The sequence below is a fragment of the Salmo trutta genome, chromosome 20 (genome assembly GCF_901001165.1).
Source record: "Salmo trutta chromosome 20, fSalTru1.1, whole genome shotgun sequence".
Classification (NCBI taxonomy): domain Eukaryota; kingdom Metazoa; phylum Chordata; class Actinopteri; order Salmoniformes; family Salmonidae; genus Salmo; species Salmo trutta.
This window is the reverse complement of record NC_042976.1, coordinates 9,743,433-10,031,790: the sequence shown is the minus strand read 5'-3', so window position 1 is coordinate 10,031,790 and position 288,358 is coordinate 9,743,433. Positions and strand designations below refer to the sequence as shown.

Here is a 288,358-nt window from a genome sequence, read left to right as displayed (position 1 = left end):
TACAACAGGTGTAGACCTTACAGTGAAATGCTTACTTACAGGCCCTAACCAACAGTGCAATTTTTAAGTAAAAAAAAATAGGTATTAGGTGAACAATAGATAAGGAAATAAAAAACAGCAGTAAAAAGACAGTGAATAATAACAGAAGCGAGGCTAAATACAGTAGCGAGGCTATATACTGGCACTGGTTAGTCGGGCTAATTGAGGTAATATGTACATGTAGGTATGGTTAAAGTGACAATGCATATATGATAAACAGAGAGTAGCAGTAGTAGCCAATGGGCGGGGCACCGGTTAGTCGGGCTAATTGAAGTAGTATGTACATGATAAAAAGACAGTAGCAGCATCGTAAAAGAGGGGTTGGGGTTGGACGAAGACGCACAATGCAAATAGTCCTGGTATTTGATAAGCTGTTCAGGAATCTTATGGCTTGGGGGTAAAAGCTGTTAACTTCTCTAGGATAGGTGGGACGGTAGCGTCCGGTGAAATTGCAGAGCGCTAAAATTCTAAATACACCCTTCGTAATATTAAACATTCTTGTAAATACATGTATCTTACATCCTTTAAAAGCTAAACTTCTTGTTAATCCAGCCGCTGTGTCAGATTTCAAAAACGCTTTACGGCGAAAGCATACCTTGCAATTATCTGAGGACAGCGCCCTGCACACAAGTATTACTAGCATTTTCCAACCAAGCATTAGCGTCACGAAAGTCAGAAATATCAATAAAATAATCAATTACCTTTGAATATCTTCTTCTTTTGGCAATAGAAAAGGTCCAATCTACACAATAAATTGTTGTTTTGTTCGATTAAATCCATTTATATAGCCTGACACAAAAGACTTTGTAAACGGCTTGTGTCATGAATTCCGTCTCCTTCAACTTTCGACAAAACAGTCGATGTAATTACTCACACTAAACTTACGTTTATCTAGTCATGGTTGGTTTCATTTCAATCCTTTGTTTGTTAGTAACACATCCAGACTTCATGGTTCTTTTCGTGGGACGTATTGACCGAAAGGAACTGATTTGAACACACCAAACAATGACATCATTGCGCACCAGTGCTTCGTTGATTGACTGTATTTCGGCCCAATGACCACTGATCGTCTTGAAATCTAGCTTGGTAGATAGCCAATGAGTTGAGGTAAACGGCAATGTGTAATGGTTAAATCCAGGAAGACTAGCCCTTGCTTGAAACTCAAGCGTAAAGACACTCATTCGCCATTGAAAATTTTACCTGAAGTAGCCACGCTGGTTACGCCTAGCAGTATTGTTTCGAGAGCATTTTCCGCAGTTTTATCAGAAGAATTATGGCGACCAAATCTAGGAAATCAAAGGCAATGTCTAGGTATACAGATCTACACAATATTATCGACAAAATTGATAGAGAAAGTGAGACGGAATTACTACAAGATGAGTCAGATAGTGACAATAGTTTTGACTCGCAAACCGAGGAGATGTTCTTGTATGGAGAAGATGCAGTGTTGGACTGGTGAGTACTTCTCATGCCATTGTTTGAAATTAATAATATCAAATATTATTCATTTGAGTTGTTTTGGAGATATTTTTATTTTATTTGCCATGTATAAAAATATAATCAGTAATGAAATATGTAATGAAATGTGTAAAGTGGCTCTACATTGTGGGTAGAGTGTATGTATGTATGTATGTATGTATGTATGTATGTATGTATGTATGTATGTATGTATGTATGTATGTATGTATGTATGTATGTATGCATGTATGTATGTATGTATTAGAGGTCGACCGATTATGATTTTTCAACACCGATACCGATTATTGGAGGCCCAAAAAAGCCGGTACCGATTAAATCGGCCGATATAAAAAAACAAATTATTTGTAATAATGACAATTGCAACAATACTGAATGAACACTTATTTTAACACATCAATAAAATCAATTTAGCCTCAAATAAATAATGAAACATGTTCAATTTGGTTTAAATAATGCAAAAACAAAGTGTTGAATTAAGTAAAAGTGCAATATGTGCCATGTAAGAAAGCTAACGTTTAAGTTCCTTGCTCAGAACATGAGAACATATGAAAGCTGTTGGTTCCTTTTAACATGAGTCTTCAATATTCCCAGGTAAGAAGTTTTAGGTTGTAGTTATTATCGGAATTATAGGACTATTTCTTGCTATACGATTTGTATTTCATAATCCTTTGACTATTGGATGTTCTTATAGGCACTTTAGTATTGCCAGTGTGACAGTATAGCTTCCGTCCCTCTCCTCGCTCCTACCTGGGCTCGAACCAGGAACACATCGACAACAGCCAGCCTCAAAGCAGCGTTACCCATGCAGAGCAAGGGGAACAACTACTCCAAGTCTCAGAGTGAGTGACATTTGAAACACTATTAGCGCGCACCCCGCTAAATAGCTAGCCATTTCCCATCGGTTACATCAGCCTAATCTCGGGAGTTGATATGCTTAAAGTCATAACATTGCGATGAGCTGCTGGCAAAACGCACAAAAGTGCTGTTTGAATGAATGCTTACGAGCCTGCTGGTTCCTACCATTGCTCAGTCAGACTGCTCTATCAAATCATAGACTTTATTATAACATAACACACAGAAATACGAGCCTTAGGTCATTAATGTGGTCCAATCCGGAAACTATCATCTCAAAAACAAAACGTTTATTCTTTCAGTGAAATACGGAACCGTTCTGTATTTTATCTAACGGGTGGCATCCATAAATCAAAATATTCCTGTTACATTGCACAACCTTCAATGTTATGTCATAATTACGTAAAACTCTGGCAAATTAGTTCGCAACAAGCCAGGCGGCCCAAACTGTTGCATATACCCTGATTCTGCGTGCAATGAACGCAAGAGAAGTGACAATTTCAGCTGGTTAATATTGCCTGCTAACCTGGGTTTCTTTTAGCTAAATATGCAGGTTTAAAAATATATACTTCTGTGTACTGATTTTAAGAAAGGCATTGACGTTTATGGTTAGGTACAGTCATGCAACGATTGTGCCATTTTCGCAAATTCGCTTTTGTTAACCTGTTGGGGTGTAGGGGGCAGTATTTTCACGGCCGGATGAAAAACGTACCCAATTTAAACAGGTTACTACTCTGGCCCAGAAACGAGAATATGCATATTATTAGTAGATTTGGATGGAAAACACTCTGAAGTTTCTAAAACTGTTTGAATGGTGTCTGTGAGTATAACAGAACTCATTTGGCAGGCAAAAACCTGAGAAAAAGTCAACCAGGAAGTGGAGGATCTGAGAATTGTAGTTCTTCTTTCTAGTCCCTTTAGAAACTACAGTATTTGTGGGGTTACGTTGCACTTCCTAAGGCTTCCATTGGCTGTCAAAAGCCTTCAGAAAGTTGTTTCAGCATTCTCCTGTCACTGGGCAGATAATAGGAGCTCAGTTACTGAGTGGACTGCCTGGCAACAAAGGGATTGGATATGCGCAGTCCCGCGAGCACGCTGTTCCTTCTTTTTCTCCTTGAATGAATACGCTATTGTCCGGTTGGAATATTATCGCAATTTTACGTTAAAAATACCATAAAGATTGATTTTAAACAGTGTTTGACATGCTTCTAAGTACGGTAATGGAACATTTTGACTTTTCGTCTCTGGTACCACACTCGCGCGTTATGCCTTTGGATAGTGCTCTGAGAGCACGAACAAAACGGAGGTATTTGGACATAAATATGGATTATTTCGAACAAAACAACATTTCTTGTGGAAGTAGCAGTCCTGGGAGTGCATTCTGACGAAGATCAGCAAAGGTAAGAGAATATTTCTAATACTAATTCTGAGTTTAGGTTGCCCCGAACTTGGCGGGTGTCTGCATAGTTTGCCGTGATGGCTGAGCTATGTACTCAGAATATTGAAAAATGTGCTTTCTCCGCTATTTTAAAAATCTGACACAGTGGTTGCATCCAGGAGTAGTCTATCTATAATTCTTTAAATAATTTTTATATATTTTGTCAACGTTTATGATGAGTATTTTTGTAAATTGATGTGCACATTCACCGCGAGTTTTGGTGGGAATACATTTTCTGAACATCACGCGCCAATGTAAAATGCTGTTTTTGGATATAAATATGAACTTTATCGAACAAAACATACATGTATTGTGTAACAATGTCCTAGGAGTGTCATCTGATGAAGATCGTCAAAGGTTAGTCCTTCATTTAGCTGTGTTTTGGGTTTTATTGACAAATGTCCTTGCTTGGAAAATGGCTGTGTGATTATTTTTGTCTATGTACTCTCCTAACATAATCTAATGTTTTGCTTTCGCTGTAAAGCCTTTTTGAAATCAGACAATGTGGTTACATCAAGGAGAAGTGTATCTTTAAAATGGTGTTAAATAGTTGTATGTTTGAGAAAGTTGAATTATGACATTTTGTTGTTTTTGAATTTCCCGCCCTGATATTTCACTGAATTTTCTAAAACTGTTTGAATGGTGTCTGTGAGTATAACAGAACTCCTATGGCAGGCAAAAACCTGACAAGGTTTCATGCAGGAAGTACCCTGTCTGACAAGGAGTTGTGCGTCTTGCATCTGTTTATTGAAAAGTAAGGATCTTAGCTGTAACGTGACAATTCCCAGGGCTCCGATAGGCTCTCAGAACCCGGGAAATACCTGAAGGTTGACGAGGCAGCCTCAGGCTGAAACACATTATCGCCTTTGGTAAGTGGCGGCTCAGAGGACCTTTGAATGAGGCGCGTGCACGATTCGCTCCTGAGGAGAAATTTTATTCGGCTGTTTAGGCTCAATGCATATTCCCGGTCGGAATATTATCACTTTTCTACGAGATAAATGGCATAAAAATTGGTTTTAAACAGCGGTTGACATGCTTCGAAGTACGGTAATGGAATATTTAGACATTTTTTGTCACGCCAATGCGCCATGCGCGAGACCGTGATGTAGCATTCTGATAGTGTCTAGAACTCACGAACAAAACGTCGCTGTTTGGATATAACGATGGATTATTTGGGACCAAACCAACATTTGTTATTGAAGTAGAAGTCCTGGCAGTGTATTCTGACGAAGAACAAGCAAGGTAAGAACATTTTTCTTATAGGAAATGTGATTTTGGTGGAGGCTGACCTGGGTGGGTGTCTAAATAGCTAGCCCTGTGATGCCGGGCTATGTACTTAGATTATTGCAAAATGTGCTTCATCCGAAAAGCTATTTTAAAATCGGACATATCGAGTGCATAGAGGAGTAATGTATCTATAATTCTTAAAATAATTGTTATGCTTTTTGTGAACGTTTATCGTGAGTAATTTAGCAAACTGTTAGTAAATTCCCCGGAAGTTTGCGGGGGTAACAGCCAGTTGAATCCTGTGGCGTGATTTTCAAAACGTTTGAAATGCTATTACTTCAATTTCTCAAACATATGACTATTTTACAGCTATTTAAAGACAAGACTCTCGTTAATCTAACCACACTGTCCGATTTCAAAAAGGCTTTACAACGAAAGCAAAACATTAAATTATGTCAGCAGAGTACCCAGCCAGAAATAATCAGACACCCATTTTTCAAGCTAGCATATAATGTCACAAAAACCCAAATCACAGCTAAATGCAGCACTAACCTTTGATGATCTTCATCAGATGACACACCTAGGACATTATGTTATACAATACATGCATGTCTGTTCAATCAAGTTCATATTTATATCAAAAAACAGCTTTTTACATTAGCATGTGACGTTCAGAAAAAGCATACCCCCCGCAAACTTCCGGGGAATTTACTAACAATTTACTAAATTACTCACGATAAACGTTCACAAAAAGCATAACAATTATTTTAAGAATGATAGATACAGAACTCCTCTATGCACTCGATATGTCCGATTTTAAAATAGCTTTTCGGATGAAGCACATTTTGCAATATTCTAAGTACATAGCCCAGCCATCACGGCTAGCTATTTAGACACCCACCCAGTTTAGCCTTCACCAAAATCATATTTCCTATAAGAAAAATGGTCTTACCTTTCCTGTTCTTCGTCAGAATGCACTCCCAGGACTTCTACTTCAATAACAAATGTAGGTTTGGTCCCAAATAATCCATCGTTATGTTCCATCAGCGACGTTTTGTTCGTGCGTTCTAGACACTATCAGAATGGTAAATCATGGTGGTGCGCATGGCGCATAACGTGACATAAAAATACTAAATATTCCATTACCGCACTTCGAAGCATGTCAACCGCTGTTTAAAATCAATTTTTATGCAATTTATCTCGTAGAAAAGCGATAATATTCCGACCGGGAATCTGCGTGTCTGTAAACTGAGGGAAAAACCGAAAGGCGGGGGCGGAGCAGGTCACGCGCCTAAGTCTTTTGTCTGCTGATAGACCACTTAGCAAAAGCTCTCGTGTGTTTCAGCCAGGGCTTTGAATTACGTCATTCAGGTTTTTCCCGGGCTCTGAGAGCCCATTGGAGACGTGGGAAGTGTCACGTAACAGCAGAGATCCTGAGTTTTTGGAAGAGATGTCAAAGAAAGCAAATAAATGGTCAAACAGGCCACTTCCTGTAAAGGAATCTCTCAGGTTTTTGCCTGCCAAATGAGTTCTGTTATACTCACAGACACCATTCAAACAGTTTTAGAAACTTTAGGGTGTTTTCTATCCATATATAATAAGTATATGCATATTCTAGTTACTGGGTAGGATTAGTAACCAGATTAAATCGGGTACGTTTTTTATCCGGCCGTGTAAATACTGCCCCGTAGCCCCAACAGGTTAACTGACTTGCCTAGTTAAATAAAGGTGTAAAAAAATAATAATAATAAAAACAAATAGGCCAAATCGGTGTCCAAAAATATAGATGTCCGATCGGCCTTCCCTGTGGCTCAGTTGGTAGAGCATGGTGTTTGCAACGCCAGCATGTTGTGTGCAATGCCAGGGTTGTGGGTTCGATTCCCACGGGGGGCCAGTACAAAAAAAAATATTTTTTAAATGCATGAAATGAAAATGAAATGTATGTATTCACTACTGTAAGTCGCTCTGGATAAGAGCATCTGCTAAATGACTAAAATGTAAAATGTTATGAAAACTTGAAATCGGCCCTAATTAAAATCGGTCGACGTCTATTATGTATGTATGTATGTATGTATGTATGTATGTATGTATGTATGTATGTATGTATGTATGTATGTATGTATGTATGTATGTATGTATGTATGTATGTATGTATTAGATCTTTTTTACATTTATTTTATCTAAACATGGAATGGGGTAGAATGGAACAACACCTCACCATAGTGATTTGGTTCCCTCTATATAAAATCTGTGTCTGTCTTTATTTCACAGTCCCAGCAACTCTGACTGGGAGCCCCCACTGCCAAGGTGCCCATCCCCCACAGAAGCTGGTTCATCCAGCCGGACCCCTGCTGTCTCTGTCTCCACACCTACCCCCGCCCGGTCAGGTGTGAAGTCAGTGACAAAGAAGCAGAGGTGGGGAAGAGATAAACCTGCAAACAAAGAGGAAGAGGGTCGTTGGCACTCTGTGCTGGAGGAGGATGTCAAGCCACTTCCTCCAACATTCAGAGCGAAAAGGCCACCAGGACCTCCACTGGACATGACTTCAAAGTACAGCCCCATTCAACTTTTTCAGCTGTTTTTCACCTCGTCAGTTGTTGATTCCCTGGTGTTGAACAATAATAAGTATGGTGCTAAGAAGCAGGCAGGCAAGAAACAGGGATTGAAGCCCATTTCCATGTCAGATCTTTTTTGTTACCTGTCAATGGTCATTTATATGGGTCTTGTGAAGCTGAAAACCCTGAAAGACTACTGGAAAACTGATTCCTCTATATCCACTGCCTTTCCCCTCCACTGTCATGTCATGGAAAAGGTTTCTGACAATCTCACGGGCGATTCATATCAGTGACCCAGAAGTTGATGAGGACAACAAGAAGAAGCGTGGCACAGCAAGGTTTGATAAGCTCTCCAAAATAAAACCTCTACCACAGTGTGGTTGAGGCCTGCAAGACCTGTTTTCAGCCCGCCCAGAACCTTTCCATCGATGAGAGGATGGTAGCCTCAAAGGTCAGAATTGGCCTAAAACAATACATGAATGACAAACTAACTAAATGGGGTTACAAACTGTTTGTTTTGGCTGATTCTGCGTGTGCATATACGTGCAATTTTTTTGTTTATGAGGGGAAGAGCAGTTTTGTGACCGGTAAGGGACTCCGTTATGGAGTTATTCGATTTTCAACTGCTGGGGAAGGGCCACAGACTTTTTGCGGACAACTTCTACACAAGCCCTACCCTGTTCACAGCCCTGAGGAAGCTGGATGTGTGGGCTTGTGGCACCATTCGGACCAACAGAATGGGCTTTCCAAAAACCAAGGTGAATGACATGCCTAAGCGGGCTACCATGAGATGGATTCGCCAAGATGGCCTGCTCTTTGTGAAGTGGATGGATACCAGAGAGGTGGTCATGTGCTCCAGTATCCACAAGTCCTTCAGTGGAGATCACTTCATCAGGCGTGTGAAGGGCGCTACTGGGGCATGGAACACCAAAAATGTCCCCATTCCTGCAGCTATAAAGGACTACAACAAGGGCATGGGAGGTGTGGACCTGTCAGAAGCACTGTTAGGTTACTACAATGTTCTCCACAAGACAATGAAATGGAACAAGACATTTTTCTATCATTTCATCGACATTGCGGTGGTGAATTCCTTCATCCTCCAGAAGGAAATGGCTAAGAGCTGTGGACAGCCCCTCATCTCACAGCTAGCCTTCAGAGAGCTGCTCATCCAGGAGCTTGTTTGCTACAGCAAGTCCACTCCTGTCCCCTCTACTTCTGTCCTTTCTGCTCCTTCAACCAGTGGTGTTCACCTGCCCAAATTCATCTCTGCAGGCATGAATGTACCTCAGGGCAAAAAGGACAAGGTGGGGAGGCGTAGTTGTGCGCTTTGTCACAGGAAATGCCCCATCACCTGCACCACTTGTTCAGTAACCCTCTGCTTTACAGCAGAAAGAGACTGCTATGGGGCATGGCATCAGAAGTACAATCTTGAGTAGAGGACTGAGGGTCTTCACAATATTGTACATTATACATTGAATGTGTGTAAATAGTTACCCTTGTTATTTTTTATTAATTTGTAATTTTTGTAAAAAACAATTGGGGGTGTGTTAGAATATATACAAAATACTAAAATGATAGTTATTTACATCAAAATGTATCATGGTACATATTCGGCCACTTGAGTATATTTGGGCAACTTGTGTGGGACACTTGGGTGACTACATGCTCAATGTCATGTAGCTCACTCATTCCTGAAGATATCTGTCTGAAACTTTTCTCAAATACTGTTGCCCTCTTCTGGTCTGCATCGAAATTATCCCCAGCATCATATCTGAATGTTTGGCTATTCTTGTTAAGTTGAAGGATGATACAACAACAATAAAAAACAGAAAACATATGTTTATGTCCTTGTATTTTCTTCTACCAGATCTATTGTGTTATATTCTCCTACATTCAATTCACATTTCCAAACTACAGAGTGTTTCCTTGCAAATGATACCAAGAATATGCATATCCTTGCTTCTGGGCCTGAGCTACAGACAGTTAGATTAGGGTATGTCTTCAGGCGGAAATTGAGTGACGGGGGGGGGGGTATCCCAAAGAAGTTAATTTTGGTCCTAGACTTGGCACTCCGGTACCGCTTGCCATGCGGTAGTAGAGAGAACAGTCTATGACTGGGGTGGGTGGGGTCTTTGACCATTTTTAGGGCCTTCCTCTGACACCGGCTGGTGTAGAGGTCCTGGATGGCAGACAGCTTTGCCCCAGTGATGTACTGGGCCGTACGCACTACCCTCTGGAGTGCCTTGCGGTTGGAGGCAGAGCAGATGCCGTACCAGGCAGTGATGCAACCAGTCAGGATGCTCTCGATGTTGCAGCTGTAGAACATTTTGAGAATCTGGGGACCCATGACGAATCTCTTTAGTTTCCTGAGGGGGAATAGGCTTTGTCATGCCCTCTTCACAACTGTCTTGGTGTGTTTGGACCATTCTAGTTTGTTGGTGATGTGGACACCAAGGAACTTGAAGCTCTCAACCTGCTCCACTACAGCCTGTCGATGAGAATGGGGGCATGCTCGGTCCTCCTCTTTCTGTAGTCCACAATCATCTCCTTAGTCTTGGTCACATTGAGGGATAGGTTGTTATTCTGGCACGACCCGGCCAGGTCTCTGACCTTCTCCCTATAGGCTGTCTCATTGTTGTCTGTGATCAGGCCTACCACGTTGTGTCATCAGCAAACTTAATTATGGTGTTGGAGTCGTACCTGGCCACGCAGTCGTAGGTGAACAGGGAGTACAGGAGGGGACTTAGCACGCACCCCTAAGGGGCTCCAGTGTTGAGAATCAGCATGACAGATGTGTTGCTACCTACCCTCACCACATGAGGGCGGCCCGTCAGGAAGTCCAGGATCCAGTTACAGAGGGAGGTGTTTAGTCCCAGGACCCTTAGCTTAGAGATGAGCTTTGAGGGTACTATAGTGTTGAACGCTGAGGTGTAGTCAATGAATAGCATTCTCACGTAGGTGTTGCTTTTGACCAGGTGGGAAAGGTTAGTGTGGAGTGCAATAGAGATTGCATCATCTGTGGATCTGTTTGGGCGGTGTGCAAATTGGAGTGGGTCTAGGGTTTTTGTGATAACGGTGTTGATGTGAGCCATGACCAGCCTTTCAAAGCACTTCATGGCTACGGACGTGAGTGCTACGGGTCTGTTGTCATTTAGGCAGGTTGCCTTAGTGTTTTTGGGCACAGGGACTATGGTGGTCTGCTGGAAACATGCTGGGATTACAGACTCAAATCAGGGACATGTTGAAAATGTCAGTTTAGACACCTGCCAGTTGGTTAGCACATTCCCGGTGCACACGTCCTGGTAATCCGTCAGGCCCTGCGGCCTTGTGAATGTTGACCTGTTTAAAGGTCTTACTCACGTCGGCTATGGAGAGCGTGTTCACACAGTCGTCCGGAACAGCTGATGCTCTCATGCATGCCTCAGTGTTGCTTGCCTCGAAGCGAGCATCGAAGTGATTTAGCTCATCTGATAGGCTTGTGTCACTGGGCAGCTTGCGGCTGTGCTTTCCTTTGTAGTCTAATAGTTTGCAAGCCCTGCCACATAAGACGAGCGTCGGAGCCGGTGTAGTACGATTCAATCTTAGCCCTGTATTGGCGCTTTGCCTGTTTGATGGTTCGTCGGAGGGCATAGCAGGTTTTCTTATAAGCACCCGGGTTAGAGTCCCGCACCTTGAAAGCGGCAGCTCTACCCTTTAGGTCAGTGCGAATGTTGCCTGTAATCCATGGCTTCTGGTTGGGGTATGTACGCACAGTCACTGTGGGGACAACGTTCTCAATGTACTTATTGGTAAAGCCAGTGACTGATGTGGTGTACTCCTCAATGCAATCGGAAGAATCCAGGAACATGTTCCAGTGTGTGATAGCAAAACTGTCCTGTAGTTTAGCATCTGTTTTATCTGACCACTTTTTTATAGACCGAGTCACTGGTGCTTCCTGCTTTAATTTTCGCACATAAGCAGGAATCAGGATGATAGAATTGTAGACAGATTTACCAAAAGGAGGGTGAGGGAGAGCTTTGTACGTGTCTCTGTGTGTGGAGTACAGGTGATCCAGAATGTTTTTCCCTCTGGTTGCGCATTTTACATGTTGATAGAAATTAGGTAAAACTGATTTAAGTTTCTCTGCATTAAAGTCTCCAGCCACTAGGAACGCCGCCTCTGGGTGAGTGGGTTCCTGTTTGCTTATTTCCTTATACAGCTGACTGAGTGCGGTCTTAGTGCCAGCGTCCGTATGTGGTGGTAAATCAACAGCCACGAAAAGCATAGATGAAAACACTCTTGGTAAATAGTGTGGCCTACAGCTTATCATAAAATACTCTACTTCAGGCAAGCAAAATCTAGAGACTTCCTTGGATTTCGTGCACCAGCTGTTGTTTACAAATATGCACAGATCAACCCCCCCCCCCTCATCTTACCAGAGTGTGCTGTTCTATCTAGCCGGTGCAGCGTATACCCTGCTAGCTGGACATCCTAGTCATCATTCAGCCACGATTCCGTGAAACATAAGATGTTACAGGTTTTTGATGTCCCGTTGGTAGGATATTCATGATCTTACCTCATCTAATTTATTGTCCAATGATTGTACGTTGGCGAGTAATATTGACGGTAACGGAAGCTTTCCCACTCACCTTCTCGGGATCCTTATGGGACACCCCGCTCTGTGTTTTCTCTGTACCTGCATCTCTTTCTTTTGTCAATAACGGGGATGTCGGGCTTGTTGCGTGTTCGCAGTATATCCTGTGCTTCCTGCTTGTTAAAGAAAACGTCTTACTCTAATCTGAGGGAAGTGATCGCTGTCCTGATATCCAGAAGCTCTTTTTTGCCGTAAGATACGGTGGCAGAAACATTATGTACAAAATAGGTTAAAAATAATGCGAAAAAAACCCACATAATAGCAGTTAGGCGCTATTAGGCGCTGGTAAAACTGCTGCCATTTCTTCCGGCGCCATTTTGAACCAATATGTACATGAAGGTAGAGTTATAAAGTTATTCAAGTGACTATGCATAGATGATAACAAGAGAGTAGCAGCGGCGTAAAATAGGGGGAGAGGGGGGGCAATGCAAATAGTCTGGGTAGCCATTTGATTAGGTGTTATAAATCCTGTTGGGGATAGGGGGCAGTATTTGCACGGCTGGATAAAAAAACGTACCGATTTAATCTGGTTACTACTCCTGCCCAGTAACTAGAATATGCATATAATTAGTAGATTTGGATAGAAAACACTCTAAAAAGTTTCTAAAACTGTTTGAATGGTGTCTGTGAGTATAACAGAACTCATATGGCAGTCAAAACCCTGAGACAAATCCTAACAGGAAGTGGAAATCTGATGTGTGGAATCACTTTCAAGCCTTTGCCATTGAATCACACAGGGACTTATTAATCATTTAGCACTTCCTAAGGCTTCCACTAGATGTCAACAGTCTTTATAAAGTGGTTTGAGTCTTCTATGGTAGAAACTGACCCAAAGAGAGGCTTGGGAAGTTGGTCACAGGGGGAGGGCCATTACTACTATGACGCGGGCGCCCATGTGAACCCTTTTGTTCCGAAACGTTTAGTAAGACAATGCAATCGTCCGCCTTGAATATTATTGAAGCTCTGGTTAAAAAAGGCCCTAAAGATTTATGTTATACAACGTTTCACGTTTGAATAAACGTAAATATATATTTTTTGCACATTCGTGACGACAAGTCCTGCGCGCTTCAGTACATTATGAGTAGCCTTCGGAACGCACTAACAAGAAGGAACTATTGGGACATAAATTATTAACGTTTTCGAACAAAGCTACATTTGTTGTGGACCTGGGATTCCTGGAAGTGCCTTCTGATGAAGATAATCAAAGGTAAGGGAATATTTACAATAGTATATTTGATTTTAGATGGTTCCAAGATGGCGCTAACATGTATTGCCTAGCCTATTTTTCTGAGCATACCATGTCGTTTATTGCAAAGTGTGATTTCCCAGTAAAGTTCTTTTTAAATCTGGCAATGCGGTTGCATTCACGAGATGTTAATCTATAATTCTTTGAATGACAATATTACATTTTAACAATGTTTTCGAATAGTAATTTTGTAAATTGTAGCGCTGATTCACCGGAAGCATTTGAGGGAAAATATTTTCTGAACGTCATGCGCCGATGTAAAATGCTGTTTTTATATATAAATATGAACTTTATCGAACAAAAAATGCATGTATTGTGTAACATGATGTCCTAGGAGTGTCATCTGATGAAGATTGTCAAAGGTTAGTGCTGCATTTAGCTGTGTTTTGGGAATTTGTGATGCATGCTAGTTGCTTTGAAAATGGCAGTGTGATTTTTTTTGGCAGGGTACTCTCCTAACATAATGTAATGTTTTGATTTTGCTGTAAAACCTTTTTGAAATCGGACAACGTGGTTCAATTCAGGAGAGGTGTATCTATAAAATGGTGTAAAATAGTCATATGTTTGAGAAATTGAAGTTATAACATTTATGAGGTTTTGTATTTCGCGCGACGCGATTCCACTGGCAAGCGTCCCACATTCCCAGACAGGTTAAGGAGTCTTATGGCGTGGGGTAGAAGCTGTTTAGAAGCCTCTTCGGCCTAAACTTGGTGCTCCAGTACCGCATGACGTGCATTAGCAGAGAGAAAAGTCTATGACTAGGTGGCTGGAGTCTTTGACAATTTTTAGGGCCTTCCTCTGACACTGCCTGGTATAGAGGTCCTGGATTGCAGGAAGCTTGGCCCCAGTGATGTACTGGGCCGTTCGCCAGTCGTGAATTCCAACATCACCCATAACAGAACGGTTGATTGTCAACAAGGGCAATGAATACCATTATCTTGGCGTTAATGGATTTCACCTTTGAGTTGTCTCTCTGAAATGTTCTTACTCTTTCAAATGACTGCTTGACTTGTTGACTGCTCAATCCACACTGCAGACATTGTGGGCTAGATTAGGAATTCTGTGTTGCACGTGTAGCGCAACCTTTTGTGTGGCGTCATATTTCATGTATCTACGTTATATAGGTATGCACGTCAGATTTGACATCGGTTTTTCACATTGGCGTTAAAATAGACATCAGGCCGATACGGATGATGGCATTTTTAGATAATATCGTCCGATTCCGATATGTTCACTGATATATGGGGCATCCCTACTTTGTATCCCTCATTTAGCCTAGTGTTTTTCCATTATTTTGGCAGTTACCTGCATCTCTCAACTCTTGGCCTATCCTTGAAACCAGATGTGGGTCAATGGAACCCAGCTCTGTCTCGACACATACCAACAAACTACTCTGAGCTTTTTTACATCCCATCTATAATTCAATAACTTCTTTAAGTTTTCATGGGAGAAATGTCTTATGATATCACTGACATGTTTTTACTAAAGCATGAGTGATTCTAAGGGTGCTCCTCCAGGCTGTGAAAGAAGAGCATAATGAGGAATGCAGCGTTACTTCACAAAGTGTTGAGCCCATTCTGTCCTACAACTGCCAACATAAGCCTTTGATAAAGAGTTTGGGGGAATGTGATGGTCTGTATCAAATGCATGTGTCCATCTGCTTTCACACTACCCCTGGGTGGTCTACAGTGCTTTGTAAAGGTATTCACTCCCTTGGACTTTTTCCTATTTTGTTTCCTTGCAACCTGTAATTTAAATGTATTTTTATTTGGATTTCATGTAATGGACATAGACAAAATAGTCCAAATTGGTGAAGTGAAATGCAAAAAATAACCTGTTTCACAAAATTAAAAAAAAGTAAAACGTGCAAATCTATTCACCCCCTTTGCTATGAAGCCCCTAAATAAGATCTGGTGCAACCAATTACCTTCAGCAGTCACATAATTAGTTAAATAAAGTCCACCTGTGTGCAATCTAAGTGTCACATGATCTGTCACATGATCTCAGTATACATACACCTGTTCTGAAAGGCCCCAGAGTCTGCCACACCACTAAGCAAGTGGCACCATGAAGACCAAGGAGCTCTCCAAACAGGTCAGGAACAAAGTTGTGGAGAAGTACAGATCAGGGTTGGGTTATAAAAAAATATCAAACTTTGAACATCCCACGGAGCACCATAAAATCCATTATTAAAAGAATATGGCACCACAACAAGCCTGCCAAGAGAGGGCCGCCCACCAGAACTCACGGACCAGGCAAGGAGGGCAGAGAGGCAACAAAGAGACCAAAGATAACCCTGAAGGAGCTGCAAAGCTCCATAGCGGAGATTGGAGTATCTGTCCATAGGACCACTTTAAGCCGTACACTCCACAGAGCTGGGCTTTATGGAAGAGTGGCCAGAAAAAAAAAACATTGCTTAAAGAAAAAAAATAAGCAAACACGTTTGGTGTTCGCCAAAAGGCATGTGGGAGACTCCCCAAACATATGGAAGAAGGTACTCTGGTCAGATGAGACTAAAATGGAGCTTTTTGGCCATCAAGGAAAACGCTATGTCTGGCACAAACCCAACACCTCTAATCATCCCGAGAACCCCATCCCCACAGTGAAGCATGGTGGTGGCAGCATCATGCTGTGGGGGTGTTTTTCCATCGGCAGAGACTGTGAAACTGGTCAGAATTGAAGGATGGCGCTAAATACAGGGAAATTCTTGAGGGAAACCCGTTTCAGTCTTCCAGAGATTTGAGACTGGGACGGATCTTCACCTTCCAGCAGGAAAATGAGCATACTGCTGAAGCAACACTTGCGTGGTTTAAGGGGAAACATTTAAATGTCTTGGAATGGCCTTGTCAAAGCCCAGACATCAATCCAATTGAGAATCTGTAGTATGACTTAGAGATTGCTGTACACCAGCGGAACCCATCCAACTTGAAGGAGCTGGAGCAGTTTTGCCTTGAAGAATGGGCAAAAATCCCAGTGGCTAGATGTGCCAAGTTTATAGAGACATACCCCAAGAGACTTGCAGCTGTAACTGCTGCAAAAGGTGGCTCTACAAAGTATTGATTTTCAGCGGGTGAATAGTTATGCACGCTCAAGTTCAGTTTTTTTTGTCTTATTTCTTGTTTGTTTCACAATAAAATACATTTTATCTTCAAAGTGGTAGTCAGATTGTGTAAATCAAAAGATACAAACCCACAAAAAATACATTTTAATTCCAGGTTGTAAGGCAACAAAATAGGAAAAATGCCAAAGGGGGGGAATACTTTCGCAAGCCAATGTACATCTCTAGACCTATCCCCTGGCCTTGACCAGTGACCACCCTACCATACTTAACCTCACAGCAGCAGTTCAAGAAGGACAATAGTGGGAAGTGGCATCTGGAATTCAACAAACAGAAACAACTGGTAAGGATGTTATCTGAGACGTAAATCTAAGTAGTTGCAAAAGTAGCACACTCAGTAACAAAGCGTTTGGAGTGAGAGCTAAATGAGATTTCATGTCGTCTGGAGTCCCACTGGATGTGCCAGACGCCATTTTTGCTGTGCTTAGCTGCTCTCTCTGCCTCCATGGTTCACCTCATAGGGAAATAAAGTTAATATGGCTACTTCATGCAACTAATCAGGGATTTATCTTGTGACTATTTCATGCTCAAACGCAGGTGCTTTAGCAGGATATTACAGCAATGTAACTCACAGGTTGAACTGCTTGCTACATGTTTTCTCTCATCTCTTGCTCTCCAAAGCACCAGCATCTATTCTAGCCCACAACTTCAGAAAAATGCATGTTTAAAAATGTGCTTTAAATATGACATGTTGTCAGTCAAAAAAACTCCATTAGAGACAGTGGTAATACTGCCTGACTACCCTTCCACATGGCGCTGGTCAAACGCCACGCCCACTAACGTTTCTTCTCCACGATGACATCTGGAATGCCAACACATTCAAACCGATGGCTAGAGCAGCGGAATTAAATGCAGGATGAAACGTCAGGCAAGTGGTAGTAGCCAATGTTTACAAAACAAAATGAATTGGACTAACAAATGACAGTGAGGGGGGAATGCGGTTTGCATGAGGTTTCTTAATTTGTCTTTTAAAACTGGTTAAAACAAATCAAATCAACCTAAAGGTGGTGCCTTTAATTAAATCATTACTGCAGGCCATCTCATTGTAAACCTGATATCTGCCATTACTGCAGGCCATCATCTCAATGTAAACCTGATATAGTGAGGGAAAAAAGTATTTGATCCCCTGCTGATTTTGTACATTTGCCCACTAACAAAGAAATGATCAGTCTATAATTTTAATGGTAGGTTTATTTGAACAGTGAAAGACAGAATAACAACAAAAAAATCCAGAATAACAACCAAAAAATCCAGCAAAACGCATGTAAAAAATGTTATAAATTGATTTGCATTTTAAATTAGGGAAATAAGTATTTGACCCCTCTCAAATCAGAAAGATTTCTGGCTCCCAGGTGTCTTTTATACAGGTAACGAGCTGAGATTAGGAGCACACTCTTGAAGGGAGTGCTCCTAATCTCAGTTTGTTACCTGTATAATCAATCAATCAGATTCCAAACTCTCCACCATGGCCAAGACCAAAGAGCTCTCCAAGGATGTCAGGGACAAGATTGTAGACCTACACAAGGCTGGAATGGGCTACAAGACCATCGCCAAGCAGCTTGGTGAGAAGGTGACAACAGTTGGTGCGATTATTCGCAAATGGAAGAAACACAAAAGAACTGTCAATCTCCCTCGGCCTGGGGCACTATGCAAGATCTCACCTCGTGGAGTTGCAATGATCATGAGAACGGTGAGGAATCAGCCCAACTACACGGGAGGATCTTGTCAATGATCTCAAGGCAGCTGGGACCACAGTCACCAAGAAAACAATTGATAACACACTACGCCCTGAAGGACTGAAATCCTGCAGCGCCCGCAAGGTCCCCCTGCTCAAGAAGCACATATACATGCCCATCTGAAGTTTGCCAATGAACATCTGAATGATTCAGAGGACAACTGGGTGAAAGTGTTGTGGTCAGATGAGACCAAAATGGAGCTCTTTGGCATCAACTCAACTCGCCGTGTTTGGAGGAGGAATGCTGCCTATGACCCCAAGAACACCATCCCCACCGTCAAACATGGAGGTGGAAACATTATGCTTTGGGGGTGTTTTTCTGCTAAGGGGACAGGACAACTTCACCGCATTAAAGGGACGATGGACGGGGCCATGTACCGTCAAATATTGGGTGAGAACCTCCTTCCCTCAGCCAGGGCATTGAAAATGGGTCGTGGATGGGTATTCCAGCATGACAATGACCCAAAACACACGGCCAAGGCAACAAAGGAGTGGCTCAAGAAGAAGCACATTAAGGTCCTGGAGTGGCCTTGCCAGTCTCCAGACCTTAATCCCATAGAAAATCTGTGGAGGGAGCTGAAGGTTCGAGTTGCCAAACGTCAGCCTCGAAACCTTAATGACTTGGAGAAGATCTGCAAAGTGGAGTGGGACAAAATCCCTCCTGAGATGTGTGCAAACCTGGTGGCCAACTACAAGAAAATGTCTGACCTCTGTGATTGCCAACAAGGGTTTTGCCACCAAGTACTAAGTCATGTTTTGCAGAGGGGTCAAATACTTATTTCCCTCATTAAAATGCAAATCATTTTATAACATTTTTGACATGCGTTTTTATGGATTGTTTTGTTGTTATTCTGTCTCTCACTGTTCAAATAAACCTACAATTAAAATTATAGACTGATCATTTCTTTGTCAGTGGGCAAACGTACAAAATCAGCAGGAGATCAAATACAGTGAGGGGAAAAAGTATCTGCCATTACTGCAGGCCATCATCTCATTGTAAACCTGATATCTACCATTACTGCAAGCCATCATCTCATTGTAAACCTTGCTTGCCAAATTAATTACACCATTAAAGTCACATGAAGAAAATGAAAAACATAATTATTTATGGCTGAAATTAAACTACCCTACTGCTCCCCATACTTTTACTTTACCAGTACTGCCAGTCAGCATTCTTAACTTCAAATGGCTGCCTTATAACACTGCCTGTCAAGATCTGTCTACAGCGTGTGTAGCCTGTTGTCTGTGTATGTGTTAGTGAGTTTAAGCCTACGTTCAAAGGGAAGAGTGAGTGAGAGAGAAGAGTGTCAGGCAGCTAGATGGTAGCGGGTAACTCAACCGCAGCACCAGGAAGGCAGCGTAAGCGGATTAGCCTATCAAACTCTGATACAGCTCTGAGGCCATGACAGAAGAGCCAAAATGCTCTTTCCCTTTTCACTAAAATCCCCACAGAGGAAACGCACTACGAATCTCATCCACACCACTCATTTTATCCAGTGATTTGGTTCCTGCTGTGTTCTGGCCCCCAGGGGAGCGCAGGTGCAAATGGGTTTTATTACAGAGGAGCGGATGACGATGCTACGCCTGTCTTTTACTTCCAGTTCAGATACAGGTGCTCATATATTCCTCATCTAAGGTGTGACATGAGGAAATATGTCATAAAATACATCCTGCAAAAAAAAACTAAAGTCATCAATATGTCCACTGAAATGTAAATGAAATGGGCCCTGGGGCTGACATTATTCATACTGTAGGAATATATCTATGCTCACAAAAACCATAGGTGCATAAGAAAGTGAAAAGATAATTAAAGAATCCCTGAAACACTGTTCTTGAATTGGCCCCATATCTATCCAGCTCTCCTGCATAGCTAGGCTACTTTGTTATCATACTGAATCTGCTGAATGTGAAAATTGAAAAATATACCAGCCCTACAGTTTATTGTTTCGGTGTGAAGTTGAGGATTAGTGTGAAGAGGTCTTGAGAGGTCCAACTGAAATAGGGAAGAGAAGTGTGACCCTGCTTTCACGTTTCAAAGGGATGGTGTGTCCAAAGGAAACAAAGTAAAACAATGCCTACAAAGGATATTGTGTACTGTGTAATGTTTCCAACAGTCAAAACAACAATGACATCATTTCCAGCCATTTCCATCAAAACAAGTATGTCTTCAGGTATAAAGCTATTCTCAATTCCCCATAATCCTCCCCACAGGATTTGGACTCAGACACCATGATTAACCCATTACAGTTAAATTAAAGCCGGAGGGGGGGGTCCTACTCAGCTACATGGAAATGTTTTAAGGTCATACTAAGGATCATTTTGCTATTTGATTTAGAAATTAAAGGCCCTTGACATAGTCCCCCATCACCCTCCAACACAGAATATAGACTCATATACCAAGGTGATGTGGTTAACGTTCCATGTAGAGCTATTCTTCTGTTGGAGGGTACATTGTTTTGGCTCATTGTTGGCTCCCTATTGACAGTGGCACTGCATCCCTGACAGATTGTGCTCCAAAAATGTTTACTGACACCAGATGGACAGAGCGGTCCAGTGATGAGATTTCACTTGTGCATACCGCATTAGTAATACAAACAGTTGAAGTCAGAAGTTTACATACATCTTAGCCAAATACATTTTAGCTCAGTTTTTCACAATTCCTGACATTTAATCCTAGAAACAATTCCCTGTCTTAGGTCAGTTAGGATCACCACTTTATTTTAAGAATGTGAAATGGCAGAATAACAGTAGAGAATGATTTATTTCAGCATTTTTTTCTAAAATCACATTTCCAGTGGGTCAGAAGATTACATACACTCAATTAGTATTTGGTAGTATTGCCTTTAAATTGTTTAACTTGGGTCAAACATTTTGGGCAGCCTTTCACAAGCTTCCCACAATAAGTTGGGTAAATTTTGGCCCATTCCTCCTGACAGAGCTGGTGTAACTGAGTCAGGATTGCTGCTGGTGACTCTGATCCACCTCTACGCAGACGACACCATTCTGTATACTTCTGGCCCTTCTTTGGGCACTGTGTTAACTAACCTCCAGACGAGCTTCAATGCCATACAACTCCCCTTTCCGTGGCCTCCCACTGCTCTTAAAAGTACCGTAAATTCCGGACTATAAGCCGCAACTTTTTTCCCAGGCTTTGAACCTCGTGGCTTAAACAATGACGTGGCTAATATATGGATTTTTCCCGCTTTAATTTTTTTTTTCTCCAAAAAAACACATTCTGTGACGTGCTCAGTTTTTTGGCGGCATGAAGCTTTCATTAGACCAATGAATTTGCCGAACGGGTTAAGGTCAAAAAACTTTTTTGTTTACTGTTTAGATTAAATCGAGCGCTCTCAAACTTCCCATCATTCTGATTACGGTAGTCATTTTGTCACCCTCATCATGGCAAAGACACGGAGAAATGCATATTATGCAGCTTTCAAGTTGAAGGCGATTGATCTGGCTGTTGGAAAAGGAAATAAAGCTGCTGCACGGGAGCTTGGTCTTAATGAGTCGATGATAAGATGTTGGAAACAGCAGCGTGAGGAATTGACTCAGTGCAAAAAGACAACTAAAGCTTACTGCTAATTTTTTATTTTTTGTTACAAGCTGAGTTTCATTAAAGCCTATTTATTTTTGCTACAAGCCGTGTTTCGTTAAAGCCTATTTATTTTTGTAACAAGCCGTGTTTCGTTAAAGCCTGTGTAAAGTTCATTTGTTTCAATGTACCGGTAGGCACCTGCGGCTTATAGACATGTGCGGCTTATTTATGTTCAAAATCATTAAGTGAAAGTCAGCCAGTAAAATACTAGAGTAAAAGTCTAAAAGTATTTGGTTTTAAATATACTTAAGTATCAAAAGTAAATGTATTTGCTAAAATATACTTAAGTATTAAAAAATACAAGTAAAAGTATAAACAATTAAAAATGTCCTATATTAAGCAAAGCAGCACCATTTTCTTGTTTTTAAAGTGCACGGATAGCCCTGGGCACACTCCAACACTCAGACATTATTTACAAAAGATACAATTGTGTTTAGTGAGTCCGCCAGGCCAGAGGCAGTAGGGATGACCACGTGTTCTCTTGATAAGTGCTTGAATTTGACAATTTTCCGGTCCTGCTAAGCATTCCAACTGTAAAAAGAGTACTTTTGGTTGTCAGGGAAAATGTATGGAGTAAGTACAATATTTTCAGGAATGAGGTGAAGTAAAAGTAAAAGTTGTCAAAAAAAGTACAGATACCCCAAAAACCTACTTAAGTAGTACTTTAAAGTACCTTACACCAGTGCCGGTAGCCTAAACACTTTTCACACCTATCTTGTTATTGTTGTAGCTTGTTTACATCGATTTGATGCAGTCAAGACAGACACTACCAGATGAGATGATAGACTAACTTGTCCCTGCAAAAGGTTAACTTGCCCGAGTCTAACAACAAGCTGAGTGCATCGCCTCTGAGTCGCACAAGCAAGCCCCCATTGAAGTAAAAAATAAATAAATAAACATGTCTTTAAAACATGCATTTTAACTATCCGGATATCCGAAAAAAAAATACTATGATATTGTTTGAATAGTGAAATAATTTCAAATGCCCATCCCTAGTACATAGGAGGTTCTTGCCTCTATGTCTAAGGAGGGCTGTTCAAGAACAGGACATCCCTGAGGAGCAGCAACAAGAAGGAAATGCCTTTGTGATGAGGGGCAGCCAGATCCCCCATGCGCCTCACTGTCTCCTCCCCAACATCCCCTGACTTCAACTGTGACTCAGCTTGACTGTGCATTGTTCTCAGCTCTTGCAAATTAAAAATAAACCGCAAGCCAATACTGAGAAGTTTAAAAAAATCTATGGAATATGGCAATAAAGTTGATAATAATAATAAGCTCACTTGTAATCCATTGTAACCAGTCTTCCTGAAACCTGATTATCTTTGGCTAACACAAATCTACTGAAAGCATGCAGTAAAGCAGGATTCCCCAACTGGTGGCCTGCGGGCCGAATTTGGCCTGCGCATGGATTTATTTGGCCCCCCCAAGTTCTCTGAGCAGAAAAAAACAAAAACTGTCGAATTTTCATAGTTGAACATAAAAGAGAGTGTAAAACACCAGGAAATCAAGTTCAAAGAAAATCTGTTCCCAAGTATTGCCACGCATATGTGATTGTAAACAAATAATAATAATACTACAGTGGCTTGCGAAAGTATTCACCCCCTTGGCACTTTTCCTACTTTGTTGCCTTTTACAACCTGGAATTAAAATGTATTTTTGGGGGGGTTTGTATCACTTGATTTACACAACATGCCTCCTACTTTGAAGATGAAAAATATATATTTTTTTAACTTGTGAAACAGACAAGAAATAAGACACACACAAAAAAAATGGAGCATGGTTAACTATTCACCCACCCAAAGTCAATACTTTGTAGAGCCACCTTTTGCAGCAATTACAGCTGCAAGTCTCTTGGGGTATGTCTCTATAAGCTTGGCACATATAGCCACAGTGATTTTTGCCCATTCTTCAAGGCAAAACTGCTCCAGCTCCTTCAAGTTGGATGGGTTCCGCTGGTGTACAGCAATCTTTGTCATACCACAGATTCTCAATTGGATTGAGGTCTGGGCTTTGACTAGGCCATTCCAAGACATTTAAATGTTTACCTTAAACCACTCGAGTGGGGTTACATCTCTGGAAGACAAACAGGTTTCCCTCAAGAATTTCCCTGTATTTACCGCCATCCTTCATTCCTTAAATTCTGACCAGTTTCCCAGTCCCTGCCGATGGAAAAACCTCCCCACAGCATGATGCTGCCACCACCATGCTTCACTGTGGGGATGGGGTTCTCAGGGTGATGAGAGGTGTTGGGTTTGTGCCAGACATTGCATTTTCCTTGATGGCATAAAAGCTCGATTTTAGTCTCATCTGACCAGAGTACCTTCTTCCATATGTTTGGGGAGTCTCCCACATGCCTTTCGGCGAACAACAAACATGTTTGCTTATTTTGTTTTACTACTCTTCCGTAAAGCCCAGCTCTGTGGAGTGAACGGCTTAAAATGGTACTATGGACAGATACTCCAATCTCCGCTGTGGAGCTTTGCATCTCCTTCAGGGTTGTCTTTGGTCTCTTTGTTGCCTTTCTGATCAGTGCCCTCTTTGCCTGGTCCGTGAGTTTTGGTGGGCGGCCCTCTATTTGCAAGTTTGTTGTGGTGCCATATTCTTTCCATTTCTTAATAATGAAATTAATGGTGCTCCGTGGGATGTTCAAAGTTTTGGATACTTTTTTATAACCCAACCCTGATCTGTACTTCTCCACAACTTTGTCCCTAACCTGTTTGGAGAGCTCCTTGGTCTTCATGGTGCCCCTTGCTTAGTGGTGTTGCAGACTCTGGGGCCTTTCAGAACAGGTATGTATGTATGTATGTATGTATGTATGTATGTATGTATGTATGTATGTATGTATGTATGTATGTATGTATGTATGTATGTATGTATGTATGTATGTATGTATACACACACACACACACACACACACACACACACACACACACACACACCCACACACACACACAGACAGACAGATCATGTGACAGATCATGTGACACAAATTGCACACAGGTGGACTTCATTTAACTAATTATGTGACTTATTTTGGTTACACCAAATCTTATTTAGGGGCTTCATAGCAAAGGGGGTGAATACATATGCACGCACCACTTTTCCCTTTTTTATAATTTTTTTCATTTTGCTTCACCAAATTATGTCTGAGTATAACAGAACTTAACAGTTTTAGAAACTTTAGAGTGTTCTATCCAAATCTACCAATTATATGCATATCCTAGCTTCTGGGCCTGAGTAGCAGGCAGTTTACTTTGGGCATGCTTTTCATCTGGACGTGAAAATACTGCCCGCTATCCCAAACAGGTTAAAGCACTTTATATTGTAGGGGGAAAATCACCTCATCCACCATCAATGTGTAGCACCCACCTCAATGATTCACAGCGACCATTTTTGTGCCAGAACTTTCTCCACACATCAGCTATCAGGTGGAGAGGTGAGGAGTGATACAGTATATGCCAAATAGGAACGAGGGGGATGATTAGGTGGCCATGATGGAATGTGCAAGGTTGTGAATATAGCCGTGACACCAGGGTGAACACCCCTACTCTTACAATTAGCACCATGGGATTTTGAATAACCACAGAGTGAGGACACCCGTTTTAACGTCCCATCCGAAAGACACCACCCTACGCAGAACAATGTCCCCAAATATAATCAAAGTTGGTTTGAAAGTATTGTGTTTTACTCAAATAGTACATCTGTTTACACTTCTTGCAGTCAATTTGCAGCCTAAAAATATATTATGTTCCGGCACCCCGACCATCCACTCAAGAAAAAGATGATTGAAAAAAAAGACGCTGGAGGAGATGACTGCCGATTTACGTGCACTTAACCAATTGTGCTATTGTGTGTATATTTTCACGTTTTTGTAACTTATTTTGTACATAATGTTTCTGCCACCATCTCATGACCAAAAAGAGCTTCTGGATTTCAGGACAGCGATTACTCACCTCCTACTGGACAAAGATTTTTTTCTTTAACGAGTCGGACGCGAAGGATCTACTTCAGACAAGGCCCAAATCCCAGGGGTTCGCATGAGAAAGAGAAAGAGACAGAGATATCGGGGACGTAGGTTCGGGGTGATGATTGATGATGATGATGATTGAAAGAAAGGCGCTGGAGTCGATGGCTGCCAGCCAGACACGACTTCAACACCATCATTAAGTTGGCTGACAACACAACAGTGGTAGGCCTGATCACCGACAATGCTGACACAGCCTATAGGGAGGAGGCTAGAGACCTGGCTGTGTGTTGCCAGGATAACAACCTCTCCCTCAACGTGATCAAGACAAAGGAGATGATTGTGGACTACAGGAAAAGGAGGACGAGCACGCCCCATTCTCATCGACAGGGCTGTAGTGGAGAAGGTTGAGAGCTTCAAGTTCCTTGGTCCACATCACCAACAAATGATCATGGACCAAACACACCAAGTCGGTCGTGAAGAGGGCACGACAAAGCCTATTCCTCAGGAGACTGAAAAGACTTGGCATGGGTCCTCAGATCCTCAAAAGGTTCTACAGCTGCACCATCGAGTGCACCCTGACTGGTTGCATCACTGCCTGGTATGGAAACTGCTCGGCCACCGAGGGTAGTACGTACGGAGGGCAGTGCGTATGGCCCAGTACATCACTGGGGCCAAGCTTCCTGCCATCCAGGACCTCTACACCAGGCGGTATCAGAGGAAGGCCCTAAAAATTGTCAAAGACTCCAGACACCCTAGTCATAGACTGTTCTCTCTGCTACCACACGGCAAGCAGTACCGGATCGCCAAGTCTAGGTCCAAAAGGCTTCTTAACAGTTTCTACCCCCAAGCCAGAAGACTCCTGAACAGCTAATCAAATGGCTACCCAGACTATTTGCATTGTGTGCCCCCCCCCCACACGTTTACGCTGCTGCTACTCTCTGGTTATTATCTATGTATAGTCACTTTCTCTACCTACATGTACATATTACCTTGACTAACTGGTGCCCCCACACATCGACTCTGTACTGGTATCCCCTGTATATAGCCTCGCTACTGTTATTTTACTGCTGCACTTTAACCATTTGTTATTTTTATTTTTTACTTAACACTTATTTTTCTTAAAACTGCATTGTTGGTTCAGGGCTTGTAAGTAAGCATTTCACTGTAAGGTCACACCTGTTGTATTTGGCGCATGTGACAAATTTGATTTGATCCCTGCACTGAAGAATAGGTGTTATCCCAGAGGTGAATGTTTCAGCAGCGGTCTAGAACCCTCGGTGTTGTGAGTTTTAGAACCACCCTGTGGTCCTTATAGCCTGCAGATAAAACGGTGGTCTACAAATTTAGCTCCAACATAAAACAGAGACACTCTTCATGACACTATGTGTGGCTCTATTGACTATTGGCCAGTCAAAGATAATGTAATCAAAGACCAATGTTGACGGAGAACCATAACAGAAGCCTCACTGTGTACATTGACTGATTCTGATGACAGCATCAGATTCTAGATTCTTCAGTGACATCATGTCTCACATGGTACTAAGATTGGTTTACAGCCAGTGAGGAGATTTGAATGGGTTGGTAAACATTTGTCTAACAGCCCAACATTTCTATGCATGCAAACTTCTGTCTTGCAAATCATACATGGTAATACAATTTCCTTTCAACACTTTAACTGAAAATGCATTAAAACTATGTTGTGGTTGTGTATCACATTGCAAAGAGACTAAAACTGGCATTATGCCTTATTAAATGGCTGTGGAAAACCCCTTTTTGCTAACAGAGGGGAAATATGGCTACTAGCTTTGGCTATCCCTCTCCACTTCATTCACTTGAACGCTTTAAACAAATATTTAATTGTAAATTGGCACAAGAGATGAAGTGAAAAGGAATGATTCTTTCGATAAAAAAAATAGGGTGTCTTCCAACTGTCAATGCAGGCTTTCTAAAATCAGCCATTTCAGTGGAATTCTCTTCTCATCACATTGCTAGACTCACCATGAAGTATGAGGAATGCTATGGTAACAAAGGGAAATGTAGCCTCTGGTTTCACTTCCTAATCTCTCTTTCTAAAAGCCACTGCATGTTCCAGGTTATCAACAACACTGGTTGTACATTCAAGACTCAGAATTGGAACACCCAGTAGCTGATGGGCTAATGTTACACAAATAAATCTGAGAGGAAAGTTGCCTAGGTAATCCAGTTAATACATCCCTGTGGAGATGCGCACTAGAAACATGGACACAATCAAACAGAAGCTACAGGAAGGATCGGCCTCCTCCATCTTAAGAAATCACTGTTGATTAAAACTGTTCAACACTTAGAGAACACAATCACTTACAACCCACGCTGAATGGAACGATACAGAATGACCCAACCAAACCTCTAGTATGAGTGACACCTGGCAATAAGTGGCTATTATCCATGAGTCAGACAGGGTCCCAGGGTGCCCCGGGGCCAACAAAGCTGCCCTGTCTGATGCCAATTGTTCCAGCGTGCCCTCTGTTGTAAAGGACGGTGTAACTAACCAGCTGGACCCAGCACTAATGTCCACAGGGAGAGTGCGGAGGGAGAGAGCGCGGAGAGGCACGTTCTCACTGTGGGAGCAGCTTATCTAGAATCACATGCACATTCACTCACACAATGAACTCCATTTAAATCATTTGTCACTCAAGAGGGAGCTCTGAAAGACGGAAAAATGAGTTATGCTTTGGCAGAGGCTTCGTATTATACAAGTGACCTGAGAAATAGCAGAAAGTAGGCAGAGGTTAATAAAGTGATCATTGGTGCGGCTGGCTTCCGGGTTAAGAGGGCGGGTATTAGGAAGCGCAGTTTGGCAGGTCATGTTTTCGGAAGAAAACCTTCGCCTCCCGAACCCGTTGAAAAATTGGGGAGAAAAAAAAGGGGTAAAAAAATGTCAATTAAAAAAAGACTGATCTCCATGTCACCCGTTAGTGCACTAAGAAGCTCTGCCCCAGCTGACTAAATAAAACATACAGGGACTAACCAAGTCCATGCATTATTCAATATGAACTTCAGTCCAAGTAAAAGAGCAAGACTCTTCTCAGGCCCACAAACTGTGAAAAACATTTTAATCTATCAAAATAGATCACTGTGTTGTGCAAAAACATGGGTTAATGTTGCTCCAAGATATGTTATTTATTTTGTACTGAACAAAAATCTAAAACGCAACAATTTCAATGATTGTCACGCCCTGACCAGGTGAACTCTGCTATTTTGGTCAGGGTGTGGCATTTCTATGCTTTATTTTCTATGTTTTGGTTATAGCCTTTCTTTGTGTTTTATTTCTATGTTGGGCTCGGGGGTGATTTCCCAATCAGACAGCTGTCGCTTGTGAAGTCTGATTGGGAATCACATTTAAGTTCCTTTTCCCCCACGATGTTTGTGGGTTGTTGTCTCGTTATTTGAGCACGTAACGTATTGGCAGTTTTTCCTTGATTTTGTGTACATGTTTAAATCTAGTGTGTTAAATAAACATGTATTCGCTCCCAGCTGCGTTTTGGTCCGCTTCCTCGTCTCCCGACGACAAACGTTACAATGATTTTACTGAGTTATAGTTCATATGAGGAAATCAGTCATTTGAAATGAATTAGGCCCTAATCTATGGATTTCACATGAGTGGGTATAAAGATATGCATCTTTTGGTCAAAGATACCTTAAATTGGCCTCAGGATCTTGGCACAGTATTTCTGTGCATTAAAATTGCCATCGATAAAATGCAATTGTTTGTTTTCCGTAGCTTATGCCTGCCCATTCCATAACCCCACATGCCAACATTACACGTGGTTTGCGGTTGTGAGGTCGGTTGGACGTACAGTCAGATTCTCTAAAATGATGTTGAAGGCGGCTTATAGTAAAGAAATTATCATTCAATTCTGTGGCAATAGCTCTGGTGGACATTCCTGCCGGCAGCATGCCAATTGCACGCTCCCTCAAAAGTTGAGACATCTGTGGCCTTGTGTGTTGTGGGAAAAACTGCACATTTTAGAGTGGCCTTTTATTGTCCCCTGCGCAAGGTGCACCTGTGTAATGATCATGCTGTACAACCAACTTTTTGATATGTCATGCCTGTCAGGTGGATGGACAATCTTGGCAGAGGAGAAATGCTCACTAACAGGGATGTAAACAAAAGGGTGCACAAAATGCGAGAAATAAGCTTTTTGTGCATATTGAACATTTCTGGGATCTTACATTTCAGCTCATGAAACATGGGATCAACACTTTACATGTTGAGTTTATATTTTTGTTCACTGTATAAAGATGAATGAACAGCTGTGCAAAATACATTTGTAGAGATTTTGTACTAATTATGAAGCTTGAAGGTGACTGACCGTATGATGGGAAAAGACAAGCATTTGAGATTATATGCTGTTCCGCATGCAGATTTTAAGTACGCACTTTAAAAACGAATTATTATACTCCCAGGTGTCTGAATAATTACGTAAATAAGGTATCTGTTTTTTAAGTTCGAATAAATTAGCAAAAATTCTAGAAAATATGTTTTTGCTTTGTCATTGTGTGTAGATTGATTTTTTTTTACTTAATCATTTTTTGAAAAAGGCTGTAACGTAACATGTGAATAAAGGTCAGAACACTTTCCGGATGCACTGTAAATGCTGCTGCTACTCAGATTTTAATTATCCACACTTTAAAAGGCTGATCATTGTTATTATTCTCCCAAGAGTCCCTTTAATGCAGATAGGATAAAGTAAAGAGAACAGAATGAGGGAATCAGATTCATCTGAGCGGGCATATTTTTTCACTAAGTGAAAGTTGACTGAATTGATTCTGGAACTAGGGTGCCATTAAAATAACATGAAATTGATTACAAATACAGTGCAGACATTGTTAATGTTGTAAATGACTATTGTAGCTGGAAACGGCTGATTTTGTATGGAGTTCCTCTGTCCAGTGTCTGTGTTCTTTTGCCCATCTTAATCTTTTATTGGCCAGTCTGAGATGTGGCTTTTTCTTCACAACTCTGCCTAGAAGGCCATCATCCCGGAGTCACCTATTCACTGTTGATGTTGAGACTGGTGATTTGCGGGTACTATTTAATGAAGCTGCCAGTTGAGGACTTGTGAAGCGTGTGTTTCTCAAACTAGACACACTAATGTAGTTGTCCACTTGCTCAGTTGTGCACCGTAGCCTCCCCCTCCTATTCTGGTAAGAGACAGTTTGTGCTGTTCTTTGAAGGGAGTAGTACACAGCGTGGTACAAGATCTTCAGTTTCTTGGCAATTTCTCGCATGGAATAACTTTCATTTCTCAGAACAAGAATAGACTGACAAATTTCAGAAGAAAGTTATTTGTTTCTGGCCATTTTGAGCCTGTACTCAAACCCACTAATGCTGATGCTCCAGATACTAGTCTAAATAAGGCCAGTTTTATTGTTTCTTTAATCAGCACAACAGTTTTCAGCTGTGCTAACATAATTGCAAAAGGGTTTTCTAATGATCAATTAGCCTTTTAAAATGATAAACTTGGATTAGCTAACACAACGTGCCATTGGAACACAGGAGTGATGGTTGCTGATAATGGTCCTCTGTATGCCTATGTAGATATTCCATTAAAAAACAGCCGTTTCCAGCTACAATAGTCATTTACAACATTAACAATGTCTACACTGTATTTCTGATCAATTTGATGTCATTTTAAATGGACAAAAACAATTGCTATTCTTTCAAAAACAAGGACATTTCTATGTGACTCCAAATTTTTGAACGGTAGTGTATATTTTATGTAGAAGAGAAGTTGCATGTTTCTGGACGATGCACCATGCTGCCTTGTTGACAACATGACCGAACACCACAGATTACTGAGAAGGGCGCTCATCCCTCGCCCCTTTTGCCCGTTCACATCATGGGCCATAGACCGGTGACCCGCAGCTCAGCATAATCCAATCCGCCCAATGACAGCAGTCACCCATGGCTACTGTTTTTTATTTACTATTAGGACTGTCTGCCTATTAGCAGCCATCCCAAGCCATTGACTGTTCTCTCTACTACCGCACAGCAAGTGTGGAACTAACTAGAGAACGGCCAATAATCACCTTTTGAAGTCTATTGGCCCTTCTCTATCGGTTTTGCAGATAGACCCTCTAAATAGCAAAACTGCTGCTATGCCAGCCGCCACTCACCGCCTGAGCCACGAGCACTGCACAATGCCGAGGAACGTCTAGCTGGGATAATCAGCAGCAAGATAGCTCATTCTCCAAAAGAAAGGTGCAGTATTGAGAAATTGATGAATTGACACAGTGATCAAAATTGTGAGTAAAAACATTTTTTAAACTACATCATTTTCTTCAGGAATGTAGTGAAGTAAAAGTCACTATATAAATAGTAAAGTACAGTACAAATACCCACAAAAACTTAAGTAGTACTTTAAAGTATTTTTACTTGAGTACTTTACACCACTGGTAAATTGACAGTTGATAGTTAGATGATTGCCATAATAGGGAAAGAAGGAAGTGTTTAACAATAGCTAAATAAAGTTTGGCAATAAGTTTAGATACAGTGGACTCCAAATTTACCTGAACCCCTGACTGGCAATGCATAAACAATACTTAAAAAAATATAAACAATATAAATTATGGAGAAACTCAAAATAGCAACATGTGAGAAATTCTGTCCTTTATTGATGTTTCAATGACAGATGGTCGTAGACCTTCATAAATCTGGTAATGGCTACAAGAATATTCACAAACGATTGAATATACGATTGACAACTTTACCAGCATCATAACATGCGTATCGATGAATCGTTGTGACATACGAAATACGAGTGATAGTGTAATCAATGTGTAATAACTACATAAAAAATTTATGAACGCGTGAAATTATTATGTGACGTGCAGTCATATTCAGGTCCTGATTGGTCAAATAGCATTAATTGACACGTCAAATAGCGTTACTTTGACACGCAAAGACCCAAACGGCATTCCATAGAAATCCTGGTTGAGAATGAAACGACTGAACAACGAAACAACACAGCAAGTGAAAGAAATAGATTTTGATTATGTTTTACTGGTAATGGGGACATACGTAAATGCAAACAAAATAACTTTTTTAGTCAGTGTGGTGTGTGTGTAACCTTTATTTAACTAGGCAAGTCAGTTAAGAACAAATTCATGTCTACAATGACGGCCCGGACAACGCTGGGCCAATTGTGCACCGCCAAATGGGACTCCCAATCACGGCCGGATGTGATACAGCCTGGATTCAAACCAGGGACTGAGATGCAGTGCCTTAGACCGCTACGTCCTTGTGTTGCCTATTTAACTGTACTAGAATGCTTAAAAAGGCTGCTAAAACTGTAGTTATCTGTATTGTTTTTTGGGGCAAGGAAAATATGGGAATCGGCCAAAAATGTCATATTGGTGCATCACTACTTGACATACAGCATCACTACTTGACATACAGCTGAACTAGCCAACTGAGTTGTTTCAAATTTCATTCTGGCAGCTGAGTAGTTTAGAGATGTGTCCTGACACCTGAAAAAAAAAATCCTGATCACAGAAAAGGACTACAAATACAAATTGGAACTGGACCTGTAAGCATTTCATTGTTTAGTCTAAACCTGTTATTTATAAAGCATGTGTCAATGTGATTAGATTTTTGAAGCACATTGACTGAACCCTTCCTCAAGGCCTTGGTCAATGAGGAGAGTGATGAGTAAAGAGATTACAAGGCTTGTGAGATTTCACTCTGCGCTAAATGAATAAATTAACATTCTGACCAATGAAGCTATTCTCCCTGAGCAAGACTTCAAAATAGAACGCAGAGACCCGCAAGGAAATATTGAATGAGGTTCGGGGAAAACTTAAAATGAACAGGAGAAAGTGCACCATATCCACATGACACAATTTCACTCCTATTCAAACTCCTAATTTACATGTTGTGTGAGTTGGATTGATTGATACCATGGCAACGAATGTCATGCATGCGAGCCAGTGCCGTTTGACCAGCTTTTCAACGGCGGGGGAGACTTGATTGTGTCAGTGGAGGCTCCTCAGAGGAGGAAAAGGAAGGACCATCCTCCTCAGTGAATTTTATGAAAATAAAAATAGTGAAACATTTAACAAAAGTTATCCTTTCTGGATAAAACTATACAAAACAAATATTCACCAAATAACTGATAAAAATACTTTCTTGCAATGAAGTTCTACAGTAGCCTCAACAGCACCCTCTAGGGTAGCACCATGGTGTAGCCGGAGGACAGCGATTTTCCATCCACTTGGTAAATTGACTTCAATAAAAAACCTAGGAGGCTCATAGTTCTCACCCCGTCATAGGTTTTTTATGACAACTTCCGGGGGACATCTTCCAACCTATCAGAGCTCTTGCAGTATGAACTGACATGTTTTCCATCCAATTAATAGACCAGAGAAGGAACCTAGAACTGAAAAAAATAAACTACAGCAAGCTAGCACTGCAGTGCATAAAGTGTGACGAGCAGTTGACTCAGAGAGAAAGACAATAGTTGAACAGATTTGAAAAAATTAATTTCTTAAATTAAAGAGAAGCAGCAGAGAGAGCGAGCTATATTTTGTGGTATTTTTTAATTCTTCTTAGTTTACCTTCCCTTACTTACAGTGGGGGAAAAAAGTATTTGATCCCCTGCTGATTCTGTACGTTTGCCCACTGACAAAGAAAGGATCAGTCTATAATTTTAATGGTAGGTTTATTTGAACAGTGAGAGACAGAATAACAACCAAAATATCCAGAAAAACGCATGTCAAAAATGTTATAAATTGATTTGCATTTTAATGAGGGAAATAAGTATTCGACCCCTCTGCAAAACATAACTTAGTACTTGGTGGCAAAACCCTTGTTGGCAATCACAGAGGTCAGACGTTTCTTGTAGTGGCCACCAGGTTAATTTCTTTGTAAGTGGGCAAACGTACAAAATCAGCAGGGGATCAAATACTTTTTTCCCCTCACTGTAGGTAATGCAGCTACTTTAGCCTACTCAACAACCCGACTCAAACATAGAGGAATGCTATTGGATCGTGGGTTTACTAACGCATTAGTTCTAGTTTGTTGACTATAACGTTAATATGGTTACAACTTGAGCCAAAAAGATACCAGTATTGCAATATTTGTTCCATGGCAAAATGGAAAACATGAAGCAGATCAAACTATGGTCCATCAAAAAACCTGCTGTATGAAAAGTACTGTGTTCTATAGCTTGGAAAATAAATGTAACTCTGGAAGACAACAATTATGTTTGTTGTTTCTTTTTTTTCTCATTAGTTCTGTTGTCATAAAAAAGTTAAATCCGCTTTGTATTTTGTTTCCTTGCCACGATACAAAGAAGTATCGTGGTACAAGTATGGTCCAGGACCTAGTGACAGTGATGTAGGCTGTGTAGTGGTTAGCGATTAAGGTATGAAGGCTTGGCTTGAAGAGGTTTTTGCACCTGGTCAAAGACAGCTGTTGTGTTGTGCACTGAAGTCCACAAGCGAAAGGAAAATGTGAGAGGAGGAGAGTAGATGCAAGAAGGAATTATAAACTGGTTGGTTCGAGCCCTGAATGGTAACTGGATGACAGCCGTGGTATATCAAACTGTATACCACGATTATGACAAAACATTTATTTTTACTACTCTAATTACCTTGGTAACAAGTTTATAATAGAAATAAGGCACCTCAAAGTTTGTGATACATGGCCAATATACCACAGCTAAGGGCGTGCCTAAGAACAGCCCTAAGCTGTGGTATAGTGGCCAGATACCACACCTCAGGCCATATTGCTTAACTATAAAATCAACATAAAAAGAAACATCCTTTTTTCAGGACCCTGTCCTTCAAAAGATTATTCGTAAAAATCCAAATAACTTCACAGATCTTCATTGTAAAGGGTTTAAACACTGTTTCCCATGCTTGTTCAATGTACCATAAACAATGAATGAACATGCACCTGTGGAACAGTCGATAAGACACTAACAGCTTACAGACAGTAGGCAATTAAGGTCACAGTTATGTCAACTTAGGACACTAAATGAGGCCTTTCTACTGACTCTGAAAAACACCAAAAGAAAGATGACCAGGGTCCCTGCTCATCTGTGTGAACGTGCCTTAGGCATGCTGCAAGGAGACATGAGGACTGCAGATGTGGCCAGGGCAATAAATTGTAATGTCCTTACTGTGAGACGCCTAAGACAGCGCTACAGGGAGACAGGACGGACAGCTGATCGTCCTCGCAGTGGCAGACCACATGTAACAACACCTGCACAGGATCAGTACATCCGAACATCACACCTGCGGGACAGGTACAGGATGGCAACAACACCTGCCCGAGTTACACCAGGAACGCACAAACCCTCCATCAGTGCTCAGACTGTCTGCAATAGGCTGAGAGAGGCTGGACTGAGGGCTTGTAGGCCTGTTGTAAGGCAGGTCCTCACTAGACATCACCGGCAACAACGTCGCCTATGGGCACAAACCCACCGTCGCTGGACCAGACAGGACAGGCAAAAAGTGCTCTTAACTGACGAGTCACGGTTTTGTCTCACCAGGGGTGATGGTCGGATTTGCGTTTATCGCCGAAGAAATGAGTCTGTACTCTGGAGCGGGATCGATTTGGAGGTGGAGGGTCTGTCATGGTCTGGGGCGGTGTGTAACAGCATCATCGGACTGAGCTTGTTGTCATTGCAGGCAATCTCAATGCTGTGCATTACAGGGAAGACATCCTCCTCCCTCATGTGGTACCCTTCCTGCAGGCTCATCCTGACATGACCCTCCAGCATGACAATGCCACCAGCCATACTGCTCGTTCTGTACGTGATTTCCTGCAAGACAGGAATGTCAGTGTTCTGCCATGGCCAGCGAAGAGCCTGGATCTCAATCGCATTGAGCACGTCTGGGACCTGTTGGATCGGAGGGTGAGGGCTAGGGCCTTTCCGCCCCAGAAATGTCCGGGAACTTGTAGGTGCCTTGGTGGAAGAGTGGGGTAACATCTCACAGCAAGAACTGGTAAATCTGGTATAGTCCATGAGGAGGAGATGCACTGCAGTATTTAATGCAGCTGGTGGCCACACCAGATACTGACTGTTACTTTTGATTTTGACCCCCCCTTTGTTCTGGGACATATTATTCCATTTCTGTTAGTCACATGTCTGTGGAAGTTCAGTTTATGTCTCAGTTGTTGAATCTTGTTATGCTCATACAAATATTTACACATTACGTTTGCTGAAAATAAACACAGTTGACAGAGAGTATATTTCTTTTTTTGCCGAGTTTACGTTGAGCAAAGTGATGATGCTGAATGTAGCTGCTACGAAAGAACTGTGTGCGCACGCAGGTGATCAGGGGTGTATTCATTCCCGCCGATTCTGTTGCAAAATGTTTCTTAAACGGAAGTAAACGGAATGAAACGGGGAGGGGCCTATATTAATTTGTCCAATAGAAACTCTCGTTTTAACTGTTTAGACTAATGTTTACACACCAGATCAGCTCGATACAGGCAAGAGTATACAGGGCATTATTGAATGTGTCACCTTGATTACGCCAATTTATCTCTAGACCTGTTCACCTAAATTATGAACTTTCAGTTGTAGGCTAGGTTGTAGCAAGCTCATGATGGGTATATTCGAGTTGCCTTGAGCTGGGTGAATGGAATATGAATGACAGTCATCCAATATATTGTGATACAAATAAGGCCATGATCATTAAAAAAAATCATCCTCCCTAATCTTGATCGGCACCGACTGTCACTGCATTACATCAATGTTGCGAATGCACCACTCTAAAAACATTTTAAATTGTTGTGTTCAATAGGTGATGGAGAGTGGAGACAATTTCGACAATTTATGACTGCTATTACTCAAGGCAAAACTGTTTTTATAATTGGCAGCAAAACTTGTGTGGCGGCAGAGAGATATAGTGATTTATAGGGTGCATGACGTGGTAAAAAGAAACAATGTAGGTAGAGCTACAAATTAGCACGGCAAAGACAGAAAAACCCACCCACCTTTGGTCAGCTAAGTGGCTGCACTGCCCCTTCGGCTCGTAAAAATGTCCAACCATTAAAATGATAATAGTTTCCATTAAAATAACATCACAACTACGGTCTCCATTCTGAATTAAAAACAAAAAGTTATTCGTAAATGAGGTTCCTAAACTATGAGAACGCAACTACATCATGTAAACTGTTTTGTCGACGCGAGCACTTCTGTTTGGATGACAGCATAAGTTTAACATTTGAAAACATGGGAATAAGAACTTTAAAATCTTAGCTCACCTAGTAAAAGTCCCTTAAATAAATCCTTTGGAATAAATGCATCAAACGGGCGTAGTTTTGCGAGTTCCGACTATCCAGTTGTACTCCTTTGTGAGTGTTTGGCGATGGGAAGAGAAAGCGAGAGCAGGACCCTGCTGATGTCACCGCGAGGGAGGGGCATGGATCAGAGGAGTTTCATATGGATCTGATGACATTTCACATTACTTTTCACTGTACTACTGTCATGTCATAAAATACATCTAATAGACTGGCCTACTACTCCCATTCTCATCATACCTCACTGTTTGAAAATACCACGTAAGAGATTTGTAAGGTCAATAGGCATAGTGTTCTCCGACGGTTGGATGTCTAAATCAGATGTACAAAGTACAGTAGGACTTTATCAGGAGCTAGAGCCTATCTGTGACTGGTCTTGGTAATGGCTGGTTGCATTGTATTCTCAGTGAATCACACCATCCAACCAATTTTCATGTATTTCATGCAGGAGAGGAGAAGAAACAGGTTCTTGGAAGTTTTAAGTAATGCCATTAGATAACATACTTGGTTTGTTTGACTTGATTTGTTTGCAGTGTAGGCTAGGATATTGTTTATTGCTAACCATGAGTAGCCTATTCTGGGTTTATGGGAAGGTGGGAGTGAGGATAGTAGGAAGGAAGGGTAGCCTACCCATGGCCGGATTACCGATCAGGCATTTATTATATTTATTTTATTTCACCTTTATTTAACCAGGTAGGCTAGTTGAGAACAAGTTCTCATTTACAACTGCGACCTGGCCAAGATAAAGCAAAGCAGTTCGACACATACAACAACACAGAGTTGCACATGGAATAAACAAATACACAGTCAATAATACAGAAGAAAAAGTCTATATACAGTGTGTGCAAATGAGGTAAGATAAGGGCATGCAGGGCCAAACCTGTGTCTGATAGACAAAGGAGGTTATAAAGCCTGTTGCATGCTTCCCAGTCGAAACAGTTTGCGCATTTACAGTATTATGACCACATTTTGTGACTTTTTTGTTCATTTATGTGTTCGGCAGGGGTTTTTTCCAGCTGTTTGCGCACACATCATTTTTTTCTTAATTAAGGCAAGTCAAAGTTCAGTGGCCGAAGTCTACTCACCTTCATCGGTGATTGGTCAACAGTACTACTCCTTGTAAGAGCGGGAACTATGGACAGGATTCCTCAATTAAGTGTTTGTTGTCATTCAACGAGAGACGACTAGTTTTCATGCAACTTTTTTCACTTGAGAAATACTGCAACAAACATCTTAGCTGGATGTAAAATTTTGCGACTAAGACCTTCTTGACAAAACGTCAAAATTAATTGCAGATTTCTTGATTTCTCTTAGAGAGGAAGTGTACTGGCGGTGTTGTTGCTATGGTGTCTCAAGAGGGACAAACAACAGTAATACTACCTTTTTTTCTCGTTTTGCAAGCGAAGGCCATTTAGGGAGTATGCAAGCACAGACATTCGCTTATGCCTAGGACCAAACAGAACCTATTTGCAGACGACTCAGGCTGCGGTTTGGCAAAATAGGCTTATCTGACCATATGCAAATGGTGTTTGCAAAACCAATGTTGCATGTAGGTTAATCAACTAGACATTAGCAGCATATAATAACATATCATAAGAATTGCAAAAAATTGCAGGACATAACATATCATACAAAATGGACGACGTAGTACACAATTGGATGACACATAGTAGACAATTGGATGACACATGTTACACATTTGGATGACGTAGTACACAAAAATATTTTTTGGGGGGGCTCGTGAGCACCACTTTCAAAACTACTGGCTGAAATTATACAAACGTTTTAAATCAGCTGGGTCTGTTGGTAGATGACGAGTTAGGAATGTGTTGAGTAATTGGCTTTGGGAGCCCGTGTCTGATCAACCAGAGAGTGGGACCTGGCTGCTTATCTGACTCCACATCCTGAGTGACAGAACTGCTACTTAAACATACAACAGCAGCAGGCATGTGCCAGCAATGAAATTGAGCTCACAGAACAAAGACAGGAATACGCCTGATGCAGCCTGTGTAAAGTCTGAGGCATAGCTATATACTTATTCTATTTCTACGGACTGAAAACCCAATTCAATCAAAATTCAATTCAATGGAAGCGTTTCTGGGTGGGACAACTGTCTTCCTTGGCAGAGAGAGTGTGGTATTCAAGTTGATATCCAGTTGATCTTAGTCTTGTTTCACATAGTAATTGTTGCATTTCAGATTAAATTATTGCCAGTTGTGTGATTGATCTAATAGAAGTTGTGTGATTGATTAGCTAATGAATCCGTTATACAGATACAACTGACACTATTATGGGCATTTCACTGTACTTGTGGATGTGACATTAAAACTTGCAAACATCACATGCATCAGACCATAAGCAACTGGAATAAAGGCCTCATAACTAGCAAAGCCATAAGAAATGCCTATTTAAACAATAAGGCCTGAGGAGGTGTGGTATGTGGCCAATATACCATGGCTAAAGGCTGTTCTTATGCACGACACAACGTGGAGTGCCTGGACACAGCCCTTAGCCGGGGTATATTGGTCATATACCACAAACCCCTGAGGTGCCTGATTGCTATTATAAACTGGTTACCAATATAATTAGAGCAGTAAAAATAAATGTTTTGTCATACCAGTGGTTTACGGTCTGATATACCACGACTGTCAGCCAATCAGTATTCAGAGCTCGAACCATCCAGTTTATATTTATAAATATAATACATATCTACTTCTGTTTTGTGACCCTTGTAAGGAGGTGGAACTGCTCAGAGGCAATATGTGCATGGGCAGAATTACACAACGCAGTTGGGAGCACATGTTCTATCATGTCCTCAAAACTGGTTTGTGGTTTTGCTTATGTTGGAGCATAAACTGTGAGTGTCATCACTCATGTCTAAGTGTTTGATTCAGTTTTCGGTATCGGTTCTTGTCCTGCGAATAAACGTCTACAGGTTAAAGGATTGTTTGTGTGAAATTGGTAAATTGTCGTTTGACAGTCCAGCCATACTGTAGTATATTCAATACCATATTTCATAGCTGAATTTGAGGATATAAAACAACAACAAAAAGACAAAGTGGTGAATAGTAACTATCAAAACAACCGTAAACATGGCCATTAAAAAAAACCTCATTACATCTGGCATAACCTAAGAGAGGGAAACTACTGTACCACGTCTGGAAGAAAAGGTGGAAGCAGTCAAACAGAGAACAGGAACACCAACCTCTCCACAGCCATTGATAAGCAACACACATTGTGCTTTTCTCCACTTCCTGCTTTACTCTAATTGAATTAGGACATTAACAAGGTACTGTAGAATAAAATATAGACACACACACACACACACACACACACACACACACACACACACACACACACACACACACACACACACACACACACACACACACACACACACACACACACACACACACACACACACACCCACACACCCACACACACACAATACCTACCTTTAGAACTGAGTGCTGCAGTGTAAATAATTCTACAACGTCCAAAAGTTTCTGTATGGCTGCGTTTAGACTGGCAGCCCAAATCTGATCTTTTTTTTTTCATGATAAATGGTCTTTTGACTAATCAGATAAGCGCTGAAAAAGAGCTGATGTGAAAAGATCTGATGTGATTGGTCATAGACCAATTAGTGGAAAAATGATCAAGAATCTGGATGCCTTTTTAAACACAGCCTTAGTCTCCTATCGCTTAAGTAGTCTGCGAGACAGCGGACACGCTTTAACGCAGATAATATTGGGACAGTTTTCAAAATGGTAATAAAAGCGGTTATCGCTTCGCAATAAAAAAAAGGCCTGCCTTGAGTGAAATGCTGAAAAACAACATTAAATATTGATTGAGGAATCCCCAAGGCTTTCTCTCTATTTCTCTCTATATATATCTATACATACATACAGTGCCTTCGGAAAGTATTCAGACACCTTTACTTTTTCCACATTTTGTTACGTTACAGCCTTATTCTAAAATTGATTACATAGATTTTTCCCCCTCCCAATCTGAACACAATACCCCATAATGACAAAGCAAAAACAGGTTTTTATAATGTTTTGCGAATTTATACAAAAATAAATAATAATAATATACATTTAAAGAAGTATTCAGACCCTTTACTCAGTACCCTGTTGAAGCACCATTGACACAACAAGCTTGGCACACCTGTATTTGGGGAGTTTCTCCCATTCTTCTCTGCAGATCCTTTTAATCTCTGTCAGGTTGGATGGAGAGCGTCGCTGCACAGCTATTTTCAGGTGTCTCCAGAGATGTTTGATCGGGTTCAAGTCCGGGCTCTGGCTGGGCCACTCGAGCACATTCAGAGACTTGTCCTGAAGCCACTCCTGCGTAGTCTTGGCTGTGTGCTTAGGGTCATTGTCCGGTTGGAAGTTGAACCTTCGCCCCAGTCTGAGGACCTGAGAGCTCTGGAGCAGGTTTTCATCAAGGATCTCCCTGTACTTTGCACCATTCAGCTTTGCCTCGATCCTGGCTAGTCTCCCGGTCCCTGCCGCTGAAAAACATCCCCACAGCATGATGCTGTCACCACCATGCTTCACCATAGGGATGGTGCCAGGTTCCCTCCAGACGTGACGCTTGGCATTCAGACCAAAGAGTTAAATCTTGGTTTCATCAGACCAGAGAATGTTGTTTCTCATGGTCTGAGAGTCTTTAGGTTCCTTTTTGGCAAACTCCAATTGCTGGAGTGCTGCAGAGATGGTTGTATTTCTGGAAGGTTCTCCCATCTCCAAAGCCGAACTCTAGAGCTCTGTCAGAGTGACCATCGGGTTCTTGGTCACCTCCCTGACCAAAGCCCTTCTCCCCTGATTTCTCATTTAGGTCTGGCGGCCAGCTCTAGGAAGAGTCTTGGTTGTTCCAAATTTCTTCCATTTAGGAATGATGGAGGCCACTGTGTTATTGGGGACCTTCAATGCTGCAGAATTTTTTTGGTACCCTTCCTCAGAGCTGTGCCTCGACACAATGCTGTCTTGGAGCTATACGGACAATTCCTTCAACTTCATGGCTTGGTTTTTGCTCCGACATGCATTGCCAACTGTGGGAACTTATATTGACAGGTGTGTGCCTTTACAAATCATGTCCAATCAAGTTGTAGAAACATCTCAAGGATGATCAATGGAAACAGGATGCACCTGAGCTCAATTTCTAATCTCATAGCGAAGGGTCTGAATACTTATGTAAATTAGGTATTTCTGTTTCTATTTTTACAAGTCTGGTTCATCCTTGGGAGCAATTTCCAAATACCTGAAGGTACCACGTTCATCTGTACAAACAATAGTATGCAAGTATATACAACATGAGACCACGCAGCTGTCATACAGCTCAGGAAGGAGACGCGTTCTGTCTCCTAGAGATGAACGTACTTTGGTGCGAAAAGTGCAAATCAATCCCAGAACAACAGCAAAGGACCTTGTGAAGATGCTGGAGGAAACGGGTAAAAAAGTATCTATAGCCACAGTAAACGAGTCCTATATTGACATAACCTGAAAGGTCGCTCAGCAAGGAAGAAGCCACTGCCTCAAAACCGCCATAAAAAAGCCGGACTACGGTTTGCAACTGCACATCGGGACAAAGATCGTAATTTTTGGAGAAATGTCCTCTGGTCTGATGAAACAAAAATAGAACTGTTTGGCCATAATGACCATCGTTATGTTTGGAGGAAAAAGGGGGAGGCTTGCAAGTAAAAGAACACCATCCCAACCGTGAAGCACAGGGGGGGCAGTATCATGTTGTGGGGGTGCTTTGCTGTAGTAGGGACTGGTGCACTTCACAAAATAGATGGCATCATGAGGCAGGAAAATTATGTGGATATACTGAAGCAACATCTCAAGACATCAGTCAGGAAGTTGTTAATGCTTGTTCGCAAATGGGTCTTCCAAATGGACAATGACCCCAAGCATACTTCAAATGTTGTGGCAAAATGGCTTAAGGGAAACAAAGTCAAGGTACTGGAATGGCCATAACAAAGCCCTGACCTCAATCCTATAGAAAATGTGTGGGCAGAACAGAAAAAGCAAAGTATGTGCGAGCAAGGAGGCCTACAAACCTGACTCAGTTACACCATCTCTGTCAGGAAGAATGGGCCAAAATTCACCCACCTTATTGTGGGAAGCTTGTGGAAGGCTACCCAACATGTTTGACCCAAGTTAAACAATTTAAAGGTAATGATACCAAATACTAATTGAATGTATGTAAACTTTTGACCCCCTGGGAATGTGATGAAAGAAATTAAAAGCTGAAATAAATAATTCTCTCTACTATTATTCTGACATTTCACATTCTTAAAATAAAGTGGTGATCCTAACTGACCTAAGACAGGGACATTTTATTAGGATTAAGTGTCAGGAATTGTGAAAAACTGAGTTTAGATGTATATGGCTGAGGTGTTTGTAAACTTCCAACTTCACCTGTATTTATACGTGTATATCAATCTCTCTTTCTTCAACTCCCTCGCTCCATCCCCTAGTTTGTGTTCTTGTAATCCCTCAAATTTGCTGTGTTTCCATGGCTGTGTTTTCATGGGGAGGTGTGGGCAGGAGGGGGACAGGGGGAGCAAGTTCCTGACTTGTGGTGGCTATTCAGCAACCTGGGGGTAGAAGCTATTGGCCAGTCTGTTAGTTTTAGCCATGATGCTCCAGTACTGTCTGCGTCTGAGTGATGGAAGTGGGGAGAAGAGACTGTGATGCAGCCCGACAGTATGCTCTCGATGGTGCTCGAATAGAACACTGAGGGCCCTCGGGGACAGGCTGAATTTCTTCAGCTTTCTGATGTTAAAGAGTTGCTGTCGTGCCTTCTTCACCACGGTGTTCATGTAGTTTGACCATTTCAGCTCCTCTGAGATGTGTATGCCAAAGAACTTGATGTTTTTGACTGTCTCCACGGCGGCCCAGTTGATGAGGATGGGGGCATGCCCAGCCCGGTTCCTCCTGAAGACCACAATCAGCTCCTTTGTCTTGCTGACATTGAGGGAGAGGTTGTTTACCTGGCATTACACCGTCAGAAGTGCCTACCTCCTCCTTGTAGGCTGTCTCGTCATTTTTAGTGATCAGGGCACTACTGTCGTGTTGTCAATGAATTTGATAATGGAGTTCGAGAGGTGGAACTGCATTGGAGCCGTCAAATCCTTAAGCAGCTGCTCTTGCGATCATTGTCACAGTCGCAAAGTGTAGGCTATATAGAAATTATTACACTCAAATTGAAAATCACTAAACAAAATAATGAGGATATATATAATCCTAATGGAGGTGTAGATTACATCTCACATTTCATTGTTCGGACTTGTAAACAAGGCTTCATGGGATTTATCTTTATGCAACAATGGCAAGGCCCGCTTTAAGTTGAATGCCAGGAGACACTTGTGGATTTGACAGCTCAAACAAAGTTCAAACTCCGACACTACGAAAACAATCGCTATGCGGATGTTGGCTAAAGCGGACCTGATTGAATCGAGCCCTTTGTCTCAGCATGACTACAAAAACATCTATTCAAAAAGTTGAGGAAGTCCTCAGCAGCATGATCCAAACATCCACAGTCCAGCAGCAGTGCAGGCTGGTGGGAGGAGCTATAGGATGATGGGCTAGTTGTAATGGCTGGAATGGAGTTCTTCACCTGTGGGATCATCTGAGACCAGCCACCCGGACAGCTGATGAAACTGAGGAGTATTTCTGTCTGTAATAAATCTCTTTTTGTGGCGAAAAACTCATTCTGATTGGTTGGCCTTGGCTCCCCAGTGGGTGGTCTTATGCCCTCCCAGGCCCACCCATGGCTGCGCCTCTGTCCAGTCATTTGAAATCCATAGATTAGGGCCTAATTAATTTATTTCAAATGACTGATTTCCTTATATGAACCGTAACTCAGTAAAATCTTTGAAATTGTTGCATGGTGCGTTTATATTTGTGTTCAGTATGTGAAGTAGGACTTTTCTTTTTTCTACTAAATATCCACACACTTTGCTCCATTGCAATTTTCATGAAATTGATCGAAGAGTATAAAGTGGGATATCATGAATATAAAAGGCAAAAACACATTTAGATGACTTTCAGTGTTGGACAAGTGGGAATAAAGAGGATGAAGAGACATCAAACCTAACCTTGGGGAGTTAGTGAAAAATAATGGTCCAATTCTATAAACAGCTCATAAGCAAGATAGATGAAAAATAGTAAACAAAAACAAAAAATGACTGTAATAACAGCAAAAACCACAGAGGATAAAATTCATTTGTTTTCATATTACGTTTGGAAAATGAAAAGATAATGGCCTTTTTAATTGACGTTTTAAGTAACTGGAAAATAGAGGAAGTGTAATAAGAATTTCAGTCAGCTGCTTTTGCATTTACGTTGACCCTCTTCTGTCAATCCTCTGGGATCTATGCGTTGTACTTCAATGACAAATGTGGAAGTGCCACAGATACAGTAAGTAATGGAGGTATTACTGTCAAATACCACAGAGGACAGTGAGGACGAAAGTGTGTAACCACGTGTTTTTATTGCAGATAAACTACACTTTCATATATTAATGGTATACAATGCGTTCTGAAAGTATTCTGACCCCTTGATATTTTCACGTTGTTACGTTACAGCCTTCTTCTAAAATGGATGAACTGTTGTTGTTTTTCTCATCAATCTACACACAATACCCCATAATGACAAAGCAAAAACTGTGTTTTAGAAATGTTTCCTGTCTCGGATCTCTATGGACAATTCCTTCGACCTCATGGCTTGGTTTTTGCTCTGACATGCACTGTCAACTGTGGGACCTTATATAGACAGGTGTGTACCTTTCCAAATCATGTCCAATCAATTGCATTTACCACAGGTGGACTCCATTCAAGCTGTAGAAACATCTCAAGAATGATCAATGGAAACAGGATGCACCTGAGCTCAATTTCAAGTCTCATAGCAAAGGGTCTGAATACTTAAGTAAATAAGGTGTTTTTATTTTTTATCCATTTGCAAAAATGTCTTAAAACCTGTTTCGCTTTGTCATTATGGGGTATTGTGTTTAGATTGATGAGAAAAAATAATATTTTATACATTTTAGAATAAGGCTGTAACAACAAAATGTGGAAAAAGTCAAGGGGTCTGAATACTTTGCAAATGCACTGTACTTAATCACACTATTTTACAAAAAGCATCACAATACATTACATGATACATCACAAAAAGCATAACAATACATTACATGATACATCACAATACATATCAATAGCCTTCCCTGTAGCTCAGTTGGTAGAGCATGGTGTTTGCAACACCAGGGTTGTGGGTTCAATTCCCACGGGGGGCCAGCACAGAATTTTTTTTTTAATGAAATGTATGCATTCACTACTGTAAGTCGCTCTGGATAAGAGCGTCTGCTAAATGACGTAAATGTAATACATTACATAATACAGCACAATACACTACATAATACACCACAAGACATTACATATTGCATCACAATACATTACATGATACATCACAAGACATTACATAATGCATATCAACACATTACTTAATACATCACAATACATTATATAATATATCACAATACATTACATAATACATCACAATACATTACATACTGTAATACATCACAATACATTACATAATGCATCACAATACATCACAATACATTACATACTGTAATACATCACAATACATTACATAATGCATCATAATACATTACATAATACATCACAATGCATTACATAATACATGACATAATGCATATCAATACATTACATAATACAGCACAATACATTACATAATACATCACAATACATTACGTAGTACATCACAATACAACACTTATCTCCCTCACTAGCTTTAAGCACCAGCTGTCAGAGCAGCTCACAGATCACTGCACCTGTACATAGCCCATCTATAATTTAGCCCAAACTACTACCTCTTCCCCTACTGTATTTATTTATTTTATTTATTTTGCTCATTTGCACCATATTATTTATATTTGAACTTTGAACTTTCTTCAAACTACAAATCTACCATTCCAATGTTTTTCTTGCTATACTTTATTTACTTTGCCACCATGGCATTTTTTTGCTTTTACCTCCCTTATCTCACATCATTTGCTCACATTGTATATAGTCTTATTTTTTTTTCTACTGTATTATTGACTGTATGTTGTTTACTCCATGTGTAACTCTGTGTTGTTGTATGTTGTCGAACTGCTTTGCTTTATCTTGGCCAGGTCGCAATTGTAAATGAGAACTTGTTCTCAACTTGCCTACCTGGTTAAATAAAGGTGAAATAAAAAATAAATAAAAAAACATAATACATCACAATACATTACGTAGTACATCCCAATACATTACATAATACATTACAATACATTACATAATACATACAATACATTACATAGTACATCACAATACATTTCAAGGAAATACTGACAGCTAGATGTTAACTCTGCAAGGAGAATAATCATCAGATCAGCGTTTGCCCATGATAGTTCAATCTCATCCTGCAGTAAAAGCAAACATAAACTTGCCCTCCTCTTTATCCATCACTGTCCCTTACTCGACACCAGTCCCATAGCAGTCTGTTCATGTTGTGGATATAGCCTAAGACACTCACTGAGTGGTGATATGAGAAATCTCCGCACTCGCAGCAAGGCCAAAATCATTGAAATTCTGATCACAGGACTAGCAGAAGTATAGCATGTCTCTCAGGAAATTGGAGTTCAAGCGCTCTCACAGGAGATGGGAAGAGCGCAAACTCCTCACGTCACCAGGAGCCTCGTAGGCTGGGGATCTGTTCAGGGACCTCTTCGACAAGGAGACACCCGTACACTCACACACACACACACACACACACACACACACACACACACACACACACACACACACACACAACACACACACAACACACACACACACACACACACACACGTGCAATACTCCTTGTAGAAGAAAAATATATTGATGTGTTAGTACATTAAAAAGAACAGTCATGTATTATTTTCTCTGTCCTCCATTCACTAAAAACACTTAGTTTACACTGCAGAGTTTTAGACAGTTTGATAAAAACGGAAGAGCTAATGGCGTTTACAATCATCTGCAAACAAGTGAGTGGCATTAGGACTATTTGCTGAACACTTTTGAAAGAAAAGGTTAGAGATGTGTGGGAAGGCCAAAGAGGTATTTTTTTTGTTTATCCTCATGATAGATCGTGATAATAGATAATGCGTGCTTCATTTGGTTCCTGTTGCTAAATGGGTTCACTTCCTGAATAACAAATCAATGCACTATTAAATAAAAGTCGTCCTGAAACATAGGAAAGGGGTAACAAGGGCAACAATCTGGATAAGCTACCTATTTACAGACCTCGTCTTCAAGGTCATTAATAACAGTAAATCAAACAAACATCCATACAATCTGTAGCTTATGTCTGGTTATGTAAAATACACACATACTATTACAATAACAAAACAAGAATGGAATCTCAGCCTTCGGACACAATGGCATTCCAACTTAACTCCACTCCTCGGTGCTCTCTCTGACCCGATTTGGAAACAAGGGTCTTTTTAGAGGAAACATGCTAGCCAACTGAGGCCAAACAAGCTGTGACAACTACCTCCACAGCTAATGCTATGGACACGGGAGCCAAGGGGCTAACTGAGTCAATATTCAGCCTATGGTTTGATGTCGGTTACACTCAGGCTGGATGTGACTTCGGCGCTGTGACATTTCCTTTTGACAGTTTCTGACAATAGAAGTTCCCAGGCCCAGGCCAGACCCCACCTTGGTGAGAAGTCAAATCATTTGAATGCTTTGAACTGCTTGTCTTCATCCTCCCTTCTCTTCTGTTTGCCTGACAAGTTCAGAGGGAATAGATCACAGCGTATAAGTCAACAACATGGTAAAGGTTACATTCCTTAATGCACCTCTAGACATTTAGGAAGATTCAGAGCAAGAAAACAGAATGGTAGTTGTAACACTGAAGCCTCTGATTCAAGTCTTTGAGCATTTGGACCTTCTGGATCTGGGCTCTAAAATGAATTTTAAAGTAGTGTATACCAACAACATGTCATACTGAATCCTAGCTTTCCCAGCCAGGCAGAGCACAGCAGGCCAATATGCTCCCAGCCAGGCAAAGAAACAACCCAACCAACACAATAACAACAACAGAGCTATCCTACCGTGCATGGAGACAGTGACAGCTTAGTGTAACTGGAGAGTCAGATTGGTGGCCAGGATAGAGGATTATGAAAGGTGGATCCCACGACCAGGCACAGACCATGAGGAAGAGAAAAGGAATGAAGTGACAGAGTAGAACTGGGATGATGAACCGAAAATGATCAACACCGAACAAACCGACCACTTATCGTAGACAGTTTGCTGATATCGTTCATTACCATAAACAATCTATAGGGCCCTATGAAATAAATGAAATAAGTTTGCTATGGTTGATCGTTAATGTGACAATTGATAGCTACAACATTCAAAGTAGTAGTAGTTGTTTTAAGGGTATTATACAAAAATGTTATAAACGTATCATTCAGTTTATTGTTATCGTGATAATTCAGTCAAGTTATCGTTGCATAAATGTTTGGCCATATCGCCCAGCTCGATGATGGAGTGACATATTGCTGGCTCAGGAGTGGAAAAGGCAGGAAGTAGATTACATTATATCATACTTCACAGCCTAAGAATGTCATGGAATGTCATGGAATGTTGTTAATATCAATGTAAACAATAGGCTGTATAGGATGAAGTACCAGAATACAGGACAATTCAACATACACTTTTTTCTTCAAGTGTCCTTACAGTCTAAGGAAGGGTGTTTGTAACCATCTTTCACTCTGGTTCATCAATACTCAATAGAGGCCATTCCACTACTTTCTGTTGGGTTGGCATTGTCCTACTCGTATCCATCCTTTTAGTTAGTGACATGTTTGCTGGCTAGGGTTGAGTTAAATGCCCTGAGAGAATTATAGGTCCTAATTGTAAGGAGCTTGACCAGGCTGCAGAGGGTGTTTCTCCCCACTGTTTGATTCTGACCCCTGGGACCCAGAAAGGGAGAGACTAAATGATTCCCTTAATATGGTAGATTCTGCTGAGTGGTCGCTTGTCCATTAAACTAACACAAGAGTGAAGGGCCTCTTATAGCCAGATAAATAACAAGGAATGGCCTAAGTGAGCTCATTGTAGACTAGCATAAAACCAAGGCAAAAAGCAACAGGCTCATTAGTCTGCTCTTGTGATTGTCTGTGTAGACATGTCTCCATCATTCTTTCAGTCCAACTTCTCTCTGTGATCTGAGTAATGCTAATTGTTGTTCCTCAAAAGTAAGAAGATATACCAAGTGACATTATTTTATTACAATTGTTTTTCAGGGGGTAGATCAGTTTTAATATTGCAGATAGATTGTGGCTTCAATCAATGTAATTGTCTGCATCATTTCCAATCCCCCATATATATTTTTGTAAATATATATATACATATGTATATATATACAGTATATTAATATATATATTTTCCTTTATTATTTTCCCCAAACCCTACCAGCCCTCCCCTTATTTGAGTAAACTAATGGACAACAACTATTAGGCTTCTACTTCTAGCTTATACATACTATATACATTTTACAGACAAAGTATATTTTACAATAGTTATCTTTTCTTTGTTTTTAGTCCCATCCTTCAGCTCCACTTAACCCCTCCCATCTATCACTGAAGACGATCAAGTTTTAATTTATATTTGCCATGTCACGTTCTGACCTGTAAAGGTGTTATTTGTTAGTGTTTAGTTTGGTCAGGACGTGGCAGGGGGTATTTGTTTTATGTGGTTCAGGGTGGTTGTGTGTATGTGTCCAGGTAGAGGGGTATTTGATTTATAAGTCCAGGGTTTTGGTTATTGTTCTATGTTAGTTTATTTCCATGTCCAGTCTAGTCGTTTGTATTTCTATGTTTAGCTAATTGGTGTTGGGGCCTTCAGTTGGAGGCAGCTGTCTATCGTTGCCTCTGATTGAAGGTCCTATAATTAAGGGTGTGTTTGTATTGTGGATTGTGGGTAGTTGTATTCTGTTTTGTGTTCTTCACCTGACAGAACTGTTAGTGTCGTTTTTGTAATTGTATACGTGTTTCACCTTCTTCAATATTAAGAAGATGAGTATACACTTCCCTGTTGCGTCTTGGTCCTCCACACACGACACCTGTTACATGCCATGTATTTTTAAACTGTGCTGTGATGTTTCACAAAAGTTATGAACCTTTCTATTCTAATAGACTCTACAGTGCCTTGCAAAAGTATTCACCCCCTTGGCGTTTTTCCTATTTTGCTGCATTACAACCTGTAATTTAAATAGATTTTTATTTGGATTTCTTGTAATAGACATACACAAAATAGTACAAATTGGTTAAGTGAAATGAAAAAAATGTGTTGTTTCACAAAATTCAAAAAAAAAAACCCGGAAAAGTGGTGTGTGCATATGTATTCACCCCCTTTGCTAAGCCCCTAAATAAGATCTGGTGCAACCAATTACCTTCAGAAGTCACATAATTACTTCAATAAAGTCCACCTATGTGCAATCTAAGTGTCACATGATCTGTCACATGATCTCAGTATATATACACCTCTTCTGAAAGGCCCCAGAGTCTGCAACGCCACTAAGCAAGGGGCACCACCAAGCAAGCGGCACTATGAAGACCAAGGAGCTCTCCAAATAGGTCAGGGACACATTTTTGGAGAAGTACAGATCAGGGTTGGGTTATAAAAAAATATCAGAATCTTTGAACATCCCACTGAGCACCATTACATCCATTATTAAAGAATATGGCACCACAACAAACCTGCCAAGAGAGGGCCGCCCACCAAAACTCACGGACCAGGCAAGGAGGGCATTAATCAGAGAGGCAACAAAGAGACCAAAGATAACCCTGAAGGAGCTGCAAAGCTCCACAGCGGAGATTGGAGAATCTGTCCATAGGACCATTTTAAGCAGTACACGCCACAGAGCTGGGCTTTACGGAAGAGTGGCCAGAAAAAAAGCCATCGCTAAAAGAAAAAAATTTGCATATAGAAGAAGGTCCTCTGGTCAGATGAGACTAAAATGTAGCTTTTTGGCCATCAAGGAAATCACTATGTCTGGGGCAAACCCAACACCTCTCATCACCCCGAGAACTCTATCCCCACAGTGAAACATGGTAGTGGCAGGAAGTGCTGTGGAGGTGTTTTTCATCGGCAGGGACTGGGAAACTGGTCAGAATTTAAGGAATGGTGGATGGCGCTAAATACAGGGAAATTCTTGAGGGAAACCTGTTTCAGTCTTACAGAGATTTGAAACTGAGACGGAGGTTCACCTTCCAGCAGGACAATGACCCTAAGCATACTGCTAAAGCAACACTCGAGTGGTTTAAGGGAAAACATTTAAATGTATTGGAAAGGCCTAATCAAAGCATAGACAACAATCCAATTGAGAATCTGTGGTATGAATTAAAGATTGCTGTACACCAGCGCAACCCATCCATCTTGAAGGAGCTGGAGCAGTTTTGCCTTGAAGAATGGGCAAAAATCCCAGTGGCTAGATGAGCCAAGCTTATAGAGACATACTCCAAGAGACTTGCAGCAAAAATTGCTGCAAAAGGTACCTCCACAAAGCATTGACTTTGGGGGGGAGTATAGTTATGCACGCTCAACTTTTCAATTTTTTTGTCTTATTTCTTGTCTGTTTCACAATGAAAAATATTTTGCATCTTCAAAGTAGTAGGCATGTTGTGTAAATCAAATGATACAAACAAAATAGGAAAAATGCCAAGTGGGTGAATACTTTCACAATCCACTGTACATATTGTAAATTGAAGATAAATATTTTTGCTAAGAGTATTATTATAATATTAATCGATTGACTGTGACTTTTTAAGTCACCCAGGAGTGCTATTTGCAGAGGTACATTTTGCAATTCTTCAGCCATTCCTCTGTGAGAAAAAACAAGCTACACATGGACAGTACCAAAACAAATTATCTAATGATTCTATCTCTTCACAGCAAAATCTGCAGAGCTGGGATGATTGTATCCCACATATATATAACATTCTATTGTTTGCATGAATTTTTATCATCATTTCAATATAAAAACTCTATGTTTTGAATCCAGCGTTGTTTTCTGTATCAGTTCATAAACCATGTGCCAAAGGAATCGGTACATGGAAACTCTCTTCCCAACTATTTTGAGATATATATGGCACAGCTGTCAATGTTTTGGTCCTTAAAATAAACTGGTATACTTTTTTTATTTATCACAATTTTCTTTAGCCAATTTTGGTCTTTAATGCAGTGCCGAAAGACAAGTTCCATGTGACTTTATTACATTTAAGTGGATTTTCTCATCCTATCTACAGCTGGTGTCACCGTAGATTGCATACTGTATTCTCTCTCAATATCTCAGACAGAAAATTGCATTTTGCAATATAAAATGGAAAGCAATAACCGTTTGTTATTTCACATCCATGCACAAACACAAAATATTTATATATCTATCTGAGTAATCTCAAATATCAAACAGTCTCACAAGTATATATTCTTTGGATAAATTGTCTTCATTTGAAATAACAACCCATGAACAGATTTGAGTTACTTTGCATGATTAGTAGTAATTTAGCAGATGAATAGATTGAAACGCAAAGAAAGCCTTCAGTGATGGATTTTGAGATATTATGCACAAGTCATTTGTCTCACAAAATTCCGATACATTGAAGGGGTTTCTCAGTGATTTCCCTTGTTTGCTTCAGTCTTAATCTTAGAGACAACATTAATTACACTGTCTGTCTGCCAGAGTGTTGTGAGGATTCCAGTCATTCCAATCAACATCCTTCCTCAGACAACACCATACTTACCTGATCAGTTATCTTCTCTCCTGTCAGCTGGGAGACAAGGACACAGGCTACGCTGAATGTCTTGACGTCTAATCTGAGTGTTTCTATTGTTGTTGTTGTTGGCATTTCTAGAGTGTGAATCCAAATAGTATGGTGGCCAATAAAAGGTTTAAATGATCATGATGCAAAAATCTGTGGCCTGCCCTCACATCGGATGTTGTTGTTATGAAAGGATATCCTGTTAGTATTGTGCCCTCTGAAGTGGATTAACCGCTGATTGTGTGTTTTGCAGGTGGACGTGCCAAGTTGTGCCGAGTTGTATCAGTGTCAAACTCTCCTTAAAGTCACTTGATCTGAATCATCCTGTAATTCAAAGGCAGTTAGCAACAATAGAATCAAGGAAGTGAAGGACCACCAGCTCCTGGAATACAGGTAGGACATGTATGCCTCTCACACTTTAAGACCTACTACCCTCTAGTGGTAATCTTGGATGGTACACTATTTAGTCAAAGAAGCCCTTGAATAAAGATCTATGGTATTACCATCTTTAGTGACCTCTGGTGTTGAGAAAAGATATTACACCAACCTCTGCGAAAGTTAGTTCATCTGTTAATTAACCAAAAGGTAGACTATTTATATAAAACCTATATACATTTGAATTTGGTTGGATTGGATTTGGTTGGACATACAAATCTATGAAAAACTTTCCTAGATAAGTCAGGGTGCTTTCTTCAATTGTTCAGTTATTGATATTTTTAAGATTTCATGCAGGCCTAGTTCAAATGCAAATTGTAAAAATACCCCCATACTTAATTATATATCTGACTCGAAACCAGCAGAGCTAATTATGTAATGTTGTGCGAATTAATGGAAACACCTTGACCACTCTCTGAGATGCAAAGTAGAGCTGTGAAACATGCTGGATGCGAGCCAACCAGGATGCGGTAACAGCGATATGGGGCATGATGATAAAACATGCAGGCTGAAGTAGAGTAAGATAAATAATTCAGATACAAGTACCAGACTAACACAATTCTAATCAGGATGCCATTAAAACAACTGCTAAGGTGAGGGGGGAAAAAAGGTCATTTGATATCTTAAAACCCTTGATTACCAATTCAATGAATCTTGTCTGTGTGTAATGCATGTTTAGCCTATATGAACCAGTAAATGAACCAGATGTCATGTAATGAATGGTTATAGCATTATGTGTGATATTAAGCAATTAGGCCCGAGGGGGTGTGCTATATGGCCAATATACTACAGCTAAGGGCTGTTCTTAGGCACGACGCAACACGGTGTGCCAGGACACAGCCCTCAGCCGTGGTATTTTGACCATAGACAACAAACCCTAGGTGCCTTATTGCTATTATAAACTGATTACCAACGTAAATAGAACAGTAAACAAGTCGTTTTGCGTCATACACGTAGTATACTGTCTGATATACCACGTCTTTCAGCCAATCAGTATCCAGGGCTCGAATGACCCGGTTTTTTGAGAAAAAAAAAAGTCATTATACATTTATTAATAATGCATTATACAGTACATGGTTGGTTCATAGAAAGGATTCCAAAGACTCTTTTTTCCCATGCATCTCATTCTTCCTCTTTTTAATTATAATGGAGTTCACTGCCAAAGCAACTGCGAAGACAGACGGACAACTGCAGCACTTACTTTGTCTTCAGAAAGTATTCACACCCCTTGACTTTTTCCACATTTTGTTGTGTTACAGGCTGAATTTTAAATGGATTAAATATTCATTTTTTTTCACTCGCCTACACACAATACCCCATAATGTCAAAGTGAATGAAACATTTGTTTTTTCTTCAATTGATCAATTAATTAAAAACTGACATGTCTTGAGTTGATAAGTATTCAACTCCTTTGTTATGGCAAGCCTAAATAAGTTTAGGAGTTAAAATGTGTTTAACAAGTCACATAATAAGTTGCATGAACTCACTCTTTGTGCAATAATTGTGTTTAACATGATGGGTAAAATTAATAAAAGCAAACATTGAATATGCCTTTGAGCATTGTGAAGTTCTTAGTTACTGTACACTTAGGATCGTGTATCAATACACCCAGTCACTACAAAGATACAGGTGTTCTTCCTAACTCAGTGGCCGGAGAGGAAGGAAACCGGTCGGGGATTTCACCATGAGAAAACTGAGGATGGATCAACAGCATTGTAGTTACTCCACAATACAAACCTAAATGACAGAGAGAAAAGAAGGAACCCTGTACAGAATAAAAAATATTCCAAAACATCCATCCTGTTTGCAACAAGGCTTTAAAGTAAAATTGCTAAAAATGTGGCAAAGCATTTTACTTTTTGTCCTCAATAATAAGTGTTAGAGTTGAAGTCGGAGGTTTACATACACCTTAGCCAGATACATTTAAACTTAGTTTTTCACAATTCCTGACATTTAATTCTAGTAAAAATTCCCTGTCTTAGGTAAGTTAGGATCATCACTTTATTTTAAGAATGTGAAATGTCAGAATAATAGTGGAGAGAATGATTTATTTTAGCTTTTATTTCTTTCATCACATTCCCAGTGGGTCAGATGTTTACATACACTCAATTAATATTGGTAGATTTGTCTTTAAATTGTTTAACTTGGGTCAAACATTTTGGGTAGCCTTGCACAATCGTCCCACAATAACTTGGGTGAATTTTGGCCCATTCCTCCTGACAGAGCTGGTGTAACGGAGTCAGGTTTGTAGGCCATCTTGCTCGCACACACTTTTTCAGTTCTGCCCACAAATTTTCTATAGGATTGAGGTCAGGGCTTTGGGATGGCCACTCCAGTACCTTGACTTTGTTGTTTTTAAGCCATTTTGCCACAGCGTTGGAAGTATGCTTGGGGTCATTGTCCATTTGGAAGACCCATTTGCGACCAAGCTTTAACTTCCTGACTGATGTCTTGAGATGTTGCTTCAATATATCCACATCATTTTCCTGCCTCATGATGCAATCTATTTTCTAAAGTCTCCCCCTTTTTCCTCCAAACATAACAATGGTCATTATGGCCAAACAGTTCTATTTTTGTTTCATCAGACCAGAGGACATTTCTCCAAAAAGTACAATCTTTGTCCCCATGTGCAGTTGCAAACGGTAGTCTGGCTTTTTTATGATGGTTTTGGAGCAGTGGCTTCTTCCTTGCTGAGCGGCCTTTCAGGTTATGTCAATATGGGACTCGTTTTACTGTGGATATAGATACTTTTGCACCGGTTTCCTCCAGCATCATCACAAGGTCCTTTGCTGTTGTTCTGGGATTGATTTGCACTTTTCGCACCAAAGTATGTTCATCTCTAGGAGATGAACAATTAGCCTATCAGAAGCTTCTAAAGCCATGACATAATTTTCTGGAATTTTCCAAGCTGTTTAAAGGCACAGTCAACTTAGTGTATGTAAACTTCTGACCCACTGGAATTGTGATACATTGAATTATAAGTGAAATAATCTGTCTGTAAACAATTGTTGGAAAAATGACTTGTGTCATGCACAAAGTATATGTCCTAACCGACTTGCCAAAACTATAGTTTGTTAACAAGACATTTGTGGAGTGGTTGAAAAATGAGTTTTAATGACTCCAACCTAAGTTCATGTAAATTTCTGACTTCAACTGAATGTTTTGGGAAAATCCAATCCAATACATTACTGAGTACCACTCTCCATATTTTCAAGCATAGTGGTGGCGTCATCATGTTATTCGTATGATTGCAATCGTTAAGGACTGGGTCGTTTTTCAGGATAAAAAAATCTATGGAATCGAGCTAAGCACAGTCTAAATCCTAGAGGAAAACCTTGTTCAGTCTGCTTTCCACCAGACGCTGGGAGATTAATTCACCTTTCAGCAGGTCAATAACCTAAAGCAAGGTAAAACCTACACTGGTGTTGCTTACCAAGTTGACAGTGAATGTTCCTGAGTGGCCGAGTTACAGTTTTGACTTAAATCTACTTGAAAATCAATGGCAAGACCTGAAAATAGTTGTCTAGCAATGATCAACAACCAATTTGACAGAGCTTGAATACTTTTTTTAATGCGCAAATGGGGCACAATCCAGGTGTGGAAAGCTCTTAGAGACTTACTCAGAAAGACTCACAGCTGTAATCATTGCCAAAAGTTGATCTAAAAAGTATTGACTCACACTACCGTTCAAAAGTTTGGGGTCACTAGAAATGTCCTTGTTTTTGAAAGAATAGCAAATGTTTTGTCCATTAAAACCTGTCTGGGCTAGGGGGCAGTATTGAGAATTTTGGAAAAATATGTTCCCATTTTTAACTGCCTCCTACACCAACTCAGAAGCTAGAATATGCATATTATTGTTCAGGTTTGGATAGAAAACACTCTGAATTTTCTAAAACTGTTTGAATGGTGTCTGTGAGTATAACAGAACTCCTATGGCAGGCAAAAACCTGACAAGGTTTCAAGCAGGAAGTACCCTGTCTGACAAGGAGTCGTGCGTCTTGCATCTTTTTATTGAAAAGTAAGGATCTTAGCTGTAACGTGACAATTCCCAGGGCTCCAATAGGCTCTCAGAGCCCGGGAAATAACTGAAGGTTTACGAGGGAGCCTCAGGTTGAAACATATTATCGCCTTTTGTAAGTGGATGCTCCGAGGACCTTTGAATGATGCGCGTGCATGAGTCGCTTCTGAGGAGAAATTTTATTCGGCTGTTTAGGCTCAATGCATACTCCCGGTCGGAATATTATCACTTCTCTACGACATAAATGGCATAAAAATTGGTTTTAAACAGCGGTTGACATGCTTCGAAGTACGGTAATGGAATATTTAGACATTTTTGACACGCCAATGCGCCATGCGCGAAACCGGGAAGAAGCATTCTAGAACTCACGAACAAAACGTCGCTGTTTGGATATAACGATGGATTATTTGGGACCAAACCAACATTTGTTATTGAAGTAGAAGTCCTGGCAGTGTATTCTGATGAAGAACAAGCAAGGTAAGAACATTTTTCTTATAGGAAATGTGATTTTGGTGGATGCTGACCTGGGTGGGTATCTAAATAGCTAGCCCTGTAATGCCGGGCTATGTACTTAGATTATTGCAAAATGTGCTTCATCCGAAAAGCTATTTTAAAATCGGACATATCGAGTGCATAGAGGAGTAATGTATCTATAATTCTTAAAATAATTGTTATGCTTTTTGTGAACGTTTATCGTGAGTAATTTAGCAAACTGTTAGTAAATTCAACGGAAGTTTGCCGGGGGTTATGCGTTTTCTGAACGTCACATGCTAATGCAAAAAGCTGTTTTTTGATATAAATATGAACTTGATTGAACAGACATGCATGTATTGTATAACACAATGTCCTAGGTGTGTCATCTGATGAAGATCATCAAAGGTTAGTGCTGCATTTAGCTGTGGTTTGGGTTTATGTGACATGATATGCTAGCTTGAAAAATGGCTGTCTGATTTTTTCTGGCTGGGCACTCTGCTGACATAATCTAATGTTTTGCTTTCGTTGTAAAGCCTTTTTGAAATCGGACAGTGGGGTTAGATTAACGAGATTCTTGTCTTTAAATAGCTGTAAAATAGTCATATGTTTGAGAAATTGAAGTAATAGTATTTCTAACGATTCAAAAATCGCGCCACTGGAATATCAGTAGCTGTTACGTAGGTGGGACGAAATCGTCCCACATACCCCAGACAGGTTAAAATAAAATAAAATTTATCAGAAATACAGTGTATACTGTGACAGGGTTTGATCAAGACTTTTACACAGATCAGACACGGACAGAGTAGGATTTGCTCGGTTTCAAGGGTGTTTATTTAAATAATAAATCAAAAGAAAAGAATAGGTGAGAACCTCTCCTTCTTCTGGGCTCCGAGTCTTGCTGTATCCTGTCGGGCACAAAAACTGAACTCCCTCCTTTTAGCTCAGGCACCATCTCCAACTATACAGAAGTTACTTTTCTTCCCCCAGTCCCTCTCCTTGTGTGCTGTCCTTCTGGCAGCTTTATGGGACTCGTACAGCTGGTGAGCAATCAACCCTTGATTACCCACAAACCCCAATCAGCCCCAATTAGTCCTAGCCGGAGAGCCCGTAGAGACCTGGCACGTCCAGCAGAGGGAGCCATCGCCTCGTGATGGAGACTCCGTCTGCCACCAGGCCTCGACGAGTCTCCCCCTGGTGGCTGACCTGCTGTACGCCACAAGACATTGTTCATGTTTTAAACTGAGCAAGAGGACAAGTACAGTTGAGGACTTGTGAGGCATCTGTTTCTCAAACTAGACACTCTAATGTACTTGTCCTCTTGCTCAGTTGTGCACCGGGGCCTCCCACTCTTCTTTCTATTCTGGTTAGAGCCAGTTTGTGCTGTTCTGTGAAGGGAGTAGTACACAGCGTTGTACGAAATCTTCAGTTTCTTGGGAATTTCTCGCATGGAATAGCCTTCATTTCTCAGAACAAGAATTGACATTCAGAAGAAAGTTCTTTGTTTCTGTCCATTTTGAGCCTGCAATTTTGAGCCTTCTGATCAATTTGATGTTATTTGAATGAACAAAAAAAATTGCTTTTCTTTCAAAAACAAGGACAATTCTAAGTGACCCCAAACTTTTGAACTACATACACTAGTATGTAAATTCGATATTTCTGTATTTCATTTTCAATACATTTCTAAAAATATGTTTTCACTTTGTCAATATGGGGTATTGTTTGGAGATGGGTGAGAGAAAAAATCTATTTAAACCATTTTGTATTCAGGCTGCAACACAATGAAGTGTGGAATCAGTCAAGGGGAATTAATACTTTTTGAAGGCACTGTAAAGGATATCTGTATCAACATTGTCATTTTAAGGTGTAGGTAATGATTACATACATATGCATGATTGTAATTTGTCAACTCTCATCTTCCCTTATTGTACTGTAAGGATTGCATTCCTAAAGGACAGTCTTATGGCATTTGGTGGGTTAGTTATCCTGCCCCTAACAGTGGCCATGTCAACTGTCACAGCGAAATAGTAACTTGTCAAAACAAGGCTTTCACTGCCTTATATAGGGAATCAATACGAGATTTCCTATTCTACAAACTAAGGGGGCGAATCTCTTTGAGAATAGTTATAGTTATCAAAGAAAATCTGCTTGCATTCCATGTTGTTAATCAGCTCTTTAACCACATTGGGAGCTGAGGCGCAGTGAGTTTTCATTATTGTATCATGAGGAGGTGACAGCCTTAATTGTAATTGTCACAGTAGGTGTCCAGCCCTACGCTCTCCTCCCAATTCTTGGCCACGCTTTTCTTCTTGTTCTTCTCCGCCATGATAATGGCAGCTACCACGGTGATCACCACGGTGACCGTCAGAATGAGCACCGTCACAGTCTCTCCGACACACAGCTCATCATTCACTTCTCCCATGGACCTTCCCTTTAGCTCGGTAGGCTGGCTGCACCTCAGCTTCTGGTAGTCATCCAGGAAGATCCTGTGGATGCTGGACAACTTCCTGAACACTCTCTGCAGGTCGCAGTCACAGTGCCAGGGGTTGCCCTCCAACAGGACGTGGAGGCTAGGGGTGTGGATGCTCAACAGGGTCCTGTAGCCCAGGGTGCTTAGGCGGTTGAGGGCCAGGTCCAGCAGAGTTAGGGAAGACATAGGGGCGAAGACTCCTGGCTCAGTAGAGCTGATCAAGTTCCCCCGAAGGCCCAGCACCTCCAGGGAGCGCAGCGTGGAGAAGAGGCCGGAACCCAGGGAGGTTAGATGATTTCCCTCCAGGTGGAGCTGGCGCAGGCCAGTCAGGTAACCCAGGGCTCTGGGCTTTACTGTGGCGATTAGGTTGCTGCTCAGGTCCAGCTTCTGGAGGCTGTCCAGGCTGTGGAAGGTCCCACTCTCCAGGACGGTGAGATGGTTGTGATCCAGCAGGAGCTCGGTTAGGGATTCAAGGCCCAGGGAGAACCCAGGCCCCAGGGCAGAAAGGTGGTTACGGCTCAGGTCCAGCCTCCTCAGCCCCTGAAGGGAGGAGAAAGCTCCGTCAGCTACATGGCTGATGTTGTTGTCTTTTAAAAGGAGCACCCTCAGGCTCCACAGGGTCCCAAATGAACCTGCTTGGAGCACTGTCAACAGGTTTCTGGACAGGTCCAGGTACTCTGTGTTTTGGGGGACATTCCTAAGAGGAGTGGTAAGATTCCCACCCGAACAGTTGATATATTTTATATCTGTGAGGCAGCTGCACCCGTCATAGCAAGCAGTAATTTTCTTCAATGGAAAAGTGATAACATACATGATGAATATGAACCAATGGGATGGATCCATCCTGTTCCTGAAATAAATTAAAGAACAAAGGCTCATGCATTTCACAACATATCCTGAAAAATGAAATGACGTTGAATTATTTGTTAGTGTTTGTGTGAACACTACTCCCACAAGCTTGAGAAAAGCATCAGATACTTTACCCTGTCTAAAAACAACAACTGTTCAAACACTGTATGCTGAATATACCTTGTGCTGGTTTAGATTGTTAGCCTGTAATTAACAACAATTATGTCAAACAGACAACGTGACAGGAACAGCAACTTATTTTAGCACACTATTAAGCAAAAAAACAAGATGAAGAACCCACGCCTTACCTGTTGTCTGTGGTAGCCTAATTGTAAAACTCAGCACACCATGTAGCATATGTCTGCGTCGAGCCCAGACTGCCAGCAGATGAACCACACAGAGCAGACAGACCAGACAGCTGACCTGATCCATCTGTCAACCTCTGAAAAGAAGGGGTGGTCTGCTCACAGCCCCCCTCCCCCTCCACCCTTCCACTCCCCTCTAATGCACCTGTTGACAGGTGAGGGCTGCTCTGACAATGGCAGTGTGAATAATTCACACAGTGGCAGGAACAGAGCCGACTTCCCACCCTGCCTGGTCACAGTCACATAATGTACCAATGGAGATGGAAGTGATGGGGGTGGAGTGGTTCTTTATTGCATTGTTAGTAGCTAGTAACTCAAGCATTTCGCTGCACCCGCTAGAACATCTGTTAAACTGTGTATGCGACCAATAAACTTTTGATTTGATTTGAAGAGGAGGAAGATTTGGCACTGCATCAATAAACAACACTTACAACAGTACGGCGGAGTTACAGAACACTCGAGTCTACAGTAGACTAGCCAATGACAGACACAGCAGCTGTCTTATCTCTGACTGTAACCAGCATCATTAAGTGTTGCACACGTGGTTACTCCAGCTATATTGTTATTTCCACTCCTTTTAGACTAGACCTTATTTCACTCCATCTCATTTCGAAGTCACATGCTTACTCTGTAAACCCAGCAGAGAGCAGGAGTATGCTACTAGCTGCCTGGATCCTGGAGTCTGCTGCTCCTCTGCTGCTCCTCTGCTTCATAAAGATGTGTTGTGCTGGATCCCCACAGCTAAACCCAGCCCAGCTATCAAGTGGAGGAAACATGATTGGAAAAGAGGTTCATTACTCAACCGCTGTGAGCTGGGGCAAAACACCATGGGAGCAGATGAGTGCTGAATATCAAACCAGACTCTATCAGGGAGAACATGCAGACCACCCAGGAAATTCCTACCAGTGTGATCAGCAAGGATATTGTGTAATTGCAATTCATTTCACCATGACATGTAGCCCATCTATTTTTGTATTTAGACTGAAGGCTGTTCTGCTGGCTTCCTGGGTGGGTCTCAATAAGAGACAAATACAGCAGATGGCAGCATTGCCACGTGGTAGCACTTGACTTGCAAAGGGCAAAAAGAGGAAGACAAAGCTACTATAAATAAGCAATGGAAGACATTATTATGGCAATTCATAGATCTATGCAAATAGCACTTCTGAGTAGAACCAGTATCATACAAAGCACTGCCCCCAAAATTATTTGTTTTGAGAAAGAGAAGAAATGTTTGATTCAAAACAACCTTTTCTCCATGTACAGCAGTAGGTATAGGAAACCAGCTAGTGCAGAAACAATAGTTACTCCTATACAATGTAAAGCACTTCTATACCTACATGCGATAAAAAGCTATTCATTATTAATTCTCCATTAGCATTATAAAACAATTACTATTGCAATGGTTGCATCTTCAATTATGCAAACAAATACAGAAATGTTTTAATTTAAAGTAACTCAATGTATTACCACTGTCAAGGTTCCCACTGGGCACAGACGTCAATTCAACATCACTTCCACGTTGGTTTAATGTCATTTCATTGAAATGACGAGGAAACAATTTTGATTCAACCAGTGTGCCCAGTGGGTTGATACTGAAAATAAAAAACACAAGACTGAAATCAACAACCTGTGTTATCCAGTTCTTGTGTTTTCCAGTTATTGTGTTTTCCAGCTCTTTTGTTTTCAATTTGTAGTGTTTTCCAGTTATTGTGTTTTCCAGCTCTTTTGTTTTCAATTTGTAGTGTTTTCCAGTTATTGTGTTTTCCAGCTCTTTTGTTTTCAATTTGTAGTGTTTTCCAGTTATTGTGTTTTCCAGCTCTTTTGTTTTCAATTTGTAGTGTTTTCCAGTTGTGTTTTTTCCAGTTGTTGTTTGTTCCAGTTGTTGTTTGTTCTAGTTGTTGTGTTTTCCAGTTGTTGTGTTTTCCAGTTGTTGTTTTGTCCAGTTGTTGTTTAATCTAGTTGTTGTTTTCCAGTTGTTGTTTTCCAGTTGTGTTTTCCAGATGTTGTTGTTTTCCAGTTGTTGTTGATTTCCAGTTGTGTTTTCCAGATGTTGTTGTTGTCCAGTTGTTGTTGATTTCCAGTTGTTGGTGTTTTCCAGTTGTTGTGTTTCGACGGTTGTTGTTTATCCGGTTGTTGTTTTCCAGTTGTTGTTTTCCAGTTGTCATGTTTTCCAGTTGTTTTCCAGTTGTTTTGTTTACAAGTTGTCGTTTCCAGTTTTTGTTTTCCATTTGGTGTTTTCAAGTTGGTGTTTTTTTCAAGTTGGTGTGTTTTGACATGGTAGTAGTGCTGTCGGTCATCTCTTTTGGCAGGTTGTATAATAGTTTCATTGATAATCTGTCAGCACTGGCCCTTCTATCCTGGGCTCGTATGATGTGTGTTAAGGCCCTCCTGGTCCTATGTCGGTATTCCTGTATACAACTATGACATACATCACCGTTTGTGGCAGGTTAGGTTTCAGATAGTTTTCAACATGAAATTAGACTGGTTGTTTAATTTCACTTCATAGGCTACTCTGTTGAAATGAAAAGTTCTAAATAGATCTGCATTGTATAAAATAGCTTTTCACTGCAACGTCGACTAAAAGCTGAGTTTTTGTTTACGTCCTCAAAGAAACAACTACGTCAAGAATCACGCAGTAGCATCGGCATCAATAATAACATCACACCAGTAATGCCTCTCACAAACACATTAAAATGAGTCAGCAGTACTATAAGACCAGACAACATCAAAACCCCCGTGAGATAGAGGCATAGTGGTGTACATAACCTTAACACTTAATTAGATAAGGATTGATTATTGAGAATGGTAAGTGCAAGTTGTACCGAGGGCAGATGCTAAAGCTTCTTCTTGTCCTTCAGTGAGGGATTTTTCAAGGCTACAGGCACATGCAGATTCTTATGCTTTTGCTTTCATGAGAAAAATATAAATAAAAATGGAGCCGCTGTGCTCTCTTCTAGCAGATATCATCTCACTGTCCAACCTCGCAAAGTTTTATGAAATCCATTTACTTACCATTGAAGTCTACTTTTCACAAAATCAATGATTTAGATGTGCATCTTTGCAGCGCCCCGTGCCAATACAAGTGAAGGAGGGCCATAAATGATTCAGAATTACAAGACTTTTCTCTCTGTGTCTGGGCATTAGTCACTGTTGTTTTCACTCCCTGACTTTGTGGAGGAGAAGATCCCTCTGGGTGGAGAGGCCAGCATATTCACACGGCTCTGCTCTGCTCTGACTGCACTGGAGCCTGGGCAGGTTTGGGTATACTGTCTGCAGTCTGTGGGGAGGGATGAATAACCGTGGCAGTTCTTTGGTGCAAAACACAAAAGATGAGAGAGAATGATCTCTCCATAGAGTAATGGAGTCTAATACCAGGATACAATGATTGTAGTCTCTGTGTGTCTCTGTTCATACTGGAATCCAGGGCATTGGGACATTTCTCATCCCATTGCACATTTCAAAGGATGACTAATCAATATGGTGTCTGGTCCTTTTTGGCAAGTGATGAGACTGAATGGATTAAGAGCTATAATACTAATGTGGAGAAAGCAATGTCAAGGTGCTGCTCAATAGGAAATGTTTACCTGAATGGTGTGTGCCCTGAGAATAATCTTGGTCTGAAAATGTGTGATCCCTTTCGATGTGATGCAGGTTTAGGATTCAGTCTCAAAAACACTCCCTTCTTGACAATTTGCTGTTAATTATGCACATTGCAATCTTTAAACAGAGCTACTTTGCATTTCTACCTTCCTAGTCAATCTGGATATGACAAAAATGAAAATGAATAGACGTTTTCCTTATTGTCTTGTGACTGATATGAATGATCACATGGGGAAAATGTCATTTGCTTATCTGTTACGTCTCACCATCTGTCATTAGCTCTCATGCATGAGATGAATGACGATGAAGCGTCTCTTTCTTCTGATAATTGGGGCTGTGGGTGGATTTTTCATTTCTCCTCATCTGAGCTCTTAAACGAGGCACGATCTAACGCTGACTCCTCATTTGTCCTCAAGGACTCAAGAGGGACGTTTTAAAAAAAACGTGCCTGCCTATTGAATGTACCTCTGAAATAAAGAGCCCTCTTACATACTGTAGACAGAGAACAAAGCATAGGTTTGCTTCCTGTGGAACAGGAGCACTAAGCTCCATGACTGACAATGTACAGCACTTTTCCCAGCTCCAATGCGTGCTCTCCCAGCTCTTTTTAATTAACCCATCCCATGTGGGGCTTGGGATTTTAATGCTGGTCGAGCTGTCATTAGACATAGGAAGAATTGAGAGTGAGGCTTCTTACTGGGCACATTACATAATTTCAATGTGGATAATTGGGTAATATTTGGTTGAGACATTGAACAATTGTCACGACTCCCGCCGAAGTCGGTCCCTCTCCTTGTTCGGGCGGCGAACCCAGCTAAATTCTGGAAAGCTGTGAAATCACTGAAGGGTTGTGTCTCCTTTTCTCTCCCCCGGTATTAATTTAGATTCTAGCTCTATTACTGACAAAATTTGATATCATTAATGCATTTAATCACCATTTTTTTCTCTGCAGACATTATATTTGAATGTATTTCAAAGCCAGCTCTTGAAAAGAGTGGTTTGGATGTAGATGGTAAAAATCTATTGAAAATGCTAGTCAGGAGTTTTCTTTTTGGAAATTCACTGATAAAGAAGTCCTGGATGCTTTGTTAACATTAGACAAAAACACCTACAGAGGCTGATCTGCTAGCCTTACTGCTAGCCTGGTAGCCCACATTTTTTATTTAACATTTGCTATCAGGAAGTATTCCAAAATCATGGAAATCCACATATGTACTGCCACTCCATAAGGGTGGGGATGAAAATGATCTTGACAACTATCGCCCCATTTCAAGATTACCTTGTTAATCTGAGATTCTTGAATCCTTGTTTAATGTACAACTTCATTCCTTTTTATCTGATAATTATATTCTTAATATAAACCAATCAGGGTTTAGGCCTGGGCATAGTACTACCACAGCCACCACGCTAGTTGTTAATGATCTTGTCAATGTCTTGGATGCTAAATAGAGCTGTGCTGCCTTGTTCATTGACCTGTCAAAGGCGTTCGACACTGTTGATCATTCTGTTTTGCAGAATAAATGATCAAGAATATGCCTGGGATATACAGCATGTTTAAGGTTTCAGAATTATCTTAGCGACAGAACTCAGGCCATCTTGATAAATGGAGTTAAATCTGAATTTCTTGAGATTGAAAAAGGTGTATCTCAGGGTTTGATTTTGGGTCCATTATTGTTCACTTTGTATATTACTGTCATAGGAAACACTGTTAATACTTTTAACATTCATCTCTATGCAGATGACACAGTTTTGTATTCCTGTGCCAACCTCAGTGCAGCAGGCCATTAGTGAACTTTAGCATGACTTTGATTCAATTCAGAAATCACTTACAGATCTTAAGTTAGTGTTAGTAAAACCAAGCTCATGCTGTTCTCTAGGTCACAAAATGTTGACCCTGAGGACCTGCATATCTGTGCTATAAATGGAGCCCAAATTGAGCTTGTTTCTCAATATAAGTACCTGGGTGTCTGGCTTGACAACAAGTTGTTCTTCGTAACGCATATAAAAAATCTGACTAAGAAGCTAAGGTTGTTTTTCAAATCGAAATAAATCATGCTTTAGTATTAAAAATAGGAGAAAGATTGTTCAAACAATGCTTCTCCCTTTATTGGATTTTGGTGATAATGTTTACATGCATGCGGCAACCTCTGTTTTAAAACCCTTGGATGCAGTCTACCATTCAGCAATATGTTTTATCACAGGGGACAATTTTAGGACTCATCATTGTAGTCTGTACAAAAATGTGGGATGGACCTCTCTGTTTGTAAGAAGAAAGCTGAATTCTCTTTTATTTATTTACAAAGCAGTCTTACAGAAACTCACTTTATATGGAACATCATTAATTAAGATAAAAAATCATAACTTACCAAACCCGTTCACAGGAATGGATAACACTAGAGGTCCCTCCAGTCTCTACAGATTTGGGAAAATCTGCGTTTCGTTTTTATGCCCCAGATTTGTGGAATAATCAGCAAAGTTCACTGCAGTTAGATGTGCTGGTACCACTTAGGCAGTTTAAATGATTGATTGAGGACCTCTATGTAGTTGAATGTGATTGCTTTTATACACGTGTATGTTTTAATATTCTGTTTTTATTGTAATGTGTACAAGGCTCTCTTGTAAAATAGATTTGAATCTCAATGTGACTCCCTGTTTTAAATAAAGGTTTAATAAAATAATGTGTTATCACTGTGCTATCACTTCATCTCATAGCAGAACCAAATAACTTGGATTGTAGTTGAGATTACATTAAAAGTACATGGTGCAAGTGATCAATGTTGTTTGAGATTCTGCCAGATTATTGCAGCAATTGTGAAGATCTCTACAGACCTGTGACGACCTACTGTATGCATGCTATCTTTATTTAACATGCTTGCTTTATATGCTTACATAAGAAGAAATGTATAGTTACAGTAACCTCAATGTGACCATAGATGTGTTACTCATTTTAAGGTTGAATGTTACATTAGTTTGTACGATAGCCTTAATTAACTTTAGTCTATTTACTGTATTACAAGGTAATATTGAATTGTGTTTGGTTGACAATGCAACCAAATATCAAGGAGATGTATCTACTTAAAGGAGATGTATCTACTTAAAGGAGATGTATCTACTTATAGGAGATGTATCTACTTAAAGGAGATGTATCTAATTAAAGGAGATGTATCTACTTATAGGAGATGTATCTAATTAAAGGAGATGTATCTACTTAAAGGAGATGTATCTACTTAAAGGAGATGTATCTACTTAAAGGAGATGTATCTAATTAAAGGAGATGTATCTACTTAAAGGAGATGTATCTACTTATAGGAGATGTATCTACTTAAAGGAGATGTATCTACTTAAAGGAGATGTATCTACTTAAAGGAGATGTATCTATTTAAAGGAGATGTATCTACTTAAAGGAGATGTATCTACTTAAAGGAGATGTATCTCCTGATTGGATAGTTCCATAGCTCAGATGGAACTATCTTAAACTGGCTTAAACCGATTCTTTCATTTTTATTTTTGCTTGAGTTGGAGACGTGAATCCAACAAATAATTTGTTAATATATAATATATAAGTAAATTGTCAAGGCTATCAGTGTAGCAGGAAGGGTCAGAGTCAAGGGCAGGAGACGGAGGTCCAAAAACACAGATGTTTATTAACACCGTAAGGAAAAAATAGGCAGTCGTAATACTGGGTGTGCCTAAACACCCGTCAGGAGCACAGCTCCAAAACAATGAAGCGAACGGGGCGCAACCCGGCAATGATAAATAGACAGCTCCACCAAAACGCTGAACTAACAGGCAGCGTAAATCCGAACATCCCTTCGTAAAGACACAAAACAATCCCGCACGAATACCTAAACACAAAGGACAAACTAAATACCCCCACACTAATTACAAACAAGGAACAGGTGCAGACCTAGACAGACAAAACCAAACAACACAGAAACATAGATCGGTGGCAGCTAGTAGGCCGGCGACGACGACCGCCGAGCGCCGCCCGACCGGGGAGGGGCGCCACCTTCTGTGGATACTGTGACATAAATAGGCTATTTATTGTATTTCAAAAGTGATATTGAATAGTGTATGGTTGTCAACACAACCAAATATCAACATTTGAAGGCTATTTAAAATCTGCTAGCGAGTTCAATCTCTGCCACTGACTTGGTCTGCCATAATTCCAGTTTGTCTACAAATTAATCATTTATATGTTGGATTCACATCTCCTTCTCAATCTTAATCACTAAATCAAATCAAACTTTAAATGTACTTTATATCAGTGTTTCACAAACCTGGTCCTTGAGTACCCCCAACAGTACATATTTTTATTATAACCCAGGACAAGCATACCTGATTCAACTTGTCAAGAAATCATCAAGCCCTCAATGAACTGAATGGGGTGTATTTGTTCAGGGCTACAACTAAACTGTGTACTGTTGGGGACCAGGGTTGGGAAACACTGCTTTAAATACATTTTGATTTGATTTTGGTTGGGATGGAGACGTGAATCCAACATATAAATGATTTATTTGTAAACAAAATGGGGCTGCTGTGGAGTAAGTCTGTGGGGTGAATGTATTGTAGCACATGGGGATTTATGAAACTCACTCCTCAGCCTGAAGTGTCCCCATTTGCACCGCCGAATAGCTGGTAAGACGCTTCGGGAGGACAAGTCACTTGGGCCAGCAAGGCAGAGGCCTTGGGTTCGAACCTTGGTGTGAGTCGAATCAGGAGGAAGCGGTACTCTCTAAGCAAGCAGCATGATGGGATTGAGATAGAATATGGTAGCGCCAAATGTATGTTTCACTTACTATCACTATTTAGTATTTCACTTATTTTGATGTAAAGTGTGAGGTCAGAGTTCCTTAGGGAGTTAGGATAACTTTAATCCAAATGTTTAAAATTCACAGATTATCATGATAAATACAATGCCAGAAAGTAGTATGAGAAATGTCAGTCTACCGAGTGGCACTGGAATATCTATAATAGATCAATTTGGCCCAATGCCATTCTCTGCTGTCAAATAACTGAATCGAAAGCCTATGGAAGCATATCATGTGCTATCTTACATATCTTACATTATTTGACCTTCTCATTCCAGAGGGGATTTAGCAAGGATTGAGGAGAAATATATAGAGAATCAATAAGACATAATGAATAATGTGATATCCATCAGGGTATTTCATAAAAGAAATCTAAACTTATGCATCATGTTTCTTTTTTATTTTGACACAAAATAAATAAAACATTGTCAAAAATGTATGCATGGACAGTACAGAGATGTACAAATGATGTGTATAAGAGATCAATAAGGAACAAGAGATTGTAATACACTGTGTGCATATAGTCACATCTGAACGTCTAGATTGCCACTAGGCAAACATATTCTTATCTCAATCTGTTACTCACATCATGTGTTTCAACAAAGTTTTATTCAAATTAATCTTTAATTCAGTTTTCAAACAGAATTTTGTATGTCAGGTGATTAGAGACTAGAGAGATGCGTGATATTTTTAGTTGATATGATTCTAAGTTAGTCTAAACATCCAAACCCATCGGTTTCGTGCCACATGCAGTGAAACCTTCTCTGTCTCTGCTCTCTCCTCTAGCAGTGGGCTGATCTCCTCGTCTAAAAATACCTGCCTGAACAGAAGTGATGTGTTTCCCCTCTGGTGGCGATGGACGTCACTTTGTCAAGTTGTCAAATTTTCAACAGGGGTGGGGACACATGTGGAGGGCCTACAGAGGTATTGAGTCCTATGCACATTGTGTTTACAAGATCACTTGGTTGTTGTACGACCTACCTTTTATGGACTAGAATGTATGGCCTAGCATTTATGGACTAGTGTGTACTGTATGGCCTACCATGTATGGACCAGCGTGTATGGACTAGCGTGTATGGCCTAGCATGTATGGACTACCATGTACGGACTAGTATGCACTATATGGACTAGTAAGTATGGACTAGCATGTATGGACTAGTGTGTATGGACTAGCATGTATGGACTAGCATGTAAGGACTAATATGTATGGACTAGTATGTATGGACAAGCATGTATGGACTAGCATGTATGGACTAGCATGTAAGGACTAATATGTATGGCCTAGCATTTATGGACTAGCATGTATGGCCTAGCATGTATGGACTAGCGTGTATGGACTAGTATGTATGGCCTAGCATGTATGGACTAGCTTGTATGGACTAGCATGTATGGACTAGCTTGTATGGACTAGCATGTATGGACTAGCTTGTATGGACTAGCATGTATGGACTAGCTTGTATGGACTAGCATGTATGGACTAGCGTGTATGGCCTAGCATTTATGGACTAGCTTGTATGGACTAGCATGTATGGACTAGCGGCATGGAAGAACTGGTGTTCTTCCATGCCGTCCATGGAAGGGGTGCGTCACTTGAGTGGGTTGAGTCACTGACGTGGTCTTCCTGTCTAGGTTGGCGCCCCCCCTTGGGTTTTGCCGTGACGGAGATCTTTGTGGGCTATACTCGGCCTTGTCTTAGGACGGTAAGTTACATTTACATTTTAGTCATTTAGCAGACTCCCTTATCGCTTGTATGGACTAGAATGCATGGACTAGCATGTATGGCCTAGCATCTATGGACTAGTGTGTATGGACTAGCATGTATGGCCTAGCATGTATGGACAAGAGTGTATGGACTAACGTGTTTGGCCTAGGATGTATGGACTAACATGTATGGACTAGTATGTATGGCCTACCATGTATGGACTAGTATGTATGGACTAGCATGTTTGGTCTAGAATGTACTGTATGGACTAGCATGTATGGCCTAGTAGGGACAAGAATGTATTGCCTAGCATGTATTGACTACCATGGACTATAATGAATGGACTAGCATGTATAGCCTAGCATCTATGGACTACTATGTATGGCCTAGCATGTATGGACTAGCATGTACGGGCTAGCATGTATGAGCTATCATGGACTAGCATGTACGGACTAGCATGTATGGCCTAGCATGTATGGCCTATCATGGGACTAGGATGTATGGACTAGCATGTATGGCCCAGCATGTATGGACTAGCATGGACTGTAATGTATGGACTAGTATGTATGGCCTAGCATGTATACACTAGCATGTATGGACTAGTATGTATGGCCTAGCATGTATATGTAACCGATGTGAAATGGCTAGTTAGTTAGCGGTGGTGCGCGCTAATAGCATTTCAATCAGTGACGTCACTCGCTCTGAGACTTGAAGTAGGGTTTCCCCTTGCGTCGCAAGGGCCGCGGCTTTTGTGGCGCGATGGGTAACGATGCTTCGTGGGGTGTCAGTTGTTGATGTGTGCAAGGGTCCCTGGTTCGAGCCCGGGTTGGGGCGAAGAGAGGGACGGAACCTACACTGTTACATTGGTGCCGTGACCCGGATCATTGGTTGCTGCGGAAAAGGAGGAGGTCAAAGGGGGGGTGAGTGTAACCGATGTGAAATGGCTAGTTAGTTAGCAGTGGTGCGCGCTAATAGCATTTCAATCAGTGACGTCACTCGCTCTGAGACTTGAAGTAGGGTTTCCCCTTGCGTCGCAAGGGCCGTGGCTCTTGTGGCGCGATGGGTAACGATGCTTCGGTGGGTGTCAGTTGTTGATGTGTGCAAGGGTCCCTGGTTCGAGCCCGGGTTGGGGCGAAGAGAGGGACGGAACCTACACTGTTACATATACACTAGCATGTAAGGCCACTATAATTATCAACTGTCACACGTCGCTTGGCAACCATTTGAGTAATATTATTACAAAGATGACACACAAAATTGGTCACAAAGTTTTGATTAGACTTAAGTAGCCTATTGAAAGCTTTAGTCTCTTCATTTCCCTCTCTTTCTTTATCGTTCTTTCTCTCCCTCTCTCTCTCCCCCTCTTTCTCCCTCTCCCTCTCCCTCTCTATCTCCCTCTTTCTCCCTCTCCCTCTCTATCTCCCTCTTTCTCCGTCTCCCTCTATCTCATACATAAACATGAACCATCTCTTTCCATTCTTGGCCTCCATAAGTACATTTATATGCATGTCTGACAACGACAGAATATGAAATTATGACCCAAGGTATAATTACTTTCCCACTTCAATATTGCTGAGCCTCTTTCCATCCCTAGTAAAAGCCTTTTTTATTCAAGTCAAATGAACCTGTTGAAAATGATAAACAATGCAATGAGGCTGAACTTCAACTTGATGAATAACCCTGCAATCTTCCCTGCTTTAATGTCTTCCAGCTTTAATCAGATGCGATTTTAAAACACCCAAAACAATTAGACCCAGATGAACAAGAGAAGCAGCTGGTATCCCTGACATATAGCTGCCCTGTAGCCTACCCTATACATTACAGATTGAAATGGCTGTCCCCTTTTCATTTGGTCACACATTTAGTGAAAGTTAGTATATGCATAAAACACCATATAGGTCTATTTACAGAGTGTACTAAAAGGAGTATCTATTTGCATGGCTCGCCTTTTCATTGCCACTTGATAGTCAGCTCCAGGCACTCCTTTGTGTTATTTCATTTCCTTAATTGTAAATATATCAGATGCAGTTCTGACTATGGATTTGTCCCTTTCTGTCTGACAATTTGGTAGTTGTTATAGCCTGTTTTGTATAGAAGTCTTAATGCTTTTTTGTCAGAGTATGTATCACTCTGCTGCTAGCAAGCTGGTGTTTATGTCAATATACCAAAACAGTTGATTATCCAACCAATGTTCAGGTTTTTGGCTGCATAATTTTGCCTCATCTGTAGCATTAGTGCAGTCTCCACAGGCATTAGATGGATGCTTGTTTATTGCAATGACTGAAAACAACAAGTGCTACATTCCCATGGACAGGCAGGCCCAGACAGACCTCTGATTGGCTATCTCAGAGGATTACGCACGCACGCACACACACACACACACACACACACACACACACACACACACACACACACACACACACACACACACTCACACAATTGTCATTGATAGTATGGCTATAGTTGTAATTACTACAATAACGGCGATGGAGTTGATGGCATAAAAATGTTGTCACACCATGTGTTTGTGTGTTTGTTTGTTTGTGCCTGCATGCGTTCCACAGAGAGCGTTCCACAGCGAGCGTGCGTTCCACAGAGAGCGTGCGTTCCACAGAGAGTGTTCCACAGCGAGCGTGCGTTCCACAGCGTGCGTTCCACAGAGAGCTTTTCACAGAGAGCGTGCGTTCCACAGAGAGCGTTCCACAGCGAGCGTGCGTTCCACAGCGAGCGTGCGTTCCACAGCGAGCGTGCGTTCCACAGGGAGCGTGCGTTCCACAGGGAGCGTGCGTTCCACAGGGAGCGTGCGTTCCACAGGGAGCGTGCGTTCCACAGGGAGCGTGCGTTCCACAGGGAGCGTGCGTTCCACAGGGAGCGTGCGTTCCACAGGGAGCGTGCGTTCCACAGGGAGCGTGCGTTCCACAGGGAGCGTGCGTTCCACAGAGAGCGTGCGTTCCACAGGGAGCGTGCGTTCCACAGGGAGCGTGCGTTCCACAGGGAGCGTGCGTTCCACAGGGAGCGTGCGTTCCACAGAGAGCGTGCGTTCCACAGGGAGCGTGCGTTCCACAGGGAGCGTGCGTTCCACAGAGAGCGTGCGTTCCACAGGGAGCGTGCGTTCCACAGGGAGCGTGCGTTCCACAGAGAGCGTGCGTTCCACAGAGAGCGTGCGTTCCACAGGGAGCGTTCCACAGAGAGCGTGCGTTCCACAGCGTGCGTTCCACAGCGTGCGTGCGTTCCACAGAGAGCGTTCCACAGAGAGCGTGCGTTCCACAGTGAGCGTGCGTTCCACAGGGAGCGTGCGTTCCACAGCGAGCGTGCGTTCCACAGCGAGCGTTCGTTCCACAGAGAGCGTGCGTTCCACAGCGAGCGTTCCACAGCGAGCGTTCCACAGCGAGCGTGCGTTCCACAGCGTGCGTGCGTTTCACAGAGAGCGTGCGTTCCACAGGGAGCGTGCGTTCCACAGCGAGCGTGCGTTCCACAGCGCGCGTTCCACAGCGTGCGTTCCACAGCGAGCGTGCGTTCCACAGGGAGCGTGTGTTCCACAGCGAGCGTGCGTTCCACAGGGAGCGTGCGTTCCACAGCGTGCGTTCCACAGCGTGCGTTCCACAGCGAGCGTGCGTTCCACAGCGAGCGTGCGTTCCACAGGGACGGTGCGTTCCACAGCGAGCGTTCCACAGCGTGCGTTCCACAGCGTGCGTGCGTTCCACAGAGAGCGTTCCACAGAGAGCGTGCGTTCCACAGTGAGCGTGCGTTCCACAGGGAGCGTGCGTTCCACAGCGTGCGTTCCACAGCGAGCGTGCGTTCCACAGCGAGCGTGCGTTCCACAGAGAGCGTGCGTTCCACAGCGAGCGTTCCACAGCGAGCGTGCGTTCCACAGCGTGCGTGCGTTTCACAGAGAGCGTGCGTTCCACAGGGAGCGTGCGTTCCACAGCGCGAGTTCCACAGCGAGCGCGCGTTCCACAGCGAGCGCGCGTTCCACAGCGAGCGTGCGTTCCACAGGGAGCGTGCGTTCCACAGGGAGCGTGCGTTCCACAGGGAGCGTGCGTTCCACAGGGAGCGTGCGTTCCACAGGGAGCGTGCGTTCCACAGAGAGCGTGCGTTCCACAGGGAGCGTGCGTTCCACAGGGAGCGTGCGTTCCACAGAGAGCGTGCGTTCCACAGGGAGCGTGCGTTCCACAGGGAGCGTGCGTTCCACAGGGAGCGTGCGTTCCACAGAGAGCGTGCGTTCCACAGAGAGCGTGCGTTCCACAGAGAGCGTGCGTTCCACAGGGAGCGTTCCACAGAGAGCGTGCGTTCCACAGCGTGCGTTCCACAGCGTGCGTGCGTTCCACAGAGAGCGTTCCACAGAGAGCGTGCGTTCCACAGTGAGCGTGCGTTCCACAGGGAGCGTGCGTTCCACAGCGAGCGTGCGTTCCACAGCGAGCGTTCGTTCCACAGAGAGCGTGCGTTCCACAGCGAGCGTTCCACAGCGAGCGTTCCACAGCGAGCGTGCGTTCCACAGCGTGCGTGCGTTTCACAGAGAGCGTGCGTTCCACAGGGAGCGTGCGTTCCACAGCGAGCGTGCGTTCCACAGCGCGCGTTCCACAGCGTGCGTTCCACAGCGAGCGTGCGTTCCACAGGGAGCGTGTGTTCCACAGCGAGCGTGCGTTCCACAGGGAGCGTGCGTTCCACAGCGTGCGTTCCACAGCGAGCGTGCGTTCCACAGCGAGCGTGCGTTCCACAGGGACGGTGCGTTCCACAGCGAGCGTTCCACAGCGTGCGTTCCACAGCGTGCGTGCGTTCCACAGAGAGCGTTCCACAGAGAGCGTGCGTTCCACAGTGAGCGTGCGTTCCACAGGGAGCGTGCGTTCCACAGCGTGCGTTCCACAGCGAGCGTGCGTTCCACAGCGAGCGTGCGTTCCACAGAGAGCGTGCGTTCCACAGCGAGCGTTCCACAGCGAGCGTGCGTTCCACAGCGTGCGTGCGTTTCACAGAGAGCGTGCGTTCCACAGGGAGCGTGCGTTCCACAGCGCGAGTTCCACAGCGAGCGCGCGTTCCACAGCGAGCGCGCGTTCCACAGCGAGCGTGCGTTCCACAGGGAGCATGCGTTCCACAGCGAGCGTGCGTTCCACAGCGAGCGTGCGTTCCACAGCGAGCGTGCGTTCCACAGCGAGCGTGCGTTCCACAGGGAGCGTGCGTTCCACAGCGTGCGTTCCACAGCGAGCGTGCGTTCCACAGCGAGCGTGCGTTCCACAGGGAGCGTGCGTTCCACAGCGAGCGTTCCACAGCGAGCGTGCGTTCCACAGCGAGCGTGCGTTCCACAGCGAGCGTGCGTTCCACAGCGAGCGTGCGTTCCACAGCGTGCGTTCCACAGCGTGCGTTCCACAGCGTGCGTTCCACAGAGAGCGTGCGTTCCACAGAGAGCGTGCGTTCCACAGCGTGCATTCCACAGCGTGCGTTCCACAGCGAGCGTGCGTTCCACAGCGTGCGTTCCACAGGGAGCGTGCGTTCCACAGCGAGCGTGCGTTCCACAGCGTGCGTTCCACAGGGAGCGTGCATTCCACAGCGAGCGTGCGTTCCACAGCGTGCGTGCGTACATGCTTGTCAGATAGAAACTCATTAACACCTGAAAAGGTATTTAATTACGTTTCTCACCCATCTACAACGCTGAATATATTAGTTACATGAATTGTAAATTAATGGCAGGATATTTGTAGTTAAGAGTCATTATATGGGATCCTGAGTGGTGCAGCGGTCTAAGACACTGCATCTCAGTGATTGAGGCGTCACTACAGACACCCTGGTTTGATTCCAGGCTGTATCACAACCGGACATGATTGGGAGTCCCATAGGGGGGGCGCACAATTGGCCCATCGTCATCCGGGTTTGGCCGGTGTAGGCTGTCATTGTAAGTAAGAATTTGTTCTCAACTGATTTGCCTAGTTAAATAAAGGTTACATACTATATGTGTACAGGCACCAATCAGATGAAATCATTGTGATTGTGCCACACTTTATAGTATACATTAGAATCTGTTATTTCTGCCTGAGACTCTTCTGCTGCTTTCCATGAGGCAATATTTTGTATTTCTTATCTCAAATAAGTCTTTCTCATGTTATGCTGCTACCACAGTATGTAGAGTGCTTTTCCAATCCCTCTCAGAAAGTGCTACATTTTTCAATTTAGAGGCTGCGGTTTGAATATATTTGATGGTCTCAACACTTTTCCCACAGTGTAATTTCCTTAATATGTTTAATTGTGTTAGAATGTTAAATCTACTATTTAAATAATTGTGGTGTGTGCTAACGTTTTATGTAAAACTTTCCATTTCTTTAAGTGCAGACTCAAACATGTCCTTGATATGTTAATCAACGGTAACAGTGAAACCACACAGCATTTCTGTCAGAGCTCAAAACGTAGTTAAATTACATATATAACAGACTACATCAACCTTATATATATTATTTTAATTTAACCTTTATTTTAGCTAGGCAAGTCATTTAAGAATTCTTATTTACAATGATGGCCTACCGGGGAACAGTGGGTTAACTGCCTTGTTCAGGGGAAGAACGACAGATTTTTACCTTGTCAGCTTGGGGATTCGATCCAGCAATCTTTCGGTTACTGGCTCAACACTCTAACCACTAGGCTACCTGCCGCCCCATATGTGAAATAGATATGTGTTAAGCAACTCCACGCAGACTTTGCTAAAGTTAATGGGAGCTGCTATTTGAACCATAGCTAATTAATCAGATTGTCAGCGTGTGTGTGTGTGAAAAAAAGTTCCGTTTATATAAACGTATAGACTGTGTATTTGTACAGCAACAGTTGGTGGTATAACAGATGAAGAAATAGGCATGTCAGCCTTCAGGATTTAATTTTCTAAAGAGCGATGATGGACAGTAACCCATTCTCAGTTGTGCAATTGATTTAGTCTTCTTGTGATGTAATCCATATAATATTTTTATTAAGACAGACAAGTTTTAAATACCAAAAATTGCCTTCAGACAGAAATGTCATCAGAGTAAATAACGAGAAGTGTGTTTCTTATTTTTGAAATCTGTAATAGAATGTATACGATACTAACTAAAACCCTGACGCAAAACAAACCTAATGGAAAGCATATTTTAAATATTCATACAATTGTATATTTCACACAATTCTACATTTACAGGCAACCCACCTAATTCCATTCGCCAATCATTTGACTAACACAATCTTGGTAAAACTGAAGGTACTTTAAAACTGTTAGTTCTAAAACAATGTTACATACAATTTATCTTGATCCCCACTGTGACTATCTTTGTAAAACTCACTAAATTAAATATCCTCATGACTGAAAAACTCTTGCAGCTGTTTTGACTTTGTTAAAAAAGTTTGTCTGCTCTCTGCCTGAAGAGAGACTGGCTGAACCCTATGCCAAACACAAAGACACATATGATGATATGAACAAGATGCTCCTGTAGGTCCACAGATTCTCTAAAAAATCTGAACTGATAGAGGAGATTCCAGATGGAGCTGACGAGGTATAGAACAGTCTGTGTGGGTGGGTGCTGGAGAAAACTGCTGCATCCCTCGATCCTCTTCATGTGCCTGTGCAGATATGCCCATGTGGACCCCCACGTGTATGCCATTGTCACAATGAAGGACCCCCGATAAATTATGTGGACCCATTCGAACGCAATGCCCACGGAAGACCGCACTCTCGTATGTTGAGTCGCTGTGTCGTTTAATATGTAAGTGTTGTTCAAGCTGTGGGTGGATTTGACATACTCATAACCTACAACAATTAAACATTTTGTACTAAGGTAGAGTGTGTCAACAATAAGGCCATCGTAGACAGCTGCATTGATGTTCCTCCTCACCCAGACGGAGAGCGGTCGCTGATTTGGGACGATCTTGGTGTGGTAGAAGACGCTGAGCCATACGCATGAGGACATGCAAGCCAACATGACCAACCTCACCAAATATTCCAGAATGTTGTAGTACCGCGCTGCAAAGAGTATCACAAGCTCAGACATTCGAAGCACCAAACTGTATCCCACCTCTAAGAAAAATAGGAGTTTCACGGGCTGATGCAAAGTTCTCTCTGCGTCCTTCCCAGGTGCCAGCATAAAGAGGAGATAGAAAATGTTCACCAGAAGACCGATGATGGACAGTAACCCATTCTCTTTGTCTCACTTTGTCTCTCAAAAATTCTAACTTTATGACTGAAACCTGGTGGAGTTTAGTCCTAACGTACAGTATTTACATACTAATTTACCAAAGACAAACTCTAATAGTTCATGTAACTCCTGACATCAAAGGAAATTCATGAGGCATGTTGTTACACTTCCATTCAACCTTAAGTTTTGCATAGTTTTACTACAATAAAAACAAATCGCCAGATGTGCCTTCTGTAAAATAAACATACCTTATTTGTCTAGGTTAGTTGTAATGCTAATACAAAAAAATCGTCTGTGACTTACACCCATCACCACAATTAATTACCAAGAAAGTTCATTCATGTACTATTTACTGCCAATTTCCCGGACACTGATAAGGCATAGTCCTGTAGAATCTCCTTTGAACATGCTTTTTCATCTACTAGTAGACTTAAACGGTGTCCGGGAAACAGCCCCTTAGAGTAATGGAAATTCTATTCTTAAAATAGAACACAAAACATTTACCCATTAAGGTTATTACATTGCTTGAAAACTCCCTCTAAGAGAGATACCACCCTCTGTCTGAAGACAGATTGAGAGAATCCCAGGCACACAGAGCTGCACAGGCCAAACAGAGAGGAAACTGTAGTCTGGATGTTATCATTGGGATCAAAGTTATTATAACCTGGCAGACTGTGCGTAACTACCAGAGTAATTATTAACAGACAGTAGGGGAAAAACAGTGCTGCCTGGACTAAACCTGTTACTGTGACCCTCATCTGGCTCTGAAGCTGGGGCTGGGAGAAAGAACTGCTACTCTCCTCCATCCTCTTCATGTGCCTTCGCAGGTAAATGTAGGTGCTGCTCCAAGACAGAATCATAGTCCCAAAAGAGATGAGGAGATGAAATGAATATATTACAGTGCATATTTTCCCCAGATAGAAAAATACATCCCTATCGCTGCTTAATTCTGCAGTGACGTTGAAAGAGGACGATGAATTCAAGGGTTGTTCTTCTGGCCTGAGTGTAGACACATAGTCCAATACCCCTGCAGTTAGAACAATACCCCGGTCTAAAACCAGACCAAAGTACACCACATTCTTGATGTGTCTCTTTATCCAGATGAAAAGTTGTCCATTGTTAGGCACAATGTTGACGTAGTAGAGGATGCTGAGCCAGGTCACTGAAGACAGGTTGACCACATTGGTGAAGTAGAATAACTGCTTCAGGGTAAAATAAAGTCCATAGACAAAAGGAGTGATTGCAACTTGACAAACAAAGAACATTATCGTTGTTTGGTGTAAAAAACTAAACATCACCATAGAAACCAGGAGGACTTTTAGAGGCTGCTGAACGTTCACCGCCTGCATACTTGGAGGACATAGGAGACAAAAAGAGAAGACAATGTTCAGTACTATAGCAGAAAAAGAAATGGGTCCACTTATTGCTGCGAAGACATGGTCATCCATCTTCAAACATCTGCTTTCTGGAGATCTCTCTTGAATAACTCAATCATGGAATGAATAATGGCTCTCTCAGCTTACCATCCCAAGGTCTTGATGATGAGATTATTTTACATACAGTGTCAACAGGGGCATGTTTTTTAGGTGTCTAATGACCTAGTTTACTTATTTTAAACTGACCGTATCGTACTTCCATTGAGCATGTAAAGTGGGGAGTGTTTTGCATCTATTTGTCTGGAGGCCTACATAGCTTGCTAAAGAGAGGGCATGCAGCTACTGAAATATAATTTGCCAATAAGTTATAAACAATTAGCCTAGCATTAGCATTAGCTATCTAGCACACCACATTCAAATTATGTTCCGACCAAGGGCGTCTTACTAAAAGAAAATACATGTTGAATACAGTGAACAGTTCATAGCATTACAGTATAACCCTCTTATTACATAGCTTGAAAACTCCCTCTAAGAGAGACACCACCCTCTGTCTGAAGACATATCGAGAGAACCCCAGGAACACACAGAACTGCATAGGCCAAAGACAGAGGAAAATGTGACCGGAATAAACGATGAGAATCAAAGTCCTAATACTGTACATCAACAACCATCACCCTGATTGTCCATAAAGAGCAGTCTGGACTAAACCTGTTACCCTCATCTGGCTCTGTAGCACTGTGTCAGAAGAAGGCCCCAAAAAATCCCCCTGGTCACAGACTGTTCTCTCTGCTACCACACGGCAAGCGGTACCGGAACGTCAAGTCAAGGTCCAAAAGGCTCTTTAACAGATTCTACCCCCATGTCATAAGACTGCTGAACAAATAATCAAATGGACACCCGGACATTTTGCATTGACAACGCCCCCCCCCCCCCCCCCCCCCCCTTTTGTTTTTACACTGCTGCTACTCACTGTTTATTATCTATGCATAGTCACCTTACCCCTACCTACATTTGCAAATTACCTCGACTAACCTGTACCCCCCACATTGACTCAGTACCGGTACCCCCTGAATATAGCCTCGTTATTGTTATTTTATTGTGTTACTTTTTATTTTATGTTTTACTTTAGTAAATTTAGTAAATATTTTCTTAACTCTATTTTCTTAAAACTGCATTGTTGGTTAAGGGCTTGTAAGTAAGCATTTCACGTTAAGGTCTACACCTGTTGTATTCGGCTCATGTGACAAATACAATTTGATGTGCCTTCTCAGTTAGATGTAGAAGCTGCTCCAAGACAATAGTCCCAAAAGAGATGATTAAGAAAATGGCATCGTGATGCCAGCTTTCTCCAGATAGAAACATCCATGTATTTATGTTGGTGCCTAATTCTGCAGTGACGTTGGAGGAGGATGAATTAAGCCAGATCACTGAGCTTGATCAAGAAATCTTTAAGATTTGAAAGTCTATTTCAGACTTTGTAACATACATATCGGTTGTTTTTCCTTTCTAAAGTAAGAACGGAAATTACAATATTTTCAAAATCATTGTTTTTGTGTTCAGCCTTTCTTTCAAAATGGCTGTCCATGTTTTGATTTAAGACTTACAAATTCAGACTTTTGCTAATATGCTTATTCTCCCTAAAAAGATTATCCACTGTAACAAGTGTTGAATTTCATGTTGTATAATTACACACAATGTGAATAGTTCCTTGCCCGATATTGCTGTACATGCCCATTGTTGTTGTAAGTGTCCTTTTTAATGTTGCACAATTCCTTCTCCTTCTGTATTCCCCCTCATCAACATCCTGACCCCTTCCCCCTTCCCTGTCTACTGCATCCATGTGGAAGAGATAAATTACTACTGTAAAATTGTTCCATGAAATCATAATAAATTCTATGTGTTGCACTTACAGTATACTGCTTACAGTATAATGAGTTTATATGGTCACTGACTGTTTATTATAATGGTCTCCCACCATTAAATTGTGATATGTATGCATTCCAGTCATTTATGAACTTTTTATCTGTTGATTGGTGAATTCTGTACATGCTAGCTAGTTACTGTGCTTTTCTCTGCACGTATCATCATTGGGCTACATTACCTCTTTCGTTGTTAACTTGTAGAGGAGTTGGTGCATAAGGGCAGCACAGCATTTTGTTTCTGGAAGTCTTTCCTGTCATTCAAATCAAATAAAATCATATGTTATTGGTCACATACACATGGTTAGCAGATGTTAATGCAAGTGTAGCGAAATGCTTGTGCTTCTAGCTCCAACAGGGCAGTAATATCTAACAAGTAATCTAACAATTCCCCAACAACTACCTAAAACACAAATCTAAAGGGATGGAATAAGAATATGTACATACTGTATAAATATATGGATGAGTGATGGCCGAGCAGCAAGGCAAGATGCAATAGATGTTATAAGACACAGTATATACATATGAGATGAGTAGTGTGAGATATGTCAATATTATTAAAGTGGCATTGTTTAAAGTGACTAGTGAGTTTATATGTAGGCAGCATCCTCTCTGAGTTAGTGATTGCAGTTTAGCAGTCTGATGGCATTGAGATAAAAGCTGTTTTTCATTCTCTCGGTCCCAGCTTTGATACACCTGTACTGACCTTGCCTTCTGGATAGTAGCGGGGTGAACAGGCAGTGGTTCGTGGTGGTTGTTGTCTTTGATGATCATTTTGGCCTTCCTGGAGGGCAGGTAGTTTGTGATGATCACTGACGAGAATTCTCTTGGGAGATAATTTGATTGTAAGGAATTCTAGGTCAGGTGAACAGAAGGACTTGAGTTTCCTGTATGTTGTTATGGTTACACCATGAGTTGGTAATCATGAAGCATACACCCCCGCCCTTCTTGTTCCCAGAGAGATGTTTAATTATGTTGGTGTGATGCATGAAGAAACCCCGTGGCTGTACTGACTTTGACAACATGTCCCGAGAGAGCCATGTTTCCGTGAAACAGAGAATGTTACAATCCTCACCCGTCCGTCACTGGTCCCCGTATTTCTGAATGCTTCTACACTGCCCTAAAATTTGACATCCATAACGCCTCTTATTAGCTTTATGTCTCTTACATGCCAATGTTAAGAAGTCAGCTTTTTTGGGGGTGTATACACTATACACACACCAGCATGTTATTTATACTAGGTTTGTCCATTCTGGGAGACATTAAAGTTGCTGCTTTGCGTGCAAATGTTAATTAGATCAAGAGTTAACCGGGGATAGCAGACAGCCGCATAGTGGATTTCTTTTTGGCAGTGTCGGAGGTGTAACTGCATTGGATCCTTTAAAAATCGCTGAGCAGCTGTTCTTGCGATCACTTGTCAAGAAACCACACCAGTTCCACTTGTGTTAGAAGTCCAGAATGAGAAAGTGTGTTATATAGAAATAATTACGCTCAAATTGAGCCACTTGTGGACTTGACATCTCTAATTTAGTTTCACCTCCAACACTGCCAAAACAACTCCCAAAACGACCGCTATGTGGACGTCGGCTAAAGAGGATCTGATTGAATAAAGCCCTAAAGGACCATGTTCAGCACTAACGCATCTTGAGATCTCTCTTGAACAAATCAATCATTGAATGAATGACAGATCTCTCAATTTATTATCCCAACACAGCCCAACCTTCATCTTGATTAACTTATGCACAGTTCTGACACTGAAATTATGGCGTGTCGAACTGAATAAAAATTAAGAGCGGGCTGACACGGTTCAGAGCTTTGGCTTGACATAAAGGGGGAATTCAGAAAGAGTGGGACATATAAACTGGAACAGCGTAATCCTGACACATTTATTTATTGGTCTGACCTTGGTCTGACGAGAGAAAATCTAAACTTTTGTTACTAATCCCTTGCAGAGAAACCACGTGATCAAAATCACATCACTTCATTAGTGTAATGTCCGTTTTTTTTTTCATTTTGATGTTAAACTGTCATAAATAATGCACTGTGCCAAATTGTGATGTAAATGTGCATACTATGTACTGGTCCCAGTTTATCTAACCTGCTGTCCCAGTCTAACAAATGCGAACTGAAAGTATGGTTTTGCCTATGTGTACACAAATGGGTGTCATGCCTACTACAAGTTATTCTTCAGATTCATTTTTAGATTCATGCAGAGCATCATCATCCTCTGACCTCTTGTGTTAAAGAAACCTAAACGTTAAAGAAACCTCGACATTAAAGAAACCACAATGTTAAAGAAACCACAACGTTAAAGAAACCTCAACGTTAAAGAAACCTCAACGTTGTATAAACCTCAATGTTGAATAAACCTCAACATTAAAGAAACCACAACATTACAAAAACCACAACGTTAAAGAAACCTTAACGTTAAGAAACCACAACATTAAAGAAACCTCAACATTAAAGAAACCACAACGTTAAAGAAACCTCAACGTTACAAAAACCACAACGTTAAAGAAACCTCAACGTTAAAGAAACCTCGACATTGAATAAACCTCTACGTTAAAGAAAACACAACGTTAAAGAAACCACAACGTTAAAGAAACCACAACGTTAAAGAAACCACAACATTACAAAAACCACAATGTTAAGGAAACCTCAACATTAAAGAAACCTCAACGTTAAAGAAACCACAACATTAAAAAAAACACAACGTTAAGGAAACCACAACGTTAAAGAAACCTTAACGTTAAAGAAACCTTAACGTTAAAGAAACCTTAACGTTAAAGAAACCTCAACGTTAAGGAAACCACAACGTTAAATAAACCTCCACGTTAAAGAAACCACAACATTAAAAAAAACACAACGTTAAGGAAACCACAACGTTAAAGAAACCTCAACGTTAAATAAACCTCAAAGTTAAAAAAAATACAACATTACAAAAACCACAACGTTTATTTCACAAAAAAGACAAAAGACGATTCACGCACCTGTGCAGCGCTGAAGTTAATGTTTGAAACAGTGAATATTATAGGTTTAATAATGTGTCTTGGTTAACGTAACGTCTTCCGATTTCAGAACTCCCTTTTACTAAGGAATCACAAAAAGTCTCATTAAAGCCTTTCTGCAATATCTGAAATAATTGGATAGCCTATTATGTGATGAATACTGTGTAGCCCATGCAAACCTCACCGGAAAGCATTGCATTCTTTTTTAAAAACCTTATTCAATCATTTCACCCACACTGCCCGTGTGTGAATGAGTATCTGTGTAGCTAGGAGCTAAAATATGGTTCTGTTTGAGCCGTTCTGCATGTTGCAAGTCCTCTATATAACTGGGTTCTGTTTGAGCCGTTCTGCAAGTCGTCTATATAACTGGGTTCTGTTTGAGCCGTTCTGCAAGTCGTCTATATAACTGGGTTCTGTTTGAGCCGTTCTGCAAGTCGTCTATATAACTGGGTTCTGTTTGAGCCGTTCTGCAAGTCGTCTATATAACTGGGTTCTGTTTGAGCCGTTCTGCAAGTCCTCTATATAACTGGGTTCTGTTTGAGCTGTTCTGCACGCTGCAAGTCCTCTATATAACTGGGTTCTGTTTGAGCCGTTCTGCAAGTCCTCTATATACCTGGGTTCTGTTTGAGCTGTTCTGCAAGTCCTCTATATAACTGGGTTCTGTTTGAGCCGTTCTGCACGCTGCAAGTCCTCTATATAACTGGGTTCTGTTTGAGCCGTTCTGCAAGTCCTCTATATAACAGGGTTCTGTTTGAGCCGTTCTGTGCTCTGCAAGTCCTCTATATAACTGGGTTCTGTTTGAGCCGTTCTGCAAGTCCTCTATATAACTGGGTTCTGTTTGAGCCGTTCTGTATGCTACAAGTCCTCTATATAACTGGGTTCTGTTTGAGCCGTTCTGCAAGTCCTCTATATAACTGGGTTCTGTTTGAGCTGTTCTGCAAGTCCTCTATATAACTGGGTTCTGTTTGAGCCGTTCTGCGCTCTGCAAGTCCTCTATATAACTGGGTTCTGTTTGAGCCGTTCTGCAAGTCCTCTATATAACTGGGTTCTGTTTGAGCCGTTCTGTGCTCTGCAAGTCCTCTATATAACTGGGTTCTGTTTGAGCCGTTCTGCAAGTCCTCTATATAACTGGGTTCTGTTTGAGCCGTTCTGTATGCTACAAGTCCTCTATATAACTGGGTTCTGTTTGAGCCGTTCTGCAAGTCCTCTATATAACTGGGTTCTGTTTGAGCGGTTCTGCAAGTCCTCTATATAACTGGGTTCGGTTTGAGCCGTTCTGCAAGTCCTCTATATAACTGGGTTCGGTTTGAGCCGTTCTGCGCGCTGCAAGTCCTCTATTGGATATCAGGAAGATACAGACCCACGTGGATACTTGAAAGACCAAGAAGGTGAGAATAATTAAAGATAACTAACTAGGTTTCCCTTTTTATCTGTGAATTAATCTTTGGAGTAGAGAAACACACATACAAAGTAACAGATACAAATAGGACCATACTGTGTGCGTGTCAGGTAAAATAACCCAATAACAACCCATCTCCCAGGACAAACTAAATGTCCATGAATGTTTCATGCCTGTTTCGACCTGCTCCCAAATTAATATAGTTGGTTCACAGTTGGTTTTGATATTATAACCTGCGTGTCCTAATTCCATTTGGTGAGGATGGACAAAATCAGGTGGACGCAAGCGCGTGGCTGGTGCAGTCAGCATTTGGAAACTGTGTTTCAGCTATCTCCTTAAAGTAGTAGAGCTGCTCCTCTCCTCACAGAAGTCCTCCACCTGCAAATCCGAGGCCCTAATTGTGCTTCTGTTGCAGGTGTGGTTGCGAATCAACCTTTATTTGCATGCAATTAACATATACTGAACAAAAATACAAACGCAACATGCAACAATTTCAAATATTTTCCTGAGTTACAGTTCAAATAAGGAAATCAGTCAATTGAAATAAACTCATTAGGCCCTAATCTGTGGATTTCACATGACTGGGAATACAGATATGCATCTGTTGGTCAGAATTACCTTTAAAAAAGGTAGGGGCCTGGAAAATCAGTCAGTATCTAGTGTGACCACCATTTGCCTCATGCAGCACGACATCTCCTTCGCATAGAGTTGATCAGGCTGTTGATTGTTGCCTGTGGAATGTTGTCCCACTCCCCCTAAATGGCTGTGTGAAGTTGCTGGATATTGGCGGAAACTGAACATTGTCGTACACGTCGATCCTGAGCATCCCAAACATACTCAATTGGTCTGGTGAGTATGCAGGCCATGGAAAAACTGGGACATTTCTATCGTTTTTTCCCCATTTTATATTTATTTAACTGGGCAAGTCAGTTAAGAACAAATTCTTATTTACAATGGCGCTCTACCCCGGCCAAACCCGGATTATGCTGGGCCAATTGTGCACCGGCCTATTGGACTCCCAATCACGGCCGATTGTGATACAGCCTGGAATCGAACCAGGGTCTGTAGTGACACTTCTAGCACTGAGATGCAGTGCCTTAGACTGCTGCGCCACTGAATTTGCCTAGTTAAATAAAGGTACATTTAAAAAAAAAAAAAAAGAATTTGCTTACACCTGCCCATACCATAACTCAACCAACAGGGTAACTCTGTTCACAACGTTGATATCAACAAGCTGCTCACCCACACAATGCCATACACACGGACTGCAGTTGTGAGGCCGGTTGGGCGTACTGCCAAATTCTCTAAAACGACATTGGAGGCAGATTATGGTAGATAAATTAATATGAAATTCTCCGATAACGGCTCTGGTGGACATTCTTGCAACCAGAATGTTAATTGAATACTCCCTGAAAACTTGAGACATCTGTGGCACAGTGTTGTGTGACAAAACTTCCCATTTTAAAAGTAGCCTTTTATTGTCACCAGTACAAGGTGCACCTGTGTAATGATCAAGCTGTTTAATCATCTTCTTGATATGCCACACCTGTCAGGTGGATGGATGATATTGGCAAAGGAGAAATGCTTGCTATCAGAGATGTATTCAAATTTGTACACAAAATTTGAGAAATAAGCTTTTTGTGCGTCCCACCTTCATGAAATGTGGGACCAACACTGTACATGTTGCGTTTATATTTTTCTTCAGCGTATATTAACATGCATTACCATTTCTCCCGACAGTGCAAGAACTGCTCTGGCTCTCTGCATGAAACAGAGGCGTGCTTCCCCCGCGCTGAAAGAGTGGCAGACGCTGCCGAACTAATAGTCAAAAGTCAGATGAGGAGTATTCTATGGTTTCAGACGGCACTCTATCCCCGCTCTTCGAAAGAGAAAGTGATGTATTTTTAAGTTTGGTGCAGCGATGGAGTGGTGTTTGAACTAGGGATTATTTTACATCCACAGTGACATTTAAGATGACTCATTGTATTGTTCTACTTCCAACTGACTGTATCATTCCTCTATTGAGCATGTAAATTTAGTATGTATCCATTTGACTGGAGGATCACGAGAGGTTAGATGAGGACACAGGGCATTTTAAATCATGCATTGGACATTGATTTTACAATCAACATATTTTAAATGTAGGTTACTATATTTCGGGAAGATCAGATTGACTTGCAAAGCTCAGAATTTTAATTGACATCACAGTCAACGGAACTATTACAAGGAATGGGAATAAGCCACATTACAACATATAATTAATAAAGTCTTAAATTTGTTTAATAAATATACATCTATACAATATATCTGTACAACTGCAACTATACACAACATAAAGAAGTTAAGGTAAATAAATGTCAAATATTGTTATAATCAGAAAAATCCTCTCTTCAGACACACCTTTGTGACTTGAACTTTCGCACAACCTTACATTGATTAGAATGTCAGATTTATTAAGATAAATTCCAGTCACTGGCATTTCTCTAAAGGATAGGATCTGGTCCAATCAGGCTGTTATGTTTCAGCTTTTTTTCCCGTCTTTTTTTGTGAAACATACATCAGTGACTTTACCTGGCGGAACATACTCATCTTTCTACTTTACAGCAAAATGTTCACCTTTGAGCGTTATCCATCTTTGAAACATTACTTAGATAAATTACAGCATTGTGTAATACACCAAATTACACCATCCATTTGTTATAGACTTGAACAGAACATGATTACAGTACAGGTGGTTCATGTTCAGATCTATGATTCCCTTAGCACATAAAGGAAACACAAATGAACACTAATTAATTAAAACAAAGATGTAAAGCGTTTAGAAAAAAAGAGGTTAAAACAACATGAAGAGGCACTCTTAACAGAAGGCAGTAAAGTCCCATTCTTTCATTCTCTCATTTCAATGTTCGGTCATTGCCACACGGCAGAGTTCACAGTTCACTTACATGCTTGACCTACATCTTTCAGATGTCATTTAGGACGTTCCACAGAACTATGTGGAAAATCTTGAAGAATATTGGGGGTCACAAGAAGAATGATCTCTTCAGGAGTTTGTACTACACATTCAGACGGTGTGACAGGTGACATTCAATGCTCTCATGGTTCCTGTCCTTCTTTGTCTCGGTCCTTTCCTCTGCTGGTTGAGAGATTGTTCCGTAATCACACCTGCATATTCGCTCCATATTGTCTGACAGTTTTACCGACCACATGATACACCTACAGTCCTAAAAACCTGCTAAACGTGTAGTCCACTACATACATGTTTTGTAATAATCAGACAGTGGGCAAATTCCCGAGCAGAATCCCTGGGGAAGGGTTCTGGGCTTGGCCTCTTGGCTATTTTCTTGTCCGGAATTCTGCAGTGACATCTCCACCTCCCAATCCACTTTCAGAGGAGAGGCCTTCCCTGATGACCAGGGGACTGGGACACAGGTGTTCAGATGTAGTACTCCCTGTTGTCATTGAGGGTGGAGCTATGACTGTCATGGAGGTGGAACTCTGTCCGGTAGGATGGTTCTGCACGGTAGGCTGCTTCTCTCCGGTAGGCTGTTTCCAGGTTGGTTCGGTGCTCCTTCTCCTTGATGCTGGCGTCTCTCCGGGCCTGCCGGTGCTGGTACAGGAAACGGGTCATCACCGCCACTACACACAGAGTGATGAAGACTACTGCTGACACCACACCTGTGGGGGAGCAAGGGCAGCCATCTTTATTGGACTATAGAATAAGTTATTTAGTGGACTATAGAATACGTTCTTTAGTGGACTATAGAATAAGTTCTTTAGTGGACTATAGAATACGTTCTTTACTGGACTATAGAATACGTTCTTTACTGGACTATAGAATACGTTCTTTACTGGACTATAGAATACGTTCTTTAGTGGACTATAGAATACATTCTTTAGTGGACTATAGAATACGTTCTTTACTGGACTATAGAATACGTTCTTTAGTGGACTATAGAATAAGTTCTTTACTGGACTATAGAATACGTTCTTTAGTGGACTATAGAATACGTTCTTTAGTGGACTATAGAATGACTAAAATGTAAAATGACTATAGAATACGTTATTTAGTGGACTAATGAATATGTTCTTTAGTGGACTATAGAATACGTTCTTTAGTGGACTATAGAATGAGTTATTTAGTGGACTATAGAATGAGTTATTTAGTGGACTATAGAATACGTTCTTTAGTGGACTATAGAATACGTTCTTTAGTGGACTATAGAATACGTTCTTTACTGGACTATAGAATACGTTCTTTAGTGGACTATAGAATACGTTCTTTAGTGGACTATAGAATACGTTCTTTAGTGGACTATAGAATACGTTCTTTAGTGGACTATAGAATACGTTCTTTAGTGGACTATAGAATACGTTCTTTAGTGGACTATAGAATACGTTCTTTAGTGGACTATAGAATACGTTCTTTAGTGGACTATAGAATACGTTCTTTAGTGGACTATAGAATACGTTCTTTAGTGGACTATAGAATACGTTCTTTAGTGGACTATAGAATACGTTCTTTAGTGGACTATAGAATACGTTCTTTAGTGGACTATAGAATACGTTCTTTAGTGGACTATAGAATACGTTCTTTAGTGGACTATAGAGGAAGTTCTTTAGTGGACTATAGAGAGAGTTCATTCAGTTGTGAGGATTTCTATATTATATGTATTAAGTATTTATTAATTTGGCTGTTTAGACTCAGAAAAAGTACATTTCATATATTAATTTAACTGGCACTGAGATAATTGTGAACTAAAACCTAAAATCCCTTGCCAAATACGATTCTTACACTTTAAGAATATACGGTAACACCTTATTTGGCACCTAGCGTCAGAACACGTTATGACACGGTCATAACCATGTCATAATATTTCATAAGAGCTGACATAATCTGTCATAACGCTGTCATGATATGGTCATGACACACATTTAGACGTGTTGTGACATATTGCAATATTTTATGGCTGCTTATGACACCTACATAAGAGTGTCAAAGCCCACAAATCCTACCACACAAGGCAAACCATTCCATTCTACTGGTAAATAGTGTGTTATATAACATTTCTCAAAACGTGCCATTTTATTACCATTGTAATTGTGCCTAGCCCAGTGCTGTGTCGCTGATGACTGGGATGAATATCGGAGCAGGACAAAACACCCTGTTTGGGACTTATGACTGACATGTGGTCATGTACGTGATAGGCCTATATGGCTTACAGTATATTATTACCCGTAATAATAAACATAAGAGTTTTGACTGGACACTATTTAAAAGAGGATTCCAGAATGATCATGCCCCCCGTATTTCTTGCTCAATTCTTAAAATGAAGCACATTAATCTGTGAGTTAAATATTTTTTTACCTTTATAATAAAGCAATCTATGCATCATCGCATTTGCAGACTTATGTAAGATAGTCTACTATCCGTAATGTGATGAGTAGATTGCATAGTCATAATTTAGGCTAATAATATAAATCAATCACTGTTCGCAAAAAAAGCATGTCTGAGTTTATGTAGCTTATGTCAGCTCTTCCTATCATTGTGAAGCAGAATTCACCAAGCGTTGGATTGTTCACCCACTAATAGGGAACGTGAGCTGGGTTTAGACCGTCCATTTCATGGAATACTACAACCCTTTATATGACTGGAAACATTAGCAGAAGCTTTGTTTAATACGACACATTACAGGGTAGCCTACTCTGCTGACACTGACAAACAGATCAATAGAAACTATGTTGTCCATATAATAGGCCTACGAAAACGGGAAACCCAAATATAATATGACGTCAATCTAAACTGGAGGAGGAAATTTGCGTGCACCATCTTTCCTTCTGACTGTAGGCAATATGATTTAAAACAAAGAAGAAGCTAATGATCCTCTGTGACCAAATCATGCTTTTGTAGCCTATTTTTGAATAATTGTATTTCTGTATAGACAGGAGAAAGCGAATTAGGCTATATAATTTTGGCAATTTAACTCAATTTACTTTAGCAAAAGTTTAGCTTCTCCTAGCATTATGGACACACTGCCTATGCTTACATATTAAAGAGGTAACCACACCTAACATCCCTATTCGATTGCAGGCTAAGGATTATGTTTTTTTTGTGGGCCATTATAAATACAAATTAATCCTGATGGGTGAGAATATTATCAAGTGCATGTCAAATTGTTTATGTTGATGTTAATTAATGGTCAATTACCACAGTTATTTGCATGACAATCACTGGCTGACAACATTTCATGACCACCACAGCCCTAGGCTGTTAACAAAACTTGAGATGTACCGTATTATTTCTCCTTCACGCACAAATTCATGTTGTTTCTCCTATGATCAGAGAAAATGAAATATTCCTCAATTTAAATAAAATACCAAAGCTGCTAATAATAACAACGCAAGCTTATCAATACACTTTCCTACTTATTCATTGCAGCTGCAGTGCTTGTTGTAGCGCAAGAGCAAGTAGTGTCCAACTTAAGTTAGACACTCTGGTGTCCCTTGCCCATTTTAAAAATGTTATGGAGGATCAATATGATGTTATCTGTGATTGTTTCTGTTGAATTGTGTCTTTGTTTTGTATGTTTGAAATGTTCTTGTCTGTATGCCTAAAACTGTACATGTCAACATGTTTACACAGGGCACAGCCGTAAAAGAGATCCAGGTCTCAGTCTGTTTTCCCTGTTAAAATAAAGATTTTAAAAAAAGAAAAAGAAAATGAAAAAAAAAGTGTGAAGGCAAATTTTATGGCTTATAAAAGTGTTGAATAGAAAGTGTTGAATAGAAAGTGTTGACAGTGCTGAGTAAAAAGGTAAACATGAAGTCACTGATAAAAACAGCAGCTCTTTGTTGTAATTGTTGAGTCTCTAAAAGTTTAGAAATGTCACAACATCAACTTGGCTGTATCTTTCTCTTACGCCTGCTACGTTACTGCAGACACGGTCGTCTGAGCCATCCGATTGGTCAGTGGTAGGCCTATAGTCCACTTGAATTGCTCCCCAACGGGAAGGCTGAGTTTGTGCCTTAAGACATATGAGATGGTTCAAAACGGGAACCCGGTTTATACCCGGCACGACACAAATTAAAGAAATAGGAACGCAAGGCTTATCTTTGGGTTTTTCACAGAAATGTTTGGCGATCGACCAGGAATGCCTTGGAGCTCAACCAGTCAATCGCGATCGACCCATTGGTGACCACGTAACTAGATGGTAGCTAACAGTTAGCTAGCTAGCTACATGAATAGTTTATTTATTTCACCTTTATTTATTTATTTCACCTTTCACCTTTAGTTGAGAACTAGCTTTAGCTATGTTATGAAAACATTGAGAAAACTGGATTGTAATGTATTTGATCATGTGTGAAAGTGTTTGCTATTGCCATAATATATTTAGTATAACGTTTTAGTTTTCAGCTTTCTTTAGCGGTGTCACTGCATTGATTTCTGTCTTTACTTATATTTTTTATGAATCTACTGCATCAAGGAATGGAGGTGAAGATCTTGAGGGAGGCTGCAGAAACAAACTTTCAAATGAAAGGAAACTTCTTCACAGGGAAAAAACAGATTTGGATAAATACAATTTAGAGTTAAATCCTTGTTGTTGTAATTCATTCTTCACAGTCATGTTTTTTTTCATTGTATTTTGTAGAAAATACACTTTATGACACTATCATGAAGCATTATGACCATCCTGTGTCACTTTATTTTGACTAAGAAAATACACTTTATGACAGTGTCATGGAGCATTATGACCATCAGAATCATATAAGCCAGATGGACCTATCACGTACATGCCCTTATGTCAGTCATCAGTCACAAAGAGGGTGTCTTGTCCTGCTCCTGAAATCTGCTCCTGCATTCATCCCGGTCATCAGCATTGGGGAAAGTACATGTCTGACATCAATGTGTACGCAATTACGATGATAATTTAATATAGCCAATAACAGAAAAAGTTCTATAAGATAAACATACTGTTTACAAGTAGACAATGGTGTAATGGAATGTTTTGCCTTGTGTGGTAGGTTTTGTGGGTTTTGACACTCTTATGTAGGTGGCATAGCCAGCCATAAAATAATGCAGTATATGTTACAACAGATCTAAATATGTCATGACAGTGTTATGACCATATTACGACAGGTTATGACAAGTTATGTCAGCTGTTATGACATATTATGACACTAGGTGTCAAATAAAGCGTTCACAAATTTCATTAGGAATGGTATTCGGTCTCCTTTTTTCCCCTTTTTTTATCCATTTGCTCCATTATCTACAAACATATCTGACTTAAAGTCAATTCATAAGACGTTTTAAATAACATTTTGTTTGTCACATGCGCCGAATACAACAGGTACCAACCTTACCCGTGAAAAGCTTACTTACAAGCCCATAACCAACAATGCAGTTCAAGAAATAGAGTTAAGAAAATATTTACTACATAAACTAAAGTAAAAAAATAAAATAAAAAGTAACAAGATATATACATACCAATAACGAGGCTATATAAAGGGGGTACCGGTACTGAGTTAATGTGCAGGGGTACAGGTTAGTCGAGGTCATTTGTAAAGTGACTATGCATAGATAAGGAACAGAGAGTAGCAGCAGTGTAAAAATAAAGGGGTGTCAATGTAAATAGTCCGGTGGCCATTTTATTAATTGTTCAGCAGTCTTATGGCTTGGGGGTAGAAGCTGTTAATGAGCCTTTTGGACCTAGACTTACTTTACAGTGCAAATAACAGCCCTTCTGGGTAATTACTTTGGAAGTCTCTCCAGTGCTGGAAATGTCTAAATTGTGGCATGTTATCCTGTCTTGACAGACACATTATTCCAGGAAAACGTCTGAGGAGAGAGCAAGAGGCAGAGATAGCCGGGGCTCATTTCACAGGACACTGACTTTGGCAATTGAGCACTTTAACAACTCTGAATTGGAAATCTCACCTCCAATTACCGCATAGTTGCTTTGTGAAGCGTTCCTTAATGGCCCCCTGCCTCTGCCGACTGTCTCTGAATGATCTACCGGAAGAGGGAAGAGAGTGCGGTGACATCATGAGGAATGTATTACATCATTGATCTGTCATTTGTTTGAAGACTGGGGACCGACATAAAACAATGAGCAATGTTCCCTTGGGAACCATCATTGTGACAATGGAAGAATCTGTAGACTGAAAACTCTACCCCGGCTTCGGTGTTGACAGTGTACAATATTAAAATGTTAGACGGCATCGTCCACAGAAATACAGTATATTCTGAATACATTCTACATTCCTCACCTGATTGAGAGTGAAATATTGTTGAGTCAGCCAGCGCACCACAGTTAGACTCCACCAAGTGACCCCGTACGCTGACCAATGAGCTGCCACGGTTCAGTAGCGCTGCCTTCAGTGGAGCCACGTGATTGAACTGGACGGAGGACAGGCAGCCAATGAAGCCCTTAGATCCTGCCTGCATCACTTCCTCATCCATAGCGTCCACTATGTAAACAACAAGGAAGGTACTAATCAAACTCACAGATTAATCAGAATGGTAATAAAGCATTCAAACGTCCACCGACTGCCACAACGACATCAGTGTCTCACCTTGACTAATGCACATGTTGGATAGTATCCCCAAAAGCCATCTCTCTCTCTCTTTGTCAATGTGAGATAGTACGAACCACTGAGCAGGCACTCATTATGTCAATTGTCCCTGCTTGTTGTGTTCAATGAGACAGTCTGTAAATACATATGAACTCTATACAAATCCAATTAGAGCTCCACTAAAATCAAATCCAATGTTTATTTGTTCACATGCGCCGAATACAACAGGTGTAGTAGACCTTACCGTGAAATGCTTACTTACAAGCCCTTAACCAACAGGGCAGTTTTAATAAAAATAAGAGTTATAAAATATTTACTAAATAAACGAGAAAAAAAAAAGTTACAATAAAATAACAATAACGAGGCTTTATACAGGGGGTACAGAGTCAATGTGATGGGGGTACAGGTTAGTCGAGGACAATAAATTAATTTAAAGATTTCTTAGCATTTGCAGGAAATGAATCATAACGACTGCCACATATGGAGATAGGATGCTGGCTGCTTAGAGCACTTGAATATCATTACATCAGAGATACGAGCTCTGAAAGCAATTTGCTATTCTGATTTGTGTTAAGGACAAGAGTAGATGGGCATAAGATACAAGAGAGATCAGTGTGTGCCTGTAATTTGTCTAAAGATATTAGATATTTAAATATAATGGAGCTAATCAGACCACGAGGGTCAACATTCAACAGCTTCTTCCCTTTAAAGTAATATTGTATCTAATTGGTTTGAAATCTATAATTAACATACTTCCCATAGGGGGCAATTTACTGTACAGGAAGTAGTGTAATTGACCCCCAAAAAAGTTTAACGATGATCATCGCCACCATGTTCATCATTGGTCTTTGTTTGTGGTGCTGCAGCATTCCTTTTGACTTAATAGATCCCTAGGAGACATAACCCAGCCAAGAATGTATTTCCTTTCATCCTGCAGAAAACACGTTGTAAGTAGTGGATGCTGCTGTGCTGGAGTCATATGAATACAGTATGTGTGAAAGATAGAACAGGCATACTCTAGAGGGAATGGATGTTTTGTCCTATATACACTAACCCAGATTTAGCATACATAATGTTGTTTAGATTTTGTGTTTAACTTTACTTTCATGACTTTTCATGAGTTTGATGAAAAATTGGAAATCATTTAAAATGATTGATGCTTAGGCCTGCCTATGTTTAGTATTTTTGATTCAATCCTTCTAAATATCTAATACATCGTCAACGATCAATGTCTAAAAACAAGTGTTCTTCTCAAAATAATGTATAGACATCATCTATTCGTACATAAATTCATCCAACAGGAGACCTCCAGTACCTTAATGATGAAATGAATACATTTGTTTTGAAATGCAAATGATGTTGTCAATTAGCATAGATTTACTTGTTCCCTAAACTATTGTGAATCTCTGTGTTAGACAAATTACGGTTGGTTTACTTAACAGTTCCATTTAGCTACTGACTAATGTGTGAAGTGATAAGCTTGAGTACAATACTCCCAAGATTTGTGATGCGTGCAATATGTGAGACAGATTATTAGACAGATACAATGTCCTGGTGGGGTGGCTGACAACCCTCCCAATCAGCCTGTCAAATCTATACCAGATGCGAGAAGTGATTATTTGACCAAATCTAGTGCTTAGATTGTCTATATCACGTTATATCACAGACACGTCTCGTCTATCTCTTCCAGCTTACAAGCTTTGCCTTAATTGCAAAGACTGATTCTTCTAAGCCCTGCACTGTGGTAGGCTGTTCATATCCTCCATTTACAGTAAAAACCATGACTGTAGCCTCCAGTCATTTAATCATTTCAAACTACCTCAACAAACACGTACTAATTTCTCTGGTGGGCTCACCTGTGACCTTCCCCAAGGTCAGTGATTTGATGGAGATGAACTCTGTGTCTGATGACAGGCTGTGCTTTAGGTTCATGTCCTTGTCAATCTAGTGGAGAGGGAAAAAAGGACATGGAGGTGTGAAGAACACACATAACCCCCCTGCTCCTCACCCATCTTCACCCCCCGCTCCTCAACCTCTTCACCCCCTGCTCCTCACCCTCTTCTCTCTCCCCTCTTCCTCACCCTCTTCACTCTCCCCCGCTCCTCACCCTCGTCACTCTCCCCCGCTCCTCACCCTCGTCACTCTCCCCCGCTCCTCACCCTCTTCACTCTCCCCTGCTCCTCACCCTCTTCTCTCTCCCCTGCTCCTCACCCTCTTCACTCTCCCCCGCTCCTCACCCTCTTCTCTCTCCCCTGCTCCTCACCCTCTTCTCTCTCCCCTGCTCCTCACCCTCTTCTCTCTCCCCTGCTCCTCACCCTCTTCTCTCTCCCCTGCTCCTCACCCTCTTCACTCTCCCCTGCTCCTCACCCTCTTCTCTCTCCCCTGCTCCTCACCATCTTCAATCTCTACTGCTCCTCACCCTCTTCACACACTTTTGCTTCTCACCCTATTCTCTCTCCCCTGCTCCTCACTCTCTGCTCATCACCCTCTTCACTCTCTACTGTTCCTCACCCTCTCCTGCTCCTACATTTCTATTTCATACATCAAATGTAGGAATCCCATTTGTTGTAAACATCCCATATTTATCCTTTGCTCACCTGTAGGTAGACGTCTTTCCCCTCACGGTGGATTCTGATACGGTGGAGGCGTCCGTCTGCCAGGCTTGTAGGTCTGGGGCTGAACACATCTGGCCTCCTGTCCACATGGAGATGGTACCAGATCTGTAGACTCCCTGTAGACCACAACACAAACTGGGTTAAACCGTGAATTCAAAGGGTTGAGTCCTATCTTAATAATCCTAGACGTGTCCGTACCGTTGCGTGCCAGGATGACTGCTATGTACTGCTGGCTGAAAGTGCTGACAGTGAGCAGCATGGCAGGGCTCTGTGTGGTCATGAAGATGAAAGCCATGTTCTCTCTGGCCCTGCTGTTCTCTCTGTAGACACTGGAGGTCTGGAAGCTACTGTTCTGTATCACAGAGAAAGGCTCCTGGAAGGTGTAGGTCAACGACGACTCTCTGTCAAACGACACAGACACCTCTGCATGGACACAGAGAGAGAGTATGGGTTAGGTAATGCATTGTATCATGGGTGACAGTCCAGCACAATATGGTCCTCTCTTACTTGTTGTTAGCCATCAATAGTATCTCCATTCATGCTATAGTAACTGCCCCAGAGGCAGCAACTTGAATAGCATCTGCCATTCTGCTAATATGTTTATGGCCATCTAAAAGTTAAAAGAAAAACATTTAAAAAAATAACAATGTTATGTAAGTTCTGTGTTCCAGACGCTACGGTAGTGGGATTGGATGAAAGTGAGACTATTGTATTTCAGACCAGTGGAATATTTCAGGCTTGTCTGCTCCATGATAATGGAGGCCTAGATTAGTGTGAATGTGAGAGCAGAGACAGACCAGAGACAGTGGAGGAGGAAGGATCTGTCATCTCATCTCATCCCTCTTTGATCTCTTCTTCAGATGGACTCCAATCTGCACTCTGCCACTGATCTCAACACCTCTACTTCAATACTTCAAGAGCAAGTGAACATTAGGACTGAGGCAGCCTAAGATCTTTGCTGGCATCGAATATTTCACTTGAAAACACTAAATATTTAAGGTTTTCATCTCCTCTGAGCGATGTTAGATTTCTGTAAAAGGGCTGTTGTGACATAGCTCTATGTTAATCAACTTCTCCTGACTGCAGCAGATTGCACTTCGCGAGGGAACTTTTCACCCAGCTGTTAAAAATGATACTATACAAACTGGAAGTGCATGTTTTGTATGATACTATACAAACTGGAAGTGCATGTTTTGTATGTATACTTGAAGTTAAAGGTTAGAATCATAGATTCAGCATCAGAATGAATAGATGAAACAACATTACAGCTAAATCAACCTCAAGGCTTAACCTCTGTGATGGAGTTACTATGCGTTTCACACCTTCCTTGCAGGAGGGCCCCCCGTAGGCAGACTGAGAGCAGTCACAGACGTAGCCGCTGTTCTTCTCAATGCACCTCCCGCTGTTGTGGCAGAGACTGCTGGAGCCACTGCAGTGGCCGGGGCAGCCAGCGCTCACCCCCGGGGTCATCTTAGCCCGCTCCTCCAGGTTAAAGGTCACACCGTTTATAGTCAGAGTTCTGATGCAACCCAAGAAGCCCCTCTGCCTGGCCGCTGTTCCCCCTGGAGGAGGGACGACAGGTTCTAACTAGTTCATATGTTTATTACAGTGTTATAACACAATTAGTATATAATGCATCATATTCCACTGAGTACTAGCTGCTGTTCCCCCTGGAGGGACCACAGGTTATAACTAGTTCATAATGCTTGTTACAATGCTACAACCAGACCTGGGTTCAAATACTATTTCAGGTATTCAGATAACAATTATTTGAATAAATAAGTAGTTGAATATTGGAATGTATTTGGAAATACACTTGTAAAGTATTTGAAAATACTCAAATACACTCCAACGCATTTAACCCAGTTATTAGAAACTATTATCTGAAATAAGTAAAATATTTTTTTTTTACAAATAACATTCAAATAACCATTTTTTTTGTTTAACCTTTATTTAACTAGGCAAGTCAGTTAAAAACAAATTCTTATTTACAATGACGGCCTACACCAGCCAACACTGGGCCAATTGTGCGCAGCCCTATGGGACTCCCAATCACAGCTGGATGTGATGCAGCCTGGATTTGAACAACGGACTGCAGTGACGCCATTTGCACTGAGATGCAGTGCCTTAGACCACTGCGCCACTCGGGAGCCAAACAATTGTGGAGATGCCGGGGATTGAAACCGAGGCCGCATAAATAAAAGTACTTGCTTTGGGCTGTGTATTTGAAAATACTATATTAGTTACAACTAATTTATATGGTTTATATGGTAACACATTTATAACTGCTCTATGTACATATTAATCCACAGAGGGGCTGTTCACCCTATCCCTACCCACAAACAGCTGGCTGTTGAGACGGAGACTAAGGCTATGAGACCAGGCCAGCTCTACCCACAAACAGCTGGCTGTTGAGACTGAGACTATGATGCCAGTCCTACCCACAAACAGCTGGCTGTTGAGCCGGAGGCGGAGGTGTCCCTCAGATGGAGCTTCCAGGAAGCGCAGGGGCAGCTGGTCCACCTGCAGTGAGGCCTCCTTCACGCTGCGCTCTGCCCTCACATAGTGCCACTGCCTGTCATTCAGGGGCACGTGGGACTTAATGGCCAGGACCACCGGCCCGTTTCCCACGTCAAAGGAGAATGTCACCACGGACGGAGCTGAGGGAACAGAACAGGGACACCAGCTGACAGTCATTCAGGTCAGTAGTGAATCTGAGACTCCTCTTTTCTATGGGACACCATTTCGTTCTATGTCGATGAGATGCAATGTGATCCATTGATCCTTCAAAGGCTTTATTTGTGATCAAATCTTTATACATTTTGTTATTTTCTTGTTGGGGGGAGTATATAGGTGCTATACACAAATTAATATAATTGAATAGCTTGCATCCACCTGTATGTAAATAAAGATAAATAAAAAGAAGTGAGCCTCCACCCCCAACCTCATCCTATGTCTCCATCCATCCATCCATCCATCCAACCACCCACCCACAGTGTCTTACAGTCATATTATATATGCATAGACGCTGCACTTATTTCAGAGCTCCAAATGGAATATTACAAAATACTTCAAGATAAGCTTTTACAGACTCATTTCGAACTCAAGACGGTGCTAGTCAGTACATTCACAATGTAGTTTGATCATTATTTTCTTCAACAGCCACTGTTTACATGGCTGCCAAGGAAAATGTTATTAGAGGCTTGACAGCTTGATAATAGAGCACTGTGTGTGTCATTAGTATTAAATTATGCAGTGCAGGTCAGGAGTGACATCTTGCACATTTCTCAAACTGCATGTCAAATGTAGGCTGCTGTAGCTGGGAAGTGCTTTCATCAGAAAACAGAATATTTATGATTTCAAACCACTGGCCTCCTCCAAATGGATCCTGGTGTGTGTGTGTGTGTGTGTGTGTGTGTGTGTGTGTGTGTGTGTGTGTGTGTGTGTGTGCGCGCGCGCGCGCAAGTGCGTGAGAGTGTGTGCGAGTGCGTGAGAGTGCGTGAGAGTACGGCTAACAAACTCACAGCTGAGCTCCACTCTGATGAAGTCCTTGAGGCCCAGGTTCTCCAGGAAGACTCCTGAGGGAGCGCTGGTCTTGAAGTAGAAGGAGATGTCAGCGCTGAGCTCTGCCTGGAGGGTGGGGAAGTGCAGGTAGGATGACTCCTGGTAGAAGGACGCTGCATTCCACACAGACTCTAGAAGACAGGAAAAGTATTTTCTAAGTTTGAACACTATATATTTAATATTTAATCAGCATTTTGTCTGGAAAAACAAGGATGTTCAAAGGGACCATTTGTAAGATAAAAATGTTACAAAATAAAACAGTTCACCTACTGTCGCCATAACAACGCAGCGGGCCGATTCTGTAGAGCGCCTCAGAGCCAGTTCTGTTGGTGTCTCCAATCACGATCTCACTCACTGGTAAGTGCTCTTTGTAGGAGAGGACTCCTGTGTCATTAGACCTGCAATAAACAGAGAGAGAGAAGCCTCTTAATTTCACTACAGATAAACTAATCCAATCCTCAGTCAGCATTGAAACTTCAGAGTAAACACTATAAAGATGGAGTGATCGATCAAGGTCTGGACTGTATCTCAGGAGATATGCAAATTAGGTTCCCCAAATGCAAAATTACATGGGGGCACAGAGTGAGAATAAATGTTTAAAAAAAGTGTACACAACAGAATTCAAGTTTAAAACAAATGATGTAATAAAGAATATTATCATAAGACCTGCAGTTGAATATGTTTTATAGTTATTTATACCTTTGTATAGAAAATGTTTTCCAGCAGTTGAATTGTGATGAAGATATCCTTGTATTTAAAGTTCTATATGGAAAGTAAGTAATGCGCCAAAAACATTTTTATTATGATCAAAAAGACGACTGCAAAGGTCTGTACAGCCTTGATATTGATCAATGAACAGCCCAGTAGATACACAGAGAGACATATTTACCATGAGTCTGTGTCGGCATCACAGTTGCAGAAGTAGTTCATGTCCATGCAGTTGTCCTCCAGGCTGCAGGAGCACTGCTGAACACCCGGCAGGAAGCCTCCCCAGTAGGTCCGTCTCTCTCCACCTTGGTCCACCCACCAGGACAGGGGGCTGCCATCTGGACCAGTCACAGGATTACAATTAGGTCCACATGAAGAGAAACAGAATCTGCACAGTGAATGTGATAAGAGCCCTGGGCATCTTTTGGCATCCCATGGCATTGTGTCAATGTGTCCTCAGTGATGACAATCAGAATCGCAGGGCTCATTTCCTGGAGCATCTGCAAATGGCCCTGCTACAGTCTTCTGTCCCACATGACTCTGCCTGAGAGACACTACAGGCCTGCAGGAAGCAGCCTCTCAGTTCTCTGCATAGATATAGGCTTCTATTAACACAACTACATTCTGTTACATTTCAAACCCGCACACATTACAGATGCCCTCTCATGGAACTTACTTTGAGGTCTTGAAATAAACAGAGGTACAATATTGACAATTAAACAGTCTTCTTTGGCTCCAGTGTTGTTTGCTTATTTCATCAGAATACGTTCCAGTGCTGGGCAAACATTTGAAAGCTTAATACTAGACAAATTAGTTGTTGTTTATTGTTCTGTTTTTGCAGTCATGACAAATAATGTGCCAATGTGCATCCTTAGTACTGAAACGGTACATTTATACAGTGCATTCGGAAAGTATTTAGACCCTTTGACTTTTTCCACATTTTGTTACGTTACAGCCTTAGTCTAAAAATGTATTAAATATGTTATTTTTTATCAATCGACACACAGTACCCCATAATGACAAAGCGAAAACAGCTTTTTAGAATTTTAGCAAATGTATTCAAATTAAAAAACAGAAATACCTCAAGAGTTGCTCTGTGGAGATGGGAGAACCTTCTAGAAGGACAACCATCTCTGTAGCACTCCACCAATCAGGCCTTTATGGTAGAGTGGCCAGATGGAAGGCATTCCTCAGTAAAAAAGCACATGACAGCCCGCTTGGAGTTTGCCAAAAGGCACCTAAAGCGTCTCAGACCATGAGAAACAAGATGAAACCAAGATTTGAACTCTTTGCCACCATCCGTACGGTGAAGCATGGTGGTGGCAGCATCATGCTGAGATGTTTTTCAGCAGCAGGGGCTGGGAGACTAGTCAGGATCCAGGGAAAGATGAACGGAACAAAGTACTGAGAGATCCTTGATAAAAACCTCCTCCAGAGTGCTCAGGACCTCAGACTGAGGTGAACATTCACCTTCCAACAGGACAACAACCTTAAGCACACAGCCAAGACAACGCAGGAGTCGCTTCGTGACAAGTCTCTGAATGTCCTTGAGTGGCCCAGCCAGAGCCCGGACTTGAACCCGATCGAACATCTCTGAGAGACCTGAAAATAGCAGTGCAGCAACGCTCCCCATCCAACCTGACAGAGCTTGAGATGATCTGCAGAGAAGAATGGGAGAAACTCCCCAAATACAGGTGTGCCAAGCTTGTAGCGTCATATCGAAGAAGACTCGAGGCTGTAATTGCTGCCAAAGGTGCTTCAACAAAGTACTAGTAAAGGGTATAAATACTTACGTAAATGTAATATTTCCGTTTTTTTTTTTTAAACATTTGTTAATTTCTGAAAACATGTTTTTGCTTTATCATTAAGGAGTATTGTGTGTAGATTTCTGAGGAAAAATAAGAATTTAATACATCTTAGAATAAGGCTGTAACATAACAAAATGTGGATAAAGTCAAGGGGTCTGAATACTTTCCGAATGCACTGTAAATGAAACGGTATAATGAATCGACAAGATGAGTCAAAATTACAGTGTCATTGTGGATGCTAATTGGCCTTTTCTTGTCATATTACAAGTTGCAGCTGTTGCCTGTGCCCAACACTACAGACACATAATTAAACAAATTAAAATGACAAACAAATGAATAACAATCAAACATATTAAACTAATGTGAACCATATTCCATTAATGCGTGCAGGTTACACATTCATGACGGTGTGATGTATGAGTTCACAAAAATACACTTTTTAAATCATGCAAATTTACATAAATCCATTTGTCAAATAGGTCTAATAATAAACAATTATTGATGGCTATATTTATTGAACAGCTAAGTAACTTGGTGTGTATGACCGAGGCGCTGAACATCATTGATCTTCTATAGAGAACATATGTGTTGAAGTACGACAGCCAGCAGAAAACAACCTACAGTATTCATGTTCCATCTGACACTGTTCATATATAGCCCATGAAATGACTTGTTTCCTGTCTCTTATTGATCCACTGTGAAAATGAACTTGTTGGTTTGCGCACACATGACAGCCAGGGAATCAGGGAATTCAGGACTTCATGAATGTTTCATGATTTAGGAGCAAATGTGGGATGCCTGGGAGACCGTTTGCTCTCAAAGCAATTGAAGATTGATGCTCAGAAACATGCTGGGCGGTAGCCTTTCAAGTTATTGCAAGATAATGGGATCAATGTTTAGAGGATTGAGCGTATATTCACACGCTCAGGTCAGAGTCAGGTTCATTCTTAGAATACTAACCAGTCATATTACGGAACAGGTCCATCTGGGAACATGTCTAAGTTTGACTTCATAAGGTGAACAGGATGCTATCGACCCAACTCACCTCTGGTGTTGAAGAGGCGGGACTTCCTGCAGCTGTACATAACTTCCTGTTGACACTGCTCTGACCCGGCCACGAGGGCCATCAGTTGTTCAGGTGAGGCGCTGTAGTTAAACTTCATAATGTAGGGCTTCTGTAGTGTAGAACCCTGGACCCTGACTGGATTTGTGCTGTTGTGGGTCACTACTGTCCACACCTTGTTCTCTACAACACAACATAGAACAAAACACAAACCTGAAGACATTTTGACCTGTAACATGATGTGCAGAGCCGGTTGGTTGTGTCATTTTGAACCTTTTGATTATAAAACCTTGGATACATTCACAAGCTTTGACTTAGTACAAGCCAATATCCAAATAAACATGTTGAAATAATGATTAGATTGATTAAAAAGGGGCTTCCTGCATGTACAGTAATCCACAGTCAAACATAAGACTTCCTGTAGGCTCTCTAACCAAGGGTGAATAGTTTTCATGATTCATTGAGGTGAGAACTTCTATTCATTACCATCCCCCCATTTGATGTACTATGGGGGAATTGGTGTTTACCTTGCCTGAGAGAAAATCCTCTTCCACTTTGTGATTATTCACATCCCAGGTTGTCAAGCTGAGAGTTATTTACATCTCTAATGGATTCTTTAATTGAGGTCAACCTGAGGCAACTCAATGCAAAATTATTAGGATTTGTGGAGGGCAAAAAAAAAGGCAAACACATTGTGATCTTGAGCCAGACTATCAAAAGGCAGCCTCCAGACTATCAACAGGCAGCCTCCAGACTATCAACAGGCAGCCGCCAGACTATCAACAGGCAGCCGCCAGACTATCAACAGGCAGCAGCCAGACTATCAACAGGCAGCAGCCAGACTATCAACATGCAGCCTCCAGACTATCAACATGCAGCCTCCAGACTATCAACATGCAGCCTCCAGACTATCAACAGGCAGCAGCCAGACTATCAACAGGCAGCCTCCAGACTATCAACAGGCAGCAGCCAGACTATCAACAGGCAGCAGCCAGACTATCAACAGGCAGCAGCCAGACTATCAACAGGCAGCAGCCAGACTATCAACAGGCAGCCAGACTATCAACAGGCAGCAGCCAGACTATCAACAGGCAGCAGCCAGACTATCAACAGGCAGCCAGCCAACCAGCCAGCCACCCAGCCAGCCAGCCAGCCAACCAACCACCTCCGTAATTACTTAAATGTTGCATTTACCTCCGGAAAGGTCAGAGCTGTAAGCTCATGACAGCAAGTGATGGATATTGTCTTGAGTGCCATCGTTGAGGCATCAAGCTCTCATTCCTTTACCCTGTCTGTCAAAAGTCTAAAGCCCTGAAGACATGAGACACAGACTTAAATCTGAACCGTGATCATTTTATGTGTATTCACTTTTGTTTTTGAGTAACTTTGCACACTTTTACACAAATAATTTCTTATTTACAGCAGAGATTTACCCAAATATTTACTTGAAGCTCTCATTGTAACCAAAGGGCAGGTCCATATCGAGTAACCCTAATGATTTTCCACATGATAGCTTGGCTGTCAGTTGTTCTGTGGGTCAAAGCAATGTGATCTGTCAGTGACTGAATCGGATATTGCTCACCAAGACTGGGGGCCCTGGTGGCAGCTCACCTGTCATGTTGCAGTAGACCTGTGTGGGCGCAAGGGAACCACTGCCATCTGGATCAATGGAGAAGTAGCCTGAGGAGCTGCCAGTCAGCCGGTAGGCCTCACATGATGCCTCATAGATGGCTACAGAGGAACACAGGGAAACATCATGCCTCATAGATGGCTACAGAGGAACATAGGGAAACATCATGCCTCATAGATGGCTACAGAGGAACATAGGGAAACATCATGCCTCATAGATGGCTTCAGAGGAACACAGGGAAACATCATGCCTCATAGATGGCTACAGAGGAACACAGGGAAACATGACGTCTCATAGACGGCTACAGAGGAACACAGGGATACATCATGCTCTCAAATGTCTGAAAGAAATTTGATGAGAAAGTTTAAAAATTATTGTATTGGCCAGCATGTAACATAATTGCAAAGTGGCTGGCAAATATGCAATAGTTCTGAGTGGATATTATTTGAGAAACGCTAAAACACAGACATCTACCTTTGAAATTAGGAATATAATATATGGTACATAAATATACATGCTTTATACATGCTTTATATGAACCTACACATCCAAGTATAACTGACCAAATTATGAAAAACAAGCATAGTAATTTTGAATTCCGTAAAGTGAGTGTGGAAGAGGTGAAAAAAAGTATTGTTGTCTATCAACAATGACAAGCCACCTGGGTCTGACAATCTGGATGGAACATTACTGAGGATAATAGGGACAATATTGCCACTCCTATTTGCCATCTCTTCAATCTAAGCCTACAGGAAATAGTGTGCCCTCAGGCCTGGAGGGAAGGAAAAGTCATTCCGCTACCCAAGAACAGCAAAGCACCCTTTACTGGCTCAAACAGCCAAACAATCAGCCTGTTACCAACACTTAGTACATTTTTGGAGATTCTTTTTTTTTTTTTATCAGATACAATGCTATTTCACAGTAAACAAATGAACAAGAGATTTTCTGCATGCTTATAGGGAAGGGTATTCAACATGTATGGCACTTACACAAATGGCTGATGATTAGCTGAGAGAAATTGATAATAAAAAGATTGTGGGAGCTGTTTTGTTAGACTTCAGAGCAGCTTTTGACATTAGCAATAATAATCTAATGCTGGAAAAACGTATGTGTTACGGCTTTACATTCCTAGCTACTGTATGTTGTGGATCGAGAGTTACCTGTCTAACAGAACACAGAGAGTTCTTTAATGGAAGCCTCACCAACATTGTCCAGGTAGAGTCAGGCATTCCCCAGGGCGGCTGTCTAGGCCCCTTACTTTTTTCCAATTTTCACTAATGACCTACCACTGTCTCGGAGTAGAGCCTGTGTGTCTATGTATGGTGATGACTCTATAGACTACACACGTCAGCTACCACAGCAAGTGAAATTACTTAAAGAGCTGCAGTCAGTTTGAGAAGTGGTGGCAAGAAATAAGTTAGTGCTAAATATTTCAAAACTAAAAGCATTGTATTTGGGACAAGTCATTCACTAAATCCTAAACCTCAACTATAACTTGTAATGAATAATGTGGAAATTGAATGAATAATGTGGAAATTGAGCAAGTTGAGGAGACTAAACTGCTTGGGGTAACCTTGGATGGTAAACTGTTATGGTCAAAACATGTTGATGCAACAGTAGCTAAGATGGGGAGCTGAGAACTGTCCATAATAAGGCGCTACTCTGTCTTCTTAACAATGCTATCAACAGGGCAGGTCCTAGGCCCTAGTTTTGTCACAACTGGAATACTGTCCAGTCATGTGGTCAGGCACAACAAAGAATAGGGCAGAACAGGGCAGCACGGCTGGCCCTTGAATGTACATGGAGAGCTAACAATAATGTGCATGTCAATCTCTCCTGGCTCAAAGTATAGGAGAGATCGACTTTACTACTATTTGTATTTGTGAGAGGTATTCACATGTTGAACGCACCTAGCTGTCTGACACCCATGCATACCCCACAAGACATGCCACCAGAGGTCTCTTCACAGTCCCCAAATCCAGAAAAAACGATGGAAGGCGCACACAGTACTACATAGAGCCATGACTACATGGAACTCTATTCCACATCAGGTAACTGATGCAAGCAGGTAAAAACAAAACTGATTAAAAAAACACCTTATGCACTACACACACATACACATAGATTTTGTGTTGTAGATATGTGGTAGTAGAGTAGTGGCCTGAGGGCACACACTTAATGTGTTGTGAAATCTGTTGTGAATGTATTGTAATGTTTTTTAAATTGTATAACTGCATTGATTTTTTTGGGACCCCAGGAAGAGTAGCTACTGCCTACGTAGGAACTACATACTAATGTTGTTGCCTTCCCATATTGCATATGTCATATTGCACACATATGCAAACTGTAACTAAGAAAAGGTAGCAAGCCAGACACCATTATACATTAAAAAAAGTATGTTTGAAGTAAGTGGGGGCATTTTCAATCATGTGGTGCACATTCATTTCAAGGTACACTGCATCCGCTGGCGAATAAACAAGAAATCAGTATTCAGGAGCAGAGGGTTCTGAGAGCGCTCAGTGGTGAATATCGAAAAGGGTATCTGTACATGTCTGGAGATGACAGATGAGAGGAGAAACGTCCATGTGTCAGACTGAGGATCTTGATGTACAACTAACAGGGTTTTCCTGAGAGCCAGATAGTTAAGCCAGGGGACTGATCACTACAGGTTCACTCTGGCTTTAAACCATCTCATGTTGTTACCCCTTTGAATTACACTTTATAAGGAGGACAGCACATGGATAACAGCTCTATGTGATTGTGAGATGCATTTAAATATAGTGCATATCCCGTCATGGGGTGTATTGTGCAGTATCGTCAAGAAGACATTTGAGAAAGGGGTGGTGAGTGTTACTGTAAAGTACTGTATATAGTGTAGCTAAGAAGAGCAGGCGGGGACTCACAGTTGTGGCAGGTGGCTCCAGTGTATCCTGTGCCAGAGCAGTCGCAGTAGAAGCGGCTCCAAGACTGGGAACACTGCCCTCCATGTTCACAGAAGTTGGGCAGACATCTGTAGATCAGCAACAGCAGAAATATACATGACGTTATCATGTATATAAATATCTATACTATGCATGAGCAAATGCCAGGGTGTTCATAATAAAAAAAATAAAACATTCTAAAGATTTGATAAGGTAGAAAATTAACTGCAAATGTGTTTTTACAATCTCAGAGATTGATGATATACGTATACTAGTTATTTGTTTTAAAGATTCTAAACTTGTTTTCCCAGTAATAAACACAAACAATCACACAACGAAAAGACTCAGAAGGATAAAGTGTTGGCAACCAAAGAAATGCAATCAAAGGCCAAACATGTATCTGTAAGATCTCACAATCCTTTTTGTAAAGAAGGGTAAAAATGTGGTTTGTCTTTGTGTCGAGGCCTACTATCCTGAACTTTGCATTATCTGCTAAGGAGACTCCCTCCCAATATATTTTTAATTTCCTTGTCATTATCAAGGCACGGTCTGACACCCGAGTACTCAAGAGGTGAGACGACACAGTTTATGCATTTTTCTTTTGCCGTTGTTTATTTATGATTTACAAGACTGCTCGGTAAATCCCAAATTAATTGGTACCCCTCCAACTCAGATTGTTTGGGCAACTGGTAAACAAACACAGTACTGTGTTATTATGTTTGAAAAAAATAAACGGCAGCATAATCACATCAAACCCAGAACATGTGTTTATGGTATTTGAACACCCAGCGCTTCACAGAAATTCCTCTGCTAACAACGATTTCCTGATTAATAGTATTTTCCTCAAGCCTCCTTCAGTTTTGCGTAATTGCTCGGCTTTCAAGCACGCAGCTATACAAGCAGGCGTCTACAATTTCATACACTTTCGTCTTTCTCCCATGAATTGCTATGGAGCGGAGTGACCGCGGTGTGGATAAGGTAACAAGACATGGTTTCATTACCGTAGTGCTGTTTCTATTGTTGTGTTCACGGCTGCCCTCATGAAATTAGAAGCCGCGGCACAGAAGTGCACACTTGCAAAAAACTGTAGTCATGAAGTTTGATTGGACACAGAGAAAAGAAGATTAGCACTCGTAAAGGTTCATCTTCCAATCCTTTAATGAAGCATAGATCTGGTAGTTACATCAAGACACGCCACTCCGACGGATGATGACACATTTCCAACGGTCTGCTTGCACTAGCCTCCCTAAATAATATTGCATGGTAGTGAAATCTACAACACATTCAGTGTACTCTTTGTGGAAGGCTCCAAGAGGGGCAGCCAATACACACAGACAGCTGTTTTGCTGTCACCAATCATCTCATTTCCTCTTTTTACACATTCCATCGCTTTAACTAACATCAACTAACATTTAATCTATAATTGTTCCACACACTCCAACAGCATTTCAATCTGCCGGTTCGCATTCCAAACAGAATAATCAGGTATAGCTGTGATCTGACATCAGAGGTAGGATTCCCCTCAGGGTGAATACAAGGAGAAACGCCTGCTCTCTTGTTTGTCTCCTCCCTGTAAGTGTTCCAGGTTTACACAACCTTGCCATGACATCCATTCAGCGTGTACTAATTCCACCCATTGGTCCCACAACAGAGTGGGGCAATAAGAGAATGAGAGGACGCCACGCGCCACACAGGAAGCAGCTAGTTAGCAGGGCCCTCAACCAGGATGATGAGGCTACAGTACCAGGCTCCATTGCATGGTCTAATTGGCCGAGCCTATCTGTAAGCCTCTCTCTATTGGCTGTGGTGGAGAGAATAACTGCCGTTTTGTTTTAGTTTGTCATCCAAACACACCAACATTTGGGGATTGGAGCCCCCACCTTACTTGGTATAACGTGTGCAGAAACCCTAAAGTCCAACCTGTCATGGATGTTACATGTGTCAAACTGCAGCTCCTTGTAGTCTCCTAGTCGTCCTTGGTGCACCAGGTTCAGGTCCATGGGCTGGCTGTTGATGGAGAAGAGACGCATGCACCCCTGGAATGCCAATGTGGGGTTCTCACAGCCTGAGACGTTCAGAGACGGACAACCTGTGACACAGATTGAAGAACTGTTGCTAAACCGTCGTATTTTCATCATCCAGCATTTCCTGTATACATCTTCAGATAATGTCTTCAGAAGCTGCACCAAAACCTGACCACCAAGACCTGGTCTCATGAGACAGTTATGCAGACAACAAGACTCATTGTGTGTGTGGCCTTACCTCCGAAGTAGAGGCTGTCTCCTGCCTCCATGTGGTCTCCCAGCTCCATAGTTGAGGACGGCTCATTGTCCAGAGTCATGGTGACCTGGAGACCTCGGGAACTGAGACTCGCAGAGTGCCACAGTCCATCATTCACTCTGTGACCTGTGGATACAGCGAGGTGTCGTTTCTGTGCACGTCACCTTTCAATGAGACACCACCAATCTCTATTACAGGCTTATCAAACATTACTTGCAGGTTCTTTCAGGGACTGTTGGGATTGTGATCTCCAACATGGGTAGTATTTCAGATTACATTGTTTGTGCTAGGCCTACATATTGCAAATCAGAGCCTGTCATTGGCTGTGTAATCTATGGTCATGTGCTACGACATACTACACTGTACTATGAAGGGAAGAGGACATGGAAATACAAATGAATGACTATGTGGTTGGTCTGATTGAAGCTAAATCATTGCCAGAGGACAGAACGTAATGCTGTGACTGTACTGGTGGTTATTGTTGGATGAAACATTGATTTGGCCGTCGGTTCCAACTCCAAATAGACGTACAGTAACAATGGATTGTGGGATAATAATTTTGATTGTCCTTTATAGTGAAGGGCTTCCAAGCTGTGGCGGTCTTTCTGTGGGTCTATAATTCCCTCTGTGCCTGCCATCTGCTGAAAGTCTGGGCTCTGCAATCCAATGTAATTCTACATGTTATTTCTGTCTCACTGCAATCCTGTAGAACTGGCATCCAAAATACAAGATATAAAGGATGGCATTTTAACTCGAGCCATTCAAAGAAGATGAAGCGTCCTCTGAGTTTATAGGGGGCAAAAGGTAATAGAAATGATGTAGACGAAATGTGCAAAACCAAACACAGACCGTCTCCGCCTGGATGATGGATGAGTTTTTCACTGTCTGCCTGTTTCACTGGAATAAAGAGCCTTTTATACTCTGAGTCCCCATAGACAGAACCACTGATTCCAGCATAGAGTAGGTCTGGGTCAGCTAGACTAGAGGCTGTTTGCCCTTACCGGTGGAGACCTCTTCTTTCTGCTGGGCTGACATGTGGTGGGTCAGGCGCAGCCGACTGTTGCTGATCTGCAGTTCCAGTCGCTGGGGCTCCAGGGCCAGCTGGGTGGAGAGCAGTAGCCCGTCTGGGTTCCACGTTCTGAACTGGAAACGCACCGCGAAGCCCCCCGAAGCAGACGGCGTGGCTGGGAGCGACAGGAAGCTGCTGCTGGAGCTCAGGAAGGTAGTGGACACCAGCTGGGGCTCAGAGCACGAGAAGGTCACGTTGCCCTGGTGACACACACAGAGCACACAGATGATGGAATGATTGACTCACACCATCACCAACATGATGAATCATAATGAATCTCATGTTGGGTTTACTGTACGTTCATCTGAGCAGAATGACAAACAGTGGGCTGATAAAGGAAGGTATCAACTGAATATGGTACTTAGATAACTAAATTGCCTGTAAGAACCAAACAATTCCTTGAGAATGCCATATAAAGCCAAATGACTATCTGAAATTCAAAAGGTGCATTACAAGACCACCACAAATGCAGAAATGTATTACAATATCAAACTATGACATTTCTGAGTTTCTCCGCTCCAATCTAGGTCAGCCGTCAGGTGGGCAAAGAAAGAACACACTAATTCCAAGTGGTCCAGAGGCCTTGTGTGGTACATGGAGCTAAAGAGCAGCCATGTCAATTGAGGTCAGCGGCCCATCAATCCCAGAGCCTCAGAGGCAGGGAAGAGCAATCGGCAGCACTTGACTCCCAATGTGATCCCTCGCCATCAGACCACCACCTCAGGTACTATTCCACATTGAAATTCCATTACGGATTCCATCAAGGCAGTCAGTGAGCAAAATTGCTCACTTTCTCAATTGTAAGTAAAGGCCTTTTAACATAGCAATCAGAATTTCAAGGAAAAAAAGGTGCCTGTGATGCAATTATGTGGCACTTAGGCTTCTGTCTGATTTGATGGGGGGGGTCTATTCATGTGTTCAGAATTAATGACATAGTAGTGAGGGTCAGATATAACTTAAACGGTAGAGAGAATTTAGATTGGTTTTCTCACTCAATGTTTTCCTCTACGGACAGAAAGCTATGTGACTAACTCAAATACAAATGTGATTAAACATAGTCGAATCACATTGTAGGCAAATGTGAAATCTCACTGCAACAGTGCAATTAAAACAGTCTGAGTTCACAGAGGCCTTGGTTGATTAACTACTTTGTCCCCATACTATTTTAAGGATGTACTAATAATCTATGGTACGATTGGATGACAATGGTTGTCTTACCACGCTGTAGATCTGAGGCTTGCGTCGCTTGGCTAGGTCGATGATGTTGATCCCATTGTAGTAGAGGTTCTCAATGCAGCCAAGGAAGTTCTTCCTCAGGAAGGTACCAGGCTTACCTGGCAGTGGGATGCCCCCAAAGCTGAGCTTTGATGAGGAAAAAGGGTGAAACGTTGACATCATTATTAAACGTATACAGGATTAATTCAAATTGCCACAATTAGTAAGATAACTTGGTTGAACTATTTACTTGGTCTGAAGTGTCTGACTATTCTACAGTAAGGTGTTTGGACAGACCCACCTCATAGTCCACCTCCAGGGAGTCTCCTTCCCCCTTGGTCCTGAAGTGCTGTGTGTGGGTGTCCACAGTGAGGTTGACCTGCTTGTTGAAGCGCTCGATGAGGACAGAGTGCCAGTGCTGGTCGTCCAGAAGACTGCTGAGAGTGACCGCAACACGACCACTGCTGAACCGCAGCCTTGTGTCATCTGAAGACAGAGAACAGACAGAGAACAAGATAATATGGTTACTTTGATATAGATCATAAAACAGTCCAGTATATTGAGGAAAGAAGAGGTCTGAAAGAATGTGCTCACAAGACATTCCCAAAACGGAGTACTAGAAAAGTCTTCCCCAGACTCAGCTGTTCATGATGTGGATCTTTATGGTTGTTAACACTGATCATTATACAGTTGCCATAGGGACCGTATTGATTTGATTTGTATTGAAAGAAGAGGTTCTCTCATAGGAAGTGCAGACAAGACAGTCATTTAAGAATCCTCTTCCCAGCTCAGCTGCTCACAATGTGGATCCTTAACAGTCTGAGTCTATCTTGTAAATGGAGCTCAGAAGCAGTGGTAACTGGAAGGGTATCAGAACACAAACATCCAGTTACCCTCCCAGACAGCTGCCCAGTCTGCTTTTAAATGGTTCAAATGACTATTCGATCCTTACCCAGAGACCCTTGTGTCCTGTTACACATGACCTCTAACCTCTAAACCCTGAGTTATGTGAGCCAAGTTGAGGTAGAGGGCCAACCTGCCCCGGGGTGACTAACTCACCCAGGTTGAGGTAGAGGGCCAACCTGCCCCGGTGTGACTAACTCACCCAGGTTTAGGTAGAGGGCCAACCTGCCCCGGGGTGACTAACTCACCCAGGTTGAGGTAGAGGGCCAACCTGCCCCGGGGTGACTAACTCACCCAGGTTGAGGTAGAGGGCCAACCTGCCCCGGTGTGACTAACTCACCCAGGTTGAGGTAGAGGGCCAGCCTGCCCCGGTGTGACTAACTCACCCAGGTTGAGGTAGAGGGTCAGCCTGCCCCGGGGTGACTAACTCACCCAGGTTGAGGTAGAGGGCCAACCTGCCCCGGTGTGACTAACTCACCCAGGTTGAGGTAGAGGGCCAACCTGCCCCGGTGTGACTAACTCACCCAGGTTGAGGTAGAGGGCCAACCTGCCCCGGTGTGACTAACTCACCCAGGTTGAGGTAGAGGGCCAACCTGCCCCGGTGTGACTAACTCACCCAGGTTGAGGTAGAGGGCCAACCTGCCCCGGTGTGACTAACTCACCCAGGTTGAGGTAGAGGGCCAACCTGCCCCGGTGTGACTAACTCACCCAGGTTGAGGTAGAGGGCCAACCTGCCCCGGTGTGACTAACTCACCCAGGTTGAGGTAGAGGGCCAACCTGCCCCGGTGTGACTAACTCACCCAGGTTGAGGTAGAGGGCCAGCCTGCCCCGGTGTGACTAACTCACCCAGGTGGAGATAGAGGGTCAGCCTGCCCCGGTGTGACTAACTCACCCAGGTTGAGGTAGAGGGCCAGCCTGCCCCGGTGTGACTAACTCACCCAGGTTGAGGTAGAGGGCCAACCTGCCCCGGTGTGACTAACTCACCCAGGTTGAGGTAGAGGGCCAACCTGCCCCGGTGTGACTAACTCACCCAGGTTTAGGTAGAGGGCCAGCCTGCCCCTGTGTGACTAACTCACCCAGGTTGAGGTAGAGGGCCAGCCTGCCCCGGTGTGACTAACTCACCCAGGTTGAGGTAGAGGGCCAGCCTTCCCCGGTGTGACTAACTCACCCAGGTTTAGGTAGAGGGCCAACCTGCCCCGGTGTGACTAACTCACCCAGGTTGAGGTAGAGGGCCAACCTGCCCCGGTGTGACTAACTCACCCAGGTTTAGGTAGAGGGCCAACCTGCCCCGGTGTGACTAACTCACCCAGGTTTAGGTAGAGGGCCAGCCTGCCCCGGTGTGACTAACTCACCCAGGTTGAGGTAGAGGGCCAGCCTGCCCCGGTGTGACTAACTCACCCAGGTTGAGGTAGAGGGCCAACCTGCCCCGGTGTGACTAACTCACCCAGGTTGAGGTAGAGGGCCAGCCTGCCCCGGTGTGACTAAATCACCCAGGTTTAGGTAGAGGGCCAACCTGCCCCGGTGCGACTAACTCACCCAGGTTGAGGTAGAGGGCCAACCTGCCCCGGTGTGACTAACTCACCCAGGTTGAGGTAGAGGGTCAGCCTGCCCCGGGGTGACTAACTCACCCAGGTTGAGGTAGAGGGCCAGCCTGCCCCGGTGTGACTAACTCACCCAGGTTGAGGTAGAGGGCCAACCTGCCCCGGTGTGACTAACTCACCCAGGTTGAGGTAGAGGGCCAGCCTGCCCCGGTGTGACTAACTCACCCAGGTTGAGGTAGAGGGCCAGCCTGCCCCGGTGCAGCTCCAGTGTGATGTAGTCGCCCCTCTGACCCTCTCCATGGAGCAGCACCCCCTCAGCCTGGTGGCTCTTGAAGCGCAATGAGATCACATCCTTCACCGTGCTCATGGACTTCTGGTTAAACCGGTAGAGCAGGGAACTTCTGCCATCAAAGTCTGCCACGTCTGATTCTGAAGGCAATCAACAGACAGTTAAATGGTTTGGCATTGGATTACTTACTCCCTGTCACAAAGAGCCTATTATAAACAGACTGCTATAGCTCTCAGCACTTCATACCTGTGAAGGAAATGCTAGTGTCTACATCAATGGTAGTATTTAAATGTACACTGAACAAAAATATAAAAGCAACATATAAAGTGTTGGTCCCATGTTTCATGAGCTGAAATAAAAGATCCCCGAAATGTTCCATACGCACAAAAAGCTTATTTCTCTCAAATCTTGTGCACAGAATTGTTTACACCTGACAGGTGTGGCATATCAAGAAGCTGATTAACAGCATGATCATTACACAGGTGCGCCTTGTGCTGGGAACAAGAAAAGGCCACTAAAATGTGCAGTTTCGTCACACAACACAATCCCTCAGAAGTCTCAAGTTTTGAGCGAGTGTGCAATGTGTCGTGTGGGGGAGCGGTTTGCTGATGACAACATTGTGAACAGAATGCCCCATTGTGGCGGTGGGGTTATGGTATGGGCAGGCATAAGCTACGGACAACAAACACAATTGCATTTTATCTATGGCAATTTGAATGCACAGCGATACCGTGATGAGATCCTGAGGCCTTTGTTGTGCCATTCATCCGCCGCCATTACCTCATGTTTCAGCATGATAATGCAGGGCCCCATGTTGCAATTCCTGGAAGCTGAAAATGTCCCAGTTCATCCATGGCCTGCATACTCACCAGACATGTCACACATTGAGCATTTTTGGGACGCTCTGGATTGACGTGTACGACAGCGTGTTCCAGTTCCTGCCAATATACACAAACTTTGCACAGCCATGTAAGAGGAGTGGGACAACATTCCACAGGCCACAATCAACAGCCTGATCAACTCTATGAGATGTGTTGCGCTGCATGAGGCAAATACTGGTCACACTAGATACTGACTGGTTTTCTGATCCATGCCGCTTACCCTTTGTTTTAAGGTACACTATATAGTATATACAAACGTATTGACACACGCCTTCAAATTAGTAGATTCGGCTATTTCAGCCACACCCGTTGCTGTATAAAATTGAGCACACAGCCATGCAATCTCCATAGACAAACGTTGGCAGTAGAATGGTCTTACTGAAGAGCTCATTGACTTTCAACATGGCACTGTCATAAAATGCCACCTTTCCAACAAGTCAGTTTGTCAAATGTCTGCTCTGCTAGAGCTGCCCCGGTCAACTGTAAGTGATGTTATTGTGAAGTGGAAACGTCTAGGAGCATCAACGGTTCAGCCGCAAAGTAGTAGGCCACACAAGCTCACAGATGGAATCGCAGAGTGCTGAAGCGCGTAGCATGTAAAAATCGTCTGTCCTCATTTGCAACACACTACCGAGTTCCGAACTGCTTCTGGGAGCAATGTTAGCATAATAACTGTTTGTCTGGAATTTCATGAAGTGGGTTTCCATGGCCGAGCAGCCACACACAAGCCTAAGATCACCATGCGCAATGCTAAGTGTCGGCTGGAGTTGTGTAAAGCTTTCCCCCATTGGACTCTGGAACAATGTGAATGTGTTCTCTGGAGTGATGAATCACGCTTCACCATCTGGCAATCGAAAGGATGAATCTGGATTTGCCAGATGCCATGAGAACACTACCTGCCCGAATGTACAGTACCATCTGTAAAGTTTGGTGGAGGAGGAATAATGGTTTGGGGCTGTTTTTCATGGTTCGGGCTAGGTCCCTTAGTTCCAGTGAAGGGAAATCTTAATGCTACAGCATTCAATGACATTCTTGATGATTCTATGCTTCCAACTTTGTGGCAACAGTTTGAGGAAGGCCCTTTCCTGTTTCAGATGCCCCTGTGCACAAAGCGAGGTCCATACAGAAATGTTGTCGAGATCGGTGTGGAAGAACTTGACAGGCCAGCACAGAGCCCTGACATTAAGTACATTGAACACCTTTGGGATGAATTGGAAAGCCGACTGCGAGCCAGGCCTAATCGCCCAACATCAGTGGCCGACCTCACTAATTCTTGTGGCTGAATGGAAGCAAGTCCCCGCAGCAAAGTCCCAACATCTAGTGGAAAGCCAACCCAGAAGAGTGGAAGTTATTATAGCAGCAAAGGGGGGACCAACTCCATATTAATGCCCATGATTTTGGAATGAGATGTTCGACGAGCAGGTGTCCACATACTTTTGGTCATGTAGTGTACTTGGTTTTTACCTGCATTAAGTACCAATTTCAGTTCAACAAAGGCTTCCTGCAAGGCAATAAAGGCAGATTGAAACTCTGACAGAGCTTTATCAGCTGTGGAAGCAATAGCATACACCACAGTGTCATCTGTATACAGTATAAAGTTACAATTTTGTACAGATAAATTAATATTGTACATTTAAATACTGAAAAGAACCGGACCAAGAATCGATCCCTGTGAGACACCTTTTGTTAAGTCCATAAAACATGATTAAACACCATCAGTAAATACTCATTCACATACATGTTTGAACTCATCCAAGACTGATTTAGATGGTATTTTTCTTACAGGCCACATACTTTTGTTGTTGTAGTGTATCTGTGACCAACAGATGCATATCTGTATTCCCAGTCATGTGAAATCCATAGATTAGGGCCAAATTAATGTTTAAATTGACTGATTTCCTTATATGAACTGTAACTCAGTAAAATCTTTGACATTTTTTCAGTATATATTATGCTGGAAGCCATTTCCATGTGTAACTGGATAGGGAACATCTCTGACATAGACTTGTTATTTTTCTTAGATAATTGCAGTATCTAGCTCTTGTGCTCACCCCTTTTGGTCATACACAACTGATTCCTGTAAGTGCTCAAAAAGGCAAGTTATTAGTTTGCCATAGGGGGAATTGTCAGCCTTACCCATTGAATTTATTCACTGAGAGACCTGGAGGACTCATGCATAGATACATTCATCTGTAGTTACATATCCATTAATGTAATGACATGAACATTGCAGAACAAAACTCTCCTTTTCATCTGTCTCTCTCTCTCTCCCTCACTCGCTCTTTTCTCTCTGTGTCATGAATTGATCGACCTATTTTATAGTTCAAAATGAAGATGTGTCTTGTCCCTCCTTTTATTTATTTTGACTTTGAGCTGTATTTATTATCAGAGCACACATTAATCCAACATGAATACAGGGATCATGCTGTGGAACCATTCGGCATGATGAAAGTGCTCACTCAGGGATAATTATAACTGTCCAGTAATACACTAATAATACATATATTAGAAGTATGATAGTAATTCACTTGCTGATCAGAGTATTTAAATGTATTGTTGGAGCTAGTAACTTAAGCATTTTGCTGCAACTGCTGTAACACCTGCAAAATCTGTGTACACGGCCAATAAACGTTAATTTGATTAGATTGATTAATTTAGCATTATCCTGGATCTCACCTGGCATGCCTGCCTGGCTGTTTCTGTTTATCTCTATTGGTTGGTATTTTTCTTTAATAATTTGTAATAAAAAAAATCCTATCTACTGTATTTCTGCAGTTGTCCGCAAACATCCTGCTTTCATTAAAGGTTATACCCAGAAGTAGGGTGTTCTGAATGTAATGGGTGGAGGGTTCACTTACTGTAGGCATTATGATATTAGCCGAACGTGTTTGGTCTGAATGTAGGGCCTGGTGGTCTGAGCACTTACTGTAGGCATTATGATATTAGCTGAACGTGTTTGGTCTGAATGTAAGGGCTGGTGGTCACTTTAATGTAGTCACAGCTTATATGGTCTGTATGTAAGGGCTGGCTGTCACTTTAATGTAGTCACAGCCTATATGGTCTGAATGAAAGGGATGGTGGTCTGATCACTCACTGTAGGCACTGCCTATATGGTCTGAATGTAAGGGCTGGTGGTCACTTTAATGTAGGCACTGTCTATATGGTCTGAATGTAAGAGCTGGTGGTCTGATCACTCACTGTAGGCACAGCCGTAGACCTCCACTCTGAGTCCCACCCAGCCACTGGGGTTCCAGTCCAGGGGGACGAAGCGCAGGAAGCGGCTTCTGATAGAGTGGGACAACTTGTGGTGGACGACACCGTCAGCATTCACATTCCCCACAAACCTCTGCAGACAGATAGAGAGGAGGAAGAGAGTAGGGAGAGAAGGAAGAGGAGTAAGAGGGGAGGGAGAGGAGAACAGGCAGCAGGGCAACGCCAAGCATAAATATATATATGTATAAATACGTATATAATATATACTCTACGGTCAAAAGTTTAAGAACACCTACTCATTCAAGGGTTTTTATTTTCTTTATTTTTGCTATTTTCTACATTGTAGAATAATAGTGAATACATCAAAACTATGAAATAACACATATGGAATCATGTAGTAACCAAAAAAAGTGTTAAACAAATCAAAATATATACTATATTTGAGATTCTTCAAATAGCCACCCTTTGCCTTGATGACAGCTTTGCACACTCATGGCATTCTCTCCACCAGCTTCATGAGGTAGTCACCTGGAATGCATTTCAATTAAGACATGTGACATCTTAAAAGTTAATTTGTGGAATTTCTTTCCTTCTTAACCCTTGTGTAGACTTAACATTCTTTATACTCCCCTTGTCCTAAGTGTCAAAAATGACCCGCTGTAATGTCTTGTGTGTGGGTGGCAGGGAAGTCAGGCGCAGGAGAATGGAACTTGGTATAAATGGAGTAGACTAGACAAAACTCCATAATCAAAAATGCAAGATGAATAAAAGTGGGTTCAAGAACCCGTCACGCACCAATACATAATACACAAACATAACACATATCTGACAAGGACATGAGGGGAAACAGAGGGTTAAATACACAACATGTAATGAATGGGATTGGAACCAGGTGTGTAGGAAGACAAGACAAAACCAATGGAAAATGAAAAATGGATCAATGATGGCTAGAAGACCGGTGACGTTGACCGCCGAGCACCACCCGAACAAGGAGAGGAATCGACTTTGGCAGAAGTCGTGACACCCGCCTTCACTGAACCCTCATAATAAAGCAGCTTAACTGAATTTTAAACCCCAAATCTATTTTGCATGAAGAAACAACCTGTCATTAATCACAAACTTTGTGAATATCTGGGTTGTCCCTCTTCACAATGCAGAAAGACTGCATTTAAATCAGTGGAAACCACTCATTTTTATTACAACACACCTGTCATGATTGTTTTCTTTACTAAAGTACAGGTGAATTATTATTACTGCTAAAGGTACTACATAGGTGTAAACATACATTTTTTTTAGCAAGAGATAGCACTTGTATAGCCTAAGAAAGTAGCAGAAATGTGCAGAAAGTAGTTTCGAATGCATTGTATTGAAGAGAAACAATAACAGTCAAACTTTTTTTGGCAACATAGTGATATATTCTTATATACTGTACAATGAGGAATTCAACTACAAAATACTTGTCTTCTCCCATTTTTTGAGCCATTGCTCACACCCACAAGGTGTAAAAACAACAACAATAAATAAGAACAAAATTATATAGATACAAAACAAAAACGTGAAGAACATAAATCAATCAACTCTAGCACATGTAGAACAGTATGCAAGTGTGTGTGCATGGACTTTGCAGATGTATTTCTCACATGTGCAGCACATAATATTTGTTTTAAAGTCCTTCTTTGGGGTGCAAAATTGGCATCTAATCCTCTTGTCTGCCACAGCTGCAGCCTCAGGTGGATCAGGACAAGATTCAGCCCCCTGAACAGCTTTCACAAGCCCTGCAGAGGCTGCTGTGCGGGGGAGGCGCTCCCTTCTTTGAATGTGTGGGGTTACAAATGCCTTTCCCAGCTGCTCCAGGAACACCCTCCTCTTGTTCCGCTTATCAGGCATACAGGTAGGGTTGATCTTGTTCCATATCACGAAGGTATTGTATGAGGACACATCAATGATGTTATGGAAGATGACCAGGGGCCAGTCATCCTCCTGCAGTTCCAATCACCTTGTCCAGGTTGTTCACGCCTCCTTTGTTGTGGTTGTAGTCCAGGATGATGGCTGGCTTCCTGTCCTCACGATCACTGATCTCAGCCGTTTTGTGCAGTGTGCTCAGGAGGACCACATTCTTGTTCCTCTTTGGGAGGTAAGAAACTAGAGTGGTGGTGAAGGCAAACTTTGATGAGAAGGCCTGTCTCCCCCTTGTTGCGAGGAGCGCAGGGGGGAGCTTAGCCTTGTTCTTTCTAACTGTGCCAACCATGGTGATCTTCCTCTTCAGGAGCTGCTGGCTGAGTTCAATCAGTAGCACACATAATCTCAATTTCTATTTGTGTGTGTGTGTGGTTTTTGTGGTGTGTAAATGATTTTATAACTGCCGGGTCAAAAATGACCCTAAGACAATCTTTGTACCCTGGTGGTGTACAGCTTTCATGGAAATATGAACAAAGGCAATGTTTCACTTTTTCTAATGTTGTGGGTAACCCTAGGAAGTCATCAAACTTCAAGTTGAAAAAATATCATTTAGGAGTTTTCTCTGCTGTTAAACATAGTGGCGGGTCATTTTTCACCCCTAAGACAACACAAGGGTTAATGCGTTTGAGCCAATCAGTTATGTTGTGACAAGGTAGGGGGTATGCCCTATTTGGTAAAAGACCAAGTCCATATTATGGCAAGAACAGCTCAAATAAGTAAAGAGAAATGACAGTCCATCATTACTTTAAGACATGAAGGTCAGTCAATATGGAAACTTTCAATAACTTTGAAAGTTTGTTCAAGTGCAGTCGCAAAAACCATCAAGCACTATGATCAAACTGGCTCTCATGAGGACCGCCACAGGAATGGAAGACCCAGAATTACCTCTGCTGCAGAGGATATGTTCATTAGAATTACCAGCCTCAGCAATTGCAGCCCAAATAAATGCTTCACAGAGTTCAAGTAATAGACACATCTCAACATCAACTGTTCAGAGGAGACTGTGTGAATCAGGCCTTCATGGTCAAATTGCTGCAAAGAAACCACTGCTATAGGACACCAATAAGAAGAAGATATTTGCTTGGGCCAAGAAACACGAGCAATGGACATTAAACCAGTGGAAATTCGTCCTTTGGTCTGGAGTCCAAATTGATGATTTTTGGTTCCAACCGCCATGTCTTTGTGAGACGCAGTGTGGGTGAATGGATGATCTCCGCATGTGTATTTCCCACCATAAAGCATGGAGGAGGAGGTGTTATGGTGTGGGGGTGTTTTGCTGGTGACACTGTCTGTGATTTCTTTAGAATTCAAGACACACTTAACCAGTGCAGCTACCACAGCATTCTGTAGCGAAACGCTATCCCATCTGGCTTCGGCTTAGCCAGACTATCATTTGTTTTTCAACAGGACAATGACCCAACACACCTCCAGGGTGTGTAAGGGCATTTTACCAAGAAGGAGAGTGATGGAATGGTGCATCAGATGACCTGGCCTCCATAATCCCCCAATCTCAACCAAATTGAGATGGTTTGGGATGAGTCAGACCCCAGAGTGAAGGAAAAGCAGTGGGAACTCCTTCAAGACTGTTGGAAAAGCATTCCAGGTGAAGCCGGTTGAGAGAATGCCAAGAGTGTGAAAAACTGTCATCAAGGCAAAGAGTGGCTATATGAATTATCACAAATATAAAATATATTTTGATTTGTTTAACACTTGTTTGGTTACTAAATTATTCCATTTGTGTTATTTCATAGTTGTGATGTCTTCACTATTATTCAACAAAGTAGAAAATAGTAAAAATAAAGAAAAACCCTTGAATGAGTAGGTGTTAAAACTTTTGACCGGTAGTGTACATATATAATATACAGGAAATATATGATATTCAGGAAATGTATAATATAAATATATACTATACAGGAAAAAGCTAATATATAATACACAGGAAATATATTTAAGTGATAATGCCCGAGAAGCCGGTGTTTGGAGGATACATTGACACAAGTGTTGCATTATCACTTTGATCCCAACATATTCAAATAATGATGACATATTTTCATGAAGAATGTTATTTTGATGAATTTATTCATACTATTTCATCATTCTACAAGATATAGTCCCGACACAAATCTACGGTTGCTACCCAAGCCGGATGGTCATTCGTTCTATTGGTTTGGTTGCCAGAGACGCGACCCAGTTATTCAGTCTTTTTGTTCTGTATCTATGGACACAACCCATTTATTCGTTCTAAATTTTTCATTACCATACTGGCTGGCAACGTTCTTATCCCTTGCATGCTAGCTTGCCGACTACAGCTAACTTACAGTCATGTCAATAGCCAGAATAAGAGAAAGTAGCTGCACTTGCATTTGTTTAAGCTGTTTTCTAGTAACATTTATTTGGATATATCCATAACAATGATCTAATGAGGCGCGATTTCGCCTGGCATAGAAAATGTGCTCAATCATAAGGACACTGTTGTTCATAGGAGCTAGCCAGCAACACAGCAAACACAATGACTTCAAACTGAAGCTGTAAAGATTGCAAACTAGCTGCACTTCGTTTCGTTTCACTTTTTTCAAATTACATTTCTTTGTATATATCCGTACAAATTATGCCAGATAATTTACGATTTTGATTGGTTGAGAATTGCCAGTAGAGCTCTGAGACAGGATTGCATCGAGGCACAGATTTGGGGAAGGGTACCAAAAAATTCTGCAGCATTAAAAGGTCCCCAAGAACACAGTGGCCGCCATCATTCTTACAGTGGCTTGCAAAAGTATTCACCCCCTTGGCATTTTTCCTATTTTGTTGCCTTACAACCTGGAATTAAAATAGATTTTTTGTGGGTTTGTATCATTCGATTTACACAACATGCCTACCACCTTGAAGATGCAAAATATTTTTGGGTGTGTGAAACAAACAAGAAAAAAGACAACAAAAAAGAAACTTCAGCGTGCATAACTATTCACCCCCCAAAGTCAATACTTTGTAGAGCCACCTTTTGCAGCAATTACAGCTGCAAGTCTCTTGGGGTATGTCTCTATAAGCTTGGCACATCTAGCCACTGGGATTTTTGCCCATTCTTCAAGGCAAAACTGCTCCAGCTCCTTCAAGTTAGATGGGTTCCACTGGTGTACAGCAATCTTTAAGTCATACCACAGATTCTCAATTGGATTGAGGTCTGGGCTTTGACTAGGCCATTCCAAGACATTTAAATGTGTCCCCTTAAACCACGCAAGTGTTGCTTCAGTAGTATGCTCATTTTCCTGCTGGAAGGTGAAGATCCATTACAGTCTCAAATCTCTGGAAGACTGAAACTGGTATCCCTCAAGAATTTCCCTGCATTTAGTGTCATCCATCATTCCTTCAATTCTGACCAGTTTCACAGTCCCTGCCGATGAAAAACATCACCACAGCATGATGCTGCCACCAGCATGCTTCACTGTGGGGATGATGTTCTCGGGGTGATGAGAGGTGTTGGGTTTGCGCCAGACATAGCATTTTCCTTGATGGCCAAAAAGCTACATTTTTGTCTCCTCTGACCAGAGGACCTTCTTCCATATGTTTGGGGAGTCTCCCACATGCCTTTTGGCAAACACCAAAATTATTTGCTTATTTAATTCTTTAAGCAATGTTTTCTTTCTGGCCACTCTTCCGTAAAGCCCAGCTCTGTGGAGTGTACGGCTTAAAGTGGTCCTATGGACAGGTACTCCAATCTCTGCTGTGGAGCTTTGCAGCTCCTTCAGGGTTACCTTTGGTCTCTTCGTTGCCTCTCAGATTAATGCCCTCCTTGCCTGGTCCGTGAGTTTTGGTGTGCGGCCCTCTCTTGGGAGGTTTGTTGTGGAGCAATATTCTTTCCATTTTTAAAGAATGGATTTAAAGATTCTCCGTGGGATGTTCAGAGTTTATGATGTTTTTTTATAACCCAACCCTGATCTGTACTTTCCACAACTTTGTCCCTGACCATTTTGGAGAGCTCCTTGGTCTTCATGGTGCCGCTTGCTTGGTGGTGCCTTTTGCTTGGTGGTGTTGCAGACTCTGGGGCCTTTCAGAACAGGTGTATATATACACTGAGATCATGTGACAGATCATGTGAGACTTAGATTGCACACAGCTGGACTTTATTTAACTAATTATGTGACTTCTGAAGGTAATTGGTTGCACCAGATCGTATGTAGGGGCTTCATAGTAAAGGGGATGAATACATATGCACGCACCACTTTCCCATTAAATTTTTTTTTTTTAAACAAGTCATTTTTTACATTTCACTTCACCAATTTGAACTATTTTGTGTATGTCCATTACATGACATACAAATAAAAATATTTTTAAATGACAGGTTGTAATGCAACAAAATAGGAAAAACGCCAAGGGACATGAATACTTTTGCAAGGTACTGTAAATGGAAGAAGTTTGTCACCACCAAGTCTCTTCCTAGAGCTGGCCGCCCGGCAAAAATGTGCAATCGGGGGAGAAGGGCCTTGGTCAGGGAGGTGACCAAGAACCCAATGGTCACTCTGATAGAGTTCCTCTGTGGATATGGGAGAAACTTCCAGAAGGACAACCATCTTTGCAGCACTCCACCAATCAGGCCTTTATGGTAGAGTGGCCAGATGGAAGCCACTCCTCACTTAAAGGCACATGACAGCCTGCTTGGAGTTTGCCAAAAGGCACCTAAAGGACTCAGACCATGAGAAACAAGATTCTCTGGTCTGATGAAACCAACATTGAACTCTTTGGCCTGAATGCCAATCAATCCATCTGGAGGAAACCTGACACCAACCCTACGGTGAAGCATGGTGGCAGCATCATGCTGTGGGGATGTTTTTCAGCGGCACCAACTGGGAGGATAGTCAGAATCCAGGGAAAGAGGAAGGAAGCAAATTACAGAGAGATCCTTGATGAAATCCTGCTCCAGACTGCTCAGGATCTCAGACTGGGGTGAAGGTTTACCTTACAACAGGACAATAACCCTATGCACACAGCCAAGACAATGCAGGAGTTGCTTCAGGACATGTCTCTGAATGTCCTTGAGTGGCCCAGCCAGAGCCCGGACTTGAACCCGATCGAACATCCCTGGAAAAAACCTGAAAATAGCAGTGCAGCAACACTCCCCATCCAACCTGACAGAGCTTGAATGGATCTGAAGAGAATAATAGGAGAAACTCCCCAAATACAGGTGTGCTATGTTTGTAGCATCATACTCAAGAAGACTCAAGGCTGTAATCGCTGCCAAAATTTGATTTGAAAGGTGCTTCGACAAAGTACTGAGTAAAGGGTCTGAATACTAATGTAAATGTGATATTTCCATTTTTTATTAGATACATTTTCAAAGATTTCTAAAAACTATTTTTGCTTTGTTATTATGGGGTATTATGTTTAAATTGATGAAGGAACAAAACTGTTTAATCCATTTTAGAATGAGGCTGTAACATAACAAATGTGGAAACAGACGCCGCACAAGTCCTCAACTGGCCTGCATCCCAGAGTCGCCTCTTCACTGTTGACGTTGAGACTGGTGTTTTGCGCGTACTATTTAATGAAGCTGACAGTTAAGGCCTTGTGAAGTGTCTGTTTCTCAAACTAGACACTCTAATGTACTTGTCCTCTTTCTCAGTTGTGCACCGAGGCCTCCCACTCCTCTTTCTATTCTGGTTAGAGACAGTTTGCGCTGTTCTGTGAAGGGAGTAGTACACAGTGTTGTACCAGATCTTCAGTTTCTTGGCAATTTCTCGCATGGAATAGCCTTCATTTCTCAGAACAAGAATAGTCTAACTAGTTTCAGAATAACGGTCTTTGTTTCTTACCATTTTGAGCCTGTAATCGAACCCAGAAATGCTGATGCTCCAGATACTCAACTAGTCTAAAGAAGGCCAGTTGTATTGCTTCTTTAATCAGAACAACAGTTTTCAGCTGTGCTAACATAATTGCAAAAGGGTTTTCTCATGATCAATCAGCCTTTTAAAATGATAAACTTGGATTAGCTAACACAACGTGCCATTGGAACACAGGAGTGATGGTTGCTGATAATGGGCCTCTGTACGCCGATGTAGATTTTCCATAAAAAAAATCTGCCGTTTCCAGCTACAATAGTTATTTACAACATGAACAATGTCTACACTGTATTTCTGATCAATTTGATGTTATTTTAATGGACACATTTTTTTTGCTTTTCTTTCAAAAACAAAGACATTTCTAAGTGACTCCAAACTTTTGAACGGTAGTGTATACTATACAGGAAAAACGAAAATCTTGAGGGAACTGTGTTCATTAAACAAAACCGGAGCGCAATTAGAGCTCTGTTATCAAGGGAGTCAATGTTAACCACGTATGTCTGAACTGACCTTGTATCTTGTCTAGGAAAATGCCTTTCAGCAAAGAATTGAAAAGGATTTTGTGTCTTCTAGGACAAATGTTTTGGATCATAAATAAAAATGGATGTAGTTCCCACGAAATGTGAAAGGTATGAAACATTACTATGTTGCGACAAAGCAAAACTCCTCTCTCCAAATGACTCTGCTTTAAGATGAAAAAGATCAAATGTGTTGCGTGAGTCCCGTTGCATGGGTCATGTTGCGTGGGTTGGAATGGTGAGAATTTCCACCAGTGCACTACCACACTACTCAGAGGGAGAGAAAGAAAAGCAGTACTGTGGCAAGTAGTGACTGTGAAGAAGAAAAAAAAACGGTACCACATATCGTCTGCTCCCAGGGAGATAAAAATGACTTTCTCTGAGAATGTGAGAAGTCATTATTCTTCTTCATTTCCATCCCCCTATCCCTGTAACCTCCACTGCATCAACAATCTGTATTGGGAGGCTGAGGGTGATGAACGGAGTGAAAGAGAAAGAGAGAGTAGAGGAAAAAAAGGAAAAGAAACTGGGATGACAGATCACAGCGACTGTCATAACGGATTCAAGGCAGGTGACGAACTAAATGGATAATGATGTGTATCACAGAGTAAAGGAAAGATGGATTGTTGACACCGGGGCTCCAGACTCTGTGAATAGTCCAACAGGGTCATTAATTCACTTCTCCCTGCAGTTGAAAACAGAAAAGCACATGGGGAGGTAGTATAAGAGGCACAAATTACACACACATGGAATGCATGCAGTAGAATGGAGGTGGGGTGTTACCTCTCTGAAGGAGAGTGCATAAAGACTGGTCTCTTGGTAGACAAAGAGACAGTCCTGCAAGCTAACTATTTAGGCTGTTTTTGTGATTTATGCACATACTTTTCTGAGTCCATTTAAGTGGTGCCTGGTGACAGTATTTTAGAAGAGGTGCAAGCTAAGCACTTACAAATGCATTGTAACTCATGTCTATGCAAGATAAGCATTTGGAAACTCGCTAGGGTTTACTCATCCATTCAGACCATGCAGGCTACTGCAATGCATATCCTCCACAATTTAAAGTAACTCTTTTAGCAAATGAAATTAGAAAACTGTTTGCTTCACCAAAATATGGTATATATATTCATTACTGAGAAAAATATATTTCTCAATATCCATGAGATGATTACAGCAATTTACCACAATACCCCCCAAACACAGGCCTACTATTACTAGAGAGAAAAATCGGCTAAACAAACCCTTATATCCTGCAGGTTGGCAGTATACAGTAGCTCAAACTATAATAGTTGAAGTTTTCTGCACAGAATATCGACCAGGATAAATCCAGACTTTAGAAGAAATAGTGAAATGGTATTTGATGACAAATAAATATCTCCTCTTTATTGCAATTCCAGATAATTGCTTTCCAGGGAGGTTGTTTGAAAAGTGTGTAGACCTTTTGTTCTTCGGTATTTATATAATACCTGTGAGGAAGCAACAAACGGATGGACCCTGAAACAATTCCTATTTTTTCAAGGGAAAACAGCTGAAACTGAGCTCATCCAGTCAAAACAATTCAATCTCTTATTTCCCAAAGGTAGTTTGGGAAATACATTTTGACTGTACATTAAACATTAAATAGTTCCCTTTATTGCAACCAGTAGTTGAGTTGTACTTCATAAGGTGTCAATATATCCATTTCCTATGTAGATGGACACAGCACTCCAAAGATGACATGTTCTTTTCCAGGTTAGAGGTTCCATCCAATTACTGTGCGGATGTAAACCAAAATATCTGGAACTCTTTAGAGGACAAAAGACCTCCCATTGGACCACAGAGCTTCATGTTAGTCACTGTCCACATAAACGGCTCCTAACCCCACAGTGACTTCATTATTTATATCCTGTATCCATCCTGAACCGACAGCCTCCCTCCCTGTTCATTACGACTCTTTACTCTTCCTCTCTCATGACGAGGTCCCTAGCGTCACGTACGTCAGCTAAGAGTACATACACTCCAACGTGAAACATCCCTATTGAAGGCTTGAATGCCAGGAAATCAACATTAATTGGTGATCAAGTACATGTACAGTACCAGTCAAAAGTTTGTACACACCTACTCATTCAAAGGATTTTCTTTATTTGTACTCTTTTCTACATTGTAGAATAATAGTGAAGACTATGAAATAACACATATGGAATCATGTAGTAATCAAAAAGGTGTTAAATCAAAATATATTTCATATTCTTCAAAATAGCCATCCTTTGCCTTGATGACAGCTTTGCACACTCTTGGCATTCTCTCAACCAGCTTCACCTGGAATGCTTTTCCAACAGTATTGAAGGAGTTACCACATATGCTGAGAACTTGTTGGATGCTTTTCCTTGATCCTGTGGTCCAACTCATCCCACCCATCTCAATTGGGTTGAGTTGGGTGATTGTGGAGGCCAGGTCATCTGCTGCAGCACTCCATCACTCTCCTTCTTGGTCAAATAACACTTACACAAACAGGAGGTGTGTTGGGTCATTGTCCTGTTGAAAAACAAATGATAGTCGCACTAAGCGCAAACCAAATGGGATGGCGTATTGCTGCAGAATACTGTGGTAGCCACAACATCACCAGCAAAGCACCCCAACACCATCACACCGCCTCCATGCTTCACGGTAAGAACCACACATACGGACATCATCCGTTCACCTACTACACGTCTCACAAAGACACGGCGGTTGGAACCAAAAATATAACATTTGCACTCATCAGACCAAAGGACAGATTTCCACCGGTCTAATGTCCATTGCTCATGTTTCTTGTCCCAAGCAAGTATCTTCTTCTTATTGGTGTCCTTTAATAGTGGTTTCTTTGCAGCAATTCAACCATGAAGGCCTGATTGACGTAGTCTCCTCTGAATAGTTGATGTTCAGATGTGTCTGTTACTTGCTCTGAGAAGCATTTGTTTGGGCTCCAATCTGAGGTTCAGTTAACTCTAATAAGTGTATCCTCTGTAGCAGAGGTATGTCTGGGTCTTTCTTTCCTGTGGTGGTCCTCATGAGAGCCAGTTTCATCATAGCGCTTTATGGTTTTTGCGACTGCTCTTGAAGAAACTTTCAACGTTCTTGACATTTTCCGAATTGACTGACCTTCATGTCTTAAAGTAATGACGGACTGTTGTTTCTCTTTGGTTATTTGACCTGTTCTTGCCATAATATGGACTTGGTCTTTTACCAAATAGGGCTATCTTCTGTATACCACCCCTACCTTGTCACAACACAACTGATTGGCTCAAACACATTGAGGAAAAAAAATGCATAAATTAACTTTCATCAAGGCACACCTGTTAATTTAAATGCATTCCAGGTGACTACCTCATGAAGCTGGTTGAGAGAATGCCAAGACTGTGCAAAGCTGTCATCAAGGAAAAGGATGGCTACTTTAAAGAATTTGAAATATATTTTGATTTGCTTAAAACCTTTTCGGTTACTACATGATACCATGTGTGTTATTTCATGGTTTTGATGTCTTCACTATTATTCTACAATGTAGAAAATAGTAAAAATAAAGAAAAACCCTTGAATGAGTAGTTGTCCAAACTTTTGATTGGTACTGTATATATCTCCCTGATAATCCTATTGCAATGGGTTCTTGTATTAGCGAATCAGCCTACATTTTAAAATCACACATTGCACAGAGTTACACTGATCAACTATCTACACAGTAGCTAATCAAGCATCTTGTAATTTACTCAACATTCAATTACATTTTGTAGGGTACACAGAAGACTTATCACATTCTGTTTACCAAAGTATTTAGAGTATAGAGAAAACATGGCACAAGGGCAATTTCATATAATTACCCAAATGTTACAGAATCCCTCTGCCGAGGGCGCTGTTCGATTCATTTCCAGTGTGTGATGGCTCTTTTTCACCAAATTTTGACTTCATATTCATAGCTAACAGGCATGTCAAGCAATGATTAAAAATACACTGAGAACACAAAACATTAAGAACACCTGCTCTTTCTATGACATACTGTACGCTGACCAGGTGAAAGCTATGATCTCTTATTGATGTCACTTGTTAAATCCACTTCAATCAGTGTAGATTAAGAAGGATTTTTAAGCCGTGAGACAATTGAGACATGGATTGTGTATGTGTGCCATTCAGAGGGTGAATGGGCCAAAAAAATTATTTAAGTTCCTTTGAACGAGATATGGTAGTAGGTGACAGGTGTGCCGGTTTGTGTCAAGAATGGCAATGCTGCTGGGTTTTTCACACGCAACAGTTTCCTGTGTGTATCAAAAATGGTCCACTACCTAAAGGACATCCAACCAACTTGACACAACCGTGGGAAGCATTGGAGTCAACATTGGCCAGCATCCCTGTGGAACACTTTCGAACATCTTGTAGAGTCCATGCCCCAACGAATTGAGGCTGTTCTGAGGGCAAAAGGAAGGGGTGCAACTCAATATTAGGAAGGTGTTGTTAATGTTTTGTACACTGAATGTATATACGGCAGGAAGTAAAGAAGGATATAAAAACAACAGCACCTGAACAGCCTCTTCCTGAAGGATCGTAGAGATGATATCTGAATAATGTTTATATCCTCTCATTACTGTTGAGCAGCTGTAACAGTGTGTTTTCAACAGCACAACACACCAAGCTCATTAGATTGTGTTCTACACGTTGTTTCACTCCAGGGGTAGAACAATTGGCAAATTGATGGAACAATTCTACTTTCTTAACAAGCTCAGAGGGGTTTACGTGAACATACATTAACATTGGAACTGCACACGTAGCTTTATGATGTTATGCACATTTGGAGCAGATAGCATACATTTTCTCTGAAAACCAAAGACTGTAATGAGCTTACATCCTCAAATGAACTGATTGGAAACACAAAAACCAAAAGTGAACTAATTTCCAACACAGCACAGGTACAAATAATAGCATTAGACTTTATAGCACAAAATAATACAAGATCTCATCACCTATTAGCTAGCTGGTCGCTCAGTCAGTCACTCATTTTCTTTTCTCCCTGACTTTTCCTAATTGGATCAATAGCAGCTGGTTCATGAGTGCCATCCTGTTGTTCCTAACTTTAAGAACTATACTCCGTGTTGTGCCATTTCAGTGCTGGCCTGGCTGTGTGACTCCAAAAGACAACGACAGCTGAGAGTTGCAAGAATAGATCATCATGCTGCCCTTGTGACCTGGTCTGGCACAGGGCGGAGATAAAAGGACTGAACCTCTGTCTCTGTCTTGTGCCTGCGGGTGTTGGTGTGGTTGTGTGCGTGCGTATATGCAGTGCATGCACGTTATTATGTGTGTGTCACAGAGTGAGAGAAAGGAGAGATTGAGAGTGTTGAGAAAGTGCCTATGTCATTGTGTGTATATCTTTAGTGCAACAAAACTGCTATTTTCATACGCAGCACATAATACCATCTAACCTTACAGGTGCAGAGTTGCTGCAAGCTGGCAGCTGGTGTTATCTCATTAGCTCTCTGAGCCGGCACCGCCATCAGCAGGCCATTACCTTTCAACTTCTCTTCCCAGACGGATGTCAATTCTCTGTGTGGCATACAGTGTCAAACTGTGGTAGCCCACCTTTCGTCCGCCTTCATTAGGGACGTCTCACTAATTAGCTGCCACTTCTGTTTCTGTAGACAGGTTTCAAAACCAAATGACACCTGTTGTCTTCTTACATTAACAAAGAAGTGAATGGCATGACTATTCAACAGATGTTGTCTCCTCTGTGTCTTGTTGATTGACGCCAGGCAACTGGCATGTTCTTTGTTTTCAATGAACTAACTGAAAAATAATTAACTACTTGACTGATTTCAAAGCAGCACTGCATTGCATTTACAACAAGAGTAGAGAGGTAGGGGTAGGTTTGTTGGCTAAAAAGCTAAAGGCTGCATAAAATAAATGGAACATCTATTTTGCTAGCACAGACTGGAATATGTTCCTTGATTCATCCAATGGTATTGAGGAGTACACCACCTCAGCCTCAGGCTTCATCAATAAGTGCATCTACGACGTCCCCCCCACAGTGACCGTACGTACATATCCCAACCAGAAGCCATGGATTACAGGCAACATCCGCACCGGACGCTTATAAGAAATCCCGCTATGCCCTCAGACGAACTATCAAACAGGCAAAGCGTCAATACAGGACTAAGATTGAATCCTACTACACCGGCTCTGACACTCGACAACTATGAGACAGCCTATAGGACGGAGGTCAGAGACCTGGCAGTGTGGTTCCAGGACAACAACCTATCCCTCAATGTGAGCAAGACAAAATGAGCTTATCGTGGACTACAGGAAAAGGAGGGCCAAACAGGCCCCCATTAACATCGATGGGACTGCAGTGGAGCTGGTTGAGAGTTTCAAGTTCCTTGGTGTCCACATCACCAACAAACTATCATGGTCCAAACACACCAAGACAGTCGTGAAGAGGGCATGACAACAACGTTTCCCCCTCAGGAGACTGAAAAGATTTGGCATGGGTCTGCAGATCCTCAAAAAGTTCTACAGCTGCACCATCGAGAGCATCCGGATTGGTTGCATCACCGCCTGGTATGGTAACTGCTCAGCATCCGACCGTAAGGTGCTACAGCGGGTGGTGCGTACGGTCCAGTACATCTCTGGGGCAAAGCTTCCTGCCATCCAAAACCTATATACTAGGTGTGTCAGAGGAAGGCCCAAAAAATTGTCAAAGACTCCAGTCACCCAAGTCATAGACTGTTCTCTCTGCTACCACACGGCAAGCGGTACCGCAGTGCGAAGTCAGATCCAAAAGGCTCCTTAACAGCTTCTATCCCCAAGCCATCAGACTGCTGAACAATTAATCAAATGGCTACCCGGACAATTTACATTCACACCCCCCCTTTGTTTTTACACTGCTGCTACCGACTGTTTATTATCTGTGCATAGTCACTTTACCGCTACCTACATGCACAAATTACCTCGACTAACCTGTACTCCCGCACATTGACTAGGTACCGGTAAACCCTGTATATAGCCTCGTTATTGTTATTTTATTGTGTTACTTTTTATTACATTTTTTACTTTAGTAAATTTTGTAAATATTTTCTTAACTCTATTTCTTGACCTGCATTGTTGGTTAAGGGCTTGTAAGTAAGCATTTCACGGTATTCGGCACATTAATCATCATTTTTTATTTATTTAAACTTTTATTTAACTAGGCAAGTCAGTTAAGAACAAATTCTTATTTACAATGACGGCCTACACCAGCCAAACCCGGACAACGCTGGGCCAATTGTGCACCGCCCTTTGGCACTCCCAATCACAGCCGGTTGTGATATAGCCTGGAATCAGACCTGTCTGTAGTAACGCCTCTAGCACTGAGATGGAATGCCTTAGACTGCTGCACCACTCAGGAGCCCCAGCATGATCTCTCATTCTAATTCTATTGGCTCCACATCCACTTCATGTAACTCACTCTACATCCACTTCATGTAACTCACTCTACATCCACTTACTGTAAACGCACTCTACATCCACTTACTGTAAATGCACTCTACATCCACTTCATGTAACTCACTCTACATCCACTTACTGTAACTCACTCTACATCCACTTACTGTAACTCACTCTACATCCACTTACTGTAACTCACTCTACATCCACTTACTGTAACTCACTCTACATCCACTTACTGTAACTCACTCTACATCCACTTACTGTAACTCACTCTACATCCACTTACTGTAACGTACTGAAGAAACATTCCAATTAATACCACATACACTTTGTAGCTCAGTTTGATAGCACTTTGCTGGTAACGCCAGGGTAGTGGGAGCATGGTGCTGGTAACGCCAGGGTAGTGGGAGCATGGTGCTGGTAACGCCAGGGTAGTGGGAGCATGGTGCTGGTAACGCCAGGGTAGTGGGAGCATGGTGCTTGTAACGCCAGGACCCCTTGACTTTTTCCAAATTTTGATACGTTACAACCTTATTCTAAAATTCATAAAATTGTTTTTTTTCCCCCCTCATCATTCTACACACAATACGCCATAATGACAAAGCATGAACGGATATATCACTATTACATAAGTATTCTGACCCTTTACTCAGTACTTTGTTGAAGCACCTTTGGCAGAGATTACAGCCTTGAGTCTTCTTGGGTATTGCGCTACAAGCATGGCACATCTGTATTTGGGAAGTTTCTTCCATTCTTCTCTGCAGATCCTTTCAAGCTCTGTCTGGTTGGATGGGGAGCGTCGCTGCACAGCTATTTTCAGGTCTCTCCAGAGATGTTCGATCGGGTTCGAGTCTGGGTTCTGGCTGGGCCACTCAAGGACATTCAGAGACTTGTCCCGAAGCCACTCCTGCATTGGCTTGGCTGGGTGCTTAGGGTCATTGTCCTGATGGAAGGTAAACCTTCACCCCAGTCTGAGGTCCTGAGAGCTCTGGAGCAGGATTTCATCAAGGATCTCTCTATACTTTACTTTGCTCCGTTCATCTTTCCCTCGATCCTGACTAATCTCCCAGCCCCTGACGCTGAAAAACATCCCCACAGCACAATGCTACCACCACCATGCTTCACTGTAGGGATGATGCCAGGTTTCCTCTAGATGTGACGCTTGGCATTCAGGCCAAAGAGTTCAATCTTGGTTTCATCAGACCAGAGAATCTTGTTTCTCATGGTCTGAGTCCCTTAAGTGCCTTTTGGCAAACTCCAAGCGGGCTGTTATGTGCCTTTTACTGAGGAGTGGCTTCAGTCTGGCCACTCTACCATAAAGACCTGAGTACTGCAGAGATGGTTGTCCTTCTGGAAGGTTCTCCCATATCCACAGAGGAACTCTGGAGCTCTGTCAGTGTGACCATTGGGTTCTTGCTCACCTCCCTGACCAAGGCCCTTCTCCCCCAATTGCTCAGTTTGGCCGGGCGGCCAGCTCTAGGAAGAGTCTTGGTGGTTACAAACTTCTTCCATTTAAGAATGATGGAGGCGACTATGTTCTTGGGGACCTTCAATGCTACACAAATGTTTTGGTACCCTTCCCCAGATCTGGGCCTTGACATAATCCTGTCTCGGAGCTCTACAAACAATTCCTTTGACCTCATGACTTGGCTTTTGCGCTGACATGCACTTTCAACTGTGGGACCTTATATAGACAGGTGTGTGCCTTTCCTAATCATCTCCAATCAATTGGATTTACCACAGGTGGACTCCAATAAAGTTGTAGAAACATTTCAAGGATGATCAATGTTAACAGGATGCACCTGAGCTCAATTTCTAGTCTCATAGCAAAGGGTCTGAATAGTTACAGTACGTAAATAAGGTGTCTGTTTTTTATTTTTAATAAATGTGCATAAATTATAAAAACCTGTTTTCGCTTTGTCATTATGGTGTAGTGTGTGTATATTGCTGATATTTTTTTAAATCAATTTTAGAATAACAAAATGTGGAAAAAGTCAAGGGGTCTGAATACTTTCTGAATGCACTGTATTATAATATTATATTAATACTTAATAGCACCCATATTACACAGGCTAGGGATTAGCCAGCCACACTATGGGCTGACATAGTGCTGTAGTAATAGGACACAGACCAGAGGCTGAACTAGTGTCCCAGAGAGGATGAACCGGTGTCCCAGAGAGGATGAACCGGTGTCCCAGAGAGGATGAACCGGTGTCCCAGAGAGGATGAACCGGTGTCCCAGAGAGGATGAACCGGTGTCCCAGAGAGGATGAACCGGTGTCCCAGAGAGGATGAACCGGTGTCCCAGAGAGGAGAACCGGTGTCCCGAGAGATGAACCGGTGTCCCAGAGAAGATGAACCGGTGTCCCAGAGAGGATGAACCGGTGTCCCGAGAGGATGAACCGGAAGTCCCGAGAGGATGAACCGGAGTCCAGCGAGGATGAACCGGTGTCCCAGCGAGGATGAACCGGTGTCCCAGAGAGGATGAACCGGAGTCCCAGAGAGGATGAACCGGAGTCCCAGAGAGGATGAACCGGAGTCCCAGAGAGGATGAACCGGAGTCCCAGAGAGGATGAACCGGAGTCCCAGCGAGGATGAACCGGAGTCCCAGCGAGGATGAACCGGAGTCCCAGCGAGGATGAACCGGAGTCCCAGCGAGGATGAACCGGAGTCCCAGCGAGGATGAACCGGAGTCCCAGCGAGGATGAACCGGAGTCCCAGCGAGGATGAACCGTAGTCCCCAGACAGGATGAGCCGGAGTCCCAGACAGGATGAGCCGGTGTCCCAGACAGGATGAGCCGGTGTCCCAGACAGGATGAGCCGGTGTCTCAGACAGGATGAGCCGGTGTCTCAGACAGGATGAGCCGGTGTCCCAGACAGGATGAACCGGTGTCCCAGACAGGATGAACCGGTGTCCCAGACAGGATGAACCGGTGTCCCAGACAGGATGAACCAGTGTCCCAGCGAGGATGAACCGGAGTCCCAGCGAGGATGAACCGGAGTCCCAGCGAGGATGAACCGGAGTCCCAGCGAGGATGAACCGGAGTCCCAGCGAGGATGAACCGGAGTCCCAGCGAGGATGAACCGGAGTCCCAGACAGGATGAGCCGGAGTCCCAGACAGGATGAGCCGGTGTCCCAGACAGGATGAGCCGGTGTCCCAGACAGGATGAGCCGGTGTCTCAGACAGGATGAGCCGGTGTCTCAGACAGGATGAGCCGGTGTCCCAGACAGGATGAACCGGTGTCCCAGACAGGATGAACCGGTGTCCCAGACAGGATGAACCGGTGTCCCAGACAGGATGAACCGGTGTCCCAGCGAGGATGAACCGGAGTCCCAGACAGGATGAACCGGTGTCCCAGAGAGGATGAACCGGAGTCCCAGAGAGGATGAACCGGAGTCCCAGAGAGGATGAACCGGAGTCCCAGAGAGGATGAACCGGTGTCCCAGAGAGGATGAACCAGAGTCCCAGAGAGGATGAACCGGTGTCCCAGAGAGGATGAACCGGTGTCCCAGAGAGGATGAACCGGAGTCCCAGAGAGGATGAACCGGAGTCCCAGAGAGGATGAACCGGAGTCCCAGAGAGGATGAACCGGAGTCCCAGAGAGGATGAACCGGAGTCCCAGAGAGGATGAACCGGAGTCCCAGAGAGGATGAACCGGAGTCCCAGGTGAGGTGCAGCTACCACCATGCTTGAAAATATGAAGTGTGGTTGTCAGTGATGTGTGTTTTGTTGGATTTGCCCCAGATATAACGCTTTGTTTTCACGACAAAATGTAATTTCTTTGCCACAGTTTTTGCAGTTTTCATCAGTGTCTTGTTACAAACAGGATGCTTGTTTTGGAATATTTTTGTTCCGTAAAGGCTTCCTTCTTTTCACTCTGTCATTTAGGTTAGTATTGTGGAGTAACTACAATGTTGTTGATTCATCCTCAGTTTTCTCCTATCACAGCCATTAAATGCTGTAGCTATTTTAAAGTCCCCATTGACCTCATGGTGAAATCCCTGAACAGTTTCTTCCTCTCCGGCAATTGAGTTAGGAAGAACACCTGTATATTTGTGGTGACTGAATGTATTGATACACCATCCAAAGTGTAATGGTGACTAAAAGGCATTTTCAATGTCTGCTTTTAATTTTTATTTTGACCCATCTAGCAATAGGTGCCCTTTTTTGTGAGGCATTAGAAAACCTCCCTCATCTTTGTGGTTGAAGTTCACTGCTTGTCTGAGGGACCTTACATACAATTCATTATATGTGTGGGGTACAGAGATGAGGTAGTCATTCAAAAACCATGTTAAACACTATTATTGCACACAGAGTCCATGCAACTTATTATGTGATTTAAGCAAATTTGTATTCCTGAATTTATTTAGGCTTGTCATAACAAAGGGGTTGAATACTTATTGACTGAACACATTTCAGCTTTCCATTTTTTATTAATTAGTAAACATTTTGAAAAACATAATTCCACTTTGACATTATGGGGTATTGTGTGTAGTCCAGTGACACACAATCTCATATAAAATGTAGAAAAAGTCAAGAGGTGTGAATACTTTCAGAATGCACTGTATACTGTATAGCATATAAACTCTTCAAATTCACTCTGTCTGAATACAGAAAAGCTATGGGACTATTCCAAGGACCAACCTAACAGTCACCCAACAGTATGTTAGAGTACAACATTGAAATATCATTACTTAACACAAAAGACAGATGAAAAAAAAATACTATGCACTTCACTCCTATATCCCAATTCAGTCACAATCAATCATTGAGAACAATTTCAAAGCATGTCAAGTAGGGTTCATACACTATACCATTATTTCTACATTATCCCACATTTGAGTGTAAATAATGTATTTTTAAAGACATAGAAGAGAATGAATAATTCAATACATATTGCCATGGTGGACTGGACATGCTGTCTGCACTTGTAACTTCAACTACTGTAAATTATACACCACGTGATAGAAACTCTTGAGTATAGCTAATGTGCAAAAACATTTTTCCCTGAGACATCTTAAGAAAAATTCTGAGTGGCAGAAAATGCAAGAATGTTGAGTTTTACTTCACATAAATGGAGTGAACACAACAGGTTTTAAATAATGTATGTCCACTAAAACATCATGAACAATATATTTTTGTTGTTGATGTTAACTCAATTATGTGCATGTGCTAACCAAGCACTAGCGATACCATCATATTAAAGGGCGAACAGGATGAATGAGGAGTGAGTCAGTGAGTAGAGTACAGCCACACTTCATCACACACTACCGTCAAACAAAATGTCTCCTTCACGAGGATTTTAAACAATGAGATAAAAAGCAAGTTACAGTCTGAATTCTCCTAATGGTTTTCCCCATAAAGCGTGGCATCTCTGGGGAGAGCAGAACAAAGACAGAGAGGTTTAACCTTCTGCTCGCTCTCACCCACCCCAGAGGCTAAGGACGTTTTCACACCTCTTTCTGAGCTATAGTTCAAATCGGGACTTGATTATCTGTTACACTGTATTTTTTTCATTTTATCCTGTTGGTTTCACATTGCCAAATGTCAAACGAACTAAAATGCCTGAACAAAACCATGTGGTCATGTGACTAATTTATTTATTGGAGAAACATGAATCCATCTATGATTATCAAAAAGCATGACTTGTCCCAAACATCATATTACTTTTGCTTTGGTCTTCAAATCAAATAAAAGTTTATTTGTCACGTGCGCCGAATATAACAGGTTTCACCTTACAGTGAAATGCTTACTTACAGGCTCTAACCAATGGTGCAAAAAAGGTGTTAGGTGAACAATAGGTAAGTAAAGAAATAAAACAACAGTAAAAAGACAGGCTATATACAGTAGCGAGGCTATAAAAGTAGCGAGGCTACATACAGACACCGGTTAGTCAGGCTGATTGAGGTAGTATGTACATGTAGATATGGTTAAAGTGACTATGCATATATGATGAACAGAGAGTAGAAGTAGCGTAAAAGAGGGGTTGGCGGGTGGTGGGTGGCGGGACACAATGCAGATAGCCTGGTTAGCCAATGTGCGGGAGCACTGGTTGGTCGGCCCATTTGAGGTAGTACGTACATTAATGTATAGTTAAAGTGACTATGCATATATGATAAACAGAGAGTAGCAGCAGCGTAAAAAGAGGGTTTGGGGGGGTTGGGGGGGGCACACAATGCAAATAGTCCAGGTAACCATTTGATTACCTGTTCAGGAGTCTTAAGGCTTGGGGGTAAAAACTGTTGAGAAGCCTTTTTTGTCCTAGACTTGGCACTCCGGTACCGCTTGCCATGCGGTAGTAGAGAGAACAGTCTATGACTGGGGTGGATGGGGTCTTTGACAATTTTTAGGGCCTTCCTCTGAGACCGCATAGTGTAGAGGTCCTGGATGGCAGGCAGCTTAAACCCAGTGATGTACTGGGCCATACGCACTACTCTCAGGCCGAGCAATTGCCGTACCAGGCAGTGATGCAACCAGTCAGGATGCTCTCGATGTTGCAGCTGTAGAACCCTTTGAGGATCTCAGGACCCATGCCAAATCTTTTTAGTTTCCTGAGGGGGAATAGGCTTAGTCGTGCCCTCTTCACGTCTGTCTTGGTGTGTTTGGACCATTCTAGTTTGCTGTTGATGTGGACACTGAGGAACTTGAAGCGCTCAACCTGCTCCACTACAGCCCCATCAATGAGAATGGGGACGTGCTCAGTCCTCCTTTCCCTGTAGTCCACAATCATCTCCTTAGTCTTGGTCACAATGAGGGATATGTTGTTATTCTGGCACCACACGGCCAGGTCTCTGACCTCCTCCCCATAGGCGGTCTCGTCGTTGTCTGTGATCAGGCCTACCACTGTTGTGTTGTCTGCAAACTTAATGATGGCGTTGGAGTCGTGCCTGGCCTTGCAGTCGTGGGTGAACAGGAAGTACAGGAGGGGACTGAGCACACACCCCTGTGGAGCTCCAGTGTTGAGGATCAGCATGGCAGATGTGTTGCTACCTACTCTCACCACCTGGGGCGGCCCGTCATGAAGTCCAGGATCCAGTTGCAGAGGGAGGTGTTTAGTCCCAGGTTCCTTAGCTTAGTGATGAGCTTTGAGGGTACTATGGTGTTGAACACTGAGCTGTAGTCAATGAATAGCATTCTCACATAAGTGTTTATTTTGTCCATGTGGGAAAGGGCAGTGTGGAGTGCAATAGAGATTGCATCATCTGTGGATCTGTTTGGGCGGTATGCAAATTGGAGTGGGTCTAGGGTTTCTGGGATAATGTTGTTGATGTGAGCCATTACCAACCTTTCAAGGCACTTCATGGCTATGGACGTGAGTGCTACAGGTCTGTAGTCATTTAGGCAGGTTGCCTTTGTGTTCTTGGGCACAGGGACTATGGTGGTCTGCTTGAAACATGTTGGTATTACAGACTCAATCAGGGACATGTTGAAAATGTCAGTGAAGACACCTGCCAGTTGGTCAGCACATGCCCGGAGCACACGTCCTGGTAATCCGTCTGGCCCTGCAGTCTTGTGTATGTTGACCTGTTTAAAGGTCTTTCTCACGTCAGCTACGGAGACATGTTGATAGAAATTTGGTAGAACTGATTTAAGTTTCCCTGCATTAAATTCTCCGGCCACTAGGAGCGCCGCCTCTGGGTGAGTGGTTTCCCGTTTGCTTATTTCCTTATACAGCTGACTGAGTGGGGTCTTGCGCCAGCATCTGTCTGTGGTGGTAAATAAACAGCCACGAAATGTATAGCTGAAAACTCTCTAGGCAAGTAGTGTGGCCTGCAATTTATCACAATATACTCTACTTCAGGCGAGCAAAATCTAGAGACGTCCTTCCAACAACATGCGGGAAGAAAAAAGGCCAATAGCCCCTCTAACTGCCATGTGAATAGCCTATATTCAGTAGCCTATGGGAGAACCTCAATTGCAGACTCCTCACATCCTCATCTCCTTCTCAAAACCCATCCAACCAATGGGGAAAACACACCAGAATTAAGAAAAAACACTACAAAACAAAGCCTCCTAATTCATGTATTGAGTTACAGCTCAATACTCAGCTACTCTCTCATCCCAGTGTGCCGAGTGAAAAGAAAAGTCAGAACTTAGACTATTTTTAAATGTTTAAATGTTTTATTTATTTAACTAGGCAATTCAGTTAAGAAAAAAAATATTAGTTACAATGACGGCCTAACCCGGCCAAACCCTACTGGGGCGACGCTGGGCCAATTGTGCGCCGCCCTATGGGACTCCCAATCACGGCCGGTTGTGATACAGCCTGAAATCGAACCAGGGTCTGTAGTGACACCTCTGAGATGCAGTGCCTTAGACCGCTGCGCCACTGATTAAGTTAAAAGTTAATTCTGCCGACTGGGTTGAAACCCGGCTATGCTGCGCGCCTGTATTAGCCCATTGAGCTATAGCCAAGGCATTACCTCAGGGAATAGCACAGCAGTGAAAACAAGTCTACAGTGGACGGTGTTCAGTGATAGATGGGAGGGGTTGAGTGGAGCTGAAAGATGGGACTAAAAACAAAGAAAAGATAACTATTGTAAAATATACTGTCTTTGTAAAATGCATATAGTATGTATAAGCTGGAAGTAGAAACCTAAGAGTTGTTGTCCATTAGTTTACTCCAATTAGGGATGGTAGGGTTAGGGAAAAATAATAAAGGAAAATATATTTTAAAAATAAAAATATATAAACTCACCAAAAAAAGAAACATCCCTTTTTCAGGACCCTGTCTTTCAAAGATAATTAGTAAAAATCCAAATAACTTCACAGATCTTCATTGTAAAGGGTTTAAACACTGTTTCCCACTTGTTCAATGAATCATAAACAATTAATGAATATGCACCTAATTGTAGAGAAAATTATTGATTTGAGCTTTTATTTCTTTCATCACATTCCCAGTGGGTCAGAAGTTTACATATACTCAATTATTATTTGGTAGCATTGCCTTTAAATTGTTTAACTTGGGTCAAATGTCTCAGGTAGCCTTTATAGGCCTCCTTGCTCACACACATTTTTCTATAGGATTGAGGTCAGGGCTTTGTGATGGCCACTCCAATACCTTGACTTTGTTGTCCTTAAGCCATTTTGCAACAACTTTGGAAGTATGCTTGGGGTCATTCTCTCTCTCTCTCTCTCTCTCTCTCTCTCTCTCTCTCTCTCTCTCTCACACAGTATGATGCAACTCACCCCCACCCCGTCTTCCTGTCGGTACTGCTTCCAGGCTCGGCCTGTGTCACTGAACAGCAGCAGGTAGCCGCTGACCCAGTCTGAGCCTCCGTAGCGCCCCTGTGTGGAGATGGCCGTCACCTCTATCCTGTCCCTGAGGTCCAGCTGCAGCCACGGCTGTCTGTCTGTCACCTGGGGAGACCAGCCTCCCGCTCCTCAGGAGACCAGAGAGAGAAACATTCCTTTTAGAATTCAGTGAATGCACAGTTTGGATCGAATTGTTCTGTCTTGAGTCAAGATAACCTTTACCCCTGTGAGTATCTTGTGTATGCTAGGATCCTCTGTATAGCATGTGAAGGGATTGTACTAACCCCCATCACGCTGTATGAACTAACCCCCTCTATCATGCTGCACGAACTAACCCCCTATCATGATGTATGAACTAACTCCCTCTATCATGCTGTACGAACTAACCCCCTCTATCATGCCACATGAACTAACCCCCTCTTTCATGCAGCACAAACTAACCCCCTCTATCATGCTGCATGAACTAACATCCTCTATCATGCGGCATGAACTAACCCCCTATCATGATGTATGAACTAACTCCCTCTATCATGCTGTACGAACTAACCCCCTCTATCATGCTGCACGAACTAACCCCCTCTATCATGCTGCACGAACTAACCCCTTATATCATGCTGCACGAACTAACCCCCTATCATGATGTATGAACTAACTCCCTCTATCATGCTGTACGAACTAACCCCCTCTATCATGCCACATGAACTAACCCCCTCTTTCATGCAGCACAAACTAACCCCCTCTATCATGCTGCATGAACTAACATCCTCTATCATGCGGCATGAACTAACCCCCTTTATCATGCTGTATGAACATAACCCCCTTTATCATGCTGTATGAACTAATCCCCTCTATCATTCTGCATGAATTAACACCCTCCATCATGCTGTATGAACTAACCCTCTCTATCTGGAGAGTTATGAAGTGTGAAAACACACCATTAGGCTTAAATAACTTTTCAGATGCATCAGTGCACTTCACACACTGGTGAGAGAAAAAAGGTAAGCTACTTCCAAACACTAATGTGAAAGTGTGATACGGCAGTGCTGTGTACAATTAGTACAGTCAGACCCCACAAGCCACCCAGCTATGGGCTGGGACACACCACCATGGGAGCAGGATCATTCTGGTTGTTATAGACACACGTACTGTAGCCGAGGTCCAAATAACCTGGGGTCGGTCACACTCCAAGTCATTGAAAATCATTATCTAGTTACAGAACGCAGATTTATATGGAGATTCATTTACTGATCTGTGACCCTTGTTGTTAGGGCTAAGAGCAACATTTTAAAATCGTCTAAATGGTGCTGGCGTGTTTTAATTCGCCAAAATAATTATATATATATATATATATATATACACACTGCTCCAAAAAATAAAGGGAACACTTAAACAACATAATGTAACTCCAAGTCAATCACACTTCTGTGAAATCAAACTGTCCACTTAGGAAGCAACACTGATTGACAATAAATGTCACATGCTGTTGTGCAAATGGAATAGACAACAGGTGGAAATTATAGGCAATTAGCAAGACACCCCCAATAAAGGAGTGGTTCTGCAGGTGGTGACCACAGACCACTTCTCAGTTCCTATGCTTCCTGGCTGATGTTTTGGTCACTTTTGAATGCTGGCGGTGCTTTCACTCTACAACCCACACAAGTGGCTCAGGTAGTGCAGCTCATCCAGGATGGCACATCAATGCGAGCTGTGGCAAGAAGGTTTGCTGTGTCTGTCAGCGTAGTGTCCAGAGCATGGAGGCGCTACCAGGAGACAGGCCAGTACATCAGGAGACGTGGAGGAGGCCGTAGGAGGGCAACAACCCAGCAGCAGGACCGCTACCTCCGCCTTTGTGCAAGGAGGAGCAGGAGGAGCACTGCCAGAGCCCTGCAAAATGACCTCCAGCAGGCCACAAATGTGCATGTGTCTGCTCAAACGGTCAGAAACAGACTCCATGAGGGTGGTATGAGGGCCCGACGTCCACAGGTGGGGGTTGTGCTTACAGCCCAACACCGTGCAGGATGTTTGGCATTTGCCAGAGAACACCAAGATTGGCAAATTCGCCACTGGCGCCCTGTGCTCTTCACAGATGAAAGCAGGTTCACACTGAGCACATGTGACAGCCGTGACAGAGTCTGGAGATGCCGTGGAGAACGTTCTGCTGCCGGCAACATCCTCCAGCATGACCGGTTTGGCGGTGGGTCAGTCATGGTGTGGGGTGGCATTTCTTTGGGGGGCCGCACAGCCCTCCATGTGCTCGCCAGAGGTAGCCTGACTGCCAGTAGGTACCGAGATGAGATCCTCAGACCCCTTGTGAGACCATATGCTGGTGCGGTTGGCCCTGGGTTCCTCCTAATGCAAGACAATGCTAGACCTCATGTGGCTGGAGTGTGTCAGCAGTTCCTGCAAGAGGAAGGCATTGATGCTATGGACTGGCCCGCCCGTTCCCCAGACCTGAATCCAATTGAGCACATCTGGGACATCATGTCTAGCTCCATCCACCAACGCCACGTTGCACCACAGACTGTCCAGGAGTTGGCGGATGCTTTAGTCCAGGTCTGGGAGGTGATCTCTCAGGAGACCATCTGTCACCTCATCAGGAGCATGCCCAGGCGTTGTAGGGAGGTCATACAGGCACGTGGAGGCCACACACATTACTGAGCCTCATTTTGTTTTAAGGACATTACATCAAAGTTGGATCAACCTGTAGTGTGGCTTTCCACTTAAATTTTGAGTGTGACTCCAAATCCAGACCTCCATGGGTTGATAAATTGGATTTCCATTGATTATTTTTGTGTGATTTTGTTGTCAGCACATTCAACTATGTAAAGAAAAAAGTATTTAATAAGATTATTTCATTCATTCAGATCTAGGATGTGTTATTTTAGTGTTCCCTTTATTTTTTTGAGCAGTGTATATATATATTTTTCAGGGTACATAGATCTATCTACCTCTGGTGCTTATATCCCAAAGTGCATTATTGATTCAACATTTTTAGCTTTGTATACAAAAGAGAGCTTTTTTATTCCTCAATATTAACACAGTAGTAATTATTTTGTCGGTAACTAGTTACTGGACAACGTCCTAACATTTTTGAAAGAAAGCGCATTCAGGGTTAAGACTGCTACATGAAATAAAAAAAAGATAACTTTCCATTGTAACTCACCATCTCTTCTGTTGATCTTGGAGAAGTGTGGAGCATAACTGACAGAGGACTGAGAGGAGCTCACAAAAGAGCCCTGGGGCAGCATGGATACCAACGGGCCATTGCAGATATCTGTAAGAGTAAAATAGAGAGTACATTAGTTCATGGTTGGGTACAATATATAGACCTTTAGGACCAGCATCATCTGATAGAGCAGGGGTGTCAAACATAAAAAATAACATACATACATACATACATACATACATACATACATACATACATACATACATACATACATACATACATACATACATACATACATACATACATACATACATACATACATACATACATACATACATACATACATACATACATACATACATACATACATACATACATACATACATACAGTATGTATGTGTGTGTGTGTATGCATATACAGTGCCTTGCAAAAGTATTCACCCCCGTTGGCGTTTTTCCTATTTTGTTGCATTAGGGAAAAGTGGTGCGTGCATATGTATTCACCCCCTTTGCTATGAAGCCCCTAAATATGATCTGGTGCAACCAATTACCTTCAGAAGTCACATAATTAGTTAAATAAAGTCCACGTGGGTGTAACCTTAGTGTCACATGATCTCAGTATATATACACATGTTCTGAAAGGCCCCAGAGTCTGCAACACCACCAAGCAAGGGGCACCAACAAGCAAGTGGCACCATGAAGACCAAGGAGCTCTCGAACCAGGTCAGGGACAAAGTTGTGGAGAAATACTATGGATTATATTATTTAAAAAAATATCAGAAACCTTGAAGATCCCACGGAGCACCATTAAATCCATTATTAAAAAATGGAAAGAATATGGCACCCAAACAAACCTGATAAGAGAGGGCCGCCCACCAAAACTCACGGACCAGGCAAGGTTGGCATTAATCAGAGAGGCAACAAAGAGACCAAAGATAACCCAGAAGGAGCTGCAAAGCTCCACAGCGGACATTGGATTATCTGTCCATGTCACGTTCGTCGTAAGGATGGGACCAAGGTGCAGCGGGAATGTGTATGCTCATCTTCTTTTATTTAGAAGAAAATAAACACTTAATACAAAACAACGACGAAAAACAGTCCTGTGAGGCACACAGCTACACATGGAACAACTACCCACAAAATCCAAATGAAAAAACACCCCTATAAATAGGACCTTCAATTAGAGGCAACGAGGAACAGCTACCTCCAATTGAAGGTCAACCCAATAAACTAAGCATAGAAATAGAATAACTAGACACAGACATAGAAACAGACTAACATAGAACATTACTCAAAAAACCCGAAACACACTAAACAAACACCCCCTGCCACGCCCTGATCAAACTACAATAACAAACAACCCCTTTTACTGGTCAGGACGTGACAGTACCCCCCCCCCCCCAAAGGTGCAGACCCCGGATACACCTCAAACAAAAAACACAAAAATAAACCCCAAAACAAAAATAATCCCAAACTAAAGGGAGAGAAGGGAGGGTGGCCACCATCACCGACGGTTCTTGTGCTACAAACCCGCTCCCCAATCCTCCACTACGGCGGTGGCTCAGGCTCCGGCCTTAGTCCCCAACCTAACCTGTCCACCCCCGCCGAAGGCTCAGGGCTAAAGCGCGTCGCTGGAGTCCTCGTGCTGATGCGCGTCGCTGGAGACCTCGGACTGGAGGGCGACTCTGGTTGCGCCGGTTCCGGGCTGGAGGGCGACTCTGGCTGCGCCGGTTCCGGGCTGGAGGGCGACTCTGGCTGCGCCGGTTCCGGGCTGGAGGGCGACTCTGGCTGCGCCGTTCCGGGCTGGAGGGCGACTCTGGCTGCGCCGGTTCCGGGCTGGAGGGCGACTCTGGCTGCGCCGGTTCCGGGCTGGAGGGCGACTCTGGCTGCGCCGGTTCCGGGCTGGAGGGCGACTCTGGCTGCGCCGGTTCCGGACTGTAGGGCGACTCTGCAGGCTCCGGACTGTGGGCCGTCTCCGGACTGTGGGCCGTCTCTGCAGGCTCCGGACTGTGGGCCGTCTCTGCAGGCTCCGGACTGTGGGCCGTCTCTGCAGGCTCCGGACTGTGGGCCGTCTCTGCAGGCTCCGGACTGTAGGACATCGCCGGAAGCACTAGACGGGGAACTGTCGCCAGAAGCTCTAGACGGGGCACTGTCGCCGGAAGTTCTGGACGGGGCACTGTCGCCGGAAGCTCTGGATGGGGAACTGTCGCCGGAAGCTCTAGGTGGGGAACTGTCGTCGGAAGCTCTAGGTGGGGAACTGTCGTCGGAAGCTCTAGGTGGGGAACTGTCGTCGGAAGCTCTAGGTGGGGAACTGTCGTCGGAAGCTCTAGGTGGGGAACTGTCGTCGGAAGCTCTAGGTGGGGAACTGTCGTCGGAAGCTCTAGGTGGGGAACTGTCGTCGGAAGCTCTGGACGGGGACTGCGCACTGAAGGCCTGATGCGTGGGGCTGGCGTTGGAGGCGCCAGACTATTTTCACGCACCACAGGGCTAGTGCGAGGAGCAGGAACAGGACGTACTGGACTGGGCTGATGCACTGGAGGCCTGGTGCATCGTGCTGGCTTTGGAGGCGCCAGACTAGAGACACGCACCTCAGGGCTAGTGCGAGGAGCAGGAACAGGGTGCACCGGGCCATGAACAAGCACTGGAGGTCTGGAGCGCACAGCCTGCACCACCCGTCCTGGCTGGGTAGACACAGTAGCCCTGCACGGGCGGAGTGCTTGCACAGGGCGAACTGGGCTGTGCAGAGGCCTGATGGCTGCCGTGCGTAGAGTAGGTGCAGGGTAGCCTGGGCCAAGGAGTTGCACTGGTGGCCAGTGGATGTGCTGCGCAGGCATACTCCTACCTGGCTGGATGCCCACTCTAGCACGGCACTTACGGGGGGCTGGTATCGCTCGCACCGGACTGTGCGTGCGCATGGGCGATATCGTGCGCACTTCCGCATAGACCGGCGCTCTTCTCCCCACCAAACGCTCCCCATAATAAGCACGGGGAGTTGGCTCAGGTCTATTGCCTGACCTAGCCACACTCCCCGTGTGCCCCCCCAAAAATGTTTCTTGGGGGTGCCTCTCGGGTTTCCTTGCCAGCCGTGTCCCAGCATAGCGTTCTCTCCAATCTGCTGCTGCCTCCGCTCTCCTGGCTTCCTCCACCTGTTCCCATGGGAGGCGATCCCTTCCAGCCTGGATCTCCTCCCATGTGTAGGATCCCTTTCCGTCCAATACCTCCTCCCATGTCCATGAATCCAAAGAGCTCCTCTGCTGCTCCTTCCTCCGCTGCTTGGTCCGCTGGTGGTGGGTAGTTCTGTCACGTTCGTCGTAAGGATGGGACCAAGGCGCAGAGGGAATGTGTATACTCATCTTCTTTTATTTAGAAGAAAACCAAAATAAACACTTAATACAAAACAACGACGAAAAACAGTCCTGTGAGGCACATAGCTACACATGGAACAACTACTCACAAAATCCCAATGAAAAAACACCCCTATAAATAGGACCTTCAATTAGAGGCAATGAGGAACAGCTGCCTCCAATTGAAGGTCAACCCAATAAACTAAGCATAGAAATAGAATAACTAGACACAGACATAGAAATAGACTAACATAGAACATTACAACAAAAAAACGAAACACACTAAACAAACACCCCCTGCCACGCTCCGACCTAACTACAATAACAAACAACCCCTTTTACTGGTCAGGACGTGACAGTTCATAGCACCACTTTAAGCCGTACACTCAAAGAGCTGGGCTTTACGGAAGAGTGGCCAGAAAAAAATGTATTGCTTAAAGAAAAAAATTTATAAACACGTTTGGTGTTTGTGGGAGACTCCCCAAACATATGGAAGAAGGCACTCTGGTCAGATGAGACTAAAATGTAGCTTTTTGGCCATCAAGGAAAACGTTATGTCTGGGGCAAACCCAACACCTCTCATCACCCCGAGAACACCATCCCCGCAATGAAGCATGGTGGTGGCAGCATCATGCTGTGGGGGTGTTTTTCATCGGCAGACACTGGGAAACTGGTCAGAATTGAAGGAATGATGGATGACGCTAAATACAGGGAAATTCTTGAGGGAAACCTGTTTCAGTCTTACAGAGATTTGAGACTGGGACAGAGGTTCACCTTCCAGCAGGACAATGACCCTAAGCATACTGGTCAAAGCCCAGACCTCAATCCAATTGAGAATCTGTGGTATGACTTAAAGATTGCTGTACACCAGCAGAACCCATCCAACTTGAAGGAGCTGGAGCAGGTTTGCCTTGAAGAATGGGCAAAAATCCCAGTGGCTAGATGTGCCAAGCTTATAGAGACATACATCGTAGAGACTTGCAGCTGTAATTGCTGCAAAAGGTGCCTCTACAAAGTATTGACTTAGGGGGGTGAATAGTAATGCACACTCAAGTTTTCCGTTTTTTTTGTCTTATTTCTTGTCTGTTTCACAATGAAAAATATTTTGCATCTTCAAAGTGATAGGCATGTTGTGTAAATCAAATGATACAACCCCACCAAAAAATCCATTTTAATTCCAGGTTGTAAGGCAACAAAATAGGAAAAATGCCAAGGGGGTGAATACTTTGCAAGCCACTGTAAGTATACATACATACATACATACATACATACATACATACATAGATAGATACATAGATAGATACATAGATAGATAGATAGATAGATAGATAGATAGATATCATTGTTTTTTTAAGGGAAAAATGCTAACAATCTAAAATGACTAAAACCAAATTGAAACTGTGTATTAATGATAATGGACCTACATTACCAGTTAAAAGTTTGGATAAGCATTCTACATTGTAGAATAATAGTTAACTGAAATGCATTTCCCGGTGACTACCTCATGAAGCTGGTTGAGAGAATGCCAAGAGTGTGCAAATCTGTCATCAAGGCAAAGGGTGGCTACTTTGAAGGATCTCAAATATAAAATATATTTTCATTTGTTTAACACTTTTATGGTTACAATATGATTCCATATGTGTTATTTCATAGTTTTAATGTCTTCAATATTATTCCACAATGTAGAAAACATTAAAAATAAAGAAACATCCTTGAATAAGTAGGTGTGTCCTAACTCTTGACTCGTACTGTATATTTATACACCCTCTTAATGTAATGCGTGTATATGGGAGGCGAAGTCAAGTGCAGGAGAGCGGAATATAATAAACAGGTGCACTTTAATACCGGTTAACAAATGACAGCACATAACACATACAAGTGCCAAAATGCGGTCTAAAACAAAAGTGCAGCGCCTGACAAATATCCACGTAACAAATAACAATCACTCACAAATACAACATGGAGAACAGAGGGTTAAATAATAAACAAGTGATTGGTTGAGTGTTAGCCAGGTGTGAATAAGACAAAGACAGAACAAATGGAAAATGAAAAGTGGATCGGCGGTGGCTAGAAAGCCGGTGACGTCGACCGCCGAACGCCGCCCGAACAAGGAGAGGGACCGAAGTCGTGACACTTAAAATAATTGACTCTGTTCAGCTAACTAAAAATCACTGATTTGACAGTCAGAGTGTCAAAATTAAAAACAAATATGGATAGAGGAATATTTTTTGGAAATGTTGTAAATGTTGATGGCTAGAAAATATTAACAATTATTAATGCGGCCCTCTGGACCTTGATTAAGACTGAATATAGCCCGCGGGGCAAAATGAGGTTGACACCCCTGTACTAGAATATGATTTGCCTGCAAAACTGCACCGCTCAGTTCATCTACTACCATGCTTGTAAGACAGAGCACTTTTAGAATAATGCTACTTTAAGAATAATAACTGAAACGGAATTATCATCTTGACTTCTGTTCACCATTTTGTGGAAAATAATGTTTGACTGCAAGTAGAACACTATGGGGTCTAAAGCCATATATTTCTAAAATAGGGGGGTTGCCTCACTTACCCTCTCCATAAATCTCTCCCCAGCAGTCCATTAACTCAAGCAGTGACCCTTCAAAAGAGGACAGTAGAATTCACAACACAATCGGCAGCCCTGTGTGTCTATGTGTCTGTATGTCAATCGTGTTCCTCTAATCCATCAGTGTGAGATTAGAGTACTTCCAACAGGCAGAAGGAGATTAAGAGGCCAGTGATCTGAACGTGTCGGCCTCATCTTCCACTGATACAGCCCTGCCCGCCAGGCCCCAAAAAGAGCAGTGAGCGAGGCTGAGCTAGCCCTGCCCGCCAGGCCCCAATCATCCCCCTCTTCAAATGGGGAGACACTCTAGACCCAAACTGTTACAAACCTATATCCATCCTGCCCTGCTTTCTAAAGTCTTCAAAAGCCAAGTGAACAAACAGATCACCGACCATTTCGAATCCCACCGTACCTTCTCCGCTATGCAATCTGGTTTCCAAGCTGGTCATGGGTGCACCTCAGCCACGCTCAAGGTCCTAAACGATATCATAACCGCCATCAATAAAATACAGTACTGTGCAGCCATCTTCAACGACCTGGCCAAGGCTTTCGACTCTGTCAATCACCATATTCTTATTGGCAGACTCAACAGCCTTGGTTTCTCTCATGACTGCCTCGCCTGGTTCACCAACTACTTCTCAGATAGAGTTCAGTGTGTCAAATCGGAGGGCCTGTTGTCCGGAACTCTGGCAGTCTCTATGGGGGTGCCACAGGGTTCAATTCTCGGGCCGACTCTTTTCTCTGTATATATCAATGATGTCGCTCTTGCTGTGGTTCATTCTTTGATCCACCTCTACGCAGACGACACCATTCTGTGTACAATTGGCCCTTCTTTGGACACTGTGTTAACAAACCTCCAAACGAGCTTCAACGCCATACAAAACTCCTTCAGTGGCTTCCAACTGCTCTTAAATGCTAGTAAAACTAAATGCATGCTCTTCAACCGATCGCTGCCCGCACCCGCCCGCCCGACTAGCATCACTACTCTGGATGGTTCTGACTTAGAATATGTGGACAAATATAAATACCTAGGTGTCCAAAATGAAATCCAGAATCGGCTTCCTATTTCGCAACAAAGCCTCCTTCACTCATGTTGCCAAACAGACCCTCGTAAAACTGACTATCCTACCGATCCTTGACTTTGGTGATGTCATTTACAAAATAGCCTCCAACACTTTACTCAGCAAATTGGATGCAATCTATCACAGTGCCATCCGTTTTGTCACCAAAGCCCCATATCCTAACCACAACTGCGACCTGTATGCTCTCGTCTGGTCCTCGCTACATATTCGTTGCCAAACCCACTGGCTCCAGGTCATCTATAAGTCTCTTCTAGGTATAGCTCCACCTTATCTCAGCTCACTGGTCACCATAGCAATACCTACCCATAGCACGTGCTCCAGCAGATATATTTCACTGGTCATCCCCAAAGCCAACACCTACTTTCGCCGCCTTTCCTTCCAGTTCTCTGCTGCCAATGACTGGAACAAATTGCAAAAATCACTGAAGTTGGAGACTTATATCTCCCTCACTAACTTTAAGCATCAACTGTCAGAGCAGCTTACCAATCGCTGCAGCTGTACACAGCCCATCTGTAAATAGCCCATCCAACCAACTACCTACCTCATCCCCATATTATTATTTTTTTTCTGCTCTTTTGCACACCAGTATTTCTACTTGCACATCCTCATCTGCACATATATAACTCCAGTGTAAATTCCAAATTGTAATTACTTCGCCACTATTGGCATATGTATTGCCTTACCTCCTTACTTCATTTGCACACACTGTATATAGACTTTTTCTATTGTGTTATTGACTGTAACCTTTTTTATCCCATGTGTAACTCTGTGTCGTTGTTTTTGTCGCACTGCTTTGCTTTATCTTGGCCAGGTCGCAGTTGTAAATGAGAACTTGTTCTCAACTGGCCTACCTGGTTAAATAAAGTCAAAATACATTTTATTTTTAAAGAGCAGTGAGCAGGGTGGAGCTAGCCCTCCCTTCCAGGCCCCAATAAGAGCATTGAGCGGGGTGGAGCTAGCTCTGCCTGCCAGGCCCCAATAAGAGCAGTGAGTGGGGTGGAGCTAGCTCTGCCTGCCAGGCCCCAATAAGAGCAGTGAGTGGGGTGGAGCTAGCCCTGCCTGCCAGGCCCCAATAAGAGCAGTGAGTGGGGTGGAGCTAGCTCTGCCTGCAAGGCCCCAATAAGAGCAGTGAGCGGGGTGGAGCTAGCTCTGCCTGCCAGGCCCCAATAAGAGCAGTGAGCGGGGTGGAGCTAGCCCTGCCTGCCAGGCCCCAATAAGAGCAGTGAGCGGGGTGGAGCTAGCTCTGCCTGCCAGGCCCCAATAAGAGCAGTGAGCGGGGTGGAGCTAGCTCTGCCTGCCAGGCCCCAATAAGAGCAGTGAGCGGGGTGGAGCTAGCTCTGCCTGCCAGGCCCCAATAAGAGCAGTGAGCGGGGTGGAGCTAGCCCTGCCTGCCAGGCCTCAATAAGAGCAGTGAGCGGGGTGGAGCTAGCCCTGCCTGACAGGCCCCAATAAGAGCAGTGAGCGGGGTGGAGCTAGCTCTGCCTGCAAGGCCCCAATAAGAGCAGTGAGCGGGGTGGAGCTAGCTCTGCCTGCAAGGCCCCAATAAGAGCAGTGAGCGGGGTGGAGCTAGCCCTGCCTGCAAGGCCCCAATAAGAGCAGTGAGCGGGGTGGAGCTAGCCCTGCCTGCCAGGCCCCAATAAGAGCAGTGAGCGGGGTGGAGCTAGCCCTGCCTGCCAGGCCCCAATAACAGCAGTGAGCGGGGTGGAGCTAGCCCTGCCTGCCAGGCCCCAATAACAGCAGTGAGCGGGGTGGAGCTAGCCCTGCCTGCCAGGCCCCAATAAGAGCAGTGAGCGGGGTGGAGCTAGCTCTGCCTGCAAGGCCCCAATAAGAGCAGTGAGTGGGGTGGAGCTAGCCCTGCCTGCAAGGCCCCAATAAGAGCAGTGAGTGGGGTGGAGCTAGCCCTGCCTGCCAGGCCCCAATAAGAGCAGTGAGCGGGGTGGAGCTAGCTCTGCCTGCAAGGCCCCAATAAGAGCAGTGAGCGGGGTGGAGCTAGCTCTGCCTGCAAGGCCCCAATAAGAGCAGTGAGCGGGGTGGAGCTAGCCCTGCCTGCAAGGCCCCAATAAGAGCAGTGAGCGGGGTGGAGCTAGCCCTGCCTGCCAGGCCCCAATAAGAGCAGTGAGCGGGGTGGAGCTAGCCCTGCCTGCCAGGCCCCAATAAGAGCAGTGAGCGGGGTGGAGCTAGCCCTGCCTGCCAGGCCCCAATAAGAGCAGTGAGCGGGGTGGAGCTAGCTCTGCCTGCAAGGCCCCAATAAGAGCAGTGAGTAGGGTGGAGCTAGCCCTGCCTGCCAGGCCCCAATAAGAGCAGTGAGCGGGGTGGAGCTAGCTCTGCCTGCAAGGCCCCAATAAGAGCAGTGAGCGGGGTGGAGCTAGCTCTGCCTGCAAGGCCCCAATAAGAGCAGTGAGTGGGGTAGAGCTCCTTCACTGCACCACAACTCTTCTTTGTTTTTCCACAGAGCAGTGATCACTCCTGGATCATCATTGTGTGGCTGCTGAAGAGGATCCCAGGCCATAATAAGAACTGGCAACATCTTGATTACAATAATCACTGTAGTCTGTCCATCATTTTATTATCCATCCCCATACCCATCAGTGGTGGAAAAAGTACTAAATTGTCATACTTGAGTAAAAGTAAAAATACATTAATAGAAAATTACTCAAGTAAAAGTAAGTCACCCAGTAAAATACTACTTGAGTAAATGTCTAAAAGTATTTGGTTTTAAAAATACTTAAAGTATCAAAAGTAAATGGAATTTCTAAAATGTACTTAAGTATCAAAAGTAAAAGTATACATAATTTCAAATGTCTTATATTAAGCAAACCAGACGGCACAATTTATTTGAATTGACGGATAGCCAGGGGCACACTCCAACACAGCATTTGTGTTTAGTGAGTCTGCCAGATCAGATGCAGTAGGGATGACCAGGGATGTTCTCTTGATAAGTGTGTGAATTGGACAATTTTCCTGTCATAAAGTAATGAGTACTTTTGGGTGTCAGGAAAAATGTATGGAGTAAAAAGTACATTATTTTATTTCGGAATGTAGTGAAGTAAAAGTAAAATCAAATCAAATTAATTTATATAGCCCTTCTTACATCAGCTGATATCTCAAAGTGCTGTACAGAAACCCAGCCTAAAACCCCAAACAGAAAGCAATGCAGGTGTAGAAAATAGTAAAGTAAAGTACAGATACCCCCCCGAAAAACTTAAGTAGTACTTGAAAGTTTTTTTTACTTAAGTACTTTACACCACTGATACCCATTACATCATTTTGTTTTGGATGACGTCCATGTTGGAGCTATCCTCCTAGAAACATTTCCACTGAATAATGACCATTCATCTGGTAGACAACAACGTCATGTTGAAAATGACATCAGAAGGCTGTTTGATACTTTGGAAGTGTCTTTGAGGACAGCCCACTGCATTTCATCTGACCTAAATTTGCAGCACTTAGATCACTTGAGAGCAGATGTCCCTGAATGTTGATTTACAGATTGACTGAAGTGGATCAAGCTTTTTTTAAAGACTCAGATATAAACATGCAGCGCTATAGTCACAGATGCACAAAATCAGAGACAAGTCCTAACATAACTTCACAAGGAATTATACATTCATGTTTTAATCGCAATGTTATTAAACATTTTGTGACAAATCTGTTAAATGTTATCAGTTTTGAGTTTCATCCTTACTTGACATTTTAATCCATACTAACTACTCACTCTAAGCATGACTCTCTCTCTATCTATTATATCTCTATATCTATCTATCTATTATATCTCTATATCTATTTATATCTATCTATATCTATCCATCTATCTATCTATCTATCTATTATATCTCTCTATCTATTTATATCTCTATATCTATCTATCTATTATATCTCTCTATCTATTTATATCTCTATATCTATCTATCTATTATATCTCTATATCTATTTATATCTCTATATCTATGTATATCTATCCATCTATCTATCTATCTATCTATTATATCTCTGTATCTATTTATATCTATCTATCTATTTATATCTCTATATTTATATCTCTATATCTATGTATATCTATCTATTTATATCTATCTATCCATCTATCTATTTATATCTCTATATCTATTTATATCTCTATATATCTATCTATTTATATCTCTATTTTTATCCATCCATCCATATTTATATCTATCTCCTTTATCTATTTATATCTATTTATCTCTATATCTATCTATTTCTATCTATCTATCAATTTATATATCTATATCTATTTATATCTATCTATCTATCCATTTATATCTATCTATCTATTTATATATATCTATATCTATGTATATCTTTCTATTTATATCTCTATCTATCTATTTATCTCTCTATCTATTACATCTATATCTATTTATATCTCTATTTATCTATTGCTCTCTATATCTATTTATTTATATCTCTATCTATCTATTTATATCTCTATTTATCTCTCTATATCTATCAATTTATATCTCTATTTATCTCTCTACCTATTTATATCTATCTATATCTCTATCTATTTATATCTCTATCCATTTATATCTATATCTATCTATTTATATCTCTATCTATCTATATCTCTATCTATCTATTTATATCCCTATCTATATATCTATTTATCTCTCTCTATCCATCTATGTCTTTTTATATAATCTCACACAATCCATCAGGCTCTGGGGGTCATGGGGCCGACACAAAGCCACCACCTTTGATCCTGATGGCCTTCTCACAAACCAGGGGCTTGGCAACATCCTCATAAATGTCAGGTTAGTCTTTCACCTCCGTAAAAGGACCTGCTCCATTACACCAAAATATAAAACACATGTAGTATGAGACCTTGGTACAGTGGAAAGGGTAAACCAATGCAACTGTTATGCCACAGCAGCAAACGTAAAGCAATCGGTAAGGACATAACTCTTACAGGTACCTGAATACAAAGGCAATATCGGTAGTTCACTTATAATAATACTTGTTTTATGAACAGTGTTTTTGTTTATAGCCTCCATCTAGTTTTTGCCACTGAGATAAAACGCTGGGCTGTCAATCAGGAAGAATTACGGTCAAAGGATGTTTTTGCCTGTAAAGCTGCACTGCTCTGCTCAGTGCCTCCTTGCCCTTGGATAATTTAAAATCTCTCCAAGCTATGAATGTGATCGTGCCACGGCAAACTCGCTATGCAAAGTGGATGAGGTTTAAACCTTAAACCACACACACTCATAAGCGTGTTTGTGCACACACACAATTTGAGAGAAAGGACATAAACATACACAAAGAAAGCCAAACCAACAGGCCTTTCTCTAAACTCAGAGCTCAGATCCTGGCAGGGCATGCTGTAGCAGCACTGTGTGATGTGAGAACCCACAGCAGTCAGAGACATCTTGATACCTCCAGGCTAGTAGAACATAGCTGGGGTTATCAGTGATTGTGTTTGGGATAAAAAGATAAAAGAAGCAGCACTTCCCTCCACCCCCCCTATGTTCCCCAAGGTGTGCCATCATGCAGATATGCATGGTAAGATGGATGGCTGTGAACACATTTAGATGCACACAGTGAGCCCTCTCTTTCCTCTTTGGCATATACGCTGTACACCAATTAATAACAAGGACCATAAAGGACATATTTTGTCATGAAAAACAATGACCCGTATCTCATTTAGTCAAATCAAATCAAATGTAATTTGTCACATGCTTCGTAAACAACGGGTGTAGACTAACAGTGAAATGCTTACTTACGGGCTCGCCCAATAATGCAGAGAGAGGAAAAATGTAGAAATAATAGAAAAATAATAACGTGGCTATTTACACGGGGTACCAGTACCGAGTAGATGTGCCGGGGTACAAGGTAATAAAGGTAGATATGTAATCTGCTTTAAGTTTTAATGTACAGAGTTGCTGAAACACAATTCAAAATACATTTCAATTTGATGTTCTGGTGCCGTTCAGGCAATTTAAAGTATTGATTGGGGACTTATTTGTGGAGGAACATAACTGTTTTTCTGGATGATTTGTGATGTTTTATTTGTGCTTCCCATGACTGTGGTTTTGTATTTAGATTACCGTAATTTCCGGACTATTGAGCGCACCTGAATATAAGCCGCACCCACTGAATTTAATTTTTTTATTTATTTTGAACATAAAAAAGCCGCACATGTCTATACGCCGCAGGTGCCTACCGGTACATTGAAACAAATGAAATTTACACAGGCTTTAACGAAACACGGCTTGTAACAAAAATAAATAGGCTTTAACGAAACACGGCTTGTAACAAAAATAAATAGGCTTTAACGAAACACGGCTTGTAACAAAAAAATAAATAATTTGCAGTAAACAGTAGCCTACCAAGAAAGTCATTGGTCACTATCTTCCTCCTCCTGTGCACTGAAACCACTGAAGTCATCTCCTTTAAAAAAAAATTGAAAGTGGGAAAAATCCATATAGTAGCCGCGTCATCGTTTAAGCCGTGAGGTTCAAAGCCAGGAAAAAAGTTGTGGCTTATAGTCCGGAAATTACGGTAGATTGATATATTGATAGATTGATAGACAGACAGATAGGATATAGTTTGGGTATAATGTGTATATTTTTGTTGTATATACAGTGCACATTTGTAAAAGAGACCTAGGTCTCAATAACTCTTCCCTGTTAAAGTGAAAAAAAAGATATAGGTAGGAATAAAGTGACTAGACAACAGGATAGATAATAGACAGTAACAGCAGTATACTGTAGGTAGGGGTAAAGTGACTAGGTAACAGGATAGATAATAGACAGTAACAGCAGTATACTGTAGGTAGGGGTAAAGTGACTAGGTAACAGGATAGATAATAGACAGTAACAGCAGTATACTGTAGGTAGGGGTAAAGTGACTAGGTAACAGGATAGATAATAGACAGTAACAGCAGTATACTGTAGGTAGGGGTAAAGTGACTAGACAACAGGATAGATAATAGACAGTAACAGCAGTATACTGTAGGTAGGGGTAAAATGACTAGACAACAGGATAGATAATAGACAGTAACAGCAGTATACTGTAGGTAGGGGTAAAGGATAGATAATAGACAGTAACAGCAGTATACTGTAGGTAGGGGTAAAGTGACTAGGTAACAGGATAGATAATAGACAGTAGCAGCAGTATACTGTAGGTAGGGGTAAAGTGACTAGGCAACAGCATAGATAATAGACAGTAACAGCAGTATACTGTAGGTAGGGGTAAAGGATAGATAATAGACTGTAACAGCAGTATACTGTAGGTAGGGTTAGTGACTAGACAACAGGATAGATAATAGACAGTAACAGCAGTATACTGTAGGTTGGGTTAGTGACTAGACAACAGGATAGATAATAGACAGTAACAGCAGAATACTGTATTTAGGGGTAAAGTGACTAGACAACAGGATAGATAATAGACAGTAACAGCAGTATACTGTAGGTAGGGTTAGTGACTAGACAACAGGATAGATAATAGACAGTAACAGCAGTATACTGTATTTAGGGGTAAAGTGACTAGACAACAGGATAGATAATAGACAGTAACAGCAGTATACTGTATTTAGGGGTAAAGTGACTAGACAACAGGATAGATAATAGACAGTAACAGCAATATACTGTAGGTAGGGTTAGTGACTAGACAACAGGATAGATAATAGACAGTAACAGCAGTATACTGTAGGTAGGGGTAAAGTGACTAGGTAACAGGATAGATAATAGACAGTAACAGCAGTATACTGTAGGTAGGGGTAAAGTGACTAGGTAACAGGATAGATAATAGACAGTAGCAGCAGTATACTGTAGGTAGGGGTAAAGTGACTAGGCAACAGCATAGATAATAGACAGTAACAGCAGTATACTGTAGGTAGGGGTAAAGGATAGATAATAGACAGTAACAGCAGTATACTGTAGGTAGGGGTAAAGTGACTAGGCAACAGCATAGATAATAGACAGTAACAGCAGTATACTGTAGGTAGGGGTAAAGGATAGATAATAGACTGTAACAGCAGTATACTGTAGGTAGGGTTAGTGACTAGACAACAGGATAGATAGACAGTAGCAGCAGTATACTGTAGGTAGGGGTAAAGGATAGATAATAGGCAGTAACAGCAGTATACTGTAGGTAGGGGTAAAGTGACTAGGCAACAGCATAGATAATAGACAGTAACAGCAGTATACTGTAGGTAGGGGTAAAGTGACTAGAGAACAGGATAGATAATAGACAGTAACAGCAGTATACTGTAGGTAGGGGTAAAGTGACTAGGCAACAGCATAGATAATAGACAGTAACAGCAGTATACTGTAGGTAGGGGTAAAGTGACTAGGTAACAGGATAGATAATAGACAGTAACAGCAGTATACTGTAGGTAGGGGTAAAGGATAGATAATAGACAGTAGCAGCAGTATACTGTAGGTAGGGGTAAAGTGACTAGACAACAGGATAGATAATAGACAGTAACAGCAGTATACTGTAGGTAGGGGTAAAGTGACTAGACAACAGGATAGATAATAGACAGTAACAGCAGTATACTGTAGGTAGGGTTAGTGACTAGACAACAGGATAGATAATAGACAGTAGCAGCAGTATACTGTAGGTAGGGGTAAAGGATAGATAATAGACAGTAACAGAAGTATACTGTAGGTAGGGGTAAAGTGACTAGACAACAGGATAGATAATAGACAGTAACAGCTGTATACTGTAGGTTGGGTTAGTGACTAGACAACAGGATAGATAATAGACAGTAACAGCAGTATACTGTATTTAGGGGTAAAGTGACTAGACAACAGGATAGATAATAGACAGTAACAGCAGTATACTGTAGGTAGGGGTAAAGTGACTAGGTAACAGGATAGATAATAGACAGTAACAGCAGTATATTGTATTTAGGGGTAAAGTGACTAGACAACAGGATAGATAATAGACAGTAACAGCAGTATACTGTATTTAGGGGTAAAGTGACTAGAGAACAGGATAGATAAGACAGTAACAGCAGTATACTGTAGGTAGGGTTAGAGTGACTAGACAACAGGATAGATAATAGCCAGTAGCAGCAGTATACTGTAGGTAGGGGTAAAGTGACTAGACAACAGGATAGATAATAGACAGTAACAGCAGTATACTGTAGGTAGGGGTAAAGTGACTAGAGAACAGGATAGATAATAGACAGTAACAGCAGTATACTGTAGGTAGGGGTAAAGTGACTAGACAACAGGATAGATAATAGACATTAACAGCAGTATACTGTAGGTAGGGGTAAAGTGACTAGACAACAGGATAGATAATAGACAGTAACAGCAGTATACTGTAGGTAGGGGTAAAGTGACTAGGTAACAGGATAGATAATAGACAGTAACAGCAGTATACTGTAGGTAGGGGTAAAGGATAGATAATAGACAGTAACAGCAGTATACTGTAGGTAGGGATAAAGTGACTAGGTAACAGGATAGATAATAGACAGTAAAGTGACTAGACAACAGGATAGATAATAGACAGTAACAGCAGTATACTGTAGGTAGGGGTAAAGTGACTAGGTAACAGGATAGATAATAGACAGTAACAGCAGTATACTGTAGGTAGGGATAAAGTGACTAGGTAACAGGATAGATAATAGACAGTAACGGCAGTATACTGTAGGTAGGGGTAAAGTGACTAGGTAACAGGATAGATAATAGACAGTAACAGCAGTATACTGTAGGTAGGGTTAGAGTGACTAGACAACAGGATAGATAATAAACAGTAGCAGTAGTGTGTGTGATGAGTCAAAATACACAGATAGTTAAATAGTTAACCAATAGCTACACGGACTAACTATTTAGGTGTCTTCTGGCTTGGGAGTAGAAGCTGTTCAGGGTCCTGTTGGTTCCAGACTTGGTGCATTGGTACCGCTTGCCGTGCGGTAGCAGAGAGAACAGTCTATGACTATTTAAGTGGAAGGACGTTAGGCTATTTGGATGTTGAAAACATCAATATGACTGCAAATGACAGTACAAAAAAACATATTTTACCATCAGGGTTGGAAAAACAACCCCATTATCCAGTAACACTTGTTGGTCACATTTAGCTCATTAAAATCCACTAAACACTGCCCTTAATTCTACTTTTCACACTATATTTTGTCACTCTTTCAGTGGATCTCTATGGTGGATGATGAATTTGGAAACTAACTTGCTCTCTTCAAAATATGCAAATACTTTTTACATCACAAATGCCCCTGAATTGACTTCCATCCCAAACGCTGCTCATTAGCCCGCATCCCCTTCAAACTCTTTGTTCTAAACTGTGCTCCACAAAGAAATCAACAAACTGCAATTTGTAGCGTATGAGGCTGTAATATTTTTTGCTCCGTTTCAGGCCTCTGTACACCTGACAATGACTAAGCAGCATGGTGGGAGTGGAGGATGGAGAGCTGTTTAAATACTGACACTAAACAGAAGGAACAACACTATACTGTCTGTTAAGATGAAGGAGTAGAGGATGGAGAGCTGTTTAAATTCTGACACTTAACAGAAGGAACAACACTATACTGTCTGTTAAGATGAAAGTGTCTCTGTCTCAGTATTATATATACGGAAGTATAAAGAGAGACTGTCTGTCACGACTTCCGCCGAAGTTGGTGCCTCTCCTTGTTCGGGCGACGTTCGGCGGTCGACGTAACCGGTTTTCTAGCCACCACCGATCTACGTTTATTTTTCTATTTGTTTTGTCTTGACTGGTTTCCATTACGTTATAATTTATTCCCTATTTAACCCTCTGGTTCCCACATGGTTTTGTGCGTGTTTGTTCTTTGTTAAGTGGTCGCTCTTTTGTGTCGAGCTGGATTGTTTTCCCTGTATGGAATTAGTTTGTGATTTATTTCGAGTAAAGAACGTTTTATTCAGTTCTGTGTCCTGCGCCTGACTCCATCCTACCCGCTGCACACAGACACTTGACACTGTCCCCCTGAGACTTAGACGCTCAAAGGAGCTTCCCGGGTGTTAGGCACAGCAGGTGCTGTCTACCTCCTGTCTACGCCTTCTGTCCACCCCCGTCTTCCCCCCAGTCTAACCCAATGTCTACGCGCTCATCTACGCACCCACCTACCTGCCCGTCTACCACCCATCTACACCTGTCTACACCCTCCTCATCTACCCGTCTACCCCTCCGCCCCGTCTACCCCGGTGTCTAGCCCCTGTCTTCCCATAATGCCTCACTCCCACCAGGATCCAGAGGAACAACGGTATAATTCAGTACAGAATGTGTGTATACCGGTTGGTATCGATAGAGCAGCATCTGATACCTCACATGGATTAATAGACTGGTCCATCTCATCACTGTTCTGGCAGAGCCACGGCTGAGGTATCAGTTGACAATTAGGCTAGCTACAGACACAGGCTGAATTCGAGAAAGTGCAGGTCGATACATGTGATTGAGAAACACAGCGCTGTACTGTATCACTTTATATCCAATAATGTGTTCGATAGAGCGAGCAGCAAAACAGTTCAGAGAGAGAGAGAAAGTAGCCATAACTGATCTGAGGGCTAACATGTGTAGGATTACTTATAGACCGACAGATCACATGACTATCACACGCTTCATTAATTCAAGTAATTTTTCACTGGTGGTGACAATTCTCAATCAATGCTCAAAGGAGAAGTAACACAGAGGGTTCTACTTTCAGCTGGCGGTAAGGAGGAGCAAAAAACGCATGTCAATTGACAATTTACCTGTCAAACATCAGCTCGCATACGCTGAGGTGGGAGAGGTGGAAATATTTTAGGTGTGTCCTTAAAAACTTGTACCAATATACCAATTTCAGTCAGCGTAAGTAGGGATATTTAAGACCGACAAAAGCTGGTCTTAGCGGTAACGCAATTGGTTATGACATTGATTTAGCCAGCGCAGGCCCACACAGTAGCCTTATGTATATCACCAATGTTTTATTAAATATCACGAGCAGCAAAACAGTCTGCAGACATTACATTTTTTATTAATATTGGCCATTATTTTTGTCCAGTTTTTGTGAAAAGTTTGGACTCATTATCAGCGATGCCCATTGCATGAAGGGGTTTCTGTCACGTTTAATCCTTGCAAGCCGAAGAACACCATCCCAACCGTGTAGCACGGGGGTGGTAGCATCATGTTGTGGGGGTGCATTGTTGCAGGAGGGAGTGGTACACTTCACAAAATAGATAGCATCATTTGGAAGAAAAATGATGTGGATGTATTGAAGCAACATCTCAAGACATTAGTCAGGAAGTTAAAGCTTGGTCGCAAATGGGTCTTCCAAATGGACAATGACCCCAAGCATACTTCCAAAATTGTGGCAAAATGTCTTAAGGACAATAAAGTCAAGGTATTGGAGTGGCCATCGCAAAGCCCTGACCTCAATCCTATAGAACGCTTGTGGGCAGAACTGAAAAAGTGTGTGCGAGCAAGGAGTCATACAAACCTGACTCAGTTACACCAGCTCTGTCAGGAGGAATGGGCCAAAATTCATCCAACTTATTGTGGGAAGCTTGTGGAAGGCTACCCGAAACGTTTGACCCAAGTTAAACAATTTAAAGGCAATGCTACCAAATACTAATTGAGTGTATGTAAACTTTTGACCCACTGTGAATGTGATGAAAGAAATAAAAACTGAAATAAATCATTCTCTTTACTATTATTCTGACATTTCACATTCTTAAAATAAAGTGGTGATCCTAACTGACCTAAGACAGGTCATTTTTACTAGGATTAAATGTCAGGAATTGTGAAAAACCTTAGCCAATTACATTTAAACTCAGTTTATGTTAACTTCCGACTTCAACTGTATATATCAACTGTATATCTGTATATTCAGTTGAAGTCGGATCCAAAAAAAAACAAATCCTAATTGACTTTCCAAAACTATAGTTCGTTAACAAGAAATTTGAGGAGTGGTTGAAAGACTAGTTTTAATGACTCCAACCTAAGTGTATGTAAACCTTCGACTTCAACTGAGATATATATATATATATATATATATATATATATATATATATATATATATATAAATAAAACAAGGACATTTCTCAATGACCTCAAACTTTTGAACGGTAGTGTGTGTGTGTGTGTGTGTGTGTGTGTGTGTGTGTGTGATATATATATATATATATATACACACACACACACACACACACACACACACACACACACACACACACACACACACACACACACACACACACACACACACACATATATATATATATACACATACTACCGTTCAAAAGATTGAGGTCACTGAGAAATGTCCTTGTTTTTGAAAGAAAAGCACATTTGTCTATTAAAATAACATCAAACTGATCAGAAATACAGTGTAGACACTGTTAATGTTGTAAATGACTATTCTAGCTGGAAACAGCAGATTTTTTATGGAATATCTACATAGGAATACCGAGGACCATTACCTGCAACCATCACTCCTGTGTTGCAATGGCACGTTGTGTAGCTAATCCGTTTATCATTTTAAAAGTCTAATTGATCATTAGAAAACCCTTTTGCAATCATGTTAGCATAGCTGAAAACGGAGCATCAGCATTTGTGGGTTCGATTACAGGCTCAAAATGTCCAGAAACATATAACTTTCCTCTGAAACTCGTTAGTCTATTCTTGTTCTGAGAAATGAAGGCTATTCCATGCGAGAAATTGCCAAGAAACTGAAGATCTCGTACAAAGCTGTGTACTACTCCCTTCACAGAACAGCGTAAACCGTCTCTAACCAGAATAGAAAGAGGAGTGGGAGTCCCTGTTTCACAACTGAGCAAGAGGACAAGTACATTAGAGTGTCTAGTTTGAGAAACAGATGCCTCACAAGGCCTCAACTGGCAGCATCATTAAATAGTATGCGCAAAACACCAGTCTCAACGTCAACAGGACTGTATAGAGGCGACTCCGGAATGCTGGCCTTCTAGGCAGAGTTCCTCTGTCCAGTGTCTGTGCTATTTTGCCTATCTTAATCTTTTCTTTTTATTGGCCAGTCTGAGATATGCCATTTTCTTTGCAACTCTGCCTAGAAGGCCTGCATCCCGGAGTCGCCTCTTCACTGCGGTCTGGTACACTCAGACGAGAGTGCTCTGAAATCGGAGTAGATAGCCAGAACAAATTTACGAAAGCAACCAAATGTCCATTGAGAACGCACAATGACTATACCATTCAGCTAAGCTAAGAATGATGGGAATAATCACGTCAATAAACATTGCGTAGTTAGATAGCCTCTAGTTAATATACTGTCAAGTTTGATGTGTAACTACTAACGTTAGGTAGATAGCTAACATACCGGTACATACTGCTGTAATGATATGCTATCTGGTTCATAAGGACAGCCTAGCTAACAAATTGTCATCCAACATAACGTGTAAGGTAACTTATTTGAAAAGTCATTACTTTATTACATTGAGTAGCAAGCTACCGTGAGGACGCGCTCTATCGACTCTGAGGTTTGAGCATGCTTTTGGTGTACAGTTCATTGCGAGCTGGACTTCGGGCAAGAAGGTTGAGGGTTCGAAACATGCTCCCTGCTTGTTTCATTTTAAGTCGTGCACAATTATCCGTTTATTATTTGGTGGATGGAGTCGGCAGAAATGGATGGCCTTAAAGGTAAATATTGATACAGTAGAATGAAAAAAAGAATTACTTGTATTATGAATATTGTAACGAGTTACTTTCTGTATACAAACCCTTGACATCTTCCTCATCAAACCTCCTAAGACTGCTTTCTGTGCTGTATTGACGTATCCTGAAAATAACATCTGCTGCTTTAGATTGAACAGTCATATCTCAGTTATTGTTTGCATATCTACAAAAATGAAGCTATTTTCTTTACTTTCAGAGTGCGAGCTGATCAAGGGGTCGAAAATGTAGATATTGCCAGATGTATGGTCACTGTCCAAGGAACAGGCCATGGAAGCTTATTGCAAAAGTGTCCATAACCAGAGGTAATTAAACTGTTCTGTGTTATTTCTCTCTCTTCCTCTCTGCCTGTCTTGTTGTACATGGAACCTGTCTCACATGCATTCATTAAAAAACCCTTAAGATGTCAGCTGCTAATTTTAAGATTTACACCACATAAACACTCAGCCATTTTCACTGGACTATCAAGCCCCTGTTGCTGCCAAGTCATGATTTCCCTGGGGGTTAGCCTTGCAATAACCAAGTGGTGAGACACAAATCCCTCTATATTTAAATGTTTCAGGTACACTCAGATAGGTGTCTGAGTCACATACAGTCAGTAACCACTCACAGAGGCACACACAACTTACATTTCTATAACCTCGGACCCACCTCAGTGTTCACTATTCATGGAGGAGATTAAGTCCCCCCCCCACAAAACCGTTTCTTTATCTCTGTTAGAGTGGAACGCTTATGGAGAGGTGTTTAGAGTGCTGTGACATGTCAGTACAACAACTTGCTGCACAGTTTGGAAGAAGAAGGCTACCTTGACCTGTCATATTCTATCCACCTCTTCTGTGTGGGATATGTGTTCCTACCTCGTCTGCGGGCAGATCTGCAGCATTTCATAGAGAGTTGGAATAATCACCCTTTAAGTACAGAGGCGAACCTGACACCTCACTAGCTGTGGCATATCGGAATGCTCCAAACACCTGTTTCTGAGCTAGACTATGCAGACATATGTGTCCGTGTGATATCAAATCAAAGTTTATTTGTCACGTGCGCCGAATACAACAGGTGTAGACCTTACAGTGAAATGTTTACTTACAGGCTCTATTAGGTAAACAATAGGTAAGGTGAACAATAGGTAAGTAAAGAAATAAAACAAAAGTAAAAAGACAGTGAAAAATAACAGTAGCGAGGCTATATACAGTAGCGAGGCTATAACAGTAGCGAGGCTACATACAGACACCGGTTAGTCAGGCTGATTGAGGTAGTATGTACATGTAGATATGGTTAAAGTGACTATGCATATATGATGCAAAGAGAGTAGCAGTAGCGTAAAAGAGGGGTTGGCGAGTGGTGGGACACAATGCAGATAGCCCGGTTAGCCAATGTGCGGGAGCACTGGTTGGTCGGCCCAATTGAGGTAGTATGTACATGAATGTATAGTTAAAGTGACTATGCATATATGATAAACAGAGAGTAGCAGCAGCGTAAAATAGGGGCTGGGGTGGGGCACACAATGCAAATCGTTCGGGTAGCCATTTGATTACCTGTTCAGGAGTCTTATGGCTTGGGGGTAAAAAAAAAATGTTGAGAAGCCCTTTTGTCCTAGACTTGGCAATCCGGTACCGCTTGGCATGCGGTAGTAGAGAGAACAGTCTATGACTGGGGTGGCTGGGTACTTTGACAATTAGGGCTTTCCTCTGACACCACCTGGTGTAGAGGTCCTGGATGGCAGCCAGCTTAGCCCCAGTGATGTACTTGGCCGTACGCACTACCCTCTGTATTGCCTTGCGGTCGGAGGCCGAGCAATTGCCGTACCAGGCAGTGATGCAACCAGTCAGGATGCTCTCGATGTTGCAGCTGTAGAACCTTTTGAGGATCTCAGGACCCATGTCAAATCTTTTTAGTTTCCTGCGGGGGAATAGGCTTTGTCGTGCCCTCTTCACGACTGTCTTGGTGTGTTTGGACCATTCTAGTTTGTTGTTGATGTGGACACCAAGGAACTTGAAGCTCTCAACCTGCTCCACTACAGCCTCGTCAATTAGAATGGGGGCGTGCTCGGTCCTCCTTTTCCTGTAGTCCACAATCATCTCCTTAGTCTTGTGAATGGCTTGACAGATCTTCCTTTATATGTATCATCACTAATACATATTTGTTTATTTTGAGCATTCCAGAATAAGCAGGTGGAGGACCTGCTTTATCAGGAGGATAATGTGGAATCTTGAAACACTGACAATGGGGTCAATGTTCCTGACATCACATGCCCCCTGTCTACTGAGAACCTTGCTGTGCTGCAATGTCAAGTGAACCCTACCACTGACTCCTCATCTTTTGGTCAGGACATATACATGGATGCTCTTCGATTTGTTATGAGTCTCCAGCCTTTTTAGGTGCAGTCATTCCACACTACGCAGGATATTGTTTTAGCCCCAGCGCAACTCTTGATAATGGCAACAAAAAAAACTATTTTGGAGGAAGGTGAAAGGAGAGCAGGCCCAGCTGTCAAAGTGGCAAAGTAGGCTATTCCGGATAGAGCAGGTACTTTTGTGTAGTCTGTTTCTTGTGAGGTTTTCTGTCCTCAGATACAGAGAGCTGTTAAAGCCTGTATGCAGATTAGAGGTCCCAATGAAGAGCAGCGGTTCTCAGTCCTGGTCCTGGGGATTCAAAGGGGTGCATATTTCTGTTTTTGCCTTAACCTGTCTGGGCTAGGGGGCAGTATTTTCACGGCCGGATGAAAAACGTACCCAATTTAAACAGGTTATTACTCTGGCCCAGAAACTAGAATATGCATTTTATTAGTAAATTTGGATAGAAAACACTCTGAAGTTTCTAAAACTGTTTGAATGGTGTCTGTGAGTATAACAGAACTCATATGGCAGGCAAAAACCTGAGAAAATTCCAAGCAGGAACTGGAAAGTCTGAGAATTGTAGTTCTTCTTTTGATTCTCTATCGAAGCTAGAGTGTCTGTGGGGTGACGTTGCACTTCCTAAGGCTTCCATTGGCTGTCTAAAGCCTTCAGAAAGTGGTTTGAGCATTTTCCTGTCACTGGGCAGATAATAAGAGCTCAGTTACTGAGTGGTCTGCTTGGCAACAAAGGGATTGGATATGCTCGGTCCCGCGAGATCGCCCCTCCTTCTATTTCTTCTCAGATGAATATGCTATTGTCCGGTTGGAATATTATCGCAGTTTTACTGTTTAAAATACCATAAAGATTGATTTTAAACAGCTTTTGACATGGTTCTAAGTATGGTAATGGAACATTTTGACTTTTCGTCTCTCGTTCCGCGCTTGCGCGTTACCCTTTGGATAGTGACCTGAATGCACGAACAAAACGGAGGTATTTGTACATGAATATGGATTATTTCGAGAGAAAAAACAACATTTCTTGTGGAAGTAGCAGTCCTGGGAGTGCATTCTGACGAAGATCAGCAAAGGTAAGAGAATATTTCTAATACTAATTCTGAGTTTAGGTTGCCCCGAACTTGGCGGATGTCTGAATAGCTCAACGTGATGGCTGAGCTATGTACTCAGAATATTGAAAGATGTGCTTTCTCCATAAAGCAATTTTAAAATCTGACACTGCGGTTCCATCCAGGGGTAGTCTATCTATAATTCTTAAAATAATTGTTATATATTTTGTCAACGTTTATGATGAGTATTTTTGTAAATTGATGTGCACATTCACCGGACGTTTTGGTGTGAATACATTTTCTGAACATTATGCGTCAATGTAAAATGCTGTTTTCGGATATAAATATGAACTTTATCGAACAAAACATACATGTATTGTGTAACATAATGTCCTAGGAGTGTCATCTGATGAAGATCGTCAAAGGTTAGTGCTTCATTTAGCTGTGTTTTGGGTTTTATTGACACATGTCCTTGCTTGGAAAATGGCTGTGTGATTATTTTTGTCTATGTACTTGCCTAACATAGTCTAATGTTTTGCTTTCGCTGTAAAGCCTTTTTGAAATCGGACAATGTGGTTAGATTAATGAGAAGTTTATCTTTAAAATGGTGTAAAATAGTTGTATGTTTGAGAAAGTTGAATTATGACATTTTGTTGTTTTTGAATTATCCGCCCTGATATTTCACTGGCTGTGTCCCGCAGAAGTTTACACTACACAGCTGATTCAAATGATCAAGTCATCATCAAGCTTCAAGTGGTATTTATGTATTAATTTGTAACGCTATCCTTGATAAGATCCTGCCATTGTCATTTGCTACACATGCACATGTATCTATCTATCCAATGTTATCATGATTTGTTATAAAGGATATTATACTTATATTATACAGGAAGTATTATTAAAGAGATGCTTTACATTGAAATACAGATAGAGATGTAGTAGTGCCAGAGTTAATGATCCAAGGTCAGTTTTCCATTTCACCTCCTGATGATTATGATGACTGACCGGGTTAGAATAAATAAAACAAGGCTTAATCATGCTCTCTCTCTATCCATCTGTCTCTCGTCTGCAGGTATGTTTGATGTGAGAGAGGAAGCCAGTCCCGTCATCGCAACCTCATCCGGTCTTAAGATACCCTTCGGGCCAACTGGGGGCCCAGGGCTGGTTAGGAGACACCGCTAGAGACACTATGTAATTGTGATGAACTGAGAGAATATTAGGGTAGCACTGTAATTCATTAATCATATGCTGTCTTCCCTGCTCTGTTTTACCTCTTTCCTTTTCTGTCTTCTACACCTCTCTCCCCACCTCCTCTTTCTTCCCCTTTTTTATAATGCACACCATATATGCATTGAAGTACAGATTGAACTTGTATTTATAATATACTTTTACAATTATAATATTTATAATGCATGTATTATGTATTTATAACACCTGGATAATGAACTTTCAATAAAGCATTTCACATTCTCCACTGGTTGAAATGAAGTATCTCATTGAAATACAACACCTATCCTGTGTCCTCAGATTAATGCAGATGAAGGGAGTTAGATATGCATAGGAAGTGTAGTGTACTGTTTTTTCTATATATATGAATTACAAATCAGCCTTTACTTAAATCATGTTTCTAGTCTATGGCATAGTTACAATGTGTAATCATTGATGTCCCAGGAGCAGGAGTGGTAAACACTGTTGAAGTGTATAATTGTAATACATGCACACACAGCATCATTCAAAGAACGGAGTTTGATTCACCTGGTATTGGATATGACTGATAGAGAATGTCTCAATTCATACCTGATGTAGCCTCGCTACTTTTATAGCCTCACTACTGTATATAGCCTGGCTTTTTACTGTTGTTTTATTTCTTTACTTACCTATTGTTCACCTAATACCTTTTTTGCACTATTGGTTAGAGCCTGTAAGTAAGCATTTCACTGTAAGGTCTACACCTGTTGTATTCGGCGCACGTGACAAATAAACTTTGATTTGATTTGATAACCAACTAATACCCAGGGGCGATCAGGCCTTAGAGAAAACAACATATAGGAAAGACAGTTGGCTGACTGAGCTAATTGAGACGTGATGACAGACACTGATATGGTTTTCGATCACAGAGCAGTTTCTCAGAGGAAATGTATCTCTGCCCAAATATTTCCCAAGCACTACAGTCTGGTTTCTGCAACCCCTGGAATACATTGTTGTTCGATATTAGGCACCTGTGGCTTGTTTTTGACTTTTCCCCCAAAAAATGCGATGGTTAGCCTGCATACTATTAGAACAGCAGCAACATTGCTTTGTCTGTATGATACTGTCACGCCCTGACCTGAGAGAGACGGTTTATTTCTCTATTTTGTTAGGTCAGGGTGTGGGGTGGGCATTCTATGTTTTGTATTTCTTTGTGTTGGGCCGAGTATGCTTCCTAATCAGAGGCAGCTGTCTATTGTTGTCTCTGATTAGGAATCATACTTAGGCAGCCTTTTCCCACCTGTGTTTGTTGGTAGTTGTTTTCTGTTTTGTGTTTTATCTGACAGAACTGTGCGCGTTCGTTTCCATTGTTTATTATTTTGTTTAAGTGTTCTGAGTAAAAATAAATATCAAGATGAACACTTACCACGCTGCACCTTGGTCCCCTCATTGCGACAGTCGTTAACCTGTTGGGGATAGGGGGCAGTATTTGCACGGCCGGATAAAAAATGTACCCGATTTAATCTGGTTACTACTCCTGCCCAGTAACTAGAATATGCATATAATTAGTAGATTTGGATAGAAAACACCCTAAAGTTTCTAAAACTGTTTGAATGGTGTCTGTGAGTATAACAGAACTCATATGGCAGGCCAAAACCTGAGAAGATTCCATGCAGGAAGTGGAAATCTGATTTGTGGAATCACCTTCAACACTTTGCCTATGAAACACACCGTAAGTTAGGATTCATCTTCCACTAGATGTCAACAGTCTTTACAAAGTGGTTTGAGTCTTCTCCGGTAGAAACTGACCGAACGAGAGGCCTGGAAAGTTGGTCATAGGGGGAGGGCCATTACTACTATGACGCGGACGCCCGTGGGTACCCTCTCGTTCCGAAACGTTTAGTAAGACAATGCAATCGTCCGCCTTGAATATTATTGAAGCTCTGATTGAAAAAGGCCCTAAAGATTTATGTTATACAACGTTTGACATGTTTGAACGAACGTAAATATATATTTTTTGCACATTCGTGACGACAAGTCCCGCGCGCTTCAGTACATTTTGAGTAGCCTTCGGAACGCGCTAACAAGAAGGAGAAATTGGGACATAAATTATTAACTTTTTCGAACAAAACTACATTTGTTGTTGACCTGGGATTCCTGGAAGTGCCTTCTGATGAAGATAATCAAAGGTAAGTGAATATTTACAATAGTATATTTGATTTTAGATGACTCCAAGATGGCGCTAACCTGTATCGCCTAGCCTATTTTTCTGAGCATAGCACCTCGTTTATTGCAAAGTGTGATTTCCCATTAAAGTTATTTTTAAATCTGGCAATGCGGTTGCATTCACGAGATATTAATCTATAATTCTTTGAATGACAATATTATATTTGACCAATGTTTTCGAATAGTAATTTTGTAAATTGTAGCGCTGCTTCACCGGAAGCATTTGAGGGAAAATATTTTCTGAACGTCACGCGCCGATATAAAATGGTGTTTTTATATATAAATATGAACTTTATTGAACAAAAAATGCATGTATTGTGTAACATGATGTCCTAGGAGTGTCATCTGATGAAGATTGTCAAAGGTTAGCGCTGTATTTAGCTGTTTTGGGTATTTATGATGCATGCTAGTTGTTTTGAAAATGGCAGTGTGATTATTTTTGGCAGGGTACTCTCCTAACATAATCTAATGTTTTGCTTTTGCTTTTGCTGTAAAGCCTTTTTGAAATCGGACAACGTGGTTCGATTCAGGAGAGGTGTATCTATAAAATTGTGTAAAATAGTCATATGTTTGAGAAATTGAAGTTATAGCATTTATGAGGTATTTGTATTTCGCGCGACGCGATTCCACTGGCTGTTGACTAGGGTGGGACGCAAACGTCCCAGGTTCCCAGACAGGTTAAAGAACTACCCACCACAACTGGATCAAGCAGCGTGCCCGGGAGGAGATGGATTCCTGGTCTCTGGAAGAGTGGGAGGAGAGAATAGACTGGACTTGGGGGCAAGTATTGGACAGATCTAGAAGCCTGCCGGGGAGGCAAGGAAGGAAGCACGAGAGGCAGCCCCCCAAATACATTTTTGGGGGCACATGGGGAGATTGGCGGAGTCAGGGTTGAGACCTGAGCCAACTCCCCGTGCTTATCGTGGTGAGCATGTGCCTGCTTCTCGCACTCTCCCTCCAGTGCGCCTCCACAGCCCAGTACGTCCTGTGCCTGCTCCTCGCACTCTCCCTCCAGTGAGTCTATTCAGCCTGGTACGGCAGGCTGTCAGTACGTCTCCTCAGTCCGGTGAGACCCGTTCCAGCTGCACGAGAGAAGCCTCCAGTGATGATCCATGGTCCAAAGCCTCCAGTGATGATCCATGGCATGAAGCCTCCAGTGATGATCCATGGCCCGGAGCCTGTAGGGATAATCCATGGCAAGAAGCCTGTACAGATGATCCATGGCCCGGAGCCTGTAGGGATAATCCATGGCAAGAAGCCTGTAGGGATGATACATGGCCCGAAGCCTGTACAGATGATCCATGGTACGAAGCCTCCAGTGATGATCCATGGCGCGGAACCTGTAGGGACAATCCATGGCACGGAGCCTGCAGCGACGCTCCCCAGTCCGGAGCCTCCAGCGACGCTCCCCAGTCCGGAGCCTCCAGCGACGCTCCCCAGTCCGGAGCCTCCAGCGACGCTCCCCAGTCAGAAACCTCCTGAGATGGCCTGCAGCCCGGAGTCTTCAGCGGCGGCCTGCAGCCTCCAGCGACGCTCTTCAGTGGCGTGCGGCAGTTCAGAGCCTTCGGCGATGATCCACGGTCTGGTTCCGCTTCCGACACGGAGGGGATCAGTGGGCGGAGTGGGGGCTACGCCACAAACCAAGAATAGATGCCGCCAAGAATAGATGCCCACCCGGACCCTCCCCTATAGGTTCAGGTTTGCGGCCGGGAGTCCGCACCTTTGGAGGGGGGTACTGTCACGCCCTGACCTGAGAGAGACGGTTTATTTCTCTATTTTGTTAGGTCAGGGTGTGGGGTGGGCATTCTATGTTTTGTATTTATTTGTGTTGGGCCGAGTATGGTTCCTAATCAGAGGCAGCTGTCTGTCTTTGTCTCTGATTAGGAATCATACTTAGGCAGCCTTTTCCCACCTGTGTTTGTGGGTAGTTGTTTTGTGTTTTACCTGACAGAACTGTGCGCTTTCGTTTCCATTGTTTATTATTTTGTTTAAGTGTTCTGTAAAAAAAAAAATATCATGATGAACACTTACCACTCTGCACCTTGGTCCCCTCATTGCGGCAGTCATTACAGATACATTTTACAGACATTATGAGTATTGTCTTCTGTCTAATGTACAAACGTAATTTATATACATATGGCCTACCCACCGTTCTATGTTAACCAATCAAGTGGCAGTCTTGTGTGACAATCAAAAGAGGAACTCTAGTACCTCCTTCTAAATCTATTTGTTTATACTACTCCGTCATTATCATCCCAGTGTGTATTTTCCTGCGTACATCGTGGTACTAAAGAAGTTCAAGTGAAGTTGTGATTTTCTATCAGTTTGGATGTGCGTACAACCCTCCATAGGGCTTTAATTAAGCAATAAGGCCAATATACCACGGCTAAGGGCTATTCTTATGTACAACGCAACGTGGAGTGCCTGGACACAGCCCTTAGCTGTGGTATATTGGCCATAAATCACAAACCCCTGAGATGCCTTATTGCTATTATAAACTGGTTATCAACATAATTAGAGCAGTAAAAATAAATGTTTTGTCATACCCGTGGTATACGGTCTGATTTACCACGGCTGTCAGCCAAATCAGCATTCAGGGCTCGAACCACCCAGTTTATAATCTTGCTTATCGACAACGTTTGGAATGTGCATGGCTCAGACAAATGTATTTAACAGTAGGCCTACATCAGTGTGAATGCTATGTTAACCTATTTGGGATAGGGGGCAGTATTTTCACGGCCGGATAAAAAACGTACCCGATTTAATCTGGTTACTACTCCTGCCCAGAAACTAGAATATGCATATAATTAGTAGATTTGGATAGAAAACACTCTAAAGTTTCTGAAACTGTTTGAATGGTGTCTGTGAGTATTACAGAACTCATATGGCACGCCAAAACCTGAGAAGATTCCATACAGGAAGTGCCCTGTCTGACAATTTGTTCTCCTTCTAGGGCATCTCTATCAAAAATACAGCATCTCTGTTGTAACGTGACATTTTCTAAGGCTTCCATTGGCTCTCAGAAGGCGCCAGAAAGCGGAATGACGTCTCTGCAGTCTCTGGGTGAAAAAAAGCAGGAGCTTTTGTGAGTGGTCAGGCAGGGAACAATGACACTGGAGTGCGCTTGCACGAGACGACTCGCCCGGTTGGAATATTATTGCTATTTTACGAGATAAATAGTATAAAAATTGATTTTAAACAGCGTTTAACATGCTTCGAAGTACGGTAATGGAATATTTTGAAATTTTTTGTCACGAATTGAACTATTGGAAAATAGACTGTGTCCATAAAATGTATATAGTATGTATAAGCTGGAAGTAGAAGCCTAAGCGTTCTTGTTCACTAGTTTACTCCAATTAGGGAAGGGGTGATAGGGTTAGAAAGCAATAAAGGAAAATATTTTTTTATAAGATATATACTGCTCAAAAAAATAAAGGGAACACTTAAACAACACATCCTAGATCTGAATGAAAGAAATAATATTATTAAATACTTTTTTCTTTACATAGTTGAATGTGCTGACAACAAAATCACACAAAAATAATCAATGGAAATCCAATTTATCAACCCATGGAGGTCTGGATTTGGAGTCACACTCAAAATTAAAGTGGAAAACCACACTACAGGCTGATCCAACTTTGATGTCATGTCCTTAAAACAAGTCAAAATGAGGCTCAGTAGTGTGTGTGGCCTCCACGTGCCTGTATGACCTCCCTACAACGCCTGGGCATGCTCCTGATGAGGTGGCGGATGGTCTCCTGAGGGATCTCCTCCCAGACCTGGACTAAAGCATCCGCCAACTCCTGGACAGTCTGTGGTGCAACGTGGCATTGGTGGATGGAGCGAGACATGATGTCCCAGATGTGCTCAATTGGATTCAGGTCTGGGGAACTGGCGGGCCAGTCCATAGCATCAATGCCTTCCTCTTGCAGGAACTGCTGACACACTCCAGCCACATGAGGTCTAGCATTGTCTTTCATTAGGAGGAACCCAGGGCCAACCGCACAAGCATATGGTCTCACAAGGGGTCTGAGGATCTCATCTCGGTACCTAATGGCAGTCAGGCTACCTCTGGCGAGCACATGGAGGGCTGTGCGGCCCCCCAAAGAAATGCCACCCCACACCATGACTGACCCACCGCCAAACCGGTCATGCTGGAGGATGTTGCAAGCAGCAGAACGTTCTCCACGGCGTCTCCAGACTCTGTCACGTCTGTCACGTGCTCAGTGTGAACCTGCTTTCATCTGTGAAGAGCACAGGGCGCCAGTGGCGAATTTGCCAATCTTGGTGTTCTCTGGCAAATGCCAAACGTCCTGCACGGTGTTGGGCTGTAAGCACAACCCCCACCTGTGGACGTCGGGCCCTCATACCACCCTCATGGAGTCTGTTTCTGACCGTTTGAGCAGACACATGCACATTTGTGGCCTGCTGGAGGTCATTTTGCAGGGCTCTGGCAGTGCTTCTCCTGCTCCTCCTTGCACAAAGGCGGAGGTAGCGGTCCTGCTGCTGGGTTGTTGCCCTCCTACGGCCTCCTCCACGTCTCCTGATGTACTGGCCTGTCTCCTGGTAGCGCCTCCATGCTCTGGACACTACGCTGACAGACACAGCAAACCTTCTTGCCACAGCTCGCATTGATGTGCCATCCTGGATGAGCTGCACTACCTGAGCCACTTGTGTGGGTTGTAGACTCCGTCTCATGCTACCACTAGAGTGAAAGCACCGCCAGCATTCAAAAGTGACCAAAACATCAGCCAGGAAGCATAGGAACTGAGAAGTGGTCTGTGGTCCCCACCTGCAGAACCACTCCTTTATTGGGGGTGTCTTGCTAATTGCCTATAATTTCCACCTGTTGTCTATTCCATTTGCACAACAGCATGTGAAATTTATTGTCAATCAGTGTTGCTTCCTAAGTGGACAGTTTGATTTCACAGAAGTGTGATTGACTTGGAGTTACATTGTGTTGTTTAAGTGGTCCCTTTATTTTTTTGAGCAGTGTACATATATATATCGAATTTTTGGTCCGCGCATCACCCTTCGGATACTGACATGAACGCACGAACAAAACTGAGCTATTTATTCCGCTAGCGGAACGTCTGTCCCTAACATTAAAGAATATTATTTCCATATTGAAGCCATGCTTCTGTTCAAAAACATATTTAACATATTTAGCAAATATGGGATAGGCCTACATTTTGTTTCAGGTTGGCATACATGGTACTGTCGACACTCTTTTGATTCAAATCTCTCCTGATTAGTATTTCTGGTTGCATCACCTCCGTGTGACAGGCTACTCCACACTGAACTCATCATTAGCCAACACTGTGTGTCACTATGCAAAGAAACCAGAGGTTACTGGCTGATTAGCCCCTGGTGAATACCAGACTGGAGCCAAAAAGGCTCCCACTGGACGAGAATGACAGCTTGGTTTCCATATCCCAGCAGCCCCAGATGGTGGGTCTGATATGGTTGCCCTCTCTCCTGCCTGTGGAAATGTCACCAGACCACTCACATTAAATACAGGCGTATTGAAGGCTCAACTCCCTTAGAACTGGGAAATAACTCTTACAATACCGTCTGGAGAAACAATTCAAAGAACGGCAGACTGTCATAAAAAAAGACAACAGGTTTCCCAATCCCAGATGTACTAATTTGGTAATTTGGTTACAGAAGCTATGCTGTTATAGCTACCAGTCTGGCTCAATCATGGTTCCTGCTCAAAATGTTTGCAGGATCCACCCTAATCCCTGTATCATCAATTGAATCTGCAGAGTAATAGCTGCTTACAGAAAATGCTTGGCGGTCTTCCCAAGTTTAAAACCTTGCTTCCTGTCTGCTCAGTCTACATTGGAGATGAAAAGTAAAGAAACATACCTTGTTATTCTTGTGACTCAGACAAAGCTCCTGCATCATAGCTCTCTTAATGGCATTGTCAATATTAAGTGGGCGTTGGTAATCCTTTGCCAGTAACACCAGAAATAAATAGAAGATGGAACTTACAGACCTTACTGCTATTTGAAGCATATTCATTGCACTCTATAAATAGGGAATTCTGTTGCATCAGTGTGTGAGCGATACAATTGGAAATGCAAATGCCTCCACTGGCACCACATTAATCAAATAGATTTTTCCTCTCCCAGGGGGCTCCCGAGTTGCGCAGCTGTCTAAGACACTGCATCTCAGTGCAAGAGGCGTCACTACAGTCCCTGGTTTGATTCCAGGCTGTCACATCCGGCCGTGATTGGGAGTTCCATAGTGCGGCGCACAATTGGCCCAGTGCGTCTGGGTTTGGCCGGGGTAGGCCATCATTGTAAATAAGAATTTGTTCTTAACTGACTTGCCTAGTTAAATAAAGGTCACATAAAAAAATATATACAATTATTTCTCTAAATAGCCTTATATATCTTAAGGTTTCTGCTTTGTTTGTTTGGTTTTAGCATAGACCAATACCAGTTTGCTGTCCTATCCAGACCAAATGAAATATCTTATGATAAACAACCAAGGATAATACAATTTTGACACAATCTTCAGAGAAACATTGGAGATGAATTTACATTGATAAATTAGGGTTCATTATCACTCCAGTATTCCGAATATACAGTATACACTATGGGTGGCTGTGAGGAGATAACATAAACAAGCACAAGTGTATGGTAGTAGAACAAAAAAACAACATTTTACAAAGATAAGGGGTATACTGTCACATAACGCGGTGTAACACAGACATACCTAGGAGGGTACGCCAACATACATAATTGGTTTAATACTGCAATACCCCTTTCCTCATCCATTAGCTTAAGATGCATAGGGTTTCTCTTTAATGACACCCTTAGCAAGGCATGCCTCTCATCTCTACTATCTCTGAATACGTTAGGCTACATTCAAGGGTGAGTCATTTGTTGACTCCTGTACTAAACGGAACCCCCGTCTACAACACAAGCTGGAGGTTGCCAAGAACAGCTTTCTAAAATGTGAAGAACCAAAGCCTTTTTTCCTCACATTTCAAATTAGCAACATGCTCCTTGAAGTCACACACCAGAGGAAGAGCAAAACAGACTCCATCCACCCATATCCATCCATCCATCCATCCACATCCATCCACCTCCATCCACATCCATCTACCCATCCATCTATCATCCACATCCATCCCTCCATGCATCCATCCACACTAAATATAACAAACGACAGAGAAACCTGTTTCTCATTAACGCAGGAGTGATTGAATTCTTCAAGGAAATATTTGGAATCTATATGAATAAAGCGTACTGAAAAGAAAATCAATTGTAATCAACCTGATTCGTTGACTTCTTGTTGCCATTGTGATGTCTTGACTGTGTGTGCCTTCAGAAGGTGTTCACACCTCTTTTCCCACATTTTGTTGCATGCAGAATTGAAATGGATTAAATTGAGATGTTTTGTCACTGGCCTACACACAATACCCCATAATGTCAAAGTGGAATTATGCTTTTCAAAAATATTACAAATTAATAAAAAATGAACAGCTGAAATGTTAATACGTTTTTAACCCCTTTGTTACGGTAAGCCTAAATAACTTCAGGAGTAAGAATTTGCTTAACAAGTCACATAATAATTTGCATGTACTAACTCTGTGTGCAATAATAGTGTTTAACATGATTTTTAAATGACTACATCATCTCTGTACCCCACAAATTATCTGTAATGCGGTGATTTTCAAACACAGATTCAACCACAAAGACCAGGGAGGTTTTCCAATGCCTCGCAAAGAAGGGCAGATGGGTAAAAATAAAAGAAGCATACTTTGAATATCCCTTTGAGCATGGTGAATTATTAATTACACTTTGGATGATGTATCAATACACCCAGTCACTACAAAGATATAGAGATTATTTCGGAGAGGAAGGAAACCGCTCAGGGATTTCACCATGAGACCAATGGTGACTTTAAAACAGTTACAGAGTTTAATGGCTATGATAGCAGAAAACTGAGGATGGATCAACAACAGTGAAGTTACTCCACAATACTAACCTAAATGACAGAGTGAAAAAGAAGGAAGCTTGTACCGAATAAAAATATTCCAAAACTTGCATCCTGTAAGCAACAAGGCATTAAAGTACTACTGCAAAAAATGTGGCAAAACAATTAACTTTATGTTCTGAATAGAAAGTGTTATGTTTTGGGGTAAATCCAATACAACACATTACTGAGTACCACTCTCCATATTTTCAGGCATAATGATGGCTGCATCACGTTATGGGTATGCTTGTAATCGTTAATGACTGGGGAGTCTCAGGATACTTAAACATTTTAGAAAATAATCAAATGGAAAAACATTACACAATCCAGGTATGGAAAGCTCTTAGAGACTTACCCAGAAAGACTCACAGCTTCTAAACTTGATTCACTTTGTCATTATAGGTTACTGTGTGTAGATGGGTGAGAAAAAAATATATTTAATCAATTTTGAATGCAGGCTGTAGCACAATAAAATGTGGAATATCCTGCCAGTTTGGCCCTGTCCGGGGGTATCATGGGATGGGGCCACAGTGTCTCCTGACCCCTCCTGTCTCAGCCTCCAGTATTTATGTTGCAGTAGTTTATGTGTCGGGGGGCTAGGGTCAGTCTGTTATATCTGGAGTATTTCTCCTGTCTTATCCGGTGTCCTGTGTGAATTTAAGTATGCTCTCTCTAATTCTCTCTTTCTTTCTTTCTCTCTCTCTCTTTCTCTCTCTCTCTCGGAGGACCTGAGCCCTAGGACCATGCCTCAGGACCGCCTGGCATGATGACTCCTTGCTGTCCCCAGTCCACCTGGCCGTGCTGCTGCTCCAGTTTCAACTGTTCTGCCTGCGGCTATGGAACCCTGACCTATTCACCGGACGTGCTACCTGTCCCAGACCTGCTGTTTTCAACTCTCTAGAGACAGCAGGAGCGGTAGAGATACTCTCAATGATCGGCGATGAAAAGCCAACTGACATTTACTCCTGAGGTGCTGACTTGTTGCACCCTCAACAACTACTGTGATTATTATTATTTGACCATGCTGGTCATTTATGAACATTTGAACATCTTGGCCATGTTCTGTTATAATCTCCACCCGGCACAGCCAGAAGAGGACTGGCCACCCCTCATAGCCTCGTTCCTCTCTAGGTTTCTTCCTAGGTTTTGGCCTTTCTAGGGAGTTTTTCCTAGCCACCATGCTTCTACACCTGCATTGCTTGCTGTTTGGGGTTTTAGGCTGGGTTTCTGTACAGCACTTTGAGATATGAGGTGATATTTTTATTTAATTGATTTATTTCACCTTTATTTAACCAGGTAGGCAAGTTGAGAACAAGTTCTCATTTACAATTGCGACCTGGCCAAGATAAAGCAAAGCAGTTCGACAACATACAAAAATACAGAGTTACACATGGAGTAAAACAACATACAATCAATGATACAGTAGAAAAAAATAAGACTATATACAATGTGAGCAAATGATGTGAGATAAGGGAGGTAAAGGCAAAAAAGGCCATGGTGGCAAAGTAAATAAAGTATAGCAAGTAAAACACTGGAATGGTAGATTTGTTATTTGAAGAAAGTTCAAAGTTAAAATATAAATAATATGGCGCAAAGGAGCAAAATAAATAAAATAAATAAATACAGTAGGGGAAGAGGTAGTAGTTTGGGCTAAATTATAGATGGGCTATGTACAGGTGCAGTGATCTGGGAGCTGCTCTGGTGCTTAAAGCTAGTGAGGGAGATAAGTGTTTCCAGTTTCAGAGATTTTTGTAGTTCGTTCCAGTCATTGGCAGCAGAGAACTGGAAGGAGAGACGACCAAAGGAGGAGTTGGCTTTAGGGGTGACCAGAGAGATATACCTGCTGGAGCGTGTGCTACAGGTGGGTGCTGCTATGGTGACCAGTGAGCGGAGATAAGGGGGGACTTTACCTAGCAGGGTCTTTTAGATGACCTGGAGCCAATGTGTTTGGCGACGATTATGAAGTGAAGGCCAGCCAACGAGAGCGTACAGGTCGCAGTGGTGGGTAGTATAAGGGGCTTTGGTGACAAAACGGATGGCACTGTGATAGACTGCATCCAGCTTGTTGAGTAGGGTATTGGAGGCTATTTTGTAAATGACATCGCCGAAGTCGAGGATTGGTAGGATGGTCAGTTTTACGAGGGTATGTTTGGCAGCATGAGTGAAGGATGCTTTGTTGCGAAATAGGAAGCCAATTCTAGATTTAACTTTGGATTGGAGATGATTGATGTGAGTCTGGAAGGAGAGTTTACAGTCTAACCAGACACCTAGGTATTTGTAGTTATCCACAAATTCTAAGTCAGAACCGTCCAGAGAAGTGATGCTGGACAGGCGGGCAGGTGCAGGCAGCGATCGGTTGAAGAGCATGCATTTAGTTTTACTTGTATTTAGGAACAGTTGGAGACCACGGAAGGAGAGTTGTATGGCATTGAAGCTCATCTGGAGGGTTGTTAACACAGTGTCCAAAGAAGGGCCAGAAGTATACAGAATGGTGTCGTCTGCGTAGAGGTGGATCAGAGATTCACCAGCAGCAAGAGCGACATCATTGATGTATACAGAGAAAAGAGTTGGCCCAAGAATTGAACCCTGTGGTACCCCCATAGAGACTGCCAGAGGTCCGGACAGCAGGCCCTCCGATTTGACACACTGAACTCTATCAGAGAAGTAGTTGGTGAACCAGGCGACGCAATCATTTGAGAAACCAAGGCTACTGAGTCTGCCGATGAGGATGTGGTGATTAACAGAGTCAAAAGCTTTGGCCAGGTCGATGAATACGGCAGCACAGTATTGTTTCTTATCGATGGCGGTTACGATGTCGTTTAGGACCTTGAGCGTGGCTGAGGTGCACCCATGACCAGCTCTGAAACCAGATTGCATAGCGGAGAGGGTGCGGTGGGATTCGAAATGGTCGGTAATCTGTTTGTTGACTTGGCTTTCGAAGACCTTAGAAAGGCAGGGTAGGATGGATATAGGTCTGTAGCAATTTGGGTCAAGAGTGTCACCTCCTTTGAAGAGGGGGATGACAGCAGCTGCTTTCCAATCTATGGGAATCTCAGACAACACGAAAGAGAGGTTGAACAGGCTAGTAATAGGGGTTGCAATAATTTCGGCAGATAATTTTAGAAAGAAAGGGTCCAGATTGTCAAGCCCAGCTGATTTGTAGGGGTCCAGATTTTGCAGCTCTTTCAGAACATCAGCTGAATGGATTTGGGAGAAGGAGAAATGGGGGAGGCTTGGGCGAGTTGCTGTGGGGGGTGCAGTTCTGTTGAATGCAGTAGGGGTAGTTAGGTGGAAAGCATGGCCAGCCGTAGAAAAATGCTTATTGAAATTCTCAATTATAGTGGGCTTATCGGTGGTGACAGAGTTTCCTATCCTCAGTGCAGTGGGCAGTTGGGAGGAGGTGTTCTTATTCTCCATGGACTTTACAATGTCCCAGAACTTTTTAGAGTTTGAGTTGCAGAAAGCAAATTTCTGATTGAAAAAGCTATCCTTGGCGTTTCTAACTGCCTGTGTGTATTGGTTTCTAACTTCCCTGAAATGTTGCATATCGCGGGGGCAGTTCGATGCTAATGCAGAACGCCACAAGATATTTTTGTGTTGGTTAAGGGCAGTCAGGTCTGGGGAGAACCAAGGGCTATATCTGTTCCTGGTCCTAAATTTCTTGAAAGGGGCATGCTTATTTAAGATGGTGAGGAAGGCATTTAAAAAAAATAACCAGGCATCCTCTACTGACGGGATGAGGTCAATATCCTTCCAGGATACCAGGGCCAGGTCGATTAGAAAGGCTTGCTCGTTGAAATGTTTCAGGGAGCGTTTGACAGTGATGAGTGGAGGTTGTTTGACCGCTGACACATTACGGGTGCAGGCAATGAGGCAGTGATCGCTGAGATCTTGGTTGAAAACAGCAGAGGTGTATTTAGAGGGCACGTTGGTTAGGATGATATCTATGAGGGTGCCAGTGTTTGCGGCTTTGGGGTTGTACCTGGTGGTTTCATTAATAATTTGTGTGAGATTGAGGGCATCAAGCTTGGATTGTAGGATGGCTGGGGTGTTAAGCATGTCCCAGTTTAGGTCACCTAGTATCACGAGCTCTGAAGATAGATGGGGGGCAATCAGTTCACATATGGTGTCCAGAGCACAGCTAGGGGCCGAGGGGAGTCTATAGCAGGCGGCAACGGTGAGAGACTTGTGTTTTAAGAGGTGGATTTTTATAAGTAGAAGTTCAAATTGTTTGGGTATAGACCTGGATAGCAGGACAGAACTCTGCAGGCTATCTCTGCAGTAGATTGCAACACCGCCCCCTTTGGTCGTTCTATCTTGTCTGAAAACGTTGTAGGCAGATCAGGATGAAGATTTCAGAGTTTATAAGAGTTTATAAGAAGGGCTATATAAATACATTTGATTTAAATAAGTCAATGGGTATGAATACTTTCTGAAGGCACTGAATGTCCATACAGTGAACGATGCATCATATGGATAAGAGCACCTTTGCCATGAGGACTTTACCAGTCCTGCCAATCCATGCCAACTCAAACATTCAATAACCCCATCACCAGAGTACCTCATACAAGGCATGCTTTATCAGTGGGTGCCCTTTTATTTGGGTATTTGGTTGAATGTCAATGTGTATTGCTGTATGCCATCCATATTGATCTGCCTTTCTACATCTAACTGCCGGTTTGCTGTCCATCTCTGATCCATCCAGATAATCATCAACAACAGTTATGACTGCACTATTCACGGTACAAAATGATCAGAATTGATCCATTACATGACGTCAGATATATGAAGGAAATACAGAACCATTACCAACAGGGGAAAAAAGAAATTGGATAATTATAATTGAGAGAAGGCTGCTGGGAGGAGCTATATGAGGATGGGCTCATTGTAATGGGTGGAATGGAATCAATGGAACGGAGTCAAACACATCAAACATATGAAAACCACGTTTGACTCCGTTCCATTAATTCCATTCCAGCCATTACAATGAGCCCATCCTCCTATATCTCCTCCCACCTGCCTCCTCTGAGTGAATTGCATACTTCTACTCCCTCCCATTGCCTTTCCATGTTATTATACATGCACTTTTCATCGACCCGTTCATGTGAGGTGCTTTTGAACATTCATTGCCTATGGCGGTTTGTATATACCAGGTTCTAGCTAGCTGAGATTTTCCTCCATACTGGAGACTTGAGTCTAAACAGTGGAGGAGGTAGCCTTGTACTGCTGTGTTCTGCCTCATGTATCTCTTGATAAATTCATCAACCTTTTATGAATCTCAACAACAGTAGGAGTTCCTTACATTCTAGAGACTGAGTGAGAGCCTACATTGCATGAATCATTCAGTAGAATATGTTGAGGATCCAGGACTGTTTTCACACCTGCATGCGTCGACAATACGATGCTGTCATCTCAGCTGCATTGTGGGTGGTGCAGTACGAAATGTACTGCAGTAAGTGCCTCAGTAAAGGGATGTTATTTATTCTGAAAGGTCTGTTCAAAGAGTTAATACAAACTGAAACCGAATGGAAAATCAAAGCAAATAAAACATAATATGGTGTTGTCCGTGTGACAGTTTATATAGTAGCTGTGATAGAATCGCTGGAAAACTGGAGAACTATTCCACCCACAGAGCACGTTTTCCTTGTGTTTCCTTGTGTTTGATACCATTCTATTCACTTCATTCCAGTCATTAATATGAGCCGTACTCCCCTCACCAGCCTCCTGTGCCACAGAGGCATGGTGAAGTGTGTCATATCAAGAGATAGCCCTGGAAATGAAAGCCCCGCTGTTTCCAGCCTGGTAATGAAAGTCTTGCTGTTTCCAGCCTGGTAATGAAAGTCCCGCTGTTTTCCCGCCTGGTAATGAAAGTCCCGCTGTTTTCCAGCCTGGTAATGAAAGTCCCGCTGTTTTCCAGCCTGGTAATGAAAGTCCCGCTGTTTTCCAGCCTGGTAATGAAAGTCCCGCTGTTTTCCAGCCTGGTAATGAAAGTCTTGCTGTTTCCAGCCTGGTAATGAAAGCCGCTGTTTTCCAGCCTGGTAATGAAAGTCCCGCTGTTTTCCAGCCTGGTAATGAAAGTCCCGCTGTTTTCCCGCCTGGTAATGAAAGTCCCGCTGTTTTCCAGCCTGGTAATGAAAGTCCCGCTGTTTTCCAGCCTGGTAATGAAGTCCTGCTGTTTCCAGCCTGTTAATTAAAGTCCTGCTGTTTCCAGCCTGTTATTTAAAGTCCTGCTGTTTCCAGTCTGTTAATGAAAGTCCCACTGTTTCCAGCCTGGTAATGAAAGTCCCGCTGTTTCCAGCCTGTTTATGAAAGTCCCGCTGTTTCCAGCCAAAGTTAACCTTCAAAATCACACTTTCACTCCCAGCAGGAAACTTTCCTTTTCAAGCACAATTCAATAAGATCAAACAAATGATAAAACACCTGCTGAGCTTCAATGTGTACCATGTGAAGAGGAGGGCCCAGCAGCATATGTTGGTAATCATTGGATGAAACAGGATATATAGATGCAGGACATTGTGGATATTCAGTATAAATGATGAAGATTTGCTTGTGGAGCCAGATCCGGTAGCCTTCATAGGGCACCAGACCTAAGAGTGCCCCCTTGTTATCTCTCTGTGATAGGGGAGTGCATGAGGACATGCTCCTCTGAGAGAATGTGGCTGCCATTATCTCTGTCACCTGACACAGGGGCCACACAAACCTCCCATGATAGATCTATGGCTTCTCCTTTTGTTTCTCGAAGGTAAATATGAGAACAGTCATTTGCTTGTCCTCTAGGAGAATCTAGCCATTTCATCTCTGAGCAGCATGTCAATCCTGATCACTGGATACATTTGAGAACCACAAGAAAGTCATAAATGAATAATGCAGCTGTCAGTTTAGCTCAGTTCACTGGGTTACATGACTAGAATAAATTGCCCATCTTACTGGCGCCAGGTCTCAAGAGTAAGCAGCCACCCACCAATTCAATGTTTTAGACAACAATCATAGACTACCAGTATTTTGGTCATGCCTGGTTCTGAAGTTGGATAACACAGAATAAACCGACCATCAGTCATTAGGATAAATAACCTATAGGGCCATAGCTGTGGGAGGTAGGGGTGCTGGAGGTGCTGCAGCACCCCTGGTGGTGAGATGGTCAAACTGCAATAATTAGCGTTGAAAACTATTAAACTATGAAAACTATAAAACCATTTTTTTTGCGTTGCATTACTGATAATGGGATTGGGGTAGGGGAAAGAGAAAAACATGTTATATTTATAAATGGACACCATTGTGCATGGAGAGCTCTCAGCTCTGTTTTGTAAACGATGTGCTTATGATATGCTATTATTTGTATTTGTATTTATTACGGATCTCCATTAGCCAAGGCAGCAGTTACTCTTCCTGGGGTCCAGCAAAATGAAAGCAGTTATACATTTTTAAAAACATTACGATACATTTGGACATCAGGCCCCAGATTTCACAACATATTGCATTTGTGCCCTCAGGCCCCTACTCTACTACCACATATCTACAACACGTGTGTAAAGGTTTGCTATTTGAGCCAGAAAAGGGGGCTTTACTGTCCTTAGGTAGGGGAATGACTTTTGCTTCCTTCCAGGCCTGAGGGCACACATTTTTTAGTAGGCTTAAATTGAAGATATGGCAAATTGGAGTGGCAATATAGTCTGCTATTATCCTCAGTAATTTTCCATCCAAGTTGTCAGACCCCGGTGGCTTGTCATTGTTAATAGACAACAATATGTTTTTCACCTCTTCCACACTTACTTTACAGAATTCAAAATTACAATGCTTATCCTTCATAATTTGATCAGATATACTTGGATGTGTAGTGTCAGCATTTGTTGCTGGCATGTCATGCCTAAGTTTGCTCTTCTTGCCAATGAAACAATTCAAATAGATGTCATTGGGTTTTGTGATGAATGAGCCATCTGATTCAATGAATGATGGAGCGGAGTTTGCCTTATTGCCCAAAATTTCATTTAAGGTGCTTCGAAGTGTTTTACTATCATTCTTTATGTCATTTATATTTGTTTCATAGTGTAGTTTCTTCTTCTTTTTATTGAGTTTAGCCACATGATTTCTCAAGTTGCAGTACGTTTGCCAATCGGTTGTACAACCAGACCTATCTGCCATTTATTTTGCCTCATCCCCCTCAACCATAACATTTTTCAATTCCTCATCAATACACAGGGATTTAACAGTTTTTAGTCATGTTCTTAATGGGTACATGCTTATTAGTAACTGGAATAAGCAATTTCATGAATGTGTCAAGTGATGTATTCTTTACATCAACAACATAGGAATCACTACAACACTTATTGTATGACCTCTTATACACTATATTAGGCCCAGCCTAAGAAACGTTGGTTTTCCTAGATATGGCTACAAACTAATTTCTGAGGCATTAGTAAAGATGTGATCAATACATGTTGATGATTTCATTCCTGTGCTGTTTGTAACTACCCTGGTAAGTTGATTGATAACCTGAACCAGGTTGCAGGCCCTAGTTACAGTTTGAAGCTCTCTCTGGGGTGGGCAGCCTTATGAAAGCCAGTCAATATTTAAAATCACCCAGAAAATATACCGCTCTAATGATATCACATACACTATTATCAAGCATTTCACACATGTTATCCAGATACTGAATGTTAACACTTGGTGGTCTATAGCAGCTTTCCACCAGAATGGGCTTCAGGTGAGACAGATGAACCTGTAACCATATTACTTCAACAGTAGTTAACATGATATCCTCTCTAATCTTTACAGGAATCTGGTTCTGAATATAAAAACAGCCACACCTCCACCTTTGGCATTTCTGTATTTTCTGTAGATCTTATAACCATGTATTGCTACCACTATATCGTCAACGGTATTATCTAAGTGAGTTTCAGAGATTGTCAGAATATGAATGTAATCTATCACTAGCAAATTATTGATTACATGAACCTTGTTTCTTAAGTTACATATGTTAATGGTGGGCTATTTTTAACACCTTTCTGTGATGCTTAAAATGTTTTTCTTGCTTTACTGGGAAGCTTAGCATAGCTAGACATGCTCAGGTTTTTTGTGTTAGTGCAGGGTGAGTTGCACACAGTGGACTTTCTGCTTGGGTGATGTAGAGGTTAATCCAGGACCTGCACTGCCTAGCTCCACTCCTACTCCCCAGGTGCTCTCATTTGTTGACTTCTGTAACCGTAAAAGCCTTGGTTTCATGCATGTTAACATTAGAAGCCTACTCATTAAGTTTGCTTTATTCACTGCTTTAGCACATTCTGCCAATCCGGATGTCTTAGCCGTGTCTGAATTCTGGCTTAGGAAAACCACCAAAAACCATGAATTTCTATACCTAACTATAACATTTTCCGCCAAGATAGAACTGCCAAAGGGGGCGGTGTTGCAATCTACTGCAGACATAGCCTGCAGAGTTCTGTCCTACTATCCAGGTCTGTACCCAAACAATTTGAGCTTCTACTTCTAAAAATGCACCTTTCCAGAAACAAGTCTCTCACCGTTGCCGCTTGCTATAGAACACCCTCTGCCCCCAGCTGTGCACTGGACACCATATGTGAATTGATTGCCCCCCATCTATCTTCTGAGATCGTGCTACTAGGTGACCTAAACTGGGACAAGCTTAACACCCTGGCCATCCTACAATCTAAGCTTGATGCCCTCAATCTCACACAAATTATCTATGAACCTACCAGGTACAACACCAAATCCATAAACACGGGCACCCTCATAGATATCATCCAAACTAACTCTCCCTCAAAAATACACCTCTGCTGTTTTCAACCAAGATCTCCGCGATCACTGCCTCATTGCCTGCATCCGTAAAGGGTCTGCGGTCAAACAACCACCCCTCATCACTGTCAAACGCTCCCTAAAACACTTCAGCGAACAGGCCTTTCTAATCGACCTGGCCGGGGTTCCCTGGAAGGATATTGACCTCATCCCGACAGTAGAGGATGCCTGGTTATTCTTTAAAAAGTGCCTTTCTCACCATCTTAAATAAGCATGCTCGATTCAAAAAATGTAGAACCAGGAATAGATATAGCCCTTGGTTCACTCCAGACCTGTCTGCCCTTGACCAGCACAAAAACATCCTGTGGCGTTCTGCATTAGCATCGAATAGCCCCGTGATATGCAACTTTTCAGGGAAGTTAGGAACCAATATACACAGGCAGTTAGGAAAGCTAAGGCTAGCTTTTTCAAACAGAAATTTGCATCCTGTAGTACAAACTCAAATAAGTTCTGGGACACTGTTAAGTCCATGGAGAATAAGAGCACCTCTTCCGCGCTGCCCACTGCACTGAGGCTAGGAAACACTGTCACTGCGGATGAATCCACAATAATTGAGAATTTCAAAAAGCATTTTTCTACGGCTGGCCATGCTTTCCACCTGGCTACCCCTACCCCGGTCAACAGCCCTGCGCTCCCCACAGCAACTCGCCCAAACCTCCCCCACTTCTCCTTCACCCAAATCCAGATAGCTGATGTTCTGAAAGAGCTGCAAAACCTTGACCCCTACAAATCAGCTGGGCTAGACAATCTAGACCCTCTCTTTCTAAAATGATCTGCCGAAATTGTTGCAACCCCTATTACTAGCCTGTCCAACCTCTCGTTCGTATCGTCTGAGATTCCCATAGATTGGAAAGCTGCCGCAGTTATCCCCCTCTTCAAAGGGGGAGACACTCTCGACCCAAACTGCTACAGACCTATATATAGTCTACCCTGCCTTTCTAAGGTCTTTGAAAGCCAAGTTAACAAACAGATTACCGATCATTTAGAATCTCACCGTACCTTCTCCGCTATGCAATCTCGTTTCAGAGCTGGTCATGGGTGCACCTCAGCCACGCTCAAGGTCCTAAACAATATCATAACCGCCATCGATAAGGGACATTACTGTGCAGCCGTATTCATCGACCTGGCTAAGGCTTCAACTCTGTCAATCACAACATTCTTATTGGCAGACTCAACAGCCTTGGTTTCTCAAATGATTGCCTTGCCTGGTTTACCAACTACTTTTCCGATAGAGTTCAGTATGTCAAATCAGAGGGCCTGTTGTCCGGACCTCTGGCAGTCTCTATGGGGGTGCCACAGGGTTACATTTTCGGGCCGACTCTCTTCTCTGTATACATCAATGACGTCACTCTTGCTGCTGGTGATTCTCTGATCCACCTCTACGCAGACGACGCCATTCTGTATACTTCTGTCCCTTCGTTGGACACTGTGTTAACTAACCTCCAGATAAGCTTCAATGCCATACAACTCTCCTTCCGTGGACTCCAACTGCTCTTAAATACAACTAAATGCATGCTCTTCAACCGATCGCTGCCCGCACCAGCCCGCCCGTCCAGCATCACTACTCTGGACGGATCCGACTAAGAAAATGTGGACAACTACAAATACCTAGGTGTCTGGTTAGACTGTAAACTCTCCTTCTAGACTCACATTAAACATCTCCAATCCAAAATTAAATCTAGAATCGGCTTTCTATTTCCCAACAAAGCATCCTTCACTCATGCTGCCAAACCTACCCTCGTAAAACTGATCATCCTACCGATCCTCGACTTCGGCGATGTCATTTACAAAATAGCCTCCAACAGCAAATTGGATGCAGTCTATCACAGTGCCATCCATTTTGTCACCAAAGCCCCATATACTACCCACCACTGCGACCTGTATGCTCTCGTTGGCTGGCCCTCGCTTCATCCAGGTCATCTACAAGTCTCTGCTAGGTAAAGCCCCACCTTATCTCAGCTCACTGGTCACCATAGCAGCACCCACCCGTAGCACGCGCTCCAGCAGGTATATCTCACTGTTCACCCCAAAGCCAATTCTTCCTTTGGACGCCTCTCCTTCTAGTTCTCTGCTGCCAATGACTGGAACGAACTGCAAAAATCTCTGAAGCTGGAGACTCTTACCTCCCTCACTAGCTTTAAGCACCAGCTGTCAGAGCAGCTCACAGATCACTGCACCTGTACATAGCTCATCTGTAAATAGCCCATCCAATCTACCTCATCCCCATACTGTATTTATTTATCTTGCTCCTTTGCACCCCAGTATCTCAACTTGCTTATTCCTCCTCTGCACATCCTACCATTCCAGTGTTTAATTGCTATATTGTAATTACTTTGCCACCATGGCCTATTTATTGCCTTACCTCTCTTATCTTACCTCATTTGCACATGCTGTATATAGATTTTCCTACTATATTATTGACTGTATGTTTGTTTATTCCATGTGTAACTCTGTGTTGTTGTATGTGTCGAACTGCTTTGCTTTATCTTGGTTAGGTCGCAGTTGAAAATAAGAACTTGTTCTCAACTAGCCTACCTGGTTAAATAAAGGCGAAAAAATATATAATAATTGGGCACACCACCTAAGTGCTAACAGTATAACTCTGATCCATAGGCAAATGATTACTGCATACAACAGCTGTAGGATTCGCAGGGGCATTCAGGGCAGTAAGAGGGACATAAATTAGGTTACTTACATTGTGTCTTCCAATGACACTTGGATAATGTACATTTGCATTATGACAACTTAGCATCACAATGGTAGGGATTAAATGAGCAGGGCTTGGGTCATTGATAAATCATTGTTTCAGTGCAGCCTTATAATGCTGTGAAAGGATCCAGGAACCCAAATGATTTGGGTGGATCCCATCCTCCTTATAATACAAGCTTTGTTTCCAGAAGTTATCAAAATTGTCAATAAATGTTACACCCACAGAGCTGCAATAGTCTCGCAGCCAGTTATGGAGAGCTAAAAGTCAGCTGAACCGTTCAATGCCACGATTTAAGGAGGGCAGAGAGACTGATATTACGGGGGGTTTGTTGATGTCAAGTAGTGGCCCAATCAGTTCTTTAAAATCCATCTTCAGCTGTTCTGAGCTGCCCTTCATAATGTAATTCAACCCCACATGAACCATGACAGTATCAGCCCCCGGTGACTGATGCACAGCCTCTGGAAGAAACCTGTTGATATCCTGAACTTTTGTTACCTATTCAGTTGTGGGGCTTTGGAGTTGGAAATACGCTCTGCTGCACGATAGGCATTTCAGTTTAATTTAAGTCAGGGCTCTTTTGCTCCCTCTCTCCCCTCTTCTCTTCTCTGTGGTGGATATCAAGTGATCTGGAGCAGTAATCACAATAGTTTTCCACTTCTATTTTCTATTAGTTTGCAATTCTAAACTTGGCGAAAAGGGAATGGGAGCAATATCAAAAAAGGAACATGGCATTCTCTTGCCCTCGGCTCGCAGGCCTGCTTCAGCCCATGTCAAACACGTAGGTGTACTAGCCCACTAGCCAAGCAAGCAAGAGTGCTGGGCATTTTCCATCCGGTGCTGGATCGGGGTGAGCGCTTTTCTCCACAATGGATCGCATAGCTGTCCATGCACAATCTTAGCTACAATACCCCTCTTGTTATCTTTTTCACACACACCCGTTGTAATTATGCAGTACAAAGAAATGTGAGCTCTGTCCACAACGGTCTATTCCTAGGCGGCACGTGAGTTTAACGTTTTGAAGCTAACAATTTATTCTACCATTTCTACCAATCTGCGTGCCAGTTAAGATTTTTATATGTTCATTTTTGTGGAACAGTTTCATTTCAATAATAACGCTTTAATTTCCAAAAATGATTGTCATGTTGTTAATAATACAAATCAGAATGAAAATGATAAAAATCTAAAAGTAAAAATTCCACTAATGCGAGAGCACCAGCTTCTGCCATAAGGACACATTGATTCACCGTGATCCAATGGCGGCAAAATAAATTAGCGCATGGCACTAAGATATAGGCTAGGGCAATGTAGCAGTAGACCTATAACTTCTATTGTCAATTAAGAGCATGCCATTTTGCTCTTTCACACCAGGGCCTGATGATTATCGAGGTGGAGAGTGTTTGTAAAGAATGTAAAAAAAACAGCTGACTTCGTTGACTTACTTATTGAGGTGAAGAACAATGACTAATAAGCTGAGCTTAGCTTATTAGTGCTTATTAGCTGAGCTTATTAGTTAAGGCAACCAGAAATCACACATCCCCAAATAGGCACTTCCCTACATTTATTTAAATTTACTTTAGGCTGCAGTGACTACTGTTACCGAATTAGATATTTTATTGTTAGTCTGCAAATGTGCATTTTTTTTCAACTTTTATTTATTCAGGGGAACCCAATTGAGACCAGTGTCTCATTTACAATGGTGCCATGAGGACAACACTTACATCAAGACAGCTATAAATACATGACATCAAGAAAGCTATAAATACATGACATCAAGACAAGGGAGTAATGAAGTGAACTACGTGACTTTAGTGAGGTCCGGCCGACCGTCTGATACAGGATGCAGTGATGAGTATTAAAACAGTCACCTGTAATAAAGCGATGGGCGCTATGGTAAATAAAGGTAAAATTAAAAAGGTAGACGGTATTAAAAGGTTTAAGAGTAGTGGCTGCAGCATTCTGGTAAATGGTGTCACCATAATCAAGAGCTAGCAGGAAAGTTAACTGTACAATCTTCTTCCTGCTGTTCATGGAGAGGCTAGATCTATTTTTTTTTTTAAATAAGCCAACTTTAAATCGTAGCTTATCAGTATGTTTGTTTTAAACGTGAGATCTTTATCAATCCAAACACCCAGATATTTATAGGAGCGAACCAGCTCGATGAGAGAACCACCCAATGAGTGAATATGTGGCCATCTGAGATTTTTTTCTGTGAATTAGAGAAAATATACAGTATTTAGTTTTGCCTGCATTAAGTACAAGTTTTAAATCAACAAGGGATTTCTGTATTATAACAAAATCAGATTGCAGCTCCCACATACCTTGGTCAACAGTCGGTGCAATGGCTTACATAACCGTATCGTCTGCACATAAATAAATATTACAGGATTTAATACATAGACCAATATTTTTTATCTAAATAGTAATGAGAACAGGTCCCAAAGTCGAGCCCTGCTGTACACCTTTTGTAATATCGAGGAAACTAAACTTGACACCATCTGAAAGCACACATTGTGTCCTGTATGTCAAATAGTTCTATAAATAGAAAGGTCTATAAATGAGGCAGCACAATGAGTTTTATGATCTAGGCAATTTAACAAATATAACACAAGCATAGTGGCTAAAGCAGTGCTGTCCAGATCTAAAACCAGATTGGTGCATATTTAGAATAGAGTGAGAACTTTAAAAATGTCTTAGTCAGGAGTTGTCAGGGATTCTAATACATTGGCTAGGAATGATAACTTGGAGATTGGGCGGTAATTACCTAAGTCAGAAGGATCTCCATCTTTATGTAGGGGGAGGAGATTTGGCGTTTTACAAATCTTAGGGATAACACCGGTACACATAGTCAAGTTAAAAATACAAGTTAAAGGTTAAAAAAAAATTAGTGGGGGAGAGAGCTGTATTAAGAAGGGGTCAAGTGAATCAACACCTGTGGATTTCTTTACATCGATCTACAGTTGAAGTCGGAAGTTTACATACACTTAGGTTGGAGTAATTAAAACTAGTTTTTCAACCACGCCACAAATTCCTTCCGAACAAACAATAGTTTTGGCAAGTCGGTTAGGACATCTACTATGTGCATTACAAAAGTAATTTTTCCAACAATTGTTTACAGACACTATTTCAGTGTATAACACTTCCAGTGGGTCAGAAGTTTACATACACTAAGTTGACTGTAACTTTAAAAAGCTTGGAAAAATCCAAAACATTATGTCATGACTTTAGACGCTTCTGAAAGGCTAATTGACATCATTTGAGTAAATTGGAGGTGTACCTGTGGATGTATTTCAAGGCCAAACTCAGTGCCTCTTTGCTTAACATCATGGGAAAATCAAAAGAAATCAGCCAAGACCTCAGAAAATAAATTGTAGACCTCCACAAGTCTGGTTCATCCTTGGGAGCAATTTCCAAATGCCTGAAGGTACCATGTTCATCTGTACAAACAATAGTACGCAAGTATAAACACCATGGGACCACGCAGCCGTCATACCGCTCAGGAAGGAGACGTGTTCTCTCTCCTAGAAATGAACGTACTTTGGCGCGAAAAGTGCAAATCAATCCCAGAACAACAGCAAAGGACATTGTGAAGATGCTGGAGGAAAAAGGGACAAAAGTATCTATATCCACAGTAAAACGAGTCCTATAACGATATAATCTGAAAGGCCGCTCAGCAAGGAAGAAGCCACTACTCCAAAACTGCCATAAAATAGCCAGACTACGGTTTGCAACTGCACATGGGACAAAAATCATACTTTTTGGAGAAATTTCCTCTGGTCTGATGAAATGAAAATAGAACTGTTTGGCTATAATGACCATCGTTATGTTTGGAGGAAAAAGGGGGAAGCTTGCAAGCTGAAGAACACCATCCCAACAGTGAAGCACGGGGTGGCAGCATCATGTTGTGGGGGTGCTTTGCTGCAGGAGGGACTGGTGCACTTCACAGAATAGATGGCATCATGAGGCAGGAAAATTATGTGGATACATTGAAGCAACATCTCAAGACATCAGTCAGGAAGTTAAAGCTTGGTCGCAAATGGGTCTTCCAAATGGACAATGACCCCAAGCATACTTCCAAAGTTGTGGCAAAATGGCTTAAGGACAACAAAGTCAAGGTATTGGAGTGGGCATCACAAAGCTCTGACTTCAATCCTGTAGAAAACTGGTGGACAGAACTGAAAAAGCATGTGCGAGCAAGGAGGCCTACAAACCTGACTCAGTTACTCCAGCTCTCACAGGAGGAATGGGCCAAAATTCACCCAACTTATTGTGGGAAGCATGTGGAAGGCTACCCGAAACGTTTGACCCAAGTTAAACAATTTAAAGGCAATGCTAACAAATACTAATTGAGTGTATGTAAACTTCTGAACCAATGGGAGGGAATGTGATGAAACAAATAAAAGCTGAAATAATACATTCTCTCTGCTATTATTCTGACATTTCACATTCTTTAAATAAAGTGGTGATCCTAACTGACCTAAGACAGGGAATTTTTACTAGGATTAAATGTCAGGAATTGTGAAAAACTGAGTTTAAATGTTTTTGGCTAAGATTTATGTAAACTTCTGACTTCAACTGTATATCAAGGCACTTAATATATCAGACATCAAATGGTTGAAATGAAAATAAAGTATGTGAGTCTGTTAGAGCAGTGTTTCCCAAATGCGGTCCTATACCAATTAAAGCAATGAGGTTTGTGCAGTAGGCTACAGGCCCAATACATGATCACATTCACATCATTGGCTATGCTTGAATTGCCCTGCCAAAGTTGTTGTTCTCAGACCATTTTGAAATTATATTTCAAAATAGTAGGTATATGATCTCTTTTATCATTAGTCTTTTGTACGGCGCATGTTTATCTGCAACAGAGTTAAACAGGGAAATAAACAATTAAGGGCCTAATCCGAGTCATTGATCAAATCACATTGATAGTTGACATAACCCACCACTCACTCAACCCCAGCCAGAGTATGTGAGCGGAGTTGAGTGATCGGAAATCCCGCTCATCGCTCATGGAGCGGTGTTTGGGCTCCAGTGCTTCACATCCTTTCCAACCTGATCCTTGCTTACAGGAAAAACAAATGCCGCTCCATTCATTAAAATCACAATTTAACCAACACCCATCTATACCACATACCAAAAGTATGTGGACACCTGCTCGTCGAACATCTCATTCAAAATCATGGGCATTAATATGGAGGTGCTATAACAGCCTCCGCTCTTCTGGGAAGGCTTTCCACTAGATGTTGGAACATTGCTGCAGTGACTTGCTTCCATTCAGCAACAAGAGCATTAGTGAGGTTGGGCACAGATTTTGGGTGATTAGGCCTGGCTCGCAGTCACCGTTCCTATTCATCCCAAATGTGTTTGATGGGGTTGAGGTCAGGGCTCTATGCAGGCCAATCAAGTTCTTCTACACTGATCTCGACAAACAATTTCTGTATGGACCTCGCTTTGTGCACAGGGGCATTGACATGCTGAAACAGGAAAGGGCCTTCCCCAAACTATTGCCACAAAGTTGGAAGCACAGAATCATCTAGAATATCATTGTATGCTGTAAAGTTAAGATTTCCCTTCACAGGAACTAAGGGGCCTAGCCTGAACCATGAAAAACAGCCCCAGACTATTATTCCTCCTCCACCAAAGTTTACAAACGGTAGCATTCTCCTGGCATCTGTAAACCACGATTCCTCCGTCAGACTGCCAAATGGTGATGCATAATTCATCACTCCAGAGAATGCGTTTCCACTGCTCCAGAGTCCAATGGCGGCGAGCATTACACCACTCCAGCCGACCTTTGTCATTGCACAAGGTGATCTTAGGCTTGTGTGTGGCTGCTTGGCCATGGAAACCCATTTTATTATGCTACCGACGAACAGTTCTTGTGCTGACATTTCTTCCAGAAGCAGTTTGAAACTTGGTAGTGAGTGTTGCAAGGACATACAATTTTTACGTGCTACACACTTCAGCACTCAGCGGTGCAGTTCTGTGAGCTAGTGTGGCACACCACTTTGCGGCTGAGCCATTGTAGCTCCTAGACATTTCCACTTCACAATAACAGCACCTACAGTTGACCGGGGCAGCTCTAGCAGGGCAGATATTTGACAAACTGGCTTGTTGGAAAGGGGGCATCCTATGACGGTGCCACACTGAAAGTCACTGAGCTCTTCAGTAAGGCCATTCTACTGCAAATGTTTGTCTATGGAGATTGCATAGCTGTGTGCTCGATTTTATACACCTGTCAGCAGCGGGTGTGGCTGACATAGCCAAATAAAGTCATTTAAAAAGGGGTGTCCACATACTTTTGTATATATAGTGTATTGTTGTGACTACCTGGACCTACCATTTGGTTTTGAAGTATTGAAACCAAATCAAATGATTTGAATGAAAAGTATTTTGATAAACAAAAAGGAAACTACAAGAAGCGCTCATCATTTCAAATAGGCTACATGTTGTATTAATCAGCATATAAACACTCTAAATAGGAGCCAGACAGGTAGCCTAAGAAATGAAAATTAATTATTTGAGTCTATATTATATAAATTATTTCAAGACCTACAAAGAAATACATTGTGAATCATTTGTGAGTGCGACACACTAGGCTGGTAGGGACATAAAGCACTCAGAATTTAAACAACATTTTGTTGAATTAAATCATTATAGTCTATAAATTGCACATATAGGCTGTGAACTATAATTGCATTGAACAAAAAATATAAATGCAACATGCAACAATTTCTAAGATTTTACTGAGTTACAGTTCATACTGTATACCTTAGGGGCGTGGATCAGAAAACCAGTCAGTATCTGGTGTGACCACCAGTTGCTTCATGTAGTGCGACATCTCTTTCACAGAGTTGATCAGGCTGTTTATTGTGGCCTGTGGAATGTTGTCCCACTCCTCTTCAATGGTTGTGCAAAAGTTGCTGGATACTGGCGGGAACTGGAACACGCTATCGTACACGTCAATCAAGAGTATCCTGAACATGCTCAATAGGTGACATGTCTGGTGAGTATGCAGGCCATGGAAGAACTTGGACATTTTCAGCTTCCAGGAATTGTGTACAGATCCTTGAGCGATGGTCTAGCCGTGCATTATCATGCTGAAACACGAGGTGATGGCGGCAGATGAATGGCATGACAATGGGCCTCAGGATCTCGTCACAGTATCTCTGTGCATTCAAATTACCATTGATGAAATCAATTGTGCTCGTTGTCCGAGGTATGTTCTACCCAGTTGTGGCCTACTTTTTTGGAAGTGAACCACTATTTCGTACCTACGTTATACCGGCATCAAACACGTCACCCTGCCTAGAGAGGGGTGACCTCGAGAATTTATTGTTAAAATGAGAGGCTGTGTGGATCTTTCATTTAAAGACCATTGCTTCCTTCGGTCTCAATGTAGACTTTGATCTGATGCCATTCTTGTGATTATTGTGATTTTGCTATTCATTGTAAATGTTTGAAGGCCTATGTAGCCAAATTGTATCTATGATCATATGTTATTCATTCATGCTTTTTATATGTTCTATTTATAGCTATAAATTAACAAATGATATCAAGCCACACCCGGCCATGATTACAGACACCTGTGTGTGTCTTTTGACACTATATAAACTAGTGACCCTGCAGTGTTTGTCATTATACCCTGATGAAGACAGCTTGTCTGTCGAAACGTTGGTTATTAGGTTATTAAATTATTGCATCTGAGCTCGTAGAGTGTGTGGCTTTCCTTCTCATTTTCAAATGTTGTCTGCCCATACCATAACCCCACCAAGGGGCACTCTGTTCACAACGTTGACATCAGCAAACCGCTCACCCACACAACGCCATACACGCTGTCTGCCATCTGCCCGGTACAGTTGAAACCTGTGAAGAGCACACTTCTTCAGCGTGCCAGTGATCATGGAAGGTGAGTATTTGCCCAGTGAAGTCAGTTACGACGCTAAACTGCAGTCAGGTCAAGGCCCTGGTGAGGATGACGAGCATACAGAGCGTCTTCCCGAAGACGTTTCTGACAGTTTGTGCAGAAATTATTTGGTTGTGCACACCCAGAGTTTCATCAACTGTCTGGGTGGCTGGTCCCACAGGTGAAGAAGCCAAATGTGGAGGTCCTGTGCTGGCGTGGTTACACGTGGTCCGAGGTTGTGAGGCCGGTTGGACGAACTGCCAAATTCTCTAAAAATGACATTGGAGGTGACTTATGGTAGAGAAATTAACATTACATTTTCTGGCAACAGCTCTGGTGGACATTCCTGCAGTCAGTATGTCAATTGCACGCTCCCTCAAAACTTGAGATATCTGTGGCATTATGTTGTGTGACAAAACTGCACATTTTAGAGTGGCCTTTTATTATCCCCAGTGCAAGGTGTACCTGTGTAATGATCATGCTGTGTAACCAGCTTCTTGGCAAAGGAGAAATGCTCACTAACAGGGATTAAAACAAATTTGTGTACAAAATTTGAGAGAAATAAGCTTTTTGTGCATATAAAATGTTCATGGGATCTTTTATTTCAGCTCATGAAACATGGGAACAACACTTTACATGTTGCGTTTATATTTTTGTTCAGTGTAAATATAAATTAAACAAAAAATACCTTATTAGGCTCCATCTGTAGTGCCTTTGAATTTATTTTTAGAAACATGAGTTTGGCAAGAGTCTGTGGCTTCAGGCTCATGTGATGGTGCCTGGAGAACAGCCAGCAGCCGAGAATACCCTCTCAGCACTTGCAGAACCACTGGGGATGCTAAACACCATTCGGGCCGCTATTGACAGGCTAGACAGGTATGCGTAGTTGTTTTTTTTATTTTGCTGTAGGTAGGCCTAAAGGATTTTAGGTAAAATAACCCTATCAAAACAGAAAGCTCCTTGAAAGAGGTGATATGCCAGACCTATTGGACCAACATCAATGATGGCCTATTGTATAGATAGAATGAAAATGAACAAAACTTTTAAGAGATCAGATGATTTATTTATAAATACTTTGCTACAATGACATACTTCGCTAGCTACCCACCTTGTTCCTTTCTGTTAGCATGTGCACGTAGTAAGTACACCATCATACTTTCGGGATACCCGTCTTTTCAGATTCCACCATGATTATTTAGTTACTACATCACCACACTCCCTCTCGTGGTTCTCCTCATATTTCTAAGTCACCTTGATATTTCACTTGTGTGTTTTAGCAGTTTCTTTATGAAACTATTTAGCATACTAGATGGCAGTAGCTAAAGCAAGGGGCTATAGTAGCACATGATTACAAATGAATGCTGGGGCGGGCATGCCCTGAGCTCGTGAAGTGATCGAAATTGGAGCGGGCGAGAAGGCTGATGCTCCAGCCTTTGGGAAACTCGCTCCACGCGCTAGTCAAATTGGGCTTCATTCCTCTCTCCAACTCCTCTCCATTCACATACTCTGACCCCAGCTCAGACCAAAAATGTTGCTCATTAAAATGTATATAATTTCTCTTTGTAATAATGCCTGAGCGAGATTTAGGTAGTTTAACATCTCTTATGCAGGCAATGAGACAATAGTCACTGAACTCATGATCAAATATCCCATTGGCTGTAAAGTTACAAGGGACATTTGTTACAATAATATCTAACAGAGTAGATTTTTCAAGGTGTTTAAAGGCTAGTTAGTTTAGATATCAGCTGAATTAGATTTTAGCTCAGTACAAATGCCTTTAAGCCTATCAGATACTGGCATCCACCAATCCTGATTAAGATCATCCTCTATTAATAAATCTGAGTTAGCATAGTTAGACAGCAGGTCAGACAATTTGTTAAGAGCACATATGGAGGCAGAGGAAGGGCGATAACTTCCCACTAGCGTCAGATGGGCATTATTACCAAGGCCCACATTTAAGGCTAGACATTCAAATTGCTTAGGTACAGAGGTGGTAATGGATACAGAAACAAATACTTTATTATAAAGGTGATATTTATCAACAATATTTAGACTTAGTCACCCGTTAGATAAAATACGGAACGGTTCCTTCCGTATGTCACTGAAAGAAAAAAACGTTTGTTTTCGAGATGATAGTTTCCAGATTCGACCATATTAATGACCCAAGGCTCGTATTTCTGTGTGTTTATTATATTATAATTCAGTCTATGATTTGATAGAGCAGTCTGACTGAGCGGTGGTAGGCAGCAGCAGGCTCGTAAGCAGTCATTCAAACAGCCCTTCTCTGTGCTTCAAGCATTGCGCTGTTTATGACTTCAACCTGCGTGGGTATAATTTGTGGAACGTTCCAACCGGAATCTATTCCAAAAACTTCGTAAATAACAAGGTTTCCAAAAAACAACGCATACAATGTTGTATAGCGGCAGAATAAGATACCGGGTAGGGAGTGGTCTATGTCATTGCGTTTTTCACTCACCACGTTTATTCCGAAAAATGTCTGTCCTCACATGTCTGTTTGCCTATGGACAAACATTAAGAATAAGCTACGTGGTGAGTTGATGCCTATTCGGCAGCTAGTTAGCTAGGTTTGTATGCGTTGCTACTTTGTATTTGTTTTTGGTTGGCAACCTTTTACTTTACGTTTTTTGGAACCGATTCCTGTTGGAACGTTACACAAATTATCAACTCCCAAGATTAGGCTGGTGTAACCGATGTGAAATGGCTAGCTATTTAGCGGGGTGCGCGCTAATAGCGTTTCAAACGTCACTCGCTCTGAGACTTGGAGTAGTTTTTTCCCTTCCTCTGCATGGGTAACGCTGCTTCGAGGGTGGCTGTTGTCGATGTGTTCCTGGTTTGAGCCCAGGTAGGAGCGAGGAGAGGGACGGAAGCTATACTGTTACACTGGCAATACTAAAGTGCCTATAAGAACATCCAATAGTCAAAGGTATATGAAATACAAATGGTATAGAGATAAATAGTCCTATAATTCCTATAATAATATAATAACTACAACCTAAAACTTCTTACCTGGGAATATTGAAGACTCATGTTAAAAGGAACCACCAGCTTTCATATGTTCTCATGTTCTGAGCAAGGCACTTAAACATTAGCTTTCTTACATGGCACATATTGAACTTTTACTTTCTTCTCCAACACTTTGTTTTGCATTATTTAAACCAAATTGAACATGTTTCATTATTTATTTGAGGCTAAATTGATTTTATTGATGTATTATATTAAGTTAAAATAAGTGTTCATTCAGTATTGTTGTAATTGTCATTATAAAAAAAGAAAGAAAATAATCGTCCGATTAACCGGTATCGGGGTTTTCGGTCATCCAATAATCGGTATCGGCGTAAAAAAAATAAAAAATAAATCATAATCGGTCGACCTCTAACATACATACATACATACATACATACATACATACATACATACATACACACACACACACACACACACACACACACATACATACATACATACATACACATATTTGTAATTGGTTACGCAATACACCATTTATCCTCCAACTAAAAACTCAGGTGAGGAATGATGACCTCTAGCGACGACAATATCAAAACAATTGGACTAATACACTTCATTATAAGGGATTCCCACACAGCAAAGCAAAAACAATTGAATGTCGATGTAATATAAGGCATACCGCAAAGAGAAACAGATAAAAACGATGACGTGAATGACAACAGAATTTAATATAATTTCCACAAAATGATTTTACTGCTAATTGTGCTGCTATGACAATTATATAGCGGACTGATATTTCAATAGCCAAGTGATTGCTTATTTTCGGATGATTCAATCTAGAACAATGTATGTCACAGCCAAACGACAGCGGGCGAAGAAATCACATTTCTCACTTTATAGTTTCAACAAATGGCCCTACACCTATAGCCTACATAAAAATACCCGTAGAAACAACGTTATTAGCTAGGCTATTGCTTCATCAGGCACATATGTTTTTTCATTCATTCGAGTCATACGACTACTGCAAAATGCATGTCACAAAACGCGCGCGGTTTCATTTCCAACTTCTGATACTCACGGTGATTGGCGGCGGATGCAGAGCTGGAGGTGTTCAAAACACAGACAATGAAGAAATATAACCGTGACAACTTTCTCAATTCCATCCTCCCTACTGTGATATATCCTTGTTGTAAGAAGAGATTAAATCTCATGAAAGCGATGCCTCCAAGTGTCTCAAGCGCGGACGGAATCATGCGCTGTGCTTGAAGCGAAGTGAAAAAGTAAACCACTCCCACGTTTACAGTCCTTCCCAGATGCACAGGGAATATCGAAGAATATCCCTCTCTCTCTATCAATTTCTCTCTTTCAATTTCTCTTTAGGGTGGGTGGGGGCACTGTAGTGTGTGTGTTTACAGTGCCTTCAGAAAGTATTCACACCCCTTGACTGTTTCCACATTTTGTGGGTACAGCCTGAATTTAAAATAGATTAAATTGAGATTTTGTGTAACTGGCCTACACAAAATACCTCAATAATGTGGAATTATGTTTTAATAAATGTGTACAAATTCATTAAAAATGAAAATCTGAAATGTCTTGAGTCAATAACTATTTAATCCCTTTGTTATGGCAAGTTTAAATGTAAGTTCAGGAGTAAAAATGTGCTTAAAAGTCAAATATTGCCTCCCGATTGGCGCAGCTGTCTAAGGCACTGCATCTAAGTGCTAGAGGCGTCACATCAGACCCTGGTTTGATTCCAGGCTGTATCACAACAGGCCGTGATTGGGAGTCCCATAGGGCGGCGCACAATTGGCCCAGCATCATCCAGGTTAGGGTTTGGCCGGGGTAGGCCTTCATTGTAAATAAGAATTTGTTCTTAACTGACTTGCCTAGTAAAATAAAGGTTAAATAAAAATGAAAAAGTCAAGGGGTATGAATACTTTCTGAAGGCACTGTAACTATTTTTAACATTCCTCTAGCTATGCACTAGACAATTTCAGAACCGCATTAGTCGACAGCTCCTCACTGTCAGAGTTTTTAAAATTTTATTTTACCTTTATTTGACTAGGCAAGTCAGTTAAGAACAAAATCTTATTTACAATGACAGTCTAGGAACAGTGGGTTAACTGCCTTGTTCAGGGGTAGAACAACAGATTTTTATCTTGTCAGCTCAGGGATTTGATCTTGCACCCTTTCTGGTTATAAGTCCAACATTCTAACCACTAGGCTACCTGCAGCCACAGAGTATGCGAGTATTACACTGTATTGGATTTAAAAAAAAAATGTTTATTATTGTTTTGATTAAATCCGTTTAAAATATATATGTGTATGATCCATTAAGATGAGGAAATTATATTCAGGAATTTAGTAGGAAGTTAAGTTTTATGGATAATTATCTCTTCTCCAGGCAGCTATTAGACTAAGGCATCCCTGCTGACACTGTGCCATAGGCTGTATGTTAAACAATCTACAGGCTCTGATTACTGATACAGACCATGGTTTATAAAATAAATATAGCCTAGTCCACTTTTTTAAACATTTTTTCCCCATGTATCAGCTCAAGTCTTTCATCACTGCCAGTGGATGGTCACCAGACACTTAGAGACATGGATATATGCTCTCTAAGGTACCGCCCTTACACCGAGTAGAGAATATTGAACTAATGTAACCAACTGGGATTGAACCCAGGTTGCCTGAGCAACACAAGCCTGTTCAGCCCATTGACCTTAAAGGAATTGTATTTTACATTTTTATTTAATGAGGCAAGTCAATTAATAACAATTTCATATTTACAATGACAGCCTACCAAGAGGCAAAAGGCCTCCTGCGGGGATGGGACTGGGATTAAAAATAAAAGTGTAGGAAAAAACATCACAACAAGAGAGACACCACAAAACTACACAAAGAGAGACCTAAGACAACAATACAGCATGTCAGCAACACATGAAAGCACAGCATGGTAGCAACACGACATGACAATGACACGGTAGCAACACAGCATGGCAGCAATACAACATGGTAGCAGCACAAAACATGGTACAAACATTATTGGGCACAGACAACCCCACAAATGGAAAGAAGGTAGAGACAACAATACATCACGTGAAGCAGCCACAAGTGTCAGTAAGAATGTCCATGATTGAGTCTTTGAATGTAGAGATGGAGATAAAACTATCCAGTTTGAATGTTTTTTGCAGCTCGTTCCAGTCGCTAGCTTCAGCAAACTGAAAAGAGGAGCGACCCAGGGATGTGTGTGCTTTGGGGACATTTACAGAATGTGACTGGCAGAACGGGTGTTCTATGTAGAGGATGAGGGATGCAGTAGGTATCTCAGATAGGGTGGAGTGAGGCCTAAGAGGGTTTTATAAGTAAGCATCAACAAGTGGGTCTTGCATCAGCTATACAATTTACAGAGGAGTATAGAGTGCAGTGATGTGTCCTATAAGGAGCATTGGTGGCAAATCTGATGGCCGAATGGTAAAGAACATCTAGCCGCTCGAGAGCACCCTTACCTCTATAAATTTGTCAGGGTGAAAGAGAGAGCACCCTTACCTCGAGAGCACCCTTACCTCTATAAATTTGTCAGGGTGAAAGAGGAGCGATTACGATAGAGGAAACCAAGTCATTTGACATTCTTCTTACCAAAACACATTACCTTTGTTTTGGAGGTGTTCAGAACAAGGTTAAGAGCAAAGTAAGCTTGTTGGACAGTTAGAAAGTTTTGTAGAGCATTTTTACACAAAATCCGAGGAGAGGCCATGTGAGTGTAAGACTATCATCTGCATATAAATGGATGAGAGAGCTTCCTACTGCCTGAGCTACAGTATGTTGCTGATGTAAATTGAGAAGAGCGTGGGACCTAGGATCGAGCCCTGGGGTACTCCCTTGGTGATAGGCAGCGGCTGAGACAGAAGATGTTCTGACTTTACACACTGCACTCTTTGAGAGAGGTAGTTAACAAACCAGTCCAAAGACCCCTCAGAGACACCAATACTCCTTAGCCAAACCACAAGAATGGAATGGTCTACTGTATAAAAAGCTTTGACCAAGTAAAAAAAAATAGCACCATAACATTGCTTAGAATCAAGGGCAATGGTGACATCATTGAGGACCTTTAAGGTTGCAGTGATACATCCATAATCTGAGCGGAAACCAGATTGCATTCCAGAGATGATACGATAGACATCAAGAAATCCAGGCTGTACCACATCTGGCCATGATTGGGAGTTCCATAGGGCGGCGCATAATTGGCCCAGCGTCGTCCGAGTTTGGCCGGGGTAGGCCGTAATTGTAAATAAGAATTTCTTCTTAACTGACTCGTCTAGTTAAATAAAGGTTACAAAGCCAGTCAGTTGATTGTTGACAAGTTTTTACAACACTTTGGATAAACAGGGCAAGATAGAAATTGACCTATAAAAGTTAGGATCAGTTTGTTCTCCCTCTTTAAATAAAGGACGCACTGTGGCTGCTTTCCAAGCACTGGGAACCTCAACGGAGAGGAGAGACAGGTTAAAAAGGTGAGAGATAGGCTCGGTGATGATAGGGGCTGCAACCTTATAGAAGAAAGGATCTAAACCATCTGACCCAGATGTTTTTTTATGGTCAAGTTTAAGGGGCTCCTTTAGCACATCAGACTCAATGACCGCCTTCAGGGAGAAACTGTGTAGCGGGGCACGGGAAAAAGAGGGAGGAACACCAGGGATAGTCACATTGGAAGGGCTGGGAGACGAGGAAGTGAAAATACTACCCCAAAACTATCTTTTGGTATTTGTTTCATTAGTCTATTGTTGGCATAGTCCCAAAATGTTTTGCTTGTCAGCAATCAAGTTTTCAAGATATGTAACTTTCAAAATACAGAAATCATCCTTGTGTGCATTAGCTCAGGGAGTCTTCTGTTTTCAGCCATGGGTAGAATTGTTACATAGTCAAAGTTGTTATGTACTTCTAGAAAAGAAGTAGCAGGAGTGCTTCAGGTACTCCAAAAACAATTTATGTTATTTATTTATATTTAACTAGGCAAGTCAGTTAAGAACAAATTCTTATTTACAATGATGACCTACCAAAAGGCAAAAGACCTCCTCCGCGGACGGGGGCTGAGATTACTTTTATTTATTTATTTTTTTAATTAAAAACAACCACAGGTGCTCTTGGAGGGAATATATTTCAGTCACAAAAGGCAAAAAATATAACCACAAATAGTTGCTAAGTGGCATACAAATCCAAGTCCAGGCACTCATGTGGGTTTGAAAGTTAAAACGCCTTCAATGTATGGGCTAAGGCACAAGTTATATTCTGTAGTCAAAAACATCCCTTTGAAATACTGTGACAAACATGCGATATAATTCCCTGTGGCTCAGTTGGTAGGCCATGGTGTTTGCAACGCCAGCATGGTGTGTGCAACACCAGGGTTGTGGGTTTGATTCCCACGGGTGGCCAGTACAAAAAAAAAAAAATGTGTGAAATGAAATGTATGAAATGTATGCATATACTACTGTAATTCGCTCTGGATAAGAGCATCTGCAAAATGACTAAAATGGAAATGTAATAATTGCTGTAGAAGCCCTTTGGACTATGGTTATGGGTCACTGGTCACATGACCAGAAAGTAGGGAAGCACAGGTATGGATGGAGAGCAGGCCATGCAGCTCTTACCATGCTCACAGTTAACACATTGACTACTGTAATTATATCAGCCTTTAGGGAATTCTTGCTGTTTTTTCCTTTGCTGTTAATGAATGGGTGAAAGACCTTAAAGATCCACGTTTGGAAAGCAGTTATGTTTATGAACATTTGCAATCCCACTGGCTATCTACTGACCAGGTTAGCAACTACAAAAGTAAGAATTTACCTCTCAAGGGAGATTGGATTAGTTCATTGACATTAGATGAAATCCTTTTTTCTGTAACGCATTACAACCCCACTGAATATTTAGGTTACTGACCAACAGGAGGAAGGAAAAGTAATGTCCCACGCCAAAACGCATGAATGATGGCGACGGATCAAATTACTGTATAAGCCAGAAGAGGAATTTGATGTAAGCTTCAGTGCGCATTGTTCTTCTTCTTTGTGGTTTATTGATGGATTACAACCAACAAATAAAGGTGTTTTGCCACCAGCTGCTGTGCGGGATGAAAAAAATAAGACACAACAAAAATATATATTCATACTAACTACCAGAAAAACCACTGAACAAAATGCACCCTAGCCAAATATGTTCCCTGCACAGGCTGAGAAGCCTGGGAGGGTAGCACATCTTCCATTGCCAATACCCCTTGCAGATCTTCCACTGTGAACTCTTGAAGTACCAGATACCTTTCTATCGCAGCCACAATGATGACCAATTTCTTCAACTTCTTTGACTCTTGAGCCGTAGAGTTTGTCAATCAAGAAATCTGGATATGCTGTGTGTAAGAAAGGTGGATTTTGTGGCGTTCATTGCGACTGTTAAAAACATTCACAGGCTGTGGTGCATCCTCTGCAAGGCAATGTCTTAGACCGCTGTACCACTCGGGAGGCCATGACTATATCTTGAACACTATTGTCACTTGCCTTCTTAACTCTTTAGATTGCCTCTGCATACAAGATCCAATGGACCGCCCTGACTTTTGCCACCTCAACCTCCTTCACCCTTACAGGGCCATCCAAGACCTCTGAATCATGAAACTTATCACAGTTACAACTCTTGACATTCTTCACTCTGATCTTCAGTATACTCGTTTCGTCAGCACATATTTGCACCATGGCCAATTCATTTACAGTTTTTACAATTTAATTGTACACTCTAGTGTACAAATGAAATGGAACGTACAAAGACAGATAGACAACTGTAGACGTCTGTAGATCACTATACACCGCAACAGCCACATAAGTAGGCCCTGACCAAAATGGCTCCTTTTTCCGTGATGATGTTACACTGTGTTGCATCTCTGTGTGTAAAATGGTTTTATCTCTCATCAAGTATAGATTGTTCTCTTTAGGTTCTTCCAATTGAACGTGCAGTACGAAAACTTGGCTAATGGAAATGCTATTTCCACTCCCTCCCATTATTACAGCCATGCTGTACTTCAGCAGAGGGAGAGGACCAGAGCTAATATGAAAAGGCTAATGCAGCCACAATTAGATGAGAAATCTGCCCCCCGTCTCTGTGTAATACCATAGTTGAGCACTCATGTTGCTTCAAGATCCCGGCAACTATATCAGACAAAGATAAAACAAGGATTTATTTACAGAGTCATGAAATCTGATGGATTCACTGTACATGGACCAATCTTGGGACTCATCTGCTGTAGAGTTAATATTGAATGTTTATTTATATTTATCCGGTTGCCACAGAGGGTAATTGTAGAAAATTGAGTTTCTGAAAGATACACAGTTTCTACCAAGTAAATTATAGCATTTTTCAGTCAAAAGACAGTTGTTAGCTCATTGAAAACAACAAACAGAGTCCAATCAGTTTAGCTGGATGTAGAAGACAGACAGCAGTGTGTCTGCTTTTTGGATTAGGCTGAGGTTTAATTACATCAAATATTTTTGTAATCAAGAAAGAATACAGTAATGTAAGCAGTTTGTATAATTACCCTTTCACACTAACAAATGATAATCCTCAACAATAGCGCCATGCCAGAAAATCATAGAAGAATTCCACTCGACTATAGAAACTTTTAAAACGGTACCCTCATCCAGAGACATGAAAGTATGTTTTCGGGTTACTTGGGTCTTGTGATTGTGTGAGAGAACAATATTTCAAGGGCGTCGTCATCAGAGTCATTCAGCCCTAAATGTGAGAGTTCTTAGCATCTTAGATCTCAGCCTCATCCATCATCCATATGAGTGGAACTTTAGGGTGTCTCTGTTTCCCAAATTAAATTCTCCACCGTGCCTCCATCTGAGGGTGTTCACAGAAGAGTGATGTGATGGAGAGGAGAACCTGAGAATGCAGCAATCAGAGGTGTCGAATCTCTAGGTGATCTTTGAGTCATGAACCCAGAGGCCATCTTGCCTACTGTTCTCCTCAGGTAGCGACAACATTTCACACATTACAACCTCACACACACCTCACACACACACACCTCACACAAACCCAGATTCCTATGTTGGGCATGATTTCAAACAAAATACGTGAGACATGCGGCATCTGTCATTTTTTCCAATCAAATTTTTAAATCTAGAACTACTGTAGGTTTCTGTGCCACAATGCAAGCACAGCACTATCCCTATGGTGATTGTAGTTGTCTATACATCTCTTCCACTTGCCATACTGGGACGACTTTGCATGGTTTTTCTGGACAATGCCACACAGCAGACACACAGAGATCAAAGGGACCAGTTGCTGAAGGATTCTTACAAGAGCAGTGCTGCAGTAACACAACGAAAACGGCTAACTGTCATTGTCAGCCATTTTATTTTAATTGGATGGATTATGGAGCTCGTTTCCAAAGATAATGTTTCTTGCTTCATTGCCTTCCACCCTGCTTTATTGCTTTCCAATGAAAAGCTTATTCATTTCCTCTTTGTATTCATCAGATTCACACAGATCCTTTCATTTGCTCCAAGGCCAATGCCCAAATGTGAGATCCGGAAGTGCTTATCATCACTTGAGTAGAATACGTATGGGAAAACTGGGAGAAATCAATGACAAGTGATATATGGAGCACTGAGGATATAATTTACTGGATTGTTATTCACAATGTTATACCAGAGTTTGCCACACACCATAACTGAGAGGAGGTAAAAGAGATGTGAGGTGGCAGGTAGCCTAGTGGTTAGAGCGTTGAGCCAGTAACCGAAAGTATTGCTGGATCGAATCCCCGAGCTGACAAGGTAAAAGTCTGTCATTCTGCCCCTGAACAAGGCAGGTCCTCACCAGACATCACCGGCAACAACGTTGCCTATGGGCATAAACCCACCGTCGTTGGACCAGATTGGACTGTCCAAAAGTGCTCTTCACTGAGTTCACACTGCCCCTGAACAAGCCACTGTTCGCCAGTAGGCCGTCATTGTAAATAAGAATTTGTTCTTAACTGACTTGCCTAGTTAAATAAAAAAAAGAAAACAAATGTCTACAGTTTGTGTTATGGAAAATCTCAAGTTCACTCGGTGATCGAGGAGAAAATTGTAATTAAAGGGTCCACAGACTATACAGTAGGGGTGTCATTCCAAGAGCCATTGAGCTAGTTGTCAAAAAGTCAAGTATTTTTCAAAGCTTGTTGAAAAGACAGCATGGCATATTTAGTAGCTCCAAGCATCCTTGTGAGTTTTTGTGTTGCAACCACACATTTGAGGTCTTACCAGACTTTGAATCAACATGGAATTGATATTAATATAATATAAACATAGCTTTTATTTGTACTGCTCTAATTAACTTGGTAGCCAGTTTATAATAGCAAATTAGGCACCTCAGGGGTTTGTGGTATATGGCCAATATACCATCACTAAGGGCTGCATCCAGGCACTCTGCGTTGGGTCGTGCTTAAGAACAGCACTTAGCCGTGGTATAGTGGCCATACCACACCCCTTCGGGCCTTATCGTTTAATTATATATTGAGAACACATCATCATAGCAAGTTATAGTAGATATTATGTACACTTAAAACTTTATTTTACACAATTACTTTAATGAACCGTATCTTAATGGAATTATTCATTTTTTGTTATAGACTCAGCAAAAAAAGAAACATCCTCTCACTGTCAACTGCGTTTATTTTCAGCAAACTTAACATGTGTAAATATTTGTATGAATACAAGATTCAATAACTGAGACATTAACTGAACAAGTTCCACAGACATGTGACTAACAGAAACGGAATAATGTGTCCCTGAACAAAGGGATAACAAAGGGGGCGGGGGTCAAAATCAAAAGTAACAGTCCTTAAGTACTGCAGTGCATCTCCTCCTCATGGACTGCACCAGATTTGCCAGTTCTTGCTGTCAGATTTTACCCCACTCTTCCACCAAGGCACCTGCAAGTTCACAGACATTTCTGGGGGGAATGACCCTAGCCCTCACCCGCCAATGCAACAGGTCCCAGACGTGCTCAATGGGATTGAGATCCGGGCTCTTCGCTGGCCATGGCAGAACACTGACATTCCAGTCTTGCATGAAACACACAGAAGGAGCAATATGGCTGGTGGCATTGTCATGCTGGAGGGTCATGTCAGGATGAGCCTGCAGGAAGGGTACCACATGAGGGAGGAGGATGTCTTCCCTGTAACGCACAGCGTTGAGATTGCCTGCAATGACAACAAGCTCAGTCCGATGATGCTGTGACACACCACCCCAGACCATGACGGACCCTCCACCTCCAAATCGATCCCACTCCAGAGTACAGGCTTCGGTGTAACGCTCATTCCTTCGACGATAAACGTGATTCGACCATCACCCCTGGTGAGACAAAACCGCATCGTGTGAAGTGTGAACTCAGTGAAGAGCACTTTTGGACAGTCCAATCTGGTCCAACGACGGTGGGTTTATGCCCATAGGCAACGTTGTTGCCGGTGATGTCTGGTGAGGACCTGCCTTACAACAGGCCTACAAGCCCTCAGTTCAGCCTCTCTCAGCCTATTGCGGACAGTCTGAGCACTGATGGAAGGATTGTGCGTTCCTGGTGTAACTCGGGCAGTTGTTGTTGCCATCCTGTACCTGTGATGTGATGTTCGGATGTACCGATCCTGTGCAGGTGTTGTTACACGTGGTCTGCCACTGCGAGGATGATCAGCTGGCTGTCCTGTCTCCCTGTAGCTCTGTCTTAGGCGTCTCACAGTACGGACATTGCAATTTCTTGCCCTGACCACATCTTCAGTCCTCATGCCTCCTTGCAACATGCCTAATACACGTTCACGCAGATGATCAGGGACCCTGGGAATCTTTCTTTTGGTGTTTTTCAGAGTCAGTAAAAAGGCCTCTTTAGTGTCCTAAGTTTTTATAACTGTGACCTTAATTGCCTACCGTCTGTAAGCTGTAAGGGTCTTAACAACCGTTCCGCAGGTGCACGTTCATTAATTGTTTATGGTTCATTGAACACGCATGGCAAACAGTGTTTAAACCCTTTACAATGAAGATCTGTGAAGTTATTTGGATTTTTACGAATTATCTTTGAAAGACAGGGTCCTGAAAAAGGGACATTTCTTTTTTTGCTGAGTTTATTCTTAGATCACTGAAAAAAATAAAGATATGAATCAATAAGAAGTTTCTTTCCTTGAAGGGCAGCACTTCCAGAATAATAAGTAAAATGTTCTCTGTTCAATTGCTGAGGCATTGTCTTGAATGAATAGAATCAGACAGACAGTATTACTAATTTTCATCATATTGCAACCTTGGTAAAACTTAAAAGGATGTTATATTGTACTGAGCTTTTGTTGTATGATAAGCCATCAGAAAGCACATGAAGGAAAGGTTTAGGGCTGTAATTACACAGTCTGCTCCATCTCTTTCATCCCAGGATTTCTTGTTATTTTCTTTATATCCCAGCAGTCAGCTACTATATTGCAGTGGGTGCTAGGCTAAAGATAAATATTTGTTTATCAGGTTGTATTTTAGGTGACTAAGGGGTTTTATTATCTCGCTGTATGGTGTCTGCTTCGCAGGTCACGGTTTCTTCTTTTCCTTATTAACCTGGGACCTGGCCTAAACACAGTGACGACCAACTGTGTTGACTCACTTACTCACTCTATAATAACAGTAACACTTCTTTGTTCGGCTTTAATCGACAAACACAATTTTCTCAGTGTGTTGCTGAACCAGGGGTCAATTGTAGCCGACTACCAAAAATGTACCTCTAGATGTGGCTTCAGTAGTTCGTATAGAAAGCTAACTGACAGGTTGAGGGCTGTAATGAGGTATTACATTCATTATTCCAGCTCATTATATCTGTATTCACTGTAGAGCACATAGCCACTCCACACCTTTAATAAGTCCCAAAGGAACCGATGGCACACTCACAACTTTCACCCATCAGTGTAGCATTAAAGCTATCTAAAGGTATGTTGGACACGGTAGTCTGCTTTCCCTGTCAATAAATCATACAAGCATTGACAGACTTCACAAAAATCTCACATAATGTTCTCAGTTTAGGGAAGCTTTATGAAGACAATTTAGAATTGTGAATGCAATGCTATTTTTGTTGAAATTGATTATTTGTCCAAAAACATGCATTTTCCTCTATCTGGGTACCCAGACTTTAGATATACCATGAAGCTTTCACAGACTTCAAAATCAATCTCTACACAAGGTTTTCAGCTTATGAAAGCCTTATGAAAGGCTTATGAAAGGCTTATGAAAGGCATATGAAAGCCTTTTGAAAGCCTGATGAAGACAATTTACAATGAAAATATGTCTACTAAGATACTGTGATTTCATAACCACATACCTTTCAAAATAACAAAGCAACTGGGAATAAATGATCATGCAAATAGTGATCAAATGGTTGGCAGGACTGAGGATACTTCAGGGTCATTGTGAGGTCCAAAATCGTCCAATTCATGTGTGGCATCAATGTTAGTTCTTGACGTTTGAATGTGTCCTCTATTCAGTACAGTGTAATACATCAATCAAATTATGTCCCTGCCCCTCAGTTATTCAATTTGTCCTATTACCCAAAACATTCAGTCCCCTTTCTTCAAACAGATTACACCAGGGAGAATGTACATACCAATGCTGTACTGTACAACCATAGAATAGGAGAGAGCTGAGAGGCAGCGGAGAGAGACTCCATCGTCTGTCTGGGATAACATCAGTCATTTTTGCAGTGTAAAATCTGAATTAAACGCAGGAATGAATGCCTGCTTTATACCCATCACGCTGATGATGTGTTGCTATAGTTCAATTACCCGCAAAACCAACCCAATGATCCAGGAAACAGGAGAAAATCTCAGAGCTTCCAATGACAGGAGGCAAATGACATGGAGATGGGGATTTTCTGAATGTCTACCTCAACATGTGGATTGTTGCATTTCAATATTGGATTTCACTGAGTTCTTCAGTCCAAATGTAGCTGATGGGGAAATAGCAGCATTACGACAATAAGAAGTTATTCTAATCTTAGATGTAAAAATGAAAGTTTTGTAAGTATAAGTTCATCCATCCAAAGTCAAATGAAAGTGTTTCCAAAGTTAGAGGCATAAGGACATATACATGTGTATCATCCACAGGAGGTTGGTGGCACCTTAATTGGGGAGGACAGGTTCATGGTAATGGCAGGAGCGAAATTGGTGGAATGGTATCAAATACATCAAACACATGGTCTGATGCCATTCCATTAACTCCGTTCCAGCCATTATTATGAGCCGTTCTACTGTAGCTAGTCTGACCAATGGCCATTACGAGCTACTGTAATACTTGCATATACTGTATACTTAAGAAATAAGGCACAAGGAGGTGTGGTATATGGCCACTATACCGCAGTTATTAAAGGCTGTTCTTATACGCAACGCAACGTGGAGTGCCTGGACACAGCCCTTAGCTGTGGTATATTGGCCATATATCACAAACCCCCGAGGTTCCTTATTGCTATTATAAACTGGTTATCGACATAATTATGATACCCTGATGAAGACAGCTTGTCTGTCGAAACGTTGGACATAAATAATTTTGCATCTGAGCTCCTAGAGTGTGCGGCTCTCCTTTATTTTTTTAAGTGATCCACTCCGCTAGACAGCACCTCGCCTAAATAGGTGTGCGTTTCTTTTGCCTCTAGATTATCAACGTAATTAGAGCAGTAAAAATTAACATACCCGTGTTATACAGTCTGATATACCATGGCTTTCAGACAATCAGAATTCATGGCTCCAACCACCCAGATTATAAATAGTAATAACTATTAGGCTATATGAGAGGGTATAAAATCAATAATAAAGAAAATCTTGAGTCCTTTTGTTTGAGAGACTACCCCTGCATACATGGCTGGACTGCAGGTCTTTCTCTGTGGTCATGGAATTAACACAACCTGACAGCCCATTTGCAATTTGCAAGTGTTTGCTGAAAAGTGAATTAGAAAATCTAAATAGCTGGCAGCATGTAGAGTGATAGAAAGGATAATTAGACATTATGAATGTGTTGCACACACATGCATGTGCGCGCACACACACACGCACACACACACACACACACACACACACACACACACACACACACACACACACACACACACACACACACACACACACACACACACACACACACACACACACACACACACACACACACACACACACACATGGACTGTCTACGGTGTTGAGTTTAGGCACAGTTCAGTCTGTGCTCTATGAATGAAGGGAATTGCAGGACAGATAACCAGAGGCTGATTGGCTTGTTAATGAAAATGGTTAGGGGCAGAATAATGGAGTAAAGCATTTCCTGAAAAAAACTCACGGGGGATATAACATTTGTTTAAATGAGTGAATTGCCATGTCAAGATTATAATTTTTAACCCTCATACTACCAACCCTCATATTGAAGTATTCAGACCTTTAACATTTTGTTATGTTACAGACTTATTCCAAAATGGATTAAGTAGTTTTTTCCTCATCAATCTACACACATTACCCCATAATGACAAAGTAAAAACATTTTATTTGAAATTTTTGCAAATGTATAAAAAAAAATATAGCACATTTACAGACCCTTTACTCAGTACTTTGTTGAAGCACCTTTGGCAGCGATTACAGCCTTGAGACTTCTTGGGTATGACGCTACAAGCTTGGCACACCTGTATTTGGGGAGTTTCCCCCATTCTTCTCTGCAGATCTTCTCAGGCTCTGTCAGGTTGGATGGGGAGCGTCACTGCACAGCTATTTTCAGGTCTCTCCAGAGATGTTCGATCGGGTTCAAATCCGGAATCTGGCTGGGCCACTCAACAACATTCAGAGACTTGTACCAAAACCACTCCTGCATTGCCTTGGTTGTGTGCTTAGGGTCATTCTCCTGACCTCGCCCCAGTCTGAGGTCTTGAGAGCACTAGAACAGGTTTCATCAAGGATCTCTATGTACTTTGCGCCATTCATCTTTCCCTTGATCCTGACTAATCTCTCAGTTCCTGCAGATGAAAAACATCCCCACAGCATGATGCTGCCACCACGCTTCACCGTAGGGATGGTGCCATGTTTCCTCCAGACTTGACACTTGGCATTCAGGCCAAAGAGTTCAATCTTGGTTTCATCAGACCATAGAATCTTCTTTCTCATTGTCTGAGAGTCTTTAGGTGCCTTTTGGCAAACTCCAAGGGGGCTGTTATGTGCCTTTTACTGAGGAGTGGCTTCTGTCTGGCCACTCTACCATAAAGGCCTCATTGGTGGAGTGCTGCAGAGATGGTTGTTCTTCTGGAGGGTTCTCCATCTCCACAGAGAAACTCTGGAGCTCTGTCAGAGTGACCATCAGGTTCTTGGTCACCACCTTGAACAAGACCCTTCTCCCCCGATTGCTCATTTTGACCAGGTGTCCAGCTCTTGGAAGAGTCTTGGTAGTTCCAAACTTCTTCAATTTAAGAATGATGGTGGCCACAGTGTTCTTGGGGACCTTCAATGCTCCAGAAATGTTTTGGTACCCTTCCTCAGATCTGTGACTTGACACAGTCCTGCCTCGGAGCTCTACAAACAATTCCTTTGACCTCATGGCTTGGTTTTTGCTCTGATATGCACTGTTAACTTTGGGACCTTATATAGACAGATCTGCACCTTTCCAAATCATGTCCATCAATTTGAATTTACCACAGTTGGACTTCAATCAAGTTGTAGAAACATCTCTAGGATGATCAATGGAAACAGGGTGCACCTGAGCTCAATTTAAAGTCTCATAGCAAAGGGTCTGAATACTTATGTAAATTAGGTATTTCTGTTTTAAATGTTTTATTAATTTGCAAAAACTTCTAAAAACTTGCTTTTGCTTTGTCATTATTGGTTATATTGTGTAGATTGATGAGGGGACAAAAATATTTTATCAATTTTAGAATAAGGCTGTAACATAAAAAAATGTGGAAAAAGTCAAGGGGTCTGAATACTTTCTGAATGCACTGTAACTTAATATTATGTCTCGAGAGGAACCTGGATTCAAATTTTTTTTGTTTTTTTTTTTCCCTATAATAACTACTTTTAGAGAATACAAACCAATACAGCTCTCTGTGTAGATTCAGAGCGTATCAGAGTTCTGTATTGCAGTTCTATCAAGTATTTATACCAATGGCGAAATGTGTATACCATTAGCAGATTTTTATATACACAAAATAAATTGTAATTTTGATTTTGTACACAGTTGTATGATACGTGGTATCTTAGGCAAGCACATGGGGAGCTATATCTCTGCAGATGATCTGTCTATCAGGTGAAAATCACTGATACAGGTCTCCCTCCACCCTCTGGTGGTATGGATAACTTGTTTTTATGTCTCCATAGAAACCTAGATTTTAAAAAAGTAATATCTAACAAATTACTATTGGCGGAATTAGTTGTTTTTTGATGGGGTCAAAATGACCCTGAAGGACTTGGATGTTGTAAATTCCATATTGATACAGAAACACTAAACAATGATTTAGATTTATTAAGAACAAGTTAATTGACAAAGTCATAACAATTTGAAGAATGGAATAAACAACCTTTCGGATACGATAATCAATTATACCTCTTGGGTAAAAATGACCCCATTCGGTAGTATGAGGGTTAAACAGGAGATGATATACCCAACTCTAATTGCCTGTAGCACAGGACCTGAAGCAAGCATATGCATTTTCTTGATACTATTTGAAAGGAAACACTTTGAAGTTTGTGGAAATGTGAAATTTATGTAGGAAAATATAACACAATAGACCTGGTAAAATGCGTTTTAAATTTTAATTTTAATTCCATCATCTTTGAAATGCAAAAGAAAGGCCATAATGTAGATGTTGTCCACAACAGGGCATACATTCAAGAATATTTAGTATGAAATCACACAGGTGTGCCTCACAAGTTTGCCCAAACATACCCAATTTGCCGAATTGGTCAATTAATACATTTTCCAGTACATAACTATAGAGAACATCCAAAAATGCTATGGTAATACAACATTTAAGTTTACATATAAAGATGCAGATCCTGGCTGCCTTTTAAGTTGAAATGTTGATGGAAGTGGCTCCACATCATCTTCTAGCACAGTGTGCCAATTGTCCTCTCCCTCGGTGGTAGCTGCCGCTGGTGCACTGGCCCTCCTCCACTTCTGGGCTGGACTCATAACACCTCTAGATAGCCTGGTGGGGGTGGGGGTGGAGCCAGAGACAGCAGCAGGGGTCAGACTGGAGGAACCAGTTCCTATGTTTGAATGAGTAGGGGATGGAGGACTTGAATATGGTCTCTTTGGAGTTGGCTCCCAGAGGTCATCTCTACCACTATTGAAGATGTGGGATATACATTGTCCTATCATGATGGAACGGTGCCAAACCCACATTATATACTAGACCTGAGCGACCCACCCACTATGGAGAAGTCCTTATCCGTTTTATAGTTCTACTGCAGACTACACAGCCATGACAGAAAGGTGAATGCTGTCAGAGACCGACTAAAGCAAAACGGCCCCCCTCAAGAGTCTGAGCCTGTCTGGCAGGGTTGGTCCAAAAACCAAAGCCCCCGGATGGGTCAGAATAATATACAAGGATTTTTTCAAAGCTGCTAATGAGAACCTTAACGACCTCAAACCTAGCCAGTAGGAATTGCACTGGAGTCTCCCACTCAGGTATTTAAAAAAATAAATATTTAACCTTTAGTTAACCAGGTAGGCTAGTTGAGAACAAGTTCTCATTTGCAACTGCGACCTGGCCAAGATAAAGCATAGCAATTCGACACATACAACAATACAGAGCTACACATGGAATAAACAAAACATACAGTCAATAATACAGTAGAACAAAAGAAAATAAAAAGTCTATATACAGTGAGTGCAAATTAGGTAAGATAAGGGAGTTAAGGCAATAAATAGGCCATGGTGGCGAAGTAATTACAATATAGCAATTAAACACTGGAATGGTAGATGTGCAGAAGATGAATGTGCAAGTAGAGATACTGGGGTGCAAAGGAGCAAGATAAATAAATAAATACAGCATGGGGATGAGGTAGATAGATGGGCTGTTTATAGATGGGCTATGTACAGGTGCAGTGATCTGTGAGCTGCTCTGACAGCTGGTGCTTAAAGTTAGTGAGGGAGATATGACTCTCCAGCTTCAGAGATTTTTGCAGTTCGTTGCAGTCATAGGCGGCAGAGAACTGGAAGGAAAGACAACCAAAGGAGGAATTGGCTTTGGGGCTGACCAGTGAGATATACCTGCTGGAGCGTGTGCTACGAGTGGGTGCTACTATGGTGACCAGTGAGCTGAGATAAGGCGGGGCTTTACCTAGCAGAGACTTGTAGATAACCTGTAGCCAGTGGGTTTGGCGACGAGTATGAAGCGAGGGCCAACCAACGAGAGCATACAGGTCGCAGTGGTGGGTAGTGTATGGGGCTTTGGTGACAAAACGGATGGCACTGTGATAGACTGCATCCAATTTGTTGAGTAGAGTGTTGGAGGCTATTTTATAGATGACATCACCGAAGTCGAGGATCGGTAGGATGGTCAGTTTTATGAGGGTATGTTTGGCAGTGAAGGATTGGAGATGCTTAATGTGAGTCTGGAAGGAGAATTTACAGTCTAACCAGACACCTAGGTATTTGTAGTTGTCCACATATTCTAAGTCAGAGCCGTCCAGAGTAGTGATGCTGGACGGGCGAGCAGGTGCGGGCAGTGATCGATTGAATTGCATGCATTTTGTTTTACTTGCGTTTAAGAGCAGTTGCAGGCCACGGAAGGAGAGTTGTATGGCATTGAAGCGTATCTGGAGGTTAGTTAACACAGTTTCCAAAGAGCGGCCAGAGGTATACAGAATGGTGTCGTCTGCGTAGAGGTGGATCAGAGAATGACCAGCAGCAAGAGCGACATCATTGATGTATACAGAGAAGAGAGTCGGCCCGAAAATGTAACCCTGTGGCACCCCCGTAGAGACTGCCAGAGGTCCGGACAACAGGCCCTCCGATTTGACACACTGAACTCTTCAGAGAAGTATTTGGGTAAACCAGGCTAGGCAATCATTTGAGAAACCAAGGCTGTCGAGTCTGCCAATAAGAATGTGGTGATTGACAGAGTCGAAAGCGTTGGCCAGGTTGATGAATACGGCTGCACAGCAATGTCTCTTATCAATGGCGGTTATGATGTCGTTTAGGACCTTGAGCGTGGCTGAGGTGCACCCATGACCAGCTCTGAAACCAGATTGCATAGTGGTGAAGGTACGGTGGGATTCGAAATGGTCGGTAATCTGTTTGTTAACTTGGCTTTCGAAGACCTTAGGGTAGGATAGATATAGGTCTGTAGCATTTTGGGTCTAGAGTGTCACCCCCTTTGAAGAGGGGGATGACCGCGGCAGCTTTCCAATCTTTGGGAATCTCAGACGATACGAAAGAGAGATTGAACAGGCTAGTAATAGGGGTTGCAACAATTTCGGCAGATCATTTTAGAAAGTTAGGGTCCAGATTGTCGAGCCCGGCTGATTTGTAGGGGTCCAGATTTTGCAGCTCTTTCAAAACATCAGCTTGGTGGGGGCTTTGGCGGGTTGCTGTGGAGGGTGCCGGGCAGTTGACCGGGGTAGGGGTAGCCAGGTGGAAAGCATGGCCAGCCGTAGAGAAATGCTTATTGAAATTCTCAATTATAGTGGATTTATCGGTGGTAAAAGTGTTTCCTAGCCTCAGAGCAGTGGGCAGCTGGGAAGAGGTGCTTTTATTCTCCATGGACTTCACAGTGTCCCAGAAATTTTTTGAGTTAGTACTACAGGATGATAAATTTCTGTTTGAAAAAGCTAGCCTTAGCTTTCCTAACTGCCTGTGTATATTTGTTCCTAACTTCCCTGAAAAGTTGCATATCACGGGGCTATTCGATGCTAATACAGAATGCCACAGGATGTTTTTGTGCTGGTCGAGGGCAGACAGGTCTGGAGTGAACCAAGGACTATATCTATTCTTAGTTCTACATTTTTTGAATGGGGCATGCTTATTTAAGATGGTGAGGAAGGCACTTTTAATGAATAGCCAGGCATCATCTACTGACGGGATGAGGTTAATGTCATTCCAGGATACCCTGGCCAGGTCGATTAGAAAGGCCTGCTCGCAGAAGTGTTTTAGGGAGTGTTTGACAGTGATGAGGCGTGGTCGTTTGGTCGCAGACCCATTACGGATGCAGGCAATGAGGCAATGATTGCTGAGATCTTGGTTGAAAACAGCAGAGGTGTATTTGGAGGGCGAGTTAGTTAGGATGACATCTATGAGGGTGCCCGTGTTTATGGATTTGGGGTTGTACCTGGTAGGTTCATAGATAATTTGTGTGAGATTGAGGGCATCAAGCTTAGATTGTAGGACTGGTGTTAAGCATATCCCAATTTAGGTCACCTAGCAGCACGAGCTCAGAAGATAGATTGGGGGCAATCAATTCACATATGGTATCGAGGGCACAGCTGGGGGAACAGGGTGGTCTATAGCAAGCGGGAACAGTGAGAGAATTGTTTATGGAAAGGTGAATTTTTTGAAGTAGAAGCTCGAATTGTTTGGGTACAGACTTGGATAGTAATGCAGAACTCTGCAGGCTATCTTTGCAGTAAATTGCAACACCGCCCCCTTTGGCAGTTCTATCTTGGCGGAAAATGTTATAGTTAGCGATGATTTCAGGGTTTTTGTTGGTTTTCCTAAGCCAGGATTCAGACACAGCTAAGACATCCGGGTTGGCAGAGTGTGCTAAAGCAGTGAGTAAAACAAACTTAGGGAGTAGGCTTCTAATGTTAACATGCATGAAACCAAGGCTTTTACAATTACAGAAGTCAACAAAGCACTGCCACAGGTAGTGGCAGTGCTGGCAACACTGGCTGCAGTAACCCATGGAAGGGAGTCACACACTGACAATCAGAGAGGGGGCATATTATTGTGGCCCTTGCAGCACAGAATAATCAAACGGTCAGACTGCCAAGAGGTGCTTGGGAAGATGTGTCACAATGGGGTACCAGCGTGTGCGAGTGTTGGGGGCAATGGGGGTATCTGAGCTCCATTAGCTAGGACTAGATATTGGTTAATCAAATCTTCCCATTCCTGCTCAATTGGATTTGGCATGCCTTCATAAACATCCAAACTATATACACATTCACACATCAAGTCTTCTCTTGAGTTGGGCTCAGGATGGAACAACTGTTGAACATTTGACTTTGTACTCGTGTGTGGTTGTGTGTGTGTGCGTGTGTTTGTGTGTGTGGGGGGTCGATCTATGGAAGGGGGGAGAGGGGCAGAGGTGTTTGTTTGGGTGGGGTGTGTGAATGTATGCATCTGCTGACGTTGTTATAGGTAACAATCCTTCATAGAAGTGCTTATATTATTTGTCAGTTGTGGGAATAAATTAAGATATATATATACTGCTCAAAAAAATAAAGGGAACACTTAAACAACACTATGTAACTCCAAGTCAATCACACTTCTGTGAAATCAAATTGTCCACTTAGAAAGCAACACTGATTGATTTATAATACATTTCACATGCTGTTGTGCAAATGGAATAGACAACAGGTGGAAATTATAGGCAATAAGCAAGACACCCCCAATAAAGGAGTGGTTCTGCAGGTGGAGACCACAGATCACTTCTTAGTTCCTATGCTTCCTGGCTGATGTTTTGGTCACTTTTGAATGCTGGCGGTGCTTTCACTCTAGTGGTAGCATGAGACGGAGTCTACAACCCACACAAGTGGCTCAGGTAGTGCAGCTCATCCAGGATGGCACATCAATGCGAGCTGTGGCAAGAAGGTTTGCTGTGTCTGTCAGCGTAGTGTCCAGAGCATGGAGGCGCTACCAGGAGACAGGCCAGTACATCAGGAGAAGTGGAGGAGGCCGTAGGAGGGCAACAACCCAGCAGCAGGACCGCTACCTCCGCCTTTGTGCAAGGAGGAGCAGGAGGAGCACTGCCAGAGCCCTGCAAAATGACCTCCAGCAGGCCACAAATGTGCATGTGTCTGCTCAAACGGTCAGAAACAGACTCCATGAGGGTGGTATGAGGGCCCGACGTCCACAGGTGGGGGTTGTGCTTACAGCCCAACACCGTGCAGGACGTTTGGCATTTGCCAGAGAACACCAAGATTGGCAAATTCACCACTGGCGCCCTGTGCTCTTCACAGATGAAAGCAGGTTCACACTGAGCACATGTGACAGACGTGACAGAGTCTGGAGACGCCGTGGAGAACGTTCTGCTGCCTGCAACATCCTCCAGCATGACCGGTTTGGCGGTGGGTCAGTCATGGTGTGGGGTGGCATTTCTTTGGGGGGCCGCACAGCCCTCCATGTGCTCGCCAGAGGTAGCCTGACTGCCATTAGGTACCGAGATGAGATCCTCAGACCCCTTGTGAGACCATATGCTGGTGCGGTTGGCCCTGGGTTCCTCCTAATGCAAAACAATTCTAGACCTCACGTGGCTGGAGTGTGTCAGCAGTTCCTGCAAGAGGAAGGCATTGATGCTATGGACTGGCCCGCCCGTTCACCAGACCTGAATCCAATTGAGCACATCTGGGACATCATGTCTCGCTCCATCCACCAACGCCACGTTGCACCACAGACTGTCCAGGAGTTGGCCACCTCATCAGGAGCATGCCCAGGCGTTGTAGGGAGGTCATACAGGCACGTGGAGGCCACACACACTACTGAGCCTCATTTTGACCTGTTTTAAGGACATTACATCAAAGTTGGATCAGCCTGTAGTGTGGTTTTCCACTTTAATTTTGAGTGTGACTCCAAATCCAGACCTCCATGGGTTTTTTGTGTGATTTTGTTGTCAACAGATTCAACTATGTAAAGAAAATAGTATTTAATAAGATTATTTCTTTCATTCAGATCTAGGATGTGTTGTTTAAGTGTTCCCTTTATTTTTTTGAGCAGTGTATATCTTATAAAAAAATATTTTCCTTTACAACAACTTCGAATGAGGGGAATATTGGAGGACAATTATTGGTTTTCTTAGTAGCAGATAGTGTGCTTAACAGTGCAAATACCATGGAACCGCCATACGGACACTCAATTATTATGGTACTTCTCAATGGTAAGTTTACAAATATGTACAGTGGTGGAAAAAGTACCCAATTGTCATACTTGAGTAAAAGTAAAGATACCTTAATAGAAAATTACTCAAGCAAAAGTGAAAGTCACCCAGTAAAATACTAATTGAGTAAAAGTATTTGGTTTTACATATACTTTTACATATACTTACTTGCTAAAATATTCTGAACTATCAAAAGTAAAAGAAAAAGTATAAATAATTTCAAATTCCTTGTATTAAGCAAACCAGACGGCACCATGTTCTATACATACGGATAGCCAGAGGCACACTCCACACTCAGACATAATTTACAAACAAAGCATTTATGTTTAGTGAGTCCGCCAGATCAGAGGGAGTAGGGATGATAAGGGATGTTCTCTTGATAAGTGTGTGAATTGGACCATTTTCCTGTCCTGTCAAGCATTCATAGTGTAACTGGTACTTTGGATGTCAGGGAAAATGTATGGAGTAAAAAGTACATTATTTTCTTTAGGAATGTAGTGAAGTAAAAGTAAAAGTTGTCCAAAATATAAATAGTAAAGTGAAGTACAGATAACCAAAAAGTAGTACTTTAAAGTATTTTTACTTAAGTACTTTACACCACTGATCACATATTATGATAAATATCATTGAAACTTGTATCTCATTATGTTAAGTGTTGAAAGATGAATATGTAGTTAGAATTGTAATGGCTTAGCAGATAATAAGAAAAGACGATAAGTATTTACGTGGCTAAAAGAATAAACTCTTTCTACAACTTTAGAAGAAGATGTATGGAAGAAGGACTCAAAAGGAGTGATGGCATTAATATTAATGAACAAAAATGTTGATCTGAATGTACACTGTTCAAACAGATCTGCGAGTAAAGTGGATCCTTTTAAATATGCTATTAGACCATAAACATATTTGGTTCAGTAATCTAATTGGCCCAAATAATGATGATCCACGCATCTTAGAAAATATATAGAATAATTTATCGAGCTTACAGGCAATACATTACTCAATAAATGACTCAATTATTATGGTGGGAGATTATTATACGATTTTAAGTACCTCAATGGACCGTAAAGGAAATCACACTATCACCCTCATGCACTTAAGGAAATTATGAATATTATAGATATAAAGGAACTAGTGCATATATGGAGGCTTAAAAACCCTGACCTAGTGAGATATACAAGGTGGAGGCTCAATGAAGCTAGTCGTCTTGACTACTTTCTTATGTCATTTTTGCTGGCACTAACAGTTAAAAGAGTGTTGATAGGGGACAGAATGCAGTCAGACAATCAAATAATTGGTATACACATTTCTCTTACTATCATGCCTACTCCCGCTCTCCCTCTCCAGCGCTCGAAGTCGCCAGTCTACTAACCACCGGTCCTGGAACCGTCATTGCACACACCTCCTCCCCATCATTATGCACACCTGGAGCTCATCATCACCTTGATTACTATCCCTTTATTTAGCCCTCAGTAGCCTCTGTCAACAGGCAGTATTGGTTATGTCTCGTTCTCCTGTTCTGTTTATCTGCCTTTTAGAATTATTAAACTCACCTTCTGCACCTGCTTCCTGACTCCAGGCAAATACATTACAATTACAGTATTTCTGCAAGGGTGAGGATATTAGAAATTTAATCAAAGCCTACTGGATGACAAATTGTTTTTAATTAAGACAGAAAAGTAAATAACTTACTTTTTCCTTCATAACATAGGTACAGTAGATCCAATTATTGTATAGGACACTTTTAATTGTGTCTTTAGAGGCCATGAAATTCAGTACTTATCTTTAAAACAAAATCAATTTAGGTCAAAAAAATAAACATAGAGGCACAGAATAAGTTGGAGGAAAAACAAAAAGAAATGGAGAAACGTATGCAAGAAAGATCAAGTGTCATATATTATAAAAAATAATGCAAACAGGATAGAATATGGGGAAAAATGCACCAAATATATATATATTTTTTCAACATAGAAATACTACAAAAAAATAATTAACAAAAACTTATTACAAATGACGGAGTCATCCCTGATTTACCAAACAATCATTTAAAAGAGGAAGCAAAGTACTTTTCATTTCAGTCTCCTCCATTTCCACTAACTGAAGTTAATTGTAAGGATTGTTTTTCTATTAATAGTGTAAAATTAACAGCTATATAGAAAAACTAATGTGAAGGCCTAATTACAGAGGAGGAACTTCCAGATGCAATTAAAGCCTTCAAGTCCGGGAAAACTCCAAGGCTGGCTGGCATACCAGTTGAGGTACACTATATATACAAAAGTATGTGGACATCCCTTCAAATTAGTGGATTTGGCTGCTTTAGCTAGACATGTTGCTGACCGGTGTACAGTGCCTTGCAAAAGTATTCATCCGCCTTGGTGTTTTTCCTATTTTGTTGCATTACAACCTGTAATTTAAATATATTTTTATTTGTATTTTATGTAATGGACATACACAAAATAGTCCAAATTGGTGAAGTGAAATAAAAAAAAGTACTTGTTTAAAAAAATTCAAAATAATAAAAAACTGAAAAGTGGTGCGTGCATATGTATTCAGCCCTGTTGCTATGAAGCCCCTAAACAAGATCTGGTGCAAACAATTACTTTCAGAAGTCACATAATTAGTTAAATTAAGTCCACCTGTGTGCAATCTAAGTCTCACATGATCTATCACATGATCTCAGTATATATGCACCTGTTCTGAAATGCCCCAGTGTCTGCAAAACCACTAAGCAAGGGGCACCACCAAACAAGCGGCACCATGAAGACCAAGGAGCTCTCCAAACAGGTCAGGGACGAAGTTGTGGAGAAGTACAGATGAGGATTGGGTTATAAAAAAATATCAGAAACTTTAAACATCCCAAAGAGCACCATTAAATCCATTACAAAAAATATTGAGAAAATTGCACCACAACAAACCTGCCAAGAGAGGACCACCCACCAAAACTCACGGACCAGGCAAGGAGGGCATTAATCAGAGAGGCAACAAAGAGACCAAGACAACCATGAAGGAGCTGCAAAGCTCCACAGCGGAGATTGGAGTATCTGTCAATAGGACTACCTTAAGCTGTACACTCCACAGAGCTGGGCTTTACGGAAGAGTGGCCAGAAAAAAATACGTTTGGTGTTCGACAACCGGCATGTGGGAGACTCCCCACACATATGGAAGAAGGCACTCCGGTCAGATGAGACTGAAGTTGAGCTTTTTGGCCATCAAGGAAAATGCTGTCTGGGGCAAACCCAACACCCAGAGAACACCTTCCTCACAGTGAAGCATTGTGGTGGCAGCGTCATCCTGTGGGGATGTTTTTCCATCGGCAGGGACTGGGAAACTAAGGAAATGATTCAGGGAAACCTGTTTCAGTCTTCCAGAGATTTAAGCTGGGACGTAGATTCACCTTCCAGCAGGACAATGACCCTAAGCCTACTGCTAAAGCAGGGCGGCAGCGTAGCCTAGTAGTTAGATCATTGGGCTTGTAACCGAAAGGTTGCCAGATCAAATCCCTGAGCTGACAAGGTACAAATCTGTAGTTCTGCCCCTGAACAAGGCAGTTAACTCACTGTTCCTAGGCTGTCATTGAAAATAAGAATTTGTTCTTAACTGACTTGCCTAGTTAAATGAAGGTAAAATAAATAAAAAAGCAACACTCAAGTGGTTTAAGGGGAAACATTTAAATGTCTTGGAATGGCCTAGTCAAAGCCCAGACCTTAATCCAATTGAGAATCTGTGGTATGACTTAAAGATTGCTGAATAGAACCCATCCAACTTGAAGGAGCTGGAGCAGTTTTGCATTGAAGAATGGGCAAAAATCCCAGGGGCTAGATGTGCCAAGCTTATAGAGACATACCCCAAGAGACTTGCAGCTGTAATTGCTGCATAAGGTGGCTCTACAAAGTAATGAATTTGGGTGGTGAATAATTATGCACGCTCAAGTTTTCTGTTTATTTGTCTTAATTCTTGTTTGTTTAACAATAATAAATATTTTGCATCTTCAAAGTGGAAGGCATGTTGTGTAAATGAAATGATACAAACCCCCCAAAAATCAATTTTAATTCCAGGTTGTAAGGGAACAAAATTGGAAAAATGCCAATGGCGGTGAATACTTTCGCATAAAATCGAGCACACAGCCAAGCAATCTCCATAAACAAACATTGGCAGGAGAATGGCCTTACCAAAGAGCTCAGTGACTTTCAATTTGGCACCATCATAGGATGCTACTTTACCTTTCCAATAAGTCTGTTTGTCAAATGTATGCCCTACTAGAGCTGCCCCAGTCAACTGTAAGTGCTGTTATTGTGAAGTGGAAATGTCTAGGAGCAACAACGGCTCAGCAGCGAAGTAGTATGCCACACAAGCTCACAGAACGGAATCGACAAATCATCTGTCCTCTGTTGCAACTCTCACTACTGAGTTCCAAACTGCCTCTAGAAGCAACGCTAGCACAATAACTGTTCATTGGAGCTTCATGAAATGGGTTTCCAAGCCTAAGGTCTCCATGCACAATCCCAAACGTCACCTGGAGTGGTGTAAACCTCGTTGCCATTGGACTCTGGAGCAGTGGAAACGCGTCCTCTAGAGTGGTGAATCACACTTCACCATCTGGCAGTCCGACGGACTAATCTGGGTTTGGTGGATGCCAGGAGAACACTACCTCTCCCAATGCATAATGCCAACTGTCATGTTCGGTGGAGGAGGAATAGTGGTTTGGGACTGTTTTTCACGGTTCGGGCTAGGACCCTAATTTCCGGTAGAGGGACATCTTAACAATAGAGCACACAATGACATTCTAGACGATTCTATGCTTCCAACTTCGTGGCAACAATTTGGGTAAGGCCCTTTCCTGTTTCAGCATGACAACACCCCTGTGCACAAAGCAAGATCCATTTAGAAATGGTTTGTCGAGATCGGTGTTGAATAACTTGACTGGCCTGCACAGAGCCTGATCTCAACTCCATCGAACACCTTTGGGATGAATTGAAACGCCTACTGCGAGCCAGGCCTTATCGCCCCACATCAGTGCCCGACCTCACTAATGCTCTTGTAGCTGAATGGAAGCAAGTCCCTGCAGAAATGTTCCAACATCTAGTGGTGCCACACCCTGATCTTTTTCACCTGTCTTTGATCGTCTCCACCCCCCTCCAGGTGTCACCCATCTTCCTCATTATCCCTTGTGTGTTTATACCTGTGTTCTCTGTTTGTCTGTTTGTCAAGTCAACCAGCGTTCTTGTGTCTCAGCTCCTTCTTTTCCCAGTTTCTCTTTTTCTCTCCATCCTAGTTTTGACCCTTGCCTATCCTGACTCTGAGCACGCCTGCCGGACCACTCGGCCTGACCCTGACCCTGAGCCTGCCTGCCGACCTGTACTTTTTCCCCACCTCTGGTTTACTGACCCCTGCCTCCCTTGACCTGTCTATTGCCTGCCACTGTTGGATTACTAAACCATTGTTAATTCGACATTGTCGGCATTTGGGTCTTACCTTCATACCTAATAAATGGAAAGCCTTCTCTGAAGAGTGGAGGCTGTAATTGCAGCAAAGGGGGGACCAACTCCATATTAATGCCCATAATTTTGGAATGAGATGTTCGACGAGCAGTTCTCCACAAACTTTTGGTCATGTAGCGTATATCAAATATTTCTCGATGTGTTCAAAGGTCCGCTATTAACATGTTTTACCACTCTTATAAAAATAGTACACCATCAGATACTCAGCAAGGTCTGATTGCATTATTATTGAAATAGGACACAGATGGTAAATATAAAGTTCCAGTCCACCTAAAAAACAGGAGGCACCTTACACTTTAGTGATGTGATGTCAACATCCTAGCAAAATGCATAGCGCATAGAATTAAAAAGGTATGTCGGATATTATTCATCATAATCAGACATTTTTTTTTTACATAGATGATACATTGGAGATAATATAAGACAAGTACTGGAAACAAAAGAACACTGAAAAGTCTGGAAAACCAGGCCTGGTATTCAGAGCTGACTTTGAAAAGGCCTTTGATAAAGTACGACTGGAATTTATTTATAAATTATTTTGGAGAACCTCTTATACAATGGTTAAAGTTATGTATAGTAACTCCTGGTGAAAAACACTAAATCATTTCTCAGAAAGTATTAAATTGTATAGAGGAGTAATACAAGGCTGTCCATTATCGGCATATCTATCCAAATGTTAGCTATGCCATGAATGTCCTGTGAGGATCACAATGGGTCAGATCAGCTTGGCAATGGCTGACAACCAGACCCTCTCCCACCTACAAAAACTGTGCCAGTTTTGACACCTCCACACCCATTAGTAATTGAACCCTTGTGTAGTCTTAACATTCTGAATACTCACCTTGTCCTAATGGTCAAAAAATGATCTGCCTTCACTAAACCCCTAAAATAAAGCAGCTGAATTGAATTTTAACCCCCAAATCTATTTCACATGTAGAAACAACCTGTCATTCATCACAAACTTTGTGAATATCTGGGTTTTCCCTCTTCACAATGCAGAAAGACTGCATTTAATCAGTGGACACAACTCGTTTTTATTACAACTCACATGTCATAATTGTTTTCTTTACTAAAGTAGAGGTTTAATATTAATATTATTATATATATATATATTTTTATTTCACTTTATTTAACCAGGTAGGCTAGTTGAGAACAAGTTCTCATTTGCAACTGCGACCTGGCCAAGATTTAAAAAAAACAGTTCGACACACACAACAACACAGAGTTACACATGGAATAAACAAACATACAGTCAATAATACAGTAGAAAAAGTCTATATGCAGCATGTGCAAATGAGGTAGGATAAGGGAGGTAAGGAAATAAATAGGCCATGGTGGCGAAGTAACTACAATATAGCAACATTATATTGCTAAAGGTACTGCATAGAGGACATTTCTCCAAAAAGTACGATCTTTGTCCCCAAACCGTAGTCTGGCTTTTTTATGGCGGTTTTGGAGCAGTGGCTTCTTCCTTGCTGAGCAGCCTTTCAGGTTATATCGATACAGGACTCGTTTTACTGTGGATATAGATACTTTTGCACCTGTTTCCTCCAGCATCTTCACAAGTTCCTTTGCTGTTGTTCTGGGAATTATTTGCACTTTTCGCACCAAAGTACTTTCATCTCTAGGAGAGAGAACACATCTCCTTCCTGAGTGGTATGACGACTGCGTGGTCCCATGGTGTTTATACTTGCGTACTATTGTTTGTGTAGATGAACGTGGTACCTTCAGGCATTTGGATATTGCTCCCAAGGATGAACCAGACTTGTGGAGGTACACCATTAGCCTATCAGAAGCTTCTAAAGCCATTACATAATTTTCTGGAATTTTCAACCTGTTTAAAGGCACAGACAACTTAGTGTATGTAAACTTCTGACCCACTGGAAATGTGATACATTGTTGGAAAAATGACTTCTCATGCACAAAGTAGATGTCCTAACCGACTTGCCAAAACTATAGTTTGTTAACAAGAAATTTGTGGAGCGGTTGAAAAGCGAGTTTTAATGACTCTAAACTAAGTGTATGTAAACTTCCGACTTCAACTGTGTAAGCTGGAAGTGGAAGGCTAAGTGTTGTTGTCCTTTAGTTTACTCTTAATAGGGGAGGGGTGCTAGGGGTAGGTAGGGGAAAATAACAAAGAAGGAAAATATATACTGAACAAAAATATGTAAGTGTTGGTCCCATGTTTCATGAGCTGAAATAAAAACTCACAGATATTTTCCATATGCACAAAAATATTATTTATCTCACATTTCGACCACAAATATGTTTACATGCTCGTTTGTGAGCATTTCTCATTTGCCAAGATAATCCATCAACAAGGTGTGGCATATCAAGAAGCTGATTTTAACAGCATAATAACTACACCTTGTTCTAGGGACAAGGTAAGGCCACTCTAAAATGTGCAGTTTTGCCACACAACACAATACCACTGATGTCTCAAGATTTGAGGGAGCGTGCAATTGGCATGCAGACTGCAGGAATGTCCACCAGAGCTGTTGCCAGAGAATTGAGTGTTCATTTCTCAACCATCGTCGTTTTAGAGAATTTGGCAGTACGTCCAACCGGCCTCACACGTGTAACCACGCCAGCCCAGGACCTCCACATCCAGCTTCTTCATCTGTGGGATCATCTGAGGGGGTGCTAAGAAGTATTTCTGTCTATATGAAGCACATTTGTGAGGAAAACTCACTCTGATTGGCTGTGCCTGGCTCTCCCATGGCTGCGCCCCTACCCTGTCATGTGAAGTTCATAAATTAGGGCCTAATGAATTTATTTCAATTGACAGATTTCCTTTAATACTCAGTAAAATCTTAAAAAACGTTGCATGTTGTGTTTGTATTTGTTCAGTATAATGAATTAGTTTACTCAAATTAAGGGAGAGGTGGTAGGGTTAGGGGAAAATAATAAAGAAGGAATATATATAAAATGTATATTGTGGATTGGAAAAGATGCAGAAAATTACATTGATAGAAGCCACAATCTATATGCATTATTAAATGTGATCTGCCCCTTAAAAAAATATATATATAGTAATAATAACTAAATGTACTGAATAAAACTCACATTCCTTTCACTCTTTTCCCCAGATTGTAGCAGCGGTGAAATGGGATTTTGTGTTTTTCTCAGGAATTCCATATTTTCCACAGAAATGAGAAATGAATGGCAGGTGGCTGGATTCACTCAGGGTCTTGAAATACCCCTCCCTTGCTGCATTCTTATGTGTTGCAGAACGCAGTCTTATTTTGAAGGAGATTTGTCATAATACCTGAATCGGCCAAATGCATTCCCCCATTGTTAAAGCCTTTCCTTCTCAATGGCTCTACCTGTCAAATATAGAGAAATGTACTCTTTGTTATGGCCGGCTCAAAAAAATCCCACAAAAACCAAGTGGATAGAAAAGTAATTTGGCTAAAATCCATGGATCTGAACAAGCTGCTTCGGTGGCCAGCACTGCAGTATACGGTATCTTTGGATATACACTGTAGCTGAAACATTTCAGATATTTATGACCAATGTTCATTTTGCCCCCTTACTGGTCATATTGTTTTAAACAATCTTATATCTTGCAATTTATTTAAAAAAATAGATGCCGGTCTTTTACATAATCATATTGGGAAATAACTCCGTTCTCAGAAGGGTCCTGATGGCTATGAACCAGGACAGGACTATGATTCAGTGTTATAATGCTTGTTAATTTCCCTCAAGAGATCCAATACTGCCAGACAATCAGCTAATCTTGCCTTTGTACAGCACATTAAGAAATTGTCCATCCATGCCCATTAAGCCTGAGCAATTAATATGATGTAACTTTTCTTGAAAATGTTTCCACTAACAAGTATAGTGCACCTTGGATTCTCTTACAGTATATCACCAAGAAATTACTGTCAGTAGGCATAAGGGAGAATAATTTAAGCATACTGCAAGTTTCTTTCATTTTGTGTCAGTGAAAAGTGAGTTTCAATTATCAAGACAAAACTTAAGTTGTCAGTGTCAGCTGGCTTTCATTTAAAATTCCCAGTGGGGAGCTTAGCCCCCTCTAAATTATACCCACAACAATGTGATGGCACTGCACCTCGCTGTGAGTCACCATCTCTCTGCATTGGGACTTTTTATAGCCGAGCCGTTGGCAGAGTGAACTCACAACAATCTCTTTACTCTCTTCTCAAACAGAAAGGGAGAAAGTACAAACTGAAAAAGGGCTGACTAAATAAAACACAATAATATTACTCTGTTTGAGTTAATGTGTGTTAAAACATTAGCTATTGTGTTTCTTCACATATTTTGTGAAAACAGAATATTACACTAAAGAAAACAGAAAATATACTTTTGTAATCCTAGGATATACAGTTAAAGTCGGAAGTTTACATACACCTTAGCCAAATACATTTAATCTCAGTTTTTCACAATTCCTGACATTTAATCCTAGTAAAATCTCCCTGTTTTAGGTCAGTTAGGATCACCACTTTATTTTAAGAATGTGAAATGTCAGAATAATAGCAGAGAGAATTAATTATTTCAGCTTTTATTTCTTTCATCACATTCCCAGTGGGTCAGAACTTTACATACACTCAATTAGTATTTAGTAGCATTGCCTTTAAATTGTTTAACTTGGGTCAAACGTTTTGGGTAGCCTTCCACAAGCTTCCCAAAATAAGTTGGGTGAATTTTGGCTCATTCCTCCTGTGAGAGCTGGTGTAACTGAGTCAGGGTTGTAAGGCCTCCTTACTCGCACACACTTTTTCAGATCTGCCCACAAATTTTCTACAGGATTGAGGTCAGAGCTTTGTGATGGCCACTCCAATACCTTGACTTTGTTGTCGTTAAGCCATTTTGCCACAACTTTGGAAGTATGCTTGGGGTCATTGTCCATTTGGAAGACCCATTTGAGACCAAGCTTTAACTTCCTGACTGATGTCTTGAGATGTTGCTTCAATGTATCCACATAATTGTCCTGCCTCATGATGCCATCTATTCTGTGAAGTGCACCAGTCCCTCCTGCAGCAAAGCACCCCCACAACATGATGCTGCCACCCCCGTGCTTCACGGTTGGGATGGTGTCCTTTAGCTTGCAAGCCTCCCCATTTTTCCTCCAAACATAACGATGGTCATTATAGCCAAACAGTTCTATATTCATTTCATCAGACCAGAGGACATTTCTCCAAAAAGTATGATTTTTGTAACCCGTAGTCTGGCTTTTTTATGGCGGTTTTGGAGCAGTGGCTTCTTCCTTGCTGAACGGCCTTTTAGATTATATCGTTATAGGACTCGTTTTACTGTGGACATAGATACTTTTGTGCCTGTTTCCTCCAGCATCTTCACAAGGTCATTTGCTGTTGTTCTGGGAATGATTTGCACTTTTCGCACCAAAGTACGTTCATCTCTAGGAGACAGATCGCGTCTCCTTCCTGGGCAGTATGACGGCTGCATGGTCCCGTGGTGTTTATACTTGCGTACTATTGTTTGTACAGATAAATGTGGTACCTTCAGGCATTTAGAAATTGCTCCCAAGGATGAACCAGACTTGTGGAGGTCTACAATTTTCTTTCTGAGGTCTTGGCTGATTTCTTTTGATTTTCCCATGATGTCAAGCAAAGAGGCACTGAGTTTGAAGGTAGGCCTTGAAATACATCCAAAGGTACACCTCCAATTCATTCAAATTATGTCAATTAGCCTATCAGAAGCTTCTAAAGCCTTGGCATAATTTTCTGGAGTTTTCCAAGCTGTTTAAAGGCACAGTCAACTTAGTGTATGTAAACTTCTGACCACTGGAATTGTGATACATTGAGTTATACGTGAAATAATCTGTCTGTAAACAATTGTTGGAAAAATTACTTGTGTCATACACAAAGTAGGTGTCCCACCTGACTTGCCAAAACTATAGTTTGTTAACAAGAAGTTTGTGGAGCGGCTGAAAAACGAGTTTTAATGACTCCAACCGAAGTGTATGTAAACTTCCAACTTCAACTGTAGGCCAACTGGCCCTTTACATCACGGACAGTATGATACTTGGGTCAAATGTCAAATATAAATGGCCCCTTACCAAGTAAGTGATGCTATTATTATCAATTTCGCTTCCTGTCCAGGAGACCAGGTGGTTGAGACGTGTTTTAATGAGGACTGAAAGTCTCCTTTCTGGTGAGCTGTTACGTGAACCCCTGGTCGAGCATTTCTCGGACATACTGCTAGCTATGGTCTGATACCAGAATCTTTTCTGAAACGTGAACATGAACTTTAACCTGTGTACTGTATGTTCAATTACAATTCATGAAAGGCAAGAAAATCGCAATTACTATCACCTTGAAAACACAATTTTGAAGGGCTAAGATGTTTTGGTACTGTAAGACAGTGTCAAGCAGCAGAATTCATCCAATGATCAAAATAAGTGGAAGCTCAAGCTCGGCTAACAAGACTGGTTATAACAAAGCCTAATGAACCACAAAAATGGAAACAATTATCAAGATTCATGTCTTATAATTAGACTAAATGGAACTGTAATGAAGTGTGACAAAAAAGACATCCAGAAGTATGAGGGGCCTTTTGATACTGTAACTACACATGCCTGGCATTTCTAATGAGAAATTGATTAATTAATTTGTTCCTTCTGGCATTATCATTCCTCATACAGTCGTTTCTCAGCAAATGTGAACATAGACAGATAACCTTCATGTGCAGGTCAGTGAAAGCGTCACAACAAGGAAACCTGACCCTACATATAATATTCAACTTCAAGAAACAAAACAGAAGAAACAGATGTTAACATCAGTCATTGAAGACCAAGTATATATATTTAATGTGTCTGCGGTTATGTAAATTATTGCCGGTTGTGGGAATCCTGAATTTATTCTTTAATAAGTTCATATAATTTTATGAAGGTTCCTTGAGACACTCTTTGAAAAAAAGGTGTTATCTAGAACCTAAAAGGGTCCTTCGGCTGTCCCAATAGGAGAACCCTTTGAAGAACCCATTTGGTTCCAGGTAGAACCCTTTTGGATCCAGATAGAACCCTTTTGGGTTCAATGTAGAACCCTTTCCACAGATGGTTCTGCATGGAACCCAAAAGTGTTCTACCTGGAACCAAAAAGAGTTCTCCTATGGGGACAGCCAAAGAACCCTTTTGGAAACTTTTTTTCAAAGAGTGTAGGTGGGCTGGACTCTTCGCCGGTCACTCCCTAGCCACACTTCCTGTTGTGAGGTCACTTCCTAGTTTTAGTAAAAATAGAAACGAAGAGGGAAGCCGTCTTGACTGTGGTTTGTAATCAGAAATGTTTGGTAACTGGGAAACTGTTTATAAATTAAAAGCCTAGTTTTTTCACTCCATACAAGTGAGCATTTTCTCAAAGACTTATAAGGAATATTGTATTGATCATCAACAGAATGATCATAAGGTATATGGTTGCTCACAGTGCTAACTGACCAAGATAAGGTTGCTCAAAGCCCAGGCTCACTGCACAGTATTTTTTTCCATATATGAATTCAGGGAAAAATATAAATATATCCAGTATACCTTGAGGATACAGTCTACCATCTGGCTTATCTGACACTGGATCTGCTGAGACTGTAAATTCTGATGTGGGAGAGAGCAGTGACTAGAATGCTCACATGATCCACACCAGTTCAGAACAGTCAGACATACATGATCAGACATACACAATATTGAAATAAAAATACAGCGACATTATGCGTTACTGTCTGGACAATACCAGTATGGAGATACTCATTACTATCATGGCAAGGAAACAAAAAACAAAGCAGAGAAGAATGTTGGAAACAAACATCATTATGTTGTCATCGAGGGTCCCAAATATTTATTTTCCATGCTATAGAACACAATACTTTACATACAGCAGGTTTTTAAAGGACCAAAGAGTTTGGTCTGCTTTGTGTTTACATTTTTGCAATGTATTTATTTTTTGCAACACTGGTATCATCATAGCCCTATTATTCATGTCCATTCATTTCCATTAGCAATGTATCACTTTAAATAAATGTGCCCCATAAACACATACCACTTTGATGAGTCTAACATACACTACATGACCAAAAGTATTTGGACACCTGCTCGTTGAACGTCTCAATCAAATCAAATCAAATGTTATTTGTCACATGCACCAAATACAACAGGTGTAGACCTTACAGTGAAATGCTTACTTACAAGCCCATAACCAACAATGCAGTTCAAGACATAGAGTTAAGAACATATTTATGAAATAAACAAAAGTAAAAAATAAATTAGTAACACAATAAAATAACAATACCAATGTGCGGGGGTACAGGTTAGTCGAGGTAATTTGTACATGTAGGTAGGGGTAAAGTAACTATGCACAGATAATAAACAGTAAGTAGCAGCAGTGTAAAAACAAAGGGGGGTGATGTGAATGTAAATAGTCTGGGTAGCCATTTGATTAATTGTTCAGCAGTCTTATGGCTTGGGACTGGAAGCTGTTAAGAAGCCTTTTGGACCTGGACTGGTACCACATGCCGGTACCACATGCCGTGTGGTAGTAGAGAGAACAGATTATGACTTGGGGGACTGGAGTCTTGACTTTTTTTATATACCGCATAGTATATTGGTCCTGGATGGCAGGAAGCTTGGCCTCAGTGATGTACTGGGCCGTACACACTACCCTCTGTAGCGCCTTATGGTTGGATGCAGAGCAGTTGCCATAACAGGCGGTGATGCAACAGATCAGGATGCTCTTGATGGTGCAGCTGTAGAAGGTTTTGAGGATCTCAGGACCCATGCCAAATTTGTTCAGTCTCTTGAGGGGAAAAGGTGTTGTTGTGCCCTCTTCACGACTGTCTTGGTGTGTTTGGACCATTATAGTTTGTTGGGGATGTCGACAGCAAGGAACTTGAAACTCTCAACCGTGCTCCACTACAGCCCCGTCGATGTGAATGGGGGCATGTTTTGCCCTCCTTTTCCTGTAGTCCAAGATCATCTCCTTTGTATTGCTCACGTTAAGGCAGAGGTTGTTGTCCTGGCACCACACTGCCAGGTCTCTGACCTCCTCTCATCATTGTCGGTCATCAGGCCTACCATTGTTGTGTTGTCAGCAAACTTAATGATGGTGTAGCAGTCATACTTAGCCACGAACACGAAAGGGCATGAATGTTGAGCTGGTCCCCACTTCACTGCTATAACAGCCTTAACTTATCTGGGAAGACTTTCCAGTAGATGTTGGAAAAATGCTGCAGGGACTTGCAGCAACAAGAGTGTTAGTGAGGTTGGGTACTGATGTTGGGCGATTAGATCTGGCTCGCTGTCAGGGTAACAATTCATTCCAAAGGTGTTCGATGGGGTTGAGATCAGGGCTTTGTGCAGGCCAGTCAAGTTCTTCCACACCGATCTCGACAAATAATTTCTGTATGGACCTCGCTTTGTGCACAGGGGCATTGTCATGCTGAAATAGGAAAGGGCCTTCCCCAAACTGTTGCAACGAAGTTGGAAGCGCAGAATCGTCTAGAATGTCATTGTTTGCTGTAGCGTTAAGATTTCCTTTCACTGGAACTAAGGGGCCTAGCCAGAACCATGAAATACAGCCCAGACCATTATTCCTCCTCCACTCATTTCCCTCATTATGTGTTGTGTATTTAACCCTCTGTTTTTCCCCTGCACAATGTTATTACAATACAATATTTTGATACATTATTTTTATACATTGTAAAAAAATCAGTATTTTCCCACGCTCGACCCCAGCCACGTGCAAATTGGGGGAGGGACACAACAAATAAAAAACTATGCATGTGTAGCTCCTTAACAAAATCAATCAGTATGGCAAAATGATTCTCAGCTCAGAGGGCCTCAGAAATAATTTTTGTAGAGAGAGAAGCTAGTGTGGAAGGAGAGTCTTCCACTTTGGAAGATTAAGAATTATCCAAATATGACGATCATGTCTGTCAATTCGGAGTCTAACAGTGAGTTGGAAGAAGATAATGAGATTGACTCTGGACCAGCCCGTCAGCAGCCAGCCCCAGGACCAGCCCGCCACCAACCACCTCATCAGCAGCCTGCAGGATGAAAAAAAAACGGATGAAAAAAATTGTGAAATTGAATGGTCTTCTTGCCTAAGGAATGAGCCACCCCGCATGGCTGCCAAGGATGCAACCTGGGCCAACGCGGATGGTGGTCACACATATGCAGGACATAAAGTCTTATTTTCAACTGTTCATCCCAGACACCATCCAAAAAATCATTTTGGACTGCACTAATTTAGAGGGAAAGCATTGTTTTGGAGAGAGATGGACCAAACTCATTTACATGCATACTTTGGGGTTCTTATCCATGCTGGTGCTTTTAGATCCAATGGGGAATTCACAGAATCCCCGTGGGATGCAGAAACTGGCAGAGAACATCTCCGTGCAAACTTCCACATTATTTCCAGGATTATCCGCTTCGATAACTGAGACACCAGAACAGCTCAGCAGCAGAGAGACATACTAGCTGCAATCAGGTTAGTGTGGGACAAGTGGGTGGACAGCCTTCCCCTGTTTTACAACCCTGGGCCCAACGTTAGTGTTGATGAGCAGCTTATGCCATTTAGGGGCCGCTGCCCCTTCAGGCAGTACATACCATCTAAACCCGCAAAATATGAAATCAAGATCTGGGCTGCCTGTGATGCTGCTTCATCATATACGTGGAACTTGCAAGTGTATACGGGGAAGCCAGATGGAGGAGCCCCTGAGAAGAACCAAGGTATGCGGGTTGTCCTGGATGTGACACAGGGACTCCATGGCCACAACATCACATGCGATAACTTTTTTACTTCGCACATGCTGGGACAGGTGTTCCTCAAGAGGCAGCTGACGATGGTAGGAACAGTACAACATTTTAATTCCAGGTTGTAAGGCAACAAAATAGGAAATATGCCAAGGGGATTGAATAACTTCGCAAGCCACTATATGTGAGTGACTGAGTGAGATGCTAGTAAAAATCCTGAACTACATGTTTTCATCATTCTAGATTGCAGCCGGTAGCAATTTTCAGAAGCGTGTGTGTGGACCCAAGAAGGACAGGAAGACACAGTACACATGAATCAAGTGCAAGAAATACATTTGCAACACACACACAGTAAAACTCTGTCCCTCATGTGGTGTGTAGACCGGACTTAATTTGTGTTCAATGGGGCTCATTTATAATTTCCATAAAATACTGTATGTAAAATGTGTCCTTCCAATTTGTTCAGTTCAAAGCAATCAACATCAATAGTGATGAAAACCTTGTTTCATTTATATTTGTTCAAGATAAACATGATTTATTCGACCCATGATTTATTCCACCCAAGAAATACGATTTTTAGTACAAGGACACCTGCTTGGAAATTCGTGTGTGCACGCACCATGAAGACAACGCGCACCTGCTAATATTGGTTTCCTATTGAACATACTTCTTTCCGTATGAAATATTATAGTTTGATTACATTTTAGGGTATCTGAGGATTAAATAGAAACATATTTTGACTTTTTGAAACGAAGTTTAAGGGTAGATTTTTGGATTCCTATCGTGGCATGTTGACCGAGTGGATTACTCAAATCGATGTTGCCAACTAAACAGACTTTTTGGGATATAAAGAAGGATTTTATCTAACAAAAAGACACTGCATGTTAAAGCTGGGACACTTTGGATGACAAATCAGAGGCAGATTTTCAAAAAGTAAGTGAATATTTCTGAATATTTGTGAATTCATGAAACCTGTGCCGGTGGAAAAATATTTTGAGGTGGAGCGCCGTCCTCAAACAATCGCATGGCATGCTTTCGCTGTAAAGCCTACTGTAAATCGGACAGTGCAGTTAGATTAACAAGAATTTAAGCTTTTAACCGATATAAGACACTTGTATGTACCTAAATGTTTAATATCCATAATTTTTATGATTATTTATTTGATTTGCGCGCCCTCCAGTTTCACCGGAAGTTGTCCAGCTAGCGGGACGCCTAGCCTGAAGAAGCTGTAGTCTATAAATAGCATTATTCCAAATTGTTATTGTATGCACTCATAATTTGCAGGGATGAAATTAGGAGACCCGGGCTTTCTCCATTTTATTTTACAATTTGTATCATGTTAAATATTAGCCACTATATGGAGCCACTGTCAGTAATAATACCCACATCATTTTTTGGACTGTAATTTTAGTGTTAGTTTCCTTGTACCTTTCTGTGTAGTTGTTAATGAGGGTTGCTAGTTATAGTGGATCATATTAGGCTAACGCTGTGCAATAATTTGGGACATGTAGCCTATTTGAATCATGATGGAACTCAGACCACATGTAGCAGTTTAAACCTGTTTTCTCCGATTCATACATACTTTCCCAACCCTAAAATATGCCTAAATAACCTACAAGATCAGAGTATAGTCTACCAGTTGGTGCTGAAACTGAGACAAATATGCATACATTTACATAGCTTTCTTTTGTTGATCCCTATTTTCTGAACCCATTCTCTCGATGTATTCTAGTCTGTCGACAAAATGCTAATTAAAGGTAAACAGTATTTAAAGGAATGGCTTAAGATAAATGTATTGAAAACCCTATTGAATGCAAACTCCATGAGAAAATCTGTAGGCCAGCAAGTGGGAGGGTTTTCAACGGTCGAATTAAATGTATTCAGCACGCGCTAAGGGAACCACGCCTGCAAATCCCATTGCACACCTGCATAAGGTAAGTCTGAATACCAACTACAGTGCGTAGGAAAGGTGTACATTTCCTAAGTCTGAATCGGGCCCTTTGTGAATAGAACAGAGTAAGATTAAAGCCATTATTTATGTGTGTAAAACAAGTTGAATGAAACAATGTTTTCTTTCAAATCAGAGTAGATCCTCACCCATATCAAATCCTATAGCAAGCAACACTGGCCTTGGATGGATTAATGAAAGTCATTGTCATCCCTCCAAAGAGGCTTAAAAAGTCATTAGGCGCTTTGGAACAGATAACTCTGCCTCACCTGACCAATAATGATGATGTTCACTCCAGTGTGGCGGGTCGTTACAGAATTAATGTGTGTTTTGGCTGCCTAAGGACATTTCAATTTTGATACCTTGCCACCTGCAACAAGTTAATGTTACATAGACTAAGCCAAGCAGATCTTTAATATTCTCAGAGCGTGACCTGTCCATACTTTGCCATCTTCGTTTTGCTTTAGCCTGATCATTATTATCACCCATTAGCAGTCCAAGGTAACATTTATAAATTAATTGATAATTTACATCATATGTGTTAAAATGCCTCCTAGTAGGAGGGGGGTGCAGGAATCAGGAGCAGGAGAGCAAGGAAGTTCCAGTGGCACAAAATGTTTATTACGGTAGTCCCAAACTCAATAAAAACATGAGGGAAAAACACGCCCAAAACGAAGTCGCCACACACAGGGAAACTAATTACACACACGGAGGAGAAACCTCGACTCCTAAACAAAGTCTCAAAAACGGTAACACTTCCGAAATAAAACTAAAACCCTGTGGTGCAGACACGCACCCCTAACGGCGGAACACATACAAATAATCCCGCACAAAGACTAGCAGGCAGCGGGGTGTAAATACACCCACCGAAATCAACTAAATGAACACAGGTGTGAAAAAACAGACAGACACAAACGAAAAAGGAAAAATGGATCGGTGGCAGCTAGTAGACCGGCGACGACGACCGCCGACACCGCCCAAACAGGGATAGGAGCCACCTTCAGTGGAAGTCGTGACAATATGTTGTTATGAGTAGGGTGATAAGCACTTTGCACTATCAATTCTCTTCTTCTCCGTATGTTATCATCTGCCCCAAGAGGCGCCATGCATACTGGTATATTTATTTTGAGGGGACACTGATGGGCGAAAATCTGTGAATGAATCCCATTAATCTATCCCATGAATTAATCCTATGCATTCATCCCATGAATTAAACCGATGAATTAATCCCATTAATTAATCCTACAAATTAATCCCATGAATTAAACCCATTAATTAATCCCATGAATTAATCCCATGCACAATGAACTATATGTATTGTATATCTTGCTGATTATTATCTATGCATAGTCCCTTTACCCCTACCTGCATGTACAAATTACCTCGACTAACCTGTACCCCCGCACATTGACTTGGTATTGTTATTTTATTGTGTTACTTTTAATTTTATTTTTAACTTTAGTTTATTTTGTAAATATTTTCTTAACTATATTTTCTTGAAACTGCATTGTTGGTTAAGGGCTTGTAAGTGAGCATTTCACGGTCGGGTGTTGCCTTACCGTGATACCTGTTGTATTTGGTGCATGTGACAAATGAAGTTTGATTTGATCTTCATACCAAAAAGGGATACAAATTGATTGGCCACAGTCTTAATCTGTTTCAACACAGTCTTAATCAGTTTCAATAGTCTTAACACTTAATCAGTTTCAATGGACATTAGCACTGTCTCTCCACCTGGACATGGTCTTAATCAGTTTCAATGGACATGAGCACTGTCTCTGCCCTTGGGCACGTTCTTTATCCGTTTTAATGGGAATGAGCTCTGTCTGTCCCCTGGGGCACAGCATTAATCAGTTTTATAGTCTTAACAGTGTTAATCATTTTAAATGGGCAAAATATCTGTCTGCCCCCTCAGTTTCTGCTATGAATTCCTCTCCTTGTTTTGGTTTCTGAGAATAGGGTGATTCCACACCAGGATAGCCCAAAAATATTTTTGGTATCTCCTATTGTTCTGGAAATTCAAACAGAAACTTCATTGGGAGGAAGGACGTTTGACATGTTTTTTTTGCATTTGTATCAAAAAAATGTGTTGATGAAAGTGGCCATTTTTCCTACATCTTGATGTAATTATACTCCTTATAGTGTGCTCTAACATATGGAGTATGTCTATGGAGAATGTCTTGAATCAGAAATATAATTCAGAAATACCATTATCCTGGCAGCGTATGGCTCCACAGCCACCTCCACCTCTGACAGCTCCTGATGAACTTGGAACAGAGGAGCCAGCCCAGGTTAGCCTAGAATCCTACCTAGCTGCTGCAGATTTTCTGTCTAAAAACATTCATTTAATAGCACACAGTGAGACACATACAAAGCTCTCCCTTGCCCTCCATTTGGCAAATCTGACCATAATTCTATCCTCCTGATTCCTGCTTACAAGCAAAAACTAAAGCAGGAAGTACCAGTGACTCACTCAATACGGAAGTGGTCAGATGACGCGGATGCTACGCTACAGGACTGTTTTGCTAGCACAGACAAGAGTACGTTCCGGGATTCTTAAGGAGTACACCACCTCAGTCACTGGCTTCATTAATAAGCGCATCGACGACGTCGTCCCCACAGTGACCACACGTACATTTCCCAAAAAGAAGCCATGGATTACAGGCAACATCTTCACCGAGCTAAAGGCTGGAGCTGCCGCTTTCAAGGAGCGGGACACTAATCCGGACACTTATAAGAAATCCCGCTATGCCCTCAGATGAACCATCAAACAGCCAAAGCTTCAATACAAGACCAAGATTGAATCCTACTACACCAGCTTTGATGCTCATTCGATGTGGAAGGGCTTGAAAAATATTACAGAGTACAAAGGGAAACCTAGCCGTGAACTGCCCGGTGACGCAAGCCTACCAGACGATCTAAATGCCTTTTATGCTAATTTCGAGGCAAGCAACACTGAAGCATGCATGAGAGCACCAGCTGTTCCGTACGACTATGTGATCACGCTCTCCGTAGCCGATGTGAGCAAGACCATTAAACAGGTCAACATTCACAAAGCCGCGGGGCCAGATGGATTACCAGGACGTGTACTCAACTGGCAAGTGTCTTCACTGACATTTTCAACCTCTCCCTGACCGAGTCTGTAATACCTACATGTTTCAAACAGACCACCATAGTCCATGTGTCCAAGAAAGCGAAGGTAACCTGCCTAAATGATTACTGCCATGTAGCACTCACGCCGGTAGCCATGAAGTGCTTTTAAAGGCTGGTCGTGGCTCACATCAACACCATCATGCCGGAAACCCTAGACCAACTCCAATTCGCATACCGCCCTAACAGATCCACAGATGATGCAATCTCAAATGCATTCCATACTGCCCTTTCCCACCTGCACAAAAGGAACACCTATGTGAAAATGTTGTTTATTGACTACAGCTCAGCATTCAATACCATTGTGCCCACAAAGCTCATCACTAAGTTAAGGACCCTGGGACTAAACACCTCCCTCTGCAACTGGATCCTGGACTTCCTGACGGGCCGCCCCCAGGTGGTCAGGGTAGGCAACAAAACATCCAGACACATCCACTGCCACTCTGATCCTCAACATTGGGGCCCCTCGGTGTCCTCATCACCAATGAACTATCATGGTCCAAACACACCAAGACAGTTTTAAAGAGAGTACAACACCCCCCCCCCCCCCCCTTTTCCCCCTCAGGAGACTGAAAAGATTTGGCATGTGTCACCAGATCGTCAAAAAGTTCTACAGCTGCACCAACGAGAGCATCCTGACCGGTTGCATCACCGCCTGGTATGGAACCTCTCTGCATCTGACTGTAATGCACTACAGAGTGTAGTGCGTACGGCCCAGTAAATAACTGGGGCCTAGCTTCCTGCCACCCAGGACCTATATACTAGGCGGTGTCAGAGGAAGGCCCAAAGAATTGTCAAAGACTCCAGTCACCCAAGTCATAGACTATTATTTCTGCTAGCACACGTGGTACTGGAGTGCCAAGTCTAGGACCACATTGACTCCCCACCCCAGGCATTGTCACTTTACAAATAACTTTGACTAACCTGTACCCTGGCACATTGACTCGGTACCAGTATCCCCTGTACATAGCCTTGTTATTGTTATGTCATTTTCTTGTGTTACATTTTAATTTAGATTTTTTTCACTTTAGTTTATTTAGTAAATATTTTCGGAACTATTTCTTGAACTGCATTGTTGGTTAAGGGCTTGTAAGTAAGCAATTCAGGGTAAGTCCTTCACCTGTTGTATTTGGCACATGTGAGAAATACAATTTGATTTGATTTGATCTGGTTCATAGGAAGAGAGTGGCTGGAATTCTCAGTTATTGCAGATGCAGCATTTTGTTTCCCATGTCAAAAGTTCAGTGTTGGGTCCAATACTAATGCAAACAAGGCCTTCACCCAAGCTGGGTATTCTAACTGGAAGAATGTTATTGATAATACCAAAGGATTTGAAGAACCACCACCAGCTCCAAGCAAACGATGACCTTATGTAAGTACATATCTCCAGAACGTTTTTGGAAAGAAAATCTGCAGCTAGGGTAGGATTCTAGGCTAACCTGGGCTGGGTCCTCTGTTCCAAGATCATCAGGAACAGTCGGAGGTGGAGTTTACGGTGGAGCCATTTTCCTGGCGGTGCTTGTTTTTTATTTACTAGGCCTACTACTTAGTTCCACTGGTTTGTTCTGTTCTCATTCATTCTGATGACAGCACAATGATGTCTGTATCATGTATGTTTCACAGACCATAAGGTCTTACAGGAGGCATGTATAGGTCTAAAAAGGGCCTAAAATGGCCACTTTCATCATGATTTTCTCAAATATTGTTTATGATACAATTGTATAAAGCATGTCAAACGTCCTTCCACCCAATGAAGTTTCTATGTTTTAATTGCCAGAACAACCTGAGGTAGCGCAAAAATATTTTGGGTATCCTGGTGTGGAACTGCCCAATAGACAAAGAGAGCAGGTACAGGAAGGGGTGGACCTCACAGCCCAGTCTGAATGCTTTCACCAGTAACCACAAACAAAGTTTCCATTTCCATAATCTTTAAAGTCATAGATTTCAGATAAAGATTGAGTTTAAGCAGAAAGATGACTACTAAGATTTGGATCAATCTCATCATCTTATGTTTACTGACAGGTATGTTGTTTTAAATAATTTACTATAAATGTTTAATCACTGTTAAATGAAGACACATTGTTTAATGCATGTGCTTGTTTGTGATTTCCTTTAGCAGCCTCATCCCTCTCCGGACCCTCAGAGGTCAAGAGTGCAGTTGGTGAAACGGTCCACATCTCCTGCCAGTATCACCAGTTCAACAGGGACAAGGTCAAATTCTGGTGCAGGGGTTATCACTGGTACTTCTGCACAGTTATCATTCGATCTGATCAACCTAAATATCTGACCAGTGATGTTCAGATATTGGATGATAAAAACCTTGGGTTATTCACAGTCAGTATGAAAGGAGCAACTGCCGAGGACAGTGGCTGGTACTGGTGTGCAATTGAAAGAGCCAGCAGAACTTTGGCATTTCGTCTTCAGCTGACTGTCTCTGAGTGTAAGTACTGTATGTAGCTGAAGTTGTTGCTTACAGTTTTTATTTTCCTCTGAGGAATTTAATATAACATTGCATTTACCAGTGATCAATTGCTATTAGTGAAATCACTGCTTACAAATGTTTCTAAAGAAACCTGTTGTTTCATATCATTGCTTTTTATGCTATGTCCGTTATGAGTTGCTGTGTGAGTTGCTGTTTCCTGCAGGGCTTGTACCTCAGCTCAAAACAGAAACCACTGAACAATACAACGAGACCTCAACTTCCCCAACAACGTTAACTCATCTTGAGGCAACAACACGGTCCACACCTTGTATGACTCAAACAACAAGTCTCATATCTGCTACAAGCAATTCAACAAGGTAAACATAGCTTAGTAAATAAGGCTACCAATTTATTGTAAATTGTCGACACATTGTGGAATGCTGTTTTTGCATAATGTACATATGAACGCAGGGGATGTTCACTCAATAATCTAAAACAGCAGAATGCACAAAGTAACTATATCAGGGCTGCCCAATTCCGATCCCTGAGGGCAGGAACACTTCTGGTTTTCATCCTCTCCTTCTAATCAGGTAGAAACAAAAAGCAGAAGTATTTTCGGCCCTCCAGGACCGAAATTGGGCAGCCCCGAACTGTATTGTAAAAGTTGCACAGACCTGCTTACCTATGAATGGCTAGATTACTCTTCATTTGTTACATTTCAATGTGGTTCACCCTCAGCTGACTCTATATCTACAGTGTGACAGTGTCCTTGGATCAAGATGATCTGGTGTGGAAAGTATGGAGAGTACTGCGCTGGATGCTCTTCCTCTTCCTGTGTCTGTTCCTTGTTCTCTTCAGTATACAATGCCATCGCTGATATTTGTACCATTCCTGCCAGTGTATCGCTTACCTCAGTGTGTGCTACATTTTCCCCAAATCAAAATCGTTGAGAATATTGTTTGTATTAATTTATAAAAGTAAAACATTCTAACATGCACATATATTAATAATAAGCAAATAAATTGAGGTCACAACATGTTCTGAGAGATATTAATGTATAGAGAAACAAAACTAAAGATGTAGGATCTTCATTTGAACCGGTTTGCTACAGCAGGAAAATAATCCTGCAGCAACAGAAAATGTGAATTATTATGTGGATTTTAATGAATGAACATTTTGAAGGGGTTGATTCATTTGTCGTTAGGGCAAATCAAGTCTGACATTTCAAAGTGGAAATTACACACTTTAGAAGCCTTTTTAAAAGTCAAATACATTAGAAATTTGCATTTCTTGCTTTGCAGAAAAAATTATGAATAACAAAAGAGTGATCAAGATCCTACATCTGCAAGGAACAACACTATATAAACGCAACACGTAAAGTGTTGGTCCCATGTTTCATGAGCTGGAATAAAAGATCCCAGCAATGTTCAATGCCACAAAAAACATACATCTCTCAAATGTTATGCACAAATTTGTTTACAAGTTTTGAGGGCGTGTGCAATTGGCATGCTGACTGCAGGAATGTACACCAGAGCTGTTGCCAGAAAATGTAATGTTAATTTCACTAACATAAGCTGCCTCCAATGTAGTTTAGAGAATTTGGCAGTACGTCCTTCCTGCCACACAAGCGCAGACCACGTGTAACTACGCCAACCCAGAACCTCCACATCCGGCTTCTTCACCTGCGGGATCGTCTGAGGGGGTCCTGAGGAGTATTTATGTCTCTAATAAAGCCCTTTTGTGTAGAACAACTCATTCTGATTGGCTGGGCCTAGCTCCCCAGTGAGTGGGTCTATGCCCTCCAAGGCCCACCCGTGGCTGCACCCCTGCCCAGTCATGTGAAATCCATAGATTAGGGTCTAATACATTTACTTAAATTGGCTGATTTCCTTATATGAACTGTAACTCAGTAAAATCTTTGAAATTGTTGCATGTCACATGTATATTTTTAATAAACCCAACCAGATTACTCCTTTGAATTTATGGCCATCCTGCATTCACTTCTACAGATCTTGACATGGCTTGGAAGACATCAAAGAAACCAATCCCAATGGCAACACAAAAATGGTCTCATATGGGCTTGAAGTTATTCAAACCCCAGAGAGCCTGCTGGTTTATACACAAATAAACAAGCACATGTAAATGTAACGCTACCAGTCATCTCCCTTTGATGTCATCATGTTATCAGACATGCAAACCCTGATGGCAATAGATTTCTTTGAACAAGTGAAACCCACCACAACATCACCAAAGGAACAGAGAGACTTTGTAAACAACACAATCCTCTGAGATAATAGCTGTACCATACTAGAAGGGGCATTAGACTAGCACACATATCAATCATTGTAAAGCATCTGTAAAAAATGAACTGAATAGAATATTTATACAACAATTAATCGCTATTATCACTTTGGAAGTTGCTCTATTTGTAAACTTCCCTTTTGCTTTTGTGGCCAGTTCTTAGTAACCACTACTTAGAAGCCAGACGCTGTGACTCCCTTTGTCCTTGTCCCTTGTGGTTCTCAGTTTTCATAGCTCTTTTCAACATTTCTCTGAAGGTATACAGTATGTGATACTCAAGCTTCCTTCATGGTGTGTGTATGTGTGTGTGCGTGTGCGTGTGCGTGTGCGTGTGTGTGTGTGTGTGCGTGCGTGCGTGTGTGTGTGTGTGTGTGTGTGTGTGTGTGTGTTGGAATGGGTTGGTTGGGGCAGGCGGGGTTGTCTTGGAAGCAGAACAGAAGTATTCTGTGATTAGAAATGGCTGGTTGTACAAAGGGAAACACTCATACAAATGGAGGATCTTATTTTGATCACTCTTTTGTTGTTGAGAATTTTCCTAAACAGCACGAAATACAAACTCATAGTGTATTTGAGTTTTAAAAAGGCTCCTATTGTTTGTAATTTCCACTTACATAATTCTGACTTGATTTGCCCTAACAAAAAATGTATCTGCCCCTGAGCAAGGCAGTTAAACCACTGTTCCCCGGGTGCCGAAGACGTGGATGTCGATTATGGCAGCGCCCCGCACCTCTCTGATTCAGAGGGGTTGGGTTAAATGCAAAACACACATTTCAGTTGAATACATTCAGTTGGACAACTGACTAGGTATCCCCCTTTCCTCAAAGATTTGTGCACAACATTTGAAATAAATAAGCTGTTTGTGTGTATGGGACATTTCTGTTATTTTTTATTCCAGCTCATGAAACATGGGACCAATAATTTAAGTATTGCGTTTATATTTTTGTTCAGTGTAGTAGCATAGTAATAGTGTTGTCTCTTGCAGATGTAGGATCTTGATCACTCTTTTGTTATTGATTATTTTTTTCTGCACAGCAGGAAATGCAAACTTCTAATGTATTTGACTTTTAAAAAGGCTTCTAAAGTGTGTAATTTCCACTTTGAAATGTCAGACTTGATTTGCCCTAACGACAAATGTATCAACCCCTACAAAAATGTCCATTCATTAAAATCCACATTTCCTGTTGCTGCAGGATTATTTTCCTGTTGCAGCAAACTGGCTCAAATGAAGATCCTACATCTGTATGAAACCACAGATGGGTATAATATAAATATATTGATGATAGCCAGGTCCCTGTTTTAGAGCCCATTTCTAACAAATGAACTGGTCTAATTTGGAATAAACATATAAAGTTACATTACATTGGTACATTTTGTGGTTTTAAATTGTACAGATCACATGGCTTTTAAACAACCTTTGAGTTCTTAGTAATCCAATCAACTACATTTTTGTCATTTAGCGAGGGACGTAGAGGAGCAATTAGGATTTAAACGCCTTGCTCAAATGGCACATCGCCAGATTTTTCACTTAGTCGGCTCAGGTATTCAAACCAGCGATCTTTCGGCTACTGGGTCAAAGCTCCTACCAGCTAGGCAACCTGCCACAACTACTCTCTAACCGCTAGGCTACCTGCCACCACTACTCTAACCGCTAGGCTACCTGCAACCACTACTCTCTAACCACTAGGTTACCTGCCACCCCTATGCTCTAACCGCTAGGCTACCTACCACCACTACTCTCTAACCTCTAGACTACCTGCCACCCCTACGCTCTAACCAGTAGGCTACCTGCCACCCCTACGCTCTCATCGCTAGGCTACCTGCCACCCCTAAGCTCTAACCGCTAGGCTACCTGCCACCCCTACTCTCTAACCGCTAGGCTACCTGCATTCTTGAACCTAAAAGGGTTCTTCTGCTGTCCCCATAGCAGAATCATTTGAAGAACCCTTTTTGGTTCCAGGTAGAACCCTTTTGGTTCCAGGTAAAACCCTTTCCACAGATAGGGTCAGCCGAAGAACCCTTGCTGTGCTGATGGAAGGTGGAGTGGTCCTGTGTGGTTCAGTTGGTAGAGCATGGCACTTGCAACAGAAGCATTATGGGTACAGTTCCCATGGGGACCAGTCCAAACAAATATGAAAATGTATGCACTCACTACTATAAGTCGCTGTGGGTAAAAGCATCTGTTAAAATAGTAAATGTAGAGTGCTGGATCTAAAATGATGTGCAGGTTGGAACACCCTTGGAACACACTTGGGAGTTCCATTTTCTTCCACCCTAAAATAAGATTTCAGCTACAATTTTTCTGAATGGGATTGTTTAAATGAATACATTTTGCAGTTTAACATTGATTGTTCTACCACAGATAGCATGGAGATTATACTTTTTTTACATGTGAAAATATAACATATTACACATTTAAAAAGTAACAATTTTCCTATGCCTCTCTATTTCCTACACCTCTCACTGTACCTCTCTGTGCTGGCTGAACTACCTGTTGTGCCTGTGTGCTCTGAATATGTTTGTGTGACAGACATGTAATCACTTGACCTTTGAGGGCATAGTAAGAGTGGAGGTATGCAACCCACTGGGAGAGTGCACGTTAGGTAGCCTCTAACTGTGAGCTTCATGACAGTCACACTGCAAATGTGAACAAATAGCATCTTAGAACCACCTCTTTAGGATTATGAAGTCGGAAACTGATCACTGCACAGTTACTGAGACATACATGAGACAATGTACGTCATCAGTCAAGATAACCTTGTGGTAGTAACTCTCCCTCACTAAAATTGGAATAATATGCATTTAGATATGCATCCTCCGATGTCTCACTGTGTTTTTAGTAGTGACACCTGACTCACTGCGGCAATGTAGCGCTGATTCTAATGGCAGTCCTAATGGCATAACGCACTCTTTCACGTCTCTCCAGACTTTAGACTGATATGGTTGGATCAGTTGCATTGATACTTGTACCACAGATAGAACAATGAGACAGATATTTCACTGGATGTATAAATGTGAAGCATCCGGTTGGCGTTTCCACTCACTACCAAATTTGGTAGTGAGAGGAAACCTACTGGCGCTCAGTGGGAGAAGAGGGAACGAGATGGAACTAGATGGATTTTGGCGGACATTCTGACAATTTTATCATCGATTAAACATTTGATCTCAATACATTTTTCTGTTCCCAAAACTAGAATCTGTTATGAACAGAGGGGACAACATTTTGTAGACTTTATCCTTTGCAAAAGAAAATAAAATTGCAATGATTAGGAGTGCAAAGGCAAATTCATTTATTGCACACGCGCCACAGAGTAGGCGTTCCCTAATGGAAATATGCAGAAGTATATTAGAAAGCGGCAATAGGATATCGCTAACGCATACTTGGACCTGCCCACCTCCTTGCTTGTTCTGCCCACTATGACTAATTTCTTCCCACGGCAAGCTGTGGTGTATCTTGGTTTAGTTATAAACATCTTTGGTTGTACTGCCTATATCCAATCATAGTCGCAATAAGCATGATAAGCAATAGATACTAGAGTTTTGTCGGCTTACTCAGACACGTCGATATGCATGACAGCTTGTGATAAGCAGTAGATACTAGAGTTTTCTCGGCTTACTCAGACACGTCTATACTCATGACAGCTTGTGTGTTACTACAAAGACTGCCCTTGTGTCTTTTACACAATCAGTTTATTTTTAAATGCTCAAAGATTATAACGCTTAGAGCCCTCTTAAATCAAACCCGGTTGCTAGGTCTCCACGGCAACTCGAGGGAAATATGTCACAGGCCGTTCTTATTGTTTGATGTCGACATTATGAAGTTAGTTATTTATTAAATCAATCCAAACACATTCTTACATTAGGAATGATAATTGCCCAAGGCTCAAATCTCACAGAAATATATTCATAGCTTCAACAATGTGTATGTCATATAGGTTTTGTAAAACATGCAGACAGAAGTGAAAACTGTTACAGCAGGAAGCTTGTGAAGTGTGTTGATTCTTCCCCTGTGCTGTCTGAGTAGACTGTCTAAAGACTTTGAAAAGCTGCTGCCTTTTCTTTCCATTTTTTTTCTCTCCCTGACACCCAAGCATCCCACAGGGGTAAGAAACAAGGAAGTTAATGGAGTGGATGTGGGAAGGTGAAACAGTGTGACACCGTCTGCTCAGGCTGAGAAGAACACGCATCATGAGAGCTAGTTTCAGACTTTCACAAATACACCACCACACCTCTCACCATTTCCTTCCCCTAGTATACTTTCTTTGAATAGAATTAAATAAATAAATCCAGGTAGTTGTCAAAGCTATTGCAGTGTGAAAAGATAAATAACTGAGAGAACCAGCAATGTTGAATTTAAAGTGTTGAACATAAATACAAATACTTTGACATAAGAATATTGAATCGAAAATAGAAAAACAGTTTATTTTGCTAGTTTAGAAGGTTCCCTGTTGTAGCTACTACTACAGAGTACATGTTTCTGAAATCCCTTCCAACAGGAACTACAGGGTTACAAGTCCATGGGGGGATTTTGCCGCAATCAATTGACTGCAATTACAGCTGGAGTTTTGCTGTACTAAGAGTAGACGAATGGTCTAAAGCTTCCGCCAATTAGTTGTAAAATGAGAGACACTTAGCCAAGGCCAATCCATTTATAACCACTGTCATGGACAACAACAGTACAGCATGGTGTTGAAATGTGCCTTTAAAACGTTCATCTTTTTCCTCTTCATACTTTGATATATCATAATTTGTAATAATTTTGTCAAAACCATCAAGAAAAAGCTATTTGAAACACAAAACTTCACTGAAAAGTTGTTGCTTTTGTCACAAAAAATATATTGTGAAGCATTTTCTGGAGAAATAACGTAATCCTTGAATTGAATGCAGTGTTGCTTGAAAGTAATCCACTGATAATCTACCTGTAGTTGCAGTTCCCTCTGAAGATCTAATGGTCTTGATTTTCTTATTCAGCTCCAGAAGGTATTGTAATCATAGCTATCTTTTATTCAGCTCCAGAAGGTATTGTAATCATAGCTATCTCTTATTCAGCTCCAGAAGGTATTGTAATCATAGTGTCATGACGTGGCCCTTTCTGTGTGTAGATCGTGCATTCCCCCTCTCTCATGCTCTCCTACACCCAGGTTCTGTTATCTCAGGTCGTAAATTCCTGGCGGAGACTCTCTCCCCCTTTTCATGTAGAGAGAGAGACCACAGAGTGAACAAAGGATTTCACGTGGCCGAACTCCTAAATCCCCAAAATGTGAAAATGAAAATATCTGTCCACTTGTGAGAATGTGGGAAGGGTCTGTGGACACTTAAGGGACAGTTATGTTGAGTGTGTTTCATTTGGTGACCTCACAAAGGACAGGAAACACACATAACTATATATCTGAATGTGTACATTTCTCAATTATGGTGTTTGCATCTACTTCTAGTTTAAAATGAATGAGTAAAGATTGAACTTTTTGTGAAAGGATGTAATGTAAATTCCTTGTAAAGCTTAACTAGTCAGCGGCCACGCCCCCATGAGCACAGACATGATCTGGCGTCATAGTACCAAGACTAGAAAACATATCACGTGGAGCATTGGCTACACGGCTGGAAATGGTTAAACTCTGAGACTATCAATCTCTACAGAATAAGAGCAAATCTTACATACGAATTACTAGTCTGCAGCTAGAAATTAGGTTAACCTGGGATGCGAATACCGACAACCGCCGAAACATCTATTCTATGAGAACATTTCTGAATGTTACTCTGAAGTATCTATTCTAACCACAAAAGACTGATCTTCAGGGAAACAGAAAGAGAGAAAGTGAGAATCGGATGAACTCTTCAGCAGATGGACCGGATTCCAACAGAGAAGACAGCAATGACATACACCATACATATGTACTTGCAATTATTCTCGAATGAGCGGCCATTCATGTGCGAAGGATTAGCATTTCAGTGTATATAATTATAGACTTTGTAATGAATCCATTTTGTCTTTCCTGCTCTTCTCAGTCCACACCCCCTTCCCTTTGTCCACCAAGCCGTCACATCGGTGTAGCCCACTAGGGAATCTTCCCTATCATTGTTAGTAACCAATATCTACTGTTTGTTTGTTCATGCCATTTCTGTGATTATTTAGTTAGTTAGTAAATAAATGATTAAGCCAATTGATGTATGGATGATTTATAGTAAAGGCTTGGTTTGTGCAGATAACCAACAATTTACGACGCTCAGATGAGACTGACGTGAGGTAAAGAATAAGTCTAAGACTAATTGATCAGATATTAAAATATCTGAAGAGTTATATTCGGAAAAGTATAACTTTGTAATCTGAAGATTTTCCATGGTGCCCTGACATCCTAGTTAATAAAATGTACATGATTAGTTTAATCACGCATTACTAATTACAGAGAATTGATTTGATAAAATAAGTCTTCACCTTTAATGATGCCAAAGACACAAAAAGAGCTATCTCTTATTCAGCTCCAGAAGGTATTGTAATCATAGTTATCTTTTATTCAGCTCCAGAATGTATTGTTATCAAAGCTATCTCTTATTCAGCTCCTGAAGGTATTGTAATCACAGCTATCTCTTATTCAGCTCCAAAGGGTACTGTAATCACAGCTATCTCGTATTCAGCCCCAGAAGGTATTGTAATAATGGCTATGTCTTATTCAGCTCCAGAAGGTATTGTAATCATAGCTATCTCTTATTCAGCTCCAGAAGGTATTGGCATCATAGCTATCTCTTATTCAGCTCCAGAAGGTGTTGTAATCATAGCTATCTCTTATTCAGCTCCAGAAGGTATTGTAATCACAGCTGTCTCTTATTCAGCTCCAGAAGGTATTGGCATCATAGCTATCTCTTATTCAGCTCCAGAAGGTATTGTAATCACAGCTATCTCTTATTCAGCTCCAGAAGGTATTGTAATCATAGCTATCTCTTATTCAGCTCCAGAAGGTGTTGTAATCATAGCTATCTCTTATTCAGCTCCAGAAGGTATTGTAATCACAGCTGTCTCTTATTCAGCTCCAGAAGGTATTGTAATCATAGCTATCTCTTATTCAGCTCCAGAAGGTGTTGTAATCATAGCTATCTCTTATTCAGCTCCAGAAGGTATTGTAATCACAGCTGTCTCTTATTCAGCTCCAGAAGGTATTGTAATCATAGGTATCTCTTATTCAGCTCCTGAAGGTATTGTAATCACAGCTATCTCTTATTCAGCTCCAAAGGGTACTGTAATCATAGCTATCTCTTATTCAGCCCCAAAGGTATTGTAATCATAGCTATCTCTTATTCAGCTCCAAAAGTTATTGTAATCATAGCTATCTCTTGACATCTAACAATATACAATGGGGTCTGAAATGATTGACACCATTGATGAAGATGAGCAAAAATGACTGTATAAAATAAATAATTCAAATGTTGAGCTATATTGTATGCAAAAAGTACATGTTTATACTAATACAATTGCTCAGTGAAAGAGATTTTGTATACAAACAATTCTCAAAAGGGAAGGGGTCAAAATTATTGACACCCCTGTTTTCAATACCTTTCAATTCCTCATCTTGTTGGGATAATGGCACTGAGCCTTTTTCTCAAATGTTTAATGAGTTGGAGAACACATTGGGAGGGATCTTAGACTGGTGCACCTGGCCAAAAGCCTATGTTTTCATGTTCTCTGGCCAAAACACCGGTTCCAATCCAAGTGTCGATGCCATTTAGCAAACTCCAGGAGTTTTACATTTGTTGAATCACATGAAAATAGAGCTCTTTGGCTACACACACAGTCTTAATTGAACCACTTGGATGGTCCTCTGGCACCTCAGCAGGCAGAAGCAGATGCCTTGTAGGTGAAGTTGGCTGTAGAAACGCAGCACGGCAGCTGCCCATTCACTTTTCTGTAAAGATGGGACATCAGATGAACACATTCCCTGTTCCATGTGTTAAGATGTGAGCTGTCCTTGGAAAAGAATGGGAGGATTTGGCAGTCATTGTAGAGCGGATTGCATTGTTTGCTTGTTCTGATTTTGAACTTAATTCACCAATAAAGTTATTCATCAAGATCATTCTGTGGCCGTTGTATTTTGACTGAATGGTAAATGTTCTACATCTTTTTAGGAGATGTTGTTTCTTTATTAGTTTCTTTCTATTTTGGGACATAAAGCTATTGCAATACAATGTGTCAGTCTTTTTACCATCATGCAACCTTACATAATAACAACACAAACAATATTTAGTTTTATTTTATAAATGAAAAAACAACGTGTGTGTATATATATACACACACACACACACACACACACACACACACACACACACACACACACACACACACACACACACACACACACACACACACACACACATATATATATATACACATAAATTACACTTTACATATCAATATACACATGAATTACACTATACATATCTGTATACATATTAATTACACTATATCTACACACACATCAATTACACTATACATATCTATATACACATCAATTACACTGTACATATCTACATACACATCAATTACACTATACATATCTATATACACATCAATTACACTATACATATCTACAGTATATACACATCAATTACACTACACATATCTATATTGGGGTGGTAGGTAGCCGAGTGGTTAGAGTGTTGGGCCAACAACCGAAAGGTTGCTAGATCGAATCCCCCAGCTGACAAGGTAAAAAATTGTCATTCTGCCCCTGAACAAGTCAGTTAACCAACTGTTCTTAAGCCATCATTGTAAATAACAATTTGTTCTTAACTGACCTGCCTAGGTTCAATTATTATAATTTTTTTTAAATACATGAAAAGCCAACACAAAACCCAGAAAGCAAAGCACAATCATATGAAACAAACACATTGTTCAGTAAAAAGGCTCTCCAACGTCCACCTGATGACCTAGCAGGCACCAACTCATTCCACATGAGACGTGCAAAAAAACTAAACGCATATTAACTAACTTGGTGGAGATTGAAAGAATCTCCAGAGTTTGCCATTCCTGATTCTGGTAACTTCTACTGTACATCTGAAGGTTAATGACGAGGCAAAGTATGGCGACAGTTTCTGCAAACGGCCTTCAAAGACAAAAAGAACACAAAGCATCAATCTACGAGACTTCAAGGAGGGCCAGCCTAATTTCTGATACAAATGCAATGATGTGTACTGAACCTACCGCCTGTAATAAATCGCAATGCGTTATGACCAACTCCATGATTTGATTATGTTTGAAGTACCATGATTGAAGTACCAATGTTATATCATTGTTATGACAATGACACATAGTAGGCTGGACCTTGGTCGTTTTGAGGGAGTTTAACACCAAAGCATCATTACATAAAAATGAGCATTGGGAGCAGACCTTGAGCCTTAATGTGTTTTCAGTGTATGCCAGTGCTCAAGAATCCCTGAAGATCTTGTTTTGAGGCAATGCTTTCATATGTATTGAGCGCTATGTCCCCTCTGCCTGGTCCACATTAAATGTCCTTGAGGACTGGAGAGGGTCAGGCCTTTTCTACAAAGCCATCTGGAACACAGAGTGGCCAAAGTGATGTCCTGGCGACAGGGGAAACAAGTAGGAAGGCCTTTTTTATTCTTAAAAAATGAAAACGTCAAACCTTCAGTGTAGAATAAATCAATGTCCTTGACAGAGTAGTGTCAGATACGTCATTGAAGAATCATTAGAACAAAGCTTTGAATGCACATCAAAACATCACGTTTCCTCCGACAGGGAAACATGCTATTGAACAACTAGTAGAGAAAATGAAAGCAGCAAGAAATCATTTGCCTTGGATTAGTGGTAGTTGATGGCTATAGACACATAATCATTTGCAAATCACTACATTTTAACTTGACTGCATTTAGCATAATACAACTATTTATTTCTACAAATTGGATAATATTTTAGATTAGAGCAGTAAGCTGCTAAGATAATGAGAATGTATCTATGTAAGGATAGCCTGAAGTCAAGATTAAACCAAATACCGGATGATCCCAGCAAAGGGTTTACTGTTGTGATTTCATAGCTGATTTAAGGGTTTGAAAAAAAATGACATTTTTGTTTAGGCCCATTAAGAAAACACACTAAACATAGAATTACTTGCTCTGTCTTATAAAGGCTCATTTGGTAGCGACGAATGATGAATAATACATGGACCTGTCAGGGTTCTGTTGGGTTATTGTGTTTCAAACCCAGATCTCTTTTTGTTGTTTTGAGTCCTGATGGTAAACCCAGCTGAAATGTCAGACTTGGCTTTCATTAATCTATTATCCTGTGGGAGCCCTTTCATACCAACCCTCTCATGAATGTTGTCACATTCCAAGGCAATGTTTTCTAAATTATGCAGCTCTCTGTGAATATGCAAATCTTGACAGCCCGTAATTCACCTTTGAATGCCATGGTTCAGGTAGGAATATAAATAACAAGGGAAACATGCATTTCTGAAAGGGGGGTTATGGTAAAACAAGAATAACAAACTTTAGGTGAATTGTGAGATTTCGGCCTAAATCATGTTATACCTTAACTTCAAATTCATACCTAATAATCCCTAGTGTTAGAATCCCACCCCCCCGCATGTTTTGGGCCCCCTGGATGTACCCAGACAGCATATGAACACATCATAAGCAATAGCAAAAAAATATAGAGAATTACAGGAGATTAGCTGTAAAAATAAAACCACAAAACTGTGGTACGCCACTGGTTAGAACTGACATTGATGTCTATCATGCTCCCATATGTAAATATCAGAACAAAGCATTCAATCTCTCCTCCCCTTCTCCTGCCATCCCCCTCTTCCCATCTCTATCCTTTGTAAACATCATATATACTGTATATCTATTACATTGTCTTTTCAATGTTAGTGAAATCTATTTGTTTTGACTTGTGAGAAAGACATACAGGTTTAGCGAAAACTAAACCCTCTCACTGCAAGTGCCTAAGTGCCTCAGTTAGAAGCCTCATGTGTTATCTTTCTGAAAGTTCCTATCAGGACAGTGAGACATGTTTTGCAATTAACAATGGCCTGAGAAGAACTTAAAGGACGACTGCACCCAAAAACTATCTTTTGGTATTTGTTTCATTAGTCCATTGTTGAAAACTTGACTGCTGACAAGCAAAACATTTTGGAACTGTCAACAATGGACTAATGAAACAAATACCAAAATATAGTTTTTGGGTGGAGTTTTCCTTGAGGCGTTGTTCACACTGCAGCCTTAATGCTGGAATCAGTTTTGTTTTTCAAATCAAAAAGCAAACTACAAGTGACCAAATCGTAGTTGTGTGTGTTCAGACAGCAGTCATTTGCTGACTAGGTGGCACTAGTTGTCATAGTAACAAAGGGGGTTGTGTGCACAGAGGTGTAGACTGATTGGTGGTGGTGCTCGTGTTTCCTATCACTCAGGTGTTATGTAGCAAGCTAAGGTGACAACATTGCCGGCCATGGAAGTTTCACAGATGCTTTCGAAATCATAGTGTAAGAACACTTTTAAAGGATAAGATGATCCAACTTTCAAAAACAGTCCTTTTTGGCTAGCCACAGCAGTCAACTATCCAGGTAGCTGCTTAGCTTTCTAGCACATTCACTAATTTGTTTGTAAACTATTAACAAGCTAGTTAGCTACCATATGTTCTTGTCAAACTGTCAACGGAGTAGCTAGGAAGTCAATTAACAGTCTAAAAACCACTTGAGAGCAAATAAAGTTGCATGGACTCGAATCAGATTTGTATCTTATTTCAAAACACCTACAAAAGTGGTTTGAAATGTGTCTTGAAAAATACATTTTTTGCTTTTCCGTAGACAGGAAAAAGAACAGATTCGAATCGGATATGCAGAAAAATTGTGAACAAAGCTTTAGGAGCCTATACGAACGCAGAGCTGGATGCCAGTCAGAGACAGGTGAAAAACATAATGCATTAAATTTAGAAACACCCTCATGCCGAGCAGTGAAGCTCACAGAGGCTGTATGAGGTGCATTCTCCATTTCCAGATACTGATCTCGACATTATGTAATTATAATCTACCATGTGTTTATTGCTTTGACTAACATTCGATGAGCCTAATTTCATTATTGCTTGTTCTGGCAGAAAAGCATCACTTTTCGTACTTTAAATTAACTGTGAAAATCTGTTTTTAGAGGGAGGGGCATGATAGAACAAGCGAAATACGAGTAAGAGCACCTCCTCCCATCTGCCCACTCCACTGAGGCTAGGAAACACTGTCACTACCGATAAATCCACGATAATCGAGAATTTCAATATGCATTTCTCTACGGCTGGCCATGCTTTCCTCCTGGCTACCCCAACCCCGGCCAACAGCTCCACAACTGCCCAAGCCAACTGCCCAAGCCTTCCCAGCTTCTCCTTCACCTATATCCAGATAGCAGATATTCTGAAAGAGCTGCAAAACCTGGACCCGTACAAATCAGCTGGGCTAGACAATCTGGACCCTCTCTTTCTAAAATGAGCCTCCACCATTGTTGCAACCCCTATTACTAGTCTGTTCAACCTCTCTTTCGTTTCGTCCGAGATTCCTAAAGATTGGAAAGCTGCCGCAGTCATCCCCCTCTTCAAAGGGGGAGACACTCTAGACCCAAACTGCTACAGACCTATATCCATCCTGCCAGCTTATCGGCAGACTCAACAGCCTTGGTTTCTGCCTCACCTGGTTCACCAACTGCTTCTCAGACAGAGTTCAGTGTGTCAAATCGGAGGGTCTGTTGTCTCTATGGGGGTACCACAGGGTTCAATTCTCGGGCTGACTCTTTTCTCTGTATATATCAACGATGTCGCTCTTGCTGCGGGTGATTCCTTGATCCACCTCTACGCAGACAACACCATTCTGTATACATCTGGCCCTTCTTTGGATACTGTATTAAAAAGCCTCCGAACAAACATCAATGCCATACAACACTCCTTCCGTGGCCTCCAACTGCTCTTAAATGCTAGTAAAACTAAATGCATGCGCTTCATCTGATCGCTGCCTGCACCCGCCCGCCCGACTAGCATCACTACTCTGGATGGTTCTGCCTCCTTCACTCACGCTGACAAACATACCCTCGTAAAACTGACTATTCTACCGATCCTCGACTTCGGCGATGTAATTTACAAAATAGCCTCCAACACTCTACTCAGCAAACTGGATGCAGTCTATCACAGTGCCATCCATCTTGTCACCAAAGCCCCATATACCACCCACCACTGCGACCCATATGCTCTCGTCGGCTGGCCCTCTGTACATATTTGTCACCAGACCCACTGGCTCCAGGTCATCTATAAGTCTTTGCTAGGTAAAGCTCCGCCTTATCTCAGCTCACTGGTCACCATATCAACACTCACCCGTAGCACGCCCTCCAGCAGGTATCTCACTGGTCATCCCCAATGCCAACACCTCATTTGGTCACCTTTCCTTTCAGTTCTCTGCTGCCAATGACTGGAACGAATTGCAAAAATCGCTGAAGTTGGAGACTTATATCTCCCTCACTAACTTTATGCATCAGCTATCTGAGCAGCTTACCGATCGCTGCAGCTGTACATAGCCCATCTGTAAATAGCCCATCCAACTACCTACCTCATTCCCATATTATTTTTTGTAACTTTTTTTGCTCTTTTGCATACCAGTATTTCTACTTGCACATCTATCACTCCAGTGTTAATTTGCTAAATTGTAATTACTTCGCTACTATGGCCTATTTATTGCCTTATCTCCTTACGACATTTACACACACTGTATATATTATTGACTATATTATTGACTGTATATATTATTGACTGTGTTATTGACTGTTTATCCCACGTGTAACTCTGTGTTGTTGTTTTTTGTCGCACTGTTTTGCTTTCTCTTGGCCAGGTCGCAGTTGTAAATGAGAACTTGTTCTCAACTGGCCTACCTGGTTAAATAAAGGTGAAAAAAATTATTTAAAAAAATACAGTCGAGAACAAGCTGATTGGTTGCTTTGTCTCTGCCCACATTCTCTATTGTCTCTGTCCTTAATTGACCATGCTATATTACTGCATGCAGAAGTGGGCTACAGAAAAGTGTTATCAATATGAGCATCAGTTTTTTGAGTCTATAGGTAGGGAGCATTTAAGGTTTCAGGAGAGTTGCTGTAACTGTAGGGATCCATTTGATCAATATGTTTCACTCTGTCAGGGGCAACACCATTTTCCCCAAGGTCTTTGAGTCACAATGGCTTCCATACTAGTTGACTGCACCTTACTTCTCTTAGCCGTCCTCAATTGGCGGCATGACTCGTTCCAGGAACTGTGTCTGTCAATGAACTACTCTTGTGCAAACTTTTTATTTTCACTTTAACCTCTGGTGCAAACTTTAACCTCTGGTGCAAACTTTAACCTCTGGTGCAAACTTTAACCTCTGGTGCAAACTTTAACCTCTGGTGCAAACGTTAACCTCTGCACTTGCTGCACTGGATGGAAGCCAGTACAAAATCAAGTTCTGGGAAAGAACTGACATTACCATTTTGTCAAGTTAACAAACAGTGCCACAAAACAAATGCCCTGCCATGAAATGCAATCAATGCCCTTTGCAATGAGAGAAATATGAATATCTCTAGAGGTAGAGTTTGGAAGGAGTGACTAACAGCAGCTGGTAGGGACTGGAAGCTGATCTTTACAGTTTTTTATGAAATATCTGGTACCATTACCTTCTTACCTAAATGATTTATGGCCCATTGTTTCCATCACAAAGAGAAGTGACCTGTTAACCCACTCCTACATACAGTACTGGCCCACACAGGCACACACAATCATACACACAGCAAGGAGCCACAGGATACATTATGGCACTGTACAGTACAGTAAGTCACACTGGAGAAATAACGGCAAAAGCAACATGATGTAACAGTACCCCTGACCCACTTTAAAGAGTGTTGTAGCTATAACTCATGGTATTGGTAAAACTCCCAATCGTTAGAGGTGATAGAGAGTTTTTTTCTAGAACACCACTCTTTAAAGTGGCTGTGACCCAATACACAGGAAGTACTTCCTTTACTTTCAGACAGGGTGGAAGGAAATTCTCTCCTTACCCTCAGACAAGGTGTCAGGAAATACTCTCCGTACCCTCCGCCAGAGTCACAGGAGGGAGGCCAAACAACATTAATAATTTATCTCCCCTGCTTTGATGAGAGAGGCCTCATTGTCTGAATTCCACACAAAACGACTTATAACAATTTCAACAAGGCAGCTGGGCCACTTTCAACCAGACAGCTGGGCCGTCACAAAACAACTCAGGCTACTTTCAACCAGACAGCTGGACCATCACAAAACGACTGAGGCTACTTTCAACCAGACAGCTGGGCCGTCACAAAACGACTGAAGCTACTTTCAACCAGACAGCTGGGCCGTCACAAAACGGCTGAAGCTACTTTCAACCAGACAGCTGGGTCGTCACAAAACGACTGAAGCTACTTTCAACCAGACAGCTGGGCCGTCACAAAACGGCTGAAGCTACTTTCAACCAGACAGCTGGGTCGTCACAAAACGACTCAGGCTACTTTCAACCAGACAGCTGGGCCGTCACAAAATGACTCAGTCTACTTTCAACCAGGCAGCTGGGCCGTCACGAATCTAATCAGCACACTTTCAACAAGGCTGTCCAAGACCATGTTTCAACCAGGCTGCTGGGCCATCCAACTCATTAGCGGAGACATTTTTCAAATCCAATGTGTGATTTCTGATTATGATTTTCAGGAATAATCCCCATTAGTTTAGACGCTCACTGAGATGTGTTAGCTGGCTCCGGCCATACACTTCCAGCAGGCTCTACATGAGAAAGGGTGGAAGGGAAGCAGAGAAAATGCTTAGCATTGTTCCGGAATTAAAATACTTGGCCATCATAAAGGGTTGGCATGATTGTTCATGCTCCTACCCAGGAAAAACGCATCTGTGCAGTCGTGAGTGACTTTTGAGTTTAACCTTGACCAGTCTTTATGGTGCTGATAGTTGAAGTGAAGTGGTTGATGCTACAATAGGGTCCTCCAGTCTTACAAGGATACCAACATGGTATTAGAGTCGGGGTCAATTAGAAATGTCTGAATTAAATTAAATTCAAACAATACACTTGAATTGGCCACACCCCACATGGAGCAGAATTTGAATTGAATTTTGAATTGAAAGACGTAGGTTTGAATTCAAACCAATTCAACTGAGATGTGAAACCTGAAGGTTTCATCATTTGACAAATATTTTATCAAAAGGAAATGCCATTTTTTAATGCAAATGCACATACTATTTCAAATATTATTTTGATTATAACTCAAATATGTCAAGCAGTATTTTCTTTAGATTGTATGTACCCTCTTATACTGCAGTGTTTCATCTAATGCCTCCTAGGAAATAATTTTTTGTAATATTTTAAAACAGTAATATGAATTATTTTAGACAACCCACAACATTATCATTGAATAGTTCCAGAACACTGTAATTATTTAAAATTGTTTAATGACAATGACTTTTAAAGATCAAATTTTAACCGTATTCTAAATTGTATTGGTTAACATACATGATGTCAAAATAATAAAATGTATGGTGATGTGTAGAATAAATAGGCCACTTGAATTTCATTGAATTTCTTTGAAATAAATACTATTTCCTTTAATTCAAATTCAATTAAAATTCTGCTTTCTGTGGGGTGTGGCCAATTCAAATTAAATTACATTTCAAGAATTGAATTGGAATTAAAGAGCAATTTGCAACTCAATCAAAATTGACCCCAACCCTGCCTGGTATGATATTATGTTCTACTTAAGTCATGAAAAGACCAACCCTACCTTTTGTAAATTACGATGTCCCATTGGATGCTTTGTCCTATCAAAAGGTGGTATAAATTGAGAGAACTTGTTTTGTTGCTTCTTATTCCTTTAACCAGGTACATTTTCCACAAAGCCGCAGTATCCAGTATCATAAAGGATTCTAAATGTGCTGTGAATATAAATTGAAAACCTTTATCGTGAGACTGGATTATAATTTTTTTGAGCTGCCTTTTTGTTTGTCCTCGCTGCACTCCATTTCCTGGTTTTGACAAAGTGCCTCTGACTCTGAATTTTTGCGTGTATGCATAAGTGTGTGTGTGTGTGTATGTGTGTGTGTGCGTGGTGCATTGTGAGCACCTGTGTGCCTGTGCGTATCTATGCTTGTGAGCAAGGCAAGATTTTGTTTCCGGAGCTCCCTGACATTTAGTTTCCAGGAGCTTGATATTGTTACTGAGCTTTTATTGTTACTGCGCTTTTGAACGATTGCTGAGGTGAGGGCAAAAAAATGGAGAAGATGTTGCCACATTGGGCACTATACTTAATGGCTTCTTAACATTTACCTTGAATTAGATTCTATTCCTATCCATCATGCTGAGCCGTGTGTGTGGGCGCTGTGTGTACCATTATCACCCACTGTCCCACGTCTGGGTGTTAAATCATCCTCTGCAGAACCTTTTCCCCTAAAGAACAAACTGTTTATCTCACTGCATTAGAATGTATCACCATAATATCCTTGGGCAGATTAATGCTTCACTTGATGCTCCCACATTCAAAAGGTTAGCGATGGCAGAGATTTTATTGTGATTTTATTCTCTCAGTCTCACCCCTACAGATTCATCCTACAGTTGGCGTACAAATGGAAGTCAATACGTGAAAGGTTGCATGACTGGCAATGGAATTACGAGGGTGGACATGGTATGTATTTAATATGGTCATAATGACATGGGCATGACAGTTTAATTAACATCCCAATACTTATACCATGGCATTGTTGAATACCCATTTCTGATTTGCTTGAAAGGCATTTTAGAATGTGCATTATTGCCCTATAACGCACAGTATATCAGCACTGTAGAATTAATTGGCTCTAGTTCATTCGTACATGCTCTATGTTTGAGCTGCATTTGAACGCAAAAGTTGAAATGAAAGCATTGCTGAATTCGATTTTCATAATAGCAACCTAGGACTGATGGTTTGGGTTAGCTAAACTAGAAAGTCTGTTAGCTAAACTAGAAAGTCACATTTCTAGCAGCAAATTCTAGCCATGGTATGAAAGGGATAATTAACTCGTGGCCCTATGTGTTCTCAGGAAAATAACGCAACTCCTTGGAAGGTGAGTTTCACTCTGATAGCATGTCGTGGAACACCTTCCACGTCGTTCATTATTTTCCAAAGAAGGCATTGCCCCTCGTTGATTATCTCTTACTTAACCCTCAGGAACAACTCTAGCCATCCATTTAGAATTACTTACTTGTGTTCTGACAAAAGAGACCTTTAGCCTTGTGCCACATATGACACACTGTGTAACACATTGGAAAGCCTGACATGCCTTTGTCATACTACTGCGTCAAATTGATATTTGTCATAATGCTTATGTCAATCACTTGTAGTAAGAGAAGAGGCATTTTGTCATGATGTGATTATTGTAGACTTGATCATGGTTACCAAAGAACTGAATAAAGCATCTATAAGCTTTGTTTTTACACTGCTGCTACTCAATGTTTATTGTCTATGCATAGTCACTTTACCCTTACCCACATTTTACCTCAATTATCTCGAGTAACCTGTACCGACGCACATTGACTCGGTACCGGTACTCCCTGTATATAGACTTTTTTTTTACTTTAGTTTATTTAGTAAATATTTCTCTTAACTCTATTTTCTTAAAACCACATTGTTGGTTAAGGGATTGTAAGTATGCATTTCACGGTAAGGTCTACACCTGTTGTATTCGGCGCATGTTGACAAATAAAATGTGATTTGAATTTGATTTTAAATCTACTTCCAGTGGACATCTGGGCTGTCTATAGAAGGCGCTGCCTCTGGAGCACTCTTGGTTATTTCAGCCCTATAAACATAGTGTCTTCAAAAGAGACAGTCTACCACCATTAACACAATTAAACCTTTTTCAATTGCTATGATGGCTAGGTGAGTCTGAGTGGCTGACAAGGCCCTCCGGTTGCTGGAAGCAGAACAATGGGGACTGTTTCATTCTGTTTCCCTACTGAGAACAGTGGGGAAGGGCATTTGAATGATTTGAAATAGGTAGAGAGGAGATTCAGCAACACTTGGAGGACAATTAAATTAAATGTAAAAAAGCTTATTTATTGCAAAAAGTAGAACCGACACGTTTTTGGCTTTTGGCCTTCAGGGTCTTTACAGAAATATGAAGGAGTTAGGCTTTTAAACATTTCAAATTGGCCTCAGGGACCAATCACAATGAATATGAAAATATAAACTTCATGTGATTGGTTTAAGACCAACCAGCAGAATATGAGTGCATGTTGCACTGACCAATGGAATATGTAAACTTCAAAATAGCATAAAATGATAGGTTAGATGAGTTGCATGAATCTGACCAATTGTTTTTAGCATAGACTGACCAATAGATTGTGATAGCATGATGCACTGTCCAATAGAACATGTAAATATACCTTCAATACTAAAGTCAGTAGAGAACAACAACCTGGCATTGTAAACAAAGTAACAAAAAAAAGAAGAGAGTAGATTTATAGAGGAAATCCTTGCTAATGAATTCCTCATTCATATCCATAGGATACATACTTTTAACATTGAATATATAAAACACCTCTCCATCACGGCTCAGGCTAAGACCCAGATGACCCGGATAGTACAAGTCTCAGAGTATATTACAGTACAAGGGGCAGGCAATCGGTTTGTCGAGGTAGGCAAAGGGTCGTAATCCAAATCAGAGTCAGGCAGGTACAGGACGGCAGGCAGGATCAAGGTCAGGACAGGCAGAAAGGTCTTGTCAGTGTTTTGTTCTATGACGCTCACAAGCTGCACAAGAGTCGTTAGAACGTAAGGGGTTTTCTATATAGAACATTATAGGAAATCCCAGGACATATTGTTTATAATATTGTAATAAAGCTCACATAGTTGCTGTCACAAACTCTGCACAGTTGTCACTGACTAGTTGGATACTCATTTCCCACTGAGCAAACAATTGCTGTACTTACGGCATTCATAGGTTTTTTTCCTTGGCAAACCTTATTTTTTTTGCATTGACATTTGTAAAAAACAACAACAAATGAATGCAAGTGTTTATGTCAAATAGTTTTGTGTTCTACTTGTAGCCCTTGTTGTCCTGAAAAGAAAATGGTAAAACATTTAATTGTGAGGCTAAATATAGGGGCTGGACATGAAAGTCAGATAAATGAAAAGCCGATTTTTGCTTGGTCTCGGGACTGATAGGGTTTAAAGTAACACTGGGTTTCTCCTTAAATACATTTTCTAAAAGGGATCATGTTGTAAAATATACCAGTGCTGAAATATAACATTATTTATAGTACTTGTTTTAGGAATAAAGATTATGCAATATATAAGGGATGGCTTTTTCTTCTCTTGTTGTGAACCAGAGAGGCAGATTTCCTGTGTTCTCTGTTCCAGATTGAGTTCAGCTTCCTGTAGCCATTCCCTTTTTGTGTTGTTGATCTCCATCATACTGTATATTGTTTACTTATTTCATAGCTTTCTGGAGCATCACAGAATCTTTTAATGTTTGGTGAGCTGGCTAACGGCAAGGCTTTTCTTCTCTCCTCTACCTCAGTTTGCTCCTGAATTCATGCATCTTGTTTGGAAAGCGACGTAGCGTCAGTGAACCCTTCCCTTTGCACAATGACTTCAGAGAGGAAATATCAAAAGCATTACATGTAGTGTAGCGCTATGGCAACAGACTGTTGGAGGCCTCCATGGTGTGCTTGTAATTCTCCTGGTGAGATTTCAGAACTGAATAGGCTAGACTGTAGGGGCAGGTTGTGATTTTCAAATTATCGTCTTGACTTTCCAACTGCGTCCTCAACTTTTGGGGTTTTTCATTTCATGAAATGTGTGATCACAATCATGGCGTATTCAGTTATGATAGGGATGTGACTACATTAAATACATTACTGGGAGTTTATATATAGAGTGTGTGACTCTCTTTATTTTATAGCTTGTACATGGGATGTGACTACATGTAGATTAGTGACACAATTGTTCAGACTTTTGCAATCCTTATGAAATAATGACTTTTTACTACCATTGTGTGAGTGACCGACTAGACGTTTTTACTACTATAGTGTGAAAGACCGACTAGACGTTTTTACCACCATTGTGTGAGTGACCGACTAGACGTTTTTACTACTATAGTGTGAAAGACCGACTAGACGTTTTTACTACTATCGTGTGAGTGTGACCCACTATTTGTTTTTACTACTATAGTGTGAGTGTGACCCACTATTTGTTTTTACTACTATAGTGTGAGTGACCCACTAGACGTTTTACTACTATAGTGTGTGACCCACTATATGTTTTTACTACTATAGTGAGTGACCCACTAGACGTTTCTACAATTATAGTGTGAGTGACCCACTAGACGTTTTTACCACTATTGTGTGAGTGACCCACACAATGAATTAACAGTGAACAAGTTAATTATGTCCACTATAAGAACCACTTTAGGAGGTCATATAATTTTACCATACATGATGATCTGTCACCTTAACATTTGGATGCTCAATATCCATAAGAAGAACAAATAGGTGTGTCAAAATCAATGCATTTAACAACTCTGATACAGCATACACATTACGGCTGATTGAACTCTGGAATTATTCTCATTCTCAGAACAGACGGGTTCACCAAGGGATGTTTTCTGTTTTCTCTCCTCTGATATGGACAGTTTTTGATTCTGTTTTAATTGATTAGATTCAGAGTGTGGCTTGATATGAGCTATATTCAGCAGAGTGTGACCTTGGGGATAGGCGAAACAATTCCCTGCAATTAAATGCTTGCCTCTCTTGCTAGCTTCTGATTACATGTCTGAACACTCAGCTCTAGGTGTTCTGCTTGTTGTCAGAAGTAGAACAGCAGAAGTATCTAGCCAAGTGCCAACTGTCAACTGTATGCTTATGATGTAAACGTATGTTGTGGTAAACAATTCAAACTATTTAGAATGATTGTCTCATATGATGATTGAATCATATTTGTGGTAATCTGACTTGAAGAACTGATTAAACTCTAATTGTGTTGAAATTATTTTGTTTAAATAGTTTTCTTTTCAGAAAATTTGAATCATTTAAGTTTTACAGTGAACAAAGGTGTCTACACACTGAATATACTGTATTTTCTATGGCAGCCATAATTTTAAAAAAATCGAATGACCATAAACAATTGGTTTGAAAGTTACTGTTCCAAAAGTTATAATCCATAATAGTTAGCATGCCACCCAATTCCAGAGTGTGAAGCTAGCTGACTGTTAAATGAAAATGGCTGGAGTGTACTTAAGGAGTACTGGGAGGTCGAGGCTGCATGCTCGGATGCAATTATGACAGCACATTAATAATTAGCCTGCCTCAGTAAAGTGGAGCACATTTCTCACCGACTGATGTACTTTACACAGTGGTCAAGTGTTCTGAGGAGATTGGCTATGAATTGGTGTAATTGTGTAAGTCTTTTGCACTATTATGAGGGCCTAACTGTAAAAGCCTTGGCTTTTCTCCTGAGATCTTCCTCCTCAACAGTCATGTCCTCATAAATCACACAGCTATTTCTGTTAAAAGTACAGTACTTTTTGCACAAGATCCTTAGACATTATCAGTATACCTTTCAATCAGTCTATCTTGCCATCTTAATCCCTTCCAAATGTCCATACTGACCCTGGAATGAACCGTGTTTCATTTAAACTGCCTCCTTGTATCCAGTGGCAAAATGTGAAGGCCTAGCAAGGTCCTACTGGACAATGCCATGTGCTATTAGACTAGTGTCAGTGACTGCTGTAAGCAACACTGCTAGGAGCTTGATAGGGGTCAGCTGGAGGGATTAGATGTCTCCTTTAATAAGTAGACGCTTGCAATATCCGTCACTTTGTGCCAGATCAATTTCACTAGACTTTAAGACAAAGTCACACCTGTTCTGCCAATGGAAGACAACTACACCCACTACTACTTTCTCCAGAGTGGCACAGTGGTCTAAGGCACTGCATCTCAGTGCAAGAGGTGTCACTACAGTCCCTAGTTCAAATCCAGGCTGTATCACATCTGGCCTGTGATTGTGAGTCCCATAGGGCGGTGCACAATTGGCCCTGTTTTGTCCAGGGTAGACTGTCATTGTAAGTAAGAATTTGTTCTTAACTGATTTGCCTAGTTAATCAATAAAGGTTAAATGAAATAAGCCAGTGTAATACAAAATTAAGCTTTGAAATGTCTTTTACAATTTTAATCTCTCCTGAATTATAATATATTTTGCTTCCGTTTTCTTTATCTCTATTATGGTCCTATGAACCAAACAAGTCAGTAATTTATAGAGTCTAGTAGGCCTACATTTGTGCTTCTCAGTAAGTATAATGAGTTTTATTCCTGCTGAGCATCAATTAGACACTAATTAGTAAGTCGAAATGCTTAAGGGTAACAGTCTGACTCTCAATATGTCTTTGAAATAGTGTCCGAAATTAAAAAACACCTAGAAGCTTTCAAATAGCTACCGGTAATACTTCAAATAGTCCAACTGTGGCAATTTAATTGAACCATGTTAAACTCAGAGTGGTTGGTTGAAAATGAAAACCTGCACACACAGCGGGTCCCCTGTTGAGAAACCTGGAGTCCATGCTGCCCTGTGAAGGAGAAAGCAATTGTTATTGAGAGAACCATTTTATGGCAGCTACAATTTCCAGGTTGGATGAAGTCAAGGTCAGCAGGAAAGTAGAGGACAAGGAGCAGTATGGTCTGCTAGGCTAAATGTTATTGATCAGAACACTAGACCATTAGTGTTCTAAGATCTGGTGTGGGGAAGCCAATCCATGCTCCATCTGACCAGGTGACATTCAATGAAACCTCCAAATGATGACATATGAGGGGCCAAGGAAACAGTGACCTTTAGACGTTACCCCATATCCCCAATGAGGTTTGTCAAATGTTATTTTGTTCCCCCAAAGACAACCTTTATCATACTTGGCCAAGTCTTTTGTTGAGATGTGTATGAGTATCTCAAGCCTTTGCTTAAACAATGCCTTGATATCAATGGACGATTTGTGTTAAATGTTTTGTTGCCCACATACAGTATAATCATCACTATAATCATTATCATGATCATAATTGAGATGAAATGTATGCATATAATCATTATGCACATATGCGTGAGTGAAAACCACATGTGAAAATTACAGGTGAGGCATGAAATAAATTGTATCTACCATGCAATTTAGTTGCGCATTTTCTCTCTAGCAAATTCTTTAGGAGGATGGTAAATTGGTTTCACAAACCTTGGATTAGAAACCCCCTATTATGGATGCTGTCTATGAGTGATTTATACATGCTGAGATGAAAGGGTAGCCTGGGAACTGAGGCGATGAGGCGAATGAGACGCGATAATGAAATTAAATGAAGCGTGAATATTGGCTGTGGCTGTTATCACTTAAGAACATGGGAAAAAGGGGAAAGAGAGTCCTACTGGAAGGACCTGAGTGATCTTTGCTGCTCAGCCCTGTTCCCTACCACCTTAATGTACCTGCTTGCATCTGGGAGTTTATCAGTTAAATATACATTTTATCCCTCTTACTTCAGGGTCAAAGGGAAAAGTGGAAATGAGTGAAGGGAAATGTGAAGTTCAAAGATTCTTAAGCTGCCTCTCTGTCTGTTTGACAAACTTTCAGAGTTAAATAATCCTACTCTAGGAGCTTAATTTATAGCATCTTGTGATTTAAATTATAACAGTATTTTTCTTCCAAAGAAGGGACTTTTTTTGTTGAAAATTAAGCAAAACGTTTTTTGAGTGTCCCATCAAGTCACTTTGATATTCAAAACTTGATTTGGAAACACATCAAGAGGACACAGGCGCTGTGAGCACAGAAACCACTTTTAATGATGTACTTTCGTCACACGAATAGACAGAAAACCTCTGATAAGACAATCACAGTTACCATCCATGAGGGCATGGAACTGGATTGTGCACAGCCTCTTTCCCTAACAATGCCTGATGAATAGAGGTCATTTGAAATACTGCCAACATAGTTTCCAGCTAAAGGACTGTTACACTGGGTGATGCTTTGTCCACTAGCTACACTTGCGGACCCAGATCCATGTGAGTGAAATATACACATGCGGTGGATTCATAAGGCACAGTGCCATTTAATAATGGTCATTCTGATCGCAGACCAGGGTAAATTAAAAAAAGTTCAGCCATAGCATAAAGGCATTCCTTGGTCAGTCCTGAAGGAGCAATGGTTTTTACACCCTCACAGATTTAATGAGGAGTCGATTTCTATTCTGCCCTTAATCGGACTGTTACAAGTTCACTAGCTCTTCGAAGGTTGCTTCTCTGGCCAGCCATACAGCCAGTGTGTGAGGGAGAGGTGCCTGAGGGAATGGCTACTGGACTACCAAGAGATAAATTCTGACTTCCCTTACCCCCAGGAAAGACAAGTCAGGGGCATGCTGGGAAAGTACTATACTTGCCATAATAAGATAATAAGATACACACCAACTTTTACCTAATCATTATAATAAGGTCAACTTTAGTGTAATTATTCGTAACAGTATACCTTTTGGCTGTGGTTAACTTATGTAGGTGTTAATTGTATCACTTAATTTGACCGTAACAATCATGCCTTGATTGAACACTGTATGAAACACGAGATATCACACAGGATTCCACACTTTGTTACATAGTAGCTTTCTTTTCATATCTGTGATGATGTTCATTTTTAAAGAAGTTCATTATTAATATTTCTGTGTGTGATGTGAGCCTATAAAGTTCTGGTATTTGATCTTATCTACCCATTAATCGCTTCATCTGTCTCTTTAGCTGTGAGATAAATGGAATAAAAAACAACGTAACTTTTTCATTTTAAGAGTTTATGCCTTACTGATGAATAAAGTTGAGGGTTGCCATCTTTGTGATTAATGGGGTAAGTTTCCTGAGCAAAATATCTGAAAGGAAATTATGCTAAAATACCCAAGATCAATCCCAAATTCAACAACAACGATCAAACAATCTTCTTTATTAATGCGTTCTCCTTTGAGCTGTATAAATTGGTATTTGCTTGAATTACTTTTATTAAGCGACTAAACTCTAAACCTTTAAGAAGGCTCTTAAAGAGGTAGTTCGCCATACAATGGTTTCAAGTCGAACTGAGTCCATATTCTCTACTACCTGTTGTCTGTCTCCTACTATACATGTTAGGCATCAATCAGAAATGAATAGGACTGATTGGCACCGTCTACATGAAATTGATTGTGTGATCTACCCAGTATTCATTTATGCCTCACCTTGAATATGATAGCTTGTGTTTTGTACTATCTCTACCTTGGGGTGGTATGTAGACTAGTGGTTAGAGTGTTGGACTAG

At 41.8% G+C, this 288,358-nt stretch overlaps 4 protein-coding genes across 6 annotated transcripts in view; 1 reads left to right on the top strand and 3 right to left on the bottom strand.

Annotated features, from left to right (window-relative positions):
- The window catches only part of LOC115155526 (SH3 domain-binding protein 4), a 97,328-nt gene extending 59,053 nt beyond the window's left edge, over nucleotides 1-38,275 (bottom strand). For both annotated transcript variants that reach the window (XM_029702209.1, XM_029702210.1), the window contains exon 1: nucleotides 38,150-38,275. The gene's annotated coding sequence lies outside the window, so the exon portion shown is untranslated. The remainder of the gene's footprint in view (nucleotides 1-38,149) is intronic.
- Nucleotides 38,276-62,201: 23,926 nt separating this feature from the next.
- LOC115156286 (reticulon-4 receptor-like 2) lies at nucleotides 62,202-63,258 on the bottom strand. Its single transcript, XM_029703742.1, has one exon. The coding sequence runs from the start codon at nucleotides 63,256-63,258 to the stop codon at nucleotides 62,215-62,217; it is 1,044 nt and encodes a 347-aa protein (XP_029559602.1). The 3' UTR covers nucleotides 62,202-62,214.
- Nucleotides 63,259-91,872: 28,614 nt separating this feature from the next.
- LOC115155525 (contactin-associated protein-like 5) lies at nucleotides 91,873-214,144 on the bottom strand. Its single transcript, XM_029702208.1, has 24 exons — nucleotides 213,967-214,144; nucleotides 153,039-153,149; nucleotides 149,810-150,003; nucleotides 124,874-125,021; nucleotides 120,731-120,934; nucleotides 118,363-118,547; nucleotides 118,065-118,208; nucleotides 116,779-117,046; nucleotides 115,760-115,903; nucleotides 115,418-115,586; nucleotides 113,480-113,586; nucleotides 110,558-110,677; nucleotides 108,929-109,129; nucleotides 106,257-106,413; nucleotides 105,638-105,765; nucleotides 105,328-105,498; nucleotides 104,245-104,463; nucleotides 103,126-103,365; nucleotides 102,002-102,226; nucleotides 101,786-101,919; nucleotides 101,045-101,132; nucleotides 98,883-99,083; nucleotides 98,551-98,625; nucleotides 91,873-93,293 (listed from the first exon to the last, which is right to left on the bottom strand). Exons 1-24 carry the CDS (start codon nucleotides 214,139-214,141, stop codon nucleotides 93,052-93,054), a joined length of 4,050 nt encoding a protein of 1,349 aa, XP_029558068.1. The 5' UTR covers nucleotides 214,142-214,144; the 3' UTR covers nucleotides 91,873-93,051.
- Nucleotides 214,145-259,189: 45,045 nt separating this feature from the next.
- LOC115155326 (CMRF35-like molecule 3) lies at nucleotides 259,190-261,017 on the top strand. Of its 2 annotated transcripts, none has more exons than XM_029701895.1 (4): nucleotides 259,190-259,317; nucleotides 259,415-259,735; nucleotides 259,941-260,094; nucleotides 260,474-261,017. In XM_029701895.1, exons 1-4 carry the CDS (start codon nucleotides 259,269-259,271, stop codon nucleotides 260,592-260,594), a joined length of 645 nt encoding a protein of 214 aa, XP_029557755.1. In that variant the 5' UTR covers nucleotides 259,190-259,268; the 3' UTR covers nucleotides 260,595-261,017. The 2 variants fall into 2 exon arrangements, with proteins under 2 accessions (XP_029557755.1, XP_029557754.1); XM_029701894.1 differs by having other exon boundaries at nucleotides 259,412-259,735.
- The last annotated feature ends 27,341 nt before the right edge of the window (nucleotides 261,018-288,358 follow it).

Excerpts from the sequence above, each read along its gene's own strand:
- LOC115156286 (XM_029703742.1), bottom strand. The coding sequence starts at position 63,258 with ATGTATGTTATCACTTTTCCATTGAAGAAAATTACTGCTTGCTATGAC.
- LOC115155525 (XM_029702208.1), bottom strand. The coding sequence starts at position 214,141 with ATGATTCCGTCCGCGCTTGAGACACTTGGAGGCATCGCTTTCATGAGA. Across the intron at positions 150,004-153,038 it reads CAAGATCAACAGAAGAGATG|GAGCGGGAGGCTGGTCTCCC; the intron begins GTGAGTTACAAT and ends TGGTCTCCTGAG. Across the intron at positions 106,414-108,928 it reads CCGCCTCTTCAACACCAGAG|ATGGCAGCCCCCTGTCCTGG; the intron begins GTGAGTTGGGTC and ends TGACTGGTCCAG.
- LOC115155326 (XM_029701894.1), top strand. The coding sequence starts at position 259,269 with ATGACTACTAAGATTTGGATCAATCTCATCATCTTATGTTTACTGACA. Across the intron at positions 259,318-259,411 it reads CATCTTATGTTTACTGACAG|CAGCCTCATCCCTCTCCGGA; the intron begins GTATGTTGTTTT and ends GATTTCCTTTAG. Across the intron at positions 260,095-260,473 it reads GCTACAAGCAATTCAACAAG|TGTGACAGTGTCCTTGGATC; the intron begins GTAAACATAGCT and ends CTATATCTACAG.